We start from the raw sequence: 288,358 nt of genomic DNA on the forward strand, positions 1-288,358 counted from the left end.
CTAGCAGCAACCCTGTAAGGTAGACACCAATATTATCTCCCCTTTTTCTATATACAGAAAGCAGTTCTTAGAGAAGTTATATTTGAAGGCTCATAGATCTAGTAAGTGGCAGAGCTTGGATTCATACTCAAGGTTTACAGACTTAACTGATGATTACGTGAATACTACACAGAACAATCTGTCCTTGTTTGGTGTCTTATGACCTTACCTTCTACCTCAAATTAGTTTGTCAGAAACTTTCTTCTGAAAAATACAGAAAGTATTTTGGGGTCTATAATTTTATTCATCTCCTTACAGAAATAGGCACTTTTGAAATCACATTCCAAAGCATATATTGTAGTTTTGTTGAGTTTGCAGGGGGCTTTTGTTCAGCCTTCACACACATGAGTCATGCTATCGCAGGGCTCAGTTACTAAATCAATCTTGGTGCTTTGAGAGTTGTGTACATTTCAGAGCCTAATGTATGCCATTTGCTTTGACTTGATGTGTGCTCCAAATTTTATGTGCTGGAAACTTAATCCCCAATGTGATAGTATTGAAAGGCGGGGCTGTTAAGAGGTCACTGAACCATGAGGGCTATCATGAGTTATCATGGGAGTGGAACTGGTGACTTTTATAAAAGGAAGAAAAATCTGAGCACACATGTTAGCACACTTAGCCCTCTCACCAGGTGATGCTCTGTGCCACTTCCAACCTGCCGAGTTTCCACCAGGAAGTTTTCACCAGATGTTGAGCCATGCCCTTGGATTTCCCAGCCTCCAGAATTATAAAAAAATAAATATTTTCTTTATAAATTACCCAGGTTCAGGTATTCTGTTATAAACAACAAAAAAACAGACTAAGGCACCATTTCTTTATTTTTCATTAATTTTGTTCTTTGATCATGTTCTGCTGCACAACCTGGAAGATCTCTATCCTGGGAAATTGAAAATACTGACTGGCAATAAGGTCGATGACAGTCTTCCTCCAAGTGTGACCCACCACTGTCTGGTGCTAGTTCCCGAACTCTTTGCTGCTATCTAAGATTAAGTACAGAACTTGATATGATCATTTCCAAAGTTTATAGGAACTTAACCAAGTAATTTTGTGTTTGTTAAATCAATCATTAAATTGGGGGTGCTGTAATTTGTATGTTTTTGTTTTCATTTTTGTTATTAGTTTTCATTATACTTTATGAAGATATCAGTCTGCAGATGTAAGGGGGAAGAGTTAGAGAAGCACCAAACTAGGAGGTAGGAAGTTGCCGTAGAAAGGAAATTTTTGTCCATCCCAGTCATCTCACCACAGTATTCTCTTGAAATGCCTAACTTCCTATCTGAAAATAACTATACAAAAAAACGTATGCACTTTAACTCTGGAAAGGTGAACAGAAAATGGGATGTGAAAGGAATTAAATTCCTCTCTCACCTGCTTTTTTTCTTTTTGCAATTTCCAGTAGTTTACCAATATAATTTATATAAAGCAATGAATATTTATAGGGACTAATGTTTAAAACTAAGATATTTGGGAAAAATTGCTCTGGAAGTTAAATTTCTAATCTTTTGATGTTGGTACCATGAGGAAACCATGACTTTCCACAGAATGCCCTTTGATGCTGCTGTCAGAAATAGGCTTATGAGTTTATTGGATGACAGAACTGCACCGGTATGACATTTAAGTCTTTTATAGTTTACATGCAAAAAGAAGGACTAGGGCACGAGTGTGAAGGCTACATGTTGAGGGAGGCTATGACTCAAAGGTTGTGGGGTCAGAGGGAAAAAAATGATAAATCATGACATTACATACACATAGCTAATATCCAATAGCCTGCATAAAAAGAACCATAAGTCAAGGCAGGTAAACAAAACCAGTCTTGAGAAAGGAAAACCAGAAGTAGTTATCACAAATATTACATTACCCTTTCCTAGAAAAAAATGCAATAAAATACTGAAAGAAATCACTTTGGAATTACCTATTAAAATTGCTGTGCCTTCTGAGAAATTTTAATTGAGAATTCAGTGTCACGTAAGAATGAAAAAATTGAGGCCAAAATGGTTCCTTCTATACTGTTGCAGAAAGAGATGCAGAAAACTGATACGAAATTCCAGAAAGTCATCAGATACATTTTAGTATCAAAAAAATGAAACCTGAAAATGATAAAATTGAAATTTAATATTTTATATTAAAAAAAATAAGACGGCTGGGCACGGTGGCTCACACTTGTAATCCCAGCACTTTAGGAGCCCAAGGCAGGCAGATTACCTGAGGTCGGGAGTTCGAGACCAGCCTGATCAACATGGAGAAACCCCATCTCTACTAAAAGTACAAAATCAGCTGGGCATGGTGGCATATGCCTGTAATCCCAGCTACTTAGGAGCTAAGGCAGGAGAATTGCTTGAACCCAGGAAGCAGAGGTTGCGGTGAGCCAAGATCGCACCATTGCACTCCAGCCTGGGCAACAAAAACAAAAGTGCGTCAAAAAAAAAAAAAAAAAAAAGACATTTTTTTTTTTGTTTGGTTTTAAAATTTGCTCAATTTTTATTGGCCTGTAAGTGACTTGGCTATTTTATTGGCATAGAAAGGGTTTGTTATCTATTCACATGTAATACTCATCTCTAAAAATTCTATGTATCATCTGCTTTTCTATATTCTCCCATTAGCCTATATGATTGTCATGTACTATTTTTTCTTGCTTGACTCCACATTCTACAATTAGCACTTCTGTTTTCCTCACAGTCTAAAACAAAGACCTCAAAGATATAACATTTTTGAAATGGAAAAAAAAATTATGAACAAATTATGTAGCACTGAATTCATGGGTCAAAAATATACCAAAAGTTTAACCTACATTAAGATTTCCTTCATGTAGTAGCTGTATAATATATTACTCATCTTAAGAAGTAGCTTTACTTTGAGTTCCCCTATTTGCTGACAGCTGTGTTTATACAGAGAATGGCCTTGCCAAATTATTTGTTGCCTTTTGCTGTATAAAGTGGTTTTCTCCTTAATTCAGAATGTTTTAATTTAAAGTGATTCATTCCTTTGCTTTTACTTACAGCTTTTATTTTCCTAAATTATCTGTTCTTTTGTTTTCTGCTATTCTGATAAGTGTTTAAGGGTTTTTAAACGAACAAAAATACAGTTTAACCCTATGTTACTGTATCCTTTCTTTTAGTAAAATCGTATTTGTTAAATGCAAGGATATGTTGACTGGACATGTAAAACCCCCTTCATGCCTGTATTATTGTAATACAACATTTTAGCTCTTCTCCACTCACGTTTACTGTAAACTTCTGCCAAAATGCTCTTCTTTTAAGCACTTCTTCCTATTAAGTCTCTTTTCTGTGGAGAAATCTATACCAGCTGACAATTGCCTCCCATTTTAGGTCTAAATTTCTCTCCTCTATCATAATACTCAGTACAATTCTCTCCCAGCCCACCAGTCCAAAACTCTCTCTTCCCCATGGTCCTGCATGTGTTTTCCACTTTAAGTAAGCACATCTTGCTGTTCAACAAACTTGGCAGCAGCATCCCTGCCTCTGGGAGGTTGTTTGTGCTGGTCTCCACCTCTGGAATGTTCTTTGACTTACTTATAGTTTGAGAGCTGCCTCCCTCTTGAAAATGTCTCTTATTGCCTTAGCACTTAATTTTTCTCTTGCTTACATATGCTGTTAATTATCAGTCTTTTCAAGGACGTCTGTCATATGTCCATAATTAAATTGATAACCCATCAATTTAGCAAAAGGAACATAAAAGATTACACGGATTCCCAAAGTCTATGAATCATCATAACAGAATAAAGTTCTAATATGGAAAGATGTAAGTATAAGACTGTTCACTGTCATTCTATTTGCTGTGACAGAAGTCCAGAAATATTCCAAATGTCCATCCATAGGAGATTGATTAAATAAATTGCAGCACATTTGTGCTGTATTATATAGCAATTAGTTAGATCAAAATATTTTGACCTTAGAGAATACTCACACTATATTGCTAAGTAGGGATAGCAAGGTGCAGAGCAACATATGTATACAATGGCTGCATTTTTATAAAAACACAAAGAATAGAAAGACAGTCACTGGATTAACACCAATTACTAGGGTTGGGGAGTAGAAAATTGAAAGGAGAGTGATGGGGGAAAAAGACCGAAGTGAAATGGAAAAACACATGTGATAGTCCTTCTGCTTCCTAATATTTGGTTCTCCTTACCTTTTGTGCAGATGGAACTGTGAACTTTTCTGGCATTCTTGTGGTGGGACAGTGCCTTGTGACTAGTTCTGACCAATAAGTTGCGAGCAGAAGTGAAGTGTGGCCAGAGCACTTGATTGCCAACTAGAAACTTCCAGAGTTTCTTTCCCACTGCTTCAATGACTGTGAAAGTGATGTGCCCACAAAGCTTTCATCCCTGAGTTCCTGAGAGACTACAGAAGGACAGAAATCAGAGACCTCTGCTGACTCACCTGAAGACATGGGCAAGAAATAAACTTTTCTTGCATTATGCTACTGAAAGTCTGGAGTTGTTTGTTACTGTGGCATAACCAGTCTATTGTAACAGATACAATACAAATAGCATAAAATAGTTTTATATGCACTTTTTATTTTATCCAGGCACAAGATTAAAAATTTTTAATAGCACTAAAAAGCTATAAAAAATCAATACTGCCTCACTGTTACTAAAAAGAGTTCTATTTCCCAGAAGCAACTAATTTCATGATTTTAGCAAATTTTATGACACTCAACTATATGACACCAAATGATGTGCTTATACTGTTATTCATTAATTTATCAGTTTAAATACTACTTCCTATTATTGTATATCAGGATTCCACTCTTTTTTTATATGTATATACTTTATTTTCTAGGGTACATGTACACAACATGCAGGTTTTTTACATATGTGTACATGTGCCATGTTGGTGTGCTGCACCCATTAACTCGTTATTTACATTAGGTGTATCTCCTAATGCAATCCCTCCCCATTCCACACACCCCACAACAGGCCCCAGTGTGTGATGTTCCCCTTCCTATGTCCAAGTGATCTCACTGATCAATTCCCACCTATGAGTGAGAACAAGGATTCTACTCTTTTATAGCAAAATCACCATTCCCAATATCGCCAACAATAGTAACCTGACTTTACTTCCCCCATTCTCCTAATATATCAAATTTTTAGTTAAAATAACCAACTAATATTACATAATTATGAATCTGTAATCAATCATTCACAGAAATAGCTATCGCCCTCAAACTTTTCTTGGTCAATATGTTGAGAATCCTTTTACTTCTTATGTTTCCTGGGTTCTGCATTTCTATTTCTTACATTCTTCTGTGGTTCTTTCAGAAAAAAATACAGGACAGATAATTTTTAAAGAACTATAATTTTTAGGGAGGAAATAATTTTTCATCCTAATTTTGAAAGTGCTTCTCCGTTGTTTTCTAGCTCACAAACTTTCTTGGATCGATCTATGCCATTCTTAGCTCTAGATTGAAAATACGACATATTTTATCAATCTGGATGCTTTCAGGATTTTCTATCTCCTAATAAATCTTGATGTGGGTCTTTTTTTATTCCGGACATTTGACAGGCCCTTTAATACGGACATGCATGCCCTTATACGGATTATTTGAAATTTCTTTTAATTTTTTTGGTCCTCTATAATTTCTCTTAAGTGAATGTTGCCTCCACAAGCCTGTTGGAACCTAGACTGAGCCTCAACTTTCTGTTTCTTTTTATCTTATCTTTTTATACACCATTCTGCTTTCTTAGATATTTCTTCAATATCACCATTCAGCACTTGTATTTAATTTTAATTTGGGGTATCATATTTTTAATACCTATGAGTCTTTTCCACTTCTCAATATTACTCTTTATAGTATCCTATTCTAACGCTATGGATGCAGTGTTTTCTCATTTCTCCGAGGATATTAACTCAAGGTTTTGCAAAAAGTTTCCTTCTATCCCTTCATTGTATTTATTTCCTTTTTTCTCTTTAATTTTTATAGCCTCTATTGAAGGAGGATTTTACTGAAAATTTTTTGGTCATCCTTGGATATCAGTTCATGTTTAAGAATAAGGCTTGAAAGGATCATTGGAACACTCCGTGCAGGAAGAGGTGATGAGAAGGGAAGCTTAGGAGTGGAGGGGGACAGGGAATTGTCAATTCGTAGGATTCACCAGATGCGTAGATAACAAGATGGATTTCTTACTGAGGCTCCCCTATCAGAATACCTTCATCCTTTCAGTTTCTCCAGAGAAGGACTCTCCAATCTCCTGCCTGAGAAATGTTTGCCTGAGAACCAGCATTCTGGTAGGCAGCAGTGAGTTGGGAGCAGTGTGGTTCACCATTGAATATAAAGACGACTTGATTCCCTTTTTCAGTGAAGCAGTTCACTCCTCCACTCCTTCCTCCCTAAATGAAGAGCCAATCTGGTTTTAGCGTCTCTAAAGAAATAGTGCAGGTTTCTACACTCCTAGAGGGGTACTCACAATGTTCCAGGAGAAAATAAACACCTGAGAGTTTGCTTCCTATGTAAATTGTCAATTAACCTCTCTTGTGTTTAACCCCTTGATCTTTGTTGCACTTGCAACCTCTGTCTTTGGAGCCTTTGCTGTGTTCTGCAGAGAAAACTCAGCTTGCTTTCCTAGGGTATCCCTTCTGGGGATACTTTCAGCTGTACTTTTCTTTTAAATCAGTTTCTACTTCTCTCTTTAATTTCTAGCTTCCAAAAACTTGTTTCCCTCTCTTGCCTGTTATCTCTTCATTCTGTCTCTTTATCCTTTCAAATTTATACTTGTTTTATTCTCTTATCATTATTTTAGCAGCTTTTTGAAAGAGAGCAGATATGAACATTTGTGTTTATCCAGGGTTCTTCTGCTATGTTTATCCAGAAGACAAATATAAAATAACAAAAAAGAAAATTGCAAGCTCTTTGAGGACAGGCTTTACACCCAGTTGGCCTACAGTACCTATTGCAATAAGGGGCAGATAGGAGTTACTAAGTAAGAACTTTATTTGTATTAAGAACACTTTATGGGTTAAACATTCACTGAAAGTGTACTGACACTTCAAACATTGGAACAAAGAATTTCTCACTTACTGTGCTAGGGCCTCTTTCTGGAGGCATTTAAAGTAAATTTGACCAGATCTTCCTCCCACACATCCTTCTATTTGTTTTGATTTTGGATTTAAAAAGAATATTTTGTTTAGTCTTTTTTCTTCTGCAGACATGTGTATGGGTTGGAAATGGAAAACCCATGTTACCCTTCCTCACATGGGTTTACGTGGCCTGGGAACCCATTCACGTGTCCTGCCAAACCCACAGCCTGTGACACACAGAGCACAATGCTGACTTTTTCCATGTATCTAATACCAGATAAATGTATGATATGTTAAAGATTTTCAAGCTAAGCTGTTATAAAGGACAGTGGTGGAAGAAGAAGGGCACATTTCTCAGCCATGTGTTACTGCCCCATTCCCACAGCACCGGTTCCTCACAGCCTGACACAGAGGGACTCAACAGATGGAGGAATGTGGTTTAAGTTCGCTGAGTTAATTGTACTTTTCTCTATTCGCAGCCCTCAGATTTAGACATCAGAAATGCCTGAATCCTTCATCTCAATAAACAACCCAGTTATTGCTGGAGGAGCATATCTGAGTGATGTCAAAGAAATGGATCCCTCCATTGTATGCCAGTTTCACCACAAAGTTCTTTATATATGGTTCTCTTATTAGAGTAATTTTCACTAAGGGTTCAGCTTATTACAAGATATGGGATCTGTGTTGTATAATTCTTCATTCAAAACTCAGCAAACAAAGTTCTTTTCAAGAAAATTTATAACAATATTTAATCAAAGGAACATTCTTGGACTTAAAATTCCAAAAAGAGCCACAAATCCATCTCTTTCATACTCAGCTCTACCATCCTATTATTTAAAAAAAAAAAAAAAAATCACCATTAAGCAGTGGCAAGCAAAGCACAAGCGAAGGAAAGGAGAGAATGATTAATTTTCTATGCTTACAAGTACTAATTTCACTTTTCTTTACAATAATCTTAAAGGATGCAAAAAATGAGTAAGACATCCTTTCCCAAATATTTTAACTAGGTTTCAAAAAGGCCACATTTGAGGAAAATAAATTTTTTTCCATTAAAATTTTTTAACACTAATGTAACAGAGGAAGAAGGCTCTGGCATTTGTTTACTATCCACTTGGTACCAGAACTTTGATATGTCCCTTTATATAAACTATCTCATTCAATCTTCACAGTAATCCAGTAAAATAGGTATTATTGTCCCTATTTCACAGATGACAAAACTGAGACCTAGTTTCCAGGGTTGCTCAGTGAATATAGAACATAGTCAAAATTTGAACCCAAGTCTTGTTTAGTTTGAATTATGTGGGAGTTAGCATAGCATAGTGGTAAAAAAGCATAGAGTTTAGAACAAGATTACCTATGTTTGAATCTTGATTGTATCCTTTCTAAATGACCTTAGGTAAGTTGTTTTGTTTCTCTGCTTTAGTTTCCTAATCAATAAAACGGAGATAATCAAATTAATCACCTCACATAGACACTGTAGAAATTAAGAGAAGACCTATAAAGTCTTTAAGAACAATGCTTTGGTGGGTGTTCCAAGATGGCTGAATAGGAACAGCTCTGTTTTGTAGCTTCCAGCGTGACCGACGCAGAAGATGGGTGATTTCTGCCTTTCCAACTGAGGTACCTGGTTCATCTCACTGGGACTGGTTGGACAGTGGGTGCAGCCCATGGAGGGTGAGATGAAGCAGGGTAGGATGTCGCCTCACCCAGGAAGGATAAGGGGTCAGGGGATTTCCCTTTCCTACCCAAGGGAAGCCGTGACACACTGTACCTGGAAAAACGGGACACTCCTGCCCAAATTCTGCGCTCTTCCTACAGTCTTAGCAACTGTCAGACAAGGAGATTCTCTCATGTGCCTGGGTCAGTAGGTCCCACACCCACAGGGCCTTGCTCATTGCTAGTGCAACAGTCTGAGATCAAACTGCAAGATGGCAGCCTGGCCAGGGGAGGGGCGTCCACCATTGCTGAGGTTCAGTAGGTAAACCAAGCCCCCGGGAAGCTCAAACTGGGCACAGTCCACCACAGCTCAACAAGGCCCACTGCCTCTAGACTCCACCTCTGTGGGCAGAGCATAGCTGAACAAAAGACAGCAGACAACTTCTGCAGACTTAAATGGCCCTGTCTGACAGCTCTGAAAAGAGCAGTGGTTCTCCCAGCATGGCATTTTAGCTCTGAGAACAGACAGATTGCCTGCTCAAGTGGGTCCCTGACCTCCATGTAGCCTAACTGGGCAACACCTCCCAGTAGGGGCCAACAGACATCTCATATAGGCAGCTGCCCCTCTGGGACAAAGCTTCCAGAGGAAGGATCAGGCAGCAATATTTGCTGTTCTGCAATATTTGTTGTTCTGCAGCGTCTGCTGGTGATACCCAGGTAAACAGGGTCTGGAGTGGACCTCCAGCAAATTCCAACAGACCTGCAGCTGAGGGACCTGACTGTTAGAAGGAAAAATAACAAACAGAAAGGAATAGCAACAACATCAACAAAAGGGATATCCACAGCAAAACCCCATCTGTAGGTCACCAACATCAAGACCAAAGCTAGATAAAACTACAAAGATAGGGAGAAACCAGAGCAGAAAAGCTGAAAATTCTAAAAATCAGAGCTCCTCTCCTCCTCCAAAGGATCACACCTCCTCACCATCAATGGAACAAAACTGGATGGAGAGTGACTGACGAGTTGACAGAAGTAGGCTTCAGAAGGTTGGTAATAACAAAATTCTCCGAGCTAAAAGAGAAGTTCAAACCTATTGCAAGGAAGCTAAAAATCTTGAAAAAAAAATTAGACAAATGGCTAAGTAGAATAAACAGTGTAGAGAAAACTTTAAATGACCTGATGGGAACTGAAAACCACAGCACAAGAACTTCATGATGCATGCACAAGCTTCAACAGCCGATTTGATCAAGTAGAAAAAAGGGTATCAGTGATTGAAGATCATATTAATGAAATAAAGTGAGAAGACAAGGTTAGAGAAAAAAGAGTAAAATGAAATGAACAAAGACTCCAAGAAATATGGGATTATGTGAAAAGACCAAATCTATATCTGATTGGTGTGCCTGAAAGTGACGGGGAAAATGGAACCAAGTTGGAAAACACTCTGCAGGATATCATCCAGGAGAACTTCCCCAACATAGTAAGGCAGGCCAACATTCAAATTCAGGACATACAGAGAATGCCACAGAGATACTCCTCGAGAAGAGCAACTCCAAGACACATAATTGTCAGATTCACCAAAGTTGAAATGAAGGAAAAATTCTTAAGGGTAGCCAGAGAGAAAGGTCGGGTTACCCACAAAGTGAAGCCCATCAGACTAACAGCAGATCTCTCTGCAGAAACTCTACAAGCCAGAAGAGAGTGGGGGCCAATATTCAACATTCTTAAAGAAAAGAATTTTAAACCCAGAATTTCATATCCAGCCAAACTAAGTTTCATAAGTGAATGAGAAATAAATCCTTTACAGAGAAGCAAATGTTTGGTGATTTTGTCACCACCAGGCCTGCCCGACAAGAGATCCTGAAGGAAACACTAAACATGGAAAGGAACAACAGATACAAGCCATTGCAAAAACATGCCAAAATGTAAAGTCCATTGATGCTAGGAAGAAACTGCATCAACTAGCGAGAAAAATAGCCAGCTAATATCATAATGACAGGATCAAATTCACACATAACAATATTAACCTTAAATGTAAATGGGCTAAATGCTCCAATTAAAAGACACAGACTGGCAAATTGGATAAAGAATCAAGACACATCAGTGTGCTGTATTCAGGAGACCAATCTCACGTGCAGAGACACACATAGGCTCAAAATAAAGGGATGGGGGAAGATCTACCAAGCAAATGGAAAACAACAACAACAACAAAAGAGCAGGTGTTGCAATCCTAGTCTCTGATAAAACAAACTTTAAACCAACAAAGATCAAAAGAGACAAAAGTCCATTACAAAATGATAAAGGGATCAATTCAACAAGAAGAGATAACTGTCCTAAATATACATGCATGCAATACAGTAGCACACAGATTCATAAAGCAAATCTTTAGGGTCCTACAAAGAGACTTAAGACTCCCACACAATAATAATGGGAGACTTTAACACCCCACTGTCAATATTAGACAGATCAATGAGACAGAAAGTTAACATGGATATCAAGAACTTGAGCTCAGCTCTGCAACAAGCAGACCTAATAGACATCTACAGAACTCTCCATCCCAAATTAATAGAATATATATGCTTTTCAGCACCACATCACACTTATTCTAAAATTGATCACATAATTGGAAGTAAAGCATTCCTCAGCAAATGTAAAAGAACAAAAATAATAACAAACTGTCTCTCAGACCACAGAGTAATCAAATTAGAACTCAGGATTAAGACACTCACTCAAAACCACACAACTACATGGAAACTGAACAACTTGCTCCTGAATGACCACTGGGTACATAACGAAATGAAGGCAGAAATAAACAATTTGAAACCAATGAGAACAAAGACAAAATGTACCAGAACCTCTGGGACACATTTAAAGCAGTGTGTAGAGGGATTTTTATAGCACTAAATGCCCACAAGAGAAAGCAGGAAAGATCAAAAATCGACACTCTAACATCACAATTAAAAGAACTAGAGAAGCAAGAGCAAACAAATTCAAAAGCTAGCAGAAGGCAAGAAATAACTAAGATCAGAGCAGAACTGAAACAGATGGAGACACAAAAAAACTCTTCAAAAAATCAATGAATCCAGGAGATGGTTTTTTTAAAAGATCAACAAAATTGATAGACCACTAGCAAGACTAATGAAGAAGAAGAGAGAAAAAAATCAAACGGACACAATAAAAAATGATAAAGGGGATATCACCACCAATGCTACAGAAATGCAAACTACCATCAGAGAATACTACAAACACATTATATAAATAAACTAGAAAATGTAGAAGAAATTGATAAATTCCGGGACACATACACCCTCTCAAGACTAAACTAGGAAGAAGTTGAATATCTGAATAGACCAATAACATCCTCTGAAATTGAGGCAATAATTAACAGCCTACCAACCAAAAAAAGTCCAAGACCAGACAGATTCACAGCCGAATTCTACCAGAGATACAAAGAGGAGCTGGTACCTTTCCTTCTGAAACTATTTCAATCAATAGAAAAAGAGGGAATCCTCCCTAACTCATTTTATGAGGCCAATATCATCCTGATACCAAAGCCTGGCAGAGATACAGCAAGAAAAGGGAATTTTAGACCAACATCCCTGATGAACATCAATGCGAAAATCCTCAATAAAATACTGGCAAACCAATTCAGCAGTACATCAAAAAGCTTATCCACCATGATCAAGTTGGCTTCATCTCTGGGATGCAAGGCTGGTTCAACATATACAAATCAATAAATGTAATCCATCACATAAACAGAACCAATGACAAAAACCACATGATTATCTCAATAGATGCAGAAAAGGCCTTTGACAAAATTCAACAGCCCTTCATGCTAAAAACTCTCAATAAACTAGGTATTGATGGAACGTGACTCAAAATAATAAGAGCTACATAAAAAACTGGAAGCATTCCCTTTGAAAACCAGCACAAGACAAGGATGCCCTCTCTCACCATTCCTATTCAACACAGTGCTGGATGTTCTGGCCAGGATAATGAGGTAGGACAAAGAAACAAAGGGTATTCAAGTAGAAAATGAGGATATCAATTTGTCGCTGTTTGCAGACGACACGATTGTGTATTTAGAAAACTCCATCATCTCAGCCCAAAATCTCTTTAAGCTCATAAGCAACTTCAGCAAAATCTCAGGATACAAAATCAACATACAAAAATGACAAGATTCATATATACCATTAACAGACAGAGAGCCAAATCATGAGTGAACTCCCATTCTCAATTGCTACAAAAAGAATAAAATACCTAGGAATCCAGCTTACAAGGGATGTGGAGGACCTCGTCAAGAACTACAAACAACCACTCAACAAAATAAAAGAGGACACAAACAAATGGAAGAATATTCCATGTACATGGATAGGAAGAATCAATATCGTAAAAATAGCTATACTGCCCAAAGTAATTTATAGATTCAATGCCATCCCCATCAAGCTACGATCACAGAACTGGAAAGATTTCTTCACAGAACTGGAAAAAATCTACTTTAAAGTTCATATGGTACCAAATAAGAGTCTGCATTGCCAAGAAAATCCTAAGCCAAAACAACAAAGCTGGAGGCATCACGCTACCTGACTTCAAACTACTACAAGGCTACAGTAACCAAAACAGCATAGTACTGGTACTGAAATAGATATATAGACCAATGGAACAGAACAGAGACTTCAGAAATAACACCACACATCTACAACCATCTGATCTTTGACAAACCTGACAAAAACAAGAAATGGGGAAAGGATTCCCTATTTAATAAATGGTGCTTGGAAAACTGGCTAGTCATATGAAGAAAGCTGAAACTGGATCCTTTCCTTTCACCTTATATAAAAATTAATTCAAGATGGATTAAAGACTTAAATGTTAGACCTAATACCATAAAAACCCTAGAAGGAAACCTAGGCAATACCATTCAGGACATAGGCATGGGAAAGGACTTCATGTCTAAAACACCAAAACAATGGCAACAAAACTCAAAGTCGACAAATGGGATCTAATTAAACTAAAGAGCTTCTGCAAAAGAAACTACCATCAGAGTGAACAGGCAACCTACAGAATAGGAGAAAATTTTTGCAATCTACTCATCGGACAAAGGCCTAATATCCAGAACCTACAAAGAACTCAAACAAATTTACAAGAAAAAAACAAACAACCCCATCAAAAAGTGGGCAAAGGATATGAACAGACAGTTCTCAAAAGAAGACATTTATGCAGCCAACAGACATATGAAAAAATTCTCATCATCACTCGCCTTCAGAGAAATGCGAATCAAAACCACAATGAGATACCATCTCACACCAGTTAGAATGGCAATCATTAAAAAGTCAGGAAACAACAGGTGCTGGAGACGATGTGGAGAAACAGGAACACTTTTACACTGTTGGTGGGATTGTAAACTAGTTTAACCATTGTTGAAAACAGTGTGGCGATTCCTCAGGGATCTAGAACTAGAAATACCATTTGACCCAGCCATCCCACTACTGGGGATATACCCAAAGGATTATAAATCATGCTGCTATAAATACACATGCACACGTATGTTTATTGCAGCACTATTCACAATAGCAAAGATTTGGAATCAACCCAAATGTCCATCAGTGACAGACTGGATTAAGAAAATGTGGCACATATACACCATGGAATACTATGCCGCCATAAAAAAGGATGAATTTGTGTCTTTTGTAGGGACATGGATGCAGCTGGAAACCATCATTCTCAGCAAACTATCAGAAGAACAGAAAACCAAACACCACATGTTCTCACTCATAGGTGAGAATTGAACAATGAGATCACTTGGACACAGGAAGGGGAACATCACACACTGGGGCCTATTGTGGGGAGAGGGGAGAGATAGCATTAGGAGATACACCTAATGTAAATGACGAGTTGATGGGTGCAGCACACCAACATGGCACATATATACATATGTAAAAAACCTGCACGTTGTGCACAGGTACCCTAGAACTTAAAGTATAATAATAATTTTTAAAAAACTAATTCAAGAAATAATAACTTACACTGTATGTATCCTTACTTAAATAGTGTGTGCGTGTGTGTGTGTGTGTGTGTGTGTGTGTGTCCAGAAATTGATGCCCCTGCTGGATGGAGATGAAGGTGAGCTCAGGGCAGGATTTGTTGCAGTGAAAGGGGGGCTAAGGAAAGTGAAGAACTTCACACAACAATGAAAGAGTAAGGGATGGGAGATGGTAAATTCTCTGAGCTGCTCTTTGAATCTCTTCTTCTACCATTCCCACAAATGCTTCTATAATTCCCACAATAGCTTCTACAATTCCCATAATACTACTCCCACAAATGCTACTCCCCGATAGCCAATGTGGCTCATGGAAACTGCCCAGGATTCTGTGTGACACAATGAATCTGGATGTTTCTTCAAATACAGCATAAGGGAATCTTGCTAAATACTTTTGGGCCCAAAGATAAACCATAATCCCTTATGTGTACCCCCTTTTTATCAATATAATATCTGGAAACACAAGGAAGTTGTAATATTTGTCTATTTCTTGATAGTCACTGGCAGAAAGGAAAATAGTAGCTATCAGGTATTTAGTACACACTATTAATCTCTGTATTTCATTTGTATTACTATCAATCCTCACAACAATTTGGCAGGGAAGTAGTTTTATTCCTCTTAGAAGATAAAGCAATTGTGCTCAAAAGAAACAAAACCAATGAAAAGCCAATAAGCAACAAAACAAGAATTCAACTTCATGGATTTCTGAGCCCAAAGTGCATGTATTTTCCATTATACCTGATCGTGATTAATGCTTTTGGAAACCTCTAAATAGAGATGTGCTTGCTTCAGGGGCAGATTGAGAATATATGTAAGGATTTATTTTTATTTAGCTGGTTTACTCTATATTCAGAAAAAACTGAAGTGACTTGAAACAAGGACTAATAAAGTCAAGAACTTTTGACCACTCTAGTAGAGTAGGAAGATGCCAAAAGTCCATCCCTCCACTGGAAACATAGATAAATTACTGGGGGAAAAAATGTTCAAAAGCAAAAAAGGAAAACCTACAGATGCTAGAAATGAAAAGAAAACTCAAAACTAGAGTCACCTATAGAAACTCCTGGAAGTCTCAGAAGTATATAAGCCTGAGAGAAGTGATGACACCACAGGCACAGGGCAACACAGAAATTGGAATTAAACTTGGAATGCAGGAAATGTTTATCTGTCCACAAAATAAGTACTAGAAAATTTCTGCAAGCTAGACTGGAAAAGCAGGAGTATGCTGGTTGAGAATTTTCCACCATTAAAAAAGACATGATTTCTCAGATTGAAGGAGCTAACCAAGAATAAAAAGATACACATTCATACATGATATAGAGAACATTAAATACAAAAAGAAAATACTGAAAGCTACCCAGAGAAAAAGACAGACTACCCACAAAGAAATACATTACTATCAAAAACTATTAAGCAAGACTAAAGCAATAGGCAGAAGAAATTTTGTAGCCCTGTGTACTTTATTATTAAAAAAAAAAGACTAAAAATGAAAAAAAGAAAAATAGGCAATAAAAAAATTTTAAGAAATAAAAAGAAAAAGAAAAAACACATTGCTCTTAAAATCAAAAGCTTTTAGAAGATGAATAGACAAAAATCTGCAGGGCCATGAGACAAAGGAGAGAGAGGGAGAGAGAGAAAGAAAAAAAAGTATATTCAATATAGTTACAGAAACAGATTTTTTAATTTGTGAGAAAATGCAAATGTACCAATCTATTTATATCAATGCATTGAACATGATAATGAAATGACTGATTCGTTTTCAAAGTAAAAATTAGCAGGGGCAGAGCAAGATGGCTGAATAGGAACAGCTCCAGTCTCCAGCTCCCAGCGCGAGCGACACAGAAGACCGGTGATTTCTGCATTTTCAACTGAGGTACTGGGTTCATCTCACTAGGGCGTGCTGGACAATTGGTGCTGGTCAGCTGCTGCAGCCCGACCAGCGAGAGGTGAAGCAGGGCGAGGAATCGCCTCACTTGGGAAGTCCAAGGGGGAAGGGAATCCCTTTTCCTAGCCAGGGGAATTGAAACACACAACAACTGGAAAATCGGGTAACTACCACCCCAATACTGTGCTTTACCAAGGGTCTTAGCAAAGGGGCACACCACGAGATTATATCCCACACCTGGCCGGGAGGGTCCGACACCCCCAGAGCCTCCCTCATTGCTAGCACAGCAGTCTGCAATCTAACAGCAAGGCAGCAGTGAGAGCTGCAACCGCCATTGCTGAGGCTTAAGTAGGTAAACAAAGCTGCAGGGAACCTCAAACTGGGTGGAGCCCACCGCAGCTCAAGGAGGCCTGCCTGTTGCTATAGACTCCACCTCTGGGTGGAGTCTGACAGCTGTCTGACAGCTTTGAAGAGAGCAGTGAATCTCCCAGCATTGAGGTTGAGATCTGAGAATGGACAGACTGCCTCCTCAAGTGGGTCCCTGACCCCTGAGTAGCCTAACTGGGAGACATCCTTCACTAGGTGCAGACCAACACCTCACACCTCACATGGTGGGATATACCCCTGAGAAGAAGCGTCCAGAGCAAGAATCAGACAGGAACACTCGCTGTTCAGCAATATTTTATCTTCTGCAGCCTCAGCTGCTGATACCCAGGCAAACAGGGTCTGGAGTGGACCTCAAGCAATCTCCAACAGACCTATAGCTGAGGGTCCTGATGTTAGAAGGAAAACTAACAAACAGGAAGGACACCCACACCAAAACCCCATTAGTACGTCACCATCATCAAAGACCAGAGGCAGATAAAACCACAAAGATGGGGAAAAAGCAGGGCAGAAAAGCTGGAAATTCAAAAAACAAGAGCGCATCTCCCCCGCTAAAGGAACGCAGCTCATCGCCAGCAACGGATGAAAGCTGGATGGAGAATGACCTTGATGAGATGAGAGAAGAACGCTTCAGTCCATCAAACTTCTCAGAGATAAAGGAGGAATTACGTACCCAGTGCAAAGAAACTAAAAATCTTGAAAAAAGAGTGGAAGAATTGATAACTAGAATAATTAATGCAGAGAAGGCCATAAACGAACTGACAGAGATGAAAACCATGACACAAGAAATACGTGAGAAATACACAAGCTTCAGTAAACTACTCGATCAACTAGAAGAAAGAGTATCAGCGATTGAGGATCAAATGAATGAAATGAAGCGAGAAGAGAAATCTAAAGAAAAAACAAGAAAAAGAAATCAACAAAGCCTGCAAGAAGTATGGGATTATGTAAAAAGACCAAATCTACGTCTGATTGGGGTGCCTGAAAGTGAGGGGGAAAATGGAACCAAGTTGGAAAACACTCTTCAGGATATCATCCAGGAGAACATCCCCAACCTAGTAGGGCAGGCCAACATTCAAATTCAGGACATACAGAGAATCCCACAAAGATACTCCTCGAGAAGAGCAGCTCCAAGACACATAATTGCCAGATTCACCAAAGCTGAAATGAAGGAAAAAATCTTAAGGGCAGCCAGAGAGAAAGGTCGGGTTACCCACAAAGGGAAGCCCATCAGACTAACAGCAGATCTCTCGGCAGAAACTCTACAACCCAGAAGAGAGTGGGGGCCGATATTCAACATTCTTAAAGAAAAGAATTTTAAGCCCAGAATTTCATATCCAGCCAAACTAAGTTACATAAGTGAAGGACAAATAAAATCTTTCACAGATAAGCAAATGCTTAGAGATTTTGTCACCACCAGGCCTGCCTTACAAGAGACCCTGAAGGAAGCACTAAACATGGAAAGGAACAACCGGTACCAGCCATTATATAAATGGACTAAATGATCCAATTAAAAGACACAGACTGGCAAACTGGATAAAGAGTCAAGACCCATCAGTTTGCTATATTCAGGAGACCCATCTCACATGCAGAGACATACATAGGCTCAAAATAAAGGGATGGAGGAAGATCTACCAAGAAAATGGAGAACAAAAAAAAGCAGGGGTTGCAATACTAGTCTCTGATAAAACAGACTTTAAACCATCAAAGATCAATAGAGACAAAGAGGGCCACTACCTAATGGTAAAGGGATCAATTTAACAGGAAGAGCTAACTATCCTAAATACATATGCACCCAATACAGGAGCACCCAGATTCATAAAGGAAGTCCTTAGAGACTTACAAAGAGACTTAGACTCCCATACAATAATAATGGGAGACTTCAACACCCCACTGTCAACATTAGACAGATCAACGAGACAGAAAGTTAACAAGGATATCCAGGAATTGAACACATCTCTGCAGCAAGCAGACCAAATAGACATCTACAGAACTCTCCACCCCAAATCAACAGAATATACATTCTTCTCTGCACCACATCACACTTATTTCAAAATTGACCACATAATTGGAAGTAAAGCACTCCTCAGCCAATGTACAAGAACAGAAATTATAACAAACTGTCTCTCAGACCACAGTGCAATTAAACTAGAATTCAGGACTTAGAAACTCAATCAAAACCGCTCAACTACATGGAAACTGAATAACCTGCTCCTGAATGACCACTGAGTACATAACGAAAGGAAGGCAGAAATAAGATGTTCTTTGAAACCAATGAGAACAAAGATACAACATACCAGAATCACTGGGACACATTTAAAGCAGTATGTAGAGGGATTTTTATAGCACTAAATGCCCACAAGAGAAAGCTGGAAAGATCTAAAATTGACACTCTAACATCACAATTAAAAGAACTAGAGAAGCAAGAGCAAACACATTCAAAATCTAGCAGAAGGCTGGAAATAACTAGGATCAGAGCAGAACTGAAGGAGATAGAGACACAAAAAACTCTCCAAAAAATCAATGAATCAAGGAGCTGGTTTTATGAAAAGATCAACAAAATTGATAGACCGCTAGCAAGACTAATAAAGAAGAAAAGAGAGAAGAATCAAATAGACGAAATAAAAATGATAAAGGGGATATCACCACCGACCCCACAGAAATACAAACTACCATCAGAGAATACTATAAACACCTCTATGCAACTAAACTAGAAAATCTAGAAGAAATGGATAATTTCCTGGACACTTACACTCTCCCAAGACTAAACCAGGAAGAAGCTGAATCCCTGAATAGACCAATAGTAGGCTCTGAAATTAAGGCAATAATTAATAGCCTACCAACCAAAAAAAGTCCAGGACCAGATGGATTCACAGCTGAATTCTACCAGAGGTACAAGGAGGAGCTGGTACCATTCCTTCTGAAACTATTCCAATCAATAGAAAAAGAGGGAATCCTCCCTAACTCATTTTATGAGGCCAACATCATCCTGATACCAAAGCCTGGCAGAGACACAACAAAAACAGAGAATTTTAGACCAATATCCCTGATGAACATCGATGCAAAAATCCTCAATAAGATACTGGCAAACCAGATCCAGCAGCACACCAAAAAGCTTATCCACCATGATCAAGTGGGCTTCATCCCTGGGATGCAAGGCTGGTTCAACATACGCAAATCAATAAATGTAATACAGCATATAAACAGAACCAAAGACAAAAACCACATGATTATCTCAATAGATGCAGAAAAGGCCTTTGACAAAATTCAACAGCCCTTCATGCTAAAAACTCTCAATAAATTTGGTATTGATGGAACGTATCTCAAAATAATAAGAGCTATTTATGACAAACCCACAGCCAATATCATACTGAATGGGTAAAAACTGGAAAATTCCCTTTGAAAACTGGCACAAGACAGGGATGCCCTCTCTCACCACTCCTATTCAACATAGTGTTCAAAGTTCTGGCTAGGGCAATCAGGCAAGAGAAAGAAATCAAGGGTATTCAGTTAGGAAAAGAAGAAGTCAAGTCATGCCTGTTTGTAGATGACATGATTGTATATTTAGAAAAGCCCATTGTCTCAGCCCAAAATCGCCTTGAGCTGATAAGCAACTTCAGCAAAGTCTCAGGATACAAAATTAATGTGCAAAAATCACAAGCATTCTTATACACCAGTAACAGACAAACAGAGGGCCAAATCATGAATGAACTTCCATTCACAATTGCTTCAAAGAGAATAAAATACCTAGGAATCCAACTTACAAGGGATGTAAAGGAACTCTTCAAGGAGAACTACAAACCACTGCTCAGTGAAATAAAAGAGGACACAAATGGAAGAACATTCCATGCTCATGGATAGGAAGAATCAATATCGTGAAAATGGCCATACTGTCCAAGGTTATTTATAGATTCAATGCCATCCCCATCAAGCTACCAATGACTTTCTTCACAGAATTGGAAAAAACTGCTTTAAAGTTCATATGGAACCTAAACAGAGCCCGCATTGCCAAGACAATCCTAAGTCAAAAGAACAAAGCTGGAGGCATCATGCTACCTGACTTCAAACTATACTACAAGGCTACGGTAACCAAAACAGCATGGTACTGGTACCAAAACAGAGATATAGACCAATGGAACAGAACAGAGCCCTCAGAAGTAATATCACACATCTACAGCCATCTGATCTTTGACAAACCTGAGAGAAACAAGAAATGGGGAAAGGATTCCCTATTTAATAAATGGTGCTGGGAACATTGGCTAGCCATAAGTAGAAAGCTGAAACTGGATCCTTTCCTTACTCCTTATACGGAAATTAACTCAAGATGGATTAGAGAGTTAAATGTTACACCTAATACCATAAAAACCCTAGAAGAAAACCTAGGTAATACCATTCAGGACATAGGCATGGGCAAGGACTTCATGTCTAAAACACCAAAAGCAACGGCAACAAAAGCCAAAATTGACAAATGGGATCTAATTAAACTAAAAAGCTTCTGCACAGCAAAAGAAACTACCATCAGAGTGAACAGGCAACCTACAGAATGGGAGAAAATTTTTACAATCTACTCATCTGACAAAGGGCTAATATCCAGAACCTACAAAGAACTCTAACAAATTTACAAGAAAAAAACAAACAACCCCATCAAAAAGTGAGCAAAGGATATGAACAGACATTTCTCAAAAGAAGACATTCATACAGCCAACAGACACATGAAAAAATGCTCATCATCACTGGCCATCGGAGAAATGCAAATCAAAACCACAATGAGATACTATCTCACACCAGTTAGAATGGCAATCATTAAAAAGTCAGGAAACAACAGGTGCTGGAGAGGATGTGGAGAAATAGGAACACTTTTACACTGTTGGTGGGATTGTAAACTAGTTCAACCATTATGGAAAACAGTATGGCGATTCCTCAAGGATCTACAACTAGAAGTACCATATGACCCAGCCATCCCATTACTGGGTATATACTCAAAGGATTATAAATCATGCTGCTATAAAGACACATGCACACGTATGTTTATTGTGGCACTATCCACAATAGCCAAGACCTGGAATCAACCCAAATGTCCATCAGTGACAGACTGGATTAAGAAAATGTGGCATATATACACCATGGAATACTATGTAGTCATAAAAAAGGATGAGTTTGTGTCCTTTGTAGGGACATGGATGCAGCTGGAAACCATCATTCTCAGCAAACTATCAGAAGAACAGAAAACCAAACACCGCATGTTCTCACTCATAGGTGGGAATTGAACAATGAGATCAATTGGACTCGGGAATGGGAACATCACACACCGGGGCCTATCATAGGGAGGGGGGAGGGGGGAGTAATTGTATTGGGAGTTATACCTGATGTAAATGACAAGATGATGGGTGCTGACGAGTTGATGGGTGCAGCACACCAACATGGCACAAATATACATATGTAACAAACCTGCACGTTATGCACATGTACCCTAGAACTTAAAGTATAATAATAATAATAATAATAAAGAAGGATATTTTTCAAATAAATAACCTTAATGAACATTATAAGAATCTCACCATTTTCATTAATATATAATAAAATTAACAACTTTTTGAACTCTAAAAAAAAAAAGAAAAAAAAAGTAAAAATTAGGAAAGTTGGCCCAAGTAGGTAGAAAATCTATCATATAAGAAATAAATAGTCAAGGATCTGTCCTTTTTAAAAAACACAATAGTCCTAGGTCATCTTATAGGAAATTTTTAATAGATCTTTATAAAATCAGTTATTGACATATATTTAAAACAACTTATCCTATTAAAAGTAAAGTAGCCCCAATCATACAATGTAGCATAACTATTGCATCAAAATTAGAGGAAGACAACTATCCCACTGCAAAAGACAACCATTGTCCGTACTTGCTGTGAACATACTGCAAAAATTACTATGTAGAATACTTGAAGATTAAATCCAGCAATTGTATATATACAATTTTATAGAGTATGCCAATAAAAGGAACTGAAGGAGAAAATATCTAAATACCTGATCATTTTAACAAATGTTAAAAATAGATAAAGTGATGAGCCATATTAACCAATTCTGATTTCTCAATTTTAAAAAACTGAGGTCAATACTAAAAGAAATATCTTTAACATCAAAAATTAGCTACAATAAACTCATAGTAAATATTATCCTCTATGATGAAAGATAAAAAGCAATTCCAAAAAGCTTGGGAAAATGCAGACTGTTCACTCTCACCTCTTTTATTCAAGAGTGTAAAGACGGTCCTAGCCCTTATAAAAATACACTATTGGAAAGGAAAAGACAAGATATCCTCATTTTTGAATAATTTCATTACCTATTTTGAAAATGCAACAAATGAAAACTTGTGTCTACCATAATAGCTGGAGACAGAGCACAGCACTTCAACATTTTCTTAAACTTGGACAATAACTTACTAGAAAATTTAATAAATAAAGTGCATTTAGCCAGTAATTGCAAGAAATATGTGGAACAACGTATAAAATCTGACTAAAAGTCACTTTAAAAAATACATGGGAGGGGGCGGAGCAAGATGGCCGAATAGGAAGAGCTCCAGTCTCCAACTCCCAGCGCGAGCGACACAGAAGACCGGTGATTTCTGCATTTTCAACTGAGGTACTGGGTTCATCTCACTAGGGAGTGCCGGACAATTGGTGCTGGTCAGCTGCTGCAGCCCGACCAGCGAGAGCTGAAGCAGGGTGAGGCATCGCCTCACCTGGGAAGTGCAAGGGGGAAGGGAATCCCTTTTCCTAGCCAGGGGAACTGAGACACACAGCACCTGGAAAATCGGGTAACTCCCACCCCAATACTGCGCTTTAAGGAATCGGGCACACCAGGAGATTATATCCCACACCTGGCTGGGAGGGTCCCACGCCCACAGAGCCTCCCTCATTGCTAGCACAGCAGTCTGCGATCTACCAGCAAGGCAACAGTGAGGCTGGGGGAGGGGCGCCCACCATTGCTGAGGCTTAAGTAGGTAAACAAAGCCGCTGGGAAGCTCGAACTGGGTGGAGCTCACAGCAGCTCAAGGAAACCTGCCTGTCTCTGTAGACTCCACCTCTGGGGACAGGGCACAGTAAACAATAACAAACGCAGCAGAAACCTCTGCAGACGCAAACAACTCTGTCTGACAGCTTTGAAGAGAGCAGTGGATCTCCCAGCATTGAGGTTGAGATCTGAGAAGGGACAGACTGCCTGCTCAAGTGGGTCCCTGACCCCTGAGTAGCCTAACTGGGAGACATCTCCCACTAGGGGCAGTCTGACACCCCACACCTCACAGGGTGGAGTACACCCCTGAGAGGAAGCTTCCAAAGCAAGAATCAGACAGGTACACTCACTGTTCAGAAATATTCTATCTTCTGCAGCCTCTGCTGCTGATACCCAGGCAAACAGGGTCTGGAGTGGACCTCAAGCAATCTCCAACAGACCTACAGCTGAGGGTCCTGACTGTTAGAAGGAAAACTATCAAACAGGAAGGACACCTGCACCAAAACCCCATCAGTACGTCACCATCATCAAAGACCAGAGGCAGATAAAACCACAAAGATGGGGAAAAAGCAGGGCAGAAAAGCTGGAAATTCAAAAAATAAGAGCGCATCTCCCCCGGCAAAGGAGCGCAGCTCATCGCCAGCAACGGATCAAAGCTGGACGGAGAATGACTTTGACGAGATGAGAGAAGAAGGCTTCAGTCCATCAAACTTCTCAGATCTAAAGGAGGAATTACGTACCCAGTGCAAAGAAACTAAAAATCTTGAAAAAAAAGTGGAAGAATTGAAGGCTAGAGTAATTAATGCAGAGAAGGTCATAAACGAAATGAAAGAGATGAAAACCATGACACGAGAAATACGTGACAAATGCACAAGCTTCAGTAACCGACTCGATCAACTGGAAGAAAGAGTATCAGCGATTGAGGATCAAATGAATGAAATGAAGCGAGAAGAGAAACCAAAAGAAAAAAGAAGAAAAAGAAATGAACAAAGCCTGCAAGAAGTATGGGATTATGTAAAAAGACCAAATCTACGTCTGATTGGGGTGCCTGAAAGTGAGGGGGAAAATGGAACCAAGTTGGAAAACACTCTTCAGGATATCATCCAGGAGAACTTCCCCAACCTAGTAGGGCAGGCCAACATTCAAATGCAGGACATACAGAGAATCCCACAAAGATACTCCTCGAGAAGAGCAGCTCCAAGACACATAATTGCCAGATTCACCAAAGCTGAAATGAAGGAAAAAATCTTAAGGGCAGCCAGAGAGAAAGGTCGGGTTACCCACAAAGGGAAGCCCATCAGACTAACAGCAGATCTCTCGGCAGAAACTCTACAAGCCAGAAGAGAGTGGGGGCCAATATTCAACATTCTTAAAGAAAGGAATTTTCAACCCAGAATTTCATATCCAGCCAAACTAAGTTTCATAAGTGAAGGAGAAATAAAATCCTTTACAGATAAGCAAATGCTTAGAGACTTTGTCACCACTAGGCCTGCCTTACAAGAGATCCTGAAGGAAGCACTAAACATGGAAAGGAACAACTGGTACCAGCCATTGCACAAACATGCCAAAATGTAAAGACCATCAAGGCTAGGAAGAAACTGCATCAACTAACGAGCAAAATAATCAGTTAATATCATAATGGCAGGATCAAGTTCACACATAACAATATTAACCTTAAATGTAAATGGACTAAATGCTCCAATTAAAAGACACAGACTGGCAAACTGGATAAAGAGTCAAGACCCATCAGTCTGCTGTATTCAGGAGACCCATCTCACATGCAGAGACATACATAGGCTCAAAATAAAGGGATGGAGGAAGATTTACCAAGCAAATGGAGAACAAAAAAAAGCAGCGGTAGCAATCCTAGTCTCTGATAAAACAGACTTTAAACCATCAAAGATCAAAAGAGACAAAGAAGGCCATTACATAATGGTAAAGGGATCAATTCATCAGGAAGAGCTAACTATCCTAAATATATATGCACCCAATACAGGAGCACCCAGATTCATAAAGCAAGTCCTTAGAGACTTACAAAGCGACTTAGACTCCCATACAATAATAATGGGAGACTTCAACACTCCACTGTCAACATTAGACAGATCAACGAGACAGCAAGTTAAAAAGGATATCCAGGAATTGAACTCATCTCTGCAGCAAGCAGAACTAATAGACATCTATAGAACTCTCCACCCCAAATCAACAGAATATACATTCTTCTCAGCACCACATCACACTTACTCCAAAATTGACCACATTATTGGAAGTAAAGCACTCCTCAGCCAATGTACAAGAACAGAAATTATAACAAACTGTCTCTCAGACCACAGTGCAATCAAACTAGAACTCAGGACTAAGAAACTCAATCAAAACCGCTCAACTACATGGAAACTGAACAACTGCCCCTAAACGACTACTGGGTACATAACGAAATGAAGGCAGAAATAAAGATGTTCTTTGAAACCAATGAGAACAAAGATACAACATACCAGAATCTCTGGGACACATTTAAAGCAGTGTGTAGAGGGAAATTTATAGCACTAAATGCCCACAAGAGAAAGCAGGAAAGATCTAAAATTGACACTCTAACATTGCAGTTAAAAGAACTAGAGAAGCAAGAGCAAACACATTCGAAAGCTAGCAGAAGGCAAGAAATAACTAAGATCAGAGCAGAACTGAAGGAGATAGAGACACAAAAAACCCTCCAAAAAATCAATGAATCCAGGAGTTGGTTTTTTGAAAAGATCAACAAAATTGATAGACCACTAGCAAGACTAATAAAGAAGAAAAGAGAGAAGAATCAAATTGACGCAATAAAAAATGATAAAGGGGATATCACCACCGACCCCACAGAAATACAAACTACCATCAGAGAATACTATAAACACCTCTATGCAAATAAACTGGAAAATCTAGAAGAAATGGATAATTTCCTGGACACTTATACTTTCCAAGACTAAACCAGGAAGAAGTTGAATCCCTGAATAGACCAATAGTAGGCTCTGAAATTGAGGCAATAATTAATAGCCTACCAACCAAAAAAAGTCCAGGACCAGATGGATTCACAGCCGAATTCTACCAGAGGTACAAGGAGGAGCTGGTACCATTCCTTCTGAAACTATTCCAATCAATAGAAAAAGAGGGAATCATCCCTAACTCATTTTATGAGGCCAGCATCATCCTGATACCAAAGTCTGGCAGAGACACAACAAAAACAGAGAATTTTAGACCAATATCCCTGATGAACATCGACGCAAAAATCCTCAATAAAATACTGGCAAACCGGATTCAGCAGCACACCAAAAAGCTTATCCACCATGATCAAGTGGGCTTCATCCCTGGGATGCAAGGCTGGTTCAACATTCGCAAATCAATAAACATAATCCAGCATATAAACAGAACCAAAGACAAGAACCACATCATTATCTCAATAGATGCAGAAAAGGCTTTTGACAAAATTCAACACCCCTTCATGCTAAAAACTCTCAATAAATTCGGTATTGATGGAACGTACCTCAAAATAATAAGAGCTATTTATGACAAACCCACAGCCAATATCATAATGAATGGGCAAAAACTGGAAAAATTCCCTTTGAAAACTGGCACAAGACAGGGATGCCCTCTCTCACCACTCCTATTCAACATAGTGTTGGAAGTTCTGGCTAGGGCAATCAGGCAAGAGAAAGAAATCAAGGGGATTCAGTTAGGAAAAGAAGAAGTCAAATTGTCTCTGTTTGCAGATGACATGATTGTATATTTAGAAAACCCCATTGTCTCAGCCCAAAATCTCCTTGAGCTGATAAGCAACTTCAGCAAAGTCTCAGGATACAAAATTAATGTGCAAAAATCACAAGCATTCTTATACACCAGTAACAGACAAACAGAGAGCCAAATCAGGAATGAACTTCCATTCACAATTGCTTCAAAGAGAATAAAATACCTAGGAATCCAACTTACAAGGGATGTAAAGGAACTCTTCAAGGAGAACTACAAACCACTGCTCAGTGAAATAAAAGAGGACACAAACAAATGGAAGAACATTCCATGCTCATGGATAGGAAGAATCAATATCATGAAAATGGCCATACTGCCCAAGGTTATTTATAGATTCAATGCCATCCCCATCAAGCTACCAATGACTTTCTTCACAGAATTGGAAAAAACTGCTTTAAAGTTCATATGGAGCCAAAAAAGACCCCGCATCTCCAAGACAATCCTAAGTCAAAAGAACAAAGCTGGAGGCATCACGCTACCTGACTTCAAACTATACTACAAGGCTACAGTAACCAAAACAGCATGGTACTGGTACCAAAACAGAGATATAGACCAATGGAACAGAACAGAGTCCTCAGAAATAATATCACACATCTACAGCCATCTGATCTTTGACAAACCTGAGAGAAACAAGAAATGGGGAAAGGATTCCCTATTTAATAAATGGTGCTGGGAACATTGGCTAGCCATAAGTAGAAAGCTGAAACTGGATCCTTTCCTTACTCCTTATATGAAAATTAATTCAAGATGGATTAGAGACTTAAATGTTAGACCTAATAGCATTAAAATCCTACAGGAAAACCTAGGTAGTACCATTCAGGACATAGGCATGGGCAAAGACTTCATGTCTAAAACACCAAAAGCAATGGCAGCAAAAGCCAAAATTGACAAATGGGATCTAATTAAACTAAAGAGCTTCTGCACAGCAAAAGAAACTACCATCAGAGTGAACAGGCAACCTACAGAATGGGAGAAAATTTTTACAATCTACTCATCTGACAAAGGGCTAATATCCAGAACCTACAAAGAACTCAAACAAAATTACAAGAAAAAAAACAAACAACCCCATCAAAAAGTGGGCAAAGGATATGAACAGACATTTCTCAAAAGAAGACATTCATACAGCCAACAGACACATGAAAAAATGCTCATCATCACTCACCATCAGAGAAATGCAAATCAAAACCACAATGAGATACCATCTCACACCAGTTAGAATGGCGATCATTCAAAAGTCAGGAAACAACAGGTGCTGGAGAGGATGTGGAGAAATAGGAACACTTTTACACTGTTGGTGGGATTGTAAACTAGTTCAACCATTATGGAAAACCATATGGCGATTCCTCAAGGATCTAGAACTAGATGTACCATATGATCCAGCCATCCCATTACTGGGTATATACCCAAAGGATTATAAATCATGCTGCTATAAAGACACATGCACGCATATGTTTATTGCGGCACTATCCACAATAGCAAAGACTTGGAATCAACCCAAATGTCCATCAGTGACAGACTGGATTAAGAAAATGTGGCACATATACACCATGGAATACTATGCAGCCATAAAAAAGGATGAGTTTGTGTCCTTTGTAGGGACATGGATGCAGCTGGAAACCATCATTCTCAGCAAACTATCAGAAGAACAGAAAACCAAACACCGCATGTTCTCACTCATAGGTGGGAACTGAACAATGAGATCACTTGGACTCGGGAAGGGGAACATCACACACCGGGGCCTATCATGGGGAGGGGGGAGGGGGGAGGGATTGCACTGGGGGTTATACCTGAGGTAAATGACGAGTTGATGGGTGCTGACGAGTTGATGGGTGCAGCACACCATCATGGCACAAGTATACATATGTAACAAACCTGCACGTTATGCACATGTACCCTAGAACTCAAAGTATAATAATAAAAAATTTTAAAAAATTTAAAAAATAAAAAAATAAAAATAAAAAATACATGGGTAAATGCAAAGACAGTATTTTTTGATAGAAAGAATCACACACAGGGGCCTATCATGGGGAGGGGGATGGGGGAGGGATTGCATTGGGAGTTATACCTGATGTAAATGACGAATTGATGGGTGCTGACGAGTTGATGGGTGCAGCACACCAACATGGCACAAGTATACATATGTAACAAACCTGCACGCTATGTACATGTACCCTAGAACTTAAAGTATAATAAAAAAAAAGAAAAAGAAAAAGAAAATGATAAATTAGAGGGGAAAAAAAAAGAATTAATTTTATAAAATGTCAATTCTCAAATTATACAACTATATATAAAAATATACTATCAAGTTATAAGTTTTAAAATATATGATCTCTGCCAAAATTTTTAACAAGAAAAAATAAATCAATGCAACATAATAGAGAGTCCACAAACAAATCTGTATCGTGGGTTGGACTTTGGAGGCAGAGTTGTTGTTCAAGAATCCCTGAGCCCTGATTCTGCTTTTCCCCATGATACCCATTCCAAGGAATACTAGACAGCTATTGAAAGGAATCAGATATATCTGTTTACATGTATTCACAACAGACATTCCACGAAAGACATATTGCTAAGTAAAACTCAAGTTACATAACAATGGATTCTAACATGTTGTCATTTGGATGTTAAGTGCGTATGATGTATGTACACTTTCAAATACAAATACATGCACTCGCATGCATGCAAGTGTACAGGCAAAAGACAGATATCACAAGGCAAACCAGTAGAAGTGTTCACCATTGGGAAGGGCAGGAAAATGAAAGATAACTCTTACCTTATATCTAATACAATTTTTACAGTGTTAAAATATTGTAGAATTAAAAGGACTGATTTTAAAAATAGTATTTCTTAAAATAAATTATTCGTTTTTGAGGCCTCCTTTACAGAAATTCAAGAAAATCTAATGTAAAGCTCTATCAGCAAAAAGCACTAAATCACCAATGCTTCTGTCCTCATTGCCTGTTCCCTCAAGATTTGGCAAGTCTGACCTGGTTGGAAAAGTTATACCACTTCTGATTATAAATGATTAAAATTCACTTTCCATCCTTTACCTGGCTTTGTTTTGGGATAATTTCTGAGATTTGCAGCCCTTCAGACTTCCTGTTTCTGTTACTTCTTGAACATTTGATACTTTCTTTCATAGACAGGATCTTGGAGTACGATCATCATTAAGAAATGACTTGTTCTTTTGACCTACTTAAAGTGATTAAAGTGTGTCCCTTACTGAGTGTCATTATTTTGGAGTCTTTTTCTTGGACATTTAGCCACAAATTTTGCTCTTCTAGGAGCTAAATTTCAAATGTGGTGTGTTTTCCAAGTAGCCCAATCAAATGACTTTGGATGAAATTCAAGAGTAGAAATTAAGAAGAGCACATAATTCTACAACAGCTCTTAATTTTTATATAGTCACATATCTTTATATTTTGTATTTTCTTTGTTCTGGTTTTGGTAGAGAAGGTTTCCCCTGTCTCTAGATAATACATAAACTCTCACAGATTTTCCTCCACATTTTTATTCTGCTTTTCATTTTTTACTTGCTAATCTATCTGGAGTTTATATTTGTGTGTACCATAAAATGAGGATTTAATTTAATTGTTTTCCACATGGCTAGCCAATTATGAAATGACATCATTTAGTAGATAAGTACTTATTTCCTACTGAAATGAAATATCAGCTTATAATACATTAACTTTCTATACCCAATGTAAAATATTTTTGCTGCATGTACTTCACTCCTATTTATTTTTCTCTCTCTCAAAATATTAGTATTTTGTTGATCATAGAGTTTTTTTAGCATGTTAGGGATATCTAGAAAAACAAGCAAATATTTAAGCAAATATTTTTTCTATATTTTCTCTACCAGATATTGCTTGATTTGGTTTATATGCTTCAGTGATTAAAACCCAAAGCATTTCACATATGGAAAAGTCAATAACTAAACTGATTTTTTACACACCAATGACAACTATGAGATTAATTTCAAAAAAACTAGAATCCCCAAACCTGGCGTCTGACAATACCTGATATGCAAGGACCTGTCACTGTCCTTACACGTTGGACTCTGTTCTGTGTTTATTCAATGATCCTTCCATTTATAAGAACGAAGATTGTAGTATAGTACGAGTCCTAAAGCTCTTAATCAACAGTTCTGATTTACGTAAACAATCTCTGCAAGCATCATGCTGTCACAAACTGAGTACATATAGGAAAGACGGTCAGAAAAAGAAAAGCCACTCAGAATGAGACCTTGGGTCTAATACACATAAAAAGTCTCACTGAGACTAAATCCATAAATGAGTCCATGTAAAACTGAAACTGAAATATTGTTTGCCCAAGCATCATATTTCCTAAAACAGTTCCCCTGAAGAAACCCAGGACGCAGAAAGACTCCCACGCTCTCCTGTAGCAATGTATTCCAGATGCAAATGAGTAACAAACTCAAGAAGTAGGCCTTGCCTGGGAAAGCTGGAAAGATTGCCGGTAAGACTGTTGGGGCAAGTTCCCCCAATTTTGTAATTCAGAAAATTGAGAATCATCATTGAGATAATTAAATGCTACTTTGTTTAATCTGTAGAACAGTGTGTATCACACGTTTTGTCATAAATGGCCATAAACCAATTTGGTAATACTGGCTCAATCGTTCATAAATTAGGCATGCAATGTTTCTAAGGAAGAAATTTTTTAGTATGATTTAATTCTTCCTCATCTTGAAACTTACACCCAACTGTTCAGGACAATATGAGGTATACCACGTAGAAATAAGAAAGGATGCAAAAGCTTACCTACTTCTTCTTGAGTGGTGTATAATTTTTTAAACTAGAAGTATCTAATATGTGTGCATATATGCTCACATATGTACATACACGTTAGTAACCTACTTTGTTCTGGAATGGAGTGACGGCATTACACAAAGTTATGTAAAACACAGCAAGATAGCATAAATTGAAAATAAGTGAGAAAGAAAAAAGAAAAAAATGGAAATGGAGCAAATGTAAAAATTGGTGTCACAAATTCCAATGCACTTAGTACCAGTGGATGACAAATATAGATCTAATATTTCTAGTAAACAATGCAGTGGCCTCATATCTGTAGTACTTTTATATAGATTATCTCCCTATTATACTGCTTGCAATGCAGGTGAGATAGTCCACTACTCAAATATATATTCTAACTTACAGGTCATCTTGTAGTATGAAGCATTAAGCCTCACAGATTATAATGTGTATACACAAAAGCATAATAATTTATTGAATGCCTGCTATATTCCAGGCACTTTTTATCTAAATCATTTATTACTAACAAACCATTAAGCTGCTTATCGATAGCCTTATTTGGTGTACAAGAAAACTAAAGATCAGAGAAATAAAAGAACTGACCCAAGATTGCACAGCTAGGAAGAGCCAGCACTGGGGCACATATCCCAACCTTTGAGCCTAATGTCAGTATTGCTATTGCTATATATCAGTCCCTAAATAGCCAATGGCTTGTTTCAGACTTGATATCACCATGAGGTACTAGCAATCCAAAATTTAAGCTCCAAAAGAACTATAAAATAAATATAAACTTCCTGATGGTTGTTTTTATTACTTATATACACTGGATTATCCATTCTAAGTTTATTTTACACTTGAGATTTAACTTTTTAATAATTTTAGGTTTAGTAAACATTTCCATAATAGTAATGATAGAGTGACACCAGCAAGACGGCAAAATAGGAAGCCCTAGACCCTTCTTTCCCCCAACAAACACACCAATTTTACAACGGTTGATGGGGAATTCCCATTTGGGTACCCCTCTCTCTCACAAGAGAGACAGCTGTTCTCCTTTCTCTTTCTTTTGCTTATTAAACCTCCACTCCTAAACTCAAAATAAAAAAAAGAGTTGATGGACAAATTCTAAAACCTAGAAACCAGTTGAGAGGTTCCTGTGCCACAGGTGGGCATGAAATTACTCACATCAAAGCTGGGAGAAAAATTTGAGACCTCCAGGATGGTGCCATATGATCAGATAAAACTCAGCTCCCCACTTCTTCCCAGGGAGGGAAAGGGGTGAACATGTTCAATGCCCCAACTTTTCTAGAGGTTAGCCTAAGGAGTAGTTTCTGTCTAGCATGTCTTGGAATGCTGACAATACCTGTCTTCTTATAGCCACGTAGGCCCAGTGAAAAACGAAAGACCGAAATACCGATTTGGGCTGGCAGTTGCCATAGTCCATAGCCCCCTCCACTGGATCAGCACAGGGTGAGATAACAAAAGTCTTCAGATCCCAGTTCCTCCCTCGGGACTACCCAGAGGACTGTTTTCTGTCTAGCCTGTCATGGAGGTGAGATCTGACTTAATCGGGCCTTGTATAGGTAGTGAGAACAAAGACAACAGTGTGGGTTGGCATCGCCACAGACCCATACCTTTTCCTCTGGTTCAATACCATGAGCAGATGAAAAACCTCAGCTCTCAACTTCACCTTTGCAGGGGAAAGAGGTAGATTACATGTCCAATGCCCCAACTTTTCTGGGGATGACCCAGAGGACAGTTATCTGTCTAGCCTGTCTTGGAATACTGACAAGACCCAGAAAAATCTAGCCACCCGGAGTCACTGAAAACAGAGATGGTAGTGCAGGCTGATATGTCACCATAGCCAGGCCTTCAGCCTGGCTCAGCACAGAAGGAATGGACAAAAAGCCCCATCTCTCAGTCTCTCCCTGGGGAAGAAGAAGAAAAAACGTGGATTATGCATCAAATGCCCCAACTTTTCAGTGTTATCCAGAGGACTGGCTTCTGTTTATGACCCAGGTTATGCTGAGTCTTAGAGCATTCATAAGACCCAGCATAATCTAGCCACCTGGAGGTCAGTAAGAGCAGAGACATTGGCTTCATTTAGCACACAACTAATCACCACCTTCCTTCAACCCCTGCCCCGTCCCACACCCAGATCCACACTGTATGAATAGGTGGAAAACCCAGGTCTCAGCTTCTCTTTGTGGAAGGGAGGGGTTGCGTGACAGAGCATCCATGAGCCAACTTTTGGGGAAGCTTCCTAAGGAATGGGTTTCAGTCTTGTTTGTCTTGGAGCACTGACAGGACACAGTGTATTACAACTGCCTAGGGGGTCTCTAAGAACAAAGAAAGCATGTTGAACCAGCACAAAGGTTGGAGAGTTCTCCAGGATCTCTGGCTGGGCTGATCTTCCACTACATGAGGCCAGTCTGTGAAGACTGGAAGAGATGACTGTTTTGCCTAATGCACAGACAACAATGCAGAGAGTCAAAGAAAATGAAAAAGAAAAATAGGGAAATACATTCTAAACAACAACAACAAAAAATATATATATATAAATCTCCAGAAATCAACTCTAATGAAACAAAGTTATTTTATTTGCCTGAAAGAGAATTTAAAACAGCCATCATTTGCTATGTTCACTGAGATCAGAAGAACAAAGCGAGAATTTCAACAAAGAGATTGGAAATATTTTAAAGTACCAAATACAAATCAAGGAAATGAAGAATACAATAATTGAATTAAAAAATGTGCTACAGGGATTCAACAGCAGGCTAACAAGCAGAAGAAATGATTACCACACTCAAAGAAAGGTCCTTGGAAATTATTCAGGCTGAGGAAAAATAAAAATTAAAAATAAAGAAAACTTAAGGGATGTATGGTACACCATACAAAAGACTAACATATGCATTAGGGGAGTTCAAGGATGAGAGAAGAAAAAGACCAGAAAGCATAATCAAAGAACTAATGGTCAAAAACTTCCCAAAGCTGGGGAAGGACATGAACATCAGATCCAGTAAGCTTAAAAAGCCCCAAAAAGATAAACCCAAAAAAATCTACAAAAAGATACATTATTGTTCAATTGTCAAAAGTCAAATACAAAGAGAATTTTGAGGGTCAGGCACGGTGGTTCATACTTGTAATCCCAGCACTTTGGGAGGCCAAGATGGGGGGATCACCTAAGGTCAGAAGTTCAAGACCAACATGGTGAAACCCCGTCTCTACTAAAAATACAAAATTAGCCAGATATGGTGGTGTGTGCCTCTAATCCCAGCTACTCTGGAGGCTGAGGCAGAAGAATCACTTGAATCCAGGATGTGGAGATTGCAGTGAGCCGAGATCACACCACTGCACTACAGGCTAGGAGACAGAGCAAGACTCCATCTCAAAAAAAAATAAAAGAGAGAATTTTGAAAGCAGCAAGAGGAAAACCACCTGTCACATATAAGGGAGCCTCCTAAGACTATGAGTTGATTTTTCAGAAGAAATCTTCCAGGTCAGAAGGGAGTGGAATGATATATTGAAAGTGTTGAAAGCAACAAACAAACACGAATACTACATGCAGCAAAACTATCCTTCAAAAACAAAACAGAGATAAAGTTATTTCACACAAAAGCTGAGGGAGTCCATCACCACTAAATCTGCCTTACAAGTAATGCTATAAGAAGTTATTCAAGTTGAAATAAAAGAATGCTGAACAGCAACACAATCGTGTTTAAAAAGTATAAAAACCATTGGTTAAGGCAAATACAGAGACAAATACAGAACACTGTATTATTGTAGTAGTGGGGACACAATCACTTTAAATTCGTTTAAAAGTCAAAAGCAATAACAATTAAAATTATCAAAAGCAACTACAACTAAAAATATGTACTAACAGATGCATAATATTATTGGATGTAAGTTATGACATCAATAACATAAAGTGGGAGGGGAATATTAAAAGTGTAGAGTTTTTGTATGTGTTTGAAATTATTATCAGCTTAAAGTAGACTATTATAACTATAAAATATTTCTTGTGAGTCCCATGGTACCATAAAGAAAATACCTATAAAAGTTACATTGAAGAGAAAAAGGAATCAAAGCGTATCTACACAAAAAAACAAGATACAAAGGAAGCTTGCAAGAGGAAAAAAAAGGACCAAAGAACTACAAGATAAATAGAACATAGTTAACAAAATGGCAACTGTAAATACTTCTCTATCAATAATTACTTTAAATGTAAATAGATTGAAATACCCAATTAAAAAACATAAACCACCTGAATGGATTTTTTTAAAAAGATCTATTATAACTATATGTCCTCTACAAGAAACTCACTTTAGATTTAAGAGCAAACACAGGCTGAAAGTGAAAGGATGGAAAAAGTATTCCATGCTAATGGCAAGAAAGAGAGCAGAGGTGGCTACACTTGAGCAAAATAGACTCTGAGTTTAAAAAAAAAAAAAAAAAAAAAGTCACAAGACACCAAAAAAAGGCACTGTATAATGATAAAAAGTTGAATTCACCAGGAAGATTTAACAATTATAAATATATATGCACCCAACACAAGAACACTTAAATATGTAAAGCAAACATTAACAGATCTGAAGTGAGAAACAGACAGGAATAAAATAATAATAGAAGACTTTAATACCCCCACTTTCAATAAAAGGCAGAACATCCAGGCAGAAAATTAACAAGGAAATATTAAACTTAACAATGTCGTAGACTAAACTGATGTAACAGACACATACAGAACATTCCACCCAATGGGAGCGGAATACAGATTCTTCTCAAGCACACAAGAAATCTTGAGGAGAGATCACATGCTGGGGCCCAAAACAAGTCTTTAAAAATTTAAGATTGTAATCATACCAAGCATCTTTTCCAACCACAATGGAATGAAACTAGAAACCAATAACAGAAGGAAAACTGGAAAATTCACAAATGTGTGGAAATTAAACAGTATATTCTTAAACAACCATTGGGTCAAATAAAAAATCAAAAGAGAAATTAGAAAATATTTTGAGAAAATGAAAACGAAAACACAACATACCAGTATTTATGGAATTCAGCAAAAGTAGTACCAAAAGGGAAATGTAAAGTGATAAACGTCTATACTAAAAACAAAGAAAGATCTCAAATAAACAACCTAACTTTACACCTTAAGGAACTAGAAAAAGAACAAACTAAGTCCAAAGTAACCAGTAGTAAGGACATATTAAAGATTCGAACAGAAATAGATAAAATAGAAAACTAATAGCAAAAAAATTAACACAACTGAGAGTTGGGTTTTTTTAAAAGACCAAAAAAATCAACAAACCTTTAGTTAGACTAAGGAAAAAAAAAGAGAGAAGACTCAAATTTTTAAAAATCACAATTAAAAAAATATATTACAACTGATGCAGCGGAAATAAAAAGATCATAAGAGACTACTATAAATAATTTTACACCAACAAAATGAGTAACCTAGAAGAAATACATATGTTTTTAGAAATATGCAACCTACTAAGATTCAATCATGAAGAAATAGAAAGTCTGAATAGACCTAAAATTCGTAAGGAGATTGAATCAGTAATTAAAAACCTCCCAACAAAGAAAAGCCCAGGACCAGATGGCTTTATGAATTCTACCAAACATTTAAGGAAGAATTAACATCAATCCTCAAATTCTTCAAAAAAAATTGAAGAGGAGGAAACACTTCTAAATTCATTTTATAAGATCAGCATTACCCTGATACCAGACAAAGATATCATGAGAAAAGAAAACTAAAGACCAATATTCCTGATGATTATCAGACAAATATTAGTCTTGGCAATGACTTTATGAAAGTAACAATGAAAGCACAGACAACAAAGCAAAAATAGACAAGTGAGACTACATCAAACTAAAAGCTTCTGCACAGCAAAGGGAACAATCAACAGAGTGAAAAGATAGACTTAGGAATGGAAAAAAAATTGCAAGCCCTATATCAAATGAATTAATTTCTAAAATATATATAGGACTCAATAGCCAAAAAAATGAATAATCTGATTTTAAAATGAGCTAAAGTCTTGAATAGACATTTCTCTAAATAAGCTATACAAATGGCCAACAGTTGTATAGAAAGATGCTCAGCATCACTGACCAGAAAAATACAAAGCAAAACCACAATAAGATATCACCTCACACCTGGCAAGAAAGGCTATTATTTAAAAAACAAAAGATAAGTGCTGGTGAGAATGTGAAGAAATTGCAACCCTAATACCCTATTGCTGAGAGTGCAAAATAGTAGAGCCACTATGAAAAAAGTATGAATATTTCTCAAAAAATTAAAAATAGAACTACCATATGATCCAGCAATCCCACTTTTGGGTATTTATCAAAAAAAATTGAAATTAGGATCTCAAATACATATATTAGTACTGCAATGTGCATTACTATTTATAATTGCCAAGATATGGAAATAACCTAAATGTCCATCAACAGATGAATGAAGAAAGAAAATGTAATATAAACATATAATGGAATATTACTCAGCCTTAAAAAAAAAAGGAAATCATGCAATATGTGAAAACATCGATGAGCCTTGAGGACGTTACAAGTCTAAGTGAAATAAGCCAATTACAGAAAGCCAAATACTGCATGATTTCACTTATATAAGATATCTAAAATATTCATTCATAATCAGAGGGTAAAATGGTGGTTTTCAAGGGAGGAGGAAATGAGGAGTTGCTAATAAAAGAATATAAAGTATCAATTATGCAAGATAAACATGTTTTGATGGTCTGCTGTACACATTGTCCCTAAAATTAGCAATACTGTATTTTACACTTAAAAATTTGTCAAGAGGTTCTCATGTTAGGCATTCTTATCACAGTAAAAGAATATTGAAAAAGTAATAATAATGATAATAACAGTTTAGTCCCTTCAACTCTGATATTCCATGATTGTATGCTCCTAAATATTACATATCAGTTTACATGAATCACACTATTACTTTAAGATATGTTTTGTGTATTTCATATAAATATCTAATTTTCAGATGGAAAAAATTAAAAAGGGAGGTTCTTCTCTAATGTGTCTAGTCTCCTGATGTTCAGTTCCCTGACAATAAAGACGAATAAAAATTTCCACAGTAAAGGTTTTATAATTGACATGCAAAATTACTGCAAAATGAAAACAAATGTTTTCTCCACCTCAGTAGCCAAAGCTATCCAACATATAACAAATAAACTATTTAACAAAATATTGCCAATATTTTGGCAAAATAACGAAAAAGAACTTAAGGAAAGTTTCGGTTTTGTTAATAGGTTTTTTAAAATCCATGGATAAAAAAGTTATTGAAATTAATCAAATGAGTAAAAAATTTAAATAAATATATTGAGGCAGAATAAATATCATATTGAAAATATAGTAGAGAATACTCTAAGTGAAAAGACAACATAATACTATGCAAACTAGAAAGGCAAAACTCCTTATCGAGGTAAAAATAAGAAAAAATATAATATCAAGGAATCTGTATTTCATATTGAAAAAAAGATTGTGGATCAATAAATTGTATCCTCCAATAATGTAAAATACATAATTAATATTCTGCTGAAAATTAAACTAAAAGTTTCTGGTACCAGATTTAATCTAAATCCTCTCACATCCTAAGTAGTCCTCAAATCTCATTCCTTGTTGAGAAAAAAGAAAAATTAAGATAACACATTTCTTTTTGACAAATATACTTAAACACCCATTCTTCACCAAATAAGCACGACTATGTTTAGTCTGTCATTAACATTGACTCTGAGTGCCTGAGTGAGGCAGTCACTCAGAAAAATCATCAAGGGCCCACACTAAAAGGAATTAGAGATTATCTTAATCTAAACTACTTCTTGTTGCATTGAGAAAAACTGGAGCCAGAGGGGTTTTGTGCCATGTTACACAATTACCAAGTGGCAGAGCCCAGACCCTAAACTTAAACCCATGTATCTCCACTTTTGGTCTTCTTTCCACTATGACCTTCTGAGTTCCTGTTCAGTGGAAAGAGTTCCAGGAAGGCTACAAATCATGAATGGTTGCCAACCTTGCGTTGATCATCAGGAATGAAGACCGTGATTCTAGAGAGAAGGTAGACATAGCACTACTCATAATTGTGCATGCTATGTTAGTTTTCTATTGCTGCTGCAAGACATTACCACAAGCTCAGGGGCTTAAACACACACACACACACACACACACACACACACACACACACACAATTTATCTTATACTTCTGCATGTTAGAAGCCCAGCACGGGTCTCATTGACTACAAACCAAGGTGCTGCAGGGTTTCGTTACATTCTGGAGGCTGTAGGGGGCGTCTTTTTCCTTTGCCTTCTCTAGCTCCTAGCATTCCTTGGCTGATGGTCCCCTTCCTCCATTTTAAATTCTCTCAATGTTTCATCTCTCTGACAATTCTTTGCCCACAGTCAGATCTCCTCTTATTTTGGCTATGGCATAGAATGGTTCTCTGCTTTTAAGGATTCCTGTGATTAGATTGAGCCCATGTGGATAATTCAAAATAACCTGTTCAATCTTAAGGTCCATGCCCTTAATTACATCTTCGAGATCTTTTTTGCAATGTAAGGTAACATACTGGGCGTAAACATCTTTGGGAATCATTGCTCTGCCTTCCATGCGGGCCCTTGGAACAATTATGCAGACAGGGACATTTTTTTTTTCAGCCTTCCTTACTTTCTTTCCTTCACCCATCCCCTTGCCTATTTCTCTATCCGCTAACTGTTTCCCTAGCCCCTAATCCCTGGAATGCTGGTAATTATTTTGGTAAAATTCGTTGGAAGGAAAGGAAAACTGAAAGGAAAGCAAAAGAAAGATGAAAGCAAAGGAGAGGAAAGGAAAGAGGAGAGGAGAGGAGGGGAGAGAGGTAAGCAAAAGGGAAAGGAAGGGAAGGGGAGGAGAGGGGAGGGGGAGTGGGGGAAGATGAACAAACTTACTAATACTCCAAAAAGGAAACAATTTTAACTTTAAATTGAAATCTTGAGACTCTAGCATCTAGAGGCCAGTGTTTACTATCACTGATGAAATTTTAGGTATAAAAGCTGGCATTTCCTTCTATTTTAAGATTAAACAGCATATTCTCCTGTGTATATATATCATATTTTATTTATTTACAATGTGTACATATTTCAAAACATGTTTTTGCCACAAATATATATAATTTTATTCATCAATTTTTAATGATTTTTTTTAAACCTGGGGATGGTTTGAGTGGATGGTGGGAAGAAGCACATGAGAACCTTCCAGCTTCCCTATAAGTATTCTTACATCCCACTCTATCTCCATAAGTCCATTTAGGCAGAGATGATCAAAGAATGTCTAAATTCCCTTCCAACTTCTTGACCAGCAGGAAAATAATTTACTGTCTATTAGCCATTGAAGTCAGAATGGAAATTTTCAAATCCCAGAGAAAAGGTTCCCACTATGGGTAATTAAAGCAGATAGGAACTTTCATTTCCTATTCGACCTGTCTTTCTTTTGACATGTCAGGGGGAAAGGGACACTCTTAAGCTCTGTCACAGAATCATGTCTTTCAGATGCCATATTCAATATTGACTGAGGCCCTTAGATCTTCAATCCAGAAGGTCCTACTCCTGGGTTTCCATCATTCTCTCATCTTTGCCTTCCTCTTTCTACTCTCTAAAACTCCCCAAAATCAAAGAATTAAATCCTGCCAAAATGAACAGTTGAAATTTAACAAAATTGGTAAATTTCAAGAATGTTAAAATTAAGGGGACTTTACAGATGATGCAAATCAAACCTCTTCCCACAGCCACATCCCATTTTACAGATAAACAAATTGTGACCCAGAAGTCTAAATTTCTCTGAGGAAGCCACTTTGTTGGCGAGAGTACCAGACCTTGAACCCAGGTATGGGACCAGGTTTCTTTGGAAAGCATGATGCTTTTATTCACCCTTCATTCCAATTCATTTGGATTTCATAATAATATCTTTATATTTGTTTCATTCACAGCTCTTTTGGCTACAAGAGACAGAAATTGCCCAAAGTCAAGTGGAAAGGATATGGGGGTCTCACAGATCCAAGGAACAGCAGGCACTGCCAGACATCATGGAAACTGGGAGTGTAGACCTGAAAGCCCTCCTGCCCCTCACAGGGCTAGTGGTCCTTCACCTCTGATTCCCTCTAAAGTGTCCCCATATCTGCTTAACTTAGTCATACTTTAGTCAAGTATATAGTACAATAGGGTCACCAGCTCCAACACTCTATTGTGATTTCCTCAACCCCAACCATCTGCTTCTCTGTGTCTGTGTCTCTTATTATAAATTTTGGCATAATGAAATCTGAGCAGATAATAAGCTATGTATGGGCACATTTCTTTGCTCTAGGAACACAAATGAGTCAGATGTTTAGTTTTGGTTCAATCAGTGGCCACATCTGAATAAAATCTTCCCCTGCTTGGTGAGTGATGGGTTGAGGTAATGGGGGAAGATGGATGTTATATAATGTGGATATATGATGGATATTGACTTTTAGGCCTGGGATAATTTTTACTTAACTCATTTTTTCCCTTTAGATATGAAGAGTAAGTCTTCTTTAAAGATTAGTTTCATGTTTAACCAAAAATCAAATAATTATATCCTACCAAAATAAACAATTAAAATAAACAAAACTGGTAAATTTCAAGAAGGTTAAAACTCAGGGGAATTCCCAGACAATGCAAATCAATCCTCTTCCCACAGCTTCATCCCATTTTGCAGATAAACAAACTGTGACCCAAAAGTTTAAAGTTCTCTCAGGAAGCCACTCTGTTAGCAAGCGTAGCGGACCTTGAACTCGAGTATGGAACCCAGCACTTGGATGCTAAAAGACTGGGTGGGGTTGATTCACCACAGCCTTGTAAGACCAGCCTGGGTCAGAAACTGGAAATTAGTGGATGGTCTGATCCTCAGGGCCAGTCAGAGACCTGAGGCTGCCCAGAGAAGATTAAACACTGAGTACCCCATCAAACCACAAATAAGTAAATCTCTTTTGAACCTTTGTTCAGTCAAAGAGAATCATGTTTTTATACTAATAAAAATGGTATGTTCTCTCCTCATGTTCAAAATAAGGGATTTGTTGTATGTATTTAATTCATGTGCTTCTGAGCCAGTCGGTATCTCAGGGGGCATATAGAGGAGTTTAACTTTAGATAATAAAACAAACCAATCATCTTGGGAAATAATCTTATGTCGTATATTATTTGGCTTCAGAGTAGCCACTGACTATGCCTGACAACTTCAAAAAGGAGAAATTCTTTTGTCTCTTGATGAAGTGGCTTGGAATCGTCCCATGAAGCTTACATAAATTCCTAACAGAGATGGATAGGCATTGGTGAAAAGTGTTTCAACTTCTAACTGCACCATCTCTATCTGCTGGATCAAGACCACTGATATTTCATCAATTTTATGTCACAACAGAAGCCTGAACTAACTGGTACCATGTTTTTAACTTATTTTAGTGGTTTTTAACACTTCTTAATCTTGTTCTTGTTTAGATTGTTGATGACTCGAGCCTATGAAATCTCTGCACGTCCTGGCTATAATCCGACCCTAATGCTTTCTTAAATATTATTTGATAAATAATACACATATTTTAAAAACACTTTTCATAAAGATCTTTTCTATGAAAAAGAGGCTTGGAGTATCAATTCAAGAATATTATTAATTTTAAGAAGACAAAATGAATACTCTCCCCAAGAAATGCCTTGAGCTGTTTTTCTGCCTTGCGCAAATCTAAAAAGAATTCCTTAAGGATTCCAGACAATAGCCTAAGTTTAAGTTCTCAGTCTCATAAAACAACTATTTTAATTAAATACAGAGAATCTCCACCAACTTCAACCCTCAATTATTTGAAACTTTAAGAAAAAGGCATTAAAATTGCATTGATAAAGATGCTGAGAAACTCATGACCACGAATAGCAGAAAATGAATTTTCAGTGAAAGTGATGGTTGCTGTTGCTATTATAATAAATGAGGTCCTATAACTAGGAAGGCCTGGGCACTTTCCTCATGATGTTTAAATTAATCCATAAAACTCTACACGTGCAGTTTGTTCCACACACACCCTGAAAAATGTGACTGCAAAGGCAATGTAAGCCCATATGTCTCTAATAGTAAAGAAGGCTCACTCCAGAATCTTTTGCAATAGCTGGGAAATGCGCAGTTCAAGATTCATAATTTGAGATAAACGGAAATGTCATGTATGCCTCTCCACAAACCTCATTGCTCAAAAACCTCTCCCCATCTTATATCTTTTGAAAAGAAAAGAAAAGAAAAAAGAAAGGAAAAGAAAGAACTAATCTATGCATAGTAATGACTCTCACAGGAGAATTTCCTTTCCTGGTTATAAGAACTCCTGTCACCTTTGTATATCACAACCACTGTTGCCTGTTAGGAATCTGATGAAGAAATAAATGTAATCATAAGTATAAAAGTTACATGAAGTAATTTATGTCACTTTTGATTTTTAAATCCAAACTTCAAAAAAATTACTATAAATAGTTGCAGAGAAAATTATTTATATCTAAAGTAATATTAAGTAGTAAATGGAATATGCTGTTTTTTAATCGATGTATCCAAAAATTATTTCAACTAGACAGAAAGAAAATCTTATTGAAAGGGAATTAATGTGGAATAAATTCAGCCTTCTTCCAACAAACACACATCAAAAGGTAGCACTCTACATCCTTCAGCAAAGCTATCATTCCATCAAGAATCAGAGATGCAAGCATTTTTCCAGATAAATGAATCCCATTTCTGGTCTATTATTTTGAAAAGGGTCACAACTTAGATAATATATGACAATGCAGGTACACCATTATCTGACAATCTACAAGCCACAACATCCTGGAAGAAAAGTATCAGCCCTTCGGACATTTTTTAATTAACAAAAAAAAATCTGTGTATATTTCTAAGTCATAACAATATACAGCAATAACTTCATAGGGATTATTTGAAGGTTTTAAAGGAATATCCAAATGATTAAGAGAGAAAGACATCCTATAGTCCAAAATGAAAAGATTTATATTATTAAAGTGACAATTTCAGTTTGACTTATTTTTCTCTGTGAGTATTTAACAAACTGAAGGAGAAAATGTAATCCAGATTACTAATATCTTAGCTCTCAGAAACTGAAAAAAGAATCTGTGATCTGATCTGTTTCCTACTCATTGCAAGAATTAGAGCCAAGGTGGAGGGTGTCTCAGACGAGTACAGTTATTTACTCAGTTATTTTCTGAAAGTACATCCATTGACATGAGTATTTTTTTAAAGAAATATTCATAAAGTTTTACTTTCCAACATAAGAGCAGTTTTCAAAATTGTAAGCACCTTTATAATTACAAAGGGAAAAACACTAACAGTTTTTGAAGGTTTGTGTCAGGCACTGTGCAAAATGCTTCATATGCATATTTCACTTCATTATCACAACAATTTCCTCAGGCAGATATTATTTATTTTCCATTTATGACCGACACATAATAATTGCATATACTTATGGGCTACAATGTGATGTTATGATACAGATATAAATTGATCCAACAGGGTAATTAGCATATCTGTCACCTTAAACATGTGTCATTTCTTTGTGATGAGAGCACTCAAAAAGTTCCAGCTTTTTTGAAATATACATTATCATTACTTCTAGTCATTTTAATATGCAATAGAGTGCCGTAACTTATTCCTCCTATTTAACTGTGGCTTTGTACTCATTGAGCAATCACTTATCATCCCCCCATCCTTCCTACCCTCTCTATCTTCTGGTAACCACGATTCTACTTTCTACTTCTATGAGAACAATCTTTTACATCCCACATATGAGTGAGATTATCTAGTATTTGTCTTTCTGTGCCTGGCTTATTTCACTTAACATAACGTCCTCCAGTTTCACCCATGTTATTGCAAATGAAAGGATTTCATTCATTTTCATGGCCAAACAGGATTGCATTATATATATGTACCACATTTTCTTTATCCATTCATCCATGATGGGACATTTAGGTTAATTCTATATCTTGATTATTATTAATAGTGCACTAAACATGAGTCTGTTTTTAAATGTAAATTTTTAAAATAAGCATCACCCTTTCTGACATTTCCCTAGACCTCACCCAGATTATCCCACACAAAGGACTCCGTTGGACCCTTCCTCATCTCTTAATTCTTCTTTGGGGAGGTGAGGGTCAAACATGGCACTAAGGTGCTTTAGATTAATACATAGCCACAGATAAAGTGAATGCCAAAAACTTACGGAGCAGAATCTTGGGCGAAATGCTTTAACTAGCTTATATTCAATTAACTTTGCAGATACACAAAACTACATACCTAATAGAAATACAAGTTTGACTTTTCAGCTTTTTTGTGGCCCTCAGGGATTTTCTGATAAATTGATTTCAATCCAGGGAAGCTAAGCTAAAAAGTATTATGGCGTGGCATCAGAGAGAGAAAAAAGATTGAAAAGAGATTTATTGTAATGATCCTTCTGTATCAGTCTAGGTCCTGGCAGGAAACAGATGGCACAGTCAAATAAAGAAAATATGAGGAGAGTTTAATAAAATTACTTTACAGAAGTGAGGGTAGGGCATAGGGACACTACAAGAGCTTCCAGGCTAGTATTTCTAGTTACCACTCCTAAGCCGGAAGACGAAAAGGAAGGCAGTGGTTACTGAGAGAGCTGTGTGGAGAAAGCCATCTTATAAGAATTGTGACCCTCAGTTGAGGGACATAATCAGTTAGTTAAGAACCTACAAGGAGGGGACTGGGGGATCCTTCCCAACTTGGATCATCTATTAATGCCTCCCCATTGGCCAAACCCAAGCAAAGGAGGCTATTGATGCAATCCCAAAAGGTCACCCTGCTTGGGACAGAGTAGGGTTGAGAGTGAGAGAAAGTGACTCTGAAGAAACAAAGGTAAGAAACCCAGTACAGCTTTTGTGTTACAACGCAATGGCTGGAGCAGGCCGGGCTGAGGATGGCTTAAAACTAACAAAGTATGCAGTATCTTTTGGCATAGTCCTTGGGACAGAAATATATCATTCAGATCACAAACTGGGCTGCACAAACATACCCTTGGCAGTGAAGTCAAAGGACAGGGATTCATTCACTGCTAGGGAATGTATTATTCCCAAGAACAAAAAGGTCATTAATTTTGGATTTTGTTCTCTTAATCTGTTTGTAGCAACAAAATAACTTCAAGAAGACACATCTGCAGGGTGAGCATAAATTTGTAACTCCATTTCCTCAGCTGTTTTTATTACAGCACCTAACAAAGAGAAGTTTAACTGGGAAGTGACAGAAAGCAAGGAAGATGAATGTCCTTAAGATTATTACAAGTCACACGCATATATTTTAAACATTACTGCTTTCCAGAAGGTCAAGGGTGTTGCTGGTTACATGTAAGTGATAGTATTTTGATATTCTTTACTTGGGCCAATAATCATTTTATGCATCCAGGAAGAAGCATTTCTCTGTATATATCCCATTGATGATAAACTATCAGCCTTGTTTGAAGGGCCTGGAATTCCTTTCCTATCACTAGAATATCTTGAGTAATCTCAACTGAAATCCAGGATTTGTGACTGAGAAATGATATGTCACTGTAAGATTTTAACATATGGCAAGTCCAGAATATTAACCTAAGACCAGGAGTGTCTTATATGGTAATGAAAGGTATGTCGGAATATCTTTTATATTATCTGCTTGCTAGGGTTTGCAACATCTCTTTATCTCTCCCCCCATCTCAGTCTCTCTCTTTCCTCCCTCTTCCTCTGTCTCTCACTCTCTTTCTCTCATATATATGAGAGATATATAGATCTATATCTATCTATATAGTATATTAGTATTATATATATTAATACTACATATAACTATTTTTTCTCATATATATATGAGAGATTTTATATATATAGAGAGAGAAATATATGTGTATATATATAATCTTAACTCCTTTCTCACCATTTTTTAAATTAAAAAAATAAAATTTGGCCCCTTTTTTATAATAAAGAAACTAAATTCCCATCTAGGAATTTCAGAGAAAAGTTCACATTGCACCAAAAAAAAAAAAGAAAGAAAGAAAGAAAAAGAAAAAGAAAAAAATTCTTCTTTCAAGAATCAGTTGCTTGATTTTACAAGAAAAAAAAAAAAGATGGTCAGAGAAAATGAGAAATCTACACTATTGCAGTCGTATCAAGCACCCCTCTCGATTGCTATGAGATTAGCTCCTGGTCTCTAGAACCCAGTTTGTGACAGAGATGTCAAAGGTAATGGAGAGCTTTAGGCCCAGGTTTTTTCACTGGCAAGTTCTAATAAACATTTAGGGAAGAAATAATACTAATTCTGCATGATCTCTTCCAGGAAATAAAAGAAGAGGGAACACTTCTCAATTCATTTTATTAAGCCAGCAATGCCCTGATACTGAAATAGACAAAGGCATTTAAGAAAAACAAAACTACAGACCAAAACTGCAGACCTTCTAAACAGAAACCAAGTGTCAGCAAGCTACAGTCTGTGGGCTCACCACCTATAAATAAAGTTGTACTGGAACACAGTCATATCCTTTTGCTTGCTATGACAGAGTCAAGCAGTTACAGATGAGATAGAAAACATGTGTTCTGAAGGCCCACAATGTTTACTATATGATCCTTTAAGGAGTTTGCCAACTCCAGACCATCAGTGCAAAATTTCTCAACAAAATAGTAACAAGTTGAGTCTAAAATATATGAAAGCATAAAATACAACCTGACCAAGTCCACACAGGGGGAAGTGAGGCAGGGGTGTGTGTCAGAGCCGAAGGAATGCAAGGAGGGCATCTATGCATGGGGACAAGGTCAGCAAAATCCCACACAGTGTTCAGGGTCGAAACAGACAAACTGAATGTCTATTTAGGGCTGCAGTGGCCTCCAGGGAGGCCTGGAGTGGGCTGCAGGTAAAACAACGAGGGTGATCATGTTCCAAGAGGCAACAGCAATGAGATAATGGTTACATACATGGGGGATTAAGAAAACAGGTAAATATACAGAGAATAATCTTCTTGCACCAGAAAGTAACAAAAAATAATTTTTAAAAATCCTAAAATCCTGAAAAAAAGTCCTAAAAGTATTAGGAAAACATAACAGGCACCAGCTTGAAGGGCCTACCACTTACCAAATTGTGGACAATTTGATCATCAAAAGAAATAATGATATTAATGGAGTATAATCTATTAAATAAAAATAAGTCTTGATGAGTCCAGACTAATATAAATAAACATATACATAAATAAGTAAGAAAAAGAGAAAGCTGGTATTTAAAGTCAAATACTAATGAGTGAGAAGCAATGCTGAATTATAAAAATTATCATTTGGTAGCTGGATTCATTCATTTTCACACTGCTATAAAGATATTAAGACTGGCTAATTTATAAACAAAAGAGGTTCCATTGACTTACCATTCCATATGGCTAGAGAGGCTTCAAGAAACTTACAATCATGGCGGAAGGCAAAGAGGAAGCAGGGCACATCTTACATGGCAGCAGGAGAGAGAGCAAGGAAATGCCACGTTTTAAAACTATCAGCTCTTATGAGAACTCACTATCATAAAGAACAGCATGAGGGAAACCACTCCCATGATCCAATCAGGGTCCCTCCGTCAACATGTGGGGATTACAATTTGAGATGAGATTTGAGTGGGGACACAGAGCCAAACCATATCATTCTTCACCTGGTCTCTCCCAAATTTCATGTCCTTTTCACATTTCAAAACCAGTCATGCCTTCCCAACAGTCCCCCAGTCTTAACTCATTTCATCATTCACTCAAAAGTCCAAGTCCAAACTTTCATCTGAGACAAGGCAAGTCTCTTCCACCTATGAGCCTGGAAAATCAAAGACAAATTAGTTACTTCCAAGATACAATGGGGGTACAGGGATTGGGTAAATGTTCTCATTCCAAATGGGAGACATTGACCAAAACAAAGGGGTCACAGGCCCCATGCAAGTCCAGAACCTGGCTGGGCAGTCATTAAATGTTAAAGCTGCAAAATCTCCTTTGACTCCATGTCTCACATCCAGGTCATGCTGATGAAAGAAGTGGGCTCCCTTGGCCATCTCTGCCTCTGTGGCACTGCAAGGTACAGCCCCCCCATGACTGCTTTCATGGGCTGACATTAAGTGTCTATGGCTTTTCCAGGTGTACAGTGCAAGCTGTTGATGGATTTACCTTTCTAGGGTCTGGAGGACAGTGACCCTTTTCTCACATATCCATTAGGCAGTGCCCCAGTGGGAACTCTGTGAGGGGGCTCCAACTCCACATTTTCCTTCTGCATTCCCCTAGCAGAAGTTTTCCATGAGGGTCCCCCGCTCAGCAGCAGACTTCTCTGGACATCCAGGCATTTCCATACATCCTCAGAAATCTAGGCTGAGGTTTCCAAACCTCATCTCTTGTCTTCTGTGCACCTGCAGGCCCAACACCCTGTGGAAGTCACCAAGGCTCAAGGCTTGCACCCTCTGAGGCAATGGTCAGAGCTGTACATGGTCCCTTTTAGCCACAGCCAGAGCTGCAGCAGGTGGAACACGGGGCACCAAGTCCTGAGACTGCACAGAGCATCAGGGTCCTGGGCCCACCCCACAAAACCATTTTTCTCTCCTAGGTCTCCAAGCCTGTGATGGGAGGGGCTGCTGCCAAGATTTCTGACATGTCCTGGAGACATTTTCTCCATTGTCTTGGCTATTAACATTCAACTCCTCTTTACATATGCGAATTTCTGGAGCCAGCTTGAAATTCTCCCCAGAAAATGGTTTGAAAATTGCCAAATGTTTATGTTCTGCTTCCCTTTTAAACATAAGTTCTAATTTCAAACCATCCCTTTGTGAACACATATGAGTGAACACTTTCAGAAAAAGCCAAGTCACATCGTGAACACTTTGCTACTTAGTATTTCTTCCGCCAGATATCCTAAATCATCTCTCTCAAGTTCAAAGTTTCACAGATCTCTAGGGCAGAGGCAAAATGCCACCCTTCTCTTTGCTAAAGCATAGCAAGAATGAACTTTGCTCCAGTTCCCAAGAAGTTCTTCATCTCCATTTGATACCTCAGCCTGGACTTCATTGTCCATATCACTATCAACATTTTGGTCAAAACCATTCAATAAGTCTCTAGGAAGTTCCATGCTCTCCCATATCTTCCTGTCTTCTTCTGAGCCCTCCAAACTGTTCCAACCTCTGCCTGTTACCCAGTTCCAAAGTTACTTTCACATTTTCAGGTTATCTTTATGGCAGTATCCCACTCTGCCAGTACCAATTTTCTGTATTAGTCTGTTATCACATTGCTATAAAGATACTATCTGAGACTGCATAATTTATTTATTTTTTTAGAAAAAGGGAGTTTCCCTGACTCACAGTTCTGCATGGCTGGGGAGGCCTCAAGAAAATTATAATCATGGCAGAAGGCAAAGGGGAAGCAAGGCACATCTTAAAAGGCAGCAAGAGAGAGAGAGAGAGCAAGGAAGTACTACACTTTAAAACCATCAGTTCTCATGAGAACTCACTCACTATCACAAGAACAGCATGAGGGAAACCACGCCCATGATCCAATCACCTCCCACTAGGTCCCCCCCTCAGCATGTGGGGATTACCATTTGAGATGAGATTTGGGAGAGGACACAGAGCCAAACCATAGCAGTAGCCATGGTAGTAATAATTTGTTCAGCCAAGAAGCATCAACAGATATTCATACTAGAGGCACGAGTGGGCTGGAATCCACTGTTAAATCTTCAGGAATTTTGTGAATCAATTGTTAAAATTATTAAAATTTAAATTATATGAATGTGCAATTAAATAAATTATATTTGAAATAAAGGTAATCAAAGCCCATCATTTGGGTTCAAACACCCTACTTCAGGCTATCGCAGCCCTGAGCAGATATTCATTTGCTTTGGCCCTGTCACTCTGCACAGATGTCCTCTTTACCCTGTACCCCCTTTATCCTTCCTTCCCCCTAGGTAGATGCCTACCTGACTTCTGCAGAGGTAAATCTGTCTTGTGCAGCTTTAGACTTATATTGTAAAAAGTCAACACTGCCAGAAACAAAAAGCTTTCTTTCCCAACAGTTCTAGCAAATGTTCCAGGGCTGACATTGATGGGCTCAATTCAGGTCACACAACAATGTCCCAGTGAATCAGTGAGGGGGATTTCAGATGGAATATGCTGATTGCACAGACCAGGGCCAGGTGCTGAGCCCCAGAATCAGGGAGCTACATTAACACCTCCAGGACTACATGGCTGAGGATGAGATGGAAGTTGCTTCTCTGAAGGAACTTCAGAGAAAACCATGGAGATGTTAGAACCAGGAGAAAGAAGAATGGAAGCAGAGCAAGCAAGACAACCCTGCAGCTATCTACATATTTAGGATACAAAGGAGAGTACCTCCATCAAAAGAGACAAGCAGCAGCCATTCAGGTAGCAGAATTGTCACATGCTAATGTCATGGGAAATAAGGAAAGAGAGTTTCAAGAAAGCGGAGGAGGCTAAAAGTGTTTTATGTAACAAACATCAAGAGAATATACAGAAAGAAAAGCCTTTGTATGTTGCAATCCCTAGTGACCTTGCAGGGCCACTAGAGCAGAGTCATGGGGGCGCAGGTCATAATCCATGGCCTCATGACTTAAGTTGACAAAGAAGAGATGGAAACAACAGGAAAAGACTTTTCATTTTCCAAAAAGTGTGGCAGTGATGGGAAGGAATGAGACAACGTGTGAAAAACACATCATTTTTTAAAAGGGGAAATGTGATAGATTTACAGGCAGACAGGAAAAAACTAGTAAATTGTGCCACATTTTGAGAATTCTCCGAAAATTTATTCAGATAAAGGTGTTAGATAGCTAATAGACTACTGTTTGAGCTGTGTTCCAAATGATGTTCCTTTTGTATTTCCTAAGTAATTATCCTCTGCTGTAAGCTGAGAGCTTATCCTATACCGTAAACTGAGAGCTTGGAGGGAGTCTCTCACTCATCGGTTTCCCAAAAGAGGCTGACCCAGTACCTCTAAATAAATTAATTAGTAATAAAAAAATTAGGTGTGCTCTGTTGAAATAGAGGGCTCAAGATTGACAAATTGCACTTGAAAATCCTTAGATTTCAAATCTTCGCTATCAGGCAGAGAGGAGCTAATGAAAACAATCTAACCAAAATACTGAAAATCCCACAAAGAGACATGTCCAAGCAATTTAGTCTTTATACTGAAACATCATATGTCTACAGGGTAAGTCATTCAATTCCCAGGAGGACATTTGCTCATTCATTGATCCATTAAATATCCGAGTGCCTACTATGTGTTTTAATAATAACCCGTCTATAACGTGGGTTTCCTTTAGTGTAGCTTGAGAAGCTTTTTTGATAGTTTTTTCAATAATATCTAAAAAATTAATCACCAGGGAACAATCTCAGTTGGAATCTTGATATAGTTTTAAATGGGACTACTCTGTGCCTGGGGCAGGAACTGTCTGCTTTTTTCTGTTGTCCCTCCTTGAGGGTAAGACTGGTTTAGAAAAATGATTATCCATTTGAACAGTGAGCATAGCTGCATGCTCAAGACAGCTCTTCAAAGTCTCCATCTACAAAATTCTAATGAAAAATAAAAGTGAGAAACAGGTGAAGAAAAGTTCCTTAATAATAATATAACACCTCCATCAAAATTTGTGGGGTTTAAGTTTTCACTTAGTCAGTGTTGGCTAGAAAATGTAAATGTGTCTTAAATGCTGCCAAGGGCACAAAAATAGATGCATAATGAGAAAGAGCTGCTGTTCTTCTGGTCTAGTGATTCCATAAAAACAAATGTGTTCACAGGTCACCTAACAGACATTTTATACACAAGTTTAGCTTCCCCTCTGAACTGAGGAAACTAGTCATCATCCTCCGGTAAGAAAGACACTTTAACCTGGTGCCCCCAGTCTCATTCTCTCCCCTCTGGATTATTGCTGCTTCTCTGTTACCCAATTAGTGGCTGGAGGGGAAAATTCCAGAGCAGCTATGAGACCCAGGTGTGCCAGGGGAAAGCCTAAACTAAATAAATGGACATATCTGACCTGATCACACTTGGGGCAAATTTAGCTCCCATCTTGTCCCCATCACCTCCACTCAAGACCCTTTCTCTGTCCTCTGGTTTCTGTTTTCCTCTCCCAACTCTCCCTATGCCTGTCCAGTCTCCCCTTCCACCACTCTATGTTCCTTCAAACCTTTTACAAATAGTTTCTTCTGCCAGCCATACCTTTCCTCTAGGAAACTAAAATCTCCTGGTTATGATGCAATGTGCTTATCTGCGAATATAGTAAAATCCCAAATGTATTGCTTCATTGGTATGTTTTGCAAACTGCAAAATGAGCCTAATTTCAGCCTAAAGTTTTTGATCTTTTTTTAGAGAAACCTAATCTTTATCTTTGGTAATCTACCTAATCTCTATCTTTGGTGGATCTTGATAAGTTCTTAGAATCCTAATGAAAACAACACCAATGAAACATCAAGAGAAATACCCAACATCATATATATGATGGGCACACTTTGACTTTCAGTTTAACTATATGTTGAATTATATTATATATTATTTTGAAGCCACTATTGCTAACTTACTTTGCTTACTTACAGTTGAAATATTGAAGGGTTTATCGGTACCTATGGGTATCATCACACTTTTTAAGTAAAAACCCACTCAAACATTATAATGTAAGCCATCATTTAAAAGGTCTTTAGAAACTGTAAGTAAAGTTTCTGAGGCACTTGGGGACTCAAGAAATTAATTTCAGATCAGCTCTCATATCTCTCACATATTACTCCTATAAAGACAACTAAAGCACCAGAATAATCAGGTGATATTTATATTCCATAATTTCAGAGAGCTAATTATTCTGGTTTTAGAGAAATAGAAGTTCCTTATAATCTATGATAACTATCAGGAAATAATATCTTAATTATATTCATGAGAAGTTAGATAATTGGTCCACCAATCCCTCTTTTGTGTTTCTCTGATATAATTTCTTCCCTACATCTCCAGGTTTTGCTGGCTTCTATACTAAAAATCAGGCCTTCTATTGATTTTCCTAAGATAATTTCTTGGTGGTTTTCCTGAGGGAAAACATGAGCTGTGGATAAGGCAACAAGGAAAATGAATATGACAACAGAACAAAGTGCTGTGAATAACAACGGCATGCATACCAAAAGATAGCACACTAATAGGATGAGACATTTGGGTTTGTTCTGGTATGCCAAAGCTTATCAGAATTGAATTTTTTCACAGCTAAATTGACTCAAGCTGCCCTTGAAATGAGAATCTCTTGGAACCCTAATGTGCAGATGATGCTAGTTGGAAAAAAAAACAATACTCTGAATGAAACCAAACATAACTGATAAAAGCTGGAAGAGCTTCAAAATGCAATCTGAATATCACTGGTGTTACAAAGAGCTTCTTAGCTTTGGAAGCTGAAGGATTCTTACACCTGGAAAAGCTATTCCAAGCACAGATGTCAATTAAATGATTGTGGTCACGTTTAGTGAGAATGCCCATGCTGATCTCAGTTAACCTTCTTTTCTTTTTCATGATGAATGAGAAATAATGAATAAAATCAAATGGTGGGTATTAATTCATTTGTTCATATTTTCAAAAATTATTAAATTGTATTAGATAACTACCCTTGAATCTTCTCATAGTTTCATCCAATATTTATTAAAATATCATATTTTGGTGAATCAACATCTTCAGCATTTCTTCAGGAACTTTTACTTCCAAATTAAATACTCAATGAAAAGTTCTCAAAATATCACTGAGATAGTTTTTCTTTCTTCTAGATTTAGTCAACAAACTACCATATTGTGGCCATCATTCCTTTTCCCACTCTTGAGCAGAATCAATCTCTCTCTCTCTCTGTCTCTCTTTCTTCTCTCCACTAATTTCAGCATTGGTTTTCTCTGCTTACTTTCCCTCCACACTCTCTCATTCATCCCCACACTTGACATTTTAGTAGCTAGCCTTTTCAGAAACTTTTAATAGCAAATTAGAGCCCTCCATAATGAATAAATCTGGTTTTTAAAATAAAAACCAGATTTTTATCTGATTTTTAAAATAAAACACAAAGTAATGGTAATTTTTAAACAATCCATTTTTATGCTTTCTGAAAACTGAGGTCAAAAACATAAGATTTTAAAGAGTTCATTAGGAGTGGAACCTGTCAGAGCTTCAGGACTAAATGAACCAAGACACTGGGGCTTGAAGTGGACTTAGAACTCTAAGGTGAGAGTCCACAAGAACTCTAGATCTTCAAGGCTACAAGTCTCAGCATATGTAGTTTAGCAATGAAGGCAACCCACTATCTAGTCAGTGACTTACTTCTCTTTGATTTTAGCATTTGAGAATCAAGGAAAAGACTGCCTTCCCCCATATAAACACCTTACGATTCCAGTTCTCCCCAACCTCCCTGGGCCATTGCATCAGTTTTCCTTATCAAGAGGAAATCCAGCCTCAGGTTATATCTGGCTTGAAAGAAAGTTGTCTCTTGGTTCTTCTCTTGCAAGGATAAAATTGCCCTGAAGCACCTGAGATGGTTTCCAATTTGGCCTGCTTGTATCTGTCTCCACTATCTAAAAATGGCAAGGCTTGTCACCCAGTCCAACCTGCCACTTTCTCTTTCAGCCATTTATGCCATATTTGATTTCAGATCAGAAGATAATTCCCTGCCCTTTTTACATGAGGTGGAATAAAGCCTCAGAAAAGCCAAAGCATTTTCACAAAGATCACTGAACTAGTTTGTGGGCAATCCACTTCTAAGTCTCATCCTGTGTAGTTTTCTTAAATCGTGGCTCCTTGTGTATTATTCAGAGTCCCAGAATAAATTTCTCCCAGAGAGAGTAAATGTTAACAATTTAATAGATGATTTACAGCAGTGTGAGCAAGTTAAGGAAATCTTATCAAACAATAGTGAAGCATCCAGAAACTAGAAACAGGAACTTGCTAGTGGGAAGGCACTACCACCCCCAGTGCTGAAGAAACGCAATGAGAAAACATCCTTGTGGGAGCCCAGTGAAAGCTGGAGCTGAGGAGAGGAAGACGCCCAGCAGGAGGTGCAGTGCAGTAGGACACAGCTAGCCAGAGAGGGGACATCAAAGAATAGCTGTCTCCTCCTCCCTCTGATCTCCTGCTGGTGCTTCCCACTGCCTGAACCCAACCCAAAGCCAACCAGTGAAAGATCCCAAGTGATTTATTCCTAGGAAGTCAGTTTCCAGAGTCCAGGAATGGATAACAGATTTGAAGGGAGTAGGGCTGAAAGGTAGGGAAAAAGAGAATAACCAACACGCTTTGTTTCGGCACATTTGTGAATTAATGATTATATTTTTGAAGGTATACTTCATGACAATAAAGGTCTGAATCATTCCAATTTAAAAGAGTCAGCTTAATACTTTACTTGAAATTCTAGGCTTGTGTAATCTTACTAATAAAAAAAAAAAAAAGCACATAACCTCCAATATTCCTAAAACTATATGACATTTTTACCTGGCCAACCAATAATCTAGCATCAGGAAATGCATGTTACTAAGCCATGTACTTTCTGACATGTAGTATGAGTTTCCCAGAGAGACTACAGACCAAGTGAGAATTTTCAATGGTCCTCTTGAGAAGCTCCATGGGAAAAGCTGGAAAGAGGCCTGAACATGGAATCAACACAAGGCATTTCAATTGCCAAACTCACACTTTTCCTCAGCACTCACAGTCACTGAGTCCTATGGTGTCTCAGCTCCACTACTCCACAGACTCAAAGGACCCTTGTGACTCACAAAAGAGGAGCATCCTTTGTTCCCAGGTCTCTTTTTTTATATCCTATTGGTCTACAGCACTATTTATCAACACTTTCTATCCTATGTCTCTAACACTCTAACAGTGCTGTCTCATTCTATCTCCTGCATATTTCCACTAACCACTTATTGTTTGTAATTTGTGTTACTAATGGAGTAAGTATATTGACCTTGCATCATCAAATATCCACTCACTGCCATCCCTCAAATTCTAATATGATCTTCACCCTTTCCAGGGAAAAATGCTCCAATAATTGAGAATCACTCACCTGGAATCTTTGAACCACATAAGTGGAAATCATTCAGACTGAAAATACCTAGGCTATATTTTGATAGCCCCATATTCTCCAGCAAGTATTGACAACATCCCAGACAAAGGACTTTGCCCTGGCCTTTCATGATTTGATCTAGACTGGGCCTGTCACACATGTATAATTGATACAGCTATTGGCCCCAAGAGTCCCCATTAAAAGAAGAATCAAGACTTTCTTGGCCAGCCTGCCCATATGATAGTGAAACCTTTATCTATAGAATTCATGTCTACAAAAATGTGGCAACTCAAGGAGAGCGCTAGGCTGAGTCATGATCTTAGCTGGGAAGGCTCCTGCTTCCTCTAACTCCTTTTCTTAGCCCCTTACAATTTCATTCATCTTCTACTTTCTACGATATCTGATGCCTTACAGATTCTTCCCCATTTTTTTAATCAAACTGTTTTTCAAAATTCATTTGCCCTGGAGTATAGATCAGTAATAACAACTTAACGTGTAATCCAGCCCACCCCACCTACAATAGGATTTGAATGTAAGCATTAATAAGGTCAGATAGGCAAGGAGAAAGATAAGTACCTGTAGAGGCTGAGATTGAACTTCAAAAGCAAAAGTCTTTGACACCAAATTTCCTGAGCTTCTGGCCTCTGCTCAGCCCTGGTTCTACTTTTGCCTTTCTATTCTAGACCTGTTTCTACTGTAGTTAGTATATTTGGTAATACTTACTATATTCATGCATTGTGTGTTATATTAGTGATATGACTTGGCTGTGTCCCAATCCAAATCTCACCTTGAATTGTAGTAAGTTCCATGTGTCAAGGGTGGGGCCAGATGGAGATAATTGAATCATGGGGGGCAGTTCCCCCATACTGTTCTCGTGTAGTGAATAAGTCTCACCAGATCTGACAGTTTTATAAATTGGAGTTCCGCTGCACAAGCTGTCTTGCCTGCCACCATATAAGATGTGGCTTTGCTCCTCCTTCACCTTCCACCATGATTGTGGGACCTCCCCAGCCATGTGGAACTCTTGAGTCCATTCAACTTCCTTCTCTTTATCAATTACCCAGTCTCAGCATGAGAGCAGACTAACACAATTACTCAGGATATTTCCAAAGCAATTGCACCATTTTACATTCTCATCATTGTATGATGGTTCTAATTTCTCCAGATCTCTGCCAACAACTTATTCTCTTTGATCATAGCCATCTACTGGATGTGAAATGGTATTTCATTGTGGTTTTGACTTGCATATCCCCAATGGGTAATGAGCATCATTACATGTGGTTATTGGTCATTTTTATATCCTTTTTGAAAAATGTTTATTTGAGATGCGATGTTCATTTTAAATAGGTTATGTATTTTTTATTATTGAATTGTGCATCTTTATATATTTTAGATATAAGACTTTTAGATATATGATTTGCAAATATTTTCTCTAATATTGTGAGTTGTCTCTTCTCCTCTGAAGCACAAAAATTTTTAATTTTGATAAATTTCAAGTTGTCTAATTTTTATTTTGCTGCTTGTGCTCAAATCTAAGAAGACTTTACTTAAAGCAAAGTCACGGAGATCCATACCTATATTTACTTCTAAGAGGTTTATAAACTTATCTGTTACATTTAGCTATAGGATTAATTTGAGTTACTTCTTGTGTATAGTATAAGGAAGGAATCCAATATCATTCTTTTGCATGTAGATGTCCAGGAATCTCAGCACCATTCATTGAAGACTATTTCTTTCCTCATTGAATTGTCTGGGCACTCTTGTTCCAAATTAATTCAACATCAATGTACAGGTTTACTTGTGGACTCTATTTCATTGTTCTATATGGCTACCCTTTGTCAACACCACACTTTTTTGATTACTGTAGCTCTATAGTAAGTTTTGAAATTGGAACATGCGGGTCCTTCAGCTTTGTTATTTTTCAGGGTTGTTTTGACTATTCTAGGTTCCTTGAACTTCCATATAAATTTGAGGAGAAACTTGTCAATATTTGTAAAGAAACCAGCTGGGATTTTAAAAAATCTTGTATTTAATTTGTATATCAGTCTGAAGAGTACTGCTACCTTAACAATGTTAAGTCTTCAGATCCATGAATATGGGATGTCTTTCTATTTAATTAGGGCATCTTTAAATTCTCTCAACTTTTTTTAACTTTTGGAATATAAATTTTCTACTTCTTTTGTTAAATTTATTCGTAAGTGTTTTATTCTTTTTGATGCTGTTGCAAATGGAATTGCTTTCTCAATTTAACTTTGCTCATTGCTAGTGTAAAGAAACTCAATTGATTTTTGGATATTAACCCCAAATCTTGCAACTTTGTTCAAGTCATTTATTCTCATGGTCTTTTTAGTGGATTCTTTAGGATTTTCTATATACAACATTATGTCATTTGCAAATAGATACAGTTTCATTTCTTTTTTTCCAATCTGGAAGTCTTCTATTTTTTTCTTACTTAATTGCCCTGCCTAGAACCTCCAATATAATGTTAAATAAAAGTGGCAGGAGAAAACATCTTTACACCTGATCTTATGAAGAAAGCATTTGCTCTTTCACCATTAAGTTTGATTTTAACTATGAAATGTTTATAGATTCCTTTGATAAGGTTGAGGAAGTTTCTTTCTACTCAAAGTTTGTTGTGTTTTTTTATCCTGAAGTGAGGCTACGTTTTGTTAAATGCTTTTTCTGAGTATATGGAGATGACTGTGTGTTTTTTGTCCTTTATTCTATTGATATGGTGTATTTCACTAGTTTTAAAATGTTAGACCTTTCTTGAATTTCTGGGATAAATCTTACTTGGTCAATATATAAATTCTTTTATATGCTACTTTATTTTGTTTGCTAGTATTTTGTGAGGATGTTCGCATCTACGTTCATAAAAGATACTGGTCTGTGGTTTTGTTTGTGCTATGATTTACATGTATCCCCTCCAAAACTCACATTGAAACCCAATTTCCATTGTAGCAGTATTAAGAGGCAAGGCCTTTGGGGAATTAATTAAGTCATGAGAGCATCACTCTTATAAATTGATTAGTACCTTATAAAAGGACTAGAGGGAACTAACTTAGGCCCATTTTGTACTTCCACCTTCCACCATGTGAGGACACAGCATCTGTTCCTTATAAACGGTGCAGCAACAAGGCTTCATCTTGGAAGCAGGGAACAGGGCCCTCACTAGACATGAACTCTGCCAATTCCTTGATCTTGGACTTCCCACCTCCAGAATTGTGAGAAATTTCTGTTGTTTATAGGTTACTCAGTGGCAGATATTTTCTTAAAGAAGATCAAATGAACAAAGACAGTTTATTTGATTTTTTTTCTTATGATATTGTTGTCTGGTTTTGGTATTGGAGTAATACTAGATTCATAGAATAAACTGAGAATATTATTTCCTGTTTTTTGAAGAATTTCTAAATAATGATTATGCTTCTTTAAATGTTTGGTAGACATCACCAGTAAAGTCATCTGTGCCTGGGACTTTCTTTTTAGATAGTTTCTGATGATTCATTCAATATCTTCACTTGGTATAGGTCTATTCAGATTGCCTACTCCTTCTTGAGTCAATTTTGATAGTTTGTGCCCTTCTAGAAATTTTTTTGTTTAAATCATGTAATTCATGGGCATGTAGTAGGTATCATCTCTATCAATCTTTTTTCAAGTTCATTAACTCTTTCTTCGCGTAGTTCAAATCTACTGTTGAGTCCCTCTAGTGGATGTTTGACTTCAGCTATTGTGCTTTTCAACTCCAGGATTTCCATAGGATTCTTTCTTATAATTTTTATTTTCTTATTGATACTCTCCATTTAAAGGGGCATTGTCATCACATCTCCCTTTATTTCTTCATTCACGGTTCCATTTAGTTTTTTAAGTATATTGATAATAGCTGTTTTGAAATCTTTGTTATATCTGACCCTCATAGGTATCTAGGCTGTCTCACAGTTTCTCTTGCCTGGTTTTTCTTACATGTGGGTCACACTTTCCTATTTCTTTGCATGTCTTATAATTTTTTGTTGAAAGAGGTGCATTTTAAGTAATATATTGTGGTAACTCTAAATACTGATTTCCTCTTCCTCCCAGGACTTCTTGTTATTGGTTTAGTGACTTAGCTAGAATATTCTAGTGAAATCTATTTCCCTTGCAGGGTGAAGCCTCTGATGTTTCTCCTCAAAGGGTGTACACAGTGACCCTAAAATAACAGTTTTTTAACAGAGCTCTTTTTGACTTTCTGTCCCTGATGTCTCAGTAAACCTGTCTACCTCTGTTGGTATTACACCCAGCCATTAAGCTCCACTAATTGCCAGCTGATTTTTCTTTTGTGTTCCACAATGTCTTGGGGGCATAATTTGCTCCACAGTCTAATTCAATTCATTTCTGGCCCCATTGCAGAATAGTTTTTGAGCAGTCTTTGAGGCTTATTCTGACTCCAGGCAGGATTTTCTCAGCTGTCCTCTCTGGTAATCTATCTGACCTAGGGTTTATCTTGTTGCTCTAATAGAGCTAGTTGTCTCTCATAAATTGCATACCACCAAAATTTCCTTTGTTTTCAAGAGCATCCTTAGGTTTGAACATCTCTACACTTTGTTCTAAATAAAGTCAATTACTTTAGGGATAACCTGGGAGCTCTAGCTCCCAGTGGACCATCTCTACCCACTACCTACACCCCAGGCAAAACTTCTGAGCCCACTTCCCAGGGCCTGGCGAAAGACAGAGCCACTTCTCTTAGAGTAAAACCTCTGCCTGAGGGCCTGGTTGAGGTGATAGGCTCTGGTCTTCTCAGCTTTCTTCTCCTAGAATGCAACCTTAGCCTTGCAGGAGAGCTCAGGGTCCTGGTTTTGATAGCTTGCTGCATCAGGAGTATGGTCTCCATCTGGTGAGTGGGTCCTTAATAGAGAAAGAGATTCTCTTACCTCTTAGCTTTATTTGTCTAGAATTTAGCCTCTGCAACATGAGGCTAGAGAAGATGAGAGATTTTGGCTGCCTAATCCTCTTAGGGAAATACCTTAGTCCTTGACTGGGAGCTGGGGGAGGAAAGCACCCAGTTGGTCATACCCATCTGAAATGCCATCAAACTAAGCTAAATCTAGGTAGCAAAAGGAGAGGAAGGAGCAACTCTTAGTTCAACGACAGACTCTTGCTATTCTTACCATAATACAGTAAATTCTCTTAAATAAATGTTGCTTCATTTGCTGTATTCCCTTAAGACAATTTTCAAAGACTTACAAATTAAATAATTTTCACTACTTATGATTATTTCACTGGGGACAGCATCCAAGGGATTCCTCATATAACCACTAAAGAAGTGGATTTTTTTTTTTTTTTCTGCTTCATTTTTACTATGCTGGAAGACCCTCTCCCTCTGTGCTACAGAGGCTATGAGAGAAGCACCTAATGCTGGAATTTCAGTCTGATGGGAGCAGATTTGGTGATAGATCTCAGAAGTACTTTCTTAGAGCCCCAGAAATAAGCCAACATCAGCCTAGAAGAATGTCTAAAGAGAGATCTTCTACATTTTCAAAATATAGATCTGGCCCATGGTTCCATCTCAGAGCACCTTCAATTGCCAGGAAAGTAAAGGCTGTGATTTTCAAGAAAAGATTTTATGATTTTTTTTTTACTTTCAAATTGAGTTGCTTTTCTGAAATTTCATTAATGCATCAAAGGGAAAGAAATGAAGGGGAAAACAGCAATTGAAAGAAAGTAGGGAGAGTAAATAATAAGCAAACAAAACCCAGGATACCTATTTGGCTGGAGTTTGATAAATGTGGCTGATTAGTGAATTGCTTCAAGGTTTTGCAGATCTATGGCAGGAGTCAAAAACCATATAAATCCCCCATATAATCTAGGGAGCATCAGGTTTGCTTCTTGGCTCTCTCAGGGACTGCCCCTGCTCTTACTGACTCCTTTGTTGGCCTATCTGCTCCCCACTATGTTACTTCTTATACCAACACAATTTCATTTATCATGCTAAGACTTTTTTTCAACAAGTAGTATCAGGCTCCTGGTACATCTTTAGTTTCTGTATATGCCCATCTGCTTCATCTTGAGGTTTTAAATTTCACTGATGAATAAATTTTTGTTCTTTACAATATACACGTTATCAAAACTTAAACTGCCTAACAATAGCCTAGCTTGAAGTAATGTGCCTAAGCTCATGTTTTTTATATTACTTAATCTAAATTTAGCTTCCATGTTCTTGAGAATAATTTTAATGAATTGGGGAGTACATCAAAATGATTCAAAGTTTGGGTTCTGAGTTAGAGATATTTGAATTTTAATCCCAAATTTGTGATTTATTAGCTCTGTGACCTTGAGCACATAAATCTCTCTAAACTTCTGTCCCTTCATCCATTATATGATTGTATAAGACAGATTTATAATAATTGCTAAAAATGTTTTTGAGCATTTATTATGTGCCAGTAAGTAATCTAAGTGCTTTCCAGATATTAAGTCATTTAACGCCCATTATGTGTTTTGCACCACAATGGCACATAATAAAGCACTTGATAAATGTTTGCTATTATTAATTAATCAAATTAAATGTAAGCCACCCATTAACCATCAGAAATAAATATCATCACTTTCTATCACAACAAAGACAAGACTAGCTTGGCCTTTATAGAATATAATCTTTCAACATATTTGTTTTCAGTATGTTGTAAGAATAATGAGACCATATTTTACAAAACAGATTAAAATTAGTACCATTGTTAACAGTGATGAAATGAAAATCTTTTTCTTCTTTTTGTCTTAGCTCAGATATAATCTTCTCCAAGAAGATTCTCTTCACCCAATCTCCCACTGTCCTTCACCCACCCTGCCAACTTGGTTCAGTTACTCTCATATCATCTATAATGGTTCTTTTCGTATTGTTACACTCGATTTTAATAATCTCTTTAATAAGATTTCACTGCAGAATTCGCATATGAATTGCCAGTCAAGCCAGTCATTTTCAGTGCACTGGTGACCAAAACTGTAATGAGAAATTGGACCAGATTTTTAAGGAAGTTCCTCCCTTCTCACAAGTTCCAGGAAGAGACTTCGGATTTCACATGGAAAGTACTCAGTGGGCTGCCTGCCCACAAGAATTAAAAACCCAAACAAGATCCATTTGAAATTCATGTGTCCCAGGATGGCTAAGGAGAGTGTTTTCAGTGACTAGAGACTTAGCCAAGAGGCGTTCACTTTGTTTACATGTAGGTTATTAAGCTCTAAGTGTGTTGAAGTGACTTCCTAGATATATATTTTATTGACCTGTAGAACAAAATATTTGCACACGGAAATCTAAGGAACAATACGGTCAATAACCACTTAATAGCCAGCCCAATTTGAGACAGCATTCAAAATACCCAAGATAAATCTACAGTAAACAACTGAATTGCGTCCAGTTTGGATAGTGAATAATTAATACCTTGGTGCCATTATCTCAATTGATAGTCTTATAAGACGTTTCCTCTAGTAACAATAATAACCATTTATTGAATATATGCCTTTACTAACATGATGGCACCTAATTCTTACATGAGTTCTACAGATCAGCTTCACTAGAAGTCCTCTAGACTTGAGATATATCTCTACTACAAAATATGTCATGACAAAGATAAATCTGCTAAATAGCTGAATAACGTGAGAACTGAGGAGCAATTTCTAATGAGCCATAATTTAGACATAGTAAATAGAATGTTTCTGAGAAAAGAAACATTTCTCAGAAACATTTGAGATGTACATTTGTTACTGGGACATTTTCTCTCTCATAACACTTTGCTGATATATTACTCATTGTAATCAATAACAAAACATCCACATGGAAATAGTCCCTGTGCCAAATATAGGAAAAAAACAATTCTACTTATTTAGGAATTTCTATTAAATTAAAAATTACATCAATTACAATATATGATTATATAGGTTTACATGTTTATAAATGTATTATCTCAAATACAATATTGCAAGGGAGTGATTTCTTACACCAACAGAATTTTATTTTGTGTTAGTGGGTATAATAAATGGGTATTATACCCATCTTATGGATTAGGAAAGTAAAGAGAGTTGAGTTACTCTCCCAAAGCAGCTAAAAAGTAGCAGAGTCCAGACACATATACAGGTCTTCCTGGCTCCAGAGCCTTGATATTGCACTGTCAATTCTCAGGTGGGCTGCTCTCTCAGTATTTTATTCTTAAAATACAATCTTTGGCTTTACAACGTAAGAACACAATGTTATTTAAGAAATACATAATTTTGGAGAACAGACAGACTGCCTGCTCAAGTGAGTCCCTGATCCCTGAGTAGCTTACCTGGGAGACATCCCCCACGAGGTGCAGACCAACATCCCACACCTCACACAGTGGGGTACACCCCTGAGACGAAGCTTCCAGAGCAAGAATCAGAGAGTAACACTCGCTGTTCAGCAATATTCTATCTTCTACACCCTCCGCTGCTGATACTCAGGCAAACAGGGTCTGGAGTGGACCTCAAGCAATCTCCAACAGACCTACAGCTGAGGGTCCTGACTGTTAGAAGGAAAACTAACAAACAGAAAGGACACCCACACCAAAACCCCATCAGTACATTACCATCATCAAAGACCAGAGGCAGATAAAACCACAAAGATGGGGAAAAAGCAGGGCAGAAAAGCTGGAAATTCAAAAAATAAGAGCACATCTCCCCCTCTAAAGGAACGCAGCTCATCATCAGCAACGGATCAAAGTTGGACGAGAATGACTTTGGCGAGTTGAGAGAAGAAGGCTTCAGTCCATCAAACTTCTCAGAGCTAAAGGAGGAATTACATACACAGCGCAAAGAAACTAAAACTCTTGAAAAAAGAATGGAAGAATGGATAACTAGAATAATCAATGCAGAGAAGGCCATAAACGAACTGACAGAGATAAAAACCATGACATGAGAAATACGTGACAAATGCACAAGCTTCAGTAACCAACTCGATCAACTGGAAGAAAGAGTATCAGCGATTGAGGATCAAATGAATGAAATGAAGCAAGAAGAGAAGTCTAAAGATAAAAGAGGAAAAAGAAATGAACAAAGCCTGCAAGAGGTATGGGATTATGTGAAAAGACCAAACCTACTTCTGATTGGGGTGCCTGAAAGTGAGGGGGAAAATGGAACCAAGTTGGAAAACACACTTCAGGGTATCATCCAGGAGAATTACTCCAACCTAGTAAGGCAGGCCAACATTCAAATTCAGGAAATACAGAGAACACCACAAAGATACTCCCGGAGAAGAGCAACTCCCACACACATAATTATCAGATTCACTAAAGTTGAAACAAAGGAAAAAATGTTAAGGGCAACCAGAGAGAAAGGTCGGGTTACCCACAAAGGGAATCATATCAGACAAACATCAGATCTCTCGGCAGAAACTCTGCAACCCAGAAGAGAGTGGGGGCCAATATTCAACATTCTTAAAGAAAGGAATTTTAAACCCAGAATTTCATATTCAACCAAACTAAGTTTCATAAGTGAAGGAGAAATAAAATCCTTGACAGACAAGAAAATGCTTAGAGATTCTGTCACCACCAGGCCTGCCCTACAAGAGATCCTGAAGGAAGCACCAAACATGGAAAGGAACAACCGGTACCAGCCATTGCAAAAACATGCCAAAATGTAAAGACCATCGAGGCTAGGAAGAAACTGCATCAACTAACGAGCAAAATAACCAGCTAATATCACAATGACAGGATCAAGTTCACACATAACAATATTAACGTTAAATGTAAATGGACTAAATGCTCCAATTAAAAGACACAGACTGGCAAACTGGATAAAGAGTCAAGACCCATCAGTCTGCTGTATTCAGGAGACCCATCTCACATGCAGAGACATACATAGGCTCAAAATAAAGGGATGGAGGAAGATTTACCAAGCAAATGGAGAACAAAACAAAGCAGGGGTTGCAATCCTAGTCTCTGATAAAACAGACTTTAAACCATCAAATATCAAAAGAGACAAAGAAGGCCATTACGTAATAGTAAAGGGATCAATTCAACAGGAAGAGCTAACTATCCTAAATATATATGCACCCAATACAGGAGCACCCAGATTCATAAACCAAGTCCTTAGAGACTTACAAAGAGATTTAGACTCCCATACAATAATAATGGGAGACTTCAACACCCCACTATCAACATTAGACAGATCAACGAGACAGAAGGTTAACAAGGATATCCAGGAATTGAACTCATCTCTGCAGCAAGCAGACCTAATAGACATCTGCAGAACTCTCCAACCCAAAGCAACAGAATATACATTCTTCTCAGCACCATATCACACTTATTCCAAAATTGACCACATAATTGGAAGTAAAGCACTCCTCAGCAAATGTAAAAGAACAGAAATTATAACACTGTCTCTCAGACCACAGTGCAATCAAACTAGAACTCAGGACTAAGAAACTCAATCAAAACTGCTCAACTACATGGAAACTGAACAACCTGCTCCTGAATGACTACTAGGTACATAACGAAATGAAGGCAGAAATAAAGATGTTCTTTGAAACCAATGAGAACAAAGATACAACACAGCAGAATCTCTGGGACACATTTAAAGCAATGTGTAGAGGGAAATTTATAGCACTAAATGCCCACAAGAGAAACCTGGAAAGATCTAAAATTGACACTCTAACATCACAATTAAAAGAACTAGAAAAGCAAGAGCAAACACATTCAAAAGCTAGCAGAAGGCAAGAAATAACTAAGATCAGAGCAGAACTGAAGGAGATAGAGACACAAAAATCCCTCCAAAAAATCAATGAATCCAGGAGTTGGTTTTTGAAAAGATCAACAAAATTGACAGGCTGCTAGCAAGACTAATAAAGAAGAAAAGAGAGAAGAATCAAATTGACGCAATAAAAAATGATAAAGGGGATATCACCACCGACCCCACAGAAATACAAACTACCATCAGAGAATACTATAAACACCTCTACGCAAATAAACTAGAAAATCTAGAAGAAATGGATAATTTCCTGGACACTTACACTCTTCCAAGACTAAACCAGGAAGAACTTGAATCCCTGAATAGACCAATAGCAGGCTCTGAAATTGAGGCAATAATTAATAGCCTACCAACCAAAAAAAGTCCAAGACCAGACAGATTCACAGCTGAATTCTACCAGAGGTACAAGGAGGAGCTGGTACCACTCCTTCTGAAACTATTCCAATCAATAGAAAAAGAGGGAATCCTCGCTAACTCATTTTATGAGGCCAACATCATCCTGATACCAAAGCCTGGCAGAGATACAACAAAAAAAGAAAATTTTAGACCAATATCCCTGATGAATATTGATGCAGAAATCCTCAGTAAAATACTGGCAAACCGAATCCAGCAGCACATCAAAAAGCTTATCCACCATGATCAAGTGGGCTTCATCCCTGGGATGCAAGGCTGGTTCAACATATGCAAATCAATAAATGTAATCCAGCATATAAACAGAACCAAAGACAAAAGCCACATGATTATCTCAATAGATGCAGAAAAGGCCTTTGACAAAATTCAACAGCCCTTCATGCTAAAAACTCTCAATAAATTTGGTATTGATGGAACGTATCTCAAAATAATAAGAGCTATTTATGACAAACCCACAGCCAATATCATACTGAATGGGCAAAAACTGGAAAAATTCCCTTTGAAAACTGGCACAAGACAGGGATGCCCTCTCTCACCACTCCTATTCAACATATTGTTGAAAGTTCTGGCTAAGGCAATCAGGCAAGAGAAAGAAATAAAGCGTATTCAGTTAGGAAAAGAAGAAGTCAAGTTGTCCCTGTTCGCAGATGACATGACTGTATATTTAGAAAACCCCATTGTCTCAGCCTAAATCTCTTTAAGCTGATAAGCAACTTCAGCAAAGTCTCAGGATACAAAATTAATGTGCAAAAATCACAAGCATTCTTATACACCAGTAACAGACAAACAGACAGCCAAATCACGAGTGAACTCCCATTCACAATTGCTTCAAAAAGAATAAAATACCTAGGAATCCAACTTACAAGGGATGTGAAGGACCTCTTCAAGGAGAACTACAAACCACCACTCAACAAAATAAAAGAGGACACAAACAAATGGAAGAACATTCCATGCTCATGGATAGGAAGAATCAATGTTGTGAAAATGGCCATATTGCCCGAGGTAATTTATAGATTCAATGCTATCCCCATTAGGCTACCAATGACTTTCTTCACAGAATTGGAAAAAAACTACTTTAAAGTTCATATGGAAACAAAAAGAGCCCATATTGCCAAGACAATCCTAAGCCAAAAGAACAAAGCTGGAGGCATCATGCTATCTGACTTCAAACTATACTACAAGGCTACGGTAACCAAAACAGCATGGTACTGGTACCAAAACAGAGATATAAACCAATGGAACAGAACAGAGCCCTCAGAAATAATACCACACATCTACAGCCATCTGATCTTTGACAGACCTGACAAAAACAAGAAATGGGGAAAGGATTCCCTATTTAATAAATGGTGCTGGGAAAATTGGCTAGCCATAAGTAGAAAACTGAAACTGGATCCTTTCCTTACTCCTTATAGGAAAATTAATTCAAGATGGATTAGAGACTTAAATGTTAGACCTAATACCATAAAAACCCTAGAAGAAAACCTAGGTAATAGCACTCAGGACATAGGCATGGGCAAAGACTTCATGTCTAAAACACCAAAAGCAATAGCAACAAAAGCCAAAATTGATAAATGGGAAATAATTAAACTAAAGAGTTTCTGCACAGTAAAAGAAACTACCATCAGAGTGAACAGGCAACCTACAGAATGGGAGAAAATTTTTGCAATCTACCCATCTGACAAAGGGCCAATATCCAGAACCTACAAATAACTCAAAAAAATTTACAAAAAAAAAAAAAAAAACAACCCCATCAAAAAGTGGGCAAAGGATATGAACAGACGCTTCTCAAAAGAAGACATTTATGCAGCCAACAGACACATGAAAAAATTCTCATCATCACTTGCCATCAGAGAAATGCAAATCAAAAGCACAATGAGATACCATCTCAAACCAGTTAGAATGGAAATCATTAAAAAGTCAGGAAACAACAGGTGCTGGAGAGGATGTGGAGAAATAGGAACACTTTTACACTGTTGGTGGGACTGTAAACTAGTTCAACCATTGTAGAAAACAGTATGGCGATTCCTCAAGGATCTAGAACTAGAAATACCATATGACCCAGCCATCTCATTACTGGGGATATACCCAAAGGATTATAAATCATGCTGCTATAAAGACACATGCACACATATGTTTATTGTGGCACTATTCACAATAACAAAGACTTAGATTCAACCCAAATGTCCATCAGTAACAGACTGGATTAAGAAAATGTGGCACATATACACCGTGGAATACTATGCAGCCATAAAAAGGGATGAGTTTGTGTTCTTTGTAGGGACATGGATGCAGCTGGAAACCATCATTCTCAGCAAACTATCACAAGAACAGAAAACCAAACACCACATGTTCTCACTCATAGGTGGGAATTGAACAATGAGATCACCTGGACTCGGGAAGGGGAACATCACACACCAGGGCCTATTATGGGGATGGGGGATGGGGGAGGGATGGCATTGGGAGATATATGTGATGTAAATGACGAGTTGATGGGTGCTGACGAGTTGATGGGTGCAGCACAGCAACATGGCACAAGTATACATATGTAACAAACCTGCACGTTATGCACATGTACCCTAGAACTTAAAGTATAATAATAAAAAAAAGAAAAATAATGACAATGCACTGTAAAAAAAAAAATACATAATTTCAATTGATTTAAAAATTGTGAAACTATCCTCATTAACGACTTCTGACAGGGGTTAAGAAAATAAAACTATTCCCAGAGTTTTCCTGTTTCTATATCCCTTCATTTTCCTCCTCCACATTCTTCCATCTGACTAAATCAAGACAAACAACATTAGATGCTTCTGGTGTCAGATCCTATACAAAAGTCTTCACCATGATCCCCAAGAAGCATTTAGAAACCCAATTGCTACATTGAAACCAATTTATGGAACTATTGGATAGCAACAGTGGGGAGAGAAGACAGCATTTATTTAGTGACCAGTATGTTAGACATGTTCAAATATTATATTCTCTAACTCTGTTGATAAGAGTGAAGAGACTACAATCTACTACTAAAGGAGAAACAGGTGCTAACATTTAAAATAATGGAATGAAAACTGCAGAGAAATTAAGCAAACTTCCTCTCAACAAGTGGAACTAGAACAACCCTTATGAACTAGAATAACAACTTTGGGCGAGTCTCTAATGCCTTTTCACAAGATTTGTATCTAAATTAATTTTTTAATATGGTAAAAAAAAATTGCTAATATTGGCGTTAATCTCTCCATAACTCTAGAAGCATGAGGCCCAAGTTTTCAGGACTCGGAAATTGAAATGTTAAGAAACTTCTTAAGATCACAGTTAGAAAGCATCAGCACCAAGGTTCCAAACCAGGTGTGAGAACAAAGTTTGCACTCCTAACTACATTATTATTTGCAATAGTAACAGGATTATGCCTACATCACCACAGATAAACAGTAAGGACAGTGCAGTGTAGTAAGAAAGTACAGACTGGAAACGTCTCTTTTATAACTGCATGACCTTGGGTAACAGTCTAATTTTCTTTGTGTTTTTTTCTCTCATCTGTACAATGAGGACTGTAATACTTACAAGAATGTCTACATGAAGGTGTTGCAGGAGTCTCTCCATAGCTCAGCTCAAGACGGAGTCCTTGTCACATGATCATGAAAAATTAGGCTCACATATAATTTAAAAGGGGAGAAAAATGGAATTTATTGGGCTAAAAGGGAAAAGAAAAGGAAACCGGGACTCTCCACAAAGGAAGCGTGAGAGTCTTGCAATACAGGCTTCCCACTTGGCAGACTGAATTCCAGGTAACACCCAGGAAGAGGAAGGGCCAGGATCCTCCCGACTGCAAAAGGCACGAACGTCTGTGGTTCCACCCCATTGCGCACTCCTCCCCGTGCAAAGGCCGGCTGGAGTTTCTCTGAGCACCCCTTCCCACCTGGCTATCTTAAAGGCACCTAGCACCATGCCAGGCACAAAATAGTTCAGAAGTCTATTTTATTTCCTGTCTTGAAAATATAAATAGAAACTATTTTATAACTCCATTAGAAGTTCTTTTAATATTTATATGTTCTTGCAATAATTACAATTTGCATTCTGTTCTAAATACATCTAAATACAATAACCAAGAAACTAAGAAGGTTGAAAATGAAAATACATTTTCTTTTATTAGAAAAATCTGAAGCTAGAAGGTATATGTAGAAGAAAAAATGTGTAAATTATGTTTGTTAGTTGGGCTCCACTTTAATAAATTGACCTTAATCAGCATGTCCCAGTGGCATTTGCTTTGAGTAATCTAAACACCAGAAATTTAAGCTGATAAATATCTCACATCTGCTTCAATTTGGCAACCCTAGAAAATGTTCTGATTAAAGGTACCTTCCATTTGGCATGCTTGTTTTATGCTATTGGAGTAACTTTAACTACAATCAAAAGCTTCAATGAGTGGCAACAGTTCCCAACAGTACCTCTCTCAACAAAACACCAATTTTATAACAATTGTATTGTCTGACCATCCTGCTAGGTGTTGACTATTTGAGGAGTGGCTTGGGGGGAAAAAAAAAAAACAAAAAACTCTTTTTTATAAAAGAAGATAAAACATCCATTCTTCTTTGTGGTATTTCCTGAATACCTGAGGCTTTTTTTTTATTAATAGCTCAATGAGGCTTTGGAGCAATCTTTATACTTTATTTTCCAGTTATGCACCTAAAAGAACAGAAGGTAAAATTTTTCCTATAATCTATCCAATTATCCCCACTCAGGTTACCTTGAATTTACAAATATAGAACAATATCATTAAAATAAGCCCAATTATATAATAGTCCAAAGTAAGGGTAATTAAGGCTTCTGTCATTAATGGCTCCAAAGTAAGGGATAATTAAGGCTTCTGTCATTAATGGTTCCCATACAGGGTAAAACAATCCCAGAGGCATCCTTCTCTGCACGGCAACAAAGCAGACATAAAGTCCGATGACACTTGAATTATCCAACTTATATACAGCATTCTGGTGAGTTTTAAATCGAGCGTTGTATAGCAGGAGAAAAGAGTTTGTTTCACCTGAAATCGTTCTACAAACATTTATTGCGCACTACCTACATAACAGCATTGTGGGGGCTGCTGGACACACAAAGCCTGCCCTCATCAAAACCTGCCATCCAGCAGGAAAGGCAAACACTGAATAAAGTACTAGTATGATAAAAGGTATCAAGGGGAAAGTACATAGTATTAATATACATTGTAGGAATCTTGAACTTTCGAAGCAATAGAAAAGGTGTCCCAAAGAAAGTAGTATTACAGGAGCAATGTAAAGAATGTAATAGTAGGGCTTGACCAAATGAAGATAGAGAATGTTCCAGGTAATAGAAATAGTGAAGGCTCAAGACTAAGGAAGGATTGGGCAGGTAGTTCAATATAGTTGAAGAGAATCAGCTGAAAAGGTAAGTGAGGTATGATAATGTCAAAAAATAGGAAAAGCCCAAATCCCCGCTGGTATTTGAGTCTTGATAAAGTTTCTGGACTAGACACCACTAGAAGAGTTTAAGGAATGTAATGATATGACCAGAACTGCATTCCTAATAATCATTTTGGCTGCTATGCTGTTAGAAAAATGGATTGGCAGGAGGTAAAAGTGGATGGAAGACATCAAATGCAGACTCCTCCATAATCCAGACAAGACAATGGAGCTAAGGGAGAGAATGGCAGCGGGGAGGATACAGGGAAGTAAACTGTCCAGATAGGAGATAGGATTAAAAGGAGTTAGTGACTGGAGGATAGGGGAGGTGAGGGATAGAGAGAAGTCACATTAATTCTTAGGTCTCTGGGTTAAACAATTGAGAGAATAGATATACCACTCACAAAGACAAAAAAAAAAAAAAATCTTGCAGAAAGGCTAGTGTGGGGAGAGTGCAGGATTTTTCCTTGTTCAAATCAAATTTGAAATACCGGTAAAGCATCCAACTGGAGATGTTCCAAGGCAGTTGGGTATACATGCCTCAGAAGAGAGGACTGAACTAAAGATATAGTAGTCAGCTTAAAGATGATACCCAAAGCTACAGAAAGGAGTAGAAAGTGTCCCGTCCTGGCTGGAGGCAAGGTTGAGAACTATCACTCTAAGGCTATGGTTGGGAATCCATCTACATAATCGCGAAAGCATCCAGTTTACAAGATAATCAGGCAGAACTGAGTCTCGTGCTCTCAGCCACTCCTCAGGTCGCCACTCAAAGAGGCAATTCCTGATCAGTCTACCTGAACTAGCACACATACCATGTACACCCATCACTTTCCATCCTCCCGCCTATTTTAATTTCCTTCACAGCACTCATTACCCTCTGACTATATGCTTTGCCTATTTATGTATTGTCTTTTTCCGACTCTAAAAATGAGATCCCCATAAGAAAAGAGACTTTGTCTTGGTTTTTCTGTGTTCACTATAGAACCCCAGCATCATTTGAAATACATCTATCACTTAGTAAATGCTTAATTCAGTATTTGTGGAAGGAAGAACAAAAAAGGGATCCAGAGTTCAAAGAATAGGGATGCTGTTTTGATGAAGCAGAAGGAAAGGATATGTGCAGATGCAGGTGTTTTTGCAGCCTGCCGTAGAAAGGGAATGCTCCAGTTTAGCTTCATATTCCTATATGAAATAATCACTTCTATAGAAGTAGCATGAACTTTCCTGATCAGAAGGGGGTACAGAGTTCTAGTTTAAAATTTTTTGGAAATAGTTGAGAACAAGGCTGTTCAAATTACTAAGCAGTGTTGGCAGGCAAGTTGAGGTTGGTCATCATGGATTTTTTCATCGACATAACAATCCGACCCAACAGGTGATTTTCGTCAACTGTGCTCGGCATCTGGGTATAGTCATGGAGATTACAACCAGCTGAGATCATCTAGAATTAGGGTTTTAATACACACTTTTAATAGGATAAAAGAGCAAGGGAATTTGGCTTATTTGGGTACCAAGATGCTAAACAGTTTTTTTTCTTTTGACTCAGAATTGGCTAAATAGCTATAAAGATTCTAGCTATTCTAAAGAAAATTCTTTAGAATTTTCCACCCACATTCTAAAGAAAACCATAAAGCATATTCCCATAGGATTTCTAAGAATTAGCAGAACTGGCTCTTCCATCTAAACTTTCACTATATTTGCAAAAGACTGAGAGTCAAGAAGAACCCACTGAAGCAGGTAATCATTGTTATGTGACAGAGTTGTGGCCTTTACCCTCCATTGTAGAAAGAGTGCTTCAAACCCTCACCCAAGTGAACCGTGTGAAGGAGGTTCTAAGGGAATCAGTCATAGAGATTGAGGAGTGCCTACAAGGGCATGTTATTCTGTAAGTGGATATCTATTACACAGTAGACTTGATTACCTAGCCTACAGGCTTATGTTCTTGAAGGGAGAAACATGAATGGCACAAGGCAAGCAAAGAGAAGCAGCGTTTGTGGTGGAAGACTCCTTTTATTTGGCTTAACAAGGATGCTTTAGTCTGCTGTGGTCAATTGAACATTTGGAAGGTAGCCAGATATGAGCCATCCCGCTGGAATACTTCCTAAAATAACTTTAGGCAAAGGGAATGGACCTTAGCAGTAAGTAGCTGTGAGGCGTTTCATGGAAACAAAAGCTGAGTGTACATTAGAAGAGGTCATTTTGAAAATAAATGGGCAGTAGATGGGGCTCCTGCAGGCTCCCTGAGACATCCCATGAGAACGGCAGTGTTTAGGCACCTGCCACATCCAAAAGAGGATTCTAGTGGCACAGGTTACGTGGAAGAAATCTTAACTCCTCTTCATTCAATATGCTTCCCCTACCTAAACCTGGAGAAGCTGCAGTGAAAGAGCTGACGTATCCAACTCTGAAGTCCAAGTCCTAAGTCTAAGATCTGGCTTTAAGGTAGAAAAGAAAATAAATACTAAGCCAGGTTTGAGATTAAAAGTTTCAATTGGATTAAGTTGGACGAGACTGAATTGCAGTACTCGTGCTTAAAATCATCCAAAAGAAATGGATCTGAGGTATGATAAAAGATAGAAAAATAGTATGCATAGAACCTAACTGAAGGCAGCGGCTAAAGACAAACAAAGCTGGTTTTGTACCCCCTTAGAGTTAAGGCTGTTCAATAAACAGTGTTTTATGAGGACATGGATTCCAAGCTGGATAAGAAAGGAAGTGAAGACAAGGAGGGACTGATGGATGGAAGAACATAGGAGATTCACTGCACTGGGTGTCATGATGAAGCTGAGGAACAGATGCAGTGGGGTACTTGAGCAGATAAGCTGGAAGCCCCAGAAGAGCTCAGTGTCTAAATTAGTGATTTCAAAGTTATGGCAGTTTGTAATGAATTCAAGTCCAAGTTAAGATCTTGGAGATACTGAGTAGCTGAGGCTGAGTTATAAAAAAAAAATAAGCTCTTGAAAATAAGAAGGTCAAATATGGAGGACGTTGAATTTGTCATCCAATATGGATGCTGAAGTGTCCTCAGAAGAGGCAGACGTGAGGATGGAGAAAAGCACTGAGAGCACGTACTAAAGCCGCTACTAGGGGCTTTACTCTGGATGGCCATGTACCCCATGAAAATCAGCTACTACGTTGCAAAGTAAATAGGTTACAATTATATGAAGTTAGCTGTGAGCCTCCAATGATAAAGGGTTTTTGTAGGAGGAGGAAGACTTATTGGTCTGGAAACAGCACTAAGAAGTGAGGAGGACATGTCTCCACCTACCAACTTTGGGAGGCATAAAAAGTCTCTACAGTATTTTCAGAGTCAATCCAAGAGGTGCTGGGATTGTTCACTGTAGAGGCTGAGGATTTAGAGATGTTTGATAATAATGGAATAGGAATTCTAGGTGGTCCAGTGGGAAAGTTGGTGAGAGAGGAGGAATAGGAAATTGACAGAGTCAAGATTTGCAGGGAAATCTGTATGCCACCTGAAGAATGTTGAGCAGGAGACACTGTTGAATCAGTCTTGCATTTTAGATAAATCACCCTGACAGTTGTGTAAAAGACATCTTTTAAGGGGATTCAAGGCTATGGGAAGGGAGACCATTCAAGAAACTATGAATTATAATCATGACAAGAAATCTCAAGGGTTTGAAACTGAGTAGTAATAAGATGATTAAGATATGTAGGAGCTCAATCAGCTAGACTTAATTGGATGTGAGAAGTGAAAGAAGGAAGTTTCCAAGAGCTCTCAAATTTCTAGCCTGAGTAACTTGGTGGTTGGTGGGGACAATGGAGGAAAATTATATTTATGGAGACAAATGTTCAGATCTGGACATTGCATGAAAGACTAAAGCCTTGAGTTTACCTCCACTTGTCATTTCCCCTCTTACATAGCAACAGAGTAGCTGATTTTCAGGCAGCACATGGCCATCCAGAATAAAGATAACATTTCCCATTTCCCTTATGGCTAAATGTAGCCAAATGATTAAGTTAAGGCGAATGGTATGTAATATAAATTGTGTTTGCAACTTCCAGGAGGTGTCTTTAAAAGATAAAGCATTTTCTTCACCTCTTTCTCCTTCCTGCCGGGGAATATGGATATAACAGCTACAGCTCTATTAACCACCTTGGACCATAAGCCTAACTTGGCCATGGAAATCACAGAAAGCAGAGCAGCAAGATAGAAAGAGCCTAGTTCCTTGACTTCTCAAACATGAGAAATAAAGACATTTCTACTTCTTTAAGCCACTATAATTTTGTAGCTTTCTGTTACTCACAGCTGAACTTACTCCTAATAAATATCAGATGTGTTAACTTTGAGGCGTCTGTGGAACTCAATGAGGGGTAGGCAGTACAGCTGAATATACTGAGATAGAACTAGGCAAGAGATCAGGGTTAGAGACAGGAAACACAGGTTATTCTCTAAAAGCTAGTCCATATGATTTTTTTCCCAAAAACCTTCGGCAGCCTGATCTAAGAGTGGAAAAGCTAACAAATGTTTACATAAACAGATATTCAGATCTAAATCCATTTTCTGACTACAGGTGTAAGATAACTTAAGGATCAATATTACTTTGTATTTAAAATATTGCCTTGGAAAATAAAAGTCACTGCAGCAATTTTGTATATAACTAGCTAGTGTTTATGAGGCAGACCACATGAGGACAGTATAATCACAAATGCCTTTTTGTTAGGGAGAAATGATGATTAAAACCAAATGAGGAAGAATTGTACGTGCCAAATGCAGTGTAATAGATATAATGATTAACAAATATTTAGGGACAATTATATTGACCTTTTTTGTACAAAAAATAAAATTATTGAACATTTGGAAGGTAGCCAGCTTGAGCAACTGCCCAGACAGCAAAATTCTGTATAGACTCAAAAATGGGTGCTCATGTACTTAAGAAAATATACGTGCAAATTTGTTACACTTGCTAAGTCATTGTACAAATAGTCTATAAAATACTCAGAAATTAGGATCCATATAAATGCTATTTGTAAATTTTGAAATCATTCCCACTGTAGACTTCATTAGAAGCTACAACTTCTCCCCACATTTATTTCAGGCTGAAATAAATTTCTGAAAAATGAAAGCCCTAGTTCCAAATATACATTACACACAAGGAATTTCTTATAATGCTTCCAAATGGAAAAGCCTAGAAAAAGTGTTTCAAGTTGTTCTGTATTCTTCTCAAAAAAACCTTGGATAAATAAGCCAGCACCTATGTGTTAGATTTCTTGTAGTTTTTCTGTGAGTTTTTAAAGACAAACTATCTGTCCTCTTCTCCCCATTGTTTAGTCTGTATGTGCTCAATCAAGGATTATAAAAATAATTTAACACAGAATCCAGCAACACAATTAAGAAGTAAATATACTATGAAAATAAACATCACAACAAGCATCTCACCTAGTTATTAATTTTGTGCTTAGTCCCTGGTTTGGATTGCCTCGGCCCCAAGTTCTCAGAACAGAATAGAAAGTGGTTAATCAGTGCATTGCCAATATCAAGAATCAAACCCATATCTAGCCAATGAGAGAAAGTACAATTTCTTTATGCCTTGAATCCACGTGGCCCTGGGACTCCATAGGGTCAGCGGCTGAGGACCCACCCATCGTCAGGCTCTTGATACACACGTTCTTCATCAAGGAGTATCAGAAACCACAGTGAATCAGAAACTAATCAAAATAAATTGATAGAACTTGGAAGTTTGAAAGCTCCTGCCCAGAGAGTAAGAAGATGGGAGTGGGGGAGGCCATCTAGTGATAAACTAGATTAAGAATCACAAGGCCCAGAGTCTTAATCTTGTTCTGATATTAATTAGCAGTCTGTTTCTTCCCAGCAAAGCAAAAGAACTGGGTTGGACTTGGATAGTCTTGGTAGTATCTTCTAGCTTTAAAAGTGCACGTGTTGGGAATTACAAGTGAATGCTATTGAGTTTAGCAACCTGCTTGATGCCTCCTAAATGTAATGCATTCATGTATCATCTGTTCGTTTTGATCCTCATCTCCAGGAGGTATTTAATTCAGATGTTTTGCTCTGTGGAAAACTTCCTATCACTACTTCTTCCTCTTCAATTGATACTGTTTCTTTCATACCGACATTTACATAGTTTTTCTTGATATTTAGAATGGTTTTATTGCATTTGTAAGTGGAAAAGGAAGGCATCACTAAATGTAAAATTTTCCGTTAAGGAATTTTCCTTCTAGCAATTAAACATGCTTTTGGGTTAAGTATGGTATAGAAAAGTGATTAAATGCATATGAAATCATGTGGGTTATTAGAGATTATTTGGTTGTTTGGCGTTTCCTAGGATACGTAGTTGTTTTTCCACCAACCCACACATCCTCTATATTCCTAATAAAGCCTTTGGAATCTGTTGGGCTTTTTAAGGCTCTCACCACTCTCTTTCTATGACTTCACCGTATCATTAAAAATCTAAAGTTATTTAGCATAATTTAATAGTATTAGCAAGATTTGTAACCGTATCCAAGGATATGAACTTGTTTGTTGTAACAACCACTTGAGGCAGTCCGAAAGGCCCTTCAAAGAAAGAAACATGCCATGTCAAATTTTCAGTAGTTTTATTGAAAAATGCCTCTTTTGTTTCAGAAATAAATAATATAAGGCAGTGAAATTCACAATCTGCAGTTAAAATATAAAAGCAGCAATTCTATGTTCATAGTCTTGCAAACGTTTTCCAACTGCTTTTGATAACTAAGAAATATTATATTCTGAAAAAAGTTCATACTAAATATACAACACAAACATGCAATTCCATCTCTGCAGAATAATCTGCAACTGGGCATAAATGTTAGTGTGTCTAAAACAAGGAGGTTTAAGGCAATATGGAACTGTATCCCGTTGATGCACTAACTTCATCTACATGGCTTAAGGTTTGTGGCTGTTAAAGAGATGTATACGAGCATTCTATGCCCCGGTGTGTAACAGAGATAGAAGAGGAAGATAAATAATTGCAATGGAGTTGACGTTTCCCTCCTTTTTGGTTTTAGGAGGGGAATTATTTGAATAGTGGGGTGTAATTGAATTGCAAATAACTATAGCAAAAGATAAACTGCCCGCTCGAAATACTCAGTAGCTCTAGGTTCCAGAACTCACTGCTTTACCTAAGAGTTTCACTGAGGCTGCCCGCTGTGCTAACTAAAGGCACACGGCATGTTCTGTCTTTGCAGCTTTTGTGAACAAAGTATTTTGCAAGCATTTCAAGGGCAAAGGCAAAACTGTCTGCAGACTGCGTGCTTGGAGCTAGGCTTCCTGCAGACACAAGGTTCTCCGCAATCAGAAAGGGCGCTCCAGGATGGGCAACGCTGGAAGGAACACCGCAGAAGACACGCACACTGTCTATCTGACCTGTAACGAGAATTCCAACACCGCCCCCAGCCTCGCGGCGCGGCGCGGGGTCTCCGGTTCACTGCCCGGGTGCGCGGGACAGGGCGCGCCGCCGGCGCCCGCGGGGCTCGGGAGTCTCCGCTGCAGGCTGGTCTGCGCCGTAGTCCTCGTACTCCGCCGTCCGCTCGGGCTCCACCGGCACGAGGAAGGGCTCGCGCTCCGGCAGGTAGGCCCCGCCCTCGGGCACGTACGGCTCTGTCCGATTCAACATCACAGTTACGGCATGATTTGGAAGGCACATACACACAGCAAAAGCTAGTCACCACCCGCGGTGATGGCTCCAGTCTTAACCTCCTAACTATAAATAAGTTCCAAGGTCCCAATTACTTCCAGAGAATTTGGTGATAATCAAATCATGAAATGGCACTGTCTTAAAAAAAAAAAAAAAAACCACCTTCGAAAATCCAGCAGTAAATACAATCATTGCACAGATACCTGGGAAGGGTCAGAGACTGGACCAAAAATCTGTCAACGCAGTACCTAAGTAGGATTTTCACAAATCCCCAAGTAACTGTTCTTGCCTTCAAACTCCTCAATTCAAAGAACAACTTGGAAAGATGAGGAGGTGAGGGACAGTTTTATTGGCTCCTAGAAACTGAACTCGGGGGGTGAAAAGCAACTATCACCAGGTAATATACAGTACATGACATCTTCTGTGGCTGTACCTCACACTAACTGAGTTACAGCTGGTGGGTGAGGAACACCAGTGACTACAGCAAAACAGGAAGAAAAGGTGATTTTAAACTTTGGTTTGAAAACTGCAGTTACAAAACCCAAATGAGAGGACACGGACAAAAAAGTAACAGAGACAGATGCCCTGAATCAGACACATCGCTAACAAGCAAGAGATGAGGAGATTCCATTTGGTGTTATTCCGGCATAGAGCAAGCAGCAGGCTTGGATGCAGAAGCTTATTGTAGAATTGTTAAGTGATTTTAGTCGACAGGATCACATCCAAATCATTTACAAGCCACAATTAGTTATTATTTACATAAGACATTTCTCTTTTACCAGGTTAATTGTTTTTCTTAAAATGGCATAGTCTCCTCTGGTTAGTAGTTTTATTATGCACCTCTTTCACAACTGAGGCTCCTCATGGCTGTGCGTTGGAACTTTTTTAAAATAATGTTTTTCTACATTATTACTGAAATGCATCAGGCTTATAAACTGACACCACTGCTTTTGTCTCATTCAAGTTAGTAAAAAGAGTCTCCACCCTCCTTTGTGATGTCGACCCGGTTCGTTAACCATTATCTGTGGTGAGATTTCCATACAGACTCATTTCCTAATAAGCACGTGCGCAAACATCTCAGAAACAGGATTTTCATGTATTCAAACTGTAAGCAGCACTGGCGACTTAGAAAATGTGTTAGCCGGAACCTGAAACAGGTCAAAGATGATAGTTTTTAAAAGTTGAATGACTAAGTAAAAAATATAAATACACATCCATCTATGTATGTAATGGTTAAAGTATATATATATATATCCATATATTTTTACTCATTCTCACATCTCATAAGGAGGTGGTAATTTAAATTTATTTTACAAAGAATTAAATTGCAATTCTGTGAATGGGTTGCATGAAATATACATTAAGATTTGTTATTACTTTTGGTCATATGTAATTATGCATTTAAATATATAGATATATAGATATTTAGATATTCAACTACTCATGCACTATTTGAAAGTAGCAAATCATATCAAACAGCAGTATCATTTTTAAAATTTGCAAGACGCTTGAGGGTGCACTAATGAAATGGTAGCCATCGACCACAGCATGACTATCTTATTTCCAGATTGGCGTATCTCCCCAGTCCTCACATCCCACAAAATCAGGTATAGGAGACTTCTGCCCTCTACAATTGTCAAACACTAGAATTTCATTAACAATCTTTTAAAACAATTATTAAGTCCCATATTTTATAAGTATTAATTCTATGGCTAGTATGGGACAGTTAACTATGTTCAGTCGTCTACACCATATTATCACATAGTTTGCCTATAAATTAGATTTCCAAAACAATTTTTAAATATATATTCTTGGCATTTTACAGTTGTGTTTAACAAATCCCTGTTCCCAATCTTTGGGAAAAGAAAAAAAAAAAAAAAGTCAATTGCTAGCAGGCTTTGAAGTCCCAAGAGAAATAAGGGGAGGTTTATGATGTGATTTGGTAAATGCAGAAACATGGGGGAAAAAAGAAAATAATTCAATCCTAACAGTGAAATAATGTTGTATGCTATGGTAGCGAACACTCTTACTATATACAGTCAGAACTGAAAGAGTTGTTATCTTCAAGACATCTTCAAATCAACCTTCCTTCAAGCCTAAGGAACTTCATTTCCATAAAGTTCTTTACTTCAGGTGAATTGGAGTTCCTACAATGGCAACAACATACCTGGATAGCCTTGCCCATTGTATGGGATGCTGGCGCACTGAGACGAATCACAGTATCCAGGAGGACCCGGGGGTCCTCGGATACCTGAGTTTCCAGGACGGCCAGGGGGGCCAGGGGGACCTCTTGAACCTGTGGACCCTGGTGGACCTGTTCTGGATTCTCCTTGTGGACCTAGTGTGGAGTTAAAATAAATGTATTTCCCCTCTTGTCAAATACAACTCCTGAGGTAGCAACCAGTACTTTAAGTGGCACTACCTCAAGATTAGACAATTTACTATTGTATGGTAAGAAAACATTTCATTAAGAAATACCCAATATGAACCAAGGTGTGATGGAACTTTCTTACCAATGACTCATCAGAGTTAATGCCAAAAATCTACTACTTTAAGTATTTTATCACAGAAAATCTGTTTTAATAAGAATTCAGCCAAACCAGAGATATCAGTGAGTTCTTTAGTTTGCTCCCACCCTCACAGAGAAAAGAGCACCTGCAGGAAACAGCTCTGTTAGGCAGCCACATTGAGCTGCCATCAAAAGAGGGCAGTGTCTGCTCCACACCTCCAGACTATGTGAAGCAATGTTGTTTCTGGATCAATACAGTTAACATAAATGGAATGATTTAGCCACAGGGCTGTCCTTGGTTGCAAGGGTATCATGTGCCTTATAATGAAAAAAGAAATCATTTACAACCTAGTAAACAAAATGCATCAGACAACTAGTATTCCTTTCCAAAATATAAACATGCTTTGGGAGAACAGGGAATGAAATTTACCAATATCTCAGGCCTTTTAGTGAGGCTATGTTTTCTCAGTCTAACAGCCCCATATTGAAGACTACTGGAAACAACAGGAAATATAACCATCTTTAAAAGCTATGAGGTCAAACAAAATAGGAAAAGAAAAGGAAGGAAGGAAGGAAGGAAGGAAGGAAGGAAGGAAGGAAGGAAGGAAGGAAGGAAGGAAGGAAGGAAGGAAGGAAGGGAGGGAGGGAAAGAGGGAAGGAAGGAAGGAAGGAAGGAAGGAAGGAAGGAAGAAAGGGAGGGAGGGAGGGAGGGAAGGGAGGAGGGAAGGAAGGAGGGAAGGAGAGAGAGGCAATAGCAACCCTTTGTGTCACTAAAATTCATTTCATCATATATGAATGTTATAGTTAATGCTTCATATAACCTTTTCATTTCTTTAACAAAGGGAACATGAAAATGAAGTTATGGAGGTTGAACTTCTTGCTAAAACATATGCCATGGTAATAAGAATGCTTGAAGCTCTAGTAACAGGATAAAGTTGGCCAGGAGTGGTGGCTCATGCCTGTAATCCCAGCACTTTGAGAGGCCGAGGCGGACAGATCACGAGGTCAGGAGATCGAGACCATCTTGGCTAACACTCTACTAAAAATACAAAAAATTTAGCGGGCGAGGTGGTGGGCACCTGTAGTATCAGCTACTCGGGAGGCTGAGGCAGGAGAATAGTGTGAACCCAGGAGGCGGAGCTTGCAGTAAGCCGAGATCATGTCACTGCACTCCAGCCTGGGCGACAGAGCGAGACTCCGTTTCAAAAAAAAAAAGAATAACAGGATGAAGTTGTGAATCTCTTCAGGACGGTGTGCCCTCTCAGTGTTGATACTCTTTGCCTGTTTAACGTACTAGCAAACCTACCTGGGGGTCCAGGCAGCCCCCGAGGCCCTGGAGATCCAGTACCCCTTTCACCTTTCTCTCCTGGCAAACCTAAGGAAGGAGAGAAAGAGAAAGCACAGGGGAAAAATTATCTGGAAACATGTAATTTTCATCTTAACTGATAATATTTGATTCAAGTAATTCATTTCCTTAGTGAAAGCAGGACCTAATTTTTCACAGAAGTTCACTCTTCAAGCCAAGTTCTTTCTAGACATTTGTGTAATTCTAGATTCATGGCCTAGAAAAAATTTGGCTACAAAGCAGGGGAAAAATTATTTGAAGTAAACAAACATGTCTAATATATTTTTAAATAGTAACTAGGAACAATCATCCTGAAGAAATAGTTATAATATCTCATTGAAAAACATATTAAAGGTATTTTGTCTTTAGTAGCCCTATTAGTACAGCAGCCAAACCAGCAGAATTATAGAAACATGTAGGTTTTCTCTAGAATATTAAGTACTCCTTTGACAAAAGTGGGTACCCAGAGTCCTGAAATATCTGGAATCAAATAGTCCTATTTTTCTGCTTTTCCTTCAACTGCACTTATCTACACCATGAAATTAGAGTCAAACAAACATACAAGACCAATGCCAGACCCTGAATAAAGCAACCAAAATAAGTTAGATTTAAAACTCTAGGGCTGCCTAAGAACATTCAGTTGCTGCTCGACTCTTGCCACGGTCACAGAGAGTAATAATATTTGGGTAGCTGATTTAGTTTGCCAAGATAGAGGTTTTCCCATTAACAACAACAAAAGTCAGAAAATAGCATTATCTGAGATTTGATAGCATTAACTGAGATCTGATAAAGACATGCCATTTTTCTAAGACATGGATCCCTATGGCCTGTGAGTTGCCTGACAGCTCTTCTGAGGCTGTCCAAACAAGACTAGTGAAAGCAGTTTGCCTAGGTCACCTTCCAGACGCCTTCAACCTGTCCCAGCTCCTACGTTTGCAAATTCCTTCCTTTATCGCAATACAGAAGCGAGAAATGCCTACCTCGTTCCCCAGGGGGTCCCTGCATCCCTGGTGTGCCCGGGAAGCCTGGCCGCCCCCCAGGTCCAGGTTCTCCTCTGGCTCCTGCGCTGCCAGGAGGTCCCGGTGGACCCGGTGGGCCTGGCTGGTTGCGACTGGAGTGGTAATCATTTGGAATCTGATTCAGCATCTGATTGAATCTGTTCATCTGACCTACAAGTAGAAATAAGGCTTGTTAGTAAGAAATGCAATAAAGGAGGGATGAGAGAGTGAAACTGTTTTAGTGTCTAGTGAAATCCATCTCCATTCTGCACCCCTTCCAGGAAACAATCTAATTAGAATCCTAAAAATAAAATTAAGACAGTCTAATCATCCAGGACAAAATAGTCCCTGATAAATAACTGTTTCCACAAAATGCTGACCTATAAGCCACAAACACTACTACAAATATAAAAAGTTGTTAAAGTTTAATATGGCTCTGAAATAAAGTCTTGAGGTTTGCCAAGCGACACCACTCAAAAGAAAACCTTTTTTATAATTAGATAATTCTACAATTGTCTGTATATCTAAGGCAATGCTAATCAGGTTTCAGTGTAAACTGGAATTGCCTGTGGGGCAACTTGAAAAATCCAGATTTCTGGGCCTTATCTCCAAAGACAATGATTCACTAAGCTTAGGACATGGTGCAGGAACTCTCACTTCTAACAAGCAACATAGGTGATTCCAAGGCAGGTGTTCCTCAGTACCACACTATGAAAAACATTGATTAAGCCTTCACAAACAGCGGGTTTAAGGCCCACACTAGTCTGCAGGTACTGAGCTTCATTACTTAACAGGCCTTATAGAATAAGAAGAGCCTGTGAAAAACAGAGAGGCCAGAGTTTCCTACCAAAAACAACTTTCACTGATCAAATTAATCTTGGTGAACCCCCTTCCTTAAGGTCATAAAATGACTTAAACGTCATAACTTAAAATATCCAATGTCTTAGAACTTAAGTTTGCTGCAATTATTTTACCTTGGGTTATTATTTTATCTTAGTGACAATCTTTAAAATATCATCTTTAAGCAGATACAAAACTGACAATGTATAAAAACAAGAGCTTATCAAAATGAAAGAGAAATCTATCTCTTTAGAAACTTTATGACCCAAACTCTGCATTTTCCTGCAATTAATTTTCAAACCATTCACACAGTAAAAAGAAAAGAAACTTTACCACTTATCAATTGTTCACAGACTTGTCTTGCAACTGCTCGCATCATGTTCTGGGAAGCAATGTCTCCCTTGTTAAATTAATGAGAATGATTAGCATATTAGTTCTATAATTTTAGACTTCAATGTTTAACACACAAACGTAAGATTTTTTAAAAAAATACATACTCTATCACCTTTTTCTCCTTTCAACCCAGATGGACCCTGAAAAATATGAATTGCATACATTAGAAACTGACAAACATACTCTAAAATGATGCATGAATGGACATAATGATGAAAGAGAACAAGTTCTGTTTTCTAAAGCATTAGCAAAATGACACATCACGTTTATATCCATGTTACTCACATTCTGCTTTTCTATAAAAAGGAATCTAATCTCTCTCTCTCTCTCTGTCTCTGAAGCACATGTCCTCCAAAACAGTGGACAGATGTGAATTTTGTGGTCACAACTGTAAAAGTTATGGACCATGCACACTTTTTACAATGTAATTCACGATACATATGGAACTAAAATACATATGAAGATTGCCCTTGTGTCGACATACTTTGCTTTGTATCATCATGGTTGGTTATCTCAGCTGGTTATTGTGGAGCGTCCATGAGATTAGTCTCCATTCAGTCTCACTAAGAACCAGCAGGCTTTTGTGAGCTACTTAGCTCAATATATATCCCTTAACTTCATCCAGTGATTCTTTGTACATTTGAGATAAAAGAAACTGGATGGAAGCTGGAAACCATCATTCTCAGCAAACTATCACAAGAACAGAAAACCAAACACTGCATGTTCTCACTCATAAGTGGGAGCTGAACAATGAGAACACATGGACACAGGGAGGGGAACATCACACACCAGGGCCTGTCAGGGAATCAGGGGCTAGGGGAGGGATAACATTAGGAGACATACTATATGTACATACATATACATATTGTAGGTGATGGGTTGATGGCTGCAGCAAACCACCATGGCACATGTATACCTATGTAACAAACCTGCACATTCTGCACATGTACCCCAGAACTTAAAGTATAATAATAAAAAAAATTCTACAATAAAAAAAGAAAAGAAACTGGGTTTCTCTCTTAATGAATAACTCAATCTAAATGATCCTACATCTAAATTCAAGCATAGAATATTTGCCCCTACACTGTCATAAGCCTCTCACCATGAGAGATATTGGAAAAGTTTTCCTTAGAATACAGCAAGTTTTTGTCTTTCGGTAATATATTTCCAGGCTGCCAACTGCTATCACCGAAGGAACATCTAAATCATTGACAAATCAGGTAATATCCCATATCAAACCACTTCTCACCGTCTCCATGGAAACCACCGCAGTCCAAACCAAGACTCTTGCCTGAAACTATTCCAATAGCCTCCTAACTGCTCTCCCTGCTCCCCATTTTGCTACTTTATAGTATAGTATTCTCCACACAAAAACCAGAATGATATTTTTTAAAGAAAAATTAGATCATATCACTCCTTTGACTCCAAGAGCCTTCCATCCCATTCCCATCACACTTAGAGGAAAATAATAATTCCTTATCATGGGCTACATGGTCCACATGATCATCCATGCCTAGCTATCTGACCTGATATTTTATCCCTCTCCATTTAACCCCCTTCACTTTGGTACCCAGACCTGTTAGATGTTCCTTTCATATGTCAGACTCATTCCTCAGCCAGGGCTTTCATTCATGCTGTTTCCTTTGGCTGAAACCCTCTTTCCATAGATCAAATAGCTTTCTCCCTCATTTCATCCCAGTGTCACCTCGTCAGAGAGGTTCCTGGATGACTGTATCCAAAATAGCTGCTTTCCCACCAGCACAATCATTCTCCAACCCTTTACTCTGTTTCTTGCTTCTTCATGATACTTATTACCATGGGAACCTCTATTTACATGGTTTTGTCTATACCCGCCCCTCTCAGAACGTCTATGAAGGCAAGAACTTTGTCTTGTTTGCTGTTATATCACCTGACCCTAGAACACTGGCTAGCATATTATAGGCACTAAACAAATATGTGTTTATTAATGAAGTATTCTATGAACATCTCATGGAAACATCTCCTATAGAATATCAAGTATTATAAGTTAGCAAGAAGATAGCAACTGATTATAATAGCTAATGACATAAGCTAAAAGGATTAAGCCAAGCTCTCTGCTAAGACCTATATATACCTATCTGCTATGTTTGGTTTCATAAATAAGAGGAAGGTAAGATAAAACAGAGAAGAAAAAGAGAGGAAATTTGCTACTTTTGAAGGACGAGGAAAATGAAGGAGAAAAGGGAAAGTGCTGGGATCTAAATAAATGTATACAAAATTATAATTATCATAAGAAAAACCAGAGTTGTCTATTTCCTTGCCATAAGTATTAGATTTTTGTGGAAACACTAATATTATTGTATTTGGAGCATTTTGCAAGTGCAGGATTTTTTACATTTACTGCTATTTTGAGATTGTTCTGATGTGATTTTTAATTTATTGGCACCCTGAGATTGTCCTATTGTTCATGATTTGTAGAAATCATCTTTATTTCCAATATTTAGAGATCATATTTCAAGTAACAGCTGTAGACATTTCTTTTAGGCGTCTAGCTACAGCCATCAATTATATGAGTAATATTCTTATATAAGACACTATTGAGGTCATAGTAAAACAAAATGAAATGCTGAATGGGTAGAAAAGTTTCATATACTTACAATTGCTCTTGCAAAGTTTCTAACATGATCCATTGAGGAACAGAGAGTAATAAAGTAACATGCTAGAGTACACACAGATTTTAAAGTATTTAGGTTGGTGCAAACGTAATTGCGGTTTTCGTCATTCTTTTTAACCTAATATACCAGGAGTCCTTCTATCTTTATGTTGCTTGCTTAATTTTATGAACCATACAAGGCAAGCCCTATCACATAAATGTCCAATCCTAAGTCTGTCTGAAATTCCTTTTTTTAAACTTGAGTTTGTGTAATTTGAACAATACTTTAAAAAGGAGAAATTCTGTCCAGAGAAAAGCCCTGATAAATTTTTGTCACTGCTAATAGTTGGACTTAATTGTCTTTAAGATAAATTTTTATATTTCAGGATGCTATTCAGACAAAAAAATGCTTAAATAAATTCACACTTCATAAACACAAAAAAGGAAAAGTTCATAAAAAATATGCAGCCCAACAGTCATTACAAATAATTGTGGATATTTTAGACACTTCAAATTCAGTTTTGGAGATACTAATTTGGAAATACCAAATATGTGTACTACTATCTCAACTACTATTTTAACCAAAATATCTGCATAAGAGAAAGTTAAATGGGGTATAAACTGGGGCAGGACAATATTTAAAAAGTAAAATGATCAATTAAAGTTAATAAATAACTTTAATTCTGGTTCTGATGTTCTAGCCTCCTCAACTAGATAGAAAAGAACAAATGGAAAGCTCGATAATGCCACAAAAGGGTTAATATTAGCAAGCTAGGGATGGAGGCGCTGTGCACCGTCATCATGTGTTTTTCCATCTTAAGCAGCATACCACTCCTAAGTAAAAAGAATCGTTTTGCTGACCCAGCTCTGAGTGTTTATACAGTGCAGAAATGTGTGTCTTGGCTCATAATCCCATTCTCCTTTTAAAGAAACCCAGTAACCACAATTTTCATCCCAGAATATTATAACAACCCAGAGAGAAAAATTTAGAACTGGTACCACGTCAAATCCATGAGTTTAGCATGGTTTCAACAAATGCTTCAAACACATTACAGCAGAGATAACCTAAATATGACAAAGATTTGCAGTTCTCATGATTTATTTCCACAATGAAATGACTGTCAGTAGACATGCAAGCTGTCCACTTACTGGTCTGCCATGATCTCCAGGTTTTCCTGGCTTCCCACTTGGTCCTGTGACTCCCGGGGAGCCTGGGCTTCCCTACAACACATGGAGAGGGAAGGGGACTGTTATGACAAAGAGAAAATCCCATCTAAAGAAAATGAATACAGCTTGTTTTAAAAGCATTTAAATGAAACAACTCATAATTACACATTCAGGAAGAATAAAACCAAATTTTAAGATAACATGAAATAAAAAACTCTTGACAATTACAGTGCAATCCTTATGGACTATATAGTTTTAAAATATATTTTGAGACCAGTTGAAAAATAAATGCATACGTATACAATCAGTTTCACAATTTAAGACTGTGATCCTAGTAAATTGGTTACAAAGTGGATTTGCAGAAAGCAATTCCCTTTTTTTTAAAGTTTCCTACTACAAGACCAGACAATCCTTCAAAACACAGAAGTTGAAAATTTGGGCTGGAGAAGAATTAAGAAGGTGGCCAGTTTTGTGCTAAGTTGGGCACCATGGCGGCAGAGTCTTCCCTTGTCTGCTGAGAATTGCGCTCTCAGCTTAGAAATTCATTTTTCCCTTTGGAGCATTCTGCATACTTTCATTCCCTTCCATCATGTCAGCACCCTTAACCCCACCAAAATCATAAGATTTTCTCCCTGTTGCTTTTACCACAGCTTCCAGATATTTTGGTCCTATATTTAATAGAATATTTATAATATGTACTGGCCAATACGTCATGTTCTAAAGCCTAAAATTTTCTTAACATGGAATGTTCAGATTTTGTCAAGCAATCCTTTACTCCATTGATTACGCAAGTGTTAATCTCTACAGTAAATACTTAACATGAAAGTTTGCTGTGCATTTAAATCCCCCATTACCTAAAGATCTATATTTGAAATATAAATGATACAATTATTTTAACATATGCTCTTTAGTCTTCATATCCTGCCACACAGACATGGAGGTTATCCATCACCTCAAACAATTTTACTGGGATCTCACCTGGATGCAACTATACAGATGGCAGTTTCAAAATCATTAATTTAAGTATTTTTCCCAATATCTTAAGTTGAAGACCTTTTTAGTTGTAGATAAAACTGACTTCCTCAGAACAACTGATGGCTGTTCAATAATAAATGTTCTTAAATTTTAAATGTTATAGCCACAGATTCTTAAAATTCTGTAACAGGAAATAACTGAACCACTGAGGTTATAAAACCCAACCACTCAATGTAGCGATGAAGAAACTGAGGCACCAACCAGCTAGTAGCTAGTTAGTTAGGGATTTTTTTTTCTTTTTCTCAAGTGTAACTTGATTAAACAGAAAGATTCCGTATTTTAACACATCTGTTTTCTCTAGCACATTTTGATGTAGGTAAATAAAAACACATTTCCCTCAATGATATACTCCACAGCACAGATTGAATGTGCTTCAAAAGCAGGTTACCTGGCTCTTCTCTAGCAAAATGGAGTGAGAGGGTCGGGGGTGAAGGGCACAAAACTGAAACACATTTAGTTCTTACCGGTGGCCCCGGTGGGCCCCTGGGTCCCATTGCACCGTCTTTTCCAGTGAAGCCCTATTGTAAAAATGAAAGTAATTACAGTTAGGGAGGTCATGAGCAAGTGAAAAGAAAAGATGCTAAACAAGTTGCTAAAGCTGAAGGCTGAAGAGAAGGATTTAGCCCAACATGCTGTTTGGCAGGTAAGCTTTCAATATGAAGGCAAAAAGCAAAAGAAAAAAAAAGAAAGAAAGAAAAAAAATATTTTCAATTTAACTTTTGCCTTTTACTGAATAATTAACTTCTATGCTCATTCACTTGTATAGTTATAAATAAAACAATTTTAAGAGCCAAACTAATCTTCTCTCAGGAAGGCAGATTCCCTTCATGAAGATTTTTTTTTTCTTTTGTAATAGCATAAAGAAGTCTAAAGGAAGATTTATACATTCTATGGAAAAATCAATGTCCACAGGTTGGCCCAGGAAGGATGCAGGTGAGAGGAAAGGAAAGTTGCGGAGAAAAGCAAGTGGTATCATAAAAGATGATATTATGGTGGCAGAGTCTTCCTTTGTCTGCTGGGAATTGGACTCTCAACTTAGAAATTCATTTTTCCCTTTGGTGAATTCTCCACGCCTTCATTCTCTTCCATCATATCAGCACCCTTTACCCTCAACAAAACAGTAAGAATTCCTCCCTATTGCTTTTATCACAGCTTCCAGATATTTTAGCCATATATTTAATAGAATATTTATAATATATACTGGTCAATACATCATGTTCTAAAGCCTAAAATTTCCTTAAGATGGAATCATCAAACTTTATAAAACATTCCTTTACCAAATATGCAAATATTAAGCTCTGCAGTAAATATTTAACATGAATGTTTACTATACATTTAAACTCCCACTTATCTAAGAATATATATTAAACATAAATAATAAAATTATTTTAACATATGCTCTCAAGTCTTCATGCCCTGCCATACATACAGACATAGAGAAGTCTGTATGGAAAATCCTGACCACCCAATTAGAAAACTCCCTTCCTCATTCCTTGAGCAATTGTCAGACAGCTAGAACAGGACTACTTAGGTCTCCACTCCTGGTGAATTTCTTTCTTCCTCTCTCAAAAGAGGCAAAGCTGGACTGGGTGCAATGGCTCATGCCTGCAATCGCAGCACTCTGGGAGGCCAAGGCAGGAGGATTACTTAAGCCCAGGAGTTCAAGACCAGCCTGAGCAACATAAGGAGACCCTGTCACTAAAAAAAAAAAGTGAAAGAAAAAAAAATAGCCAAGCATGGTGGCACACACCTGTGGTCCCAGCTACTTGGGAGGCTGAGGTGGAAGGACCACTTGAGCCCAAGAGGTCAGGGCTGCAGTGAGCCATGATCACCACTGCACTCCAGCCTGGGTGACAGAGTGGGACCCTGTTTCAAAAAAAAAAAAAACAACAGAGGCAAAGCTGTCTTAACTGCCCTCCACTCAAAAGAGAGGAAATCCTCAATCCTGATAATAAGCAGTTAATTTTTGCAGTGGTCTGTCTCTCTTTATCACACACAAAGGCCAGAACTGCCTCAGCGTCAGTTCACTAGGCAGGAATAGAACACATCTCCCCACAGGCTTGATCTCTGGCTCGTGCGCCCGCATTTATATGTTATTTTTTTCTCTCTCTGTACAGTGCCAAATGACCTTCGCCTGGAATGAGTCATCCTGCTACCCAGTTAGCATTCACTCTCAACAGCAGATCTCTGAAATCCAGCCAAGGATTTCTGAGTCAGGTCATTTTTTAGAGATGTTGCATTCCTCTGTCAGAGATTTTTGTCTCATTTTCTGCAGAGTGTGAAAGTAATCATTTCATCCACATTCTTGGATTTTCACAAAAGTCAACCATTTGGATCTCTTCCCGAATTAAGTATCCACACTTTTTATTAGTGCATTGACTTTACAATAGGAGTTTAAATTATTATTTTTACTTTGTTGGAAATATTCCACTTCCCCCCCAAAAAAAGACTTTTTTCAGAAACTTTTAGAGATAAGATTTCAGCTCTTTGCTGGAAGATCTAGGCCTGACTAACAAAAAACAGATCCTAAGCCTATCTGATGTAACATCCATATCACTTCTAATGGCCACTTAAGAAAAAAATTTCCTATAATATTACTTGGACAATTTGAATAAAATTTCTTCCACCCAAGTTTCTCCAACTATATAGGATGCTCTTTGTCATTTTTTATGGTAAGTATCATATTTCTAAATAATTAATCCCCCTTTAGTCAGTCTAAGAACTTTCTGATCAACCGTTTCCTTTTAGAGGAAACATATTCCTAAATTGGAGTGAAGAAGATTTATTGTGAAGTACTCAAAAAGGCTACCCATTATGCCCTCTGCAGAACTTCGCACCACAATTTTATTTTATTCTTCAATTTTGGTGCAAGCCGCAGCAGTTATTTCCACTTCTACCCATGTGAGGGTGGCTGAGAAGACCGATGACCATTTTCATAGGTACACATGTACAGATACCTGTATATGTGGTTCTTTGGTTACTTTCTAGTAGCCCCCAATACTGTGCCTCATTTCAAAAATCGTCTGTGCGGAAGACGACCTCTGTATCTTGTTTCTCCCTACTTGATCCTGCTAACAAATTCTTCATTCCTCACCACAACTCTTGGCCTTGATCTCTTGTGCTTCCTTCTCTTCACTTCCACTACTGAGTTCAAGTTTTGTTTCCTTTCAGCTGAGATTCCCATCTCTCTAACTTTCTAAAATTGTTGATGCCCCACCAGCTGTGCACTCTCCTTTTTGCATTAGTGGTCGTTTACTAAGCAGTAGGGAGGTACACAGGCTGTGAAGGAAAAGGGAGAACAGTATCCTGAAAAGTTCGCTTGCCCTCATCCCAGGGTGGCCTCACCACAAAGCTGGACACAGACTAGAATTTGAGAACGGAAGAGCACAGTCCCTTCCAGTCCCTTACTTTTCAAGGATGCAGTGACGCTGCCTGATGGTGATGTCTGTCTGAGCGCCAGTCCAGAAAGGCAGTGCCGCTAGGAAGTGCGCTAGGGACCCCACCATGTGTCTGCATGAAGCCCACATTGGGGTGGATGTGATGGGCACAAAGTTTCAGTCGTAGCAGCAGCAAGCAAGTCAGCCCATCGCCACTTCTCAACTGCAATATTCTGGGGTTTACTTTCTAATAAAGAAGACTGACTTGTCACCCTTGTACTCTCACTGTTGTCCTTTATTGTAAAATAAGAATTTAAAAAAAACCTAACGTGCCAGTCTCAAAAGAGTCAGAAGATGTATATGTCAGAACTACCTCCACATCCCATATCCCAGAAAATAGTTTTCTCTTTGACCTCTGTCGTATCTCTCCCCCAAACTCAAAAGGAGGCATGGGAACAAATAAAGTTCACTGGCATATCATCTACCATTTTGTATTATCTTAGGGCAAACCTTTGCTCCCTCTGAATGGCCTGCCTCTGCCCATTGGTGTCTTGGAGGTGTTGAGGCTAATAGATCTATGTTTAGTGACAGCTGTTACAGTACTGGCTTCCTCAGATCCTGCTGCTAGTCATATATTTTAACTAGATTGATTAATCAAAATACAAACTACTCTCAGACTATTTTTGGAACCATAAGATGCTGAAAAGTCATTAGTTCCTTTGTTTTGAGAAACTCTTAAAATTTCTGGGTTCTTTTTATTAAAGCATTCGTGGTCTCCTGTGGAACCAAATGTTTCACATCATTGATGAATAGAGCATAGAGGTCATGTTCACCATGCTTCTCATTAACTTATCCTAGAGAAGACTGGGCTTCCTGTACTGCTTTCGTGCTAAGTCAAAACCAAATCTGAAAGCTGCTACCAATAGGAAAAGTTCCTACTAAATACCAGCTGTCTACCCCACCATCAAGGCCTAGAAGTGGTATTTGAGTTCTAAAGGTGTAGACAGGATGTCTTGAGTTTGTAGAAAGTGCTATGGGAGTCAAGGCTACTCTCATGGTTACAGAAAACTGCCTCATAACTAAGATTTTAATTTTAAGATTTAAAACAACTTGCTGAGATTCTTAAATCTCTTTTTAATCAGTTAAAACTCCTTTTCTGGACTTCTTTTTATGAATATGATACAGTAAGAAATTTTCTGAAAATTAAAATTTCAAAGACTCCCCTAGAGTCCCACCATTTTATTTCAAAGACCTTGAGATTGATCTGATGTTGGGTGGTCCATTGACATTAGTTTTGCAGCTTTCCACAAGATACATGATTCATTACCAGCCTTGCAAACTGGATTTTGAAGGGTTCTTAATTAATAGGCAACCACGTGACATCATTTCCAACATCATTATAGCCTGCCCAAGAAAACTTACTCTATCTCCTGGAGGTCCCATTGGTCCTGGTGGGCCAGGTAACCCTGGAGTTCCCTGCACAGAAGGAAACAAACAAGTGAAACATTATAATATACTTCCTGTGTGGGAGAGAATCCTTGCTCTTTTCCAAAATGTTTTTTTAATTCCAGAGACTCTGAAAAGAAACTGGAGAACAGAGTCAAGCACATTGCCAAGCATACAGGAGATGCTCAGTCAACGAGCAGACACCTGAATTGAACAGCACCAACTTGAAGGCTAAGACCAGGATATGAAACGGAAATGAGGTGAAACACATATCCAGGCTTCTGCTTTGCTACTTAACCTGGGTTCACCTTTTGAGGCACTACAAAGGGAAATTTTCAAATAAAGCATGACAGGGGGAAGAAAAGGCAACTTAGAGACCAACTCACTGTTCGGCCTGGAAGTCCTGGCTCTCCAGCATCACCTTTCATCCCTTGGCGACCCTAGAGTGAGCAATGGGAAAACAGTTCTCAGGCATTTCACAGAGATTAAGTTAAAAAGGAAGACATGAGTCACTTACAAAATCTTCATCACTTCATAAATCCAGAATGAGCACAGAAGGGTATTTTTGAAAGGAGATGAATAAACCTTTTTTGAATTAGTGCTCATTTTTACAAATGCTGTGTTATAATTTCTACTTACATTGTTATGGGATAATTTTATGTAATTATGGGATATTATACTTACCTTAAAAGAACACAGTTTAACATAGGGGATATCTACATTACTTATAAGAAAATGTTTAATGAAGTCAAATAAGTAGCAGTAATTTTTTCTACACAGTTTTATATTATTACATAGTCTATTTACATATCTAAAATAGCAGTCATCATAGTGACTGCTATCTTGGTGACTAACCTTGTTGAACTATCTGAGAAAACATTTGATTTGGCAAAATGTAGAAAGGATTCATTTAACTAAATGTTTATCCACCATTCTTATTTAATGCAGAAAGGCTTTGTGCTTACTTGCTCTCCCGGAATAGAGAGTCCATTGGGTCCCTGAGGGCCTGGAGGACCCTGGGGGCCTGGAGGACCTATGTCTCCACGAGGACCAGGGGGCCCCTAAAATACACAAGAGAGAGAGACAACCACAAATAATGTAATACTTTTTCAGTGCTGACATTTAGTCAGACACTTGTCATCATAACCCTAAGACATCAATCATATAATCTTTGTAAACATTTCAGAAATCTACATCTATGAATGTGTTTATTAATGTAATTTCCTTCTTCCCTTTACTATTGAAAAGTGCAATAAATTCACAAAAGTACTTCCATTTCCATAAAAGTCCTATTAGAAATAGATTTTTTAAATAAAATACATTGCATATAAAACATTCATATATTAATTTTCATAGACTTATATGAGATTAAAAGCTCAAGTTTCACTGGATTTGATTTATTTTAAGTTAGTCCTCATTTCTCTTAGACTTCAGCTTATTTCTGGGACTAAAGGATATATAAATCAAGCAAGGAAAGAAAAGATGCCCATGGATGAGGTGCCCTGTGCTGGAGCTCTTTTGCGATCTGTCTAGGTGGAAAAGGCACAACCTTGGCGTTAGGCCTGGGTTAGCATTCTGATCATGCCCTTTCCTAATGGGGTTATTTTATCATTAATTATACTATGACCAAAAACTACATATTGTCTTCATAAAATATTCCCCTGAGAAGCTTGAGTTGTCTTACAGAAAACCAGTGTGGAGCTGGCAGAAGGGGCAGGTGACCCCTTGTGAGCACTCAGCATTTTCTTTTCTGAGACTGGTGAAAAAAGAAGCAGCAGAACTGCTCCCAGCAGGCTCCAGCTCTCTAGAGGGTCTCTACTCCCTGTGGGGTGTGGTTACCCCATCTGCTTCCCCATGTTCCGGCCAAGCCCTTAAAGATCTTCTGCAGCTTCCCCATGTGTAATTGTTACACCTATGACATGCATCCTATGCATTTCTTTCTCTGGCTTGTCTAATCCATCATTATGATATCCAGAGATAAGACAGAGGTAATTACATTACCTGAGGCACACTAAACCTGAGCTGACTTGCTCAAGATCACATCCCTGCTTTGTGAAAATTTGAACAATCAGATTTCAGCATATAGATGAAAATTTAAATGCACTCTAAAATATACTTACAATTGCCCCACTGATACCTCTTTCACCTCTGGGACCTTTAGCACCAGGCCCTCCCTAAAATACATAGAGCACATATTAGTGTGAACATAGGAAAGCAGGAAGAAGTTGATATATAAAAAGTGCTTCAAGAAAAAGTGCAATCTCCAGACAATTAATATTGTACAGTTGCTTGCAAAATATTGAAGCAAATATTTAATGTCATACAAATACGCAAGGCAAGAGAATTTCAAAACTTTGTACATTCTGAGCATCTTATTTTTTAAATTATATTTCATATTTCAAGTTTTCATTTCAAAATCTGAGGTTTGCTGGGAAAAGCAAACATACTACTTGTATACAATAAAGAGAAAAATGAGCTTTGGATTTATGTGAATTACATTCCTCAGGGAAAATGATGGGCAAAAAGAAGAATATCTTCACTCTCTCAGAATATTAGAACATGTACTTAACAGGAATTCAGAAACAACTGAACAAAGAGAAAATAAATATCATAGTGACATCCAAGCATGTTACCTCACAATGACAGGGGAAAAAATCCCAACATCTCAAAAACATCTAAGTCACATCCAGGATATAATTTCATGATTATAAATATAAATCACTGTTACTAGAAAAAAGAATGGTAATTCCAGTGACATTTTGATTCTATATATGAGGAGCTGCTTTGTAATTAACCTAAAATCAGTCTACATTATTTGCTAGGACCCAGGGATAGTAAGTTTTGGTGTTCTGTGAATCCCCGAGCTCTCCCTATGTTAATTACATATTTTCTTAAAAGAAGCCAATGGAGATTAGAGCTATCCTCAAAACTGGCCCAGATCAGATACTGGATTGACTAAATCAAGGGGTTTCACATTGATCAATGAACTCTATCACTGCAGTCTTCAATGTTTTGCCTTGCACTTTCTTGGCCTTCCCTCCCAACCAATGAATAAATCTGGTCACAGTCTTCTCACTCAAGTTATTCCAAACCCAGAGTTTATGATATCACAAGTGTTAATTACCCTCTCTCTATGTAATTCTCATGATACATCTGCTACATAAGGTGCACATGTTCTAGGTTCTCAACAAGTTGTTCTTGAGTCAGCCTCTCAACTATGGCTTTGTACCAAACACTTAAGAAACTTTCAGGAGACGTAAGGAATTTTCAGTCATATAATTACAGATGGAAATCCAGCTTCACATCTTTAAGAAAAAAGTTCCTGAAGACTAGCCAATATTATCATTCTTGCATGGCTGAAGAAATATGTCAAATGCCAGAATCAAATATTCTTCCTGATTTACTCCATTTCAGATGTCTAAATATACTAAAAAGATGGTCTTCAATTTAGCTTGCTCTATCCTAGAAAACCTGGATGAATTGAAGCATTTTATTGACTCTATACCAGCAAATAGATAATCACTCTAAAGATTTCAAAGGAAAAACCAGAGGAACTATTTCAATTTCCTTACTGCAGGGCCTGGAGGTCCTGGAGGTCCAACGCTGTCCTGTGTACACGTGCAAGAATTTGGAAAAGCAGGGCATTTTGCCTCATCTCTCTGCAATTTTGAAAAGAATATTTACCTTTAAATTTAGAGGAAAAAAATGCCTTCCCATCCCCACCCCCACTTACATGCACAAGGAAGTCTGTTTCCCAACTTAAAGAAATAATTTTACTTATCATTATGAATAGTCTTATGTTGAAATTTGCTGTGCTCCTTTATGTCTTTATTTTAGGCATTACATTAGGAAACCTCACTGACAAAGAAATGTTTACGTGACCACTGAGACCTCTGGTAATTTAATCTAATTTCCTCTAATCCGGTGTTAGAGACTTGTTGTGTATCTCAAATATCAATTCCCATTTGGAAAAAAAAAAAAATCCAGAATTCTGTCCTCTTTCTCCATTAGCCACATTGTTTTGTCCCTCACTTCATTCAGGTCTCTGCTTAAATCTCCCCTTATCACTGAGGGCTACCATCACTGTCGATCCCTTTGCCCTGATTTGTTATGCATCCTAGGACTTTCACTCAATAATATAGTATATATGTCATTGTTAATTCATTCTCTTCCAGTGCCTTTCACTGGAATACTCACTTTTTACTGGCTTAAAACAAGCACACAGATTGGTGCCCGGCTTATAATAGGTGCTCAATCAATATTTGCGGAATAAACAATGCACACCCTTCCTGTGGATGTATGTGGGTCTTTGCTGGTCAAAAGTTTCAAATCCATCACCAACATTCAACATTGTAACCATTACCACCTACATAGATACTATTAAAGAAAGGCCATCATCTCAAAAAGAAATACTATGGTTATTTCTACCATCTAAAAAACCTTAGTTATCCAGAAAGGTGCTGGCTTGTTCTGTAAAATGCTGATAATTTACAAGCAGTAAGAGGGCTTTACAGTAAGTGGGCTTATCAAACACACTAACTCAGCAGGACTTTTCTGTTAGGGAGAATTTCCAGATACAGTCTGTGCATTCCCAGCTTGTGAGGGAGGGTTCACACAGGCACTGGCTTTTCTGTAGTAGCTGGTGAGCACCCACACGTTGCGTGTCTTTTAGCTCCATCCTGAAGATGCAACTGTGGAGTGCTACTTCCTCTCCCAGGCGCAAGGGTTCATTCCTGGGAAACTGTTAAAGCCATGACAGAATTCAATTCTGTTTTACTTACCCTAGAGGGAATATCACAGCATCTGTCTCTACTGGTCCACACTGGGCTGCAGACAATGTCAAAACTCTGGATTTGGAACTGCAAACAACCAACAGCAACATCAGCTAAAGATGCATGAAAAACATTTTATATTGGCATTTCCACATTGTAACCATTGCCAACTTCTCACACAGACTCTGTCAAGGGTGTGAGCCATTGAGAGCAATGTGATCCTTACATCATGAGGAAAGAACATAAAAACATATGCCTATGAGAAAGAGATAGAAAAGTGAAACATGTATGTAGATTCCCACTCCTGATTCACTACTTTAGCCAAAATGCAATGTTTGAACATATGCCTATGAGAAAGAGATAGAAAAGTGAAATGTGTATGTGAGATTCCCACTCTTGATTCCTTTCTTTGGCTGAAATGCAGTGTTTGAGTTTTGTTTCATTTGTTTGTTGTGTGCTTTCTTTTTTTTTTTTTTTTTTTTGAGACGGAGTCCCACTCTACTGCCCAGGCTGGAGTACAGTGGTGGGATCCTGGCTCACTGCAACATCTGCCTCCCAGGCTCAAATGCTTTTCGTGCCTCAGCCTCCTGAGTAGCTGGGATTACACATGTGCACCACCATGCCCGGCTAATTTTTTTGTATTTTTTAATAGAGGCGGGGTTTTACCATGTTGGCCAGGCTTGTCTTGAATTGCCAGACTCAAGTGATCCCCCCAAAGGGCTAGGACTACAGGCATGAGCCACGGTGCCCAGTCTTGTGTTATTGTCTAAGAGAATATTAATTTCTATAATTAAATGAATTTCAAGCCTACACACATTTAAATCAAATTTGTTTTTTGTTTTTTGTTTTGTTTTGTTTTGTTTTGAGGTGGAGTCTCATTGTTGCCCAGGCTGGAGTACAGTGGTGTGATCTTGGCTCACTGCAACCTCTGCCTCCTGGGTTCAAGAGATTCTCCTGCCTCAGCTTCCCAATTAGCTGGCATTACATATAGCTCCCACCACCACGCCTGGCTAATTTTTGTTTATTTAGTAGAGATGGGGTCTTACCATGTTGGCCAAGCTAGTTTCAAACTCCTGACCTCAAATGATCCACCCGCCTCGGCCTCCCAAAGTGCTGGGACTACAGGCATGAGCCACCACGCCCGGCCTAAATCAAGCTTTAAGAACCCACCCTTATAGAAAAGTAACATTAAAGTAAATTAAAGAAACAATTCTTCACGTATTCTACAATTGATGCTCTTCTTTTTAGAAACTATTACCAAGGGGTTGACCAATAACTTTTCTGATATCCTCAACTATTTCAAGATAGCATATATCTTATATCTTTCTATAGTTGAAAAATAAACTACTTTTGATAAAAAGTAAAAAGTTGTTTAGACAATGTTATTCTTTTAAAAACGTGATGTAATTGTTATACCTAAATGTCAGATTCAATATGCAACAGAAGGTTTGGATTTTAATCAAAATTATATTACATTTGAACTAATTGTTTCTATATTGTGGAATAAAAATTTTCCTTTTGAATCTGGAAGAAAGTCCTGTCCATGAAAGAAAGCTAAATTAAATAAATAAAGCCATTTTAAAAATAATAATTATAGAAGCCAAACAGGTTAGCTTTGCTTTTAGGACAATAGGTCTATTGACTGACATTGATTGATTGATTGATTGATTGATTGACTGATTGAGACAGGGTCTTGGTCTGTCACCCAGTCTGGAGTGTAGTGATGCCATCATAGTTCTCTGCAGCTGCAAATTCCTGGGCTCTAGCAATCTTCCCACCTCAGCCTCCCAAGTTGCTAGGAATACAGGCACCTGCCACCACATTCAGCTGATTTTTTTTTCCTTTTTATAGAGACAGGGTCTCACTATGTTGCCTAGGCTAATCTTGAACTCCTGGCCTTAAGTGATTCTCCTTCCTTGGCCTCTGAAAATGCTGGGATTATAGGCACGAGCAATGGTGCCTGGCTTTGAATGACATTTAATATGAATTTAATTAGCTTGGTATGATGACAACTTTAGATTTAAATTTTCCCTACTAGATAGCATTGTAAATGGGGTTGTCACGCTCTGCCTCAAACCTGAGATGGTGAAAGTTGTGAGTAATGGGGTCAGCTGGCTGCCCTACTCCACTGATCCTTTTGAGACAGACAGCTGAATGGCTCCTCTGTGAGCAAATGCAGGCTCTGGTGAAAGTTGCAACTAGTGTCCCCAAATGCTTAATATCCTGATTGCACAAATCTATATTAACAATTATTGCTGAAGAACAAAATAGGAATGATTTTCTATTTCACTGGGTATGCTGGCAACTCTTTGTGTGGTATTCTCCAATTTGATCCTGTTTCAAGATGACTGCATGGTGTTCCCTGGTGCCTTGACATCTTATTTTGTTTCTAGTAAGTAGTTAAAGCACATTATTATGTTCTGTGGACATATTTTCTCAATGTACTTCTTCCAATGTTTTGATCTGACCAAGAAATTTGACAACTTAAAACTCACTGAGAAAAACAGAATAAAATAAAACTCATGGAGTTGTTTAGAAAATGCCATTTCAATCTCAACACAAGGTACCAAGAAAAATAAAAATGTGTTACTCACTGCGGCTGATTTCCTTTCCCCTTTAAGGAGTTTTCCAAGAATTTCATAACCATCAGTTGTTATATTTCCAGCTTCCTTGATGTCTTTTTCTATAATTTCATAGCAGTCAATGTAAATCTTAACACTTTTGGGGGTCACCACAATATGAACCTAAAAAGATAATTTGTTTCCATTATAAAATTTCTACACTAAAAAATTAGCTGACTCTGCATAGTTCAGATCAGATTTTTTAAAAGTTTTTTAAGCTATTTTCGTCCTAATTCAAGTCTTACTCTAAAAATCCAAGAACAGTTGGCAATGTCAATGAAATCATTCACTGATAATATGAAACTAGACAAGCCACTCAACCTCTGGTCTCAGTTTCCTACATGCACATATACACGCATAATTTCTTGTTTTCCCATTATCTACTCTTACTGAGATGACCAGAGAGGATGTAGTAGATGAAATGACTTTGTAAGCTATAAAGAGCTATTCAAATAGAGGTTAATAAATCATGTATATATTATTATATTCACTACAAGGAAATTTCAGATGTCTTCCACTAATTTTGCTAAATTCATCTTTCAGTTTGTTGTTCCCCAATCTCAGGCAGAAATAATCTGCATACCATACAGATATCTCATACAGTAAAGAAGTAGCACATGTCTTCTATAGGGATTCAACTCTGGACATCAACAGAATTCAGTATTCAATTTCCTTTTAAGGAAAGAAGTTTATATTGATTTATTTTTCGTTTGCTACTGAAGACACACAGAATGTTAAAAACTCTATTAGTATAATTAATAAAATGTTTGTATTTCAACAATGTAAAGAATGGTCCTGGGTAATCCCTGTCTGTATAGTTATGCTCAGAGTTTCTACTTATCACAGCACAAATACTCAAGTAAGCCCTTGATGATGACTTTGAAAAGTTTGGCAGCAAATTAAAAGGAACAGAAATTCCCTTAAATGTTCTCAGTCGATAAGCATAAGAATAATTTCTAAAGTATTTTTTAAACTAAATATTTTTCCCACATGGAATCAGCACCAAAACATAAGTTTACTGCATCTGTGATAAATATAAATTACATATTGCTTTTATATAAAAGTAAAACATAGGTTACTAAAAATAAAGTTTAAATGCCCCCAGGACAATCAACTAATACTGAACTCAAGAAGAATACTATACTAGGATTTTTTTAATCTAATAAGAACTAAAACTTTTTGGGTCATATATGAACAACCACAGATGCAAACATTGAAAAGGCATGTGAAAAACCGCAATATCCAGAAAAATTATTTCAACATTTTTAATTCATGACAAATTATTTCAGTAACACTCATTGAATGCTAGCCATAGAGAAACACATTCTAGAAGTACATTTTGCTATAATTTATTCAGTGTGTTTTACTGCAGTTTAAACGCATTTCAGATTTGGCCCTTTACCTGTAGATCATTGTGCCAAGTATGTAGAGCAACCAACCTATTTCCTAAATGATGTGTTGTTGATCCCAGACCAGTAGAAAAAAATAGGGAGCCTCTTGTCACTCGTCTCCCTTCCCAGACTCTGCCATTCTAGTTTTCTTTCTTATCATAAATGTCTCACGTGAATCCATGTCATCTTTTAACCATAGAAGGGAGACACAACAAAAGCTTTTCAAGAGAATCCCCAAGAAGGGATAACTGTCCGTCATTCCTTAATTAAACTATTTTAGTTGATGCCTCTCCTCAAAGGTCCCTCCCCCGTCACTGTCACTGATTTCCTGTTCTTGAATATTGCTCATTCTCATCCCAGGTTTGAAAAACTTCAATCCAGGAATTAGATGGAAAGTGAAAGAAGAGTGCTTGAATCCTTGGCTCGGTAAAAAAATGTGAACAGCTGAGAGTGACTGAAGGTGGTACTTGAATTGATGGGATAAATGAGAGTGGGCCAATGGGGTGGGGGTATTTTATACTTGGCAATTTGCAAGATGCTAGATCTTAGATTAAGTTGGTTCGGCACATACACAATGGTAACTGTAGAGGTAATAGATATGTTAATTAGCTTGATTGTGGAGATTATTTCACAATGTATGTGTATATCAGAACAACTCATTATACACCTTAAGTATATGCAATTTTTCTATATGACATCTCAATAAAGCTGTTTAAAAAGAAAGAATGGGTTTAAGGAATGGAGGACAAAAGAGAGCACAGTGGGAAAAAAGGAGAAACTAAAAGAGAGATTATTAAAATAAAAAACAAAGAAGAAGGTAGACAGTTTGGAAAGAAAAGGCAGAGCTCGTGAGGAGAAAAAAATAGGCATTATATAAAACGCAAGAATGCAAATATCTTTCTTGGGGAGGCAAATGGTATAAAGAAGAGAATGTCAAAAAAAATTGTCTTGATTTGTAATCATTAATGACTATCACTACAGACCTCTAAAAAATATTGCCTTTTAAAAAATTCAGATAAAATGAAGCATTCCATGACAGTTGGAAATTTTAAAATAACAGTTACCAAATGGTTATCAGTGGTTTAGCAGATGATCAGATTCTCAATATCTTCAGTGGTTATGAAAGGAAAAATAAAAATAGTCCTTTTTAGCAAGTTACTCAAATGTAAGTTTCACTGAGCCAAAAAAGTTCATAAGAACTTTGCCAGATTCAGCATCTAAGATCCGATAAGGATCAGTTGAAGCCAGTAACACTTGCCAAACTAGAATTTGCTTTTCCGACGAGGCATTTATTTTACTTCACTTCACTATGGAGGTCTGTAAACCTTTAAGCAGATATACCATTGTACTCAAAGATTTTTGTTTTTCCCTTTTTTTTTTTTTTTTTTTTGGTATCACTAATATGTACATTGAAGCTTCCTTGAGCTTGATGAAGACAGTCCTTTAGCATCCTTATCAAAAATCTGATTAATGAATAAGAACAACAATCTGGAAAGAAAGCAATATTCCTCAGGAGTAGAAACAGTAAGAAATACTGCTAAATCTACTCAGGTAGAAGAAATTTCTTCAATTTTCACTTGAGAATCAGCTTGAACTGGAAACATCTGTCTTTTATGTATAAAGGCTAATCTTTCTACATGCCACACTGGAGAAATTTTAAAGCATTTGTGCAACAACTGGTATTCCTGTTAACATAATCCAGTGGATGAAGAAATACCATTAAAAAGTCAATTCCTACACATAAAAGGGAAAAACACATACTGTGGCCTATCAGAGGGTGTCAGGTGAAAGGAAGGAGAGGATCAGAAAAAATAACTAATGGGTACTATTTTTAATACCTGGGTACAAAATAATCTGTATGATAAACCCCCATGACTCATGTTTACCCATGTAACAAACCTGCACATCTTGCACACATATCCCTGAACTTAAAACAGAAGTTTTTTTTAAAAGTCCATTCCTAACCTCCATTCCTAACCTAGATCATTCTTTTTATTTCTAACGCTTCCAACTTCAGTATTTTCTAAGAAGTGCTTATTTGTCAATGAATTGTCCTTCAGAAACCTGAAAAAAATGTTTCTACTATCTGCTGGATGTTGACATACAGAAAATTGATTAAGATAATCAAGAACAGACAATCCCTAGAATGCATCTTAGAACTTTTAATAAGATTTTCTAGAGAATTATATTTTTAAAGAATGTGTGTTCACATAAAAATTAATCTCATAAACATTTATCTTAATTATTTTGGTAGATATTGATAGCTTTTGGATTGATAAAAATAATTATTCTGCATTTCACTGGCATGTTTGTACTTTTCAATAAAATACAAGCAGAAGATATATTATCAATTTTTGCATTTCACTGGCATGTTTGTACTTTTCAATAAAAAGTAAGCAGAAGAAATATTATCAATTAAAAGATCCACTAAAATTAAGCTTTGCAGACTAAATGACACAAAGATTCATAACAAAATGGTAACCAGAAAAGTAGGTGAATAATATTATATATACTATATGATTCAAATTTTAAAAAGAAATAAGCATTAAAAATATATCAAAATGTTAGTAGTTATCTCTTGATTAGTATATTGTTTTATTTTAAATATTATTTGAATTAACCAAATTCTCTAAAATATGATTTTTTTAAGATTTTATTTTTAAAAGACAGTTATAATTCTACCAATTTAACATGACATTTTAATAAATAATAAATTTGTTTTATATTTTTTCTAGAAATAAGACTCAAATAATCTTATGTTTTTACCTTATGAAAACTTCCATAAAATAATGTCTTTACTTCATCTGTGTCAAATGTAACAGTTTGTACCTCGCCTCTTATATCCTTGTTAAAGAATGATAACGTCTTGCTAGAAGCTGTAATCAACATAAAGTGTTATTAAATCACATGCATTGTATACTTTTTATTTAAAGTATTAGCAAATGATTCTTCGAGAGATTTCTTTAAAAATAAAATAATTTCAGTTGTGAAAAAATGTAATTAGGATGTTTACTGATGTGTTGTACTTGGAAAAGTTCAAACACAAAAGTATATATCAAATAAATATATATATAATGTATATTCAGAAAGTTTTTTAAAAGAGAAAAGAAAAACATAATCAAAACTAAGTATGCATGTGCCTTAAGATAAAAATTCTTACGATCTGCAATCACTCCAACTTGTGGTTTGTAGTCTCTGTCTGTGATTTGCCAAATTGCAAAAGGGTCACTGGGAGTTTCTGGGAGAAGTCTGAATAATAATATAACCGTGTATGAAGGAGGGAGTCCATTTGGGTGTAGGTCTCTGTTGGATAAAATGAAAGAAAAAGGAGAGGAAAGAAAAAAATGAAAGGAAGAAAGATTGATTGCTTTAACATCAAGAACAGATACTCTTTAAATCTCTGCACCAGAATCTCATATGGGTAGTATTAGAGGCTATTTATAATAATCTGGCTCCTTCTGACTTCTCCTTAGAAGGAGAAAAATTTAGGAAGCACATCAAAAGAACAAGCACTAAAGATCCATTATGTAAATTGTAATCGATTATTTCTAAATTGATAAAGTCACAAAACTCTGGGAGATTATAAAATAGTCTTTTATCCTACTAGTAATAACTAATTTTTTGAGACACAGAGTATTATAAAATTATATGATAATTTTAGAATGATAAACATTATGACTATGGATATCACTTAAAGAGAATGAATCTTCCTAAATATACTTAATTTCAAATGTCAGCTGTATGAGATCATAAAAATGGCTTAAGGTTTTAATTTCTCTCTCCCTCCCTGTCAGTAATAGTTTTTACACTTCCAAATTTCTCCCCTGAAATCAAATAAATCACTCCCAGAGCTCATATATTCCCAAAAACAAAATCCATTTTAAATGTGAAGACCATATACATGTGCAAACATTTAGTGATGATAAAAGGATGTGAATTAATTGAAAGGAAATGTTTCTTGGCTCTAAGCTGTAAGGCAAAACAAAAAACAAAAAATTGGTCCCATGTGTCCCTCCAGACTTTAGTCAATCATTGTTCTGGGGGAATCTTTGAAGCAGAATTAATGGTTTTCTATCTGAGACCATTTAATAACACTTTCTCCCTGAAGGTAAGAAAAAGAACCAGATAATAAACTCATAGAAAAGAAGCTATTCTTCCATGAATTTTGATAGAGGACACAGAGCTTTCATGTCCTAACACCACACCACTAATGCCATCTTGCTTTTAAAACATCTGCTCTGGGTAAGCTGACACGATGTCTTTTATATGTTCAAGAACTATCTTTATAATATTCTATGTTACAAATAATATTTTCTCCACATCAACTCATCTCTCACCTAGCTCATTTTTCTCCTTCCTTAGTTAATTAGTGCTTGTGAAAAAATTATGTAATTGTATTTATGTTTCTTTCCTTTCCGTCAAAAGTTCTGATGCTTGAGAAAACAATAGGCTGTCATAAGTTAAAATGTAGAAATTCTATGTTGAGCTGACTGGAAGAGTTAAACACCGGGTATTATGGTTCACTGAAAAACCTAGAACTCCGAGCCAACATGGTTAACCATTAAGGAGTTAGAGACTTACAATGTGGTCAAACTACAACAATACGATCTGTGCCTTTTAAAGGAAATTAGCTTTGGTTTTAGTCTGAATTTTCCATCAGCTTTCTCAGAGCATTTCATATTTCAGACATCATTTCTGACCCTGTCCTGAGCTTACAATACCTTTATTTCTCATTGTTCTTTTCTCTCCATAAACTGGCAAACATATTTTTCAACATAAAAAGTTTTCATTTTAATGAATAAGAAATATAGATTTCAGTTATCATACTCAGGTGCAAACATTCATGAAGTAAAGTAACACCTACAGCTACACAACAATTGCTAGAGCATCAGCCAATGAAAACTAAATGCCAACTGTCTGATCATGGACGAGAAAAACTACCTTTCATTTTCTAGAGGTCTGAAACACTAAAAAGAATGTTTGCTCTCATTCTGCACTTATCCCATCCAGTCCTCTGCACCACAGGGAGAGATGTTCAAAATATTAAGTTGCCTTCCTGTTTTAACAGCTTTTCTAGCCTTAAATTCAAAAGGGTCAGTAATATGTTACCAGCATGAGCTTCTTGGATCTGGGAATAACCAGGCCTGAGTCTTAGTCTCCTGTGTGCAAACAACTATGTAACCTGGAAACAATTAACCCAACTGTATTTAAGAAAACCAACCAGGGTCATCCATAAGCAGTCTTCCGACATTTTTAAAGTTCCAGGATTCTGGGAAGTCAGCAAATATTCCAAGAACTTTCTGCAGGTCTTAAGAAAAGGAGAACCTCCTGTTGTCACACTTACGCTGTAGGCTGATTCACAAATGCATTCTTCTGAATCCTGTAAGCTGAGTAGCTGGGGAAAGACCCTGACTCCAAAGATACTCCTTGTACAGAAGCAAAATTCTTTTCTGTCAGGTTGTACGCTTCAAGCATCTTAAAACCTTTACATCAGAAAAGAAAATATTAAATGAAGTACATTTTAATTATTTTATTGCTTAAATCTGGAAATTAATTAGCCCAAAAGTATAAATGCTTACCTGGTGAGGTGTAGCCATCCAAATAAATGAGAGGACAACCTGCAATGTACAGTGTTCTTTAAGTATGATTCACCAACATGATGTACAAATTATATATGCACAGAAAGTAGCAATGAACATATTTCAAGTAATAAATGACATTGTTCATTTATTAAAATAACTTCTCTATTCAATCCTTTATACATTATTTCTTGTACACTTCCTATGTGTAGGAGAAATTATATTATTAACCAGTGTAACACATATTTCCCTAACATTCTCTAATCCAATTGGAATTTTATAGTACTCTTAAAAATAATAAAATAGAATTAAAGGAGGAATTTTTCACATTTTTCAATAGATTTAAAGAACTTCCCTCCCAGGGAGTTTTAGATTTCTGCAAAGGTAGGAGGAGCTTGTCCATCCCCAACCCTCTTCTCTGCCAAGTCTCCAAGCCTCACCCTGGCTACCAAACACCATGTAACAGTAACAAATGTGCAGTAGTTTTTGCTCTGGACCCCTCAGAGCTGAGGGTACCAGATGGCTGCATCCAGGACCACTTGGAACAGAAGAGAAACCACTCAAGCCCCCTACTCACTTTCACCAGCGCAGCTGCACTCCGAACTTCAGCATAAATTTTCATAGTAAACCAAGAAAGTTTGTTTAACCAGTTCTGTTTTTAATAGAATGTTTAATGGAGAGGATTATTATATTTGTAAAGCATAGCCCTGTCTAGGATCAGGGGTCTGAACTAGCCACAGACCCCTCATCAATTATGTAGGATAAATTGCCTCCTGGTATTATGAAAGATTAATTGCCTCCATAACCTATACCCCAAGAATTGGTGTTAATGGATGATGATAATAAATTGACTTAAATAATCAATCTTTGGTTCTTCACTATAGTTCAAAAGCTGAACTTGAAAATACAAACCCAAACAAATGGGAATCGACTAAATTTCTGAGGAACCATTTTTTTTCATTGCTCTCTTGAAGTATGGATGTTGACAAAACAAACACCAATTGATTACTAATGGGGAAAACCTTCATCTCACAGAAATGCCCTATGTATGCAATTTGAGGCTGAGATTAATTTAACCAAATGTCATAGGCATTAGGGTGGTGGGAAAAGGATATAGTAAAACACTTTTCCATACAAGGAAATTACATATTCCATACAAGGAAATTACATATTCAAGGCTAAAAATGAACTTCTGACAAGCACACATTTAGCATGATCGCAATAGAAACAGTGATTTATCAGGTTCTCAAGTGATTTCCCAGGATCTATTTATGCACAGACTTGATCCTACAAATGATATAGAATTGTCTACTAAGTAATTATTTTTCAGAATAAGTGAGGTTATAGATCCATGTTGACTGTGACTTACTTGAAGTGGCAGTTTCACAAACAAATGTAATAAGATTGTCTTCGATCTTCTCAAAAGATTCAAAGTCGTCCACAATGAACACGTGCCGTTCACTTGGTTTGCTGGCAATGTTGGCAAGCTCGTTGTAGTCGACATCAGCCACACCAACTACAAAGACACTGAACCCTGCAAAGTAGAATTTATAGAATGAATCATATGTCTCTTTTTCTGTCCTTGTTGTTAGAACAATGCAAAAAAATTCTTATCAGAACATGATGCTGTATTTTCTTACTGTACGCAAGTCCTTTTATTTGACATGAACTCTCTTCAATAAATACGTACTTTTTCCAGGTCTTTCTATTTTCTGGCTTAAATAATTCATTTAATTTGATTTCCTAAGATAAAATCCCAACAATTTAAATATGAAGATTTTAATAGCAGAAAGACTTCATGTAGTGCACACTGCCTTCCACAGATCCACAGTCCTGATACACACGAGTTCTGCAGCCATTAACATTTTAAGCTTATGTGACTCAGAAGTTAAGAATGGGCTCATTTTAAAATCTGGGTTCTTGAAACTGATTTTCTCAGGAAACTCAGGCTCAAAGGCAGAACTTTGGCCATTTTGAAAATGGAATCTACAGCTCTCACTGGCAACAAACAGGCTATGACAAATAAGCAAATTTAGACTGTGACAAATAAGCACATTTTTCACTCCGAAAGCTAAATCTGCCATCGGGGGAAAAAAAGCTATATAAGGAATTAGAAATCTATTTAGATATAAATAAGGTAACATAAGAAGCAAATATTTATAAGCCCAAAATTAAATCTACCAGGAGTCACAAACATGCAGAAATCTGTGTAAAGTGTATAACACAATGGCAATACATTTTATAAAAGATAAAAAGACAATATGACTTAGTACTAATCGTAACTCATAATTTTAGCCAAAGAATCTTGCATGTACAGATGACAAGTTCCATGTAATTAAGTACTTTATAATTTACTACAACAAATTATGCGTAAGATTCTCTCTAAAAATATATCCACCTCAGACCTTGCTTGGGACAGCAGTGGGTAGGGGGGCTGTTAATGCAAGTACTGGAAATATATACTTTCACCTCTAATGATCTTAAATAACTAATCCAAAGGACAGTGTTACCAGGAGGCTCTCAGTATATTTGACTGCCAAGATCTATCCCAGAGATGACTCCCTAAGACCTCTATTCCTTGCAACATATCTTTTAGCAATCACTAAGTCTATATCTGCAAAGATATGCTAAAGCTAAAGGCTTCCTTTTTTCTCTCCTTGCACAGGAAGCAGTATCAAGATTCATTTCTGCTATGGCAGGAAGCCTGCTGTAGCATCATCTCGTTATCATTGCTTTCTGTAGCCTTCCAGCCACTATGGGAAAATGTGGTTTGCCCCTTGTCGATCCTGAACCACATCTTATACAAAGAATACACCATATCATTTTGAGCAGTTGCAAACCATTCCATAATTAAATGTAAATCAGCATTACAAAGGTATACAGTGCAGAGTGAAACAGAAACAATAAAGTAACATCAGCAAATTTAGTCTTTTGCAATCATTTGTGAACATTTAAAAATGTTAAATTTGCAAGTGCAATCAAATTTATGTATGTGCTTGCCTGATTGCTGGATGACCAAAGCCACCTTCTTGACCTCATCCTGGGACCGACCATCTGTGACCACAACCAACACCTTAGGGACATTCTTCCTCATGCCACTCTCCCAAGTCAAGATTTTCTCCTTGATAAATGTGAGGGCCTTGCCTACAGAATGAGGCGTGGAACATTTTAGTGTCAACTCAGTGAAAACTACCCCAATGCCATTAGTCACACCCAACTGATAAGAATCTAGACATTAGCGTGAGATAATACACTCAGTTCTGCCACTACAAATGCTTGGAGAATAAAGGTCTACATATACACGTACCTGTTCTTGTGTTTCCTCCTCTGTACCTAATATTCTGGAGGGCCCCAAGGGCTAGGGCCTTGTCATTGTATGTGTTCAGCTTGAACTCAGACTTGACCTCATCGCTGTATTGCACAAATGAAACCTGAAGGAAAATGTGGTTTAGCAGTAAGCATAAGTCATCTCATTTTATATTTCAATCTTCAAATGATCTCTAGCTGCAGAATAGAGCGGGGGGCGGGGGGTTGTAAAAAGTATCTCAGATCTGATAGAATATTGTAAGCTCTTTATAGCTAATATTATAACACCTACTATACTCATCTCATTAAATTCTTTATTTTTCAATCTTCAATGAAATTGTCATAACTGACGTTAATAATGAAAATATACTGTATTCATGTTGTGCCTTTCTCTAGGACATAGACAGGGATGAATAAAGCTGGGGAGTGGTGAGTTCCCAGGATTAGACATGAGAACATACCATCTTGAATCCAAATGTTGGTTAAACAGTTGACTCAGCCCACTGCTGCTTCTCACCGACTATATCGGTTCTTTACGGCAATATAAAAATGTCACGTGTGTGATTGTAATCATCCCTCATCACAAACTCATTGAAAATGGGATTTAGTGGAAAAAGTACAGGCTTTGTACTCAGGATTCACTGGGTTCAAATTCTAGCTCTGGCATTTAATAGCTATGTGACAATGGATTTTTTTATCAGTAAAATGAGGATAACTATACTTACCTTCTAGGATTGTTTTAAAGACTAATAATCCTGTATACAAAGTAACTGGTACATAGGAGTTAATAAAATATGGTAGCTATTTTTTGTTAGAAATACAAATTCCTAAAAGGATGAAAAAAAGCTTGCTTGTTGAATTAATGTGGTTAAATTAAGAATATAACCACATTAAATTTAGAATATAACTAGGGTGAATTTTTACTCTTCTTGGGTTGGATTAAGGTCCTGAGGATTACTTGAGGATTTGAAATTTAGTATACTACTATTCCATAAAAGACATGTTTTGCTGATGAAATTGTTTGTGGTTTATTTCAAAATATCTTATTTTCATGATGCCACAGTGATGATCAAACTGCCAAAATAAAGAAAATTCAGCAAAGAAATGGGAAAGAAAAGGAGGAGAAAATTGTTTTTTAAAAAGATAGTCTCTTGCTTTAAGGAGTCAATGATTTAGATAGAAGAGTAGACAGAAGACAGTCACACAATTAATGACAATATGAGGTGATATTTGTTGTAATGCAGCAATATAGACAAAAGACTTCAAAAGCATAGAATGGGTAAAGCCGTCATGGCGCCTTACCAGAGGGGGTGGAATTTTAATTGGGTTAGGGTTACATGATGATTTATTCTTTGAGGCCTCTCTTGGAAATATAAACTTCTCTAAGTACTTCAGTATAACAAATATATTTGGAGTGATTTCAGAGCAAGATAATTGGTAGTTATCATTTTAAAAAAGCAAATGAAATACGCTTTAGCTCAACGACGGACATTCTTCTGGTCAAGGCAATTATCTGCAAAGTAATGATACAGGCAGCAAGTTCCGCACACTCACTCCAGTCACTGTTTATCACTGATTCTTCTAACTTCACAGAGCATGAAAATCACAAAGAATTTAATATCCGGAACTTTGGATGAACTTCTATAGAAATGTGTCATGGTTGGAAGCAGGAAGTTAAGAGTCAGAATCCCCTAAGTTCTCCAACAGGAATATCATCTAATCAAAGATAAAAACTAATAAACTAAGAGAAAAAACATTTATTTTTCTATTTATTTATCATTTACACCCAATAAAGGAAATTACACCCAATAAAGGACCCAATAAAGGAAATAGTGAATAAGAGAAAGTCAAAATTGAGTTGATATTGAAAAGACTTTTTACTTAAAAAGAGAAGTTCAAAGGAAAGGCAAGACGTCACAAACGAGTGGCCACTGGTGGAATGACACTCACCTGAATCCCAGCAGGACTGATTTCATCAAAGCCTCCCACAGTATTGAAGATGAATTTTACAACTTTGTTAAAATTATCATCCCCGATGCTCCAAGAGGCATCAGTCAAGAACACAATATCTGCCTTGGCCCCTTTGCATACTGCAAAAAAAAGAAAGCATAAGAAGCCCCAAATCTCATAAATTCTTTCATTTAAATGAAATCACACAATTGAAAATGTAGTAAAACACCTTGCTACGCAAAGTGTGGTTCTGCAGCAACAGCACTGCCTGGGAGCTTGTTAGAAATGCAGAATGTTGGGTCCTACCCCAGACTTCCTGAATCAGTGCCAGCAGTAATAAGATGACTCATATGCACAATAAATTTAAGAAGCATTGGACTAACAGATCCACAATACCTGCTCTGGAATTACTCCATTTGTTTAGATCCATTATGCAAAGATACAATCTTACCTCACGGAACTCTTCAAGTAGTTTTGAACAATAAATGAGAGGAGAGGAGAAATCAAATAAAAAGTTTGGAGATTTGGAATATAATTATTAAAGATTGACTGTATGCAAATAAGTCCTTTTTTTTTTTCTTTTTTGAGACAGGGTCTCACTCTGCCTTCAGGCTGGAGTGCATTGGCGATCTCAGCTCACTGCAACCTCCGCCTACCAGGTTCAAGCGATTCTCCTGCCTGAGCCTCCTGAGTAGCTGGGACAACAGGCACGTGCCACCACACCCAGCTAATTTTTGTATTTTTAGTAGAGATGGGGTTTCACCGTGTTGGCCAGGATGGTCTTGATCCACCTGTCTCGGCCTCCCAAAGTGCTGGGATTACAGGAGTGAGCCATCGCACCTGGCCAAATCCTTTGTAAAATGTAAATTAAGCCACTAGAATCATATGTAGGAAAGAAGATTTTTATTTGGATATCTAGCCTTGGAGGCTAAGAAAAAAATCTAAAAACAATTAACAAAATTTTAATTTATAAACACTTAACATAGAGAAGTTTAACACTGAGAGTGAACCCTAACGTAAACTATGGACTTTGGGTGGTGATGATGTGTCAATGTAGGTTCATCGGTTGTAACAAATGTACCACTCAGATGCGGGATGTTAACAGTCGAGGAGGCTGGGCATGTGGTGGCGAAGGGCAGTCTGTCTGGGAGATGAAAAATCTCTGCATCATGCCTGCAATGTTGCTGTGAACCTAAAACTACTCTAGAAAATAAAGTCTATTTAAAAAGAAAAAACTTATTTTTAAACCAAGATTATTTACTGAATTTCTTTCTATATCTAATTTAAAGGAACCCATTATTATTTTACCCTACAATATCATACTTTTAATTTTTAATTTTACTTATATAATAGGTTTAATAAAGTTGTAACATTCTACATCCTTCTAAGATAAAATAAAAATATATTTAAAATCTGAAATATTTTCTATTAAATGCTGGAAACAGCATATGAGAAAAGAATAATCCAGTAGTTATTTAACTAAAATTTAGCTTGATAAAGTGCTAAAGAATTGCCCTCAAATGCTGAGAGACCAACCTTAATAAATCAGTATGTCGTTTTACCAGTTCACTGCAAGTTACAATTATCTTTCACATTTTGGTGAATGGAAAATTTTTTAGCTTTGTGTAATCCAGGGAACTTCTCAGGATGGACACCAGGAATTTTAAAGCCAACAGCCTCAAGGCTTAGGTTGTAAATATAGCCAAAAGGGTTCACAGTGCTTACTAATGCCAGCAGTTAGCAGAAAGAAATGTCCACCATGTAACCATGGATCATGGAAGACCTAAATCTGTAAAACTGAGGAAACAGACTTCTAACTGAAGAGCTGGAATAATTTATGACTGATTTTATTTACACCAAAATGTGCCCAGAGATGGAGAGAAACAAATTACTGGTAATCTTCTCTTTCAGTCTAAAAACTCTTCAGCAGCAATAAGAAATCAGAAATGTTCTATATTAACTGTAAATGATGCACATGCAGCATAAATAAGAAGTCTGTAGCTCCCTATCAGCTGAATGTATTGCCTATTTAGCTGTACTTACCATCCCGGGCTGGTGGAATGGTGGGAGGGGGAGGAGGGGTGGGTGGCTCTGTAGGGGCTTCTGTTGGTTTCACAGCTAGAATTTAAAAATAATAATTATAAAAACACACCATGTGCACATTTTATATCCCAGAAAGTAAATTTTAAGAGCGATTTAAATCCTGGATACCAAATCAAGTCATACAAAATGAGACACAACCGTCATCAGTACTAACATACTAGAGATTTTATTCCATCCAAATTTGGTGTCACTGGTAGTCATTCAACATCCACTACAGCTACAGAAAAAAAAAGATCTAAAGGGAAAATGTAAGGCCTTCAGATAGGGTCAAATGAGCAAAAGTGACTAATATGAATTCACCTTCTCACTGTCAGCGAGAGCCATCTCTCCCTCCTTTAGCCCTTCCTCAAAGTAGCCCCAACTCGATAACAGGGACAACTTGCAATTGCTACAGAAAAAGGTCCTGAACCAGCTTTAGACTTCACATTCAGGAACTCACCATCATCCTCTCATTATTGCTACTCTTGGGGAGAGGTACCTGCACAGGATTCACTTAAGTCTTCCTTACCTAGAGCATTCTATTCTAAAGCCTTATGAAGGCTTTCCAGATTTCTCAAAAACTTACTGGTATGTTCTTTAACAGAGACTCCTGGTCCCTCGAGATTTGGTGTCTGCACAAAAACAGTGACACCATAATCAGTGTCTGGTGAAAGGCCAGTGAAGCAGTGACTGGTTTCTGATCCACGCACTGTAATTTCTTGTCCCCTGGTTCCTGATTATGACAACAAAGGAAAATGCCAGTGTCATCATCAATTATATTTCAAGACAATTTTATATATCATTGTTATAAACAAAATGGTATCTTCTTTACTGAAATTTAAAATGTTTCCACTACATGCTCCAGATCATTTTTTTCTTTTTTACACACATACCATCTGCAGGGCTTAGTTTTAGCCTGTAGGAGGTGGCTGCCCGGTGAGCTGACCATTTGACACAGAATGTATCCCACCCAATCTGGTGAGTTTTCAGATCTGTTACATTTAAATATACTATAAAATAAAGAAAGAAAGAAAGAGATTCACTTTGTAAATTAAAGCAAAAATATATACTTTTAATCATAACACAATTTTCAAACTTTCACTGTGGCTGAAAAAAAGTTCAAAATCGTAATATGTTTCCTTAGAAGAAACATACATGAATCGTATTTGAAAATGTGGTACTGCCAAAATAGACCCCCCTTTCTATCACTGATTTTCAAGGAAAGGAAATTCCGTATAGTCCCTCTCACAACTAAGAATTTCAAAAACTTCGCATGGAAAATAATGAAAACAGTTTCTAAAAGGCTATCTGCTAAGTTGTTAAATAGTTATCAAAGCAATGGTGTCATTAAAATATATCTGTGGACTGAATCACTAATCATGATTCAATAATTAAGTCAAATTAAATCAATGGATTTAGGTAATATATATCTTAATATCAAACGTAAGGAAGAACTAAGTAGCATCACAGATCTAATTTTACAGGTCATTCATGAATAAAATGATAATTTCTATAATTTTTATCTTTTAAAATTCAAAATATAATATTTTATGTGAAATACACAAATTTCTCATCGTATACATTTTTATATACTCAATTATAATATTTATGTATTTGGATAGGTATTTTGTCTACCCAGACACAAAATAGCCTGCCTACATAATGCTGAGGAAACATGTATAATTACATTACACATGTATAATTACAGTAAAATTAGAATAGGCTGACTTGGTAATTTCTACTACACTTTTTCTTACAACCATGAAAACATCCATGACTCACATGTAGTGCCTTGATCTGTCAAGGGGACACTGAGTCCAGAATCATATTGAGCATAAACATTCACATCATAGGTGGTGCTGGGATTGAGATTGTGTAAGGTATATGATGTCATCTCTCCAACAAAGGCTTCCATGGGCTCATTGGAACCTTTATTAACAACCACAAAAATACACAGAAACATGCCATCACTAGCATGAAATTCTGCATAAAATTAAAGATCCTACAGTCAAAGGGAATCATGAACACCATTAATTCCATAGTCCTCATGCACTTACTCACTGGAGCACAAGCTACATTATATGGCAAATATGAAACTATAAGCAGACACTGATTTCTTCACCCTCCTATTTTCAAAGCACAGCACAGCATTTGGAATATAGTAGGTATATAATCAATGTTTCTTTAGTGAATGAATTCTTAAGCTTCTTTCTCAAGCCCTATTTTTCCAACATAGTGTTTTGCATATAGTAGGTGTTCAATTGACACTTTCTCATTTATTGTAGAGACGATCTAAGAACTTCTTTCTTGGACCTCATTCCACATACTTTGGCTGCTAAAGTCCTTAGTTACCAACCCCACTTTCTTTTTGAAGTTCTTTTTCTATTTCTTACATACGTTCAAATTTTATTTCCTTTCTCTCGCCTTCTCTCCTTCATGTTTTTTCCAGTTCATACTCTTAGAAGTATGCCCTAACAAATTTGGTACGAAGAGCATTTTTCTTCCCATTTCGCTAAGCATATAGACAGAATATTAAAACAAAAATAACAAATAGTTTAATCCAGGTGATATTAATTTAGGTGAAAATTTCAGAGGGGATTTGAAAGCAAGGCTGTCATGAATAAACTGCATGGAATCTATGTCCAAAATAAAATAATACCTGGGTATAGTGGGGAAAATACAGAGGTATAATGATGGAATATTCATTATTTCATGATCATATAGGATGTCTGAAGACAGGCATCTTTGATTTGTGCAACTTTATGAACCAAGTCAAACTTTTTAATGATGACATTTAATTAGAATCTCATCTATACCTATAATAACAATGGTACTTAAGATAATTGGCTTAAAATGTTATTGCCAAAAACATTGCCTTTGGTGACAGGAAGCTTGGTGTGATACCTGAACTCTCAGGAGAACCTAATAGTGGGGGATGGAAGAGAAAATACCCTGATATGCAAATAACCCTCCAAAGCATTTCTATGATGACAAAGTCACTTCCTTACCCACTGGCTTATACACAATTTTATATCCAAGAACTGGAGAGGGTGAAGGGTCCCAGGACACCCTGAATCTTGTATACCATTCGTCAGAGATGTGTATGTTCTGAGGAGGAAGGAGTCCCACTGAAAACAAGCATTGGCACACATTACTGACCTTTTATTGGCACACAGCGAGAGCACAGAACTTTAAAAGTATTGGTTAGGGAAGCCCAGTGGGAGCAATTTCATAATATCCCATAATGTCTTTATCCAGAAAACAATTAAAAGGCATTGAAGTATTCAAAAACTGCTGAATAGTTTTCCAAATTTAAATAGCAACTCAAATAGACTCAAGAACTAGTGATTTCCAGAACAGCCTTCTCAGCAGGAAGCAGTATCCAGAGCTGAAACGTTCTATGACTCAGGATTATAGAAAATAAAAGAGATCTCAAACCACTTTTAGAATGTCATAGATTACAGATTGTTAGACACAGAAAGCAATTTAGAGACTATCTAGTCCAACCACTTCATCAAATACATAAGATATTATTTGCCCAAAACCACACAGCTACCTAATAATGCTTTTTCCCTATACCTCTCTATCCTCCACCAGCATTACCTAGAAAAAATCCTTAAGCTTCCAGAGATACTGCCCCCAAGCCCACAACTTATAAAATCAATGCTGTTCAGGTAACATGTTAAGTAGTTGCTGAGTTTACTATTCACAGCATTATGCAAATAACGAATCTAACTTGAAAAACTTTTTTTTCATAAGAGAAACAAAACATGACTTTGGCCCTTCCTGGAAAATACAAGATCTAGTTTTTAAAAATCCATTTTGATAAGCATGAAATTCTGAAATATGCCATTTTCCCCAGGAAAGTCCCAAAATACAGTCTAAAATCTGAAAAAATTTAAAAAGTGAGGTTGTTAAAATCATCTTGAGTCATGTGAGTCTCCATTGACTCAGTCCTGTAGACAACAATATCAATAAATAGAGATTCTTGACCTTGAGAGACTGAGCTGAGTCAACTCTAGTCCTGCTTTTCCCTTAGGAGCTTTCTTTTTTTTTTTTTTTTTTTTCCTTTTCGTTTTTCATTTCCTTTCAACTTGTCTTCCTACATCATACCAGAGCTTTGAAGCCTGCTTGCTTTATCATGGCTTGGGGGTGGGAAAGACATGTGAACTCATTCAGCTCTTGTTCCCTGTCTTGTTTGCTAGTGATCCAGCCAGTTAGATGACTTGAAGTGGGCAAGGACAGAAAGAGATTGGCTAATCCCATTCATTCATTCATTCACTCACTCATTCGTGAAACAGACCCTTATTGAGTATCTGCACAGGTAAGTCTCCCATTCATACCCCGTTTATGGTCCAGACTCAGTTAAACTAAGCCACAACAAATGGAAGTAATCTTTGATCCCCCTAATGTCCCTCAGGGACCTCTGGATCAATTTTTGGATCTAGTTTAGTACTATAGAGTTTTTGCATGAAATCCAGAACCTATGTAAGGGTTATATAACCAATGGATAAATACGCTTGTAAAGTCCTTCCCTATGAGTGACCCATGGGAAGGTTTCCAGTCCACAGATTAGACTAGTCCTATCTCCTGGTTAAGTATATACAAGCACTACAAATCATTCATTCATCCATTCTTCTTTGCTGGCACAATTTATTTTTTTCCCCGTTTTATTTTTTTTTATTTTTATTTTTATTATTTTATTTTATTTTATTATTTTTTTCTTTTAAACTCTTTTTTATTTATTTTTATTTATTATTATTATTATACTTTGAGTTCTAGGGTACATGTGCATAACGTGCAGGTTTGTTACATATGTATACTTGTGCCATGTTCGTGTGCTGCACCCATCAGCTCGTCAGCACCCATCAACTCGTCATTTACATCAGGTATAACTCCCAATGCAATCCCTCCCCCCTCCCTTCTCCCCCCCTTAGGAGCTTTCAAATGTCACCTCTTTAAATTCTGTAATATTGTCAAGATCATTTAAGCTCAAAAAGACTTTTGGCAAGTGACTGCAGAAAGAAACCTGAAGTCATGTTACTTAAGTAGATTTTTGGTGAATGAAGTATAAAAGAGCAATGCCAGTATCTACCAGTAACAAAACTCAGATCTAGAGTTCATCCTACCTTTGTGCTAAACTAGTGACTCTCAGCCATTGCTGCACACTAATGAGAACATCAGCGGGTCCAGCCCACACCTCACACAGTTACATCAGTATCTCTGGGAGTGGAACCCAGGCATAAGTATTTTTAAAGCTCCTCAGGTGACTGTAGCAAGCAACCACCTTAGAGAATTTTTAAACCCTAAGAAATTACCACCAGTATAGTGTAAAAATGGGTCTGAATGTTGATAATTCTATGTAAATTGCTTAGTACAATAAAAAATACATTTTTCTTTTTAGAAGAAGCTAAATTTGTACACAGAAAATGATTGCTGGTCATCTCACTTCTGTATTTATGACTTAAGATTCAATCACAATGGAATATTTCTTACTGATACTATATTGACTTAACAATTATAACCTTAACTGACACCATACCAATTGAAATATTATTCAGAGAATATGCAGTGGTTTTCCAAAGAAGAACTGGAACTATCTTAAGCAAATAAAAATATGTAGATGGTCTTCTTTTTCTTCACTTAGTGACCCATTAAAAAGTTAAAAACAAATTCCTTTCACATGTCATCATTTTGACAAAATTTAATGTCTAATACAAATAATACAATATTAGTGTGGTATTTGAGATATACTGGTAAAGATAAAATTTTGAGGTTTTAAAAGGTAAAAAAGCAACATTAAGATCTTAACAATTTCAAAGCAGAAACAAAAAGGGGGAGTACAAAACACTTACCAGTTCTTCCATTTCCTGTTAGATGGCCACCATCTCCATCTTCATAAACAGCAATAACAGTAATTTTATATGGAGTGTCAGGTTGCAGGGGCTGCAGTATTACATTATTTCTTCTGCCTGGGACTGTGGTCTATAAAGAAAGTTAAATTATAAATGTACTACCATCTAGAAGACTTCCAGATCAAAAGACAATATTGTTTTATGTATTCCCATAAACAGTAATAGTAGTTTTTTTCACATTTTATTTTTGCTGCACAAGGCTCATGACAAGAAAAACTATCTTCACTTCTTCTCTGCAGCATAGGAGAGTGGTTTTAGAGTCAGACAGATCTGGGTTCAAACCCCAGATCAGCCACTTAACAGCCATGTGACTTAACATCTCTGAAGAAAACTGTATTGAAAGCAATGCCATGTACAGCACTTCAGAACACCTTACTGAGTACTCCAGCACTCAGTAGTAAGTTTGTTTCCTTCAGATCTCATCATCACATGTTCTGCTTTCATGTACAAATATGTACCCAGTACCCACTGCGGGCCAGGCACAGTGGGAGGTATTAGCTACTGAGAATCCACTGGTGAGCAAAAATTGACGAGGTTTCTGGCCTCAAAAATATCAGTTTGGCTGATACTAGTTAGCTGAAAAAGATGGGAATACATTCAACTACCTCTTCAAAGAAGAAATGAACCAGACATCTCAATCTCTCTTCTAAACCTATGTTTTGTTTCTACAAACAACATGGATAAGCTATGCCAGTGAATCCTGGCCTGGAGTCCCATAACTACAAATGATAAATTGTATTTTTAATGTTTTCAGAAAGTAAAGGGAAATTACTTATTTGCCCATGGCAAGGTTGCACAAACACTAACCATGAGTTTCTCTGCTTTGGCAAACTAACTATAGTAGTACTGTTTATCTCATTTTGATCAGAAACTATAAATGGTAGTTACATGTGTTTCTCATTAATAAAAGTAGGGACTTGAATTAAAGGTTACTATATCAAGTTCCAGTAGATGAAATATTTCATCACACGGGGCTCAGGGAAGGAAAATTATCTAAGACGATCTATGTGGTAAAAAGATGGCAAACCACAGACCTAATTTACAATCAACATCTTGTGCAATATTCTGCAAGCGTATCGCAGCAATTAATCACTAAATTTCAAATAAAGTAGTTTTTCCATTTTTCCACCATAACAAATAGATGTGCATAGTGAGGGCTATGAGGAAGCTGCCAGAAACTTGAATCTGGTTCTGGAAAGACAAACTATGACACTCAAAAAGTTTGAAACTAATAGGAGAGTATGTATATTACAAAACTAATGTGTGCCACAAAATGTTAAGCTTAAAGAAAAGAGAGATCAATTAACACTGGAATATTTAAGGGAGACCTTGTAGAGGAATTAGATTAGAGGAAAGGGTAAGAGTTGGATAAATACACTATTTGAATATTAACTTCGACATTCCAGAATGATAGGTATCATATTTCACTAAACTTGGTTCCTGTGGTGTCATTAGGTGGTTAGAAATGTTCAGTTAATCATGCGATAAGATAGTTTTCCTATCTGTCTTTAGAATAAAAATGAACCCAAAGACAGTGCTTCTCTGTGGTATGGAAGGCCAGAAAGACTAAGCACCTTTGGGTGATCCCAAAGTCATGTCAGAGAAAAATCATAAAGTGTGACTATCAAGGACTCAACTGTACTCACAGCATACCTCTAAAGAAGTTTAACTTCACCGTCCATTCAGCTAAGATGATAAAATGTGCCAATAAATGAGTATTAGACTTACATATTCATCAATCGGATCACCAACAGTGGGAGAATAGATGATCCTGTACTGCTGAACTGGCCCATCAGCATGATCCCAGGCTGCCGAAAGGCTGTTGGTTGTTTCACCAAACACTCTAAGGTTCCTTGGTCCACTCCGTGGTACTAAATAAATAAAACACAATAGAGCTTGTTGTCTGCCTGTGAGCATGACCTAGACCAGATTAAGGGGGTTGCTGCATGTGTTTCATTCACCATTCGCTCGGATGTTTCCTCTCATATAATAAAATACACATTTATGGTTTTAATGTGAAATCATAAGCAGTGTATTTCAGAGTTATGGTTACATGCTGAACTTCCAGTGACCTAGAGCTAGCTTTGAAAGGTAGACTAGGCCGGGCGCGGTGGCTCACGCCTGTAATCCCAGCACTTTGGGAGGCCGAGGCGGGCGGATCACGAGGTCAGGAGATGGAGACCCTCCTGGCTAACCCGGTGAAACCCTGTCTCTTCCCAAAACACAAAAAATCAGCCGGGTGTTGTGGCAGGTGCCTGCAGTCCCAGCTACTCGGCAGGAGAATGGAGTGAACCCGGGAGGCGGAGGTTGCAGTGAGTCAAGATCGCACCACTGCATTCCAGCCTGGGCGACAGACATAGGCTCAGTCTCAAAAAAAAAAAAAAAAAGGTAGACTAGGAAAAAGGAGAATTATTTTAACCACTATAACCATATCTATTCGATAAAACGTAACAACTAAACCCTCACATTTCCAAAGTCCCCATTTGGTAAGAAGACTCACTGCAGACTAGAAAGAGGGAAAAAAGGAAGATGCAGGGTGGAAGAGGAGAAAAAGGGGAAAAACCCCTCCTTAACTCATGTCCCAAATGAGAACACGAACAGATGAAGTTCACGTCACACAAACAACAGTCACAGACCCAGTGTTTTCGCCTGGAATGTGAAGGTAGGGGATTCCAGGCAGAAAAGCACCCATCTCTCACCACCCCACTCCCACCCGTCACCCAGCCAGAGAAGCCCTGCCTATCTAGCTACAAGGCAATGGAATGGAGAAAGGATTTCTGCCTCACGCGTTCGGCCCTGGGCAGGGCTGGGATTTCCCTCTCCATCCGAGTAGAGAGCCACAAGGTTCACGGAATAGAGTGTGTCCGGAATCAGCCGCTCCAGATGCACCATGCGTGTGTTTCCTGGCACCACTATCTGCAGGGGAGGAAACGCCAAATTCTGCCTGACAACAACTCAAATGCTTACCAAGTCTTCGGTCAGTCATCACAATAGTATTTACAACAAAATGTTGAGCCCAGCCACATCAGAAGCCAACTGTGCTTCTCCATGAGATCCACCCAGACCGTATCACTAAACAAAATTTGTCCTCAGAAATTCCCTTTCCAAAAAAAGTGACCTCATCCTTGACCCTTAGTAGCTTCAGTTATCTCCATTTATATTTATTATAAAGATTCTCAAATAGAACATACAAGTCTCATGATATTGCCTCAAAAAACATCCTGCATGTTAAATACACACAAGAATAGGGACTCTTACTTGTGGTGGGGGAGATTTTGTTTTGAAATAGAGACTCCATGCAATGCATACAGGTAAAGTTGTCTAATATGTTCTACCATACATGGACATGAAAATCAATGTTCTTATCAAATGCACATATTGTTTATCATTTGTTTATCTTCATCAACATTGTTTATTTTTGCAAAGACTTATAAGTTCAATTAGTTTATACATTTACTTTCCCATAGGTATTCTGATACTATGCTTATTGAAATTAGCAATTTCTGATTTCTAAATTGTTAAGTCTACTTACAAAACTGAATAATGTTATGAATTAAAGATAGATTGGGCAATTTGTAAGAACCAGTGAAGGTAAATTTTAAAATATTTTCATAACAAAGACATATCGACAAGTTCTAGCAATTACTTACATTTATTACTGGGTTTTTAACCCATCCAACTAATTCACATTTTCCCAAAATTCTTTTTATTCTTACTAACCCTATAATTAATACACCTACCTCAAGTCATCAAAAACAATAATTTAAGTATTATACACTGGCATGTTTGTGGTTTGTGTTCTCCCAGGTTATCAAACATGACACAAATGTGTGACTCCATTCATCATGAAATGCAGTTTCCATGACAAAATTACTTACAGATTCTGAGGGTCTTGTGCCATCCACAGGGGAATACACAACGCGGTACTGCAGCACGGGTCCTGGTGCAGGGTCCCAGCGAACATCAAGGCTGTTAGGTGTAGGATTGTATACTTGGACATTTCTTGCCAGTCCTCTCATCACTGAGGAAATGAAGGCCAACATCTATTTCTTAAGTCTGTTTATATATCTCAAGCTTTTGTATCACTTTTCCAGAACCTACATTCTGTAACAGGACAAAATGCTATCTTCTTTATGTTTCTAATTACCTACATACAAAGGCAGATTAAAACTCTCCAAATCCAAATTTAGTTAAAGTTAGCAAGCATGGCCTTTGTCTATAAGGAAGCAACACTGTATTCAATTAAAAACAAGTTAATAACAGTGGTGGAACTGGAGTGGCCATAAAGGGTCATGGGATCGAGAAAAGATATAGGAAAAGTAGTTTCAGTTTTCCAGTATAGGTCATGGAGAGAGCAAGAAGAGACATTTTTCAAGAGTCTGCCTTCTAAGTAAAATCTGACAACAGCCATTAAGCTCATCTGATTCGGTCCGCTAGTTACAACCACTCATTACTTCTTCATTTAACAATTGCTACTCAATATCTTTGTGATTAACAGAAAAGGTAAAAGGAGAGAAAAATAAGATATACCCAGTTCTCAATTAAGTGTCCCAATAGGAACTTAGAAAAACCTACCAATTAAATTGATGTACTAATTCCAAACTCTAATTTAACCAATAACATCATCTTCCTAGACCACTAATCTTTTACCAAAAAAGACATCCATGCTTGGTTCCTTTTAACCATCAGCAAGTATATTTTTAAAGCCAAAGAAGTATTTCTAAATCTGCACAAAAGCCTTTAAGCAATACTACAAAAAAAACAGTAAAACCACTATAAACGGCTTTCTAAATGAAAGCATACAGATTTTAAGATCAAAAAAGCACTTCAACAAACAAACCAAAGACATATGAAATTAAGTAATGTGCCGAACAGATTTCAACAATTTGCACTATGAAAGCCAATTATAAACAGTCCTTCACAACAATTTATAAAGCATAAAGCAAAGCTCAATGAATTTTTGTCAATGGAAAAGATTAAGCAAAGTAGTACACTGATGATTATATGCACTTTTCCAAATCCTAAAATTATCATTTCAAAAGAAGATGCCATTATAAATGTGTTATTTCACAAAATGTTAACATTTGGTGTTAGGAAGGTGGACTATGGCTAATTTTTATGTTTTTAATTCTATCATACCAAACTTTCCTAATTCTCTTTAATGGGCCTTTATAGCCTTTATAATGAAAAGCAACGTTTATGATGAAAAATTAATTTTTTGGCCTTATTACTTACATGTCCTTCCAGTATCTGATGTGCGTCCCCCATCACCTTCAGTATAAACGGGAACTACCGTCACAGTGTACGAGGTATCCGGCTGGAGATTCCTAAGAATGGCATAATTGGTATTCCCAGGGATTGGAACCTAAATATTTTAATAAAACATAAAGCACTGACTTGAAAAATCTGTGAAAGAAATAATAATTCAAATAATACAATACCAACTCAAGACCAAGTCAAGAAGCAGGTTCTGTAATATTAGGATGTAATAATGTGCCCCCACGTGACCTGTTACAAGAGGTTACATATTTCCCTGTACCCCTCCAGCCACCCAATACTCCCCATTTAGAACTTCCCAGAATGCCTACTTCTTCCCCTGACCAGGGGGAAGAATCCTGGCCCCAATCCCTGTTACCCAGGCTCTGAGGCATCAACTATTTACCCTCTATCAAGTCTTATTAAATGAATATGAAATTCTTCACTCTAAAGTAAACTGGTTAACTCCTACAGTTCCACTTTTAAATCATTCAGCTACCATTTAAACAAATTAGCATTTTTTACTACAAGAAATAATTACCAGTTCCTCTGGACCATCTGCTGCTGGTGCATAGAAGAGCTTGTACTGACGAGGATTTCCCTCTGCATGGTCCCAGCGGACATTCAAGGTGCTGGTAGAGGGGTCATACACCCTTAGGTTCCTTACAGTGTTTAGAGGTTCTGAAATGCACAGAAACCCCATGACAGTATAGTGCTAACAATCAAGCACACATGAAACACAGATTCACTGATATCTCCCAGGCACCCTAGAACATAGCAGGCACCACACAAACATTTGTTGAAGTAGTGAATAAATGACACACACTGTGTCTGCATCGGTCTGATGCATATGTCTCATCTATCCACATGACATTTTTGTCTTAGAGCACCTTTCTATCCTAGAAAGTAACATCTTTCTCCACAAATAGAGACAAATAATTCCAAGCAAGGATGTTGAAAACTATTAATATGGCCAGGCACAGTGGCTCACGCCTATAATCCCAGCACTTTGGGAGGCCGAGGCAGGCAGATCACTTGAGGTCAGGAGTTCGAGACCAGCTTGACTGACATGGTGAAACCCCATCTCTACCAAAAATATTAAAAATTAGCCAGGTGTGGTGGTGGGCACCTGTAATCCCAGCTATTCGGGAGCCTGAGACAGGAGAATAGCTTGAACCCGGGAGGCAGAGGTTGCAGTGAACCAAGATCATGCCACTGCACTCCAGCCTGGGCAACAGAGCGAGACTCCATCTCAAAAAAAAATAAATAAATAAACTATTAATATTATTTGTAAATGAATTTTTAAATATTAGTAAAACTTTGTGTCACCCCAGTGTTTCCAGATAAAGAGATGATTCCATTCTAATAGTAGCTATTAAAGAAGCTATAGGAACTCAGGTTTCACTTACTGGTCTTGCCTCTTCCCGTCATCCGACCTCCTTCACCATCAGGATACAGAGAGGATACGGTGATAGTGTAAGGAGTGTCTGGCTTCAGTTTCTGCAGGACCACACTGTTCTGCCGTCCTCCTATTGTGGTCTTGAGTAAAAAGGGTCTTGGTAAGTGTTAGCCTTGCTCTCTCCATCTCACTAATCTGTTAGAAAAAGTTCTTTCTACAGGGAAGCTGTTTGAGACCCTTGTCCAGTTCTAGAATTACGAACCACAGCAAAGGTTTAAAATACATCTTATGGTATAACTTTAAATGTAAAATATGCACCTCAAATCACAAAAAGAATTCCAAGCTTTAAACCGGTGACCCCAAAAAGATATTTCAACTTGCTAGCCACTAGCACTGCAAAATTTCATCCAAAACACATTTCACAGAACTCTTAAAAAAAAAAAAAAAAAAAAAGGCATTAATCATAAGTGAGCTACAAAGAGACTTTAAGATACCAAAGAATTGCATAATTTTAGAGGCTCCACACCACTTAACATTATTCTTACTTTTTTAACAGATGTTTCTATTTGCTTTAGAAACACATTAAAATGATTCAGCATACAGTATAAAGTTCTTGGTGTTTCCCCCAAGAACACTGTCACTCTAACAGCCTTAGTTGTGTTAACAACATGACCAGACCTTTTGCCAGGCCACACTCGATCAGGGGTTTCCAGTTGTCTCCATCATACCAGCCCTGTGGTATGAAGCTTTTCAATTTACTCTAATTATGAAGCTTAAAGTTTTTATTCGTTACTTAAGGCCATCTAGCTATTTTGTTGAAAGAAAATTTGTACAATTTATTAACAGTCTACCAAATTCAGATGTTTATGTCATACTAATTAAAATCGCATGAAAATGGCACACTGCCCAAAATGAGTACACATGTAGATGGCTGGATGTGCTAGAACAAACCAGATGTTTCCAACTTAGCACCCATCCACTCAAGTAGTCTGAATTCCAGAGAAAAAACCCAGCGAATCACAGTCGTCATCCTCACTATGGACAAACTGAACTACCATGGCTAATTTTAACAAATTTCATATTTGAGGTTATGAGAGAAAAGTATCAATAACAGTGTAAGCCATTTTGATAAAAACCTGATGCATAACAAATCTGAAAGCCTACTTAGGAGAACTTCCCTTATGAGTAAGCAGAGGGGCATCTACCTACCTCTCCCATCCAGCTCCCCAAAATAATTCTAGCATCAGTTATTCATCATTGTCATGATTTCATGGACTAGCATTAAAATCCAAGTACCCCAAAGACTAACAAAGCTTAAGGGCTTCATACTTTCCAGAGGATAAGTTTATGAGACTCTTTATGATAACAAACAGCTGGAAGACAGTAAAAGAGACTCAGGAGAAGCAGCTGGAACATCAATGTCCCCAAGATGGGAAATGTTAAGAATAAACTTCTCCTGACTTGTAGTTTTACCAAAATCTGGCATGCCATAGAAAAAAAGGAAGTTCTGTTTCTGAAATTAATATATCAGTCCATCTAATTTGTCTTATTTTCATATAAAAGCCTATTGATTACAGTTGATATTAAGTTTATTAATGATAATATATTTACCTAAAACAAACACTCAGTCCAAATGCATCATACTACCTAAGACTGGAGCTATAAAAGCCTCAAAAGACCAACTCAAAGTCACACTAGAGATGGGAAGGTTTCTGATTCAGCTAAGCTTACTAACTGGGTAGTACCAGAGATCTTTAACCGCAAACCTTAGATTAATGCCAACTTCTACCTTGGCTAATACCTCTAAACTGATAAGAGATATGACCCATTTGCTTAAGCTCAGCAAGTCAGATGATTAAAGGTTAATAACACATGTGTCTCTAAGGCTATATATAAAAATATTATAGCCAAAAAAGTCAATAAAACTCTGTACCTCATCAAAACTGGAGATTTATTTTGAAATGAATCAGAAAACATAATCATACCTATGTAAAAATCATGGGGCTTCCTGACCTAGGATAATGCATGCAGTTCTAATTATATAGTTTACAAAAGGCAAAGTTGTAGAAAGCCCAAAACCAGAGAACTAAAGTAAGGGAGGTAAAATGGAAAAAGGTTCTATTAAATAAGGAAAGACTAGGAAGAGAAAGAGGATGAAGACTGAGTTTACAGTCCTACCATCTTTCTTGGGGACCTCCATTTGGATAACAGAAAAATGAAAAACAGTGTAAATTAGGTTAACAGGCTCCCATATCTAGAAACACCAGATCTAGAAGATAGCCAATGACATGCAAAAAAAAAAACAGAGAAAAAATCAGATAAATAGAAAATAAACATTATAGGTAAGTTTAGCAAACTTTCAGCACTTGATTAAGTTAGAGAGAGGAATGGAAGGTCAACATAGATACAAAAACTATCTGGATATCTTCATAGATAATACAGCACTAATAGTTTTTAAAGGAACTATGGATGCATTGAGGCACATGCCTCGTGCTTTGGGGCTATGAGGAAGAGCAACTATCATCTCTCATGAGAACATCCATTGAGCCTCCATGATGGCACTCCACGTGGAATGCCAGCTAAAGAGTCAGATGATCCATCCAATGCAATAAATCTTAATATCCCTTACAAAGTAAGTATGACTAACTAAACACTGAGGGGGAAAAAGAGTTTGAAAAGAAATAGGTAGAATTTATCCAAGTTATAATTTTTATTTAAAAATTACCGTTTGCTCATTGCCTTCCCCTGTGGAAGGCTGATAAGTGATCCTATATTTCTGCACACGACCACTAGCAGGATCCCACTTAACAGTCAGGCTGTTAGATGTTGCATTGTACACTTGAAGGTTTCGTGGGCCACTTTTGGGAGCTGAAAGAAGATTGTTGAAAAAAAAGTAAGCAGACAGAACAATGCCTCCCCCTAAAATATATACAGCTCCCAAGGCAACCAGAGAAATCTATGCCTCTGAGTTTATAATTAAATTTGACCCCCCAATAAAAATGGTTATTGATTCTTAAATGACTCCTTAGTATGGACTTTCATTTTGTTTCTGTCCCCACAAACATGACATGTAGAAGTTCCAACTTCCGATACGATGGTATTTAAAGATGGGGCCCTTGGGTGATAATTAGGGTTAGACTAGGTCATGAAGGTGGGGCTGCCATAACGGGATTAGTCTGTGTAAGAAGAGACATGAGAGAGCTTATTCTCTCTCTCTCCACCATGTGAGAGAGTGAGAAAGTGAGAGAGACTGAGAAAGGGCTGGCTAGCTATAAGCCGGGAGGAAAGCCGTCACCCAGAAACGAATTGAATAGCACCTTGGTCTTGGACTTCTCAGCCTCCAGAATTGTGAGAATATAAATTTCTGTTATTTATGCCATCCAGTCTAATCTTTTGTGATGGCACCCCAAGCTGATCAATACACTCCAAAACAAGTAGTAGCAAAGCAAAGTTTTTCAAGAAAAGCCTACTTAAAAGACTTCTCAGTGAACATCTTAGGATTTAAAAGCAGATAACCTACTTATAACGTATTTTATGGTACTTTTCATTCATACATTCATTCATTATTTGTTCATTCAAACAATTCAGCAAATTAAATTCTTACCTTGTGTTGTTAAGATAGGCACTAAAAGAAAACAGAATTTGGGGACACATTACTAATATAGCTGTAGCCCTATTTTTTAAAAATTAACTTTAAAATATCAATGTCCTATTTGAAAGCTAAACACCTACGTGTGCGCTCACTGCCAATCAGGTCATCACTTTCTGACTCATCAGGATAGATGGCAGTAATGGAAACTTCATAGACGGTGTTGGGATTCAGGTTTTCGAACATCAAAGTATTTTCATCTCCATTTAAGATGGTCTTGGAGAAAGAGGACAAAAACATATCCACGCAAAAATAAGTCTCCACACTCAATGTCAGTTTGTTTACATTATTTAGCCAGATGTTCCTCCTGCTCTGATGCATGTCATGAGCTCAAATGTCAATAAATGCTTATTGACAACAAAAGTAATACTTCTTTAAAGTAAGCTTCCTTACAAATTAAATGGGACATGAAAGACAAAGAGAAAGATAAAGAGAGTTAACTACCTCCATCTTATCTGAGCTCCCAAAAGGTGCCCAAGTTATTCTGTAGAGAGACACATCTGAAGCTCCATGATCCCAGGTCCCTCTGAAACCCTCTGATGTTACTTCAGTAATCCTTAGGTTTGTTGGGGCTGGCACGGGTCCTATCATGAGAAAAGGCAAGCAGACTAAGTTTTTGAATGTGAGCTACAAATGCAATTTAATATAATAAAACTTCCTTGTTTTATGTTAATGGACATCTGAAAACTGATTGAATACATTGCTTAGAACCAAATATTTTACCAATTCCTAGAGCTCTGAAAACTGCAAGCATTCTGTGGATATAATAGGTTATTAAGGATATTCTATTTAAATGATGATTTTTTTTTTTTTTTTTTTTTTTTTGAGGCGGAGTCTTGCTCTGTCGCCCAGGCTGGAGTGCAGTGGCACTATCTCGGCTCACTGCAAGCTCCGCCTCCTGGGTTCACGCCATTCTCCTGCCTCAGCCTCCCGAGTAGCTGGGACTACAGGCACCTGCCACCACGCCCGGCTAATTTTTTTGTATTTTTAGTAGAGATGGGGTTTCACCGTGTTAGCCAGGATGGTCTCAATCTCCTGACCTCGTGATCCACCCACCTCAGCCTCCCAAAGTGCTGGGATTACAGACTTGAGCCACCGCGCCCGGCTAAATGATGATTTTTTTAAGATACCATTTAGTACCTTTCTCCAACTTTTTAAGAATCAAATCAACACCATGGACTCTTTTATACAGCAATACACAATACACAAAGCACAAACTCGGCCTACATATCAGAGTTAATGGACCTTCTCCAGTCTATCAATAACCCCAGAGACATACATAGACTCTGAGTTAAGAAGTCCTTCTTAACTAAGAATGTCATAAACTAGGTATGCTAACATATTATACATTAAAGATGATTCTCAAGGAAATAGTTATTCATTTATTGTTCATAATTTGTTGTTCTGATACCCAAAGGAAACAGTTTCATTTTTATTTTTAAAAACCACACATACCACTGCAGTTTAAAAATGAGAATGTCTGTCTAGCTGTAAACAACACTAAAGTATTGCACTCTGACAATTGATTAGAACATACATACATACTGCTACACATACAGTGAATTCCAATCTAGGAGTATTGCCACAGGAAAGGAACTCTGAGCATGTTACGATCCAGGTAACACACACACATAGCTTCTTCCTATAGATCACCAACCTTAAACATGATATGAAGCAGAACATGCTGACTCTGTTCAGAGAACTGAACACCTGGAGACCCCAATGACTGCTGAAATCCCCTTTCATAGCCCCTCCGCTGACCAGGTCCTCTGGCTGTTTTGCAGCACAAGCATTTTTTATGTCTGCCACTATTCCTGAGCTTTCATTGTCACTTATTTCTCTCTTTTTTTGGTACTCAAAGCTAATTACACAAAACCCAGAGCCATTAAAAATTTGTTCTAATAATTACAATGAAAAGGCCCATTGAGATAAAGACAGTGGTACTATTTCCACCAGCACAACTGCAAAACAAAGCAGCTATTAAGAATGTACTTTAAACGTATCTGAAAATTATTTGGAAATCTTAAGGTTTGAAAATATATATTAAAAATATTAATCTACTATACTAAATTACCTGTCTCACTAGCCTTTCTTCCTGACTTCCTTTTCTGTTCACTACACCTGTTATGTTATTTTTATGCAAAGCTGTCAGTCTACTGATGCATATGCATCAATTCTTAGCTCCAGCTATGACCCTTACCAGGTAAGAACTTAAGCCAAGAAAACAAATGAAATTGCTAAGAGATCTAAAATGGTAAGAAAATAGCAGAGTCAAAAAGGGAGAAGTAGATATGTCTGAAGTTAAGAAGCAGGTTATGGTCGGGCGCAGTGGTCCAAGCCTGTAATCCCAGCACTTTGGGAGGCTGAGGCAGGCAGATCATGAGGTCAGGAAATCGAGACCATCCTGGCTAACATGGTGAAACCCCATCTCTACTAAAAATACAAAAAATTAGCCGGGCATGGTGGCAGGCGCCTGTAGTCCCAGCTACTCAGGAGGCTGAGGCAGGAGAATGTCATGAACCTGAGAGGCGGAGCTCGCAGTGAGCCTAAATCAGGCCACTGCACTTCAGCCTGGGCAACAGAATGAGACTCTGTCTCAAAAAAAAAAAAAAAAAAAAAAAAAAAAAAAAAAAAAAAAAAGCAGGTTATAACATTTGACAAAATGCCCTAATTAGGTATAGGCAGCTGGGCACTAAAAAACATGCTATTGAGCCTTTAGTGAGGAATTTTCTGGAAAGGAGGAAAAGGTTCCAGACTATAGTATCAGTCCCATCAATAGATTACAGGATGTGGCTGGGCAAGTTGCTTAAATTCTCTAGACCTGTGCTGTCCACTATGGAAACCACTAGCCACATGTAGTTGGCTATTGAGCACTTAAAATGTGACTAGTCTGAATTGAGATGTGCTCTAAGTGTAAAATACACACTGGGTTTTGAAGACCTGTTACAGAAAAAAGGTAAAATGTCTCATTAATAATTATTGTACTGATAGCTAATGAAATTATAATGGACATATTTGGATCTACTGGGTTAAATAAAACATAATCAAAATTAATTTCATCCATCTATTTTGCCTTATTTAATGTGGACACCAGAAAATTTAAAACTATATATACAGCTCCCATTATTTTTGTTTGGAGCACTGCTGGCTCTAGGTCTTAACGTTTCTTTACTGCTATTTGCATTATGTAACGGGCTGAGCACTGGGTTAAGTTATTATGTGCCAGGCACTGGAGATACAAACTTGAGCAAAACGTCTCTTCCTTCATTAGGAGAGAGCAAGGGGGAAGTGGAATCCATAGCGAAAGACCAACAGGCAATAATGATTGCATTAGATACTATGCAGACACCACAGGAGGGAGAGGAACTGACATCTCCAGGAGCTGCAGGAAGCAGGGTCCGGGCAGGCTGCCTGTCTCCCCCCGCACCCCACTCACAGTGCACTCACCCCTTCCTCTGAAATCTGACAACACATAATCTCAGTGCCACCTGACCTTCCTTACATGATCTCGATTCTCGATTAATTCTTTTCTTATCTCCACAACTAAATCATGAACCAGTGAGGGCAAAGACGCTTATATTTTGTTACCCTTGATAACACTTCACGTATAGTAAGACACCCCAAAAAATTGTATAAATAATGCATCTTTTCCAAAGCAAATGTGCAACATACGTCAAGAAGACTTGCCCACCCCACTGCACAGACATGCACACACATACCCAGGCGCACATCAAGCAGTTGTAGTTCGAAGATAAATTAATGACAGTGGCTGATGGAAAGTACCATAAAAGGAATGGATGCAAAGATAGAAGATGGGACACCTTGTTCCAAAGAAAATAAGTGAAAAACAGTCTATGAATCCAAGCATTATTAAATGCCGGCAAAGGTAGCATTAAGAAACAAAATGACCCAGTAAATTGAGTTACACGTGCATGTAAAGTGTTATTTCCCATTATCCACGGAGCAGGAGCACAACTCACGGGTAGTTTCTTGAGCAGTCACTGGAGGGGACTCCCCCTCAGCATGTACTGCAGAAACGCTGACTGTGTACAGGGTCTGTGAGAAGAGGTCTTTGAGGGAAGTGCTGGTCTCTGATCTGTCCACCTCTACCTATAACAGCAACAGAGCAGTGGAACTACTTTTACAAAGGGTTTACTTTTAATATCTCTCTGTTGTGTATGTACCTGTTAGCATAAGAATATAAAACCTGTGATCAGAAAAGAGTAATGTTTTCCCATTTACATGAGAATCCAGAAACTGGACACAGTTTAAATACTTCCAAACTGGAAAAAAAATGTATGTACTAGACCACATGGCACATGATTGTCTAGAAAATAATGACTGCCTATGTATTCAAACCACCTAACCATTTTTCCGCCTGTTTCCCTTTATATCACTGCATTATTTGTTTCAGCAATGGTCTCTTATGCACTGCATTATTTCATTTGCTATGCACAAGAACCTTGTGAGATCCACTGGCCATTGTACCCCTTTTAAATGAAAATGCAGAATGAAATAAATGTGTGCACCTGTATCAAGTAGCTTTTGTATAACCCACAAATGACCAGCAGAACCAGTAACTGAGTGCTTAGAGAAATGACTCGTATGTTCCAAAAATGCCTCTGAGATTCTGACATTAATACTCCCTCAAGCACACACAAGTTTTGCTGGTTCGTGAAGCCCTTCTAATTTGCTTTAACTTTGAACCCAGTCATCATGGAACTCCCACAAGAACACTCGCAAAAGGACACCCCTCTAACAATATACTCCTCCTTTCTCTGTGTCTCTGTGTATACTCCTCCCTTCTCTAGTGTCCTATCTTCCTGTTATCTGACAAACTCCTCCTCTTCATTGCTGCATCCTCTTGCTACCTCTTATTTTTAGAAACATTGTGACATTTTCTAGTAATTCTTAGAATAGGGAGCCATATAAGGAATCTGGATGAGAAGGAAATACCATTTAGATTTGATAACTTTGTATCTACCAAGGGATGATGTTTTTGAGATTAATATCACACAGCAAAACATTTATGTTTTGACAAGACAGTCCAATGTATTATTGATTTTCAAAAACTGCTTTATTAATATCACAAGTTTTCAACACTGTGCTAACAAAGTGACAAGTATTCAAAACATGCTATCATCCATACTTGATAAAGTTCTTTTTTAAAACCTAGCAGGAAAACAAATATTGTCACATCTACTATCATCTTCAACCTACCTCTTTGATATCTTCTTCTGGTGTTTTGTATCGAACAATATATTTACGCACTTTTCCAGGCACAGGTTCCCAAAAGACATTCATAGTGCTGTGAGTCACATCTCTGAGTTTCAGATCCTGAGGTCTGGGTAAAGGCACTAGAGAGGCACGAGATATTAAATCCAGATGTGCTTCTCAACCACAAAGCTCTAAAGCATCCACACAAGCTTTCAAGAAGTTGTTTGGAGAAAATTTAAAGGTGTTTGGCAAAATAACTGAAACAAATAGCTATGATGATAAAAGCACCATGATTCTGTCAGCTAGACTGAATTCTTCTTAAGAAGGTTTTTCAAAAATAGAATATATTTAATTTTCTGTTATCACAAGGCTTATTTCTCATTTATATATTATTGTTCTTCCACACTATTTAAACAATCTCTTGCTGCTCAACCCCATAATAAATCATAATTCATCATAAATGTACAGCTCATGTTTCTTTATCAGATATTTAACTCAATTAAGACAGAAAACAAAATTGATAGAGTTATGCAGCCTTAAGAATGTGACAGAAAAAAAAGTTAGAGAGTGAAGAATGAAGATGAGCCAACATTAAGCATCCAATAAGCTTATATGAAAACCTAGACACCTAAATTGTTAGAAGAAAATCAAAATGATAAATGCTTACCAAATCTAACATAACTTTCCATTAAAAAAGGGGGAAGGAGCATAAGGAATGAGGAGATTTTCTCCGGTAATATGAGATGTATTTTGCTTTTTCCAGCTGCCCATTTGACTAGTTTAACTTGTAGAGACTCTTTCTGGCTCTCTCTGACTCTACGTCTGTCTTCCTAACTTTCTAGCTCCACTTCCACATTTCTGTGCCTCCATCTCTCCAACATTTTTGTCTTGTGCCTCTCTCTGCCCTCCTTTCCTCTACTGTTCCAATCCAGCACCACACCCAAGTTTGTGACCATATTTGTTTTTAATCTCACTGTGACTTTGGGTCTCCTCTCTCAGCACTTTCAGAACATGCGTCTATCCCTGGCTGACTCCCCATTCCTTCCATCTGCCACTATCCCATTTTCACAAAACCACCAGCCCCAGACAGGATCTAACATATAAAGGAGGATTAATAAATATTTGTTTGTTGTCAATTAATTTACAATGACCCATCCTGTAGAGGATCTTTCTCTTCTCTGCCCCATCACGCTCTGTTTCCTTAGTCCCTTTTTCCTCCTCCAAGCTCCTTCAAAACTCTTCATTTTCTCAGAAGTGTGGGCCAAGACTCATTAAATTTAAGCCAACTCATCTATCCCAGCATGTCAATCTCCCCAAGCATGAAGCAAATACCAGCTGGGTAAGGCAAGAAGCCTAAGTGTAATCATTGTCACTCTTCAAGAAAAAAGCACCTAAATGCTTAGTGAAACAAGACAGAAGTACACAAAAGGCTGACCAACACACACAAGAGAAATGCAAACCAGAGAAATGCTGCTTTGTATTATTTCATAATGGCATCCCAACATCCAGCCCAGTGACTGGCATATTATAGGGGATCAATATGTCTTTGCATTGGGTAAATAGATTAAATCACTTAACGGAAACAGACTTATTCATATGTGCCATAGAGTTTCTACATCAACAAGAACTTGGAGCACCTTGATATTAAACCCGATGTCTTCCTCCAAAATAACACTCACTCAACATTCTCATTCTCATCAATGCTATATGTCATATTTTATGGATCTAGGACAACATCATTCATAAGATACACCATTGTCTTACACTGTACATCCTGACTGGCACCTAGCCAAGGGCAATAATAGTAAGACACCATTGATTGTAAAACACCTTAATTCCAGGTATGTTAAATGTGAAAAAAACACACATCCTAGAGTCAATTTGAGATGCCTCCATAAATCTAGAATTGAGATATTTATTCTCAAATTTGATTGCCAAAAGTAATAACTCTGTAACTTTATATATAAAGTATCAAATTATTGTTAGTATCACATGAAATAAATTCTAATGAGCATTAGGTTCACAGCAATAAGAAGGGAAATAAAACTAGCAATAGCTTACAGGTGACTTCCCGAACAGTGACGGGTTCACTAGTGAGGTCGTGCAGGACAGCCTGGACAGTGACTGCATACTCCGTGTTGGGAACAAGGTCAGTCAGCTGCATGTCGTTCACTGTTGGCCCCAAACGCATCTGCACATGGATATGCAGAGCAGAAATAAGATGTTCAAATCAAACTTTTCCATTTATCTTTGGGATAGTCCATTGAAGTCTATTTGTACTAGATTATAATACAGCTTGTATTTTTCATTTATAAGATTACATTTCCTTTTCCACGATGATTTTTTCCTTTTTTTTCTTTTTTTTCTTTTCTTTTTTTTTTTTTTTTTTTTTTTTTTTTGAGACAGTCTTGCTGTGTCACCCAGGCTGGAGTGCAATGGCTCACTCTCAGCTCACTGCAACCTCTACCTCCCAGGTTCAAGCAATTCTCCTGTCTCAGCCTCCTGAGTAGCTGGGACTACAGGTGCATGCCACCACACCTGACTAATTTTTGTATTTTTAGTAGAGATGGTGTTTCACCATATTAGTCAGGCTAGTCTCGAACTCCTGACCTCAGGTGATCCGCCCACCTCAGCCTCCCAAAGTGCTGAGATTATAGGCGTCAGTCACTGTGGTCAGTCCACGCCAATGTTTTCTAAAATGTGTTGCAGACCACAAACCTACTTTTCTATTTTTCCATTGTGTATGTAAAGTTATAAATGAGTTCATAAGTAACTGCAGTATAATAGGCACTATAAAGCTATAAAGTCTTGGGAAGACTCAATGTTAAAGAAACAAACATCTTTTACCTCTTTGGGTGTTGTTGGCTCTGTGTCCTTAACAGGTTTGTATGACAAGATGTAGCCAGTAGCTCCTCCCACAGGCTGCCACTGCACATGCATGGTGGTAGGGCCAACGTCATAAATATTCAGGCTGACTACAGGCACTGGCACTTCCAAAACAGAAAAGCAGACCATCAGTCTAGTTCCTTTCATTCCACTCATTTTTAACCATTGTTTCCTACTCAATTATTGATATTTGTATATACTAGACAGTGGGTTACTGTGAGAAATCAACAAGAGTTAATATAATCCTTCCCATTGCCCCAAAAAAATCCAACTTGCATTGCTCATTGCACTTCATATTCAAGACTATATGTTACCACTATTTTATAGAGGAAAAATGTTAAAGTTCAGGCTTCAAATAACATTCCAGTGAGTCTATACAATGGATACCAACTTCCTGATACATTACTCTCTTTTCCTGGAACATCACTAAGTTGACTATTTCTATTCTTCAATCACAGAACTTTATATATATGTAATCAACACTATTTTTTATATTTCTTCAAAAAATAAGTTTAAAATAAGAACACTATACATTAATAACTGGAACACCAGGGATTTATAGGCTTCTTGAAGATAAACCCATGAAGCAGAGAAAAAAGTTTACAGTCTCCCTATAACACCCATATTGCTTCCAATTATTTTTTATTCAAATATTGAGTTCAAAGTTTTAAGAAATTATTATATTAATCCTGCCAGTTATAAAATCCATTATTTCTCACCTCCTATGGTCTAATATAAAGAGATATAAGAGAAGAGATAAGGATCTAAAACTTGAGCAGTACATAAAGTCATTTCTTGCTCTAGAGAGTGATGCTTACTCCTTCTTCTTAAAAATGGCTTTCCTTCTTCCCCCTAGAGCCCAACCAAGAAGCAAGAAGAAGGAAAGAATATTTTCATACGCCTCTGGAAGCATTACCAGGAACAGGAGCAAGGAACATCTACCCCAAAAGTGCTACTCAAAGCCAAAGCCCTTAGAGTTTCTCTAGCAAAGACCAGATGCCAGAAAGAAAAGAGATCTCACTGGCAGCAGGGAGCTCTGGCCATTAGCAAAAGTGAAATCGGTATCGCTGTACAGCTCTTCTTCCTGATCTTAGGCCCACTCCCCACATGGTATCCTTCCTCATATCTTACTCCTGATGTGCTTTATTCCTCAATAAAATATCATCACATAACAATTGAGTAAAATATAAAATTATCCCCCTGAAAGGTATATTTGCATTTTAGGAGATTTTCTTGAGAGCAAAAGTCTAAAGACTCTAAGAAGTGAATAACTCCATTAAAGGTTGTTTTCCCTCTAGATTATTATGGCAGTGACCCCCTATTCCACAGTGGGGCTCCACAATGGCAGGAGCAGCCAGTAGGAGTAGAAAACCACTGAGCATTTTCTGGGCACCTGCACAAAGATGGCACTCAGTAAATATTTATAGAATGAATGTTGAATAAAGAAATTATTTGGAAGGTAGGCAAAAATGGGCCATCATGCTTTATCTTGGGAAAGAAAGCAATGAGAAACAATTTTCTAATCTGACTTACAGGTTTTTTCTGTCCCCTTCAGAGGCTCACTATATTCATCTTCTACCACAGAATACACATTGACAACATACTCAGTTTCAGGCTTCAGATCTTTCAGCACTGTGCTAGTTTCCATTCGACTCACATAAAACTAGGGGGGGAAATTAAACAGATCAACAACGTATGTATAATCAGTTCCCTTTTTCCTACAATATTTACAAAGTAGTTAACTGCAGTGAGCTTAGAAACTATATTTTAATTAGGCCATTGTCTTTTGCATTTGGAAACTATCAGATTACAATGAGATCTTGGACAATTCATATAATTTTTCTCCCAGCTGTTCTTTATTTGTAAAATGAATGGGTAAAAATAGATCATTTTTAATGTTCCTTGCCAACTCTCTGATTCTACTACAAATTCATAAATAAATCAAGCATCTTCTAATTAAATTTTAATGAAAAAACATAGTGATATTCTACAGTTCTTAGAAACCATAAGAATTTAAGCAAAGCTCTTTCCCTTAATTAAAGCCAGATGGAAGTGCCTGTCTAGCAAAGTCAAGAATAGAAAGCACTATTCTTGACTCATTTCTGGCCCCTCTTCATCCCTCTTGCCCCTCACCTAACATTATTCTCAGAGCCCTAATGAGGAGGACCCAATCTCAACGTAAGGAAGAAGCTGTAGGTGTTCCTACTCACTTCTTGACGTTTCCCTCCAGAAACTGGATAGTATTCCACCTTGTATCGATCCACACTGTCAGAAGGTGGTGTCCAACTCACTCTAAAAGAACGATGGGTTCGCTCAGAAATAACTAAGTTAGAAGGTGCTTCCAAATCACCTACAAATGGAAATAAAGGGTATACACTTTTCTCATTGTTGTAGAAAGGTGACAATATTTGAAATTACATTGAAACAATATTACGCTCCATATTCTAAGCTTTCACATACTTCTTTTCACATACTAAGTAGCTACAGTAAATCACCTGTAAGACCTCTATGCATAGGTAACTAAAAGGTTTTTTTATCCTTAGAAGATTAAAACATGAGCTCGTTGTCTTTCCTTAAAACCTGATCCTCCTCTTTCTTACAAACTTTACCAATTTACACGTCACTGAGACTGACGACTCGATATGGTCTGGCTGTGTCCCCACTTGAATCTCATCTTGAATTGTAGCTCCCATAAGTCCCAAGTGTTGTGGGAGGGACCCAGAGGGAGATAATTGGATCATGGGGGTGGTTCCCCCATACTGCTCTAGTGGTAGTGAATGTCTCACGAGATCTAATGCCTTTATAAGGGGTTTCCTCTTTCCCTTGGCTCTCATTCTCTCTCTTGCCTGCCACCATGTAAGACCTCCCATGTTCTTCTTCCATGATTGTGAGGCCTCCCCGGCCACATGGAACTGTGAGTCAATCAAACCTCTTTCCTTTATAAATTACCCAGTCTTGGGTACGTCTTTATTAGCAGCATGAGAACAGACTAATACGAGACCTCTAAATCACCTTTTGATAGTTTCTCCTCTCTCTACCCTTGTACATATAATCAGTAAATAAGAATTTAGGTCCTGACAATTTAGCTTCTCCATTGTCCCTATCACTATTGGCACCACACAACTTCCCTACCCTCATTATCATTTTGCTTCTATATACTCATGTCTTCTCTCCTTAACTAAAGGTTATGCTCTGTGAGGACAGAATTGATTTTTCATTCATTCTATTCTCTAACAGGATCTAGTTGTATAATAAAGGAAACTGACAACTGTATCACTGGAGAGAATGCAAACACACACATGTTTTTCAATCTGGGAATATCCTACCGCCTGTGATTGTACTCCCTGTGGGTGGACATAGGTGAAATGACTAATACATAACAGTATCTTGAATAAATGCTGATGAAAATAGAAATATTAAGCTCAGTATGTCTAACAGGAAAATGGCCCAAATAAAAATTAAAAGAGAAAAGGATTAATTCAATAACTCCATAAGCATAGCAAATCATTCTCATATAAACTCTTTCTACTTTTTGTGCAAGCCAAAACTGGGGAAAGCCTTTCCATTCTTAGTATCTTAACTTTTATTGTACTTGGGTAAGAGTCAAACCTACAAAATTATCAAGCAATTTTACTGTCTGGGAAACTAGAATGAATGCAACTATTACATAGTTCATTTAAAAAAAAAAAAAAAAAAGCAAAACAGATAAAGGATGTTTTCATCCCCACTCAAAGTTCTGTCCAATGGAATAAAACTACAACTCTCTCAGCTAATCAAGAGCCAGAAGCCTACAAATTCTGGCTGCCAGGCTGGTCTATTTCTCCAGGGAAAAGGTCAATCTGTTGTTCAAAATTCAAAAAAGAAAATCTGCAAAAGTTAGGAGAAAGAAACCCAAGAGAGAACATTCAAATAAACATACCCCTGGCACCCAGAGCAAGTGAACCATTTCTATCACGTTATTTCTTAAACTCATTCCAACTTTTCCAAAACCAAATTAAATTAATGAAGGACAATTTTACCATAATCTACATGTACTTACATAAAATTTTTCTCACATAATAAGAGCTATAATTTTTATCAGTAATTTTTTTAAAAAACCTTTAAATTTGGTGATTACCATGTTTTGTCCCATGATTTACACAGAGAGTAATCATTATGCATCATCCTTTGTTAGTATAAATCCAGCTCTATAATTTTATCTCAATATCCTAATTCCTTAGCTATATCTACTTTTTTTAAATACCCCTGAAAATGTCTTTAAACATTTGACCCAGACTAAGTAATTTTTCTCCAGATCTCAGTTTCTTCACTGGTAAAAAGAGGTTATATAATTTCTAAATGTCTAAACTGTAAAATTGTAGCTTCTCTTTATATTTAGGGATTATAAGTGTAAAGTTTCAAATCTGATCATCTATAATTGAGGCAAAGCAAATCAGATATAAAGACTGCTCTTTTATTCCTGCTCACATTAGGAAATCAAAAAAAGGTACCAAAACTGAGGAAAACAAGAGTCTGGGAACAACCATCTAATAGCAATGTAGCAACCAAATGGAGTGAAGATGCTTTACAAGACAACAGGTATAGCCCAGAAAAGAAAGCATCTCTCTTTCTGTCTCTTCCTACCCCCTTCCAATTTATACATATATGTTGTGGGGGGGAGGGTGCAAGTATGCGGGATATTAACTAAATATATCCTCAAATAAACTAGAAGTCATTGAAGTGCCATCACGAGAAACAAATCAGGAAAAAAATCTGGGACTAAGGCAGTGATTCTCAACTGGGAACAGTTTTTTTCTGCAGCAGACATTTGGCAACAACTGAAGATCTTTATAGTTGCCACAATTTAGGGGATGCTACTGCCATCCAACCTGCAGAGGCCCTTCACGCTGCTAAGCATTTTATAATGCACAAAATAGTTCCCTCCCCTTCACCCAAAAAAATAATTATTTGGCCCAAAATATCAGCAGTGCTGAGGGCAAGAAACTCTGGGCTAAACTTACCTGGACCTTTGACACTGTTACACAAATTAATGGTGAGATCATCCACTATCCTGGAGAGTGACTCAAAATCTGCCACATTGTATGCATGGGTATCATCAGGATCAGTTGCAATCATCTTTAATTCGACTTCATCAGCATTTTTAATACCTTCAAAAACGGATATATACAAATTAAAAGCACTTCTCAGAAAAAAATTAATGGAACAAAGCAAATGATTTATGGCTTTCTTAATTCATGGCTTCTTTCGGTCAACTATGAAGATTTAATAATTAGTTAACTAAAACGTACATATTATTTTTCTCAGTAATAAAACAGAAACAAAGGATAATATAAACTGAAAGCTCTTTTAAATTGGCTTCTTCCAGATGCATCTAGTACCAATTTCCCACCAAAAAGTGTCTCTTCAGTGTTTTTTCTGGAATGTAAAATAATGGATATCAAAAATAAACATGGTTCTGTGGAAAACCAAGTAGGAGTTTTTCTGAATCCTATTAATAGCACATTTTTCTTCCTGATCTATTAATTTTCTTTTAAGAAATCATGTAGTTTTGGCCCAATATAAGGAGAAAAAAAATGAATTAACTTCCTGGAACATTATTTTGATAAATTATGTGATAGAAAAACATGTTTTTCTTTTCATGCTTCAGATAAACTTTTAACTATGAAAAATACCCTCAGCACATTTGTAACCCCAGGGGCATCACTGTCCTTTTCAGTGCATACCAATAGCAAACAGCTCCACTCCCTCATCCTTGAGTTTCTTTGAAGGCGCCTCAACATCATCTTGTGATTTTCCATCAGTAATGAGCACACCAATTTTTCGAGCTCGAGGTCTCATGCCAGCTTGGGTCCTGAAGCTCTGTTGGCGAATGAAATTCAAAGCCATGCCTAGTGGGATTTTTAAAAGAGAACCAGTCACATCACCATTCAGCCACAAACCTTGACCAGAAGCATGAGCTGAAAGAGTGTCAGACAGGCCTGACTCACCTGTGAGAGTATTGCCTCCTTTGTATGGTAAGTTTGCCACAGCTTGCAACAAGCTCTTCTTGTCTCTGTGAGCATTTAACTGCCACTCTGTTCTGGGATCCCCACTATACTGAGCAAGCGCTAAAATGACACCACTGGCATTAGTGCATGCGAAAGACCAAGATAAAAATGTCTAAATGGCTCCAATGTTGTCAGTACCTACCAATTTGTACTCTTTTGGGGCCAATGTCAAAGACTTCCACAATACGAGAAATGAAGCTCCTCACGGTTCTAAAATTTGCCCGGCCAATGCTCCATGATCCATCCACCAGCAACACAATGTCTGCCTCAGCTCTGGTGAGACACTCCATCCCTGACATGGCAATCACGAGACAAGACAGTAAGAAGCAAATTGTTGGCAAGGGTACTTCCTTGTCACACCTCTGCCACTCCCTGGATCCTCAGTGTTGCCTGTCTCAGTACTATAGTCTAGCTCAGTGATGTGGAGTACGAGACTCTGAAAATATGTCCATCTGATTTATTAACCTCAATTAACAGTCTTAAGAATCAGCAGTTCCTCCAAAGATTATTTCAACGGCCAATCTCTCTTTTATCTTTGACTTGATTTCCTGCCCTCTTTCATAGAACCTGGAGACTTGAATTAAGCCACTGTTGAAAATTTGATGGGCTCACAAAATCAAAGGCTGAAATAAATAAATGGGAATGTATAGCTGTCTAACTATGAAATACTAATAACTTTAATAAAATTTTAATGTGGTCAAACCATTAGATGTTGCATTCTTCTGCAATATTTAATGGTCATAGCAGACAAGAATGAGATGGACTGATAAAACATGTAAACTAAAAAAAGGTTTTTGTGAGCCAAAAATTAGCTTTTCAAATAGCTAAACTGTTAGGTAACTACCTCATGTATATGAAGGATTAGACACATAACTTTTAAAATTATACCTTTTTGAAGTAAAGATATATTTTTTAAACCCTGATATATTATTATTTAGCCATTAATCATTTGAGTTTATGGTCTACTATGAATAAAAATCAGGTAAACATAGAAGGTGAAGTTTGCACATTTAAAGAATCAAGGAAGAAGGAAGATAATTTAGAAAAGTATGCAAACAAATACACAAATTAAGAGCTATAGAGACAAGCACAAACATTGATACAAAGGAAAAGCTTTGGAAATAGAAAATAATCCCAACATCCTCAGTGTACAAGCTACAAAATAAAAATATAAGTCAGTTAATATCATCATAAGAGAAACAATAGAACATTAATGCAAAACAGCAAGAATTGACACTTGATTTTGTCCACATCCATTTTTTTAATGTTCTCCTTTCCAAAAGCTAATATTACCACTATAAATTTTCCAATTTATTACAAGGGTAGCATTTGGTCTTTATATTACAAAAGAAATCATTGGAAAAAAATTAAATAATGCTCATCACACTATAAAATACAAATGTGTCACTCATATATACTGTATCAGGATTAAGGATTCCCAAATACTGTCCCAAGGAAATAAGCCCTTACAAGCCTGCTCCTGCTCTGCCTAGATCTACTCTTTTTCAGCAATAGTGAAAAATATCAGAAGTAAACTCTGTCCACCACCTCCCTCTCTAAGAATGTTAAAAACTAGTCTTATGTTCATAAAGGCTGTAATTGCAGGAGGGACAGAAAATCTAAGGGGCTTATGTTACCATTTTGCTTCCCAAGTCATAGTTGCCCACCTATTTATGTAACCTAACACTGTTTACTCAGCCCAAATAAATCATTTCTGCAATGACTTTTACAAAAGAAAACTGCATCTTAGTCACTAAAAATAGAAAAAGGTACAATATCTACATTTAGTAAAAACTCGTCTTTAAATAATAGAGCTTAATTATGCAATAATGCATAATTTTAAAATTTGATATTTAAATGCATTAATAAATTTAATGTGTAATTTTAACTTATGCATTATTACATAATTTTAAATTACTACATTAATAATTACATTACTAATATAATTAATACATTAATACATATATTACTCTTTTAAAAATAGATTTATGTAATAATTTAAGTATGAAATAATGCAATGCTGATAAAAGAAGTATAAAAAAATACTGTCAAAAAGCATGCTTGACTGGATGTTTGAAGAAGTTTTTTTACTAAGTATGTAAATTATTGAAATAAATTTTAGTGTAAAATTTGTATCACTGTTTTCCATTATATGATACCCTAACAGTTCACATTTGAAATAATTTCCTAATGTTGTTTTCCTGGAGGAATGTAACTCAATTTCTTACCAGAAGATAAAATTGGCATTACAGTTGTGTCGGAAAGGGTTGTCATTTCTTGTCCAACAAGTGGTGAGCTTTCTCCTCCATCAAACATTCCAAAAACATTTACTTTATAGGTGGTACCAGCCCTAAAATGTTAAAGTATATAGCCTGTGAGAACCATAGGCTCAAGTGGTGCACTTTTGTTTTGCTTCGTTAAAGACATTGATCTTGATTTATAAGCTTTCGCTATGAAGAGTTTATAGGGTACAACATTATAAGAGAAGAAAAATAATTTCCGCCACTTTCTCACTTAGCTTACCCTGTGAGGGAGGTGTCAAGAGAAACTAGACAGCAAGCATTCCAGAGAACACTAGGAATTCACAGCACTGGTTTCTGTCTTGCCTTTCTAGCAGATGCAGTCTTTACCCTGCCTTTCAGCATGTCAGGGAAGGGTCAGACTCTTCATTCTTACTGTTTCTAAGCAATGGGCTTTAAGAAAATAATTGAAGTGCTGTACCTTGCAAGGTAACATAAGACAATGCCTCACATAATGCCTGACACATAGGAAGCTCAATAAATGTTATCCTCCCTACTCCGGGAAAAGTAAATCACAAGCATTTATATAGATTTCAATAGTCTTGAATGAATAATTGAAAAACAAACTTTCCAAAAGACTACACACAGCAGTTCATCCTTTTTACTGTAATGAATGTAGGGTGCTGTTCAAACTGAAACTTCCTTGTTTTTCACTGCACAGCCTGGAGCTGGACCTTTCACGAGCCCAGCCTTGCCCTCTCCTGCCAGCTGGAACCCACGAGGTCCTGCCTTCTTTCTCCTGTATGGCATACTGGAGGGGGATTCACACTCAAAATTTCAGCATGAGTCCCTAAAACCTTGCCAAAAGGTACAGCAACCCCCACTCTTCCACATGGCTACAATTTCGGTGACATTGTATAATAAGAATGTTAATTTTTTAAAAGCAGGGTGTTATTGAAAACACCAATTCTGATCACTTAATAACAAACAAAAATTACTAAACATTACCAAAAAATCCTGCTCAGGCCTAAATTCTGTTGCTGACCCCTGAATCCTAACTTCAACTCCAGCAGCACCAAGCATAAGAAAACAGCTTTAGCTGATTTTAAATACTTTACTGGCAAACAGACATATAAGTGATATTTGTGTAAAGCCTACTAATTTACATAAGCTATTCAACCTTTTAAACAAATTAATTTCATCCTTTGAGACAAACGTAGTTAATTCCTACCTAAGTTCCTCCAAAACAACTGTGTTGTCATAGGGTCCAACCACTAACTCCCCCAGTCTTCTGTCATCCCCCGTAGGGTGGAATGTGACTTTATAACCCTTCACTTCCCCAGGGGCAGGCTCCCAAGTCACTCGGAAGCTTGACATGGTTGGGTCAGATGTTTTGAGGTTTCTGGGAGACTTAAATCGAGAAGCTGTAAAGACAAAAATATTTTTAAAATATTATCTACAAGACTAGGCTTTGGGGTTTCTTTTTTATTAGCCCCACAAAAATGCATATCCATAAAAAGGGTTTAAGTCTGGTAGCATAAAAGAGCACGTTCCATAGAAGTCCTGATAACAGAATGCTAGCTAAGTAGAAGCGTAAATAATTCTCACAATTCAGATTAGATTTGCATGAGAACATTAACATGTAGAATCATTTAACCAGGAACTAGATTGGTAAAAATAACATGTTAATTAGACATTGTCTAATCATTATAATTTAACTTATTACAGAATCAGTTTTAAACATTTACAAATGAAGTGGACACACCAAAGTCATCTTTTAAAACATTACCTTCTCTCCCCCTCAAAATGTAACTGTTATTTCGTACCTGTTGTTCCTGATCCTTGCCTAAGCTTTCCTTCTCCCGTCTTGTAAATCGGAAGAACTGTGATGTCATATGTGGTCTGTGGCTGAAGTCGCTTTAACACTGTTGAAGTGACTGTGGGGGGCACCTTAGCAACCATTTGCCTCCCTCCCCCATGGGGGCGATAGACAACACGGTAATTGACGACCTTCCCTGGAGCTGGTTTCCACATAACTCTCATTGTGCTTTCTGTTTCTTCATCTACTTTCACGGTTTTGGAATCTTGAGACACTGTGAAATAAAAGGAAGATTAAACTGTATACCATGCTGAAAAAAAATGTACGTCCACCTCTTCATTTATGTGAAAAGAAATTCTCTGTGACTTCTTAAATATGTACACTGTTCCATTGCTTAGCACTGCAACCTCTCATAAATTCATGATGGCGTGTGAGCCTAATCTCATTGGGAGCTCAGCAAGATGTTTTCGTTTTATCTAGCTAATACTAAAAAATGGAAGTTCATATTGCAGAGATTTCCTATTGGCCTTCTAGAGACTTTAGTAAAGAAAACATCCGTTTCCGGAGATAAGGTTTTAGAATTTTTATTATATTTCCATCTGTAAAGAATTTATCCAGTAATAATGCTGTGGAGAATACTAAAAATTATGAATTCAGAGTTGGACATTTTACTTGGACTTTTTCAGAAAAAGTTGCAATCCATAAATGACTAGCCAGAGTGACTGTAGTTAACACCATTCTTATGATTGCCATGCACATCTCAGACTCTGAGCACAGAAGAATAGGAAACTAACACTTCAAAATATCTCAGGGGCTCTAAAGATAAACTGGTATATGCTGAGTATTTCAGAAAGCACTATCTGTAAATAGTGTTTGCTTAATATGTAATCAATAATACGTAATCATTTATTAAATTTTTTTACTAATATTTCACAATTATTAATAACTCTATATGAAATAAGTAACCAGCATCCACAAATAACCTACAACATCCTATTTTTATACATAAATAGAGTTCATAAGCAGGACCATTTTATTCAGCTCAATAATCAATGTTCAAAAGAACATAAACATGTTCTACAGAAAAAGATTAAGCTAAACAAAATTCAAAATCAGCAAAGAATCTTCCTGATTGTAAGGGAAAATTTCATGTTCAAGTGGTCAAGAGCTATTTGAAACAACTAAGAAGCCTGAAAAAAAAAACTAAGAAAAATAAAACACAATAATTTTCAGACACGATATCAGTTGGCACAGGACACTCATCCCTAAGAGAGATAAGGAACAAACGGGAATAGGTTCTGTGATTGCCCAGCTATTGCCTGGAATTTCCAGTCCCCAGTAAAAGAAAGGGGAATCCAGATGGAGCCTGGTGGCCTCCCTTAATTGTCAAGATGTTGTTGCAAGTCTGGAGAGCCCAAAGCAACCAGAACTTGAAGAATAGAGTACTGTGAGTGAGAGAGTGCCACAGAGAAAATACTTGAGTCTTCAACCTAGGATAATCAGTGCATATGCGTGAGAAAACCACCCACAACTAGGGAAAAAACCACCCCAAAGGAGCCCAGGGAACAATTTCTTGAGCTCACACAGGGTTAGAATGTTCCCCCTACCCAGAAGAGAAAACCTCACAACTCTAGGCACATCAGGTAGGGTATTTAGTAGGTGATTGTCTCAATAATGGGGCAAAATTAGTCCTAAACTGAAACAGTTTAAAAGCGAGTGTCAGATCAAACTATTTCCAAGTAACTTAACTGTATTCCAGAATAAAACTTAAGAATATTTATAAGAACATAAAAATATCTAGCACCCAAGCAAATAAAATTCACAAAATCTGACAACTAATAAAAGTTACAAAGCACGCCAAAAAGGAAAAACTTATGACCTCTATCATGGATTGAAGGTCTCCCACCACTAAATTGACATGTTGACGTCTTAACCTTCAATGTGATGACATTTAAACAGGAGGCCTTTGTAGAGGCAATTTGGATTCAATAAGGCCATCAGAGTGAGGCCTTAATCTGATCGGCTTGGTGACTTTATAAGAAAAAAACGAGACACCAGAGTTCTGTCTCTCTCTTTCCACATTCACAGCCTGAGAAAAGGCCATATGAGGACAAAAAGAAAGGTAACCACCCACCAGGAAGAGAGCCCTCACCAGAAATCAAACCCTGCCAGACCTTAATCTTGAACTTTCCAGCCTCCAAAACTGTGAGAAAATAACTTTCTGTTGTTAAAGTCACTCAGTCAATAGTAATACCTTTTGTTATTGCAGTCCAAACTAAGACAACACATAATAAGAAGAAAAATCAATCAATAGAAACAGAACTAGAAATGACATATATTACAGAATTTAAAAGGACGTTAAAACAGTTATTATAACTATATTTCATATGTAATAATGGTAGAAGAAAGATTAAGCATTTTAACTAGAGATATAGAACATATAAAAAAGGCTCAAACATTTCTAGAGATAAAAATAATATCTAAAATGAAAAACACACAAGATAATATTTACAGCAGATTAGAAAATATAAAAAATGATTAGTGAACTTCATGGCATGATAATAGAACATGAAACATAAGGAAAGAAAAACAATTTTTTAATGAACAGAGCATCAGTGAGCTGTGTGATAACTTCAAGCAGACTAATATATGTGTAGTTATTTGGAGTTCCCAAATAAAGTGGGGGTGTAATAAATAAAATATTTGAAAAACTAATGGGATGGACTTGTTCAAATTTTATAAAAACCATAAACTCACACATCCTAGAAGTTTAGTGAACCCCAAACACAAGAAACATAAAGAAACTATACCAAGACACAACATAATTAAATTGCTTAAAAATCAGTAATAAAAATAAAATCTTTAAAGAAGCCATATTTTTTTAAAAACACATAATACGTACAGAGGACAAATATAAAAATGATAAAGTAGGTAAATTCAATATATGGTTATGATGGTTATGAATTATGCTTCTGAGAGATGAAAAAATGTAATTTCAATCAAAATTATATTGGCTGCAATTTTTATTTTTGGATTTAAAGAAACAGAGAACTCTCAGCGAAGTCCATTATTTTCTGGAAATACTAAAATTTATTTAGATTAATCATCAATTCGCTGTTATTATTCTCCAGGTAAGTGAACTATTAAAACGAAAAAAATTTACATATATATAAAATATATATTATTATATAAAAATATATATGATATAAACATATATATATGTATTTCCAAACAAAAAATCTAAAGACTTTACCTGGAGTTCTGAAAATAGTACAAGAAAGAATAGTGTATAGAAAAATAATCTATTTGGATTATTATCATTACCAGTTGTCACAAATATCAAATAAGTTGATGGGTGTCTAACAGTTTTCTAGAAGTGGTTGTGCTACAGTATGTTTTCTCATCTTTTGTTTCATCTCTTAAATTTTTACTCAGTGGAACAAGACATTGTCTCTCACAAAATTTTTAAACCAATTTCACACAACTCAGAATTTAGAAAAATAAAAAGTTAAATTTTATGAATGTTGATTTAAAAAGAAACTTAAGTTTCAAAAAAATGGGATACCAAGCTTTAACATGTTTCAAAATTTAAACATATTAATAACAGCCAAAAGTGATATGTCATACCTTGATATGCCTTAATGGCCTCACTTATATTCCTGCCTTTTAATTAACTCTTTAAAATGAAGAAACTGAAATGAAATACAGTACAGCATATCTCATCCTAGTTTTAATGGTAAACTGGACTTTAGGGAGAAAAAAAAAAAAAAAAAAAAAAAAAAAAAACCCTTGTTGGTTTCCATAACCAGAGAGCAAGAATTTTTACATCATTGATTTGATACCACACACCATTAAATGCTGTTACACCCTCTAACATTGTAAGTTCTTTTCATGTGTTAGTAACTATCATGAGAAACTTTCAAACACCCACTGTACCACTGCTAAGCCAGCTGCCATAAATTAGAAGGGCAATAGAAAGTGTCCCTTCTGCTGACTTTCTAACCCCAATTCATGATTTTCATTTATCAATGTATTCATTTCATTGTATCAACAGTCTGCATACCATGTCCCTGAGTTTCAGGTGAAAGCAATCTTAAAGACGTTCCCAGAATGCCCTCTTGGAAGCATATGCGAAACTCTAGGAGCGTAGGCTAGGAGTTCTGCTGAGTTATCCACACCTTAGGATTCCTCTACCACCTAAACAACAGATCTCACTCAGATTTCTGAAAATACTTTCTAACAACAACAAAATGATGGTAGAACAAAGAAAAATCCATGACTTCTTTCTTATTTACTTAGACATTTCAGCAGTTTTCACATACGGTTGCCCTTTGGTATCCATGGGAGATTAGTTTCAGGATCTCCCATAGAAACCAAAATCCTCACATGCTCAAGTTCCTGATGTAAAATGGTGTAGTATTCACACAAACCTATGCATATCCTCCTAATACAGTAAGTCCTCACCTAATGTTGTTAAATAATTTCTTGGAAACTGCAACTTTGAACAACTGACATAAGGAAACCAATTTTCCAGAGGTTAATTGATATAAACAAGAGTTAAGTTCCTACATCATATTTCTGATCACAAAAACATCACCAAACTTCTCAATAAAAAACAAAACACTTCTCATATGAAACACTGATGTATGTGTATGCTCTATATACATTTCAGAAAGACAAATGAAAATCAGTAACATAATTATTCACCCATTTATTCCAGTTAAGGATCACAGTGGACACAGCCTGTCCAAGTAGCTCAGGGAGAAAGGGAGAACCCCATCCTAGGCACCCACACACACACCCACACTCACTCAGACTGGGACCATGTGGACGTGCCAGTTCACCTAACGTGATGTGGGAGGTAACTAGAGTACCTGGAGGAAACCCACGTAGACATGGAGAAGATGTGCAAACTCCACACAGATAGTGACCCACACCAGGAATCAATTCTTTTTTCTCATCAATGTTATGATATTATTCAAGAACCTGCTGAACTTTAAATCATCTCTAGATTATTTATAACACAATGTAAATGTCATATAATGATTATACTATATATTTATTAGCATTATTATTTATTGTTGTATTGTTATTTCTTAATGCTTTTTAAAAAATATTGTCTATCAGCAGTTGGTTACTTTTGCACATGTGGAACCTGAGAATATGGAGGGACAACCGTGACCTAAAAATGAACATATCATTCCTGCCAAGCTGCTCCTTCTTCAAAAGAGGCTTCCCACAGCCAATATCTTACTGAATGGGCAAAAGCTGGAAAATTCCCTTTGAAAACCGGCACAAGACAGGGATGCCCTCTCTCACCACTCCTATTCAACATAGTGTTGGAAGTTCTGGCCAGGGTAATAAGGCAAGAGAAAGAAATAAAGGGTATTCAATTAGGAAAAGAGGAAGTCAAATTGTCTCTGTTTGCAGACGACAAGATTATATATTTAGAAAAACCCATCGTCTCAGCCCAAAATCTCCTTAAGCCGATAAGCAACTTCAGCAGTCTCAGGATACAAAATCAATATGCAAAAATCACAAGCATTCCTCTATACCAATAACAGACAAACAGCCAAATCATGAGTGAGCTCCCATTCATAATTGCTACAAAGAGAATAAAATACCTAGGAATACAACTTACAAGGGATGTGAAGGACCTCTTCAAGGAGAACTACAAACCACTGCTCAAGGAAATAAGAGAGAACACAAACAAATGGAAAAACATTCCATGCTTGTAGATAGGAAGAATAAATATTGTCAAAATGGCCATACTGCCCAAAGTAATTTATAGATTTAATGCTATCCTGATCAAGCTATCATTGACTTTCTTCACAGAATTAGAAAAAAACTTTAGATTTCATATGGAACCAAAAAAGAGCCCGTATAGCCAAGACAATCCTACCCACAAAGAACAAAGCTGGAGGCATCACACTACCTGAATTCAAACTATACTACAAGGCTACAGTAACAAAAACAGCATAGTACTGGTACCACAAACTTAAAGTATAATAAATAGACCAATGGAACAGAACAGAGGCCTCAGAAATAACACCACACATCTATAACCATCTGATCTTTGACAAAATTGACAAAAACAAGAAATGGGGAAAGATTCCCTATTTAATAAATGGTGTCGGGAAAACTGGCTACCCATATGCAGAAAGCTGAGACTGGATCCCTTCCTTACACCTTATACAAAAATTAACTCAAGATAGATTAAACACTGAAATGTAAGACCTAAAACCATAAAAACCCTAGAAGAAAACCTATGCAGTATCATTTAGGACATAGGAATGGGCAAAGGCTTCATGACTAAAACACCAAAAGCAATGGCAACAAAAGCCAAAATTGACAAATGGGATCTGATTAAACTAAAGAGCTTCTGCACAGCAAAAGAAACTATCATCAGAGTGAACAGGCAACCTACAGAATGGGAAAAAATTTTTGCAATCTATCCATCTAACAAAGGGCTAATATCCAGAATCTACAAAGAACTTAAACAGATTTACAAGAAAAAAACCAAACAACCCCATCAAAAATTTGGCAAAGGATATGAATGGACACTTCTTAAAAGAAGACATCTATGCAGCCGACAAACATATGAAAAAAAGCTCATCATCACTGGTCATTAGTGAAATACAAATCAAAACCACAGTGAGATACCAGGTCACACCAGTTAGAATGGCAATCATTATAAAGCCAGGAAACAACAGATGCTGGAGAGGATGTGAAGAAGTAGGAATGCTTTTACACTGTTGGTAGGAGTGTAAATTAGTTCAACCAATGTGGAAGACAGCGTGGTGATTCCTCAAGGATCTAGAACTAGCAATACCATTTGACCCAGCAATTCCATTACTGAATATATACCCAAAGGATTATAAATCATTCTACTATAAATCCACATGCACAGGTATGTTTATTGTGGCACTGTTCACAATAGCAAAGACTTGGAACCAACCCAAATGCCCATCAATGATAGACTGGATAAAGAAAATGTGGCACATATACACCATGGAATACTACATAGCCATAAAAAAGGATGTACTTTGCAAGGACACGGATCATGCTGAAAACCATCATTCTCAGCAAACTATCGCAAGAACAGAAAACCAAACACCGCATGTTCTCACTCATAAGTGGGACTTGAACAATGAGAACACATGGACACAGGGAAGGGAACATTACACACCAGGGCCTGTAGTGGGGTAGGGAGTTAGGGGAGGGATAGCATTAGGAGAAATATCTAATGTAGATGATGGGTTGATGGGTGCAACAAACTACCATGGCACATGTATACCTATGTAACAAACCTGCACGATCTGCGTGTGTACCCCAGAACTTAAAGTGTAATTTTAAAAAAGTTAACTTGGGAAAAAAATAGGACTTTCTGTTCATCAATGTTTAAATCAACCAATTAGCCAAGAAATATTGAAAATTTCTTAGATGCTCATCTTCTGAGATACAGAGGTTTATTTAGTTTCTGCTACCATATTTGCTTTCGGCGACAACGCATCTCTTGTAGATATTTTAAATTCCAAATAATTATTTGAATCCTCTAACTTTTTGGAAAAAGACAAAATGGAGGATAATTTTTGGAGGAAAAAATCCCTCTAAATACATATACTTTTATAATTTCTCAGCCACATGAACTGTATCTTTACTCCTACAAATAAATTCAGCTCTATGTGTTATATGTGACCTAAGTTTACAATACAGCTTCTCTTTACAAGTGAATTTCCTCAAAAATAGAGAATGAATTTCTACCACATTCTTAAACTACATCAGCCAATATATTCCAGACACAAGATTTTATTTACTACCAATCATGTGAATATCTGAGAACTATGTCTTCTCACATATTTAAATTTCCTGTAAAGAAGTTGATTTTTTAAAATCTGGTGAATTAAGATACAAATTTAAACTTGAACATCCAACTGAGCTTGCAAATGATAAAAAGAAAATGAACTTAGACACAAAGATTTTAGTTTAAGGACAATTTAAAATCAGGATATAGGACTTAACTGAAATTGCTCATGGCACTTCTCCCTCTCTCTTCCTTTGCCAGAAAAATCACCAAATTCCTCTACTTCTTTTTTATAGAAGGAAATGCATGAATGCCCATTCTTTCTCCTTTTCCTAAAACCTTCCCAAAACAAAAGGATTAAAGTTTTCTCCTACAAATGCTTAGAAATGCCCATGCTTAACAAATGACATTTGGTTTGGTTTGGTTTGGTTTCAATTGTTTGTTTTTAATAGATTTTATATTGTTTTAGAGCAGTTTTGGTACAGAGATTGAGCAGAAGGTACAGAGATTTCCCATGTACCCTTTCCAACCTCCACACATGCACAGCCTCCCCCATTATCAACATCCTTCACCAAAGTGGTACATTTGTTACAACTGTTGAACCTACACTGACACATCATTATCACTCAAACAAATAAGCTTTCAGGAAAGTGAATTAAGATATCCTGACACATCCTTCACCAGCCAGGTGATTATGATAGGTCATTCATAATTATTTACCAAAAAAAAAAAAAAAGAGTATTAGTGAGATTGAGGTAAATCTGAGCCACCAGAAAATTGAATGGACTTTTGATTTGACCTTACCAAATATAATAGGAATAAAGAAAAGAAAGAAAGAAAGAAAGAAAGAAAGAAAGAAAGAAAGAAAGAAAGAAAGAAAGAAAAGAAAAGAAAAGAAAAGAAAAGAAAGACGGAACGAAAGAAAGAAAGAGAAAGAACGAACTAAGTTAAGTATTGGTTGTTTGATAATCATAGTTTCAATAGCCACCCATCATTTATCAATCATCTCTAAGTGGCTAGGTACTATGCTGACCGCTTTGTATACTGTTATTTTATACAATCCTCACAACTCTAAGAGACAAGATTTATCTGCATTCTACAAATTAGGAAACTGAGGCTCAAAGAAGGTTAAGTAACTTGACAAAGATCATGCAGCTTTACAAATGTGGCTGAATTCTCTTCACTTCGTAGCTTCTGGTCTTTTTAGTAGTTGGGTATTCTACTTAGTCAATCATTGCACCAGGAAAAAAAGACAAATATAGGTAGTGGAAAGAGATTTGATATTTCCAAATTTGATATATTTTTAGATACCTACTCGGAATGAAAGCCAAATTCTTTAAAGATCCTAATTCCTCAGACTTCATTTATCATGTAAAGAAAAAAAAATTCAAGTGATTAAACTGCATTGTCACTTGAGGTGATAACTATTGGGTAGCACCAACACACACCCAAACACACCCATAACGTTACCTACATTCAGTTGTGGCATCTCCAGTCAAAGGTTCTCCTTCTCCACTGCTGTAAGTGGCAAATATTGAAATTCTGTATTTGGTCTCTGGCTGCAGATTTTCTATCATAGTATGGATTGCATCTTCAGGAAGATTTTTCTCTCCAGTGTCAACATCATCATAAAGTGATTTCCACGAGACCCTGTAGCCACGAACCATTCCTGGAGCAGATGTCCAATAAGCCCCAATTGATGTGTCAGTGATGTCTTTAGTAACTAAATCTCGAGGAGAACCACGTTCTAGAACAGAAATTAAAAGGGAATCTTTTTTAAAAATATCTAGTAGGTATTTACATATTAATATTCATTGATCCTGGTAGAGATTCTGACTTGCTGGACTCAAACTCAATTTGTCTAAAATTGCCCATTTCTTCTTTCTGAGTTGTCCATCCTATTCTGTCAGTGGAATAGATTGATGCAATAAAACTTTAGAATTATATTTGATTTCTACCTCTTAGCCTTGCCCCCATATGCCTACTTAGATAATCTTATCCTTCAGGACAAGTTTGACATCCAAATTTGAGGGAGTATTTGTCGTTAAAAAAAAAAAGTTCCAAAGGAAAAAAACTGTATCTAAGTCCCAGAATTTGATCACATTTTAGTTGGCTTTGTGGCATACCCCATTGTTCACAAAGGTCTTTATTTCGTTACCATGATCTTTTCCTCTCTGATCTAATTTAAATAAACTCATTTTCAATGCATGATTTACAACACTGCAACAATCTCATATCACTTACAAAACTTAATTCCAACAACTGTTTCTTGGTGAAACTTGTATTTGCTCATGAAGTTTAAAAAGTAGCAGTGCAAGCTTTCAATATAGCTTAACCCTAACAAAACTAAAAACAACCAATTCTTCTGGAAAACTTAAAAGTGATTAGTCACCAAAATAAAACATACCACTTGTTCTAGCTGATCAAAAATGTCTGCTACTAAATTTTGGTTCTTTCATTCAAAAAACATACAACCCAAGTGGAAAAATATGGAAACCTCAACTTAATAGGAGGCACAGATATCTTTCAATAAAACCCTCACTCTCCATATTTTAGATGTAAGATAAATATACAGGTCGCTTTATATTGGCTACCTTTACTAGGCTTTATGCCACAGTATGACATAAATACAAAACTCTCTGCTTCCCAGCATACGTCTTACTAGTAATTGTTGTATGTTCATGCAAATGATATATATTGCTCTTAAAAGAATTTTTAAAACTATTATTTTACTTAACTCGAAGAGTAAAAATGAATATCTTAAAAGCAGTCATAATTTAACAATTAAATTTCAACACAAAAAGTAAAGGTAACAGTGAATGAAAAAGAAATCTACGTGGACAAAAACATATCATATATGCTTGGATTTAGAGGGGAAAAAATAAATGAAACAGAAGCTGGGCAGCCTACCAGACCCCAAGCCCAAATGGAAAATTCTAACTCCATTAAAAATAACTTTAACTGCTGACAGCACATCCCATCCCTGGAAGGAAATTAGTTACATATTTCACCGCAACAAAGAATACTTATTTTTAAGAGCACATTGAATTTTTTCCCTCAGTTCTTGAGGCTAATTCCCATTTGAAAGTCTTCTTTAGGTGTCTTTACTATGTAAATGGTCATACACCTTTATATTTTCTCTACTTGGAATATAAAAGTACAATTTTAAACTCTTTGTTTTATTTGGTTTGGTTGTGGGTTTCTTTTGTTTTTTATCTGTTTTGATAATCGATATCCCAACAACTAGTCTGTAAGTTTTAAACGTACAGCACGTTTTTCATTTGCTTGATATACCCCATTTTCAATATGTGCCTTTTCTTCTAAATTTCCTCAATTTTAGTCAGGAACAGCTGTTGTGAAATGACCTTGCTTGAAAGCAATTTTGCATTTAAATGAGCTGCATTAATGACGTTTCAAAAAAATATCAGACAAATAAGGTTAACTAGAATGTGGGAATTATCTTTCCAATTAACACTGGGGTGATTTTAAAACAATTTCAACTTTTATTTTTCCCCAAGGTTTTGCTTCTCAACCTATTTTTCTTTCTACAGCACTAAATTTGTGACATTGTTTATTTCCATGACAACAGACATCAATCTCATAAACACAGGCTAATGATTTCACTGTGAGAAAAATAATAGGAAGAGAATTGTGGTTGAAGCAAAAATACATTCACAAATATATTTCTGGGCTTAAAACAAAAGGATCTAAGATCATAAGACTTGTCTCCCTACGGATTTTAATCAACTATTTTAACACTCTCAAGACTTGTAAAGCTAGAACAAAATACTAGTAAAATGCAATGAAGACCTTTCCCAAGGTTTATCAATATTCTGAAAATAATCTACAACAGCGATTTTTAAGATGCAAATTAAAAATCAAATAGGGAATATTTATAAGCTCTAATTAATGGCATGACAACACTATTTTGAGTGAACACTGAGTAAATTCTCAGTCTCAGAAAAAACTCACTAAAAATTGTAGTTTCTGTCTGTGGTATATAAAGGCAGGCACTGACACTACAACATTCCATGTTAGTGACACAGCAACATAGACTCCAAAGAAAGGAGAAAGATAATTCAATCCAGACACCACAATTGAGAAGATAAGCTGCTTCATATGGGTTTCTTACATGTCAATCAGTCAGTTTGATAAGAATATTCCTAAATATTAAATCCATACTGTTCCCCAAACACTTGATAATTTTTTTTAGGGAGGAGGGCTGACTATTCTATCTATTACGTTACAACCAGGAATTTTGAGAATAAGTTGTACTCATGGCAAGTAAATGTATAGCCCTTGAATTTTTAAAACATGAGATCTTGGTTTGGCCAAACATTATATTACCAAAAAATGAAGCAAGTGGATTGCGCCCTGTGGTACAGTTGGCAGGATGGAAACTGGCAAGTGGCTGAACTTGTCTTGGGGCCAGGTACGCAACTATCTGAGCAGGTCATCAACAGGCTATGTCACCTCCTGGGGCCTTGGGGCCCACAGCAGCAAAATAACTGGACTGGACTTGAATCGATAAACAGAATTGCCTGAAAAACCAAAGGCTAGACCCTACCCAAACCAATTAGATTGGAATACTTGGGGATGCACCTAAGTACTGGTGGTTTCTAAACATCTTTTAAATCTGCCCTGTGATTCCAAAACCTCTACAATTCTTTATTCTTTCCCCCTTTTTGCTCTTCTTCCTACTTCTCCTCTCTGAGGTCTAGAGATTAGGGAGGTGTGCTGGGTCAGTGTGGGAAGGAACCTCAGATCGGCTTTCACATAGAAATGGTGCTCCTTCAAAATAAAGACAGGTATGGTGAAAGTAAACTGGTCAAAATCATTACACACATGATGCTCTATAGGACTGCTGGGTGATTTGTATTTTGTGTGGTTATATTGCCATGTACAGAAAATCACTGCTTTAGGTGGAAAAATAATCTCAAGGCTGACCCTCAGAGAACAGAGGAGATGATTTAAGCTTTTTATCACATCTCTATGGACACATGTGGGATGTTCACTGCTCTCTTCTCCCCTCCATCTTGTCTCAACAGGAAATGGCTCTGAATACACAGGAAATGGCTCTGAAACAGGAAATGGCCTCTTGTTGAAGAGCTGAGCACATTTTCACATGAATGAAGTTCTAAGTGTTACCTAGCAAGGCATTTACTTGGTTCAATACATTGTCATTTTTGTCCTGAATCTAAGGAGCTCCAGACATCAGTAACTACAGGAAGAAATTATCTGACTTGTTTTGGTTTAGTTTGGTTATATTGGGTTCAGGCAAGAGTCCCTTTTTAGAGTACCTAAGAGGGAATAGGAAAGAGAGAGTGAGAAGTAAAGATGTGAGAAGACCAGTCTGTATGCCATCTCCAGGAGAGGTTACTGCTCCTCAAAAGGAGAAAGCACAGAAACAGTGGCAGTGAACAGAAAGCAACCCTAGTAGATGTTTTGCCATGTAGGCACTACCTTTCCCTGAACCTAGATCTACTTTTGCTCTAGCAGAGGCTCCCTCCCTTCTGAGGTCCTCCTCTTTCTTCTGTGCCCCAGGGTTTACAAATATGTGTGTTATGGTGCTGGGATTTGTTTAGGGTTTTCTTGAATAATATTTAGTCTCATACTACTTGCTCTCTTCTGTTCTGGATATATGCCTGTGCTCTCTCTATTAATTTTATCTCTGGTAATAGAAATTCTGGCAATCATTACAAACAAGTCATCATCTACAATGATGATATTCCTTTATTCCCATTCCTTTGATTCTATCTTGACAGTTTCCCTTACACCTTATTCTTCCTAGCATAGTACCAGTATAGGTATAAATGTCATAAGTTTAAAGGTATAAAACTCTATCAGGTTTTGAAATTTGGCTACTCAGCATTTCTGTCCTTACTATAAAGCTTAGTTACATCTATTCAAAAGTCATTTTTCTAGTGTGTGCTTGCATGTGTCTCTGTGCTGCTGCTGTGGTAAGTCATTCAGACAGGTCTACTTCTTATGATCTGAACATCCTGAAGGAGTTGATTCCTACACTGCTTTTTTCCACATGCTAAGCCAAAGAAATAATGCCTCATTTAAGTAACTTTCCTATATTTCCTTACCCCTTTTCCATTTTCTTTCTGAAAAGCAAATTATCATCCAATTCAAATATAATTATAACACAAATTAGCCAATGATACATGAAAAATTAATCATCATGAAATAAAACTGTATTTCATCTTATAGATTGTTCCAGCCAGCTTTCATTGAGTTTCATATACCACTTTCAAAAATAGAAGTTAAATTGAAAATGTAATGTAAACTCTTTTCTAAATCAATTTGTCTTTTCTGTTAGAGCTCAGCTCAAAAGTCATCCAACTTTCCACAGCAATACAGAAGATCTGCTTCTAGATAATGTTCATGTGGAAATACATTTGATTTACAAGCAAGGAATCAGAGCCACCATTCCAAAGGACAAAGTTCACTATTGATAAGTTAACTCAGCTACGTTAAGCTATACACAGTTTTTAAAAACATCTTAGCAATTAAATCACCATTCAACTTCAAAGTCGGCTTGAGCAAAAAAGTGTTTCTTCCATAATTTTTACCTCTCCACATTGATTTCAATTTTTATCTGACAAGCAATTAATTCACAGGAAAAGGAAATAGAAATTACTGTTTGGTGACTGTGCCAAAGTTCCCTGGCAACGTCAGCGTCATTATACCCAGAATGTCTGATTTTCCCAATTATGAGACAGCAGTAAATCAGTGAAAACACAGAGGCCTTGTTTAGTCCATCTTTAAGGGCCTCATGTTACTCAACATCATGCAGAATTCCTGAGATGTGCTAAAAACCTCATTGTAACAAAATGTCAACTGAATACACTTGGTTTGATCTGTAGGAAGCCATTCATATCTAGGACGGTGGCAGGTTGCTACAGCAACTGAAACAAAGGAAATTCTAAAAAGTCATATTTCCCGTAGCCAAAAACAACACTCAAAAATTTAACAAGAAAACGTATTATTATCAAACTGAAATTCTCATTCATTTGTGGTAAATCTCTGAATTAAAATGGGCATTATTTATTGAGAGATTTATAAAAACAGATTTTCCTCCAAGCACTAACAGCGGCAATTAAAGGTTCTTTCAAGACTTGAAGTGCGATTACATATACAGTAGTGTTTTTGTAATTATGTTGTCTAACTGCTCTAACAACAACAACAACGGGGGGAAACAACAATGTAAATCAAACCTAATGATGTGTGCTCACATTCCTCTGAAGTTGGGATCTGAAATAGTAATAAACTCTGCCTTTGTGACTCTATTGCCTACAGTACTATAGCCAACCATGAACTTCCCCAACGCCAATGCTAATAAATCTCTCTTCCAGCAACAGGGGAATTTTCTGATCATTGGCTGCATTTCAAAAAAAGTACTAGGAAACAGATTCAAGTTAGGGATGGCTGTAGACCACACTGCATATTTTTTTAAATACAAAACAACAACAACTTTCTTTCCTTTTGAATTGAGAGTCATAATGCATTTGAAGTAATCTATAAGATGTCCAACCTACAGAATGCTCTTGCCGGCTGACGCCATGCCTCTGGATAAAGGAAACATTCCTTCAAGTTCTGCTCTTACCACCTCCCCTCCCAAGAGAAAAACAGATTAGAAAAACAGCAGCCCTCAAAAGCAGTCGCCTGGCTCTGTTTCTGGGCTTTCCACTCCCTGCGTTTACCATCATATCCTATTCCTGTATATGGTATGTGGATTTGGCTGAGGTAATACAATAAAATGAAATGGAATAACCAGGGGCAAAAATCTTCTATTATTTTCATTTAGTCACAACTATGCTTTCACATGTTTGTCAAGTTTACCACACATAATGCAATGGGATAAATATGTTAACAAAATCAGGCTGGAGGCCCTTTTGTTAATCCTTCACTGCAGTAAAGCGCTTTAGCATAAATGAACAAAATGTCCGTTGTAAATTATTACAATTTAGTTAGGAATTAACTGTATTTTTTAAGCAAACTTGCAAATTATCTAGCTTTCCTTCTTCTCAGGAAATAGAAAACAATAGCTTTTAAAATTTATTTTACTATCTATGTATTTCCGTTAGAGATTGTTTCTGATCAAAGACACATGCGTGTGTGTACACTCATGCATACAAGTTGATAGATTTTCGATACCACTTGTGAAGAGCTATAATATCATAAACAAATTATACATCTGGCTTACAAAAATCACAGCCTAGTAGAATGTGATTCCTGTAAAACTAAAAAGTACATTTTGTTAAACGCAATTTTTAATATATTATTCTTGGCAAAAAAAATGCCTTAATTTTTAGAATTGGGAAGATTTTTACTGAGCATAAATATATTTGTAAAAGCAAGAAAGCACAAATGAATACGAGAAGGTTAAAAGGCACAAGCAGAAGAAAAGCTATTAAATCATTTCCAAGATACTCCTTATAAAGAAGAAATGTTCACAAATACAATCTATATCTATCCTGTAAAAAATAAAGAGTGAAAGTTTGTCCTCCAAAAATATCTTATGAACAACCTATGCTAAAAGCTCGTGGAAAGCATATGGAAGAACAGAACTTCAAGAGGTCCAAAGAAAAGGACAAATTTCTCCAAAATTCTGGATATTGCCCCAGATTGTAAAGATCACATGCTTTTGTTGTTTGGATTATGTCTGTGTATTTAAGGCAATTTCTGTTTCTACTATTTTTTCCAAAACTTTTGTGTCACCAATTATATTTGAAACACTAAAGCTATACAGTTGACAACATGGGTTTGCACTGTGAGGGTCCACTTCCATGCAGATTTATTTCAAGCAAATGCAGACAAAAAATACAGTATTCACAGGATGCAAAACCCACTACATGCAGAGACTGACTTTTCATATATACAGGTTCCCTAGGCCCGGCTGCGGGACTTGAGTATGAGAGGACTTTGGTATATGCAGCGGATTTTGGTATATGCAGGGGTCTTGGAACCAATCCAACCCCCCCAACCCTGAGTATACCAAGAGGCTTTTAGATATCAGATCTAAAGTTAATAAGCTATGTCCTCTTGATGAATTTTGTAGACATATAGTATTTCACAGTTTCCAATGAGTTTCACTTACATTCTCCCGTTTGATCTCAACAATAACTCTGGGAGGAAAGAGGGAGGATAATCATCCCTTCTTTATAGATGAATAAACTAAGGCCCAGAGGGGTTAAAGGTTTACTCTAGGTCACACAGCTAAGTAGTACAACCAGGTCTCTTCTAGTTGTAAGTACTTTACACACTGGTACCTAATCTTTCATTTAAATCTTTTTCTAGAAACAGATTTCATGGACTATGGAAATTTAACTCTTGATCACTATCATTATTATTTTTTTTCTTTTTTTTTTGAGATGGAGTTTCATTCTTGTTGCCCAGCCTGGAGTACAATGGTACAATCTCAGCTCACTGCAACCTCCTTCTCTCGAGTTCAAGCCATTCTCCTGCCTCAGCTTCCCAAGTGGCTGGGATTACAGGCATGCGCCACCATGCCCAGCTGATTTTTGTATTTGGTAGAGACAGGGTTTTACCATGTTGGCCAGGCTAGTCTCAAACTCCTAACCTCAGGTGATCCACCCGCCTCGGTCTCCCAAAGTCCTGGGATTACAGGCGTGAGTCACCGTGCCTGGCCGATCACTACTATTTTGATTAGTATTTTTAAATTATTTGTTTTTCATTCTTAAGTCTTGAAGTTTCTAAGAACTGCCTATTGTATGTCCTGTCTCACTAATTACAATATCTACAACCTTCCAAGCTCCTGGATCCAACAGCTTTGATGGATATTTTGCTTAGTCACTGTGATTTCATATTAGAAGATACTTCAGATTCATTTTCTTCCTATAATCATTTAAAATAAGTCATATAAAATATAATGATAAAGAGAAGGAAAGCTATTGCTGATAGTCCATGTAGGCCCCCAACTATAGGACTGAGTCAACATCATGGGATTTTTAGCATTACAATCCATTCTCATTGCGGTTCAATTAGATGCGTATTTTCTCTCCCTTACAGTATTCATGTAGTAGCTGTGTTAAGTTAAACCTGAGCTGTTATTATATCTCAAAAGATCCTAAAAAATGTAAAGGTCTCTCACAATTAACTCTAAAGAGCCAAGGAAACCGCTCCTGTATTGCTGATGTTTCTTACTAAGTACTTTCTCACAATCACTTTGAACATTTAATACAGAACGGAATTTCAGAAATTACGTAGAAAACAAATAGAAACTTGGGTTCTTATATTTCTTGAGCTTTTATGCATAGTGAATGAAAAGAGCACTTGAATGGAAGTCAGAAAATGGTTCCTATCTGGACCAGAAAGATAGAACTAGCTGCATAAACTTGGGCAATCCAAACCTTTTTACACAGATGTTTCCCAAGGTCCCTTCCCACTCTGAATGTCATACACCTATTCTCCTTTCAACCAACCCATGGACTTATAAACACATTTCTTTGGCCTTATTATGCATCCAGCTCCCCAAGGCACTTCTTAATCAAGTTTAATTTTTTCAGCTGCTTACATTCTACATCTCTGAATAACAGACAGCTTTATGGTTATTTATTTTTCAATATACATTCTTTTTAAGAGAAAGGATTGCACACTTCTAGATTCATTCTCTGAAAATATTTTAAGCTTCCTAGAGGCAGCACCACAAACAAGTTCCTAGATTTTCAGAAAATATGATGGTAATTACCTTCAAGTGTTGTTCCTTCACCAAAGAGGGCATCTCCAGCCCCAGACGCATACAAGGCTGTCACAGATAAGGCGTATTGTGTCCCTTCCTTCAATCCCCGCAGCACTGTATTGGTTGTATCTCCCCTCACAGTGACCTCTTGAGTTTCACCCCCTGCCACTGGGGTATATGTGACGAGATACTGTTTCACTTTTCCTGGTGCCTCACTCCAAGATAATTTCATAGTAGACGTCGTAGGGTCAGAAACTCTTAAGTCTCTTGGATTCCCTCTAACTTCATTAAAAAACGACAACATCATCAAAACTCATTATTTAATAAAATGACTTGAAAAACATTTCGTTACTTTACATACGCATGTGCACTACAACAAATTTATATCCTGGGTGAGACTATGACAATTTTTACTGTTTACTAGCCAACAAAGCTAAATCAGACCCTATATGTTAGTAGAAACAAGAGGAAAGATATCCAGTCCCTTTTCTGTTTTTACAAAGGTTAAAATCTTCCAAGTAAAATCTTTCATGTTAGAATATTTCCTATAAGATAGTTTCCCTGTATTTCCTTAAAAGTGGAAGAAAGCATTATAAAATGTATACATGTTGATTAGTATTACAATGCAGACTTTAATTCCTTTAAGAAATCTTCAGTAAAAACAGTTAATCAGTGTAATGCTATGAACATCTAAAGGTAACACTCAGGAACTAATTCTGATATAATAAAAATGATAAATTATAAACATAATGCTGTCTCTAGAGGGAAAAAAAGTAAGAGAAAAAAAACAGCTCAGTGAGACCCAGCCTTGGGTACAAATCCTCAGGGACCACCCCATCTTTTTGTAGCTGTGATGTTTGCTATTTCATGACTTTCCTTGTAGATTGGTCATGTCCTCTTTGAAGGTTCCTAAGGAACCCAGTCCTATGTCACTCTCCACTGAGCATATAAAAGCCAGCCAGTTTTACTCCAGAAAATGGAAAGATGAAGAGGTATTGGGTCACATTATGGTGCCCAACACGAAGAGCCCTAGACTCTCAGCAAGAGAGAAAAACAATGAAGTAGTCACACTTCACCAATGGAAGACAGGAGGAAGAAAGCAGGTAAAAGAGAAAGCCTCTGTAGCAGAACAGACTATTGAGCTAGGTTGCAGGGGAAAGAGAGGAGAGTGAAGCAGTGAAAGGAGGGAAAGAGATGCAGTGGGAGGAGGGAGAGAGATGCAGTGGGAGGGAGGGAGATGCAAAGGGAGGAGGGAGAGGGATGCAGTGGGAGGAGGAAAAGGGATGCTGTGGGAGGAGGGAGAGGGATGAAGTGGGAGGGAGATAGATTCAGTGGAGGGGAGAGAGATGCAGTGGTAGGAGGGAGAGTGATGCAGTGGGAGGAGGGAGTGGGATGCAGTAGGAGAAGAAGAGATGCAGTGGGATGGAGGGAGAGAGATGCAGTGGGAGGGAGGGAGAGGGATACTGTGGGAGTCGGTAGAGAGATGCAAGGGGAGGGACAGCAGTGGGTGGTGGGAGCATGATGCAGTAGGGGAGGAGGGGGAGTGATACAGTGGGGGGAGAGAAATGCAGTGGGAGGAGGAAGAGGAATGCAGTGGGAAGAGGGAGAGTGATACAGTGGGAGGGAAGGCAGTGGGCAGTGGGAGCGTGATGCAGTGGAGGAAGAGGGAGAGTGATACAGTGCGAGGAGGGAGAGCGATGCAGTGGGAGGAGGGAGAGTGATGCAGTGGGAGGAGGGAGAGTGATGCAGTGGGAGGAGGGAGAGCGATGCAGTGGGAGGAGGGAAAGGGATGCTGTGAGAGGTGGGAGAGTGAAGCAGTGGCAGATGGGAGAGTGATGCAGTGGAAGGGGGGAGAGTATTGCAGTGGGAAGAGGGAGAGTGATACAGTGGGAGGGAAGGCAGTGGGCAGTGGGAGCGTGATGCAGTGGAGGAAGAGGGAGAGTGATACAGTGCGAGGAGGGAGAGCGATGCAGTGGGAGGAGGGAGAGCGATGCAGTGGGAGGAGGGAGAGCGATGCAGTGGGAGGAGGGAAAGGGATGCTGTGAGAGGTGGGAGAGCGATGCAGTGGGAGGAGGGAGAGCGATGCAGTGGGAGGAGGGAGAGCGATGCAGTGGGAGGAGGGAGAGCGATGCAGTGGGAGGAGGGAGAGCGATGCAGTGGGAGGAGGGAAAGGGATGCTGTGAGAGGTGGGAGAGTGATGCAGTGGGAGGAGGGAGAGCGATGCAGTGGGAGGAGGGAGAGCGATGCAGTGGGAGGAGGGAGAGTGATGCAGTGGGAGGAGGGAGAGCGATGCAGTGGGAGGAGGGAGAGCGATGCAGTGAGAGGGAGTGCAGTGGGAGGAGGGAAAGGGATGCTGTGAGAGGTGGGAGAGTGATGCAGTGGGAGGAGGGAGAGCGATGCAGTGGGAGGAGGGAGAGCGATGCAGTGGGAGGAGGGAAAGGGATGCTGTGAGAGGTGGGAGAGTGATGCAGTGGGAGGAGGGAGAGCGATGCAGTGGGAGGAGGGAGAGTGATGCAGTGGGAGGAGGGAGAGCGATGCAGTGGGAGGAGGGAGAGCGATGCAGTGGGAGGAGGGAGAGCGATGCAGTGAGAGGGAGTGCAGTGGGAGGAGGGAAAGGGATGCTGTGAGAGGTGGGAGAGTGATGCAGTGGAGGAAGAGGGAGAGTGATACAGTGCGAGGAGGGAGAGTGATACAGTGCGAGGAGGGAGAGCGATGCAGTGGGAGGAGGGAGAGCGATGCAGTGGGAGGAGGGAGAGTGATGCAGTGGGAGGAGGGAGAGCGATGCAGTGGGAGGAGGGAGAGCGATGCAGTGGGAGGAGGGAGAGTGATGCAGTGGGAGGAGGGAGAGTGATACAGTGTGAGGAGGGAGAGCGATGCAGTGGGAGGAGGGAGAGCGATGCAGTGGGAGGTGGGAGAGTGATGCAGTGGGAGGAGGGAAAGGGATGCTGTGAGAGGGAGTGCAGTGGGCGGTGGGAGCGTGATGCAGTGGGGGAGGAGGGAGAGGAATGCAGTGGGAGTGGGTAGAGTGATGCAGTGGGAGGAGGGAGAGCGATGCAGTGGGAGGAGGGAGAGCGATGCAGTGGGAGGAGGGAGAGCGATGCAGTGGGAGGTGGGAGAGTGATGCAGTGGGAGGAGGGAGAGCGATGCAGTGGGAGGTGGGAGAGTGATGCAGTGAGAGGGAGTGCAGTGGGAGGAGGGAAAGGGATGCTGTGAGAGGTGGGAGAGTGATGCAGTGGAGGAAGAGGGAGAGTGATACAGTGCGAGGAGGGAGAGTGATACAGTGCGAGGAGGGAGAGCGATGCAGTGAGAGGGAGTGCAGTGGGAGGAGGGAGAGTGATGCAGTGGGAGGAGGGAGAGCGATGCAGTGGGAGGAGGGAGAGTGATGCAGTGGGAGGAGGGAGAGCGATGCAGTGGGAGGAGGGAGAGTGATGCAGTGAGAGGAGGGAGAGTGATGCAGTGGGAGGGAGTGCAGTGGGCGGTGGGAGCGTGATGCAGTGGGGGAGGAGGGAGAGGAATGCAGTGGGAGTGGGTAGAGTGATGCAGTGGGAGGGAAGGCAGTGAGACAGAGAAGGGTGATGCAGACCAAGCTATAACGGATACTCCTTGTAAATGTCTGCAGTAGGGCAGTAAAATCCATAAACTCAGATTCACCATTTATTAGCTGTGTGGTCTTGATTTATTATTTAATTTCCTCAACCTCAATTCTCTTATAAAGCTGAGATGATAATAATAACATAAACACTATGCAGGGATTAAACAAAATATATGAAAAGCCCTTTGTACAGAACCTGACACCAGACAGGTACTCAGTAACTTTTCATTATTGCTAATGTGTTCTTGGCATTATTATTGCTATTTTAAAAACATCAGAGCTAGGAAATAAAATAAAAAATTATGAATGTCTCATTTTGCCCCCAATGAAATCACATATTAAACATTAATAATTTCAACAAACAAACATCAGAATATATCCTGGGATCCTAATCATCCCATCTAAAGAAAAACAAGTTAATGTTTAAAAATCTTTCTTAAGAAGTAAAATACAATCTATTTCAATAGTGCATAGAAGTTTGATTTTTAATTCTTAGCCATCCTTCAATTCACATTGAAACATTTAATAATATTATTTTTTAAAGAATATTGAGACTATATCCTAGCATTTAAATTCTATTGACGTGCGTGGTGGCTCATGCCTGTAATCCCAACACACCGGGAGGCCAAGGCAGGCAGATCCCCTGAGGTCAGGAGTCTCAGACCAGCCTGGCCAACATGGTGAAACCCTGTTTCTACTAAAAATACAAAAATTAGCTGGGTGTAGTTGCATGCGCCTGTAATCCCAGCTACTTGGGAGGCTGAGTCAGGAGAATCGCTTGAACCCGGGAGGCGGAGGTTGCAGTGAGCCGAGCCACTGCACTCCAGCTTGGATGACAGAGGGAGACTCTGTCTTCAAAAAATGAATAAATTAATTAATTAAATTTATCAACACAAGTAAATAATGTCATGATTAAGTAAAAAAAAAAATTTAAACTTAAGTCTAAAAGGACTATGGTCTAACATCTTCAAATAATTGACACAAAGTGTCTCTTGAGTTTTTTATCTGGATAGTTGTCTCAATTTTCCCCTCTAGTCTAAGAGTTTGGTTGTCACCATATGAAAAGCATGTTCCCTCTACCTTCTTCAGTGGCTGCGTTTCCAGTTAATGGAGAACCAGGTCCCGAGAAATACTCAGGAATTACAGTTACTTCGTATTTTGTGTCTGGAATCAAGTTCTCCAGCGTTCTCCTCCTCTGATTGGGTGGGGTGGTAACTTCTCTGCTTTCTCCACCAGTAACTGGTCTATATATAATTCGATATCTTAAAACTCTCCCTGGAGCTTGAGTCCAAGTAATTTTAAAACTATCTGTAGTCTCATCTGTCACCTTTAGGTTTCGAGGTGCTCCTTTTACTGAAATAAAAAAAGAAAAACAGATGTTAAAACATAAATTGGCTTTATATGAAAAATACAAAAATTACTTTTTTATTACTAAATTATACCATTTCTCTGAAGAAATCCATGAGCAATTTATTTGCAAACATCCTGGTTTCTGCATTCATTTAGCCAGAGATTAACTAAATTCTGAAATAGCAAATATGAATTCTACAATATCCAGAAAGAAACTAAGTACTGTTAATTTTTTAATTACATAAAGATGTATATAATAGTAAAATTTTAAATAATAAATATTCTATCAAATGCTAAATTTATACTGCTATAAACTTCAAGAATAAAAACAATTCATTTCTTTGAATATAAACAGCCAAGACTTTCACTCTTACTACATTTTCTCAGGAAACTAGGAAAATAACACCTAACACCCAGCTCTACCATGTCTACCCACCCAACCAAATTGTCTTATCCAGTCAGTCCCACACTAACTTTTTATCTGTATAGTCACTTGACTTGGAGAATAATTGGACCATACACAGGATGGAACAAGCAGAGAACTGGTATTTAATGAATGCTCATTAGATCTACATCTTGAAGCTAAGGTGCACTATGGGTAACACCCACAGACGCATAATTTTAAATGCATTTTTCATTAAGCCCAAATGAGAACATCATTTGGTTTTGTGTTCAGTAAACATGTTTAAATGACCCTCTTGCTCAATGGGGCCAACTGTCTCTATAGACAATATATTCAGGAAAGATGAACTAAAGGTCTTTGTCTTCTCAGTCCACTGGGGTGAAAGTCTCGTACAACATGCCTGGCATGTATCACACAGACATTTAGAAGTTTACTTAAATATTCAACACATCAATAGATCACTCCAGGGAGAAAGACAGGAAGGAAGTATATCTCTCTAGAAGAGAAAGGAAGGAAGTATATCTCTCTAGAAGAGAAAGGAAGGAAGTATATCTCTCTAGAAGAGAAAGGAAGGAAGTATATCATCTCTCCAGGAAGGAAAGAAATGGTACTTGGCCAACTTACACCCATGATTCATTTTGTATTGGAAGGAAAAAGATTAAACAAGTCAGAACAAATCAGCAGATAGACTGATGGGTTGGAATCCTAGTTCTGAAGCTTAATAGATATGTAATTCTGAGCCGTAGATTATCCTAGCAGCAAAACATGACTATTTATAGGATTATTTAAGTGGTTAAATGAGATAATCTATGGAAAACATTTAGCAGAGCATCTGACACAAGCAGAAGCTCTATAATTGTTAGCTTAATGAAAGTATTACATTGGAAACTTTCTTATCAACTAAAAAAATTTAAATCCCAGATTCCATTACAGACAATATAACTGAAAAGACATTACCCAACTCCATTGTAGTAGCCCAATGACCAAAAACTAGAGTGTGTATGAATGGAGTGACTTCTACTCAAAAACCCTGAGACAAGTCCTCTCTTGAGACAGATTTCTCATCCCCTCCCAAAATGCTGAAGAGAAAGGGTCAGGGTCATTGAGTAGCAGTGTAGGCATTACAGGAAAAGCATCAGAAAGTCAGAAATATCTGAGTATGGCCTTCTCGCTTATATGACCACAAAAGTCATAAGATGAAAGGACTTCTTAGGCCATTTAGTTTATGTGGTGGCCTTCAGGAAGAAATATACCTAAACCATGAAAAAAAAAAGAAAAATAGCAATCTTATCTGAAAAAAAAATGTTTCAGAGAAAAAAGATTCTCTAGCTTTTATCAGTATAGTATGCCAATGTGTAGCATCCCTGTCAGCAAATACTTCTTTATAACTATCTTAAAATCCTCACACTATTCTTTCAGGGTCTTTACCTCCTATTCCCAGTCAAAAGAGGAAACAACAATTGACATCTATTGTGATACTTTGCTATGCTAATGTTAAAGAATAATTGCCTTGCCTTAGTCTTCCACTAACCAACTTAAATTGGTGCCCTTAAATGTCAAACGTAACAAAGTGTGTCCAAATATATCCAACTCTATCCAGTAAGGAGTACATATGTAAACAAACACGCTTAAAACATTTGGCAAAATTTGCACACCATGTTCATAGCAGCAATATTCACAAAAAGCAGATGCAGTCCAAATGTCCACTGATGAATGGAGATAAACCAAATGTGAAGCAGGGCGCCATGGCACATGCCCGTAGTCCCAGCTACTCAGGAGGCTGAGGCAAGAGGATCATTTGAGCCTAGGCTTATGAGGTCAACCCGGGTAACATAGTAAGAATCCCATCTTAAAAGATATGTGGTGCATACATACAGTGGAATATTATTCAACCATAAGTAGAGAGGGCATTCCGACACACACTACAACATGGATCAACCTTGAGGACATTTACTGTGTGAAATAATCCAGGCACAACAAGACAAGTACTGAAAGAGTCCTCTCAAGTAAGGTAGTTAATCAGAAGGAATTCTGTCTCTAATTCCTAGAGACAGAAAATAGAATGGTGGTTTCCAGGAGTAGAGGGAAGGAGGGAATGGGGAGTTGTTCCTTAATGAGTACAGAATTTCAGTTTCACAAGTTCTAAAGATGGATAGTGGTGATGGTAGCACTACAAGGTGAATGTACTTAATGCCACTAAAATATGCACTCAAAAAATGGTTAAAATGGTAAATACGTTATGTATACTTTAGTACAACTTTTTAAAAGAAAATAAATAATTGATAATATACTTATTACCAACATATATACGTGTGTGTGTGTATATATATATATATTTGCCTTAACTCCGTAAGTACAGTAAACAATTTCAGAAAGATTTAAGACATGACATTCCTGAAATGTGGGACCAAAAATGATGGATAAGCACTATTTCAAAAGTTAATTCCATAATTATCAATAGTTCTCTAGGTCTCTTAACTTCAAATTCATCAAAAGAATTCTAAGGTTTTTTACTTAAAAGTTATTTTTCTCTTTCTAAAAAGATTTATGAAAAGCTGTCTTTAAAAGATGCCAAATCTTACAGAGGCATTGGCAATTCTGAACTATAAAGCAGATGGTTATTAACTTTGTACTGCAATAAATTATTCATTTTTGAAAAACAGTGGCAGAAACCCCCATCACACCTTCCTCGGTGGTCTCCTCTCCAGCTAAGGGAATGCTGAAGCCATCCTCATACTCCGCAGTCACGTTGACCAAATACAGAGTCTCTGGCTTCAGATTGCTGAGAACAACACTGGTGCTCGATGCTGGCTCCACCACAGTGACCTCATCATCCCCAGTCGCTTCCTTGTAGGTGATGTGATATGAAAAAACATTTTCTCCAGCTGGAGACCAGTTGGTTTTGAAACCATAAGAAGTCACTTCTGAAAAACTAAGATCCTTTGGAGGGACATAAGCTATTTAAAAAAAAAAAAAAAAAAAAAAAGTTAAAAATGTTTGAATCTATAAAACAAAACCATAACCAATATTTAAATGTTTATAAAATGGGTTATATTAATTTGGGAGAATGGTGCTCATTGAGACCACTGTACTGAGTACCTCATCTACATTTGACCATTGAGAGAAACCCACCCCCCAACTTACAACCCAACAAGAGATCTTGATTATTCACCTTGACTATCCATAATACTAACTTCTGCTATTTAAATGAGTGATTAAATTTGAATGTGAATTTTGAGATTCTTAAAGCAGTAGCAATAGAATGGCCTTGCCAACAACTGGAATATTTAAACCATAGCAGACCTAAAATGAACATCCACATTTTCCCATTCATCCCTGGTACTTGGATATTAACCTTTGGTGGTTTGCAGACAAATGTTTCAAAGTAAAAATTAAGGAATTTTTCCCAACAACAAAATGTTTATTAAACTAAGCAGTTATTAAACTAAATCATAGAAAGAGACAATGTTTAACACATACAGTATATCCTTAGGGGGCACACAATCAAAATGGAGAAATGAGACAATGCAACATTATTAACAACCATAAAAAAAAAAAAAAAAAAAAAAAAGCAGGAAGGTCGTGGGGGCTAATGCCTATAATCTCAGCACTTTGGGAGAATGAGGTGGGTGGATCACCTGAGGTCAGGAGTTGAAGACCAGATTGGCCAACATAATGAAACCCCGTCTTTACCAAAAAAAAAAAAAAAGAAAGAAAAATTAGCTAGGCATGGTGGCACACTCCTGTAGTTCCAGCTACTGGGGAGGCTGAGGTGCAAGAATTGCTTGAAATGGGGAGGCATATATTGCAATGAGCATAGATTGTACCACTGCACTCCAGCCTAGATGACAGAGTGAGACCCTGTCTCAAAAAAAAAAAAAAAAAAAAAAAAGCAGTTCATAGGAAAGCCAACTGATGAAAGTGATAGCATGATAGTGCTAAGACAGTTACAGTTGAGGAAGGCTTCATGAAAAGGATGGGACTTTTTTATTATTATTATACTTTGAGTTCTGGGGTACATGTGCAGAACGTGCAGGTTTGTTACATAGGTATAAACGTGCCATGGTGGTTTGCTGCACCCATCAACTGGTCATCTACATTAGGTATTTCTTCTAATGCCATCCCTCCCCCAGCCCTCCCGACAGGTCCCGGTGTGTGATGCCCCCACCCCCGTGTCCATGTGTTCTCATTGTTCAACTCCCACATATGAGTGAGAACATGCAGTGTTCGGTTTTCTGTTCTTGTGTTAGTTTGCTGAGAATGATGGTTTCCAGCTTCATCCACGTCCCTGAAAAGGACATTAAACTCAAGGGATGGGACTTTTAATTAACCATTGAAAAGTAGATCAGGCAAATGAAGAAAATTCCAGATGTGACAAACGATGCCCAAAATGATCCAGGAAATGCATAAAAAGAATCCAAAGGTGCAGGACTATATTCTCATCACCTTTGAGTTGAAGGACCCAGCTCAGTATCCAGCACATAGTGAACACCCCATACTTGGGACTTGGATTCTAAATGACACATACATATGATAAAACTTGTTCCTAAACCTGCTTGAGGATCTAGGAACAGAAACATCTCGTGACTCTTATGAGTAAACAGCTTTTTCACCAACTAAAATATGATCCATACCCAGGAGAAAGTCATATCTCAGAGCCAAGTAAACTAAGTTCAATAGTTTTCAATAACGTAGAAAAGTTACTTTTTCTTGTCTATAAAAAGAATTGAAAAAGCACATAATCCACAATTTTAGAAACCAAAATGCTTTGTTCATGAAGAAATAACTTTTACTCTCAAAGTCTACTAACCTTTCTTCTTTATAGCTGCCAATTCTTGCTCAATTCTAAGGCAGATAGACTGTGTGAGTTCAAAAGATATCCTCTGAAAAGCATCAAAATCTTCCACTGTGAACACATGGGTCTCTGCGGGAGGAGAGGCAATAGCTTCTAATTCTGAGCGAACAGCATCCTTCACACCAACTGCGAAGATTTCAACATCTGAATTCCTTAGTTTTATCGCAGGATCTCTGAAAGCATCTGATGATTTCCCATCCGTGATAAGAATCATGACCTTTGGCACATTGCTTCTTGATCCCTTGCTAGGCACAAATATTTTCTCTCTGACATAAGTCATTGCTTTGCCAGTATTTGTAGATCCTCCTCTGTAAGGGAAGGTGTTTATTGCTTCAATTATATCTTCCACTTTGGTGAATTTTTTCAAAGTGAACTCAGTATGAGGATCCCGGCTGTATTGGACAAGACTAATCTGGACCCTATTTGGTGAAATTTCAAAACTTTTTACAAGAACTTCCAAAAAGGCTCTAACTTTAACAAAGTTTGCAATCCCAATGCTATAGGAGCCATCAACCAAAAACACAATATCGGCTTTTATATCCACACCACGTGAGCATTCTGTAAAGAGAAAAAAAGTACATTAAACTTCAATACATATTCATCATCAAAATATACATATCTAGCTTTCTTAGTAAGCATGCTTCTTAAAAAAGAAAAAAAACTACTGCAAATATTTCATTCAAAACTAAGTCCTAACAAGTAAAGCATTCTGTCAAACAGACCTTCACATATTCCAAACACATGATGCACACATTAACTCACCCACTTGTACTTTCATTGGCTGAGTCTTCTCCATTATTGAGATGGGTTCACTGGATGTCATTCCCTTCATGGCAGAAACACTGATCTGGTATTCTGTGTCTGCTGAGAGGTCACGAACACTGAGCGTGGTTGTCTGAGGCCCCACACTCAGAGCATGCTGTCGGCTTCCTGCTGTCATTGGTGTGAGGATGACTTTGTAGCCAGTCACTGGACTAGCAGATGGATTCCAACTTAGCTTAACGTATTTTGAAGAGACTTCCATGGCAATCAAATTTGAAGGAGGCTCAACAACTAAAAAGTTACAAGCAGACAGTGATTAATAACAGTGAGATGTAACCTTAATAATTTGGTCTTTAGGTTTGGACCTTCAAATCTCCTTATTCAAATTAATCCTGAATACATTGAAAAGAGTTGCCCAATACTCTCCACAGTCTCCAATTTCACATGTCCCTATCAAACCAAAAGTGACTGGACACTTGGCTTTTAGTCAAATTGCTGAGAAGTTAATGGAATAAGAAAGTATTTGGAAGAAATTAATGTTGGGACACCTCAGGCCTAATTATTCTCTGAAACCAAGATTTCCATTCTGGTTTTAGTATTCACTCATTGTCTTCATTCTCAAGTACCAAAGTAGGCACTTGATAAATATTTGTTAAATCAATGCTTCATTCAATTCTTTACAGAATTTTTCTCTCTTAATGACATCATAAAAGTGGAATCTTTAAAAGATACTTTATAATATGCCAAGAAAGATAAAGCATTTAGTAGTTCTTAAATGACAAGTTCTTATAATTTTAAACAATTTTATTTTCACTAGTTTCAGGGTAAGAAAAAAAGTTCAACTATGTTCACAGTGCCACCAAACAGAGGGGAAACAATGACTTACAACATGCATATTGACACACACATATCAATCGTCTAAAACATGGTGATCCTTACTCAACATAGAACATAGTCATGCATTTGACTGTTAATATAAAGTATTTTAAGATATTTCAGATGATATCAAAATTCTGGATTTGTCAATGGAATCAACTTCCCAGAAGATATAGTTCTAAATTTTTACAAATCAACCTGCAAGAAGTGTGTGTAAAAAGGCCCAAATTTATACATCACCTCCTCAAAAAAAAATCAGATGTAGCACACAAAAATGACGTTTATACTGAATAGGCAAAAGCTGGAAGCATTTCTCTTGAAAACTAGCACAAGATGAGGTTGCCCTCTCTCACCACTCCTGTTCAACATAGGATTGGAAGTTCTGGCCAGAGCAATCAAGCAAGAAAAAGAAATAAAAAGCATCTGAATATAAAGAAAGGAAGTCAAACTACCCCTGTTTGCAGATAACATAATTCCTCTAGAAAACTGCATAGTCTTAGCCCAAAAGCTTATTAAGCTGATAAACAACTTTAGCAAAGTCTCAGGATATAAAATCAATATGCAAAAATTGCTAGCATTCCTATACACAACAACAGTCAAGTTGAGAGCCAAATCAGGAACGAACTCCCATTCACAATGGGAGTTGTGAATAATAGAATAAAATACCTAGGAATACAGCCAACTAGTTAGGTGAAAGATCTCTACAAGAGGAACTACAAACCACTGCTCAAAGAAATCAGAGATAACAATGGAAAACATTCCATGCTCATAAATAGAAAGAATCAATATCATTAAAATAGCCATACTGCCAAAAGCAATCTAAACTACCATTGAGATTCTTCACAGAACTAGAAACAAGTATTTTAAATTTCATATGGAACAAAAAAGAATCCGAATATCTGAGGCAATCCTAAGCAGAAAGAACAAAGCTGGAGGTGTCACGCTATCTGACTTCAAACTATATTACAGGGCTGTGGTAACCAAAACAGCATAGTACCAGTACAAAAACAGACACATAGACCAATGGTACAGAATAGAGAATCCAGAAGTAAGACTGAACACCTACAACCATCTGATCTTCAACAACCCTGACAAAAACAAGCAATGGGGAAAGGACTCCCTATTCAATAAATTGTGCCCAGATAACTGGCTAGCCATATGCAGAAGATTGAATCTGGACCCCTTCCTTACACCATATAAAAAAAATAACTCAAGATGGACTAAAGACTTAAATGTAAGACCCAAAACTGTAAAAATCCTGGAAAACAACTAGGCAATACCATTCAGGACATAGATTTCATGACAAAGATGCCAAAAGCAATTGTAGCGAAAACAAAAATTGACAAATGGGATCTAATTAAACTAAAGAGTTTCTACACAGCAAAAGAAACTCAAAAGAAACTACCAACAGAGTAAACAGACAACATACAAAATGGGAGAAAATGTTTGCAAACTATGCATCCAACAAACATCTAATATCCAGCATCTATAAGGAACATAAACAAATTTACAAGAAAACAACACACAGCCCCATTAAAAAGTGGGCAAAGGACATAAAGAGACACTTTTCAAAAGAAGACATCCATGTGGTCAACAATAATACAAAAAAAAGTTCAACATCACTGATTATTAGAGAAACGCAAATCAAAACCACAATGAGACACTATCTCACACCAGTCAGAATGGCTACTATTAAAAAGTCAAAAAATAACAAATGCTGGTGAGGTACTGGAGAAAAAGGAATGCCTATATGCTGTTGGTAGGAGTGTAAATTAGTTCAACCATTGTGGAAGACAGTGCAGCAATTCCTCAAAGAACTAAGAACAGAAACACCATTTGACCCAGCAATCCCATTACTGGGTATATACCCAAGGAATATAAATCATCCTATTATAAAGATACATGCACACATATATCCACTGCAGCACTATTCACAATATCAAAGACTTGGAATTAACATAAAACCCCATCAATGATAGACTGGATAAGGAAAATGTGGGACATGTATACCATGGAATACTATACAGCCATGAAAAAGAATAAGACCATGTCCTTTGCAGGGACATGGATAGAACTAGAGGCCATTATCCTTAGCAAACTAACACAGGAACAGAAAACCAAATACCACATTTTCTTGCTTATAACTGGGGGCTAAATGATGAGAACATATGGATACATAGAGAGAAACAACACACACATTGAGGCCTATTGGAGGGTTGAAGGTAGGAGGAGGGAAAGTATTAGGAAAAATAACTAATGGGTACTAGGCTTAATACCTGGGTGACGAAATGATCTGTACAACAAACCCCCCTGAAACAAGTTTATCTATGTAACAAATCTGTACATGTACCCCTGAACTTAAAAGTTTAAAAAATGAAAATAATTTTAAATATATATATATATATATTTAAAAATTATGTTTCAGTAAAAAGTAGTAGGAGGGAAGCCACAGAGATGCCACATGGAAATTTGGCTAAACCTGAGGGATACAGAGGCAGTACAGGCTAGTCCAGCAGAAGAGAGAAGCCTCAGGTTAGTCCAGCAGAAGACAAAAGACACTAAAGAGAAATGTGAACACCTGTGATGCAGCCTCAGCCCCCCCCTACACACGGAAAGTTCCAACAGTGGCAGCAAAAAAGTTTGGCCTACCCTTGCATACATGTAACTGCACCCCAGGAAGAATTAAACTGTTTAAAAGATTGAGTAAAGAGAAATAATCAGAGAAGAGTGGAGGTGAATTAGATGGATTTTATAATAATGCAAAGCAAAAAGGTTAGAGATTAGACAGTAAAACAAAGGAACAGATTGAGAGCCCATGAAGTAATGAGAGGTTCTGAGACAGAATTAGGACCAATGAACATTTTGACCAAATGTTCAGAGATTGAAGATTAAAGAGTTTGTATGATTGAAGATGTCACTATTTAGAATTTATGTTTAATCACTTAAGGATTCTCAGGCTGAGAGGGGAACAATGATGGAAAAATATAAGGCTTTAGGTTGTTATTTTTAATGTTCAAAAGGGTGCTTTTGAAATGTCTCTTCTTTCTCCCATGTATTTAGAAGTAATAACTAATAGAAATGGGAGAATTTTCTAATGGAAGGATCACATTGACTGACCTTTGAAATATTCTTAAAAGCTTTCAAAATATTACACAGAGTATAATGATAGAAAACCCTTGTCCTTAGCCAGTTAACAGAAACATTTTTATTATTTTAAGTTGCGAATGTCTTTCCAGCCCATCAACGTTTAAATCAGAGTGCAAGATAATTAAAGCAAGTACCATAATAGCATAATTAGACAGGCATTCAATGTACACAAAAGAGTCTTAAACAAAAGAGTAAATCATAACTTGTCACTCCCCAAAAAAATTTTAAGAACTTTGCAATGATACATTTTATTGAATGTTCCACTAGAAGGAAAAACAATGCAAATGGTATCAACAAGTTGAGTTGCTAAAAAACAATGCAAATGGAGTATACAATTGGAGAATCACTGGAAGAAATATTTAAGTATGTCTACTTCTAAGATAACTATAAAACTATAAATACTCAAACAATGGAAAAGACTAACACATGGGGAATACTACACAGTCTACTCACCTTCTTCTCCACTAACCAATTCGCCAAGTTGTTCATCAACACCTGAGCACACCTGGGAGATGATCTCATTCTGAATATCCACAATTGCATCAAAGTTGGCCACATTGAAAACATGGTTCAGTGAAGGTGTGGAGGCAATTTGTTTGAGTTCTTTTGCATCTGCAGCTTTAATGCCTTTGAAACAAAAGGATAAGGACATATTGAAATGGGAAATGTGCCAATTGACTTGGAGGAGTTCTTCGTTTTCTCTGTCTTTCACAACTGAAGACATATTCAAATCATTATTAAGTCATAAGCCAGATTGCTTTGCTTCATAACGAATGTGCAACTGTGCAGATGACAAAAACATTTTGTAATTTGACATAGAGTGGCCAGCCAAAGAGGAAAACAAATGGTTAGTTAAACAGAGTGGGCTTTCATCCCAACCATACCATCACATGTCTTTGCCATCTGTAAAGATAATACTTTTTTCTTCCAGAATCCTGAATAAGCTGGAGCCCTCTGAATTCTTCAAGTATTACATAATATACGAAACACATAAAAAACACTTAATGATAATACAAGGAGGATCTTTATAGAATCATTGGCCCAGCATTCTTTGAAAAGTAGAGAGCTGGCAAAGAATGTGAATACCACCTTCCTAAATGCATATGCTAAGGGAGTTATATAAGGGAAATAGATAAGCAGAATTTTTACTTAAAGACAATTTAAGTCTTTAATATTACACTATAAAAATGCAGTAAACACTTCTAATAGCATCCTTCCTTAAGGAATCAATATTTCATCTTCCTAAACATTAAGCATACTGCAGGAGTTGTAAAATGGAAATAATTAACTGAACTTAACCTACCCAAGGAGAAAACTTCAACTCCAACATTACGAAGCTCTCTTGCTGGAATTTCCACTTCATCCTGGGATTTTCCATCCGTAATAATAATTGCCACTTTAGGAAAGCCAACTCTTGCCCCAGCAGACTCCGTGAAAGTATTTTTAACTAAATAATCAATGGCATCCCCTAAAGGGAAAAGAAACATGTTCATTCACTCTGTACTGCACAATTTTTCCAAAGTCAAAAACTATGCAAATAATGTCAAAAATATCTAACATGTAATAGGCAATGCGTCATTTCTTTCTGAAACAGACATTTCATTTATTTTTAACTTTAAAGAAATCTGTAGAACATACCTGTCATTGTGTTGCCACCTTTATATGGAATTTTTTTTATTGCAGCAAGAAGTTCATCCCTTTGGTAGTACTGATTTAAGTTAAATTCAGTCCTGGTATCAGAGCTGTACTGAACAACTCCAACTCTCGTCTTCTCTTCCCCAATGTCAAAAGCAGACACAAGAGCAGCAATAAAGTCTAAAATGTACTTGAAATTATTTCTTCCCACACTCCAAGAGCCATCCACAAGGAAAACCAGATCAGTCCAGGCACTGACAGAGCATTCTGTAATACATTTGATATCTTTTTAAATGATGCTTTATTAAATCAGCTCATCAATTCACACTAACATTGCAAGAATGTAGGCTCCTTAAATCATTCTGTTCATTAGAACATATTCACCAATTGTTCTTCACCCACATGCACAATCGAATATACAGTTTTACTAACAACACATAGAAGCATTTTCAATGCCTTTATCAAGATGAATTCATGGAACTAGATGTCTTTACATTGCTACATAAGACATTATACAAAAAGAGACAAATAGATCTATAACCTGCTCTCTGGGGCATAAAGTCCAAGTATTCGTGCTATCAACCTATCCATTTTTATAAACTATACCCTCACTCTTCTTTACAAGTACAAATTTTATAAAACATTTGGGAGTCACACAAAAGAAATACAAGCAAAGGATTTTTATTCTTTGGTATTTATCGACAAATAAATACAAAATAATTGCTGTACCATTCAAGGAAGTGCAGTTGAGTTGAAGACCTAATTTGTTAATATTCTATTGCACTTTTCAATATAATTATCTAAAGTTTGTATTAGGGTTCGTCTAGAGGGCTAAGGGAGCCTAACAGAAGTAAAAACAAGCATAAAATTATGCAAAATAGCCAAAATATCTAGTCCTAATTATCAATATATTTAAATTTGACAACTAAACCCTACTTTTAGTGAACAAAGAGGGTAAACAATTATTTTTATCCAAAAGTTAAAAATCCATGTGGTATTCTGAAATTATCAGAATGATCAGTTTTTATAACTGAATATGTTATCTTTCCTTCTCTCTATGGTAGAGGTCAGTTTGGTTTTATGAAAATCTGTATTTGTAATGCAATACCAAGTGAATTTTCTGAAGATGATTTTGTCCTTGCAGTCAGTTGGTAGGTAATAAAAGAAGTATTTGGCTAGGAAGAGAAGGAGAGGGTGCTGGAAAATTTTGCAAGCCAAATGCAAGTTGTATTCTTAAATAAGTTTTGCACACTATTTAATACGTCAGTTCAAGCCTATTAAAAAGTCAATACTTGGCATAATACTTCAATTTAAAATCAGTACTAATTGTTAAAAATATTAGCATCTGAAATAATGATAAACAGTGGTCTGGAGGGAATATTTCCAGATAAAGAGACCTTTGTGTTTATAATCTTTTTATTGTCATTCTAGGTCATAAATCCAAGTTTTAGGAGATGACAAAATTAGAAGTCCAAGAAACCCCTTAAGGATCTATCCCCATAAGTCAGACAAAGCAATATAAGACAAAAGGAGGCTAATAACTGCAAGATCTAGACTAAATAAAATTGATTTCATCTGATTACAAATGCACCAATTTATAAGAGGTGTGTCATAGAGACTCTAAAAAAGGTTACGACTTTTTCAACTAAGGCCATGTAAATAACCTAGAGAGGGGCATAACATACACATAGACTTAGAAAAGTATTTCCACGACAATTGTATTGCTTTGTACACTAGCTGAGGGCGTCTCTCTCATGTTCCAGCCTTGTATTTCTCATATATTCCTAAGTACCACCTACTGCTATCAGTTTGTCTTTGAGAAACGGGCTGAGTCCTGAAATATGCTTTGTTTTCACCTATTGCCAAAATCCTGCAGGAAAGGTTGAACACACACCATTTCAAACTCTCCCATTGAAAAGAATATATAGTAAATAGAATGAAAAACTGGCTAGAATGTCAGAACTTAGGTTATAATGGCTTAGTTATACATTATTCTTATATTGTCTGTGCTCCTTCTAGATAAAGCTTATAGAAATTGATATAGGAATAAGATCAATCTATGTATATAACGGGAACATTTGTTCTATCCTACATTTATTACTTCCATGAATCTAAGCAAAAATAGTACGAGAAACACTCACTTTGTATCTCGGTTTTTCCAGGTTTCTTCTCCACTGGCTTTGTCGAACTACCTGTTTGAACTAAGTTAAAACTTTATTATTACAAAAGGAAATGAACCCAAGCAGACATTCTCTTTAAAATAGAATAAATACATTATGTTAGTTTTTGCTATTGTCTCTTAAAAGTATGGCCCTGCCCAGCTGGTCAGAGAATACTGCCAGATAATCATTCCCTTGCAAGTAAGTTATTTTAGTGATATCTTTGAGATAAGTAAGTTATTTTAGTGATATCTTTGAGATATTTCACAAAGATATTCACATTGTTGTCCAGCAAAGTTTAACATTTTTAATGGTCTTCATTTATAACATTCCTGCTGTTTCCAGAGACCAGAGTTATAAATCAGGAATGAATTATTCATGTCCACTAATAACTAGGATAACAGAAAAAATAGTACTGGTATAAATTAACTCTGTATCACAAGAGATTAAATCTGAAGTAGGAAAACCTTTCTGCAAAATAAAAAGGATACAAGTACTTTAATTTATATGTATGCTCACTTGTTAGTTGTCCTATAACTGGCACACTTTCTTCTACTTCATCATATGAAGTTATTGTCACCACATACTCTGTTTCAGGTACAAGTTCTGACAATAAAGTTTCAGTGGTACTAGCTGCAAGGGTAAATTCTTTAGTAGGCCCATCTGGAAATATAAAAAGGAAAAATATGAATGCAACAAAACATTTTTCACGTATAACACAACACAATATACTGTAATTCCCAGAGGTACTCAAAATCTGAAAAATTCAATATATACATTTTTTTCAGGACACTCAAACATTATTTTTTTACTGCCTTCCAAAACTAAAATTTTGAATTTTAGAAATTTAATAAATGGACTGGTATTTCTTTTGCTACAATCATATTTAATACTTGTTTGAGAATTCAAGACTTTTCTAGTTTAAAGGTATACCACAATATCGAACTAAAAATCTTTCATTGGTTTTGGCGACTAATGGGAGATAACAGTTTTATAAATGCAAAGAAAAAGAATTTAATTTTAAATTATGCATTGGAGGACAGCAGAGAGAGAGAAATAAGAGATGAAAATAAACTCAAGGAAAACAAACCCCAGAGGTTAAGACCAATCCCTAGTAGGAAATCTGTGTAGAAGCAGTGCATATTCCATACTCAAATGGCCACATGCCTTAATGGGTAACATTGACCTCTGCATTGACTTAAGCAGGTATCAAATATTTCAAGGTCCAGTATACTAGGTGTTTACTTATATTTTGGCAATTATGTACTCCCTTCTAGATTCTGTTAATTCTCAATTCAATCAGGAAACATGGTGGTTCCTGGGAATGACTTGCCTGATGATATTTTTAATTATATTGTTTTCATCAAAATATAATTAGGAAAGATAACAGGTGCAACAGACCACTGAAAAATGCTCTTGGTTTGCAGGTGGAATATGCAAAACCAACCAAGATCCCCAGAGGACATCAAGACACTCAGACTCTGCCAGGTTGGGTTGTCCCAGTGCCAGTTTTGGAATTGCTGGGTGTCAGTTACTCCCAACATCTGGAAACTGGATGGACCCTGTTAGAACTGATTTTCTGCTTTGGAATGAATAAGTTAACTGCAAATATATTTGGGGAGAAAGAGTCAAAGAGAAAAAAGTAAATTTTTGACTCCTTTTTAAGTTTTTAAATCATCTTTTTTAAAAAAGCTATATTTCCTGGTAAATCGATATGTAAAATCATTAGTATTTTTAAAGGCTAAAAGATAAATAAACACAGTTCTAGTAATAATCTGTATTGACATATTCCATCTCTACTGTCAGCCAGTCAAGACTTCTTCTTACCATTTAGCCAATGTTAGTAGAAATGGTCATTTTCTCATTCCATTTTAGAACTAAAAATTAATCAATAGAGTTTGGTTCTCCACATTTTGGCAACATTATTAACACTAAAGACAATGCCTGAGAACAAGCAAAACAAGTTTTGTTTTCCAAGGATTCAGCCTAGTGTCTACAGAATCCACCTAGCCAAAGTAAATTCTTATCTGTCATCATGGTTGTTTACCATTATCACAGAATGATGTTTCCTGGATACTGAAATGTGTAGGACACTGGGTAAGGTGTAACAACTTACTTCATCAGCTGATACTTTAAATGCTGAAAAGATTAAGTAATTCAAGAAGAATGCCAAGGAACGAGGATTTGGTTTTATAAGATCAAAGATTACTAACAATATTTTGATCAGGTAAAAATAGAGTAAATTTTTAATAAAAACAGCCTACCACAGCAAAACATGTTATACTCAATAACATTAAAATATAATAGTGGATACTAGGCTGGAAATCTGAAACCTGAGTTCAGCAAATGTCTGGTGACATGGATCAAATCCCTCAGGCTTCCTAAAGCTCAGCTTCTTCATGATGAAATGGGAGAAGAGGTGGAGATTGAATTATATCATCTTGATGCTTCTGTCCTAAAACTCCAGTCTCAAAACTTACCTGTTGTAGGGTCCACCGTTATTCTGTAACCCACAATTGGATCAACTGGTTTTGCCCATGACATATGAACAGTATTTTCATCTATAATTTTAAAATTCAAGTCTGAAGGTGGGTCAACTGCAAAAGAGAGAGTTTATATTATTAAGGTTTTCAATGTCACAAAATGGTCAATTTAATTAACAAAGAATTGTGTTAAGCAAAGCTTTCTAAAATTGTCTTTGCATAAATTTGTTTCCAACAAATATAAAAGATATGTTGTTGGATAAGAATAAAACTAAAAGCTGACAAAACATCAGAGAGTATACATATTACAGAAGACAGCACAAAACACTTTTGATTCTTGAGTTGCTAGGTCATTCAAGAATGGCCAGCAAAATCAAGCATAATAGAAACATATTTGGATACAAGTACATACAAGTACAATGAAATCACATATAATAACCACATATGCAAACAATTCACATAACAATTAAAGGAATTTCGATACATGCTGAGTGCATTTTGAACAAGCATGCTAAATCACAACCTGCTTACAACCAGAGAAGTTAATTCAAAACATTGACATAATATGTTTTTTCCCATAATATGGACAAGAATCAATGATGATTTTGGTTCATTCTCTGCATTATTTGCCTTGTAATTATTCATTGTTATTTGATAAATCTCAATATGTAGCAGAGATGAAAAATATATTTTAATGAAAATGAGGAATCATGGGAAACAGTTATATCTGACAAGGAAATATACATTTAAATGTATATTCATATTCATAGGCAAGTATTCAAAAATAAGTGATGTTAATAATTTGTAGGTATATAAATAGTGATATTCAAAAGTTTATAAAACTAATATTCTGCCTGTTTACACCAGCTTGCTGAATGTTCCAGGGTGTAAACCAACACTATTATTTCCTTTGCAGCAGGTATACTCCATACTAGAAAGGGCATTTTGGATTAAAATGCCAGTATGGTCCTTTACAAAACAATGGTTAATTATGAAAAGACAACATCAATGTATATTTATGGACATTTATTTACAGAACTTAAAGAAAACAGTGAAGAAGGATCAGTGATCTGAAGACATGACTGCGCATAAAAACTTGGAAAAGTCAATGACAGGAATAACTGAAAAGTACAGAAAGAAATAGTTTACATACAAAACTGTACAGTATCATGCATGTGTCAATGAAATGTTGACTTGTTTTTAGTTTCCCACAATGAACAAAAGCCTCCATGTACAGTAGTCATTACACAAAGACGTTTCCTAAATATTTTATAATGATATTCTCTCTACAATGTTCATGCCTCATCATGCAGCATTGTACTGACTCACTGTCAGTGCATGGTTGATGAATTAAAAAGTATTACTCTTGAAACAGGTCAACGAATTAAGATGACTTTCAGCCACACTCTTCTTAAAATGTTTTAGTCTGAAAGTATTCCTTGTGAGTCAGAATTTTTGCATCTGTTTTGAGAGATTACAATTTCCTTTTAGGTTTTTCCAAAGGTCAATTAAAATACACTAGTAGCCTTGAGACATGAGTCACAGAATTTAACTGGGGTTAAAGATTTATGTAATATTAATAACATGTTTTAATGGAAATAATTAAGCAAACATTTGCTTTAGTGGACTGCTGCCTCCAACTATAGGAGATGGCTTTTTATTTTTATTGGATACACTAGTATTGGAATGAATGTTATATTCTTACTATCCATACACAGGCAGTGAGATTAGACTATTAATCTACATGCAGAGTTTAATTCCTCAACATTCTTCGGTCTTTCATCATATTTTGAGGTTTAGCTGTACTCATCACTTAGTATAGCATGCATGCAACAGATGTTAATAGGACAACGGGCATTAAGAATATCATTATAAAATATTGTTCCAATAGCAATGGCTCAGGACAAATTTAATGCAAAGGCAGACACAACTGGCCTGAGCATGCTTTTAAAAAAAATCAGTACATGGAAAAACAGTACCACCAACCTTGGAAGGAAAATGACCTGAAGCAGCAGACACTAGGTTAAAACTGCTGAAGGGCAGCAGCGGCCCCCCTTGTTGATATCCAAATGACCAGGATTCCAGATAAACTGAAAAATTGACTGTGGGGAAAAGTCTTTAACATTTCAGAGGATCTTGAGGTGTTCATAGAAACTGCGGTATGTGGGAATCAAAGTAGGAAAGAATGGCCAACCTGCATGGGTACAACAGAGAGCCTGCTTCACTTTTCTTCTGGCCAATTTTATTGCATGTACAGCTTTTCAGGCTTGCCATTCTATTTGTACATTTGTTTGTTTTGTTTCATGAAAAAATAATAATAAAGCAGATGTGAGTGTATGACCCATGTTAACATAAATCAATGCTAAAAAATGTACATTATTAATTTTGAAATATTTTCTTTTACATAAAAATAATTCATAAACACCATCACATATCACAGAGTCTGTGTTCCCTAAGACAATGCTGATAATGCTGATGCTGGAAATTTTCTGGTTTTTTTGTTTGTTTGTTTTTGTTTGTTTGTTTGTTTGTTTTGAGACGGGGTTTTGCTCTTGTTGCCCAGGCTGGAGGAGTGCAGTGGTACAATCTTGGCTCACCACACCCTCAGCCTCCCGGGTTCAAGCGATTCTCCTGCCTCAGCCTCCTGAGTAGCTGGGATTACAGGCGAGCTCTACCATGTCTGGCTAATTTTGTATTTTTACTAGAGATGGGGTTTCTCCATGTTGGTCAGGCTGCTCTTGCAGGTGATCCGCCCACCTTAGCCTCCCACAGTGCTGGGATTATAGGCAGGAGCCACCGTTCCCAGCCCAGAAATTTTCAAATATGTACTAGCTGCATATGGATTATAATTACAAAGAGCCATAGATGCATAGGATGAGAATCCGAACCAAGAGAAACAGAATGAAAATTATAAATAAATAACAATCTTACATATATTCATAAAACCTGAATACTGATAGTGAAGAGACTAAAATTTTAAGTATTTTTACTCTCATAGTTTAATTTCATATTTACAAAATAATGTTTTTTGTTATCAAAATACTATGCTACAAAAGGCTCATTCTGATGAGATTCTTGTTACATAAACTTTTGCTACATAAATCCTGTTACATAAACAGGATTTAGGACATTTTGGGAATGATAATAATAGCTGACACTTACTGAGTGTCCTCCATAACAGGCAGAGAGCTGGTTACTGTGTTGCCGCTTTTTTCCCTGTAAGAACCCAGTGATGGGCCTTATTATCCCTGCTTTACAGATAAATCAGTGAAATTCAGAGAGATTAACACAGCCAATAGGCAACAACACTTGGATTCCATGGTCTGACTACAAAACATACAGTTTTCTACTGTACTAGATTAGATGCAAAGTAGAAGAAATATTTCCATCAAAAATTAACTTTAGAAAACAATATTTATAAGTAGTTGCTTTTAAACCATTTATGCCTGAGGTTGCAATTTTTTGAATTTTTGTAATCAGACCTTGGCAATGACCTTGAGCAGTAGGATATAAATAACTCTCACATGCTTAGCATTCCAATAATGGAACACTAGACATAAATGGGTTTAATATATACATGTTTTTAATATATACATACATTTGTAAATATAAACAACATTTATATGGAGCTGATTTATATATATACATAAATAATTATATGTGTATATATTATACATATTATGTATTATTATACATATATACATAAATATGTGGTATTCAGTTATCTCCAATTCAGATATAGATGGAATTTGGTATATTAACTTTATACACTTGTTCAAGCATTTAAAACTAAAGTGTCCATCTTGATATATAACTTTTTGAAACATTTTTAATAGGGCACCCAAAAAGGGGCTATGTCCAAGAAATTACCAGCCACTGCAGAGATGAATGAAGAGAAGGATGGATAGACAGGTGGGAAAATGGATGAGCGGGAGGAGAGGAGTCTAATAAGTATTGGTAAGTATATACAATGTGCTATAGATAAATCAAAGCTAATAATACACTACTAAAATATCTTGATGAACTAGTAAGATGTTTAGTTTGATATCTGTGATAACAACACTGGAAAGTATACTACCTTAATAGTAGAAACCTTGACAAGTGTGCAATATGTGATGAGTTAACCATATTCTATAGGTATTAATTTATGTTTGCCAAGCAAAATTAGTATAAATTTAATGATCTTTGCCATGATATAGAAATTCATTTCATTTGAGTTTTCAAGGTACCATAAATAATCAGTTGAAAAGATAATGTTTTAGAATAAGCTACAGATTATTTTATACACATTATAAAATGTGTCCTCTCATTAAACTTTCTGGAACAACCAGTTGTTAAACACAAAGAAAGCACAGTGTGACCAAACCAGCACTAACCTAGGACTAGAAGACTGGGGTCTTGTCTGTTTTTCATATCTAAGTAGGTGCATTAGTTGACCAAGTGATTCAGCCTCTCTGGGCCTCATTTTCTCATTTGGAAAATGAGAGTAGAATAGATGATCTCTATGTTAGCCTCTAGTTTGAAATTTCTGTTATAACACAAATTAGACATAGGATTATAGAAATATATACAAAGTAGTCTCTTAACCTAGACACAAGACAAAGCTATAGCCACAACTCACAGATGAATTGATAATATTCAATTGTTTATTATATATTATAAACTATAAATCAGACTAACCAAAATTAACACTCTGTTTTTCACAAAACCTGTGTTCATCTCTAATCCTAGATTAATTAGAAAAGTGTCCAACTCTCAGGGAATACTGGCCATTAACCTTTAAACGCAAAGTGTTAAATTTTCTACAGGATAATTAACACACTGTATGATACATGAACCAAAAATAATTCATACATTCTAGGCCACTCAGATATGGCTGATAAAGTCTATGCAGTGATACAGTTGATAAAGTCTATTCCATGGCTAAAAATTATAAATACTGAAGTGAAAAAAATCATTTCCACTCTTATTTCTATAGGACAAGATAACATAGTATGAAAAATATAGCTCCTAATACAAATAAGCAAAAGAAAAACAAAACAAAAATATTACCACTATAAAAAGGAAGAAATGCAAAAAGTGAATGCCAAAACATTTTAATTAATGTTTTCAAAAAGGTATTCGGTTTTTAATATACAAAACATTAAGGTCATAGAAAATGGTGATGAAATAGTATGAATGTAAGAGTGCAAGTGTGAGTCATGAAAGGAAAAGAAACGTAACTGTGGCTACTTTAGGATTCAGATTGAAATGGCATGGTACCAAATAGAGTCCCAAGTTGAAATTTTGAAATGCCCCCAACAGAAATATTTCAAAGAAATTCTGGTCCCAGCCCAGTGTCCCCAGAAAGGCTTTGGCCACAAATTTTGTTAGCCCTTCAAAGGCTCCTAGCACCACTTAGGTGTCAACACTAGAGCTGTGCTGTCCAACACGGGAGCAACCAGACATGTGTGGCTATCAAGCTCTTGAAATGTGGCCAGTACAAAATAAACAGTGCTGCCTGTAATCCCAGACTTTGGGAGGCTAAGGCAGGTGGATTGATTGAGGCCAGAGGTTCAAGACCAGCCTGGCCAACATGGTGAAACCCCATCTCTACTAAAAACACAAAAATTAGCCAAGCATGGTGGCAAACCCCTGTAGTACCAGCTACTCAGGAGGTTAAGGCATGGGAATCTCTTGAACCCAGGAGGCAAAGTCTGCAGTGAGCCGAGATCAAGCCACTACACTCCAGCCTGGGCAACAGAGCGAGACTCTGTTTCAGGAAAAATAAAAATAATTTAAAGAATAAACTGCACTGCAAGTATAAAATACACACCCAATTGTCAAAGATATAGTACAAAAAAAGTCAAATATCTCACTAATAATTTTCATATGGGCTCCATGATGAAATAATTTAGGTTAAATAAAATACATTATAAAATTTAATTTATCCTGTTTCTTTTTCCATTTTGAATGTGGCTACCAGAAAAAAAAATGTAGGTTACATATGTGGCTTATATTTGTGGCTCATACCATATTTCTATTTGACCATGCCAAACTAGAGAATAAGGTCAAAAAATGAATCCTATTAAACTATAATTATTAAATACTAACTTAAGGAGATGGGATACAAGAAAAGACACAATTTAAGAAAGCAAAAAAAGAGCTGTACCATATGGAAATAAATACAAATTTAAAAGATAAAATATAATATGGGAATAATCAGAAATGTAGATAGTAAGCTGTTCTTTTTAACTGCACTTTGCTAACCAGCCAATATCTAATTCCGAATCAATTTTTTTCCACTTACATCATTTCCAGCCTAATTCTTTTTCTAAGAATTCTCAACTCTTTCTGATTTTCAAATAACTATTTTCTTAATGAGCAATAAATGGGCCACTTCAGTGAATTATCTAAAAATATCTGTAGTAGGGCCTCCAGAAGTTCCTCAAATAAAATTCCTTCCTAACAACGACATAGAAAGGAACATTAAAAGCAACCTCATCTTAATATTACTTCACAGAGGTCACTCTGAAAAGACTCTACATTCATAAAATATTTATCAGCTAAGAAAAGTCAGCACCTTTCTGTCACTTTACTAAACATGCCATACATTTTGGAAATACTCTGCTTCCCCTAATCTATTTTTTTTTAACCTGTAGTCTCGAAGTAGAAAATCAAACACTATAGAAACCTTGAAAACCTCGGCATAATCATGCAAACAACTATACTTTCCCACAGCCTCTAAAAAAGCACAACTCAACCCAGAACTTCCACAGCTGTCACTTGCAGAAGTGGTTTTTTTTCCTCCCTTAACTTCATCAAGGGTATTTCTTTATTGAAAAAAAAAAAAGATATCTTTCATGACATTACCCCATTTACCTTGCAGAATAAGAAAACTAATTTTTCAGGTCTCCAATGACAACTGAGGGACCACAGAAGTCGCCATGGGGTTGACATATAGACCTGGCTTGTTTAATGAACACTGAGAAATTAAGACATCAAGCGCATACAACCCATAAAATGGGGTGGGACATCTAACAAAAGCCCTCCACTTTCTAGAGGAGGAAACCCATCTCAGAGCGCCCCACCGCCTCCGCGGGGAGGCCAGACGCACCGGGCTCCCCCAGAGGGAGGCAGAAGGGAGCAAGGGCAGGACCCTGGAGCTGGTGCCCAGCAACTCCGGTGCGCGCTCGCTTCCCAGGCTGGAAACCTTGGCCCAGGCTCAACCTGTCTGAGCTGGGCCAGGCCAGGCCACGCGCCTTGGAGCCCTGCGAACCAAACAGGGTCAGGCGAACACCCGGGGTGCCGGATCTCCGCTTGCCAGCCATCATCCCCTAGGGTGCTTGGCTGCTGGCTCATCTGCCCGCACCATCCGCCCCGCCGACTGAGCTCCCCACAAAGCACACAGAGGCGCAGAGCCAGCGCTGTTGGAGTCTTTTATTGTGTTCTGTCACCGAGGTCGCAGCCCCGAGCCAGGTGGTTGGTTTCTAGCCAAGCGAGCCAGTGCGCCCGCTCTTCGGGGTTCCTGGGTGCCACCCGGAGGTGTCCTGTTGGTTGAGATGATTAGAGCCGTCGCCCCCTCTCGGGTGGCTGGTCCTCTCATTAGGCGGCAATGCAGATGGCAGTGTGGACAGCACACCGCAGAGACAAGCTCAAGAAGACCACACAGCACTGTATGGAATGCACTAAGCAGAATACAAAAGAGCTGGACCTGAGAGCTGGGAAATGGACAAACCTCAGGAGAAAGGGGAGTTTCTCTGGAGGAGAGAAACCACCGGAGAGAGCACAAAGCGCAGGAAAAACAGAGCAAGCAATAGAAGCAAGAAAGATGTATTTTTTCCTTTCTCGAATTTTGCATTGTCACTTGGAGAAGGGGAAGGGAGCCTTTTACCTTCTGCCTCAATGGAAGACAGGAGCAGGGCCGCGCCCAGGGCGGCAAGCACTGGGGGAAGCCTGGTCCGCATCCTCGGCCTCCGAGCTTACAGCGGCATGAAGAGCTCTGCGGGAGGAAGCAATGACCGCATCAGAACTGGGTCTGGGCAGGCCTCGAACCAGGTTAGAACTGGAGCCTGGACCTAGTCCAGAACCCGACCAGATCTGCCTTAATAACCACAGGGCCTACTCCAGCACATAATGGGCCTATTGTGAAGCAGTGGAAGTCAAGTTCGTCTACAGAAGTTTAATCATGGCCCTAGGAGGAAGTTCAAGTTTAAAAAGGGTCCTGTTCTCCTGGAGACTGGTCCTGCTTAGCATCCTGGGTGAAGGCCTTACCAGCCCCCACATGATTTCATCCTGCCTGGGTAATGGCTAATTCAGAGGTCATTTTATCCTTCACTCAACTAAATATCTCTTCCAGCTGGGGATTTTATTTGGCTGCTTTTTCCTAGCTGCTGAACTTTTTAGGTAACTGTACTTTAATGGTCTCAGGGTAATTTGGAAAAGTATAATAAACCTTTTTAATTCTCTTTTTTCTTCATGTTGTTCTGCTTTCAAATATGCAGCTCTTTAAGATCTGAAATGGATTATACAGAAAAATGTAAGGCCCAGCTGAAACCTGACCCTCCTGTTAACTGTGTTGTTTTCACATCTGATAAATCCTTTACCTGAGATGAGGGAAAAACAACTCCAAAATACATAATAACAAAAAAGGCAGCAAAATGGAAGAAGCAAGACACTTTTGTCTGTTTTTCCAAGGTGTTTTTAAATAAAAAGTATCAATAATAATCTTTGTATTTAACTGTTTGTTTAAGCTGGAAGATTGTAAGTATATATGCCCCAGAGGAGAATATGTTCTGTTCTGATTTTTTTCTAATTTTGTAATTACATTATTAATTCCTTAAAGACAAAGAATCTTATTCATCTTTGTGGTTTCCCAGGACACAGTAGGTACTTAACCCATGTCTACAGAATGGAATCTCCTAAAATAGTCTAAGGTTCAACCCAAAGACAAAAGCTACTAGCAAGGAACTGAACTGGGAAGCTGCCAGTGGCAAAACATAAAAAGAGTTGAGTCTGAGGTACATAAATTATTGTAAACCAACAGCCTAGGCCTCAGGAAAAACGGAGGGGGATAGGAGACTGTCCTGCAGTGGGAATACAAAAATGAGCCAAAGGTCGAGGCCTCTTTGAGAAAAGAAACTGACACGATGACTTTCCAAATTATTGGCACAAAGCATGAGGGCAGCTTTCCTCAGCCTGTGTGTAAATTGCATTTTAAATGTCTGATGAGCAGGCGTGCCAAACTGCCTAGAGCTCCTTTTTATGAAGCCAAGATTAAAATTTTGGCACTGCCCTAGGTATCTAAGGGGTCTAGCAATTTCTTTCTTCCTAATTAACAACTGTTTGACATTTCTAACCCTCTTCGACATCAGTGAAAAGCAAGAGGTGAGACTGGGCCATTGTTCCAATCTTCTGGCCTTAACTTTTGGTATAATAATTTCCAACTCAGTTGGCAGTCGTGCTCGCGAAAAGTTAAAGGCGAACAATCGACCCACCGAAAAGCTGTGAGCAGATTTTTTTTTTTTTTTTTTTTAACAGCTGAACTCAACAAAAATCTGAGTAGAAACACTTTTGCCGGGTCTCGATCGCCTCCTGTCGGTTTCCCGACTTAGCGGCAAAAACGAATCATCTCGCGCCGGGATCCCGAAACGCAGTTAGAGCTCAGCCAACCAGCCAAGCATCCATATGTTTTAAAAAAGAACAATTTTTTTTTTTTTTAAAAAAACAAGCGTCCATATGTTTTAAAAAAGAACAATTTTTTTTTAAAAAAAAACAAGCGTCCATATGTTTTAAAAAAGAAAATGTTTCCTCTCCTTTTCAGCCCAAACATTCATTTCAATGCTTAGCAACAATTCATTGAGCATCCTCAGACAGAAATATCTGAAAGCGGCCGCCCCTACGTGGCAGCGGGGACTCCCTGACTTCACCGTCACGGATAAAAATGCGTCCACTGGGGTGGGAGTTGGGGCTAAGCGGACTCGCCCCTTCTGCCAACTCGTCCCCTCCCAGTTCCCCGCTGGAAGAACCCAATTCCTTAACTCCCGCGTCAAGTTGAAAAGAAAATCTCTCACACACAGACACACACACACACACACACACACACACACCGCGTGCGTGTCGCCTGCCTCCTCTCCCACCCACCACGACCTGGCACTAGCCAAAGGAGAGCTTGGTGTTCATTTCCTTTCCTGTCCCATCCTTTCCAGCATTCATTAGAAGACTACCGAGTCCGGGCCGAGAGTCTGCCCGGCTCAGAGTCCCAGGGAGCCCTAAACGGGTCACTGGGGGGCTCCCGGGGCCGCCCTCTCGGAGGTACCTGCTCCGCTCGGTGAACCCGTCGGGCGCCCCACGCCTTCTGACCCCCACAAGTTTGATATTTGGGTGGGAAAACGCCGCGGAGATCTCACAGACCCGGGATAGCGCCTCCACCAAGGCACCGGGAGGGAGCCGGAGACAAGAACCAGTACCCTGGTGCGCAGTGCGGGCCTAACCCTCCGTCTCGGACGCGCTGAAAGGTGGGGGAGGAAAGGAGCCCGAACACGCCACCTGGAATCTGTCTCGAGATGCCGCACACACCCGTGCAGCCTGGACGAGCTGCAGAGCACCCAGCGGGCCCTCCAGAGAATTCCGCACCGTGCGTCATCAAAATACCTTCCCGGCGCCCCGCCGCCAGCCTGCCCTCCCCGACAAAGCCACGGCCGCGAGAAACCAGGGCCCCGCCGCCCCGAACCCGGTGCGCCCTCCCCTGAACTCGGCAGCATCCACGGACGAAACTCCTCTAGAAACGGAAACACTGAACGGGCTGCTTTGCGCGCACAAAACCGTGCTCGGCTCTGAAGAAAAGCAACATCCCCTCTCCGTCAAAACCCCCCAAAATCACAAAATCCCAGCAGACAAGGCAAAGCTCAAGCCCGTGGACACTGTTACAAGTCCAGACTGTCCTGGCCCAGGATTCTGCTCCGCTCCAGGCAAGGTGCGAGCTGGACGCCGTTCCCGAGCTGTCTGTAGGAACGACGGGGTGGGGAAAGGGGACGGAAACCAGGCTGACCTGGGACGGCGGCGACAGGTGAGGCAGAGGCAGCGACAGCGGCTCGCTGGCGTCCGAGAAGCGGGGCTCGGTGTGGCCCCCACGCGCCCCGGCGACAGGCGCTGCGCTCCAGGAGCACCTTCCCGCAGCAGGAGGAGGATCCCGGGAGCACCCAGCGGCCGCCGAGGCGTGGGCAGCGGCGGGGACGTCCCGCAGCAGGAGGAGGATCCCGGGAGCAGAGGCGGGCGCGGAGGACCAGCGGACACCGCCTGAGGCTGCAGCTGCCGGCGCGCGGACGCTCCGGGGCGGTTCGCCTTCGCCAAGTGGGAAGAGACTCCGCGCCGCGGGCTACTTAATGGAGGGCTGGTCCCAGCTCTCAGTTTACTCGGTTACGACACGCCTGAGCAGGTGGACGGCTGCCACGGGGTGATGTCTGCCCCTCCGGCGGTGAAGGAGGCTGCTTTGGGGAGCGTGTGCATCGCGGAGCATTCCTTCGGCGTGAGGTGGCGGCCGCCGGGGGCGGGGAGAAGGGAGGGAGCGGGGAGGGACGGCCGCAGCCGGGCTCCCTGCCAAGGGAAGCCGCGTACTCCGCCACTCGGGGCGGCCTGGGAAGCTCGGGTTTCCCTATCCCTGCGATTTCTTTCATGAATTTGTCTAAATTAAGAACAATGGGAAGGGGAGTGACTCCCATTTTCAGAAATGCAAGGATGCGTAACCCATTCACCCCCGCTCCTGCCGATCTGCAACCTTCATCATCGCCACCTCCACCTTCCTCCCCCCCGTCCTGGGTGCACGTAAAACCGATCTACAGGATTTCCATTAACTAACTGTCTGTACACGCGGCGCGCCTTCTGTCTTTTTCAATGTCCGAGCGCGGTTGGAAACCCGGACGGCCGCCCGCGCGGGGCTCAGTGATGGGCTTCCCCAGTCCTCGCTCACTCGCCTGGTCTTCAGGACGGAACTAGGAGGCTTCCGTTGCGCCAAAAGAGAGGGAGAGGAAAGCTATGAAACCCAGGGGTCCCCAGACTAGGAAGCCTCGCAGTAACAAGTTCCATCCACTGCAGAAACTTCTCACCCGGACCAGAGCGAAGCCTGGCCCCGAGCGGAGGCTTCGGACTGAAAGCTCTGCCCTTAAAACCTCGCGGGGTCAAAGGGGCGAAGAGGAGTAAGTTTGAAACCCCAAAGCACCCCTCCACACACAATACTGGAGAAGCCAAATAGGCGGCTGATATTCTGCCAACACCGTCGCCTCTTCTTAACAGCCTCCTCCATCCTGGCATCCTACCCCTTGTTCCTGGGCAGGAGGCTGGTACTAGGGTTGCCAGTTCGTACAAGGCGCACGGGAGGAAGCTTCAAGCACTCACACCAAGAAATCAGAAAATTGCTACTGGAGAGATTCCGATTATAACGTGTGACCTCAGTATAGGCCCTGCACCGTTTTGGCCTCTTGAAGCCCAAGGGTTACTCCCGTGGCTGGTGGGGAGAGGGGGCTGGGGGAGCTTTGAACAACAAAGGAACGGGGTGGGGCGCAAGGGAACAGAGGAGCTGCTTCTCTGGAACTGACCGCCCGCCATCGTAGAATCGGAGGGCATGGTCCCAATGTAAACCTCTCTTCCCTTTTGGCTCTGACGTCTGCAAATTTGGCCTTCCCTCTCCACTGGGTGCAATAGCCTCCAAACTTGCCTTTCGAATGATAAGAACTTGTAAGGAGCTCCCCTTTCTGCTCCCCTTTCTCCAGGCTGCCCTCAGCAGGAGCCGGCGAAAGCAACAGAGAAGACAAGAGGGAGACAATGAAGACAAATAGGAATCGCCGCCTCTGCACATTCCCCAAGCACACAGCCCACTCGAAGTCCAGCTGGGCAGCTCGCACAAAGAGCCTACACAGTGCACAAGCTTTTCCCCCTTCAAAGCCTCACAACCAGCGTGTCTGACAAACCCCTAGTGCGTGAGCGCGTCCCGGGGATGGAACACCCGACCTTCTCAACGCTGTGCCCAGTCAGGCTTGCAGCCACATTGCCCTGGTATCACTGAGCCCCGAATTTGTCGACAGCCGGCGTCTGCACCCAAGCTAGCCCTTCACTCGCCTCCCCACCCAACACGCAAAGAGCAGGGAGCCCAGTCCAACCAGGCTTACAGGCCGCGCGTGGACTAGTGGCAGCCGCAAAGGCGGAGCCCGGGAGCAGAGAAGTCCCTCAGGCTGCCAAGCGGGCACCCAGTAGGACTGCGCCCTTGGCCTGCTCCGCGGCCTAAAACGGCCAGGGAAGCCCCCCCGGACAACGACACCCCGTCCAGAAAGGGAAAAGGAAAACTGCTACTTTGCACGCCAGTCCAAGCTGGCTGGTGTTTGCATTTCGGCCCAGATGTTTGTTCTCTCTCTCTCTCTCTCTCTCTCTCTCTCTCTCTCTCGCTTTCTCTCACACTCTCTCTCTGTGTGTGTGTGTGTGTGTGTGAGAGAGAGAGAGAGAGAGAGAGAGATGGCGGTGTTGTTGACTGAGGAGCATGGAACTCCCAATGTTGATTTTTTGTTGTTTAAAAGAGAACTTTTGTTGATTTGGCTCCGAGCTGCCAATGCATCTCCCAACCCCGGAGTTGCGCAGTCACCCTCCGGGGATCCAAATACAGTCACGGGCTTCCCTTTCCTGCAGCTGGAGGCCGCAGACTGGGTGGAAAAGGCATCTGTCCCCGAGGGCGCGCACATTGCCCTCTCCAGCCAAGAGCAGCTTACTGGGGACCCGCGTGGGCATCTTCTCTTGCTCGAGGCATTCTTGTTCACATACTTGGATTTAACGTATCTGAAAATAGTTGCTGCAAAGGAGTGTAGGTAACACAAACCACTACCTGCAAACGTCCTCTCTAGCTCAACAAAAAGGATCCTTAGGCAAAACTTCCAGAGTAGGATGAGAAGAACAGGAAGGAGAGGACTCCCGGGTTGGGGACCACACAGACTTCTCCAGAAACTAATTCAAATACACTCATTCCCCAGGGACACGAGTGCAATTCAAATATGTACAAAGAGGCACTCCGGGGGCCTCCCAGCGTGACGTCGGCGTGTTGGTCCCCTGGGGCCTTTACCCTAGACTCCCAGTATGATAAACAGTAAAGAACGGGTAACCCTCTTCCATCCTTCCCCTTTCAATGGTGCATCAGATCCTAATACCCTTTGGAATCCGTTGGTGATATTTACTGACTGGGGAATAGCCGGTTGGATTTATTCCGTTTGGTTGCTCTCTGTGGCTTTTATTCTTCTGGCGACATCACGGGATCTGCCTCCTTCGCGCTTCCTCTGTTCAGCTCCCACCTCTGCACCCTCTGAGTCCTGGGCTCCCGGCGGTGCCGACACTCAGATTTCTTGTCCGACAGCGCGACCTAGTGGTCAGCGCTAACCCTGGCGTGGGAGGTTAAAGTTACAGAGAACGTGGAGCTGGGAAGTCGTTGACAGGTTTACAAGTCTTGGGGTGAGTTTTCATAAAAAGTCTCATTCATGTATTTGATTCTCAAGGCTGAGAGGCGGCAGGTTGGGAGAACGAGTGGGGAGAGGGGCATCAACTTTCTTCATGCTGTTTAATTAACTGCCTACAGAAATTCTTGCCCCAAGGCTTCTAAGCTCTGCTCAAGTTTCTTCAAAGAAAGGGTGAGTTTACAAGGGAAGAGATACTGATTTCAGGAAGAAGTTAATATTACAGAGCGCCCTTAACTTCTGTAATCTTAACTTCTTCAAAGGCATTGGGGGCCTCTTCACTGATTTGTTTGAGGTCAACCTAGCCGGCATTCCTGGCAACAGGTGAGACAGTTTCTAGAACACTTCCGTTGCAGGTTCTGGCTGACTTGTGCAGAAGGAAGGGGAAACCTCGTCTGAACGTGAACTACTTGCCTATCTCTTAAGGCTGGCCCCAGCGTGAGTTGTGAGGGTCTTGAGTGAAGAAAGCTCTCACAAGCCCCTTGGAATAAAAGAGTGAGGAGAGGAGGCAGTACACCACCTGCTCTGATTCTCAGAAGCAGAGAGACAGCCTGACCAGCAAGAGTCAAAAACTGTGTGTCTGAATCCTCTTCTTTCCATCCCTGTGTGCAAGTCAGATCAACATACATTTAATGAGCACCGTCTATTTACAGTGCCAAGCTCAGAGCAGCTGACAAAAAGATAAGTAAGACAAGGACTTGCCATCAAAACTCTGTCAAGTAACAGCTGGGACACCTGAAGCAACTTCATGTATGTGGCCTATTTAAATCTCCCGAGATTGTGCGCTCAGAATGTTGTAACATTAAAAATGAGAAGCCATAGACAACCACCCTCTCTGCACTAGCAAAGCTTAGGAATCCTGAGGCCAAACCATCCTGAAAGGAAGGAAGGGGACGTGCTGCATTCTTGCCTCTTTGACAAGTTCTGCTTCTTTACAAAGGACTTTGCAAGTACTTCACCCAGGCCATCTCACCTGTACTGAAATAACCTCCCCTACTAGCGAATGAGCAACTTTGGAGCAGAAAGCAGAAACTGCATCATAGTTCGCTTAGTATGGAAAGTGGTAGCTCAAACCTCATATGACCTCAAAAAAGTATAATTGCTTCAACCTAAAAAAGCTGATTGCAAACAAAAAATAAAGCTGTGGTTGCACAGGAAACTATGACATTTCAAAAAACACTGTATCTACATAAAATAACGTCTCAGGATAAATCATTTAGATTTAACAAGAGTCAAGTACTACTGGGAGTTGATTTTCCAGTTAGCTCTGACCTCTTTGAGCAAAAAGTAGAAGATAAAAGGAAATTAATTAATTTAAGAGCTAAGAAAACAAACCACTGCCACTTCTTCCTTTGTTTCCATAAAATTCAGTACTGTTTAAATCACACCACTACAGGCATCTTGCAATCTATTTTCTTTGGAACTATCAAAGTAGCATAAGGTGGAGAATTTCTAGTCAGGCCACTGTTCTGTGTGTCAGCAGTCAGTATGTGTATACTTAAATGCACTTTCAGACTGATGGAAAATGTGAAGAATCACAGGAATCCATTTTTCAAGATTTGGTCTTGGCTTTTAAACTAATTACCTAGTAGATTGAAATGTGGTAATAATGAAATCATAGTCAAAAGATGTTTCTTTACTCTCAGTAGGAGCCCCTGTGTAGGGTGACATGTAACCTGACCAGGTCTCCATGTGATAACTCGTTTTTGTTTTGTTTTGTTTTGTTTTGTTTTGTTTTGTTTTGTTTTTCTGAGATGGAGTCTGGCTCTGTTGCTCAGACTGGAATGTAGTGTCGCGATTTCAGCGCACTGCAACCTCTCCCTCCCAGGTTCAAGCGATGCTCATGCCTCATCCTCCTGAGTACCTGGGATTACAGGTGCGTGCCATCATGCCTGGCTAATTTTTGTATTTTTAGTAGAGAGGGGATTTCACCATGTTTGCCACCATGTTTGGTCTGGAACTCCTGACCTCCAGTGATCCGCCTTCCTCGGCCTCCCAAAGTGCTGGGATTAAAAGGGTGAGCCACCGCGCCCGGCCTGATAACTCATTTGTGTATATTTACTAATTCATTCAGCTACATGTATACAATACTGACATCGATATATTTAAAGCAGACAAGAACCCAGATTTTGAAATGCTCCTAAATCTAATGTGGTTGCGCCCTCTGGTGGGAAAGAGCAAAAGGATGTTATCTGATCAGACTCGTTGAATCATTTTTATTCTGAACACTCATTCTGCAAATGCTGTTACTCTAGTCATAATATTCACTAGGAATAGTGGGAGATTTTTTTTGTAAAGGCAAACCAAAAGAAGTCCTGCCCATAAGAAACTTAAATATAGTAATGAAGACCAGAAATAAACATACGTGAAAGCCAAATATGACTCAAGAGAAGTTTGGAGACAGAGGATAATTGAAAGCTGAAAGATCAATGTGAAAAATGATTTGGGGAAAAACAGATGGTTATAGGAACAAGATAAATGACATCACAGGGAGCAATCAGTTCAACGCAGGACGTGCAAACTTCCGAGGGATAATCTACAAGATTTATCCTGAACCAGTTCCTCCACAAATCAATGACAAGAAAAAGGAGAAAAAAAATAGATTGCTATGAAAAAAATAGGAGCTATAACAACCAAATAATAATAATAGTTATCAATAAATATGAAGGATCTGAGATTTTATCCTATGTGAAAGCTAACAAGTTAATCTGTTGTAGTTTCATGGGTACTGACAGAACACACAAGGAATCAAAAACAAAGGACTGTATGGCTCACAGTAATAGCAGCCAGTAGCCAAGGTCATCATTCACACCGGTTTCTCAAGCCCCAGTTCCAACAGGGCGATACAAGAAGAGGTAGGTGACCCTTGCAAATGCAGTGGGTTGCATTATAGGAATGGAATCTGAGCCTGACATCTTTTATGAGGGCAAAAAGGCTGCCTGGCTTTTGCCCTGGAGAGACGCATTATTTTTGTTACACTGGACAGTAAACAAACTTGCCCTTCGCTCTGGAGACAGAAATGATCACTGTCTTCCAAAGCCGTTAGTATGCAAACACCCTTGAAGAGATCATCTAAAGTGCTGGCAGCCAGAGCCTCTGCCAACAGACATGCAGAAACATGAGAGACTTGTGGAGAAATATCTACCAACAATAAGAATTGTTAAAAGTTCATGGGTGGGAGAAAGCATTATATGTTGAAGTGGTCCCTGAAGAATTTCTAGGGAAGGAAGACTTCAAAGGACTAGGAGTAAGCATTCTAAGCACAAAATTCAAAATGAGAACTTGAAAACATAGCAAAAAGCAAGAAATGTGTTGGGCAATAAATAAAGTAGAGTGGTTTTAGCGGAATGTTTTTCAATAAAACTGGAATAGTAATGGGGCTTAAAAGTGGCTGAGAGCCTGGACTTTATTCCTCTGAATATAGAAATAACTATAATTTACAGAGCACCCACTGTATTTCAGATACTACACAAAGCATTGTATATATGCCAGTCCATGAAATGTATTTTTTATCTCTGTACTATAGATAAAGAATCTCATGAGGCAAGTCCAATCTGGCAACAGGGCTCAGGGTAACTTGCTAGGAAGACAACCTGCAAGCAAGGAGACTGGGGCAGGGGGTACCAGAATCCAAGGAAGAGACACTAAGAGTCTCTGTATGATGCTCACAGCAGCAGCATGCAAAGAGAAAAGTAGCTGGCTTTAGGAAGTAAAGACGAGACAGTATCTAAAGATGATGGTGCCAAAAAAATTAGAGAAGTGAGGCAGGTGAGTCAGTTGTAGGGGGACATGAAAAATGGCTTTAGACGTGTCTTATATGTGATCAAAATCCTTGGATATTTTTCCTAGTAAAGTTTATTGGACACTCTCTGTTATATTAATACAATATGAATAGTGTCTCAGATTCAAATACAGATTTTTTTAGAGTGATACACTCTTTTTTTCCGGAAATTGCAAACCACAGAAAACTACTAAAAAGACATATTTGCACTCTGTGCAACAGGCAGAGTTATTCAAAGGGAAAACAATGGCATTGTTATTTCTTGGCTCTCCAGCAAGCTTGTTCTTGGGTGGCTGAATGCATAACACTGTATGTGACGCAAAAAGCAGCTGGGAAATGCTTAAAAAATTTTCTCCAACCTCCGTCTATCTGCTGCTCAAGCATTAGACTCATCAAGACTATGGGACATAAAGTCCTCACTCATTGTTTAAACTGAGAAAATTATTTCAAACTCTCACACAAGGTCTACTTTTAAAAAAAAAAAAAAGGTAGTTTGTAGTTTTACTTATTGAAGCTTATTTTCTTGTATTTTTGTTTCTTTCTTGATAGCAATGGCTTTAAAACAAAACCACTAATTGCCCTCAAAATACAAGTTCCTGATCTCTGATGTTAGGAACACATAAGGCCATGTTCACATCAGGGAAGTAGAGTTAGAAAACTAAGTATTGAGGATTGAGTTTGTTTTAATTAACACTTTTTTGAAATGAAGTCTTGTGCCTTTGTGATTTTTATCACTATTGATGAAAATGAAGTTGCAATGACTCATCTTGTACTTTCTAGCAGTGGCGAATACTCATTCAGATTTTTACCCTGGAACTAAAGTGAGGGTCTTGACAGACAAATAATGGGTTTTTCCCCATATGGCTGTTGTGTGGGCCTTGCGATGCCTCAGTAACACTCCTTCCACCTCTGCCACACCCACTGTGAGGCCACCACATGGCTTGGGGTGGTGCTGACAGGTCTCAAGCCAGACTGCACGAACAAAAATCACTAGGGGAGACTGAGAACATCTGAACTAATCATATCTGAGGGCCAGCCTCAGACAATTAAATCTAACTCTCAGGGTGGGGCCTGGGCATCTGTATATTTTTTAAGCTGGCTGGGTAATTCTGATGCTCAGTGAGGGTTGACAAACATTAGTCTAAGCCTTGTCACCCAGAAGAGTCAGAGGAGTCATCTATTAAGAGAACTGGCAGATAAGAAGGACGAATCAATCACTTGTAGGACACACAGGTCCCCAAATCAGTGGTTCAAGTGGGTGTTTATTGGTTCAGCCTAACTACTAGCCAATAGTAGTTAGGAAAATTATTTTGAGGAAACTTGCAAACTGAGAGGAAAAGTTGATGAGCCGGGTAATAGAGCCAGTGTGAAACTCAGGCCTGTCTGCTTCCCAAACCTCCACCCTCCCCACTTCCATGTTACACCTGGGAGGAATCTAGTTCATTGTTGTCATTGACTTTAAGGTTTGCTTATTTATTTATTTGAGATGGAGTCTGGCTCTGTCGCCCAAGCTGGAGTACAGTAGTACGATCTCGGCTCACTGCAACCTCTGCTTCCCGGGTTCAAGCGATTCTCCTGCCTCAGCCTCCCAAGTAGCTGGGACTACAGGTGTGCACTACCATGCCTCGCTAATTTTTGTATTTTTAGTAGAGACGGGCTTTCACCAAGTTGACCAGACTGGTCTCGAACACCTGACCTCAAGTGATCCTCCTGCCTCAGCCTCCCAAAGTGCTGGGATGACAGGCATGAGGCACCACACCTGATCTGACTTTAAAGTTTAAATCAGACAGAAACATGGTACAGTTTCATTTCCCAAAGGACACTCAATATGCTATTTATTTCTTGTTCTTACTAACATTGATGCTAAAATATATATCCAAATATGAGAACGTTTTGCTTTATTTCTTCTCAGGAAATACAGGTAATATTTTCTTACTGTCTTTATACTCAACAGATTAGTTGCATACTTATAAAGAAAGCAATGAAATTGTGATACACCTGATCTAATGGTTATAGAAATTATCACAGTGACGGAACTTAAAAGGACCTTAGACTTCCTGCAACCCACTCCCTTGTTTCACATTTGCAAAACCTGAATAGTGACAGGAGTACAATCTAGATGCCAGCTGCCTGGCTCATCTTCCTTCCACTATTCCAGACACCCTATTCCTGGGCATGTCATGAATTTTGTAAAACATGTTAGAACTCACTGCCTCCCTGTCTCAAGACTGAGGTTAGAATACAGCCATGGAAGGCTGCCGCCTATCACAACATATCTGCATCTGCAGTCTTTCAAAGTCAAAGCAAAACAAAACTTGCCGCAATACATGAGGACATATGCCACTCCATGTGCCTGGCCCACCCAGCACTCCCAGTACAACTGACAGAGCTGCTAAGACCAGATGCCTCAACATCATCAGTTCCTGCTTCAGAGGGAGGAAGAGGGGAAGGTTGCAGCCGTGCCCAGAACTTAGTAGCATCAGACCTGTGCCCACAGGGCAGTGAGTGCAGGTGAAAGGGCAGACCCAGTACAGTGGATTTGCGTCGTGTGACAGGCGATGTCTGCTTACTTCCCAAGCCCACCTTTGCATCTAAGAGAACATTCCCTCACTCATTTTTAATTGCCCCTCTCCTAAGAGTGTCCACAACTGGCACTCTTCTTCATCAGAGGTTTCTGCTACTAGTGATGGAAAACAGAAATAACAGGGACTAAAATTCTCATGAAAATCAAGAGGTAGGTAGTCCAAAGCTGATCCAGTTTTCTGAAGTCCTCAGACACCCAGGTTCCTTCTATCCTATTATGCCACACATGAAGCCTCATTTCAGGGTACCGCATGGTCCAAAATGGCTGCACCCACTTCAGAGACGATGTATGAATTTCAGCCAGAAGAAGCAAAGGACAAAAAAAGACAGGGGGAGAGTTTCAAATGGTGATCTTTGCTGTCTTTTGAGGAAGGTTCTCACAAGCTGCTCTTTGACAATTGCAATTGTATCTCTTTGGCCAGAACTGAGTCACATGGACACATCTAACTGCTAGGGAGAAGTATGGAAATTTCTGGCCACCCATGTGTCCATCTAAAAATCTGAGGTTCTGTTACTATGGAATAAGGAGAAAAGAATAATGACTCTACTGCTAATAGATAGAAATCCAGTGGTAAACATCTGTATTCTCTTACACAAAGCGAAACGTTCGAAGTGCTGGGGCAGGGGACAGATAAAATGATACTAATTCATAGTGACTGACGAAAAGATATTCTGACAGATTAAATGTAAATTATACAATATAATGAAAGGAATGCCACTTTATTTATTTTAAATGCATACCAGAATTCAAAATGATGCTAACAAATGTTGTGTAGTAGAGGCACCAATGTAAGGAATTACTCCCAATATGTATATAGAATACAAGCTCAGCTTGCATTGCTGATACCTCAATAAATCACTATAAAGCACTTAGACACTGTCTAGTCAGTTCAGGCTTCTATAACAAAAATACCACAGACTGGTGGCATCCAAGATCATGGTGCTGGCAGTTTCAGGTGAGGGGATGCAAATGGCCACCTTCTTATATCCTCACATGGCAGAGACAGAGAGAGAGAAAGGAAACAAGCTCTCCCATATCTTTTACTTTTATTTTTTCATCTTTTTATTTTTTATATATAGGATCTTGCTATGTTGCCCAGGCTGAAGTGCAGTGGCTGTTCAGAGTCACGATCATAGTGCACAATAGCCATCATGTCTCTTAAATGCACTAATCCCATTCATGAGGGCTCTGCCCTCATAACCTAATTATCTCCTAAAGACCCATCTCCAAATACCATCACATTGGGGATTTCAACATGTGAATTTGGAAGATGAAGGACACAAACATTCAACACATCACAGGAACATGTTTCCTTTAAGAAAGTAAATCTTTTATGTTTATACTACCAGTTTGATTGATTGGGACTTTTTTTCGTGGATCCCTTTCTTCAGCAGATAGTGATTGGTCACCTTTTGTGGACTGCTGTACTGGGCACTTGGCAGCTAAAAAGCAAGCTAAGCCATGTCCTATTCAAGGTGTTGAATACTCCTGCTCTCTGACATCAGTTTTAACAAGACTTTAATTGGAATTTGGACTCATTCCACTTAGTCTGAAAAACAAGCTGCCAAGCACAAGGCAATCTCCTTTGCACTATGGTCTTCAGAAATTCGTTAATTCCTGGTCCTCATGCTTAGCATAATTTGGGGATAGCCTTTACTTAAAAGAAAAACCATCCTGTGAGCTGGGTGGCCTATGAAAAGAGAAGGTCCCCAGAGGACAATGGGGCCATGGAATCATCATTGATGACATCACTGCATGGATGTGTGTTTTCCCTAGCGAATCATTTACTCCATTAAAAAATTCATAACAAACCTCATTTCCTCTTTCCTATCATACACGGCATTGAAAGGATTACATGGTATCTTTTTTATAAACAAGTCCTATGCTGGAAAGCGAAGAAGGCAAAACAAATACAGCAATAAATAGAAAGGGAATATAGGCTTCCAGGAAAATGTAGGCGTCTTATAAATGACTATGACTGAAATGCTGTCATGAAAACATGCTTGTGCTTATCTTGTAGACAACAAATAAACCACAGAAGGACTCCCATATCATCTCAAAAATTAAGAAGGCTCCTTCTAGAACTTCAAGTTCATTGAAATGTATTGTAAGAATTCTTTGACATATCCCAGAATCTGAAACTGAAGGACACATCCTACTCACATCTCAGGCTTCACAGTGTTGTCCTCTGGGTCTGAGGCAGATGGCCATAGAAAGGAATTTATGAAGGTGCCACAGATTACCTACTCCAAAGTGTGTAGGATGGTTTAAGGGGGCAGAAAAGGAGATTAGAATCTGAGAGAAGCATGCCATTGATGTGTTCTATACAGAGTAACAGTCAGAAGAGGGTTAAACAGAAGAGAATTAAAGGGAGGGAAAGCATTTTTTTAATTGACCAAATAAAAGAAGACACTCGTGAAATACATATATTGCACTTGAGTACTTCTCGAGGTAATGCCCACAATAGTCCTTTAATGCAGATGGAACTAATATTATTTCCTAAGCATTCCAGATTTTTTAAATCTGATGTTTCAAGTGGAGGTTACATGATTTTCTTAAAGCCACATAACTAGAAAGTGGCACAGCTAGCTCTCAAACCCAAATCTACTGCCACAGCTGGCAGAAGACCAAAGCAGGCTTCTGGTTCTGGTGTCCTCCCAGATTGGTTGTTCGTCATTTGCTGTATCCCTCCCTCACCATGTCACTCTGCTCTTCCCATCTTTGACTCCCACTCAGGAACCCCTCCAGCCTGCTGCCCCTGAACTCAGACTCCCCATACTCTGAATGGCTGTTTTCACACGACTCTTAGCAAGACCATTGAAAAATCGTCCTGATAAACTCTGATGAAGTAATCCTACCAGAGCATCTTGGTAGGGACTTTGAATTCTAACAAGCATCTTGAGAAAACATTACCTGAAAAAAGAAAGACACTGTAATGAAGGAATTCGAAGTATCACTAACTAAAAAGCAGAGGAGTTGCTTGAAAAAGAATAAATCCTATTCAACATCTTTCTATTCTGGCAACCAGAAAAAGCTAGGCCTTAGCACATCTATCCATTTATTTTTACATAATTAAAAAATAATTATATCTGACAAATATAAAACCAAAAATCAAGTATGATTATATTTATATTCATTTTAAAAATACTTATGAACTGGAAACTACAGATACTGTGTACAGATCTGTAAATTACAATCACTTTGGAAAAGTTTAGCATCTTACTATCAAGTTAAACACATGCTATAGAACCTAGAAATTCCAATCTTATATATTTACCCAAGATAAATGAAAATATATGCATATATAAAGACCTGTATGTGGAGTCAGGTGTGTTGGCTCACGCCTATAATCCCAGAACTTTAGGAGGCCAAGGCATGAAGATCGCTTGAGGCCAGGAGTCAGAGACACCTGGGCAATGTAGCAAAACCCTGTCTTAAAAAAAGAAAAACAAACAAACAAACAAAAAAGAGTAGATGGGCATGGTGGTATGAGCCTGTAATGCAAGCTCTTCAGGAGGCTGAGGTGGAAGGATCACTTGGGTCCAGGAGTTAGAGGCTGCAGTGAGCTATGATCATGCCACTGCACTCCAGCCTGGGGGACAGAACAAGATCCTGTCTCTAAAAACATAGATAAATAATAAAGACCTGTATGTGAATGTTTATAGCAGCATTATCCATAACAGTCACAAACTAAAAACAACTCTAATGTCCACCAAATGGATGAACACATTGAGACCATGCAAACGCTGGGTACTACCTAGACATGAACAGGAATATGAAAAGGAATTAGCTACTGATATGTGCAACATGGATGGGTTTCAAACACATTATGCCATGTGAAAAAGTCAGACACAAAGGAATGCATGCTACAGATGATTTCATTTATGACAGCATAGTACTGGCAAAACTATAAAGAAAGAAATCAGAGCAGTGATTTTTAGGGGCTGGAGATGGGGTAGGAGATTGACTGCAAAGCAGCAAATGCAGCTGTTGGCACTGATGAAAATGTTCCGTGTGATAAACGTGGCATAGTTACAGGACTATATATATTTGTCAAGTCATTAACTTGTACAATTTAAAAGGGCTAGTTTTATTGCATATGAATTGTCCCTCAAAAATGTAACTTTAAAAGTGTATTAAGGAAAAAATGTTTGAGATTTTTTGAATCTCAGTTCTGAGGAAAAATGTTTAAAAAAGAAAAAGAGGAATTTATTGCATATTTGCTGTAAAACAGACACTCCAGGAATATAAAAATGAGGGACATAATTCATGACTTCAAGGAGTTTATAATCCAGGGGAGAAGAGAGCGGAACAAACAAAGCCACAATCTTGAGTAATAAGGGCATGTAGAGGTATACCCAGCAGGCTGTGGGCACACAGTGGGATATCTAAGTCAGATTTCTGAAACTGACAGACTCCCGAAATGAAGGTGCTTCAGCTGAGCCATGCTTCCATAGGAGTCAGTCAGCCAGATAAGAGAAGGACATCCTTAGCTAAGGAAGTAAAAATTACAACAGAGATAAAGATAGTATTCATGGATCAGCTCTAGTTTTGAAAATTGCCAAAATGGATAATGTAATGAATTTAAATGAGAAAATATACACAACATGACAGAAATTACATTCTATGGCAGTGAGACATATTATGTGAGTTCTTCTTTCCACAGAAGTGACTGATGAGCTTGAGAATCCTGAAAACCAAGTTTATAAATGAACAGGACTATTACATATTAAGAATAAGCATTTCTTGCTTTAGCATGATGACCTATTCTTCAATGACTCAAGGATGAACGCAGACTTCACCGATCTGTTCCATTTCTAATATCTACTACTTTGCTACTTCATGTCCTGTTTACTTCAATTTGTTGATTACATGGTTTAACTCAAACTTTCTTCTCTCTATTGTTTTCCATGTTTAAAAAAAGAAAAGCATACAAAAACCTAAAAATTTGGTTGTCTGCCATGTTGTATGTATCATCCTGGCACATACAGACATCATTGAGCAGGATATGTTACTTCCTGGTACAAAAGTCCATTCCCAAAGAGACAACAAAAGCAGTAGGTCTCTTATTGCTCAGGATACTGGGGTAATGGAGATAATGCATTTTCTAGTAAAACATGAACTTAGAATTTAATTGTCAAAATTTCTCCCTGATTTGAAGCTGATTCTTTTAAAAAAAAAAAAAATTAACTTTTGTTTATTTAAAGACAGGATCTCACTCTGTTGCCCAGACTGGAGTGCAGTGGCAGGCTCATAGCTCACTGCAGCCTCAAACTCTTCAGCTCAAAGGATCTTCCCACCTCAGCCTGAAGAGTAGCTGAGGCTACAGACATAAGCACCATAGCTAGTTCTTTTTTTTTTTTTTTTTTACTTTTTTAAAACAAGGTCTTGCTATGTCACCCAGGCTGGTCTTGAACTTTGGCCTCAAGCAATCCTCCCAGCTCGGCCTCCCAAATTGCTGGGATTACAAGTATGTGCCCCTGCCACTGACTATTTTTTTACTCAGTAAAACTCTGGAGCCACAAAAATTACAAAGCACTAAGGACAGCACCTGACACTGAATAAGTGTTAGATAAACATTAGCTGTAAATGTCAGGATCTGTTTGTAATGAACGTATAGAATCTTATATCTGCAAAGGATATAATTTAATCTAATCTTCTCCCCCATCCTCCACCTCCCCCACACAGATAATCATTTATAGTACTGGTAACGTAGAGGGAAAAAAAGGTGAATTTTATAGAACAGTTCTATACGAAAGCAAATAGCATTTAATAAAATGCTTACAAAATAAGAAAATATTTTTGTGGGTGTGTGCTTTCTTTTAAAAATAGTATTTATTCCACTAAATTCTATTTTTTTAGGCCTTAAAGTTTCTGTGGCAAATAGCTTCTCAATATGCTTAGTTAGTTCTGCCTCTAAATACTGCAACATTTTATGTACATTTTTTTCTCATTGGCCGAGATAAAAATTGGTGTTCACATAAATGATCGTTCCCAAGCTTTCCAAAGAGGAAGTTCTATTTTATACACTTATTTGTCTAATCTTTAATCAATTTATTTTAATCAGGCAAGTTTTCTAACAAATTGCCTGCATTCTTGGTAACAAAACAAAACTACATGTGCCTTTTCCAGTTTTCAACAGCGGCCATTTCAAATTCACACATCAGTACGTCAAAGGCAACTGGCTTTCTTTTATAAAATCAATCTTATTTCCAAGAATGTCACTGAAAACTGAGCAAGAAAACACTAAAAATAATCTGCTTTCTGTATATCTTTTAATGTGAAATACAGTTTAAGAAATACCATCGTGTTGTAGATACTAGTGTTCTATTTTGGTAGATATTTCCTGATGGCTAATATTGTAAGGCAGACCTGAGAAAACCTAGATAAGATTGTTGATCTATTCTTTTTATTTTATTAGAAAGTATTCTGGGTAATTTCCGTAGTATCAAAATGATTCCCGGTAAAAGATGAATAACTACATATTTCCATTAACTGAAATGTAATAATAAATAAACACTAACAAGGATATTTCCAGTGGGTTTTCTTTTTTTAGGAAATTAAATAGAAAACAGCATTGCAGTTTACTTAGGGACAAACTGTTTTGAGAACTGAATTTAGAATTAGGCCAAAAGGCTTATCAAGTCATGAATTATTACATAAAGGGAACAATATGCCTCCAAACAACCTTAAAAATAGTTGATCCAACAGATTGTGAATAATACTCTTTAGGAAACTAGTTACTGTTTAGGGAACTCTGGGCAAAACTAAAATCTTTCAGGTGTTCCCTTATCCACTAGTAAGGTTCAAGTGTTAACAGTGTTTCCAATGTCTTTGTCTCACAGTTATGAACATTCAAAAAGCAATGACTCTCAAATTGTATTCTATCTCCTTCATGTGGATCCCATTATCACACAAGAAGGGCCCGAAGATCTCCTTCCGTGAAAAATCCTTCTCTCGCCACAATCTCCACTTTTCCAAAACCCTTATTTTTTCCAAGATTACATTGAGAACTGTGGGCAAGTTTGGCAGCACAATAATGTAATGCCACTATAATCTTCAAACATTTATCCAGCACATAACGCTAATGGAGTGCAATTAATTATCCACCAGCATTGTATGCTGAATAAATGTTTTAAAACGGTATACTCTTTCAAAAAAAAAAAAAAGGCACTGGATATAACATAGCATTTTAACTTATCTGGAAATGTCTCAAGTTACAGTTTTCTCATCTCCTCATGGGATATAGCTTAAAATGTCATATACCTCATGTGTTAGTTTTCAAGGGCTGCCATAACAAAACTGCCAGAAACAACAGAAATTTACTTTCTCATAATTCTGGAGACTCGAAGCCCAACGGCGAGGTGTCAGCGGGTTTGGTTTCTTCTGGTGCCTCTCTCCCTGGCTTGCAGATGGCTCCTTTCTCACTCGCCCTCATATGGCCATCCCACTGCAAGTGCACATGTCTGCTGTCTCTCTCTGTGTCCTAATTTCCTCTTGCTAATAAAACATCAGTCATATTGGAGTAGGGCCTACTGACCTAATGATTACATTTAACGTAATTACTTCTTTAAGGTCCTATCTCAAAATAGTCACATTCTGCGGTACTGGGAGTTAGGATTTTCCACATACGAATTTTCGAGGGATACAATTCAGCCCCTAACAGCTGGCCACCACAGAGTATTAAACTTAGACAAGGGAAGACCTTGTTTCAACCTCTGATAGCTTTTGTAATCAAAATATAACTGTCCACCATGGCGTTTCATACTTCATTTTTGGACTCTGAATCATTTTCTGCACAAGAAAATTTGCAACAACAGAAGAAACAAAAGCCAATTCATTTACTAATTAACATCTCCTTGCTAAAGTAGAGTCAGTGTCCTGAGAGGCCAAAACAAACAAAAAACCCAGCAAATTAGTCCCTGCTTTGAATTAAGGGCTACTTCTCTCTTAAGCTGTTTTTTGTGAACCAGATAAATTCATGGAAAATGCACTGACAGATTTAAAATTAAGAAAATTAAATTTTAAAAATCACTCGTTCCGTAGAAACAGCATTATATCGAGCGTATCCGCTGCATTTTGGACTACAAATAATAGGAGATTTTCCTAACAGGGATTTAAACAATAAGGACGTTTATTAGATAACAAGCCCAGTGGCAGCAGATCTAAACTGGTTAATTCTGAAGGACAATGAAGATGGATCCAGTGGTTTCTCATTTCTCCCCTCTGTCATGTCAGGCATTGGTTTCTGTCACCTTCTGGTTAAAAGGTGGATGTCAGGCGTCCCCTTCTCACACAAGTGCACCCAGAGACTGGAAAGGAAGCCTTTATCCTCTCAAATCTTTTGTTTTGTTTTGTTTTGTTTTTAATATCAAGGAGGAAAACTTCCCAAAGACCGCCCCTTACATTTCATGGCCCGGTTCTCTCCTTGGCCACTTCTGGTCAAGAGAAATGAAATTTATTCTGTTGCTTTTCACGCACATAGACAAGATCAACACATGCTGTAGAGAAGTACTTTTTAACTAATTTCCTCACAAGGGCACCATCCACTTCCGCTGGAATGCACTCAATTTACATTTCACCAGAACTTTCACGAGAGAACCTCAGATTATCAGCATCATGCTTCCAGTGTATTCTGCAGTGTTTTCATGCCTTATTCCAGTAATCTGTTGCTCCATAAAAAGTCAGTCCCAAACATAGCTTAAAGCAGTTAATCATTTATCTCTCTCATTGATCTTGGCTAAATGGACTCTGCTAGGCACTTCTCACATGGGGTCTCTACACAGTTGCAGTCAGGCAGTGGCTGGGGCTGGGGTCATCTTGAAGGCTTCTTCACTTACATGCCTGGCACCTCACCCAGGCTGGAAAGAGCCCAATAGCTGCAGGCTAGAACAGCTAGGGCTCCTTGAACTTGTCTCTTTCTGTCTAGGAGGTCTTTCTGCATGCTGACTTCAGGGCAGGTGGACTTTTCACATGTTGACTGAAGCTCCCTTAACAAGTGTCCCATGAAAAACTGTCAGAAGCTGCCTCCCCTTCTCTAACCTAGCCGTGGAAGTCACACAGCATCACTTTTGCTACATTTATTCATCATGACAGCTACAAAACCACCCAGGTTCAAGAGAAGGGAACATCAACTCCACCTCTTGATAAGAGAAGTTTCAAAGAATTAGTTGACATTTTAATACCACCACATACTCCTTAGAGATTGCCCCCACTGTTAACTATTTAGCTGAACCACCTCTTAATGCACCTGTGACTCCACTGAACCTGCTTTCTATGGCCACCTGGACTTCCAGTCCCTCATCTCTCAGCATTCTCCCTGTGGATTATTTTCACATTCACTTCACAGATCTCCAGCGATGGACTGTTTTGCAGGCAGAGATCATGGTCTTTGTGAAAACAGACCAGGATGTCTAGTTCATCCTTAGTTATTTCAATAAAGCCAAAATCAACGCTACTAAGACAAAGACTTTCAAAACCAGTGTTTCCAACTAGTAAAGTTATAGGCCTTATTTTCTCTCATACTTTTTGGTCTCCAAAGGAGAAGTAAAGCACAAAAATATCCAAATAGCAATGTGGAAGGTTGTCCTACACCAATAAAGCCCAAGACTATCTGGCTACAGGTTTGTCCATCCCTTGAAAGGACATGAGCAGAAAAGCAAAAAGCAGGAAGGCCAGTGCAGGAGGAATTTTTTTCCTTGGCAGGCCATTCTGAGCCCACCTATGCTCCCGCCCCTCTGAAGGTGAAGGACTGGTTTTATACTGCTTTGTCTACCTAGTAAAAACAATGACCAGCTTGGGCAACATAGAAAGACCTCATCTCAGCCGGGCACAGTGGCTCACACCTATCATCCCAGCACTTTGGGAGGCCGAGGCAGGCAGATCATGAGGTCAAGAGTTTGAGCCCAGCCTGGCCAACACAGTGAAGTCCCGTCTCTACTAAAAATACAAAAAAAAAAATTAGCTGGGCATGGTGGCAGGTGCCTGTAACCCTAGCTACTTGGGAGATTGAGGCAAGGAGAATCGCTTGAACCAGGAGGCAGAGGTTGCAGCAGGCGACAGTGTGAGACTCTATCTCAAAAAAAAAAAAAAAGAAAAAAGAAAAAGAAAGACCTCATCTCTACATAAAATAAATTTTAAAATTACTTAAATATAACTACTAATTAAATATAAACAGTAGTTCCAGCTACTTAGGAGGCTGAAGTGGAAGGAATGCTTGAGCCTGGGAGGTTGGGGCTACCGTGAGCCGTGATTGCACCACTACACTCCAACGTGAGTAACAGAGCGAGAACCTATCTCAAAACAAAACAAATGACAAAAAACAGCAACAAAACACAGTGAGCATCTGCAATCTTATCTCATTTATTCTTGAATGTTTCTCTGCTTAGTATCAGTTAAGCACACTGATTTTTTTCTTGAATGAAAGATTGGACTGAGAGCCTGGAGATATGAGTATTCCTCAAGACAATTTCACAGAGAAAAATTAAAGAAAAGTTCTTAGGGATGGCTTAACCATTTAGAAAGAAAATGAAACATATTGTACACGTATCAGAAGAAGGAAAGAAAAGGACTTCAATGTAGTTTAATCAAAGACATATAATACACTATGTGTAAACAAATCATTCAAATCCTGAGTATCTTTGATTCAGCCTTAAGTTCTGTTAACATTATTTTGTTTGTTCATTTGGTTTGTTTTGTTTTAAGCAGGAATGTTGAGAGAAACAGGAAGTTGTACTTTTGAGAATGCAAAGCATAAAATTTACAGCTACCTTGTTTCAATACAATAGACCTGAGAAGTTATACTTACTAGCTACAAAATATAAGTAAAATCTATACTTATTCTGCATTTTGTCATCACAACATTGAGTTTCTGTCTAATTCTGCGACTAAGTTTAGATTTTTTCCTCTAAACTTTGTAAGTCTGTCTTACTAGCTTTAGGATTTCTATTTTTAATCTTGATGTTACAAATATTTGTTTTGGAAACTGCATAGCTAACATACTTAATGGTGAAAAGTTGAAATCATTTTTTAAAAGATCAGGAACAAGACAAGGATACCAACTCTCACCACTTTTATTCAACATAGTACTGGTTACATGATCTTTTTTTTCTTTTTTTTGAGATGGAGTTTCGCTCTTTCGCCTAGGCTAAATTGGCACGATCTTGGCTCACTGCAACCTGCCCCCCCCGGGTTCAAGCGATTCTCATGCCTCAGCAGCTGGGATTATAGGCACCTGCCACCACGCCCGGCTAACTTTTGTATTTTTAGTAGAGAAGGGGTTTCACCATGTTGGCCAGGCTGGTCTGGAACTCCTGACCTCAGGTAATTCACCCACCTCAGCTTCCCAAAGTGCTGGGATTACAGGCGTGAGCCACCATGCCCAGCCATACATGATCTTATACTTAGAAAACCCTAAAGATTTCATGAAAAAAGACTATTAGAACTAATAAACTAATTCAGGAAAGTTGCAGGCAACTAAATCAACATACAAAAATGAATCGCATTTCTGTACACTCACAATGAACTGTGCAAAAAAGAAATCAGTAAAACAAACCCAGTTAGAATAGCTAAAAATAACAGTAATAAAATAATTCAGAATAAATTAAACCAAGGAGGTGAAAGATCTGTACACTGAAGACTATAAAACATTGATGAAAGAAATTAAAGAAGACACAAAGAAATGGGAAAGACAGCTCATGCTCATGGATTAGAAGAATTAGTATTGTAAACATGTTTATACTAACTAAAGCAATCTATACATTCAATGTAATCCCTATCAGAATTCCAATGACATTTTCTGCAGAGATAGAAAAAATAATCCTAAAATTCATATAGAACCACAAAAGATCGCCAACAGCCAAAGCAATCTTGAGCAAAAAGAACAAAGCTGGAGGCATCAACACTACCTGATTTTAAAATCTACTACAAAGCTAATATAATCAAAACAGCATGGTGCTAGCATAGAAACAGTGACATAGATCAACAGAACAGAATAGAGAGCCCAGACATAGATCCATGCATTTACAATCAGTTGATCTTCAACAAAGATGCCACGGACACATATTGTGGAAAGGACAACTGTTTATCCATCTGCACAAGAATAAAATTAAACCTTCATCTCATACCACATACAAAAATCAACTCAAAATGTATCAAAAAGTTACACATTAAGACCTGAAACTATGTAACTACTAGAAGAAAGCATAAGGGGTCCCATGATAATTGGTCTGGGTAAAGATTTTTTGAATATGACCCCAAAAGCACAGGCAATAAAAACAAAACTAGATAAATGGGATTACATCAAACTAAGAAGCATCTGCCCAGAAAGGGAAACAAACAATCAATAGAGTGAAGAGACAACCCATGTTATGGGAGAATATATTTGCAAGCCATACATCTGACAAGTTAATATCCAAAATATAATAAGAAATTCAAACAACTCAATTAAAGAAAAATAACACAATTTTAAAATGGGCCAATGACATATTAGTGAAATATTTCACTTAGATAATTTCTATCCTACAACAGCAAATCCCAGAATTTTTTCTTAATTTCAGACACCACCACCTCCTCCAATATAATATATGGTACAATTGTTTTCAGAATGTAATCATTGTATTAATAAGGGAAAGCATTTTTACATTTTGAACACATTTCTGAAATATTAACTTCCACTTTGGTGAATAGCAGTGGAAAAGGCCATAATTTATGTTTTTCTGTAACATCTTAAACTTACTAGTATTGGTAGAAGTAGTTAGACGAATTCAAGTCCTTTGATTCCAGTCACAAGAATTCTCCTTAAATACTTCCTTGATTTTGTACAATATTCTTAGTTTGAACTTGTTAATTCATCCAATATTTATATTGATCTTAAATAAAATTTATATGTGGCAAAATATTACTTGTTGATTTCACTTTTATTGATATTTCTATGATCATTTCACAGTGTTTTTAAAATGTGACCTGTTGGATTTCTACTTTCACGAAGTTAATGTCATTTTCAGCCTAAAAGTTGTCCTTCTAAATACTTTTCTCTGGTATTTGAAAATAATGTGTATGTTTTGTTTACGTGCCATGAATGCTATCAATTTGTTTATCTGATTAACTTGTCAAACTTTCTAATAGTTATATAACACTCAAAAAATAAAATGGGCAAAGGACCTGAATAAACATTTCTCAAAAGAAGTCTTGGCTGGGCACAGTGGCTCACACCTATAATCCCAGCATTTTGAGAGGCCGAAGCAGGTGGATCACTTGAGCCCAGGAGTACAAGACCAGCCTGGACAACATGGTTGAAATCCCATCTCTACAAAACATACAAAAATTAGCCAGACATGGTGGCATGTGCCTATATTCCCAGTTACTAGGGAGGCCAAGATGGGAGGATGGCTTGAGTCCAGGAGGCAGAAGTTGCAGTGAACCAAGATCATGCCATTGCACTTCAGCCTCGGCAACAGAGTGAGAGCCTGTCTCAAAAAAAAAAACAAAAAGTTCAAATCACTAATCATTAGGAAATGCAAATTAAGACCACAGTGAGATGTCATCTCATACCTGCTAGAAAGACTATTATAAAAAAGATGAAAAATAACTACTGTAGATGAGAATATGGAGAAAAAGAAAACCCCTACATATTATTGATGGGAATGTAAATTAGTACAGCCATTATGGAAATCAACAGGAAGCTTCCTCAAAAAATTAAAAATAGAACTACTGTATGATCCAGCAATCCCACTATTAGGTATATATCCAGAGAAAACAAAGTCAATCAGCCAAAGAGATATCTACATGTGCATTGTAGCATTATTCACAATTGCCAAGATATGGAATCAACCTAAGTGTCCATCAACAGATGAATGGACAAAGAAAATGTGGCATGTACATGTAATGGAATACTAATCAGCCTTTGAAAAGAAGGAAATTCTGTCATTTGCGACAACATGGGTGAACCTGGAGGACATTATATTAAGTGAAATAAGACAGGCACAGAAAGAAAAATACCACATGATCTCACTTTTATGTGGAGTGTTAAAAAGTCAAACTCATAGGAGCAAAGAGTAAAATGGTGGTTAACCAAAGCTGGGGTTTAGGAGAGCAGGTCAATGTTGGTCAAAGGACACAAAATTTCAATTAGACAGCAATAAGTTCAAGATATCTATTGTACATCATAGTAACTATAGTTAATAATAATGTATTGTATACTTGAAAACTACTAAGAGAGCAGATTTTAAGTGTTCTCACTTAGGACCAGTTGAAAAATAAGTCTATGAGGCAACACATGTTATGTAGTTTTATTTAGCCCTTCCACAAGGGGGGTGTGTGTGTGTGTATATATAGATATATAATACATATTTATATATACCTTGTGGTATATAAATATATATAAATAAATAAATTTATATATTTATATTTATATATACCTTGTGGTATATAAATATAAATAAATAAATATATTTATATTTATATATACCTTGTGGTATATAAATGTATATTTATATGTTATTTTATATAAAAATATATAAATATGTATTTATTTATCTATAAATGAATATATTTATTTACTTATATATATTTTATTTATAGATAAATTTTATATTTATATTTTATATTTATAATAAATATATATTTTATGTATAGATAAATGTATACATATTTATATATAATATATAAATATTTATATATTGTACTTAATAAATTTAAATTTCTATATAAATATATATATTTATTTATATATAAATAAAATATATATTTATTTATATTTATACACCACAAGGTATATATAAATATAAATAGACATATTTATTTATATTTATTTATATTTATATATATACACCTTGTGGGAGTTACATAATAAAACATCATGTTGTACACCATAAATAGACGCAGTTTTTACTTGTCAATTTAAAAATATTCAAAAATTGCATTATTATAAAAGTATTTCCAAACATTAAGAACTCAGTATGTATTCAGAGGATTCTCATAAAATATTCATGTCTTCAACAGACATTATGTAGCAGACTAAGGAATTATAAGACAGCCCTTATACTTCAAGGAACTTAAAATTGAATGGGAGAAATAATGAACGCAAAGCATGCTTACTATTACTTGTATGTGTGAGCAGTGTTATCGGAGTTCAGAGAAGCAAATGACTTCTGACTGGCAAGATCTTGATATTTTAAATGTAGATTTACTGAAATACTCGAATTCCACGGTAACAGAAGGAATGTTAAGTTTTCTTTTCCTCCCTATCCAATACTTCCCCCTAGTGGCGCCACGGCTCCTTTACAACACAGCCCAACTCCTCAGCCGGTGAGAGAAAGTGGAGTGGGAAATGTGACTCCATCAACAAATCACTATCAAATCTGAATTGATTTGTGAACATTAGTTTTGAGTTGAGCCATTTCAAATGGAACCCTTGTTTCTCTTAGAGAGAACTCTTGTCCTCAGTCAGAAAATTGTCCTACCATAAAAGTATCATGTTACAGGGCCCAGCCTTTATGGTAAGATGCACTGGAAAAAAAGCAGTAGTCCCTGAAAAACAAGATATCAAAAGAAAAAATAGACCTTCCCTTACTTTCATGAAAAAGCCAGTTTTCCTGTTCCCAGGCAAAAGCTGAGGCTCTAGAATCCCGTGAAAGTTTGTCAATGCGACAGGCATATCTTTGAATACTTTTGTTCGACTAACAAAAGAAAAATGTGGATTGTTCTCTAAGTATGTGTTGAGGCATTGTGTGCCTAAAAATGCTTTCTTCTTTCTGTGGCACATGCGAGTCTTATTAGAGAGGTGCTAAGAAAAGCCCAAAGCTGAAACAGTCATCTTTACCGGAAACTTTGCAATACAGCTGTCTTTCAGTATCTGCAGGGGATTGGTTCCAGGACCCTCAGGGATACCAAAATCTGCAGATGCTCGAGTCCTGTAGTTGGCCCTGTGGAACCCACGGCTACGGAAAGCAGGCGTCATATCCTCGAGTTCCTCATTCCTCAAATACTGCATTTTAAAACAGGGATTGTTTGAATCCGTGGATGCTGAACCTGCAGACAGGGTGAACTGGCTGTACTGTGGCCTCCAGAATTGCTGCTTCAGGGCCTCGCTGAGGAAGCATGGCTCAGTATGTAACTCCCGAAGAGCAGGGACATTTTCTGTCTAGTTCATGGGTGTATATTCCAGGGCCTAGAACCTTGCCAGGTTCAGAGTAGACTTTTCAATATTTGTTGACTGAATACATGAAGGAAAACTACACATTTCTCCAAACCAGCTCTGGCCCAAGACCCAAGGAAAGGTAGCTTTGGGAGCATGTGAAGACAGAGCTTTGGGCAGAGGAGTACCTGGATGGGTTGACTTTTTCTCCTGGAGTGGACAAGAAGAGGTGGGCAGGGATATGGAAAATCATGTTCCTGGGCATGTGATGTGTCAATGACTCAAAAAAAAATTAACTTTAAAGAGTAGCAATGTTCCTGAATGGACAGGTGGAGGCTCAGAATAATGGTTATTTGGGAACTAGTGTAGATGTAACCTCGGCTGACTCCCAAGCTGGCGTGGCTTCAGCATCACACAGAATTAACTGCTTCATGTCTCCTGAACAGTGCCTTTTCAGTTCTACCATTCCCATATCCTTACCTTCAAGTGTCTTGGAGGTTGTGTTCCTTTATCAGGAAAATGCTGCAACTGTAAATTATAACTGCAATCCCTAGATCATCTCCACTATCTTCTTTCCTGTTTTCCTCTGGTTATAGAAGGCAGAAATCTAAGAATAATGTAGTCTATCCCCTTTACAAATTAATCCATTTTCCTATTAACTTTCTATTCATTTTGCTTTCTTTGTGGCAGCTATTCTGTGTCTCACACAAAACATAACTTATAAGACATTAGGTTACCTTTAACATCCTTACTAGCACATCCTGCCACCCTTACTTTCATCCAAGCTGACAACTCACTTTGCTCAATAGTCTGAAATCTTGCTTCGTTTATTGTAATAGCCTCCTCATTATCCATTTTATCTCCACTCTGGTCCATCTTATATATTACTGCCTAAATCTTCTGAATTTCTATAATCATATTTTCTCCTACCCCCAATAGTGCCCCAGCAAAAAATCAAGAAATGGGCTGGGCACGGTGGCTCATGCCTATAATTTCAGCACTTTGGGAGGCCGAGGAGGGTAGATTGCCTGAGGTCAGGAGTTCGAGACCAGCCTGGCCAACATGGTGAAACCCCCATCTCTACTAAAAATACAAAAATTAGCCAGGTGTGGTGACAGGCGCCTGTAATCTCAGCTACTTGGGAGGCTGAGGCAGAAGAATGGCTTGAACTTGGGAGGCAAAGGTTGCCATGAGTTGAGATTGTGCCACTGTACTCCAGCCTATACAACAGAACAAGACTCTGTCTCAAGAAAATTAAAAATAAATAAAAATAAAAAGAGGTTTAATCTGTAAGAAAATCTTCAGAGCATTAGCTCCTTAAATAAAAGCCACCAATTGGCAAGAAGTGAGCCCTAAACAAACCACCAACAGTGTTACCCTTCATTTGGTAGATCCCAGACAGTCAGAGCCCTTCCTTGAAATTTTTGAACTTGGAATAAAAAATAGCCCTTATTTTCTGTCAGGTGTGTCCCACTAAAATTCACATGTTGAATCCCTAACTCCCAATGCGACCATATTTGGAGATAGCACGTATAGGGAGGTAATAAATGTTAAATGAGGTCATAAGCATGATAGTATTGGTGTCCTTACGAAGAGAGGAAGATACCCCACAGCTTGTTCACTCTCCACATGTCACAAGGAAAGGTCATGTGAGAAGGTCGCCCTATCTGCAAGCCAGAAAGAGAACCCTCACTAGGAACCAAATGAGCCGGCACCTTGATCTGGGACTCCTAAGGGTCCAGAACTGTGAGAAACTAAATTTCTACTGTTAGCACCATCTGGTCTGTGGTATACTGTTATAGCAGCCCAAACCATCTAATATAGGTGGTTAAGCAGGTGGTCATCAGAGGACACATTTCTGCCATGCTCAACAAGGGAATTTCAAAGGATGAGCCATGACAAGAGATGGAGAGAGTCCTAAAAACACTCCTGTGCTCCAGTTGTTTATATACAGGACAAAGAGCTGAACACTATCAGAAGTATTCTTCTTTCTTTTGTATCTACTATATGTATGAATGAGTTTTATAATCAGAAAGTTTTTTAAATAATAATATATGCATGGTGTTCTTTATTAAGTGTTCTATATAACTCCACTTCTTTTTCTCATCCTACTTTATAATCATCTAAAAAAAAAAAAATTCTACCAACTAAAAGGCTTGGTTTGGAAACTAATTATCAAACTTTATGATTTAAGTTAGGCTGCTACAGCTTTGGGAAATGAACATAGGGACTCTTTCAAGTCTTGAGAAATAAACTCATGTTTGAAATTAGTTCTTGAGAAATGCATCTTTTTGTTTTGTTTGCTTTTGTCTTTCAATTCTGTAAAGGGATTCTGTCTGTTGCTTTTCGTCCAGACTTTTTTTGATAAATATGGACAGAGGTGAACAAAAAAGAGACTCCAGGCTCCACATCCTTGACTGGGACTTCCTGGTCAGTTCCTTTGTTGTACGGTCCAACTAAAGTGGAAAGAAAACTTTTTGAAATCATTTTAATGATCATTAGGATAGAATTAAGATGGGGAAATGATCAATTATAAAGATACGTCTTTGTGACCAAAACAGTCAAGATGGTTCACTGCATACTGATTTCCCAGAGCAGGTACTATTTTAGGAAAAAGCACTGTAGGGAGAGTATCCAAATGTTAATGGTCATAGGCTGTTCTAGCTAAGTGCATTCACTGGGGTAAAATGCACTGGAAAGAGAAAAAACAAGGCCAAACAAGGATACCAGCTTTTAGCCACCAGAATAATGCTAGAGAATATTTTTAGCAGCTCCCAGAGGGAAGATGATGGCCTCCTCCAAGAGCTCAATAAAGATCTGGCATAATTTCAGAATTCAAGAAATAGCCCATTTTACATTATACTAATGGAAGATTGATAATTAGAAATCAACACTCAAATCCAAATTTACATACATACATGCATATATTCTGGCACTAAGTCTGCAATATCTAATGTTACGAATTTCCCTTCCTTTAACTGACTTCATGTATGCCTTAAAATTACCGTTTCTTTCTTTTTTTGAGAGAGAGAGTCTCATTATGTTGCCCAGGCTGGATTCCAACTATTGGGCTCAAGCCATTCTCCCTTCTCAGCTGCCAAGTAGCTGGGATTACAGGCACGTGCCACCGTGCCTGGCTTACAATTACCATTTCAGTAGGCAGTTTTCTAGTTTCCAAGCAATGTAATTGTGAACATTTAATCCTTTTTTCCCTCCAGTATATTATACTGAGATAAAAATGTAGAAAATGTCTTGGGTTTTTATTGGTTTTCCTCATTAATAAGATGAGTCTTTCAATATATCCTTGACTTGTAGAAGCTGGTGGGTTTTTTTTGTCTTTTGGTTTTTTTTTCAGATAGTAAATAGCAGCTGTAAAACTATAATTTCAATAGAAATAGGCAACTGGAGTAGATACAAAGCCAGACTCACGGGAGTCTGAGAGAAGAGCAAAATTTTAAAATTGCCAATTCTTATGATGCTAATTCATCAAACATAACCACGAATACAACAATATTCAAAAGGAATAAAGTTTGTGAGGAAAGCAACAAGTAAAATTATCCTAAGTATTTTTTTTTCTTTTCTTCTGCATTTAGGAAGTAACATGGTACATAACAGATAAACAACAGGCTTCAGAATAAGACATATCTAGGTTTGAGTTCTAGTTCAAATGTAATTGTGTATTTGATCTCTGTATGTTTTCAGCTTCCAGTTCTTACTAATAATAGTAACGATAACTGCCTGAGATAGATTGTCTACATTAATTTATATTTGGGATTCTTGCTAAATCAATATTATGGTTATGAGATCGTGTTGCATATTATGAAACCAGAAAACAAATCTATCTAGACCCTGTGTGTAGTGGCATGACCATTTGTTGTGTTAGTCACTGTGGAAGAGAGAACAACTGCTGCTTTCTCCAGCTCCCTATGCTCCACAACACTTGTCCTCTTTCTGCAATTCGCCCCTGCAAAGCAATTTCTTCTTCCGATTCCTTGGAATGCTTTTCTTCTCACTGTTAGCTGGCTCCTTCTTTTCTTCCGGTCTCAGTTCAAGTGTAACTTCACTCAGCCCTTTTCTAGCTTCCACTGCACTATTCCTCCTAATAGACTACCCTGTTGATCTGCAGTTCCCACTATAGGACAGTATCAGGCTTATGAATTATTTGTTTTCTATCTCCAGCAACTAGAATGTAAGCCCCAAGAAGGAGCTTGCTCATCTAGTTCACAGCTGTATTCTCTGGGCCTACAACAGTGCTTTATACAAAGTAGACTCTCATACTCAATAAGAAATTGTGGGATGAATGGATGAGGAAAGGTAAGGTTTAAGTGGATGATAAAGATCCTCCTCTGCTCATAATTTGAACACTTTCCATCATTTTCATGGCTAACAGCTGCTCTTAGCCTTCATCACCTCTCATCTAAGTTGCTGCAGTAAACATCTTAAAGGATCTGCCTGTTTCTACTACTGCCCCCTATGGTCTATTTTATCACAACAACCAGGCTAGTCCTCTTTAAAACGTGTAGGTCTGCTCTTCATTGAGAAATCCTACGAGGGCTCTCCATGTCACTCAAAAGCCAAAGTCCTTAAAATAACCTACAAGACCCTACTTGATGTGGCCCACACCCTACTAACTTCCTCTCCCTCACCCACCGAGTGGTATCTACTCTTGCCTTTCTGTTCTTTGAACATGCCAGGCACCTTAGGACATTTGCTCTAAGCTGTTTCCTTTTCCTAGAGTGCCTTTTGCCCATATACAGTTGGCCCACCATATCCATGGGTTCCGCATCTGTGGATTCAACCAACAGCTTGAAAATATTTGGCAAAAAATAAATGGCTGAATCTGTATTGAACATATACAGACTTTCTTATTGGTCCTTATCCCCAAAACAATACAGTATATTTACATAGCATTTATCCTGCATCAGGTATTATAACAAACCTAGGATATTTAAAGTATACAGGAGGATGTGCATAGGTTATATGCAAACACTACACCATTTTATATAAAAGGCTTGGGCATTCACAAATTTTCATATCCGTGGGAGGTCCCAGAACCAATTTCTAACACAGCGGGATGACTGTTTCTGACCAGTTCACTTTCGGATGTCTCAAAATAATCTGACCTTCCTGTTGAAGACTACCCTAACTTTAATACTGCAACCGACCATCCACACCCATGTCAGTTCTCCCCTTTGGTCTTTTTCCATAGAACTTATCTTTTTAACCAACAGTGCAATTTATTTTTAAACTATCTTTCCTACCACCCCTTTCTACAACATAAACTCCATGAGAGGAGGAATCTGCCTTTGTTCACCAATGATTCCTAGGCACCTAAAACCGTAAACGGTAGTACACAGTAGGCACTCTGTATCTTTTTTTTTTTTGGAAATGCGGTCTCGGTGTATTACCCAGGTTGGAGTGCAGGGGCGCAATCTGGGTCACTGCAAGCTCCGCCTCCCTGGTTCACGCCATTCTCCTGCCTCAGCCTCCTAAGTAGCTGGCACTACAGGTGCCCGCCACTGCGCCCGGCTAATTTTTAGTAGAGACGGGGTTTCACCGTGTTAGCCAGGATGGTCTCGATCTCCTGACCTCGTGATCCACCCGCCTCGGCCTCCCAAAGTTCTGGGATTACAGGCGTGAGCCACCAATCTCCATATATATAGAAGGAAAGTCCTGAAGTGGTTCACAAGATGCTACTCTCCACATGGATGCACACCAGAATCCAGGAAAGGGGAGTCCCAGACTTGAAGTCTATGAAATTTCCAACTTCATGCATAGTTCTCTCAAAGCAGGAAGGGTTCTGCAAACCCTGAAGCAGACTGCCTAGAGCAGCATTGTAATTCTTTTTATGATTCTTACACTCTCTGTATCTATTTGCATTTTGTGTTCCTGAAGTAGACCTTTTTGAACCATTCCTATTATGAGAAGCCAATAATGGCTACCATTTATTAAGCACCTAACTACTGGTTAGGGTAAATAAGAGTTGTGGGTCCATTAGATGGCATGATAGCTGGGGAGCCCAGTAACTATCCTGCTTTGGTTGGTTCCTGATGACAGAAACCTACCTGAACCCACTCTGAGTGTAGAAAAAAACAAACACTGAAATATTTTACAAAGTCATTCTACTAAACCCTAATTCTAAGCTGTGGGATATATCCAGTATTTAAGCATACTCTCACATAGCTGAGAGAAAAAAAAAAAAGAAAGAGAAATGTAGACCCCAGGAGCCAAAGATAACCTGCTTCCACTACCCCCAGGTTCTAGCATATTCCAAGATATACTGGAGTGGGTAGGGGGAAAAAGCAATATGCATTCAAATGTCAAGTTGAGACAGAAATTGAGACTCTAATTTTGAGCTGTTAAAAGTAAAATTTCACTAAAATAATATCACAATAATGTTGCTTTATACAAGTTTCGTGGCAGAAGAATCATTTCTTTGATCCTTACCTAAGATTTACAAGGGTTGAAATTATTGGCATAAAAGTGATAAAATCAGACAAAGCATGGTAAAGACTGCTTTATTGGCGGCAGTTACTACAAGTCAATAAATATTGATCCCCAGAGAAGAGCTCGGTTATCAGATTACTGGTCCATAGAGAGCAGAATGAAACTGAACCAAGTGATTGCTGGGATGATTGAAGTCACTCCTGCTTCTTGGGAAATGCAGCCACAGCCAGCTGATACAAGGCATATGCTGTTCCTAAAAATAAAAAACAAAAAAGAACCTAACCAGAAATTCTGAGATCTAAGTGTATAAATTTAATATTCCAGTTTAAAAGTTGTAAGTTTGCCTTAAGACTACCTTAATTAGAACACAAAAAAGTATTTTGATAGGTGTTGGCAAAATTTTAAATAAATATATGTAAAATATATTTAATGTAGTTTTAACAAAGTATGGCACAATAATATATTTGTCAACATAAAATGCAAAAATTTTTTAAAGTAAGAACATATACAAACGTTATTTCCATATTAACCCAAGATTGCCTGAGAAATGCTAAGGATGATTAAGGATGATTCAAATGCCAAAGAAAAAAAATGACTTCAAATATGCAAGACTTCCCTAAAGTGAATGTAAAAAAAGGAAGAGTGATATAATTTTAAAGTAATCAAATGTAATGTAAAAACTAGCTGATAATTGGAATTTCATTTTAAAAACTATTTACCAGAATGTGTAAGAAATGGTCACATTGGCCAATAGGAATTTAGGACTTTATCTTTTTTTTTTTTTTTTTTGAGACAGAGTCTCCCTCTGTTGCCCAGGCTGGAGTACAGTGGCACAATCTCAGCTCACTGCAACCTCCGCCTACCAGGTAAAGCAATCTTGCTGCCTCAGCTTCACGAGTAGCTGGGATTACAAGTGTATGCCACCACACCCGGCTCATTTTTGTGTTTTTAGTAGAGACAAGGCTTCACCATGTGGGCCTGGCTAGTCTTGAACTCCTGACCTCGTGTGATCTGCCAGCCTCAGCCTCCCAAAGTGCTGGGATTACAGGCGTGAGCCACCACACCCGGCCTATAATACCTTTTATAATAAACTGGTAAATGTGTTCCCCTAGTGAGGAGATTGTGGGAACCCCAACTTAAAGCCAGTCAGTCAGAAGTTCCAGAGACCCAAACTTGTAACTGGTGGGAAGGAGGAGACAGTCTTCTGCCATCAACCTGTGGAATCTGATGCTATCTCCCAGTAGAGAGTGTGGAAACTGAATTGGAGGACACCTAGCTGGTGTCCATTACATGGTGTGTAGGGAAAAACCCCCACACATTTGGCAACAGAGGTCTTCCATGTTGATTGTTGTGATGTGAGAGCAGAGTTTCCCAAACAGGTAATTAACATAGTTTCCTCATCTTTAAAATGAAGACATATTACAGACTTCATGCAAGATTTACAGAAATCCAAGTATGTGGCATTCCTATGAATATGATGGGCACAAAATAATCACTCAAATATAGATTCCCTTCTCTTTACCTTCCAGTAAAAGTATTGTTCCATACAAATTTTGTTTGTCATAAATATGTCTGTACAGAGTTTAGATGTAAAGTGCGCTTTTATTTTGCATCACAGTCAAAATGTTTTAAAGCCCTTGCTATAAGAGGTGGGATACAATGGATGTTTTTGACTGAACTATAGCCTTCACTACCATCAATGGTACTCAGAAAGCCAACTCTATCACAAGATAATCATCAAATCTTACTGGTGTTATTTTTTTAAGGCCAGGTGCAGTGGCTCATGCCTGTAATCCCAGCACTTTGGGAGGCCATAGCGGGCAGATCACCTGAGGTCCGGAGTTCCAGACCAACCTGACCAACATGGAAAAACTTCATCTCTACTAAAACTACAAAATTAGCCAGGCGGGGTGGCGCATGCCTGTAATCCCAGCTACTCGGGAGGCTGAGGCAGGAGAATCGCTTGAACCTGGGAAGCAGAGGTCACAGTGAGCTGAGATCACACCATTGCAATCCAGCCTGGGTAACAAGAGCAAAACTCCGTTTCAAAAAAAAAAACATCAAAATGCTCTTATACAGTATGTACCAGTCATCCTCTTGAATCATTATGAGACATAGTAAGATATCAAATTCTGGAGACAGACTGCCTGCATTAAAATACTGGCATAGCAAAAGCAATAAAGTTATCAGTTATCATTACTATTACTTTTCTATAAACCTTCAAACATTCCAAAGGCCTTACCACCAACTGTAAGAACCATGGTGGCTCTATACAGGAGGACATCAGCTATCCCACCCTTTAGATACAGTGGAATTTCATCATCCTCCTAGATTAAAAAAAGAAAAAAAAGACAATAATAGATGCCTCACTCATTTCCAACTAAGTTTCAAAAGAACAGGCATATAAAATGATATAGCTCCTTAAATCCCTATAATTAAAGTATTTAAGTATTAAAATTTAAAAGACCTACAATTTTCTTTATTCTGTCTCTACTCCTACTACTTTTAAAATAAGAACTCCTAAAAGTCAGCATTTTTCTTTTACTGTTAATTTGAGATCCATTAATGATGGTCTTTCCAAAGAATACATAAACATTAAAGCTATAAAACATACACACTGATCTCAACAACTTTAATATAACTGAAATATAAAAGAATCAATAATTGCCACACATTAGATTTAGTCATAGGAACCTTTTTTTCCCTAAAAAGTGGGGAAGGGATTTTGGTTTATAACCCTAAATTATATCCCTAGCATCTAATCCAGCATAAAGTAGCTATTTAGTACATCTGTCCAGTATTTATTTTTATGTATATATGATACAACTATTTTTAATCACTTGAAGTTTTATTTGGGAAAAGCTAGAAACCATAATAAAACAAAAATCACTCATAATCAAACTACTTATAAAGGTAAATTGCTCTGCTCCACCAGGTCTTTCCCCAAGAGACAACCACTATTAGCAGTATGGCACATGTTCTTGACTTATTTTGTAATGTTTATATTGTCATATGATCTAATTTATACACATACTTGTTTATCCTAACTCTACCTTTTGGTAATCTAATTATTACAAGTAACAATCTCCTATAAAATACTTCAGTACCTGGAACAGTTTTTGTTTCTCTGGAACTTTATTTTTAAAATGTCTGCGGGAAGTAGTGCTTATGGTTCTCTGTCCAATCTGACGGAGAGCCTAAAATGAAAATATTATTAAACAGACTTAGAGCCTAAAGAAACCTTCAAAACCATTTTCAGTCCTTCATATTATAAAAAAGGTAAAATGAGACTTGAAGCATATCTGATTTGTCAGTAGCAAAGTCATGGAAGAGTATCCAGGCTTTTCAATTTGTCATCCATCCTCTGGCCTTCGAATTACATTCTGCAGTCTCCAAACAACATACTCAAGAAGCAATACATACAGATTCTAACCAAAATATAAAATCATGATCTTTACCTGAACAGAACCAGTAACATTTTATAATCCTTGATGCAAACATATTGACATACACATGTTACAAAAATAGTGCTTAACCAAAATACACTAAGCTCAAATATTTTCATAATATACTACCATATTATCAAAAATCTGCTGGGCGTGGTGGCTCACGCCTGTAATCCCAGCACTTTGGGAGGCCGGGGCGGGCAGATCACCTGAGATCAGGAGTTCAAGACCAGCCTGATCAACATTAGAAACCCTGTCTCCGCTAAAAATACAAAATTAGCGGGGCATGGTGGCACATGCCTGTAATCCCAGGTACTTGGGAGGCTGAGGCAGGAGGCTCGCTTGAACCTGGGAGGCAGAGGTTGCGGTGAGCCGATATCAGGCCATTGCACTCCAGCTTGGGCAACAAGACCAAAACTCCGTTTCAAAAAACAAAAAAAAAATATTACTAGATCACCTGAAGTCTGAAGTTCAAGAGCAGCCTCACCAACATGGAGAAACCCTGTCTCTACCAAAAACACAAAATTAGCCGGGCACGGTAGCAAATGCCTGTAATCCCAGCTACTCGGGAGGCTGAGGCAGGAGAATTGCTTGAACCCGGGAGGCAGAGGTTGCAGTGAGCCAAAATCGCCTCACTGCACTATAGCCTGGGCAAAAGGAGTGAAACTCCATCTTAAAAAAAAAAAAAAACAGAAAAGAAAAGAAAAAATCTGTTACTTGGCCAGGCGCAGTAGCTCACGCCTGTAATCCCAGCACTTTGGGAGTCCGAGGTGGGTGGATCACCTGAGGTAAGGAGTTTGAGACCCGGCTGGCCAACATGGTGAAACCTCATCTCTACTAAAAATACAAAAATGAGCTGGGCGTGGTGGTGTGCGTCTGTAATTCTAGCTACTAAGGAGGCTGAGGCAGGAGAATGGCTTGAACCCAGGAGGCGCAAGTTGCAGTGAGCCCAAACTACGCCACTGCACTCCAGCCTGGGCCACAAGAACGAACACCGCTCAAAAAAAAAAAAAAAAAAAAAAAAAGGTGGGGGGCCGGGCGTTGTGGCTCATGCCTGTAATCCCAGCGCTTTGGGAGGCTGAGGTGAGCGGATCACTTGAGGTCAAGGTTTCGAGACCAGCCTGGCCAACATGGTGAAACCCCGTCTCTATTAATAATACAAAAATTAGTCGGGCTTGGTGGCGAGCGCCTGTAATCCCAGCTAGTTGGGAGGCTGAGGCAGGAGAATCGCTCGAACCTGGGAGATCCGAGATAGTGCCACCGCACTCCAGCCTGGGCAATAGAGTATGTCTCAAAAAAAAAAAAAAAAAACAAAAAAACAAAAAAAACCTATTACTTGACAGCAAATAGACTGGCGTGATTCCTTCTCAATTAAAATGCTTCTTCCATTACATTTTTCCTAAAAAATTTTAAATAGGGTATACATCTTTTAAAGAGACTTGTATTAAATATCCAGTTGAATTAAATAATGAAACAAATGTGCTCTCGATTTTTTAAAATAAATTACATTGAGGATTTTAATGAAGCAAAACTTCATTAAATAATTTAAAAGATAAAATAATCATTGTCGCATTTTTTTTCTTTTCTTTTTCAAAATTTGGGGAAATATTTCATATGCTCAAAGTCGGTGGAGGGGTGAAGGACAATGCACAATAGCCTGACGGAAGTAACGCTGCACTTCAGCCATGACTATTCCTAAAGTTCCACCCAAAATGAATGCTTGGTTTTTAAACTGCCTTCTCAAGCTCGCAAAGCTCAAAACCATTGAAACTTAAAGCCTTTCAGTACCAGAAGAACACCTTTCTGCTTGATGCTTCCGGGTGTCAGACATTCCCCACCTGGTCCTTGGTTTTACTCAGATCCGAGCTACTAACCTCATCAATGACCGACAGGGTTAGGGGTGGTGCCTAAGAACCCAAGACGGGTCTAACCCACAAGTCTCTGGTCACTTCCCCAGCCTCTACACTCCTTACGTCTACCCAGCAACGGCCTGGGGCTAGAGGAATAGACGGAAGGGAAAGTAAGGTCAGGGGAAAAGGACACAAGTCAAGGTGACTTCACTAGCTGCCTTCTGCACCCCTCCCAGGTGAGGGTTTTCTGTCATGGTGCCTCAGCCTCCTCTCCACTCCCTCGCCCCTATCATGAATGCAAGACGAGAAGCTCCTCACCAGCAGATTCCGCAGCATCTTGGCTGTTACTGACCGGCAACCGCCACAACTTAACACCAGCAACGAAAACGACCACGCCGGAACCGGAACTACCTCCGAGACTTGCGTAAGCATTCAGGAACGGAAATCTGGCCGGGCCGAAGAGAGGCCTGCGCTCCTAACCATAGAGAGCAAAAGAAAAACTAGAGCGGCAGTACGGCCCTATCCGCTCTAGCCGGCTCGCCGTCTCCGTCTGGTGAGCTCGTTCGTGGCGTTTTCGAAGAAGTTCAGCCGGCTGGTCGCTGGAGCTAAGGCTGGGGAGAAAGCAAACGATTCGTGAGATGAATGTAATAAGCTTAGACGAAGTCAGCGTGGGACCAGGCTATCAAAGAAAGCTAGTGTCTGTTTTGAGCGAGAAGGCGTAAAACTGGGCAACCTTTAAGCCGCTAGAAAGTGAACAAAGACTGGGTTGGCCGGAATACAGCTGTGAGGCCTCATAAAATAAAAAACACGGACGGTTTTTTCTACCGAAGGAATTGCTGCGGGACATTACTGCTCCTTGTGTTGAGAATATGCTGTAAGAGCTATGTCGAGGTAACAAGTTTTATCTTCTTGTACCTTCGACTGCTGCAGAACTCCCTAAGCAAGAAGCTCTTCCGCAGCGTCCCCATATTGTGGAAGCGGCTCGCTCGCTTCTGAGGAAACGTTGGGGGCAAGAAATGCGATGGCGCATCTGGACTCAGAAGTCTTGCTGTCCCAGATCCAGCAGGGCACTACATTCATTACTGGAGTTAAGCACAGCAGTTATTTGTTGTGCAGAAGGCTGTCGGTGTCATCCGTTTCGCTTACGTAATCCCCATTGTGTTTATTTCTTGTGCTTACCCTCAAGTGTGTACAAACACAAATATCTGCCCTGTATTACAATAATCTTTCCACCTTTCTACAAACTCTTACAAATTATTTGATTGCCATTTCAAATAAGAAACCCATAGGCTCAGCAAATGATAAAAATTAGTAATATTAAAACTATTTCTTGTAATCCTTGGGGTTTTCTTCACAATCTACTGTATGTCAGTGGGCCCACCAAGTTACCAGTCCCAGTTAAGATTCTCTTCCTCACCAAGGCTTATAAACACCCCAATTCATGTCTTGCTTGGATTGCGACTGAAAGGACCTGATTTTCTACAACCCTCTGGATTATGCATGTAACCAAAACTCTGGACAAAATTACCACGTGCCAATAGCTAGGGCGTCGGGGTTTAAGTACATTGTCCATAACCTTAATTTGTTAGTTGTATGTACTCTCTTATGTTTTCTCCAGTTAGCCAACTCTAGATTGTAAATTTCTCAAGCGCAGAGATTATGTGGATTTCTTACCAATCCGCAAGCACTGCTTAAAGGGAGTATTCACTAACCAACACATGAATTAGTTACATTGGGTGACAGATCTAAGAAGCTTATGACTCTGTCCAAAAAGCCATGAATTCACATTAAATAGATCCTAGACACAGATTCTTATATTCATGTTATTCAGTGCAATTTCCCCCTTGACTGGATCATTCCATCTATTAACACGTTCCCAAATTAAAAACAAAAAAACTCCTTTGATTTCCATTACCATAGACTTCTTTACACTTGTCTCTCCTCCTCCTCCTAAGCTTTTTTTGGTTCCATTTTGGGCAGGCTTTTACTGCTTTTGTTTAGAATCACCAATAGCTTCCAGGTTGCTAAATAAATTGTGAGACTCAATTTTCACCTTCTCCATCTATTAGCAGCATTTAACATAGCTAATCCGTCCCTCACCATATACTTTTACTTTTTAATTTGGAGGTAAAGCATACATGTAAGAAAGAATATGATAGTTTGAAGCATGGTCGTAAAGTGGCTTCCATAGTACTCCTTCAGCCGTTCTCCTGTTTTAGCGGCTGCTCCTTTTAGTTTTTTCCGGGATCCTTGTCCTCTTAACCTCTAAAATTTCAGTTTCTCACCTTTTTTCTACATTCATCCCTTTTGTGATTTCATCTAACATTGAACTACTACTCCCACTTCCTGTAGATTGTATGAAGAAAAAGAATTTTTTTAGGAAAGAAAAACTATTCATGTGCTGACAATCCTCACCTATCTCCTGCTTGGCCTTTCCCATTTAACTTAAGACATCTCTACCTAGATGGCTAACGTGCATCTCAAACTTACAAACCAAACTGAATTCTACTTTCCACTCCTTATTCCCAAACTTTGTCCTCTGCAATTTTCCTTACTTCAAGCCTTAAACTTTATTTTCTGTCATACTCTATAAATCAATTTATTTAAAATTTCCATTGGCTGCACCTTCAAAATATAATCTGAATTGAACCACTTCTCATTATCTCCAACACTACTGCTACTACTGGCCAAGCCATCATCATCTCTTGTTCAGATTATGTCAAAAGCCTTTTTAACGGGTTTCCCTGTTTCCACTCTTCCACTATCTTCCACACAACAATGATTCTTTTAAGAACTTAAGTGGGATCATATCGGTTGTGTTTACTCATGTATCCCTGGCATCTAGAATAGTAATTGGCACACAGAAAAGTTCAATATACATTGGTTAAATGAATGAACTGTATCCTGCACAAAAGAATAGATTATTGAGTATAAAAATTCACAACATGTCTTAGTACTTGTACTCCCTCCAAATGTTTTCAGTCCCAGGGTTCCTCATTCATTATCGCCTTGCTCCTTTTCTGTAAGTTGTGATTATCCTGACATACAAATGACTGAAATTTGCCTGGGTACCTAACAAACTTTACTGGATCTTCCCAGGCACACTAGAAACATTACCACTTTTTAAAATTCATCCTCTGAACCAGAAGTTACTTTCAAAATAGATTGCTTCCAAAACATCAGTTTGGGGTTCTTTTATCCTTGCTCTTTTGTCATGTTAGAAAATTAGAAAATGGTTCTTTTGGAAAATACTTACTCCAGAGGGTTTTGTAACAGTATGACAGAATTGGCAGGAGGAATATGTGGGAAATCTGAGGTAGGTCATGATTTAAGTCTTGTCAGTAAGATGGACATCAGATGCAAAAGTACTAAGTTAAAATATCTCATAATTACTGATGCAATTACCAAAGCACAGTTACCCAATCATTTTTTTTTCCCTTTAAAAAGCAGACAAGATAACCCTGACTATGATCCTGCCTATAGAATCTATAAATAACAAAAACAGAGGGAAGCCAGAATAGTTTTCTGTGATTTGGATGTGTGTGCGTACACACATCTGTTAATTCTAGAACCATGCTTAATCCACTTCCAATTTTATAAAAATATAGAACAGTTTCATGTGAGCTTTCATGTTACAAACTACTGGTTAGGTAAAAGATAAATTTCAATATAATTCCATACTTTATCACATTCTGAGTCACCTTTGGAAATCAGGAAACAGTTGCTGTCTTGGTTGCTGTATTTAGTTTATTATTAAATACTTCATCTAATTGCAAGCCTCAGTCTTTTCATCATTAAACTTTAGACTAACTCCTAATGATCTTTTTCTCTAACTCTAAAGTCCTTATGACAAACAATTTCATAAATGAGGACTAAGCTCTGATTTTCTTTTTATCTTGCCCAAATTCCTATCTAAGGGGTCTGGGGAGTCCTGCCCTACAAACCACAAATTCTCATCAGATGGGTTTTATTTAACCCTGTATATTATGACTTACTTTACCATCTGACTGGCATAACGAGGAAGAAAATCAAAATGTTTTACCCCAAAACGTTTCTCTGCCAAATCTTGAAATTGCCCTGCAAAGTTTCTTGTGGGAAAAATCCACATTCTATAGAGAATCCCCTTTCCCCTTTGTTTTCTTTCCTTCCTTTCCAGATCCAGGAGATAATCAACTAAGAGCCAGGCATTCTTTTAAGTCTGGTAAGACACATTTTATAACCTGCTCTCTCTGCAGTCTGCTGAGAGTTTCGTCTGCACAATAAAACTTAATCCTTTATCTTAACCTAAACATTTCTATTGATTCCAGATAAACTCAACCAGTTGCCAACCAGAAAATGTTTAAATCTACCTATAGCCTGGAAGTCCCCCCTCCCCACCGTTTTGAGTTGCCCCGCCTTCCTGAACCAAACCAATGTATTTCTTAAATGTATTTGATTGATGTCTCATGCCTCCCAAAAATATATAAAACCAAGCTGTATCCCAACCACCCTGGGCACATGTTTCCAGGATCTCCTGAGGGCTGTGTCACAGGCCATGATCACTCATATTTGGCTCAGAATAAATCTCTTAAAATATTTTATAGAGTTTGACTATTTTCATCAACATGGACATGAGTCACTCTCCATTGAACAATAATCTACCAGCTACCTACTATGAATGTAATGCTTTGTAATACACTCAAGGGAATATTGTTTTAAAGTCTCTGACCTTCTGGAGAATATAATCTAATTAGGAATATCATACGTAACAGTAAATTTGATGCAGACATAAATGACTCTCCAAGTAACTGGTACAACAAAAGCTGTATGGGAAATTCAAAGAAAGTAGTGGGCTAAGGTTGTAAAAAGACAGAATTTGGGGCCGGGTGCGGATTACAGCCTCACCCCCGTAATCCCAGCACTTTGGGAGGCCGAGGCGGGCGATCACAAGTCAAGAGATCGAGACCATCCTGGCCAACATGGTGAAACCCCGTCTCTACTAAAAATACAAAAATTAGCCTGTAGTCCCAGATACTCGGGAGGCTGAGGCAGAAGAATCGCTTGAACTCGGGAGGTGGAGGTTGCAGTGAGCCGAGATCGCGCCACTGTACTCTGGCCTAGTGACACAGTGAGACTCTGTCTCAAAAAAAAAAAAAAAAAAAAAAAAAAGACAATTTTGGCAAGGTCTGGTAGAATAAATGGAGCAGAAATTAAAAGTCATTCCAGACTTAGGACAAGAACATGATTAACAATCTGAATTTGGAATCAAGCGTTGATGCACTGCAGGAACTGTAAAAACAGAGGCCTAGATGGAGTGAAAAGAGAAAAAAAAATAGTTGTTAAGAACTTGAAAGTCAGACAGATCCTGAATCTGCCTTTTAGTGGTAATGACATGACTGAAGGCAAGATACATAATCTATTTATACCTCAGTTTCTCTTATCTTTAAAATGGAGATAATAGTATTCATCATTGGGTGGCTGTTAAAATAACTCAAAAACTATTATGGGAGGAAAGGTTGGGTAAGAAGAAAAATCTAGGGAAAAGCTGTAACATTTGCAAAGGCAAAGAAGACAGGGTGGCCAGGTGTCTTGGGAAATTGCAAATGGTTTGGTTTGCAGAACAAATGAAGAATTGAGGTAATAGTGGAAGGCTGATTTCAGGGATGAATTAAACATCCTGAAGGGCTACTTAGAGGTTCAAATAGCAAACTGTTAAAATCGGAGCTCTATTTCAAGATCATTCTAGTAATGAAAGGCTGGATTGGACATGAGTTATTAGGGTCAGAGAGTCTGTCAGAAAGCTCTCATAGTAATCCGAGGAGGAAGGAAAACCTAAACTAAATAATCAAGAGAGATGTAGATAAGGGGAGGGATGAGAAACCCAACTAAAAGGAAGAACATTCAAAACTCAACACAATACAGTGATTTATATTAGATTGGGCAGCTGGAGAAGAGAGCTAGGGTTTCTGGCTTACCTCAAGGTGGTTGGCTATACCATTCACAATAACAAGGAATGTAAATCTCAGATTGGTGTGAGATTATTCCTGTTTTGACCTTATTAAACCCAGGCTTGTGTGGAATGATTGCTGCTTGGGCCTTATTAACTTAGGTTAATTCATTATTAACCTTCATGTCTCGAGAGATTAATAATGAAAAATCTAGAGCTCAAGACAGATGTCAAGGCACAAGAAAAGATAGAGAAGTCAGTCAGTGTAAAGACAACAGAAATAATAAGGTACTTAAGATTGTTCAGGGAGAATGTGTAACTTAAAGGCGTAGGCAATCTCAAAGAACTCCCAACATTTTATATGGTTAGTATAATTAAGGAATATACAAAGGAGACTAAGGAACAGATAAGGGGAAAAAAATCAGGAGAGTCATTCACAGAAGCCACATGCTAAAGGAGAGGGAAGGAAACTGCCTATCAAATGGAGCAAAAAGATATAATGGAGCCAAAAAAATAAGGGTGAGTTCACTTGATTTGACAGAAAAGAATGGGAATTGTTCACTGAATATCTATTTTTCTATGCTTTGTGCTAAATGCTTTTTATCTGTCACTCATTGCTCAAAACAAAATCTGTCAAATGGGTATTGAAATTCCTATTTTACAGACAAGGAAAGGTAAATGGCTTAGAAGATTTAAGCAATTGCAAGGTACAGTTTGTAAGTATAGGAGCCGTATCAGCCTACTTCTGAAACCCATACTCTTTCTACTGAATCTTTCAGACACAGGTGACACTCAACAGAGTACAAACAGTATAATCTTGAGGTGAAAGCCTGACCCTGATTGAAGTTGAAGATGACAAGAAAATATAAAGGACATACTGTTTCACAAAGTTTGTTGTGAAAAGGCAAGACAACATGCCCTGGGGTTACTTTACACCACTGATACTGCAATTTGACAAATATTTGTAAAGCTGTTGTCTGCAATTCTGTGCTTGAAACAAAGTGGCATAATAAGCTTGAAAGGGATGTAAGGGGAGTTCAATCTTTTTCCACATTACCCTGTATAGAAAAGCTTGTGATACAAAAACAGACAAGCTCCTATTACTACCACTTAAATAACAAGTTTAAGATTTTTTTAAAAACATTATAAAATCAACAAAAAGTGAAGGGTATATTTGCTTCAAGGTGTTTCTGATTTAAGATAGTAGATTGGCCCCCCGAGTTTATCTCTCCTCCATCCCACTATAGTAAAATGAAATAAATTTGAAAAATATGAGAAAAATTATTGATAAGACACATTATCTTGGATGAATCTCAGGGCCATTACACTAAAGAAGGCTGTTTCAAAGGTTACATATGGCATTGCTCCTATTTAGAACTTTCTAGAAGAAAAAACTATGGGGATAGAAAACAAATTGGGGGTTATGAGTGGAGGGAAGGGTGAATGATTACAAAGGAATAGTATGAGTTTTTTGGGGAGTGAGTGATGGTACTTTATCTCTGGTATTAAAACTCAAAAAACTATGCTACCAGAACAGAAGTAAAATTTACCATACGATAATCTGGAAAACAATTTAAAAAAGATATGACCCCAAAATTTGAATAGAGAGGAGGCAGCAACAGACAAATGATTTCAACAAACTTCTGGAAAACTGAAAGCAGATGGAATATGACTGAGCTGAACAGAGAAAGCTGCAATCTAGAGGGACTACAAGGTGGATACCAGTGAGAAGCATGCTGACTGATTCCACAGTCCCTGAGCAGCTCAGATTTGGAGGTAAAAGTTACAGCAAAGAGTGGAGGCAGGGACAGGCCTGAAAATGTCTAGTTGAAAGCATATACAACAGAATGGCCTGATCCCCAAAGTTCTCTGCCCTACTCCTCTTAGCCATAAAAATGATCTCTCACTTCCACCACTGTTTCTCACAGGTGAAAGACCAGAGAATTTTTATCTGGAGAAATAAACGGAAGACAACTAAGTGGAAGAAATATGGAGAGGGACAGATACAAGGAAGTATGTGTGAAGTGGAAATCAGGAGGTGAGATGGAGGACAAGGAAGAAGCAGAGTTAAAAGCAGTAAGAAATAGAACCTCCCTAGACCCCTTCAAGTATTGCCCACAAACACAAAGCTTTCAAATAGTGTTTTGGGTCTCCTCATATATTGCCAAGACTAGCCAGAAATAACAGGAAATTCACCTATATGAACAAGAAAAAAAAACGAATTACAAATTACAGATAGTAACAAAAAAACCTTGGTGTTAATTGAGCAGTAAACAAAAGTAGTAATACATATTTATACCTCTATATCCTCAGAAAAATAAGATATTTTATTTATGAACTAAGTAGGATATTTTGGAAACACAATAGAAATGAAAGAAGTTCTAGAAATTAAAATATTTTTAGAAATGTGCTACAAATTCAATACAAGGAAGATAATGTTGCAAGATCAAATTAAGTACTTTTCCTAGAAAGAACAGAGATAATAGCATTGAAACAACTGGTGAAAAAGAGAAGAAAATTAAGCACCAATCTAGGAGAAGTCCAACATCTGACTAAGATATATTCAGATTTCTCATTAGTAATGATGGAAGCTAGACAAGAGTGGAGCAATGCCTTCAAGACGCTGAGAGAGCTTATTTTTAATTTAAAGTTGTATGTGTAGTCAAACTATCAATGAAATGTGAGGATGGAAAAAGGGTGTTTTAGACATTTAAGACCTCAAAAAATTTAACTTTCATATACTATTTCTTAGGAAGCTGTAAGTGTTTTAGGAAGTGCTCTAGTAAACAAAGTAAACTAGGAAATGGGAAGTCCAACACAGGATGACAAAGGGAGGTCATGGGATCATCACTGTATAGTAGGCCAAGAGAGCAACCATACAGACTGGCATAGAAGGACAACTGCAGCAGAGACATCTCTGGTAAAAACAGGGACATTATCTGATATTTGGGTACAAAAACCCTTCAAACTAGTGATGGGAACATGGCAGACCTGACAGAGAAGTTGAATAATTTTTAAGGTAAATTTGTAGAAAGTTATGTAAATGTTTAAAATGAGGCAATTATTAATTACAGGAAAAATAAAATTATGCAAAAGAAAATCATGTTACATTTGCAATATTTATACAATATTTATACAGTCATACAATATACAATATTTATACAGTCATAATTAAATAACAGCTAATATGTTTACTAAATATGATGAGGTAACTATATAATAGAACGCAAAGTATGTGTGTTAGAGAGCTAAATCATCATGTAACATTACTGAGAAGACAATAATGTCTAAAATTGTTACATCAAGCAACATAATAGCCATACTATTTAGATACACTAAGATAAATAACAGAAGAAACAACTTTTGAAGTCAAAGTGATTGCCTCTGGGAGGGAAGGAAAGTTCAGGCAGGTACTACTATTTTTTATCATAAAGCCTTTAGAACTTACTATTTTATTTTTTAAAACTGTGTACACATGTTACTTTGACACATTTTATAGATATATAAAAGGAAATAAGGCCACCATTGTCTGATTTGTTTTTAGACAAGATATTTATTTTGAAGTTCCAAATGACATTAGCAGAATTGTGACTTTTATGTTTACCGAATGGTGCATGGGATAAAAAGGGGTTCTAAAACACTTTACTAGATCATCCAAACCCTACAACAGACACTCATGCATCGAAATTCTTGTAAAAGGAGCACTTCCTTACTCCTTCCACCCTCCCCTCAAAATACCCATGTTCACAAAGAACAAAACTTTACAGCTTAACCAACAAAAAAAGTGTCCTACAATAATTCTAAGGCAATGTTTCTATGAAGACAGGAGAGGTAGCAGGCTGAACCACATTCACTGACCCTATCTCTCAGCTGCTCTTCCTCAGTAGTCAGGTTTTTCCTGTGTACCCCACTTCATTATTTTCATCATCCTTACCCCTCTGTTTACTGGACATTCCCCTTGATCTAATACCAAACTTAGCCAGTCTAACTGTAACTCAGATGAAAATCTGACCACTTCCTGGTAAGAACAGATGGTTAATGTTGTCACAGTGATTAATAAATACAAATATGCATTAATTTAACAATGAATTATATTTCATCCCATCCAGGCATGAAGAAGTTAAAACCTGGACTCACTGACCCTGTGTTAAAATTTAGTGCTAAACATAAGCAACAACACTGGGGCATTGTTATTTTATCAAGACACCTGAACATAGCAAAATTAATTTTGTTCATTTTTATTAACATAGGACATACTAACCGAGTATTACTTAATAAAATCAAGGTTACAAAGAAACTCACTAGCCAATAAACAAATGATATTCATTTGACTCTTCTCTTGGTTGAATGATTTTCTATTAATTAGTAGTACACAGCTATTTTTATCAATTTATGCTTAAACTGCCTTATGATTTCAATGAAATTTCTTAGCTTTTACTTATTGAATAATTTCTTCAACTGGGAATATTTTCATAATTCAAAATGGTTCCTGAAAATTAATGCATCCTTCAATGCCTTCTACTTAAGCTGGGTGCATTTAAAATGCAACATGATTCTTTGAAAGGTGACTATGACATTTGAGCATAAAGCCTATAAGAAAAAGAAATGTCTTCCCTCCCCCCATGCTTCACAGAGACCATATGAATGTTCCATACTCTTCATATTTAGCAACAGGAGTTCCTTAGAGATCAAACAGCAGAAAATAGGAGGAACTTAGGCCATCAATGAACTTGTAAAACAGATAAAACTCCAAATGTATTTTAAGATTCTATCTTCTCCACAGATGAGAAAGTGCTGAAAGGGCTCTTCAACTTTTCTTTACTGACATCCTCTCTGTGCCCCAATTAGAAAAAGAGTTGCAGGATGGTAGTCCTCCTTAAACAGCACAGACTCAATCTGGAAAGACTGGCGAAACCCCTCTCCCCCAACAATGTATCCCAGAAAATAAACTGCCAAGTGCAAGAGGGACAATTTTCAGAATAAATAACATTCTGAAGGACTGACAAAACAAAGACTATTTTTAGACAAAGAACACACCAAATACTCCAAAATTTCAGGATAACCATACATCAAGTACTTCGTGCAAGTAATATTTTTACTAGTTAAGTCATTATGAAATACACATTCTTTTAACTGAATTTCATATGTTATATAAAACTTGAAAAGTGTGGCACATTTCTACTATTAACCATTACATTGCTTTTTGTTTTTTAAAAAAAGTATATATTAATCAAAAGTATACATTACCCAGGCCTTTTGATTTAAAATATAACTGAAGGAAAATATAAACTCTGAATAAACAGGCATTCTTCTACACAAACATGAGTTATTTCAGTAAAAACAACAACAACAACAATAAAGCAATTTCACTGTAATCAAGCCACCTCTGATTAATACATACATTTTCATGCATGTGGAAAAATTATTTTTAACTAGGACTTTAAGAATAAGTTCCATAGCAAACAAGTTACAGCATTTATTCAATAAGGAATATTAAAATAATTCCAGTTAGTAAAAAATAAAATAACTTCAACCATATACATATTATAATTTATCATGTACATACTCTAAAATCCCCATAATTTAATTAGGAAATTTACAGAACATCTTTTTAAAGTATGTCTTAGGAAAACCAACCAAAACAATTGGTGCATTAACTAAAGAGAATGTGCATACACATTGCCATTTGACCTATATGCAAAAGTGGAATGAAATACATAGGAAATTAAGGTTACTGCTTTCAAAAATTTCTGGAATATTAGTAGTTAAGTCAAAACACTTACCTGCAAAACAAAAACAGCCTGAGGTATTTCCAAAGCTGAAGTAATTTTCTGGATGTTAAATATCACAAGAATGAAAACAGTCTCCATTAAGCATTTACATGTGGTTTACAGTTGAGGCAGAAGATGAAGCTCTGCCAAGCAGTTTTCCCATTATCACCTGAATTCTTTCTTCCCTTATAAAACATAAGCTTCAAGGGAAGTGATTACATATAAAAACATCCAAGTGAGTTGGGGTTCCTGACTGCAACATTTAACCAAATGGAAGGAGGAATTTTTTCATTCTCCAAAGCAGGACCTACCCAACCACTGCAGACAGGAGCATTAATTCTTATGCTAGATAAGGTAAGCATGTCCTTTGAAATCAAAGCTAAGCTTTACAAATAACTGTACTGGATAAACTGGATACATGAACCACCTCAACAAAGATGGTATTTTAAGCATTTATACACATGAAAACGATGAAGTATGTTATTTAGATATGGTCTTTCTTCATCTTTCTCCGAATCTTGAAAGGTTAGCAAGTCGTTATACTCATACATCTTGTAATCCCTTTCTCCACAAAATACATACACATGTATAGCATCATATGTCAATATAATATCATCAACACAGCATAAAGATTTAAGCAATAGACAAAAGTCACATGAAAGAGGCTCTATGCATCATGTGGCCTGTCCCAGTAAAAAGCAGACATTAGAATGCCATTTCAGCAATTACAGTGTTGATATGATCAATATAGCTAATTTTTTTATACCCGTCACATATTTTCAGAAGTCATCCATAGGGAAGAAGCAAACAACAAAGACTGCTTTTTTTTTTAGAAAAGTTATGTGCCAACTTCAAAATGACATACTAACCAGACATCAGCATTCGAAAGCTAGGTTGAATAGGACTGGCCTTGATGCACATGCAGATGATTTGCTTTCATAATATAAAATTAAATGGTAATGTCAGCTGTATTACTACTGTTTCTATATTTATGATTAATTACTAGCAGTACAACTCCCAGGAGGAAGGAGATGGATCCAACAGCGATGTAAGCAATCCCCAAAAATGGATTTTTTCCTCCCATCCATGAAATAGTGCTCAAGATCATCCGTTTTCGTCCATCAAAATAATGTACAGGGTAATCTGAAGAGGGTATAGGAAGATTTTTCCATCTCTGGTTACTCGATGTTTAAAATACAATTTTAAAAGTTGCCATTTAATTGTTGGTAATTCATTTGTGTAATTCTAGGATATACAGGTACCTTACTCCTATGTTCTAAATCACACACACACATAAAATATTATCTTGAAAGACTGATTTAGCAAATTAAATGTCAGCAGTAAAAGCCAAAATATTTTACCAAAACAAACAAAATGTAAAGGTTATGCAGTTTCTCAGGTGCTTTTGGTCTCATTACATGGAAGGGGCAAAAGGCCTCAAAGGAATGCAACGTGAAAAAAATACTTCAAGTGAGCAATGAAGCCCACACAAGGAGACTGACGGACCAGGAGAAAATGGAAAAATCAGGGACTAGAAGTCTCTGTGAGCTCAAAGAACACATGTAGCAAGAGTGTAGTTATGAGACTATGAAAAGGCTCTGAGCAAAAGGTCAAAAAGCATGACAAAGTTTTAACTTGCTGATTTAGAGCAATGGCAAAACTCACTCTGTGACACAGCTGATAGCTAACAGTGGAAGTGAAGGGTGGGCTGTTAAGGAGATTTAGGAAGTAGGGCACCAGTATACTAGATGAATTATCTACATGGACCAGTTGTAGAATTTTGCAAGAGGTAAGGTAGCGAAGAAGCCAGAACCAAGTCTCCATGCAAAAAGTTTACAACTTTTTCAAAAGCATCTTTTGAATCTAGGGTTCTGCTAACTTCTTAAATCAACCCTAAACTAAGGCAGGAATGATTTTAAGACCTCTAGCTAACCCAACATTCTGTGGGATACAGTATCAAATTGCCCACACTAGTCTCTCTCTAGTATCCCAACCCTAAAGAAACAGGCTTCTGCCTTCATTCTAGAAGTCTTCAGTTCCCACCGTATGCCCAATTTTGATAATTAACCCTTGATGTTTTGCAGGTCCAAATTCCTGTCTTATCAAGTCTTCTCAATCTGCCATATATCATGCATTCCTTTAGATAGTTCTTTCAAAGTTGGGACCCTGCTGCAGAATTCCTGTGTGGCAATCATCTATCAACTAAGAATTCCTCAGTGCTTCACAGACTTCCCTTCATTGTGCCCTAGGCTACAGGTTGCTAAATGTGCCCTTACTCTCTTAGAGATTTTCTGGATGCTAATTTTAACAGAGCTGCTCTCTAGTTTGACTATCTCCTCAGGATAATGTTCTAGAAACCTGCACTTGAACTGGGTCTGTCTGTCCAAAACTGCTCCAATGTGGATTTAGTTTCAAAAACTTGGTCACTTTTAGCTTGCCATAGCAAGCCATGTTTACTTGTGTATTCAGGTGCAATATCAAGAGACTAGAATCCAAAAAAAACCTTATTTTGAAATTGGGTCTATTAATTTAACCATTTACTAATCCATTTTAAAACCAAAACCCACTTGGATTATGACTCATTTGGATTATGAAAATAAAAAATGCAAAGATCAGCAAACATTTAAGATTCTAGCATTGGGAGATCTCTTCACTCACAGTGTATGTAAAATATAGGCTCCAGATTAAAAGATATAAAGACTTTGGTTAGAATAAAAGAAATTACTATTTCCCTCCTAATAAAGACTGCATCTATGCAGATATGGGTTGGTGTAACTGAGTGAACTAGCAGAGATGCAGCCTATGTTGGTAGCTGAGAGTAAAATTATGGCCTTTGGAGTCAAAGCCTGGTTATGAACCCCAACTCATTATTATTACCTGTGTAAAGTCAGTTAAGTTACTTAAGGGCTCGATATTCCTGTATTCTGGTCTATAATAGGGAGATATGCTGCTGCCTGAATTAAATAATGAGCAGAAAATACTCAGCACAGTGTTAACACATAGAGTGGAATAAATGTTATTTATCAGCACTGAATGTGAACTTATTAATGTGGAACAAAACAGCTAATAATAAAATGTTTTGAGTTTTGATACTACCAATAGATCAAAATTATGAACAATTACAATGATACAAATTAACACATCCATTGATTTTTAATATCTAAAAACATATATATTAAAACAGCCCAGTACCACTCAACTCTCAATTTTAGGTACTCTCATTGGCCTTTACATTAAGCCCAATTACAATCTCCCTTTTAAAAATACCTAGCTTGTTAATAAATCAATCACCTACATTTTAAGTAATTTACCAAACAATATGCTTCAAACCCCAGTACCAAGTATATGCAAATTGAAAACATTACTAGAAGATATAAATTTTAAAATACATTCTCACATATACCACACATACTTTTGTAAAACTGCAGATCCCAAAACTAAAGCCCAAGGTAACATGCCACATAACACATATAAGGTTGGAGTAGACTCCTTTCAAGCTCTATGAATCTGTATACCCAGCCAAAAAAGGATACTGTATGTGATATTCAAAGAGTATCGTCCAGCTGGTAATGTTGGGTGTAAATCACTTTTCCTTTCTATAAGACGATACAACTTGCGAAAAGTAGGTAATGCTGCAGTACGCATCCAAACAATAAAATCCTCATTTATGAATCCATTATTATCTGGGTCAGAATCCAGCATGTAAACTGGTTTAAGCCAGTTCACAGGCTTTGTTGTACCTTAAAAGGAGTGGGGAAAGGATGAGGAGACAAAATATTACATTGTGAAATTAAAGTGGCAGAGAAACAAATACATTTGGATAATAAATAGGGGTTTATTCAAAAGAAGCTTTGCTGCAATTTTAAAATATTATAGCTGAAATGCTTATAAGACACCACAGAAACTGAATTCATAATTAAAAGTATACATTTCCTTTAGAATTTTAGTACATTAGAACATTTACCTAACTTGGTATGAAGGTGAGGAAAGAAAAATTGTGTTTTTCAAAGCATAAACTTTAAGATTCTGAAGACAGAAAATTTTAAATACTTCATTAAAACTCCTAGTGTAATTTTTTAAGGGATATTAGAAATGTTTTACCTTTAAATCGTTCTTCCAGGTTGTCTCCTCCAGGGGGATTTCTGAATTTCACATTTTTATCTGTCCACCAAGCAATACCTTTCTTTTTCAAAGCGATAGGTACAGGATAAGAATCATTGCCAATAAGAAACAATTCTAATGTATCTAAACACAAGAAAGGAAGACATTACTAAATATCTCTTGAAAACTCATAGCATCTGCTTAACTCTGTGAGAAATAAGGACCTGATATTTGCTTCCAAAAGTGGTTGTGACAGAGTAGGCATATGATTCACATTTGTTCTTTATTCCTATGTGGATTAACTATGGTAACTTTATAACGCTAGATGGACTTCTCTTCCCTTAACAGAGTTCTAATTCACTTACCCATAGGCTAGCTGACATGCACTGAGATCAAATGTTTTAATATTAACCCAAGTATAATTGCAAGGTAAATCTACCTTTCCTTCCTTCCTTCCAATAATGCATCCCTAATTGCTTCTTGCTTATCCATTTATCCTTCTGCATTGTCTAATACAACAGCCACTAGGCACACAGGGCTACTGAGTCTTTTGAAATGTGGTTGGTCCAAATGAGTATGTTCTGTAAGTGTACAATACATATCAGATATCAAAGACTTCGTATAAAAAATTAGAATATGAAGTATCTCAACTTTTATATAGCATTACATGCTGAAATAATAGTATCTTGGATATACTGTGACATAAAATATATTACTGAAATTAATTTCACTTGTTTCTTTTCACAGTTTTAAATAGGACTATTCGAAAATTTAAAATTACCAGGCCAGGCGCAGTGGATCATGCCTATAATCCCAGCATATTGGAAGGCCAAGGTGGGTGGATCACGAGGTCAGGAGTACAAGACCAGTCTGAACAATATGATGAAACCCTATCTCTACTAAAAATACAAAAAATATAGCCAGGTGTGGTGGCGGGTGCCTGTAATCCCAGCTACTGGGGAGGTTGAGGCAAGAGAAATGCTTGAACCCAGGAACCAGAGGTTGCTGTGAGCAAGATCACGCCACTGTACTCCAGCCTGGGCAACAGAACGACTCTGTCTCAAAAAAAGAAAAAGGAAAAAAAAAGAAAGAAAGAAAATGTAAAATTATCTACAAGACTTGTATTTATAGCTCACATTATCTTTCTATCAGATAGTGCTACTCTAAATGATCATTTATAGCTCCTTTTCAACGACAAAAATAAAGTCAGTGGGAAGGTCAGCCTGACTTTTATTTTAAGTTATATGAAATACGAAGATTAGCAGAATGTTTCTGCTTCTTTCTTCTCAGAGACAGAAATCCATTCTAAAATGTAAGTATGCTCAAAAGAAAATCACAAAGCATTATAATACCCCATTCAATACTCGATTTAGTCTTAAATGTTGGAGTTTCTCAATTTCATTCATGTTTACTAATCAAATCTGGAATCAAATTATGCAAATTGTCCTAATTATATATATCTATATTTGTATCTATATCATACCATTAAACATGCTGTTGGCAATAGCTCCACAAGGAGCAATTGGTTTGTCTTCATTTCTTCGATAAGGCTCACATTCCTTACTGGGGTTCTGGTTTTTAGAAGCAAAAGAAAAGAGAAATTATTATCCAGGCCTTTGGGAGAACTATGAGCTATCCCTAAATTATGAGCTATCCCTAAATTACTGATTAAGAATTCAACACCTATATTTTCCTCACTTGTAATACACAGGTCTGTAATGTAAGTAGGCTATAAATACCACCACATTTAAATATTCAAAATGTATTCTGAACATTACTGTCTTACCTTTTTAACATAACCTTTACTTGCATATGTTTTGTCATATATGCATATATCAAATAAACATCCTTTTGATTTTTTTATCACAGAAACATTACCACAAAGGGTTTTCTGCCCAAGAAAAATTAAGAAATGGTCTCTTGCCAATCCAGTTGTGATACAACAAGAAAATCTTAAACTGGAACTAAAGACGCTAGAGGTTCTAGTTCCTTGGGCAATTCCTTTAATTTAACTGGGCTTCACAAAATAAACACGTCCAACTATACAATCTTAAATTTTGTGATTTGGGGTTAAATCCTATATCTAAGAAAGGAAGGAGGGAGTCTAGTGCAGATTCCTAGACTATATCAATCTTTAAACTGTGCATCCAGGTACAAGAAAAACAAAAATGCTGACAAGGCAGAATATTTGCCTGTGGTCCAGATTTGGTTTTGACTTAGTCCCTACTGAGGATCTTAAAGAGGCGTGGCAGTCATGGGATTCAACTAGAAATTGTATCAAGTCTGAGGTTAGGTGTCTGTTTGAGCTGGGACCCTCTCGCCACATTAAGCTATGTCTCAAAACAGATAAACATACCAAGATAATCTCAATTTGAAATTAAGAAGACCCTAATTAGATCTCTTAGGATTATTTCATTACCAGCTAACCTTGACTTGTATCTATATTCTCCATGTCTAGACTGGAAAAAAGCACTTGTGTGAATGGAAAAGATAAGAGAAGGCTAAGGAAGCCTGTGGCAGGTATCTCATAAAGTCTCTTCAATATTTGACTTCTCAGCTATTTGGTCCCTACACCATCTGTATTGATAAAGCTATTAACATTAGGGCAAATATATCTGCTAGCCACTAAATTCTTAAGGAAGTTTTAAAAGAAAGGAAAATATTATTTACTACCTATGTGTCAGGTACTAAACTAAGCAATGCTAGGTACTTTGCCTTAACTGGCTTATAAAAGCTATTTGACAAGGGTCGGGCGCAGTGGCTCACGCCTCTAATTTCAGCACTTTGGGAAGCCAAGGCGGGAGGATCCCTTGAGTCCAGGTGTTCAAGATAAGCCTGGGCAACATAGGGAAACCCCATCTCTACAAAAATACAAAAAATTAGCCAGGCATGGTAGCGTGCGCCTTTAGTCCCAACTACTTGAGAGGCTGAGGTGGGTGGTTTGCGTGAGTCTGGGAAGCGAAGGTTGCAGTGGGCGGAGGTCATGCCACCGCACTCCAGTCTGGGTGACAAAGTCAACCCTGTCTCAAAAAAAACAAAAACAAGCCGGGCACAGTGGCTCACGCCCGTAATCTCAGCACTTTGGGAGGCCGAGGTTGGTAGATCACGAGGTCAGGAGTTCAAGACCAGCCTGGACAATATGGTGAAACCACATCTCTACTAAAAATACAAAAATTAGCCGGGCGTGGTGGCACACGCATGTAATCCCAGCTACTCAGAAGGCTGAGGCAGAGAACTGCTTGAACCCGGGAGGCAGGGGTTGCAGTGAGCTGAGATCACACCATTGCATTCCAGCCCGGGCGACAGAGTGGTGAGACTCCATCTCAAAAAAAAAAAAACAAAGCTATTTGATGAGTACCTAATATGTGGCATGTACCATACTAGGTGCTAAAAACAGAAAAATTAAAAGAATACAATCCCTATTTTTAAGCAACTCAAAATGTAACAGAGGAAGCAGACCCTTACAAACCAACTGTCATAAGAAATAAGAGCCAGGATGAAGAGAACACCACATGCCACTAAAGAAGAACTTATTTCTGTGAAGGTAATGGTGAATGTAGCTGGAGCATGCCAAGAGGGAGGATGATATGTGATGAGATAAGAGGATTACGCATAGCTCAGATCATCCTGAGATTTTACTATAAGTGCTAATATGACCACTAAAAGATTTTAGGTAGTGAAGTGATATTTATACTTTTTAAAAACATCACTATAGCTGCTATGAGAATGGCCTGGAAAGGAGCAAGACTGGATGATGTGAGACACAATTTGTTTATCAAAGCAAAAAGTGGTAGTGACTTGGAACAAAAATAAATGAAATATGTAAAGAAGCACATTTTTGCATGGAAGGACACTTAGAAAAATAGCAGGCCTTGCGATGAGAAGACCTCCAGGGAAAGAGTAAAAATGGCATATTCTAAATAAATGAAACACTAAATGGCAGGACGAGCAGATGACTTGTGTCACAATGCATGGTTAGGGAGCAGCAAACAAGGCCCAGGGCAGCCAGGCCTTGTTTAATGTATTAAAGATAGTATATAAGATAATGAGGCTGATGCCAGATTGTAAAGGGCCTTACACATAATATCTGGCCCTTTACAGAAAAAGTTGATCAATTCCTGGTCTGGCCTGAAATCTTTGCTTGCAGTTTATAAGAAAAGAATCAGTTTCAGTTTTCTTTACCCTCAGTGAACAGAGCACATATGTAAATAAAATAATTGTAAATCAGCCACTATTTCTGGGGTTTTAGAACACACACAATCTATAATCCCAAAAAAACACATTCAGAAAGGTCTAGAAACTTGGTGTATCTCACAATACATCATCTTCTCTGGATGTGAGTGCTAAAGATTGGATCCTATGGAATAAACCCCACAGAGATTCAAACTATCATAGGCCTAACCAGAACCCTGTGTATACCAAGGAATCTTTAAGTAGACTTGTATTGCTTAAAATCCCATGGCACACATCAGGAACTGATGATCAGCAATAAAACCAATCAGGGCAACCTAGAGCAGTTACAGTTTACGTTTAGGAGGCCCCTGCTGCTCACAACATAGTCCTAAATAGTATTCTAAGACATTCGTCAATTCTAAGAAATCCTAAATTGCTCGGGGCCTCTGAATGTCTGTTGCATTGGCAACAGTAACACAAAATACTTAGGGCCGGGCAATGGCTCACCCATGTAATCCCAGCACTTTGGAAGGCCGAGGCGGGCGGATCACCTGAGGTCCAGAGTTTGAGACCAGCCTGGTCAGCATGGTGAAACCCTTTCCCTACTAAAAATACAAAAATTAGTCGGGCTTGGTGGTGCACACCTGTAATCCCAGATACTCGGGAGGCTGAGGCAGGAGAATCACTTGAACCCAGGAGGTGGAGGTTGCAGTGAGCCGAGGTCAGGCCACTGCACTCCAGTCTGGGCGACAGAGTGAGACCCTGTTTCAAAAAAAAAAAAAAAATTACTTAGGCACTAGCCACTACTATGGAAAACTAAAAAACTGAATCACAGTAAAGAAACTAAGATCCCCTAGTCCACACGGATTTCCAAACCAGTCTGGGCATCAATGCATTTGTGCAAATTCCAGGAAAAAATATTTTAACTAAAAATCCTCATGATACAGGCCGGCACAGTGGCTCATGCCTGTAATCCCAGCACTGTGGGAGGCCGAGGTGGACGGATCATGAGGTCAGGAGTTCAAGACCAGCCTGGCTAACATGTTGAAACCCTGTCTCTACTGAAAATACAAAAATTAGCCGGGTGTGGTGATATGCGCCTGTAATTCCAGCTACTCGGGAGGCTGAGGCAGAATTGCTTGAACCTGGGAGGTAGAGGTTGCAGTTAGCCGATACTGTGCCACTGTACTCCAGCCTGGGGGACAAAGTGAAACTCCGTCTCAGGGGGAAAAAAAAATCCTCACTATACAAACTACAAATGACAACACTTTAATTTCATCCTAACAATTCTAACTGAACACTTACCACATATTCTTATTTTACAGATATCATATTTTCATATTTATCATTTTACTTACAAGCAAAGCACTAGAATCTCCATTTAGTTGACTATCATCTCGAGATTTCACGTAACGACGATGGTTTTGATAGAAATTAGACAGTCCATAATACATAAACACATTGCCCTAGAGAAACAGAGAGGGAAAAATTTTCATATAAAAACTATCCTGTATAAACTTATTTCATGTGTACATAAAAGCTACGTAATTTGGACTTTATTAGGTTACAATTTGTAATAGGTAGTGGGGTAAATTCCACCAGTACTTAGCAATCTAAAATGGCACAACTGTAAATAAGGTTAAAGAAAGCATGTTACAAAAATCCACAAGTAAACTTTAAAACTATCCTTAAAGACATCAAAGAAGTACTATTTACATTAAAAAAAGAATCTTCAAGGTATCTATTAGCCTACTCTGAGCTACCTTCAATTTAAAATTTTCTCTAATTCAAACTGGTCTTCACCCAGTTAGCATCAACGTTTCACAGGGATAATGGTCAAACTTGTTTCTTTTTTTTAATCCCAGAGACTAGAGACTTGCTATGTTGCCCAGGCTGGCCCTTAATTCCTGGGCCTAGGCTATTCTCCCACCTCTGTCCCTAGATGCTGGGAGGTATGCACTACAGGTTTGTAGCACCAGGTCCAGCTGAAACATTCATTTTTTTTTTGTCCAAGTGAATTCTGAACTTGAATTGAGATGTAATAAATTCCTCAAGAGGATATTATATGAGTTAACAAACTACTAATTCGTAGAGTCTCTATGATAATAAGCCACTTTATAATCAAGAAAAGTACTTTAATATATTTAATAGAGCAAACTTTGAAATAACCTGGGAAAGAAGGGTAACTTATAAACATTACAATTATTTAGAAGATGCTAAGAAGACATCTTAAATGATTATTCTTATAAGTAGCAAACATTAAGCTATTTTCTCATTTCTGGATGCTACTTCTATTTTCTATATTCTTATCCTTAATTAAAAATAATTCAGTAACATTATAAGCATACTTCATTTGATTTGCTATTTTCATATACACTATCAATTATTTAATGCTTGACTTTCAAATGTCAAACCATGCAAATTTTCCCATTCTATATAAAGAAAATGTTTACATGGAAACCTTCTTGTGGAAGAGGGGGAATATCAAAATTACATCACAGAAATTGAGACAATGAATATTCTTTTTTAAAAGGAAGTATTACCTCAAGATTCGGTACAGTAAATTCAATTTGCAAACTGAAAGAGATTCTTTGAATAAACACTGAGACAAAATAACCTACTTGAAGTTCCCTGAAAAGAGTTTAGTCCAATTCAAAGTTTGAGCTTGTGAAGAAACACAGAATCCACAAGAGAATGAATTTGAGGCTGACTGTCTTTGCAAACAACAAGTTCTGAAGTGTTTTTTGAATGGGAGAGAAAAATAATGGAGCTTCTGTATCACTACTAGTCTCTCATTTCTTCAATTGTACCTGTTCTGACAAAAGCAGAACTTATTGCATCTTTATCGCCTGCCCATCACATTGAAAAATCATGGACTTATAAAGATGTTTTAAATGTATATTTTGTTTCTGCTGAAACAAAGTTAAATAATTACATTTGTCTTCTACAAAATTTGTTTTCATGTTTTATTCAAAGACAGCACTATCCTGTCCTTTATCTCAGTGCAAGAGCATCTATAACCACTAGATGGCAACCAACTATTAGGGACTACTAAAGTCATCACTACCTTTAGAAAATCTTAAGTGCAGAAAATCTAAAAAGTTGGCATGTATTAATGCAGTTTTGCTCCCTTAAGAATAATTATTTTAAGCTCAATTTTCAGGCACAGGAGAATACAAAGTGGTCTTTACATGCCTATTCTGAATCTTTATGTCCGTTAGCATGTGCTCAGAATGGCAGTGTAAATGCAAACAGATGGATTTCTAACTACTTATAAAAACATAAATGATCAGTAAGGTTTTAATAAGTGTTTGCGTTTTTTACAATGCTTCATATGTCTTAAAAACAATTCAATTAAGTGATGAGAGAATTATTATTTTCTAAAGGAAAGCTTGCTTTAGTATTGTAAGTACGCAAAATAATTTGAGCAATAATTTTAAAAATACAAGTATATATACCTTGATAAAAAATTGATTCGTACAGTCATAAAATTATCTAGTGAAAGGATAAAATACAATGTCTTAAATTTTGTCTACAAAGAACTAAAACCATTCAAATCAATGTATTTAATTACCAGACAGCAAAATCCAACAGCCAAACACATAAAACGATCTTCCTCAAAAGCTTATAAATTCCAGTAAATTAAAGTGACTCCTCTATAAAAGGAAAATACCTAGTAAAAGACATTTAGTACAATATCAGTATCTTTTAAAGCATGGCTTTTCTAGCACATTACTTGGAAACACAGACCTCAAATGACTTTTCTAGTGTGAAGTTAATGGTACAAATGCAAGGTGTCACATCCGGAGATAAACATTTATTGCAGGGACTGGAAGGCTCTGTTCCGGTATAATCAATCTGCAAGAGAAAAATATAACTAAGCACTTCCTTAGAGAAAGTGGATACCTAAAACACTCTGAAATAACTTGCTATTAAAAGGAAAATTAAGTCCAATGAAATGACCTAGAGCCCAGACAAAAACTGTTTTTAAGGTCATCTGTTTGACAGTGTGAAGTGGTAAAAACTGCAAAGGGTCCTCTGTTGTTCTACTGGCTGATCTTTCCAAACTTGGAAGTAAAGTCCTCTCTTCTTTTTAATCAAAGAAATATATTTATGCACAAAATCATATATACAAAATTCAAAACTGCATGATAAAGATTTACATAGCTAAAACATCTAACTATTAAAATACTAGATTAACAGAGATCCTCTTAAATCTTACAATCTTAAATACTTTGCAGTCACTTCAGCTTTCCATGATATACTTTTGAAAAAAATTAGGTTATCAAGAGCTACTGTTTTTTCAACACCTGGTGCTGAATTTGTCTTTGTTTTGGGTTCCCGGCAAGCAGCTTTATGCTTGGACTTCCCCAGGTGATAAAAGTATCTTTGTTATTCATAAGCCCCTTGATTCACACCAGGGTTTATGTTAACAAGATGGCTCAGGATAGCAGCTAGTCACCAGAAAGACTAATTGTGTGATTAGGGGCCTCTGGCCCAGTCCAACCTCTTAGGAGGAAAAGTGGAGCTAAAAATTTAGTTCAATCAATGAGTGTTCAATCAATCAAGTCTTCATCATGAAGTCCCAGTAGAAACTCCAGACACTGAAGTGAAGAACAGCTTTCTGGTTGGTGAATCCACTAATGTGCTGGGAGGGAACTGTGCTCCAAGTACACAGGGAGAGGGCAGAAAAGCTCTGCATTCAGGACTCTTGGAGATCTTGATATTCTGAATATATAGACAGTGGGTCAGAAATATGGGTGACCTGGAGATCCCTGAACTTGCAAATGGCATCTGAATTCAGGGAAATCTTAAGGCGAGGTAGTGAGAAGGGTCTTGGGAACCCCCTGGATTTAGAGCCAGTTGACAAGTATGAGTGGCCTGAGAACTTGACTTGCAGCTAGTGTCTGAAGCGGGGGCAGTCTTGTTGGGGACCATGCTCTTGAAACTTGTGGCGTCTGACACTAATTCAGGGTGGTGAGTTCCAGAATTGAACTGCAGAATACTGGTTGATGTCAGAAGATCTGGCCTGAGAGCTAAATTGAAAGCTTTTTTTTTTCCTGCCATAAAAATAGACTATTTTTTATAGTTTAAGGTTCACAGCAAAACTGAACAAAGTACAGAGTTCCCAGATACCCTCTGCCTCTGACACACACATAACTTCCCCCACTATCAACATCTCACATCACAGTAGTACATTCGCTACAATCGACGAACCTACATTGACACATTACCATCACCCAAAGCCCACAGTTCACATTAGGGTTCACACTTGGTGTATATTCTATGGGTTTTGAAACGTATAATGTGTATCCACCATTATGTTATCATACAGAATAGTCTCTCTGCCCTAAAAAACCTCTGTACTCTATTTATCCCTCTCTCTGCTAACCCCTGGAAAGGACTCATCTTTTTACTGTCTCCATAGTTTTGTATTTTCCAGAATATGAAATCATACCTTATGTAGCCTTTTCAGATTGGTTTGTTTCACTTACACTCATTTAAGATTTTATATATCTTTTCATGGGTTCATAGTTCATTTATTTTTAGCAATAAATAATATCCACTGTCTGGATGTGCCACAGTTTATTGATTTGTTCACCTAATGAAGGACATCTTGGTTGCTTCCAAGTTACTGAAATTATGAATAAAGCTGTTAAACATCCATGTGCAGGTTTTTGTGTGGGCATAAGTTTTCAACCCACTTGGGTAAATACAAGGTATGCAATTGCTGGGTCATACAGTAAGAGTGTGCTTACTTTTTTTTTTTTTTTCTTGAGACAGAGTCTCGCTCTGTCACCAGGTAGAGTGCAGTGGCACAATCTCGGCTCACTGCAACCTCTGCCTCCTGGGTTCAAGCGATTCTCCTGCCTCAGCCTCCCGAGTAGCCAAACTACAGGAGTGCACCACCTTGCCCAGCTAATTTTTGTATTTTTTAGTAGAGGCAGGGTTTCACCATGTTGGCTATGATGGTGTCTATCTCTTGACCTCATGATCCGCCTGCCTTGGCCTCCCAAAGTGCTGGGATTACAGGCATGAGCCACTGCACCCAGCCGAGTATATTTACTTTTATAAGAAACTGCCAAACTGACTTCCAAAGGAGCTGTACCATGTTGCATTCCATCGTAATTCCTGTTGCTCCACATTCTCCCTTAGCATTTGGTGGTGTTGGTTTTGGGTTTTCACCATCCTACTAGGTATGTGGTAATATGTCATTGTTGTTGCAATTTGTAATTCCCTATTGACATATGATGTTGAGCATTTTTATATGCTCACTTGCCATCTGAATGTTATGAACTTAATGTTTGTGTCCCCCTAAATGTCCTATGTTGAAGCTCTAACCCCCAGTATGATGGTATTTGGAGAAGGGACCTTTGGGAGGTAATCAGATTTAGGTGAGGTAATGAGGGTGGAGCTCCTATGATGGGATTAGTGTCCTTATAAGACGGGGAAAAAAGTCCACAGCTCTCTCAATCTCTATTATCTGAGAACAAAGAAAGAAGGCAGCCATCTACAACCCTGTAAAGAGACCTCACTAGGAGCTGAATCTACCAGTACCTTGACCTTGGACTTCCCAGCCTCCAGACCTACAAGATATAAACGTTGGTTGTTTAACCCACCCATTGGAAGGTATCACCCAGCTGATTAAGACACTGTAGTCCTCCTTGGTAAGGTGTAACATTTAGTTGCATTTAAAAAATCATACATTTGCTTAACAAAACTTGGTTTTGTCAAATTCCAGTATAACCTCCTATAGAAACGGTTTCCATCAAAGCTTATTTGTTTACTGATGAAATTGTTTAGAGAAAATTTTCTTTCACTGAAAACTCTAAGAGCTAGTCACATACTAAAACAAACTAAAAACACAGGTCTCCTAAATGAAGAGAAGCAAAGTCTATGCAATCTTTCACTAGACCTGTTGGGCCACAACTTTGCACCTGGGGCCTTTTCATGCACAATATTCCATTTAAATACCAAGTTTTATGATGTTGGAGAGAGGAAAGAAAAGATCATTCAGAAAAACAAACTATATTTTAAAATCTCTGTACATTTTCTCCCTCTTAAGACTAATCTAAGCATTAAAAAAACAGTTGCCAGCTGGACTTATTCCCATATTATACGCTTTTCAACAGAACCCTCTCAAATCACTCTCTTTAGAATTAGTTTCTAGGGGCAAAATCTGCAAGAGAAATCATATTCTTTATTTAACTGAACAAAAATAATCTGATAGAATCTGAAATCTAATAAATTATGCTACAGTATAAAATATAACAATATAACATTTTATTGGAACCAAGAGTAATTACTGAATATTAAATTATACATGAACAAAATAAAAGATGGCTATAACATTTTCATCACAATCTGATTACAATTTTGTAAATGTATCTACAAGTACATGTCTTGCCGGGCGCGGTGACTCACGACTGGAATCCCAGCACTTTGAGAGGCTGAGGCAGGCGGATCATGAGGTCAGGAGATCAAGACCATCCTGGCGAACATGGTGAAACCCTGTCTTTACTAAAAATACAAAAAAAAAATTAGCCGAGCACGGTGGCGGGTGCCTGTAGTCCCACCTACTCCGGAGGCTGAGGCAGGAGAATGGCGTGAACCCAGGAGGCGGAGTTTGCAGTGAGCCGAGATCACACCACTGCACTCCAGTCTGGGCGACAGAGCAAGACTTCATCTCAAAAAAAAAATTACATGTCTTTTGATGCCATGAAAATCTGATACGACTGTTTAAAAAAATCATTATCATTAATATATTAAGCCTATGTGTAAGGCATGACCTTAGGTACAAGATACATACAAAAGCAATCATACGTTATAACAGTTTACACAGCCTTTTCCTTCTCATACATATTTCATCTGACCCTCACCAAAATCCTATAGTGTTATCTCCATTTTATATAAAAAGAACACATTCAGAAACTTGTCCAAGGTCACATAAGTAGTAATAGCTAGTGCTAAGCTGGAACCAAGGATTTCTGACTCCATGCCTCATGTTCCTTCTACTAAACTGTTTTTCCCCCAGAAATAATCAGTCCCCTTTGCCCTCTAGCAGACTACTTTATCACAGGTAACATATAAATACCAAGAAAACTATCATAAAATGCTAAGTGCCAAAGTGGATGGCAAAGAGAAATAATAAATAGATGGACCAGTACTTCTTTCTTACTGAGAATCAGCAAAGATTTGAACAGAGCCATAAAAGAAAGACGGAAAAGAGAGAAAGAGGTGGCATATGGAGAAGACAGAGGTGGAAAGCACAAGGTATATTTAAGGACAATAGCATAAACATTTTGGATTTATAGCGTTTTCATGTTGGAAGGAAATGAGGCGGCTAAGAATGTAAACTGGACCCAAAACTATATACTGTATTTCACTGACTACTGCTTATTGAATGTATACTAAGTGCCAGGCATTTTAAGTACTTAATACACATGCAGAAAATAGAAAAGTTCCTCTTCAAAGCTTGTCTTGGTTTAAAAACAAAATAATAGACACTAAAAATAACAGCTTCTTACTCTAAAGCCTCCTATCAACTATTAGTTCTTACACTTTAGCCCAGTTAGTTGCTTTGGCTTACTCAGGCATGATTGGACAGGCCCAGGCAAGTCCTAGCTCATAGCTTATGCCCCTTCCTTATTTGGATTTGTTATTGCTTCCTTAAACCTTTCATAAGCAACTTCCTCTCCTTCTTTGTTCTCCCTTGCACTTACCCACTTAGGAAAGTTTTAAGTTATTAGCAAATCGGGTATCAGTTTAAGACTGTGAGGTCCAGCTCCAGTCAATGGATGGAGGACACAGCAGTAAGGATGACCCAAATGCGTCAGGGATAAATATGTTGCTTTTCCCTTGTTCAAGTGTGCTCTTGCCATTGTTCCATCTGTCAGTAGCACCCTTTCTGCAGAAAGTAAAGACTGAATTGCTGAGAGGTCCTCTGTTGCTGTGCTGACTTCTCTTCACAGCACTGATTATCTATTTCTAACCCACATCATCTCATTTTAAAAATACAATTACCCTGGCAACCGTTGGAATTGTTTCCAAGTTTTGTGGAATTGTCCACTGTGAGTTTTGGAAGGACGCAGGGCTCCACCTCCCACTTCAGAAACCAAAGGCAGAGATGGGTTCTTCCTCTCCATAAACCCATGGTAGCCAGGGTAAAGGTACAAGAGCTACACTCAGCAATCAGATATTCCCACATAAACCAGTGAATCCTGGAAACAAAGAGTGGGTGTGATTAAATGAGCAGTCACAGCAGTAGTCGAGCAAGAAAAATTCAACAGCAGCTGCGGCATCTGGATCAGACTGTTCATACTTTCAAACCTCCCTTACTTCCCACTTGTCTCCAAACCTGATTCTCTGTATGTCCCATCCATTTTGTGAGAGTTACCCAATCCTCCTTTAGTACTTGTTTTCCTGTCTAAGCTAGCCAGAGCTGGCTACTGCTGCTGGCAATAAAGCCTCAGAAAGCTAAGTAACCCTGCGTGTTAAAATGTCTGGCAGGAAATAAGGAACTGAACAGTTTTGAGGAGAATAACATAATCAAATATTTGCATATAAACAGATAGGAAGTGGGACCTTAATTTCTTTCTGACTGCCCATCATGATGTAATCATTCATTCATCTAACATTTATGAGTACTTTTATGGTCCCAGCAATGATTCAGCCTAGCACCTGACCTCCTGGAGTTCAGTATCTAACACAGAAAACAACATTAAAATAGAATAGATATTTTGATTTAAAAAAAAAAAAAAGTACAGGTGGTATGGAAATACAACCTAGTCTAGTAGTCAGCAAATTTCTCCATGAGAGCTGCTGAGCAGATGTTTTCTACAGGGAGACAGTACAAAGAAAGACTACATCCCTGACTGGGTGCTTGGAACATGATATAGTTTCGATATTTGTCTCTCTCTGCTGCAGCATTTGCCAATTAACCCGTTTGTTAAATTTTCAGCACTCCCTGGATTACTCAATAGGCAAATTTGTTTTGCCTTTAGATATGGATGGATATCATAGTTATAGAAGTCTGATTTATAGTATATAATATTTTCCTTGGGTAATTTTGAGAACTCCTTCAGACCCGTAATACCATTCAGATGACCAAAAAACTCGCAACAAACTGTGTTAAGATGTCTTGATGGTACTGAGTTTCCATCACTCATTCAAAGCTGAGTCCCTATTAGGTGCTAGGCACCGTCTACAGGATGAGAATACAAAATGGAAAAATACATTGTTCATGCTACAAAAGAATTTACAAATGGGACAGAAAGTCACATTTATGAATAATTACAGGATAACAATTTTAAGGCAGGCTGTAAGCTAGTACTTCTGGAAACTGAGAGAAGCATATATACCAGGTGGAGAAAGGAGAATCAAGGAAGACTTTCCATGTTAATAGGAACTACATTTGAAAATGTGATAGAATAAGAAAAGGAAGGTCATTTCAGATAAACTATTAGCATGCCACATTCCAGAAACTACAGTAGTTTGCCATGACTAGAGCATAAAGTAGGGGAGTGGTAGGAGATGAGGCTAGAAAAAAAGAAAGTAGTCTATCATGAAGAAAATGACACTCTACTTATGTAAGGGGTTTGAATAGTATCCTGAATGCTAGACAGAAACAGCTATAGGAGAAATTTTAAATTAAAAAAAGGAAACATTAAGACTAGTCTCTTAAAAAGAATCACTGTGGCAGCAATGTGCAGAGAGATTAAAGAAAATGCCAGACAGAATGCCACTGCAATAATCCAGGTGAGAAATGTTGAGAACTTAAACTAATAAAGTGGCAGTAGGAACAGAAAAGACAGATTTCACAAAAGAAAGAGAAGGTAGAATCTACAGAACTCAGTGCCTAGAGATGGGATGAGGGCAAATACACTTAGGTTGATTTCCAGGCTTTCTGGCATGAACAACCCTGTGGATGGCGATGCCACTCACTGTAAGGTTCACCACTGCTTTTCACGTCACTAAATCAAAAGTCAGTTCTCAGTCCTGCTCTTCTGTGAGCCACGAGCAACAACATTTGACATGTTGCTCACATGCTCTTCCTTTGACTCCAGGATACCAGTTTCCAGGTTTTTGTCCTACCTCACTGGCTGCTCCTTTTCAGTCTCCTTTGCTAGTTCCTCCTTATCTCCCCAACCTCTAAACACTGGAGTGACTCAGGGATCTTCTCATTTTGCTTTGACCTATAAATCACTCTTACAATTTCATCCTATCTTAGGCCTTTCTACATCATCTATGCTGATTAGCCCTCAAAATGTGTAACTCTAGTCTCAACCTTCCCCTTGAACTCTAAATTCATATATTTGTTTGCCTACTCATTATTCCCAACTTGGATGTCTAACGGCATCTCATCCTAACAAGTCAAATATTGAACTGTTTATTCTACTTCCCCCACCACATCCTCTTACTTGTATACTTAAAACCTCATTTTCCTGCAGTCTAGTGACAACTCCATCCCTCCAGTTACAAACCAAAATATCTTGGTTATCTTTGATTCTTTACTTTCTCTTACACCCCATATATCAATTGCATAAGCAAATTTTACTAGCTCTACTTTTATAAATATATTCTAAATCTAACTGCTTTTCATTGCAACCGTTCTACTGTGACCACCATCATCTCCTGCTTGAATAACTTCCAATAGCCTCTTAACTGGTTTTCCTGTGTGATATTGTAATTTACAGTAAGAAATACATATTTAATCTTTGCTCCCAGTTTCCTGGTACAGAGCTCCTAAAAAAAACTCTTACAGTCTCTGAGTGATAACAGTGTCTTTCATGTGCTAATGAGACAGTTGGTGGTTGGGGCCCCATAAATAGCTTCAGGATGGAAGCTGGTCACTAGAAAGACCAAGGCATGAATAGAACCTGTGGGAAGGAGAAATGGACTGAAGGTTGAGTCCCTGGGAGCAGAGTGACTGAAGACTGAGTTGATCACCAATGGTTAATGATTGAATCAATCATGCATACATAATAAAGCCTTCATGAAAACTCAAGAAGACAGGGTTCAGAGAGCTTCCAGATAGCTGAACACATGGAGGTGCCTGAAGTGTGGCACACAAGTGAGCACACGGAAGCTCCGACCCCCTTCTCCAAACATCTCCCTTTATATCTCTTCCACCTGGTTTTTACTCTGTATCCTGTGTAATATCCTTTATAATAAATGGATAAATGTAAGTAAAGTGTTTACCTGAGTTCTATGAGCCGCTCTAGCAAATAAAGCAAACTCAAGAAGGGGGTCATGGGAACACTAGTTTATAGCAATTTGTCCAGAAGTACAGGTTGCAGCCTGGGACTTGCAACTGGCATCTGAAGTGAAGGGGAGTCTTGTGGGACTGAGCCCTTACCCTGTGGGATCTGATACTATCTCCTAGTAGATAGTGCCAGAATTTAATGAGATTATAGGACATCCAGTTGGTGTGTGTGGCCTCTGAGCCCAAGCCAAGCCATCGCATCCCCTGTGACTTGCACGTATACGCCCAGATGGTCTGAAGTAACTGAAGAATCACAAAAAAGTGAAAATGCCCTGCCCCGCCTTAACTGATGACATTCCACCACAAAAGAAGTGAAAATGGCTGGTCCTTGCCTTAAGCGATGACATTACCTTGTGAAATTCCTCTTCCTGGCTCATCCTGGCTCAAAATGCTCCCCCACTGAGCACCTGGTGACTCCCACTCCTGCCCGCCAGAGAACAACCCCTTTGACTGGAATTTTCCTTTACCTACCCAAATCCTATAAAATGGCCCCACCCTTATCTCCCTTCACTGACTCTCTTTTCGGACTCAGCCCGCCTGCACCCAGGTGATTAAAAAGCTTCACGGCTCACACAAAGCCTGTTTGGTGGTCTCTTCACAAGGACGCACATGACAGTGTGTGGTGGAGAATGTGGTGTCAGAACTGGATGGCGTGTAGGGAAAAATCTCCACACACACGGTATCAGATGTGTTGAGTGGTGTGTGAGACTAGGAAATATGCTTTGGTTTTTTCCTATCAGAAATACCCTACTTTACTCTTATTCGCCAGGCAATATTCTCCACATCAAGGCCAGAGTGACTCTTTTTAACCATAAGTGAAATAATATCACCTATCTGTGCAAAACTTTTCAATGGCTTCCCACTAAACTGAGAAGAAAAAGTTCTTATAGTGGTTCATGTGATATTCCCCCCAATACCTCCCAACACCCTCATCTTCTACTATTCTCCACCCTCTACTTCGGCCATACTGGCCTCTTTGTCATTCCTCAAACAACTAACTAAGCACATTCCTCAGGACCTATGCTCTTACTATTTCTTCTGCTTGGAACATTCTTCCCTCACATATCAATATGGTTCACTCTCTTCCCTCTTTTGGTTCTTTATTCAAATGTCATTTTACTGAAGCCTTCCCTGGCTTCCCTATTTAAAATTATAAACCATCAACCCTTCCTTCATTTTTCTTCATAGGACTTTTTACCATTTAACATACTTCAAATGCAGCAAATTAAGGAGTTGAAGGGAGATGGGAATGGACATTATCAATAAGCACGGACCCTTCTTTTTAAACAGATTGTGTGGAAAGAGAATACAGGAAACTACAGGAAACTAAACAAGAGGTCAGATGGCTAAAGTATGAATCCCACCTGTGTGACTAAACAGAAGACTTATTCTCAGATTCAATGTCCTCATCCAAAAAAAAAAAAAACAAAACGGAGAGAATAATGTTACCCTTGCTAAGTGTCACTATATCAACCAACATGATGTATGTAAAACTCTTAGCAGAGTAAACTTGCAAAAAAAGTTAGTCATTAATAATAGTTTATTATGAAATACAATAAAGATAAGCCAGACACAGTGGCTTGAGCCTGTAATCCCAGCTACCCAGGAGGCCGAGGCAAGAAGATCACTTGAGTACAGGAGTCTGAGGCTACAGTGAGCTATGAATATGCCACTGCACTCCAGCCTGGGCGAAAGCAAGACCCCATCTCTATTTGTTTAAAAGAAAGCCAGGTGCAATGGCTAACAATGCCTGTAATCCCAAAACTCTGGGAGGACATGGCAAGAGGACTGCTTGAGGCCAGGAGGTCAAGACCAGCCTGGGCAACCAAGCGATACCCCCATCTCTACCAAAAATTTAAAAATTAGTCCTAGTTACTCAAGAGGCTGAGGTGGAAGGGCTGCTTGAGCCTAGGAGTTCGAGGTTGCAGTGCGCTATGACTGTACCACTGCAATGAAGCCTGGGCAACACAGCAAGACCTTGTCTCTAAAAAAGAAAAATAAAATAAAAAAATAATAAAATAAAAATAAGATAGGATATTTTTGTTTTTCAAGGAGAAACCAAAACACATTTGTATGCTGAACAGAGATGGAAAAAAGAGGTTGAAGAAAACAAAAGGAAGATGATGATATTCAATATTCCTATAACTTTTTTTTTAAGTATCAGCAAAGCCACATGCCTAACTCACTTTTCACATAAAAAAACACATTAATGACTTTTACTATGAAATCAAGTTTGATTCAATATTATTATAATCAATATAAAAATGCAAACATGAATTCCAGCGTCTAAACTACTCATATCTATATGAGCTTGAGCTCTCATCCTGATGACATACCATTTCACCACCAGATAAATCTTCCTCTAACCCTGTGTTGCAGAGACTGCTAACAGCAACCCCTCACCCCAATTTCTATGCTATCCTTCTTCCACACTACAAAACTCTCACTTACTGAGAACCTTGTTATCCGAATGAAAACATTTTCCAGCCTCCCTTGTAGCTTGTGTGGCCTTATTACTAAGCGGAGGTGGTACATGGCAGTTTTCAAGAACCTTCTTTAAAAGGCCTTTATCCCTTTGTTCACCCCTTCTTCCATACTGCTTCCGTGAAAAGGCAATTAGAACCCTAGCCTCCGTGCCAAACTGTGAACATGAGAGCCAATTCCTAAGAATGGCTGGGTAGTAAATGATTCCATCAAGTGAAGACTCAGTAAAACAGAACCTACACGGCTGCCTCATACTATGTTCCTAAGGCATTTTACATGAGAATGAAAATCGTAAATTACTCATTGCTGAACACACTCCTAACTGATAGTGTAGCAATCATGTCACTTCCCCGGTTTAATATATTCGTTATCAAATACTCAAGACTATCCACAATCTAGCACCAGCTAATTTGCCCTTACTCCTATTTTATCTATACACTTTTTGATTTCCTGCCACTAGATCATTGTTCATATTAATCACCTTTCTTGGAATGCATCTGAACCTCCCCTAAAGAAGTGCTATTTATCAAGTACCAGCTCAAAGCCCACTTCCCACACAGCTCTCCATGGTCATTAGAAATAGATGTGATTGCATCCTCCTCTGAACTACCAAAGGATATTCTGACTGTGCCATTCACCTAGCAACGCATAGTTTTCTTGTCATTGTGTCTCATCTTCCCCAAAAGATGCCAAGCTCCTTAAGAAGGCCCTCTCCTCCAAAAAGATGGCGGTAGGGGAGGGAAGTCCTGTTCCCAAACTCTCCCTATCTCCTACTATTCCCAGACATGCACTTTGAAGAAAATGTATGAAGAAAATGTCCAGTGTTGATTAAAATCCTTTGTAAATTTCACTCAGCTTATGAGTTTTCACCATCAAATAAAACCACAACACCCTTAATCAGCTAAAATTCAAGGGTAGCCAGACATAATGTCCAAACCCTAACAAAATCTTCTGGGCCTAACAATCCTTTATTTTTTGAAAAAAATTGTTACCATGAGTTATAACAACTTTATTCAAAAAATAAAGTTCACACTAAAGCACATAGTTCCTATCTTTAGAAACAAAAGAGACTACCAAGTGGAAGAGGAGCTACAGTTCCCTCATTTTGAAAAATTAATGCTTACTAATGTCAAGAGCATACACGGCACAGTGCAAAATACAATGATAATCTGGAGACTTGCCCATTAGCTAAAATCCAAGACAAAGAACCAGAGGCAAAATAGAACAGATGTAGATGAGCAGATAGGAGATATCACATTTCTCAGCTTTGTTTTGCTATCACTGTAATTGTTCACCCAAATCAAACTGGCATTTCTTCTTGGTAATTCTAAAAATACATCCTATTCCTAAGAAACAGACTCAGAATTTAATGCAGTAGGAAAGGAAGAATTTGAAGGATGTGCATTTTTCACATTATCTAGGAAAAGGACTGGAAAACTTCCATTTTGAATGTAAATTTGTCGAAAAAGAAATCAATATAAGACCTAAAAAGGTCATTCAACAAAATGCTGAGTAATAAGGTACATCATTTTAAGTATTAGTCAAATTAAGTTAAAAATCGTATTTTAAGTACTCCCCCTTGAACTGATTATTCCACACTAAAAATTTTATCTGAAGTCTTTTTGAGAGACCTTAATGAACACAAAAGGTAACTAAAATAAAACTTTCAAAAGCAACTTTCTTTAGGCTGCCTGATTTTTATCTGTGACAAAGAAATGAAGAATGATGTTCCTAAGCCAAGATTAATGGTAAATTTTATATCTACTAAATCTGTACAAAGATAGAACCTAAGCAATTGCCAGGGATCATTACACCTACCTTGAACAATTTTTGAGGACTAGAACATGTAAATTAAACACAGCTATTTGTGTAGCAAATGCTAACTTTGGTGGTATGATTCATTAAAACTCCAAGTCAGGGGCAGGCAATTTTTTTCTGTAAGAGGCCAGAAAGTAAATACATCAGGCTTTGCGGACCCAGAAGCATGGACCAGGATACTAGGTATGTAGGTTCTTATGCAACAAGAGAGAAAACAAATTTGCAACAATTTTTATTGATAAAATTCAAAATGCATCAATAATATGTACAATTTTTTGGTAACATATGTCTACTAATACTAATGCGAAGAATGGAAATTTTGGAGGAAACATTTCTCATAATTGAGATTCAAAGTTAGTGCTCTCCTATCATCAAATCGATTACAAATGTTCATTTGTAAAATGCTCCTGGGCCATGTAAAATATTCCAGCTGGCCATATTTACTTTCGTATTCCTTCCTCTTAGTACTAACATTACTTGAGAAACAAGTTAAAACACTAACACCACAAACCTTAATTTCCAAAAGTTGGTTCTAAATAACTAAAATCAACTTCAATATTAAAACTTCAAACTTTTTAACATAAAAGTGCCTAATCTTTAACAATCATTTATACAAAGAAACTTATTCTTCCCCGACTCTTAGCTAAAGGCTAAGTATAACAAACATTACTAAATACAGCTGAGAAATTTAATCTCCTTAAAAATCTTATAATCTAATAATTCAATTTAGGAGTAAAAACATACATAAAATTTTTATCAGAAACTAGGACAACAGCAAATAATCAGGATTAAATAATCGAGGGCAATAAATAAAATAAGGTGAAGAAGAAAGTTGAGTTTATTAAACGTGGGGAATGCGGAGTTAACTCACTACAGTTTCATGAAAATGTACCTTGAATGCTTTTGGCAACACTAACTTGAAGTAAATGTTTAGTTTTTAAATTTAATCTGAATAACAACCTAATCTGACTTTAACCATAAATTTAAAACTATGTAACTTCACACTGATAAATACTTTTACAAAAGTTAAGAATAACCTCACTATTTTTCAGGTAACCTCTGCATCTCAGTCTCACCAACAAGGGCCCTAGACTAGAAAATCAATGCCTTTGAAAGATGTGCCTGACTCACAACTGCCAAATTAAAGGAAATCCTCATTCCTTGCTCCTAATAATAAATGAAGATATTAAATATTTAAAATATTTTCTCACGGATGATGAATTATGATTTTCTATTAGCCTCATTTTAGTTAGATTATTGAAAATCTAAAAACCAACTAAATAAGATACATAAATCTAACAAGTAGAGGAAATCTGCTACCAAATGTAAGCATTAAAATGTGAAAATATCTTTTTTTCAGGGGTATCCAAGACACTTTTCAAAAGCAGTAATTTTTAGTGTAACATTTCTGCAGGAATGAGAAAAATCCAGTGATTTTATACTTGAAAAAGTTTGAATTTTTGATTTTGGCACTTTACATTAAAAAAGCATTTGGATTTGAAAAGTCTCCTTTGCCCTAGTAATTTGAACTAATATAGCAATGAAGATTTTCTCAAATAAAAAATAAAGTGTGAGTAACTTACAGTATGAAAGTATGAATGTTGGTAAGAACTTCTCATTACCCAATTACAACTAGTGGCTAACAGAGTAGAGAACAAGCAGGAAACAAGTATGTGTTTGGGGAATCTCCGTAGGTTTTTCTAATAACTCCAGATACAATTCAGAAGCATTTCTCTATATATCCAGCATCCAAACTTTAAAAATACATATGTGGATTCTGTCTGCACAACTGTATGTCAGTATCAGTAAAAAATTCCCAATTATTCTTAGTTTTCATTTCCTCTTGCTCCAAAGGCAATATAATTTAAACACATCCAGTTTTTTAAAAATCACATTTGAATTGGAAATCATAGAATTTTAGAGTTGAACAGCCTCTTAGAGGCAGTTTAATCTGAATCTTTTGGTTCTTCAAGTAAAGAAACTGGACTCAAAATTATACCTAAGATCACAAAGTAAAGAGTGACAGAGGTGGGATTTCAACCCTAATTCCCGGACTCTTCAGTGCCCTTTTAACCAGGCTAAGCTGCAGCAGATTCTTCAGGCAACTTGAAATCAGAATTACACATGAGAGCTATTTGAAAAATTTCTATTTTGTCTACTACTTAGTGTGAAGAACCTTATTTTACTCCAAAACCCAAAGATTTTAAGAAAAGTTAAACATTTATTTTTATACTATGGTAAATATTAATGGAAGTTGAGCTCTGAAAATCCTAACTTATATACAATTCCAAATTATTGCTATTTTCATCTTATTATCTTAAGAAGCTTAAATAAAATCATTCAAATTTCAGATGTTAAATTATTTTCTTCTACTTTACTAACATTGCAGTAAGGATCTTAGTGTAGGATGAAAGCTTAAAGCTGGGAATCAAGACACCTGAGTTTCTGTCTCATTTTTTACAATACTCTTAACTAGTTTACTGTCAAATCTCAACCTCTCTATTTCTCATCTCCTGATTAAGGATCAGGAGACAGATCCCTACTACCAGACATCTTATTTGCATTGCTTCTAATTCTCACACCTTAGAAGATATGAATTATTCTACCTATTTTGCAGGAAACTGAAGCTCAGAGAGATTAAGAAAATTTTCCAAGAAACTGAGCTGGTTAGTAGCTGAGCTGGAATTTAAAACCAGCTCTGCCTGACCCCAGCCAATGCCCATGTTCCTTGCATGACACCACTTTGCCCATATACTAATATAATGTGTGATCCTAGTATGGTTAGAACAAGAAGTACTACATTTGCAGGATTATTAGGGAGATTAAGGTGATAAAACAAACTAAAATATATGCTGAAAAAAAATACTGTAACTCTTTAGTTATTGAGAATGAATTTTTAGTAAAAAATTTTAAAACTAGTTATGCTATAGATACTATTCTTATTACTGTCATCAACACTGAAGTAAGCACTGTAGAATTACAAAACACATCAATCTTGCTTTTAGAGATAACACTGCAAATTAAACTGGAACCCCATCCCTATTTCAGTAGTTAAAAATAAAATTACTCTCAAAGTCCTATTAAATCACATACGTAAGTATATTCATTAAAATGTGTGTGTGTGTGTATAAATAGAACAGAAGGAATCAAGAGAACTTCTTACTAGTTCCTGCTCTTTCAAATAGATTTAGAAAACAACAACATTCTCAGATACGCAAGAAAAGATGAGAGATGCTTAATACTGGACACCTATACAGTATATATTAATAGTGTACTATCAACCATCTTCACCCCTACAGATAAAGATACTGTGCTTCTGACAAAGAAATGTTTCCCCAAGTTTTCCTGTCATGTCTTACATATTCAGCAAAGTTAGTATCAGTAAAATGTTTGGTAGACAGTGGACAACTTACTCCCTGAATGTGGTCACTGGCTCTTTTTGTAAAAAAAAACCAAAACCAAAAACAAAACAAACAAAAAAACCCCAGCAAATGTAGGGCCCATTAATAAACGTAGCCTAAAAGCAAAACCAGAATTGAAGTTTCAGGTTATCTTTCCTGTGTATCTTGCCCTACAACTGAAAATATCGAATTGGCTCAAAATGAAAAGTACTATGCACATTTGTCGTAAGTCCTCATAGGTGACCTGAAAACATGCGACAGCTTCTTTACATTAGAGTCGTCAATACCTCTACGACTCTGGTTCTTTTCCCAACAATGGCCAAGGTGTTCATCTCTGTGTCTTAGGATAACGCCCACAAAGGTAATGCCACTTTTGACCCTGTCAATTCACACAGGGTTGCATCTACCTAGCTACAATCGCCCCCCGCCCCCACTTCTCTTTTTACCTCCGTGAACAACCCCCGCTAATCCCCCCGGAACCACACAAACCGCCTACTGAAGAAGCGTTCTCCACCTGACCCATCTTCTGCATTGAACATTCATTCCGTCTCAGCTCATTCCGTCGATTTGCTCTTTCGTCAATCGCAAGACAAAGCTAGGACAAAGCTGCAAATTCAGGAAATCCGCAGAAAGAGAAAGAAAAAACCGAGGGAAGGGGGTGGGGGGCGGCGCGGGGTCCGCCTGTCAACTGGCTCCAGGGCGCTGGGAAAGGAGTGGGGCAGGCGCGTAGGACCGTCCTCCCGAGCAACGCCAACTCCCAGCACAGCTCCCTCCCCTCACCTCGACCTCGCGGATGTTGTTGGAGGTGACAAAGATGCCAATGCCAATGGGAATGAAGATGAGGCCGATGATGAAGAAAATAGGTAGCACCGTGCCAGCCGTAAGGATGGGCTGCCAAGCTGGCAGCCGTTGCTGTTTGAAGGCCGTGTTATCCGGTCTCCGAGTCTTCGCGGTGCCCCCCGGAGCACAAGGGGGCCCACCGTCCACTTCATCCTTCGCGTTATAGTTCATCGCCATCGATCCCCGGAGCACCGCTCCACGACTTGCAGGTGGACCACCCAGGGGACCCGCCGGCTGCCCCTGACAGGAACCGCTCGAGCGCCGCTGCCGCCGCCGCCGCCGCCACCAGGGCCACCGCCACGGCCGCCTCCGCTGTAGAGCGGAAGAGGCGGGACACTCTTCCGCCAAAGGCCGCGGACAGGAAGCGTAATTCGGCTGGAGACGCCAGAGGGAGGGAGAGAGGGAGGAGGGAGAAGAAGGAGGGACAAGGGGAGGGGAAACGGGAGGAGGATAGAAGGGGGAAGGAAAAGGCGGACGCACCCTGATCATCTGTCCTGTGACGGACTCAGCCACCCGATCGCGAAGCTACGTTGGCGCATGCGCGGCCTTAGAGCTACGGGGATTCCGCGCCTGCGCTGTATCTTCGCTCTGTTGTCCGTGGCTTTAGTTGGCACACACACGCCTGCTACTCTGGTTATGGTGGCGACTGCAGGTCTGGATTGCCAGACAGGTTTTTCTTTTTACCTCGAGGCTTTCTCTGAAGGGAGTCGGAGCATTTAAAAGGCGGCCTCAAGGGGGATTGAGTCGGGGGAGAATTAGCAGTATTTGCTTAGATTGTAAAACCGCGACTTTAATTAAATAAATAGCTATTCAAGGTGCAAGTATAAACTTGGAACAGAGGTGCGTAACATGTACCCCTTTTGTCCTAAAGTCAAGAATCAATAATATGACTTAGCCCTATTATCTTGCCTCTAATTAAGCGATTCTCACTTATTTTTTCTCTATTGCTGATTCTCACGTTACTTTTCCCCTTTTCTATGTCCACCTTTCTCTTTTGCGCATCGATATAGGAAGTGTTTTGTAATAGGCTGTAGCTTTTTCTCTTACTGTTGTATAAACCAGGACATATAGCATTACTACAAAATAAGATACCCCGTAAACACTTTAAAAGTGCCAGATATTTAATGACCCAAGGAAATACTCGTGATGTAAAAGGTGACAGGTCAGGATATTAGAGTAGTGTAGCGACTGTAGAAGTATAATATAGAGCGGAACTAAAAAGTGAATAAAGGTAACTCTGTTGACCGGATGGAGGATTTTTTTTTTCCTGTTTCTTTGCACTTTTCTGTATTTTCCAAAATTTCTATAATAGGCGTATGTTATTTGTAAAATTTAAACAATTATATACAATCCACATTATACTGACATCTTTGAAATCTAGGCCAGAGAGTAAGTCACATCATTTGAAAACAAATTACTTTTAGGCTTAGTCTGCAGTAATGCCTTAAATAAGTTAAACTGAGGAAAGAGAAAATAAGGAGTGCTTGGTCCTCATAATTTACAGTTAGGCCGGGCACTGTGGCTCACGCCTGTAATCCCAACACTTTGGAAGGCCGAGGCAGGTGGATCACCTGAGGTCAGGAGTTGGAGACTAGCCTGGCCAACATGATGAAACCCCGTCTTTACTAAAAATACAAAATTAGCCGGGTGTGGTGGCCAGGCCTGTAATCCCAGCTACTCGGGAGGCTGAGGCAGGAGAATCACTTGAACCCGGTAGGCGAAGGTTGCAGTGAGCCCGAGATCCGCCATTGCACTCCAGCCTGGGCAACAAGAGTGAAACTCCATCTCAAAAAAAAACAAAAAAATTTACAGTTAAATTTTTTTCAAAATGACCACAAGTCTAAAAAATGTGAGCCAATCACATATTTACTAGGCAGAGTTTAGAGTGATACAATACTTGTTGCCCTCTAATAACCGACTTGCTTGGGTTTGCTCTTACATGACATTCATGCTCAAATTCTTAGCACTGCTGACATACTTAGGTCTATATTTTGTTTTGATCTGTTAAGTTTACCTTCAACCCCAGGCTCAAATGGGAAACAATCTATCACAGTTAATGGAGAAGGCATGGAATCCTTTTATTTTGCTAAGTTCTGTTAGTAAAAATGTATGCCAAAATATGGGCATATTGCAAAAGTACATATAAAGCAGGTTTTTCCTTCCCATTTCTGCCTATATCATCATGCCCACTAAATTTGATCATTTTTTAATATTCTGCTATTCCAGCACTCTGTATAAATGGTCATTTTACCTTCATTTTTTGGTTTTATTCTAGTGATCTGACTGATTGTGATGTATTTATCTGCTTCCTTTTTCTTTATTTTTGTTTGTTCATAGAAAAATGAGTTAATCCCTTGTCTCTTTTTTTATTAGAAATTCCATTTTGACTGAAACATTTATAGAACTGAAACCTCCTGAGATTCTTCTCTAAAACTTACATTTTCAGATGAGGTCCAGATGGATGAAATTGCTTTTCCAGATGTCTTGATATCCCTCCATTTCATTTTCTACTACTGTATTCTGCCACCACAATATGCATCTTTACCCAGCTGAAACATTTTTTTCAGCTCCACATTATTATCTCAGGGGACTCACAATTTTGTGATTTTCTTGGTCACATTATTTTATGATAGTCCTTACTAGGTGGTTTTTCATTTAATCTGCTGAAGTAGGAATTTTCAAAAGAAAGCATCATTCAGCATTTCTAGGGCAACAGAAGAGAATAGTTCTCACAATGGTTTACCATTTACACATTTTCAAACTGATTGCTAGGAGCGACTGGTGTGTGTTTGTGTGTATGTAGATACGTTTAGATTACACTTATATTGTTCAAATGATTGTTCATGTGCTGATTCTTGGTAAAAGTGGAATTTGTATGGCTAAATGACATTTATTAATGCTATCAGATTAACATTCTAAGTATGCAGTCAATGCACGAGCCCCAATACAAAAGTGAATCCAAAATGATAGAACAGATGCAAGCCCAACAGTCTGAAAAGGTGCATATATTTAGCCTTTGGATGGGAAGTTTTATACAATTTTCATTTTTTAGTTCAATTGCTGTGTTGTGCCACTGAATTCAGTAACCAGAAACATCTAAGAAAAAATACAGAAGAGTAACTATTGGGTATCTCTGGGAACAAGGAAGAGGAAACTGCAGCTGGTCTTTTCACTGCCTAACCAAAGTAGATTTGCCACACAAATTTGATTGTTGGGTTCCTTTTATGTTTGGTGCTGCTGTAGCTCTCTAGCTTCTAACAATATTCAACCATTTCATTCACATCTGTAACAAGGATATTTTAAAAAGTTGAAGAGGGCCGAGAAATGTGTCATAGTTTTTACCATCATGAGTTTCAGAGAAAGTTCTTAGTGACTGGAAATGGTTTGAATTATTTTCAGTGGCTGGGTCATATTTTTGCAGGAACAACAACAAAAATATCTTTTCCTTTTCAGTTGACCATGGCAGCTTGGTGGAACTGCAAAATGTTCATTTTTAATTATCTCAGAGGACTTTTAGGAGAAAGAGTGATGTAGAAATTGTATAATAAACTTCATTTCCTGTATTTATTGCATCAGATATTGATTCAAACTGGGTTTTAAAAATTACTTTTTAAAATTGACCTTTTCCTGATTTTTATGTGGTGTACTTATTGAATACTTTCAGTTAGATATTTAAGAAACTCCCTTTGTTCTCACACTGAGAGATTGACAGATTAGCCTGAGGTCATTGGTGTTGTGATAGAAAATTTTGCAAGTTCTTGAATAGCCAGTCACTAATCAGAAATACGAGTCAAACAAGATATTTTAATGGTTAGTGTCATTAGAGGAAAGAGCAATTACACCAAAATACTTTAGTAGACAGCCTAAGAACTTTGTTTTGGATGGAAATAAGGCTTCATTTCTCATGATTCCATACTTTTTGATTTTGGTTTTTTGTTTTCTAGAGGCGGGCCGGGGGGGCGGGCCGGGGGGGTGGCGGCTGGGAGCCCGATCCCTAACCCTAACCCTAACCCTAACCCTAACCCTAACCCTGCACCCCCGGCGATGGGGCTCCCAGAAGCCAGGGGGGCGGGCCGGGGGTGGCGGCTGGGAGCCGGATCGCGGGGGGTTAGGGTTAGGGTTAGGGTTAGGTTTAGGGTTAGTTCAGTTCCCTACCAGCCAACAGACAAACCAATCACGTACTCCTGTAGGAACAAAGGAACATCCTCAGCCGGGCACAGTGACTCACGCCTGTAATCCCAGCACTTTGGGAGGCTGAGGCGGGCGGATCACGAGGTCAGGAGATGGAGACCATCCTGGCTAACACGGTGAAACCCCGTCTCTACTAAAACTACAAAAAATTAGCCGCACGTGGTGGTGGGCGCCTGTAGT

The 288,358-nt window shown here is 37.9% G+C and overlaps 3 protein-coding genes across 5 annotated transcripts; all 3 read right to left on the reverse strand.

The window, feature by feature from the left end:
* Positions 1-81,780: 81,780 nt before the first annotated feature.
* On the reverse strand, positions 81,781-205,956 carry COL12A1 (collagen type XII alpha 1 chain). 2 transcript variants are annotated; one of them, XM_073006170.1, is made up of 66 exons: positions 205,530-205,956; positions 202,374-202,481; positions 194,498-194,614; positions 192,537-192,680; positions 192,000-192,059; positions 189,862-190,125; positions 189,527-189,691; positions 188,677-188,850; positions 184,201-184,491; positions 183,394-183,996; positions 181,268-181,540; positions 177,911-178,183; positions 173,248-173,520; positions 164,005-164,277; positions 154,734-155,000; positions 154,139-154,331; positions 152,896-153,017; positions 150,810-150,959; positions 150,608-150,727; positions 150,344-150,508; positions 149,621-149,767; positions 146,831-146,970; positions 146,154-146,283; positions 144,582-144,724; positions 143,796-143,925; positions 141,734-141,874; positions 140,498-140,623; positions 136,962-137,101; positions 136,601-136,733; positions 136,473-136,493; positions 135,594-135,736; positions 132,879-133,008; positions 132,011-132,150; positions 131,449-131,578; positions 130,092-130,234; positions 129,000-129,129; positions 127,942-128,084; positions 126,154-126,283; positions 123,307-123,426; positions 122,081-122,227; positions 121,192-121,308; positions 120,885-121,031; positions 120,260-120,334; positions 118,217-118,356; positions 116,268-116,391; positions 115,961-116,104; positions 114,330-114,494; positions 112,961-112,999; positions 112,726-112,864; positions 110,542-110,684; positions 110,148-110,257; positions 105,964-106,113; positions 103,379-103,456; positions 102,170-102,256; positions 100,718-100,771; positions 99,563-99,658; positions 98,984-99,037; positions 98,574-98,627; positions 94,239-94,292; positions 92,722-92,793; positions 89,045-89,080; positions 88,881-88,947; positions 87,690-87,878; positions 86,671-86,739; positions 85,023-85,193; positions 81,781-82,818 (listed from the first exon to the last, which is right to left on the reverse strand). In XM_073006170.1, the coding sequence occupies exons 2-66, from the start codon at positions 202,444-202,446 to the stop codon at positions 82,643-82,645; spliced, it is 9,357 nt and encodes a 3,118-aa protein (XP_072862271.1). In that variant the 5' UTR covers positions 202,447-202,481; positions 205,530-205,956; the 3' UTR covers positions 81,781-82,642. The 2 variants fall into 2 exon arrangements, with proteins under 2 accessions (XP_072862271.1, XP_072862272.1); XM_073006171.1 differs by having other exon boundaries at positions 81,781-84,003.
* Positions 205,957-237,967: 32,011 nt separating this feature from the next.
* COX7A2 (cytochrome c oxidase subunit 7A2) lies at positions 237,968-248,350 on the reverse strand. Of its 2 annotated transcripts, XM_008013470.3 has the most exons (4): positions 243,527-248,350; positions 241,020-241,109; positions 240,155-240,239; positions 237,968-238,165 (listed from the first exon to the last, which is right to left on the reverse strand). In XM_008013470.3, the coding sequence occupies exons 1-4, from the start codon at positions 243,638-243,640 to the stop codon at positions 238,107-238,109; spliced, it is 348 nt and encodes a 115-aa protein (XP_008011661.2). In that variant the 5' UTR covers positions 243,641-248,350; the 3' UTR covers positions 237,968-238,106. The 2 variants fall into 2 exon arrangements, with proteins under 2 accessions (XP_008011661.2, XP_037843017.2); XM_037987089.2 differs by lacking the exon at positions 240,155-240,239 and having other exon boundaries at positions 243,527-243,654.
* Positions 248,351-252,667: 4,317 nt separating this feature from the next.
* On the reverse strand, positions 252,668-284,491 carry TMEM30A (transmembrane protein 30A). The gene is made up of 7 exons (XM_008013469.3): positions 283,928-284,491; positions 266,930-267,037; positions 264,538-264,645; positions 260,490-260,577; positions 259,007-259,150; positions 258,439-258,645; positions 252,668-256,048 (listed from the first exon to the last, which is right to left on the reverse strand). Exons 1-7 carry the CDS (start codon positions 284,474-284,476, stop codon positions 255,855-255,857), a joined length of 1,398 nt encoding a protein of 465 aa, XP_008011660.2. The 5' UTR covers positions 284,477-284,491; the 3' UTR covers positions 252,668-255,854.
* Positions 284,492-288,358: the final 3,867 nt, after the last annotated feature.

The sequence above is a fragment of the Chlorocebus sabaeus genome, chromosome 17 (genome assembly GCF_047675955.1).
Source record: "Chlorocebus sabaeus isolate Y175 chromosome 17, mChlSab1.0.hap1, whole genome shotgun sequence".
Lineage (NCBI taxonomy): Eukaryota > Metazoa > Chordata > Mammalia > Primates > Cercopithecidae > Chlorocebus > Chlorocebus sabaeus.

Bases quoted from the DNA above. Each gene is read 5' to 3' on its own strand.
- COL12A1 (XM_073006170.1), bottom strand. From the start codon at position 202,446: ATGCGGACCAGGCTTCCCCCAGTGCTTGCCGCCCTGGGCGCGGCCCTG. The intron at 144,725-146,153 runs GTAAGTCAGATT...CTGTTTTGGAAG, and splicing joins GAAGGGGACAGAAAAAACCT to TGCCAGTGCCTGTAGTCAGC. The intron at 137,102-140,497 runs GTGAGTTGTGCT...TTCTCATGATAG, and splicing joins GACTGCTCAAGAAACTACCC to GACCCGTGCCAGCCCCAACA.
- COX7A2 (XM_008013470.3), bottom strand. From the start codon at position 243,640: ATGCTTACGCAAGTCTCGGAGGTAGTTCCGGTTCCGGCGTGGTCGTTT. The intron at 241,110-243,526 runs GTGAGGAGCTTC...TTTTCATTTTAG, and splicing joins AGATGCTGCGGAATCTGCTG to GCTCTCCGTCAGATTGGACA. The intron at 238,166-240,154 runs GTAAGGCCTTTG...TTTTATTTTTAG, and splicing joins CATGGTTCTTACAGTTGGTG to GAACAGCATATGCCTTGTAT.
- TMEM30A (XM_008013469.3), bottom strand. From the start codon at position 284,476: ATGATCAGGGTGCGTCCGCCTTTTCCTTCCCCCTTCTATCCTCCTCCC. The intron at 259,151-260,489 runs GTATGATATAGA...TCTTGTGTTTAG, and splicing joins TGCCAACAGCATGTTTAATG to ATACATTAGAATTGTTTCTT. The intron at 256,049-258,438 runs GTATCCTTTTTT...TACCCTCTTCAG, and splicing joins CTCTTTGAATATCACATACA to ATTACCCTGTACATTATTTT.